This window comes from Pseudophryne corroboree, chromosome 1 (assembly GCF_028390025.1).
Source record: "Pseudophryne corroboree isolate aPseCor3 chromosome 1, aPseCor3.hap2, whole genome shotgun sequence".
In the NCBI taxonomy this organism is placed as follows: domain Eukaryota; kingdom Metazoa; phylum Chordata; class Amphibia; order Anura; family Myobatrachidae; genus Pseudophryne; species Pseudophryne corroboree.
In genome coordinates this window covers 1,244,472,748-1,244,761,105 of record NC_086444.1, presented here as the reverse complement: position 1 = coordinate 1,244,761,105, position 288,358 = coordinate 1,244,472,748, and the positions used below count along the sequence as shown (strand labels likewise).

The 288,358-nt window shown below is 49.6% G+C and overlaps 1 protein-coding gene across 1 annotated transcript; it reads right to left on the bottom strand.

Moving 5' to 3' along the window:
• Positions 1-57,141: 57,141 nt before the first annotated feature.
• Positions 57,142-178,363, bottom strand: LOC134931831 (mucin-2-like). The gene is made up of 12 exons (XM_063925586.1): positions 178,199-178,363; positions 137,210-137,262; positions 100,628-100,740; positions 97,200-97,274; positions 96,564-96,698; positions 87,074-87,151; positions 84,080-84,231; positions 76,439-76,493; positions 71,532-71,606; positions 71,201-71,327; positions 65,466-70,302; positions 57,142-59,450 (listed from the first exon to the last, which is right to left on the bottom strand). The coding sequence occupies exons 1-11, from the start codon at positions 178,300-178,302 to the stop codon at positions 65,510-65,512; spliced, it is 5,760 nt and encodes a 1,919-aa protein (XP_063781656.1). The 5' UTR covers positions 178,303-178,363; the 3' UTR covers positions 57,142-59,450; positions 65,466-65,509.
• Between the last annotated feature and the right edge of the window lie 109,995 nt (positions 178,364-288,358).

Here is a 288,358-nt window from a genome sequence, read left to right as displayed (position 1 = left end):
ACCAGCACAGCGCCTGTAATCACCCACTGCCCAGAGCCAGGAACCAGCACAGCGCCTGTAGTCACCCACTGCCCAGAGCCAGGAACTAGCACAGTGCCTGTAATCACCCACTGCCCTGCGCCAGGAACTAGCACAGCGCCTGTAATCACCCACTGCCCAGAGCCATGAACTAGCACAGCGCCTGTAATCACCCACTGCCCAGAGCCAGGAACTAGCACAGCGCCTGTAATCACCCACTGCCCAGAGCCAGGAACTAGCACAGAGCCTGTAATCACCCACTGCCTAGAGCCAGGAACTAGCACAGTGCCTGTAATCACCCACTTCCCAGAGCCAGGAACTAGCACAGTGCCTGTAATCACCCACTGCCCAGAGCCAGGAACTACCACAGAGCCTGTAATCACCCACTGCCCAGAGCCAGGAACTAGCACAGCGCCTGTAATCACCCACTGCCCAGAGCCAGGAACTAGCACAGTGCCTGTAATCACCCACTTCCCAGAGCCAGGAACTAGCACAGTGCCTGTAATCACCCACTGCCCAGAGCCAGGAACTAGCACAGCGCCTGTAATCACCCACTACCCAGAGCCAGGAACTAGCACAGCACCTGTAATCACCCACTGCCCAGAGCCAGGAAGTAGCACAGTGCCTGTAATCACCCACTGCCCAGAGCCAGGAACTAGCACAGCGCCTGTAATCACCCACTGCCCAGAGCCAGGAACTAGCACAGTGCCTGTAATCACCCACTGCCCAGAGCCAGGAACTAGCACAGCGCCTGTTATCACCCACTGCCCAGAGCCAGGAAGTAACACAGCGCCTGCAATCACCCACTGCCCAGAGCCAGGAACTAGCACAGCGCCTGTAATCACCCACTACCCAGAGCCAGGAACTAGCACAGTGCCTGTAATCACCCACTGCCCAGAGCCAGGAACTAGCACAGCGCCTGTAATCACCCACTACCCAGAGCCAGGAACTAGCACAGCGCCTGTTATCACCCACTGCCCAGAGCCAGGAAGTAACACAGCGCCTGCAATCACCCACTGCCCAGAGCCAGGAACTAGCACAGCGCCTGTAATCACCCACTACCCAGAGCCAGGAATAGCACAGTGCCTGTAATCACCCACTGCCCAGAGCCAGGAAGTAGCACAGCGCCTGTAATCACCCACTACCCAGAGCCAGGAACTAGCACAGCGCCTGTAATCACCCACTGCCCAGAGCAAGGAAGTAGCACAGTGCCTGTAATTACCCACTTCCCAGAGCCAGGAACTAGCACAGTGCCTGTAATCACCCACTGCCCAAAGCCAGGAACTAGCACAGTGCCTGTAATCACCCACTTCCCAGAGCCAGGAACTAGCACAGCGCCTGTAATCACCCACTGCCCAGAGCCGGGAAGCACAGTGCCTGTAATCACTCACTTCCCAGAGCCAGGAACTAGCACAGTGCCTGCAATCACCCACTGCCCAGAGCCAGGAACTAGCACAGCACCTGTAATCACCCACTGCCCCGAGCCAGGAACTAGCACAGCGCCTGTAATCACCCACTGCCCAGAGCCAGGAACTAGCACAGCGCCTGTAATCACCCACTGCCCAGAGCCAGGAATAGCACAGTGTCTGTAATCACCAACTGCCCAGAGCCAGGAAGTAGCACAGTGCCTGTAATTACCCACTTCCCAGAGCCAGGAACTAGCACAGTGCCTGTAATCACCCACTGCCCAGAGCCAGGAAGTAGCACAGCGCCTGTAATCACCCACTACCCAGAGCCAGGAACTAGCACAGTTCCTGTAATCACACACTGCCCAGAGCCAAAAAGAAACACAGCGCCTGCAATCACCCACTGCCTAGAGCCAGGAACTAGCACAGAGCCTGTAATCACCCACTGCCCAGAGCCAGGAACTAGCACAGTGCCTGTAATCACCCACTGCCCAGAGCCAGGAAGTAGCACAGCGCCTGTAATCACCCACTACCCAGAGCCAGGAACTAGCACAGTGCCTGTAATCACCCACTGCCCAGAGCCAAAAAGAAACACAGCGCCTGCAATCACCCACTGCCTAGAGCCAGGAACTAGCACAGTGCCTGTAATCACCATCTACCCAGAGCCAGGAACTAGCACAGCGCCTGTAATCACCCACTGCCCAGAGCCAGGAACTAGCACAGAGCCTGTAATCACCCACTGCCCAGAGCCAGGAAGTAACACAGCACCTGTAATCACCCACTGCCCAGAACCAGGAACCAGCACAGCGCCTGTAATCACCTACTGCCCAGAGCCAGGAACCAGCACAGCGCCTGTAATCACCCACTGCCCAGAGCAAGGAACTAGCACAGTGCCTGTAATCACCCACTGCCCTGCGCCAGGAACTAGCACAGCACCTGTAATCACCCACTGCCCAGAGCCATGAACTAGCACAGCACCTGTAATCACCCACTGCCCAGAGCCAGGAACTAGCACAGAGCCTGTAATCACACACTGCCCAGAGCCTGGAACTAGCACAGCGCCTGTAATCACCCACTGCCCAGAGCCAGGAACTAGCACAGCGCCTGTAATCACCCACTGCCCAGAGCCAGGAACTAGCACAGCGCCTGTAATCACCCACTGCCCAGAGCCAGGAACTAGCACAGCGCCTGTAATCACCCACTGCGCAGAGCCAGGAACTAGCACAGCGCCTGTAATCACCCACTGCGCAGAGCCAGGAACTAGCACAGCGCCTGTAATCACCCACTGCCCAGAGCCAGGAACTAGTACACTGCCTGTAATCACCCACTGCCCAGAGCCAGGAACTAGCACAGCGCCTGTAATCACCCACTGCCCAGAGCCAGGAACTAGTACACTGCCTGTAATCACCCACTGCCCAGAGCCAGGAACTAGCACAGCGCCTGTAATCACCCACTGCCCAGAGCCAGGAGCTAGCACAGCGCCTGTAATCACCCACTGCCCAGAGCCAGGAACTAGCACAGTGCCTGTAATCACCCACTGCCCAGAGCCAGGAACTAGCACAGAGCCTGTAATCACCCACTGCCCAGAGCCAGGAACCAGCACAGCGCCTGTAATCACCCACTGCCCAGAGCCAGGAACTAGCACAGCGCCTGTAATCACCCACTGCCCAGAGCCACGAACTAGCACAGCGCCTGTAATCACCCACTGCCCAGAGCCAGGAACTAGCACAGCGCATGTAATCACCCACTGCCCAGAGCAAGGAATTAGCACAGTACCTGTAATCACCCACTGCCCAGAGCCAGGAAGTAACACAGCGCCTGTAATCACCCACTGCCCAGAGCCAGGAACCAGCACAGCGCCTGTAATCACCCACTGCCCAGAGCCAGGAACCAGCACAGCGCCTGTAATCACCCACTGCCCAGAGCCAGGAGCTAGCACAGCGCATGTAATCACCCACTGCCCAGAGCAAGGAACTAGCACAGTGCCTGTAATCACCCACTGCCCTGCGCCAGGAACTAGCACAGCACCTGTAATCACCCACTGCCCAGAGCCATGAACTAGCACAGCACCTGTGATCACCCACTGCCCAGAGCCAGGAACTAGCACAGCGCCTGTAATCACCCACTGCCCAGAGCAAGGAACTAGCACAGTGCCTGTAATCACCCACTGCCCTGCGCCAGGAACTAGCACAGCACCTGTAATCACCCACTGCCCAGAGCCATGAACTAGCACAGCACCTGTGATCACCCACTGCCCAGAGCCAGGAACCAGCACAGCGCCTGTAATCACCCACTGCCCAGAGCCAGGAACCAGCACAGCGCCTGTAATCACCCACTGCCCAGAGCAAGGAACTAGCACAGTGCCTGTAATCACCCACTGCCCTGCGCCAGGAACTAGCACAGCACCTGTAATCACCCACTGCCCAGAGCCATGAACTAGCACAGCACCTGTGATCACCCACTGCCCAGAGCCAGGAACTAGCACAGAGCCTGTAATCACCCACTGCCCAGAGCCAGGAACTAGCACAGCGCCTGTAATTACCCACTGCCCAGAGCCAGGAACTAGCACAGAGCCTGTAATCACCCACTGCCCAGACCCAGGAACTAGCACAACGCCTGTAATCACCCACTGCCCAGAGCCAGGAACTAGCACAGCGCCTGTAATCACCCACTGCCCAGAGCCAGGAACTAACACAGCGACTGTAATCACCCACTGCCCAGAGCCAGGAACTAGCACAGCGCCTGTAATCACCCACTGCCCAGAGCCAGGAACTAGCACAGCGCCTGTAATCACCCACTGCCCAGAGCCAGGAACTAGCACAGTGCCTGTAATCACCCACTGCCCAGAGCCAGGAACTAGCACAGTGCCTGTAATCACCCACTGCCCAGAGCCAGGAACTAGCACAGCGCCTGTAATCACCCACTGCCCAGAGCCAGGAACTAGCACAGCTCCTGTAATCACCCACTGCCCAGAGCCAGGAACTAGCACAGTGCCTCTCACCCGCTGCCCAGAGCCAGGAACTAGCACAGTGCCTCTCACCCACTGCCCAGAGCCAGGAACTAGCACAGCGCCTGTAATCACCCACTGCCCAGAGCCAGGAACTAGCACAGCTCCTGTAATCACCCACTGCCCAGAGCCAGGAACTAGCACAGTGCCTCTCACCCACTGCCCAGAGCCAGGAACTAGCACAGCGCCTGTAATCACCCACTGCCCAGAGCCAGGAACTAGCACAGCGCCTGTAATCACCCACTGCCCAGAGCCAGGAACTAGCACAGCGCCTGTAATCACCCACTGCCCTCTGGGTTGGGCCTACCCCTGTCTCCTCCCACATGGTGCCCCAGGCACTGCACCTCCGTCATACCTATCTGGCAACTGTCTGCCCTAACTGTCAGACCTGCCCTCCCATCCTCCTCTGTCGACCTATGACTCGGGAAACCTACCCTGTCACCTAGGCCTACTCCTTCCTCCTCGTCCACTACCTGTGCCACAGTGATGGCGGCCAGACCACCAGCCTCTGGATCCTGTGTGGCATCCACTACAGGGAGGCTGCGTGTCTTCCCCGATCTACTGCGCACAGGCAGGGGACCTGCTATGTCCACAGCAACTTGCTGCAAGGGTTCTCCTATGGGCAGAGGCCCAGAGACAACACAACCGCTGGAGTGCCCCGGCTGCCAACGCATGGCACCAGCCTTACATGTGGTCTGGGCGTCATCCGACATTCCAGACCAGGGTAAGCTCTGTATCAGGCACTTCAGGGTACGGTCTGTCTCCGGGTTACTGTCCAAAGGGGTTTCGCTGGCAACCGACACCGGTTGCGCAGGAACGTTCCTTGAGGGGACCAGTTGGACACATTCCCTATCTGGTCTATCCCCTCCCACTTTCCTGTCTACCCTGTACCTTAACCCTTCCCGCCAGGTCAACCTCCCCGCCCCAACCCTGTCAAGGCCGCTGCCAGAGTGGCGCCTCATGCCTTTCGGGGATGGGTCAGAGAGTTGAGCCTCCCTAAACTCCTGCCTGTGGCCCTCAATCTCTCCTAAATTGGGACACTCTACAGGGGGATCTAGGGGGGGACTACTAGGGTCAGTCTGGTAGGGGTCAGTCATGGAAAAGTCAATGTGGTTTCTCATACTCACCGCCGGAGTTGGCAAACCACTTGGGTCAGGAACATCATTGGGCACCCCCACAGGATCACACGAGCTGGAACCGACATCCTCTGCGTTGCTAGGGGACGTAGGCATACCAGAGGCAAAAGGCATGCGGGGTCGATGTACTGATCTAGCCGCTGTGATCTTTTCCTCTGGGCTGGTTGATGCTGTGGTTGGCTATGCTGGCAGTTGTCTAGCAGCTGTAGTCTTTTCCTCTGGGCTGGGCTGTGCTGGAGTAGCTGATGTCAACGGTGGTTTTGGAGCTTGACTCCGGGAAATGGCGCCAACAAACGTAGTGACGATCCCACCACCCAGATCATTTCCTAGGACCACATCAGTTGGGAGACCATCCATGACGGCAACTTCTCGCAACTCTGGTCCAGCTCCCCAGTCCAGGTAGACTCTTGCCATGGGAACCGCTTTTTCTGTTCCTTCTGCCAGGGTGATCGTGGCAGTGCGACCCTGCAATACTGCAGCAGGATCTATAAGGTGGGGGCTCACCACAGTGATTGAGGCCCAGAGTCTCTTAGGCCTTCTCCCTGCAGGGGTCCCACGTGGACTGACTGCAGGTGCCTCCACATGTTGTGTAGGGGCTGTTTGGCCATGCAGGTGACTCTCTCCGCAGAGTGCACCTGTCTCTCGCCACACTCCATCGGACTGACTGGAGGGGGAACAGTCTCTGTAGGCTCATCTCCTCTCGTCAAACAAGCGATCCGGGCTCCAGCACTCGGATTTGGGGCACGAGTCTGGGGTGCTTGGGATGCAGGACAGTTCATCCTCAGATGTCCGATTTTCCCACAGCCGTAGCACTTCTTCTCCAGGCGTGGCACCGATGATCTCTGATCAGTTGCAGGGACGCTGCGGTGCGGTTGCTGGCCAAGAGCACCCGGGTTGGAAGATGCTTGTCTTTGGGGGTGATGAGCTGAAGAGGGTGGTCCCCTTGGTGGTGCAGTCTGTTGGAGCTGGCTGCTAGCGGGGCGCTTCTGCCCCCGTGGCCGAATTGCCACATACTTGTCTGCTAACTGTGCAGCCATCTTTAAGCTGGGTGGCTCCCGATCTAGCACCCACTCCTTCACTTCTTGGGCGCACCTGCGGTAGAACTGCTCCCTGCAGATCAGGTCGATCAGTGCGTCCCATGTAGTGGCTTCCGAATCCTTCACCCACTTCACCACGTACTGCCGCAGCTGGGTGGCGAACTGCTCATGGGTGCTGCTAGGATTCTTAGGCAAGTCTCTGAATTTCTTCCTGTGAGACTCTGGAGTGATGAAGAATCGCTGGAGGAGGGCCTTCGCGACTTCGTCATAGTTCCCACAGTCCTCCGTCGCCACTCCTCGATAGGCCTCCAAGGCCTCTCCATGCAGAGTGGGCACAAGGTGTCTCACCCACTCTGACTTGGGTAGATCATGTAGTTTACAAGTCCTCTCAAAGACTTGCAAATGTCCATCAATGTCCCCATCACTGTCTGCAAACTTGGCAAACTGAATACGTCCTGATCTGTGTACAACAGCTGACAACGGCTCCCGGGGTACCACGGCCTGTGATGCCCGCTCCGCATGCCACATCCGAATGACAAGCATGCGTTCTTGCTCCGTTGCCCTTTCCCCCAATTCCGCTAGCCGATCTGCTAGGGTATCCGGGTCGCCCCCCCTGGGACGTTGGGATCCTGGCCCTGCTAGGGATTGCTGGGAAACATTGCTGCTGTGAGAGAGGGCGGGGCTTGTGGTTCTCACCGGTTCCTCACGAAGGTCCACTGTTGGGCCGTCCTCTGCGATGCTGACGCCGTCAGTGCTTTCCACCTCCGCCCGATGAGACTCCTCCCAGCTCCTGAGCGCCGCCTTCATGACGCTTCTGGACGCGTTGGAAGGGATATCCACACCCTTCCCCTGGCATACGATCTCCAGATCCTCCTTGGACATTCCGCTGAATTCCGCCATCTTGTGCGTTCTCCTGCGCTGCAGTTACTCCTCTCCTGAGTAACTCGGCTTCTCCAATCGGGTGATGAAAAGCCGCCTGGGAATATCCCACCGCTATGCCACCATTTTCTGTGACAGGACGGTACCGTACGGAAGCACTCGCCGCTTGCCGCGTCCCGTCGACTGCGCACAGAATGGAAGGTCAAGCCGCACGAGGCCTGACCACATAGGGGATTCCCGCTTACCGTCAGTAACCGCCTGTTACTGACTCCACCCACTGCGCTGTGGGCGGGTTCTCGCTGCCACCACCAAACCCCTAACCTGCCGTGGCGTTTGGAACCACGGTTCTGCTCTGTATGTGCCGACGCACTGCTTTACCACCGCTGTGTGGTGCTGACGAATCCCCACTAGCCACTTGCTAGGCCTCTACCGGTAGCTGGCGGAAGGCGGAGCTTGGAGACGCTAGGTGCTTCCCTGGACAGCCGGAGGACGGGGCTAGGTTTGGCCTAACCCTGTTGGTCACAAGATGAAGCAGTCTTCTTGAGGCAAAGATGTTTATTGCTCAATGATAACCTTTAAAAAGGCTCCTCCCTATTGCTAGGGGCAACAGCATACAATCAAGATGTTTCAGCAGAATAAGATGTTACAACTACCACTCTGGAGGCACGCAGGTCTCCTTTTTATGTCAGTTTTCCACACAGTACCACAGGGGGGTAAGCCCTCCCTGTCTTCTCCAACCAATCGGGTTATTTTACAAAATACCAATAAATTACATTTTACAAGGATATAAGTGCAATAAAACAATATCCTCCTTCCTGTCACCCAGACAACGTTTGGTATCAGATTAACATTCACTATTGATAAATTTATCACATATCTTCAAAATACAGATGTTTCTGGTCATTCACATCTCCAGGCAATCCCAGTGTTTAAGATTACAACAGGAATGGCTACAATACAAACAAACAGTCTTCCTTCCTTTATCTTCCATTCAGGGATCGTATATCAAATCCAAGCCCATAAACCCAATGATTAGCATCTCTCTCTAAGGAACTTACACATCAAAAGGTATTGTCCTTCACACCTCTCTGATAGAACAGGGCCATTAGCATGCCACTTCCTATTTCCAGAGGATAAGAGATGCGTATTCAGACATCTATAGTAACTGCATTTTTCCTTTAAATATACACCAAGCCTGTCTTGAATATAAAATAGATACAGTTAAACATGCATTCCTGCAATAGTGCACAGAGCACTACATATGACATGTTAAAAGTAAAACACATGATTCAACAAACTTTTAAACAGTCCGCAACATGGCGCTGGGCACGAGGGTTAACCCCTTCAGTGCCGCAGACGCCATTACACGTGTGGCTGGCTAGTCTCTCCGGCCACAGTCACCTTTCCACGAATGCCAGAAACCCACTTTGACTTCTGTCTAAGTGGGTTTCTTCAGCCAATCAGGGAGCGCCACGTTGTAGCACTCTCCTGATCAGCTGTGTGGTCCTGTCCTCACTGACAGGCAGCACACGGCAGTGTTACAATGTAGCGCCTATGCGCTACATTGTAACCAATGATGGGAACTTTCTGCTCAGCGGTGACGTCACTTTAGGTCAACCGCAGGGCAGAAAGTTCCCATCATTGGTTACAATGTAGCGCATAGGCGCTACATTGTAACACTGCCGTGTGCTGCCTGTCAGTGAGGACAGGAGCACACAGCTGATCAGGAGAGTGCTACAACGTGGCGCTCCCTGATTGGCTGAAGAAACCCACTTAGACAGAAGTCAAAGTGGGTTTCTGGCATTCGTGGAAAGGTGACCCATGTGCAAACATGGGTCCCCTTTCAGTTCGTGGTCGGGACACCGTTTTTTATTTTTTTTCAAGTACGTGGATTACCCCTGGATTTCCCGAGGAGCCTGGACCCCTGGATCTCGTGAGTATAATTTCTTCAACAGGTACCCCTTGGATTCTACTGGAGAAGAGGACCGACCTGCGTGGGAACTTAAGGTAAGTATGTATGTATGTGTGTATGTATGTAATAAAATTATACTTTCACGGTGTGTGTGTCTTGTCTTTTTTTGGGTATTTTTTTAGTAGTAGTACTACAGGTACCAGCGGGCCCGTTTTTCCGTCGCATGCTGGTACTTGTGGTTCTCCAAGTACCAGCATGCGGGGGAGGCTTGCTGGGCCTTGTAGTACTGCTACTAAAAACAATATCTTTTCTTTTACAACAAAGGCTATCAGCCTCCCCATCCGCAGCCCATTGGATGGGGGGGGACAGCCTCGGGCTTCACCCCTGGCCCTTGGGTGGCTGGGGGGGGGGACCCCTTGATTGAAGGGGTCCCCACTCCCCCAGGGTACCCCGGCCAGGAGTGACTAGTTGGATTTTTGATGCCACGGCCGCAGGGCACTATATAAAAGTGACCCCCGGCTGTGGCATTATCTGTCCAGCTAGTGGAGCCCGGTGCTGGTTTTAAAAATACGGGGGACCCCTACTCTTTTTGTCCCCCGTATTTTTGGGACCAGGACCAGGCGCAGAGCCCGATGCTGGTTGCTTAAATATGGGGGAACCCCTGTCATTTTTTTCCCCATATTTCTGCAACCAGGATCGGCTCAAAGAGCCCGAGGCTGGTTATGCTTAGGAGGGGGGACCCCACGCAATTTTTTTGGAAAAAATAAGCACTTTCCCACCCCTTCCCACTGATATACATGCACGGATCTCATGGATCCGTGCATGCCTATCCAATCACGAATAAAAAAAAAGGTCTGTTTTTTTTTAGCACTTTTTACGAGTTGTAATTTTTCACGGCAGTGTTTGTTTGTTTTTTGCTTTGCACTTCTTAGTAAATGACCGAGATTCATACTTAAACAGCCGCGTTTTGACCGATGGTGTATTCATTCGTAATTTTTTACTTGGACTTGCAAAAAATTACGAATGCCCTCATCTCTGCCGTGATTAGTGTTTAGTAAATTACCGAGATGACACTTTGATGAAAAAACGGCATCTCGGTCAAAATCGGGAGCTTAGTAAATTTCCCCCAAGGTGAACGTATTCCAAGAATAGTGGGGAGTTTACCAAGAACACAAGGTACAAGCAGGAGTCTATATAGGCAGAGGGATAGACCCTTGGAGTGACTTAACAATAAATATTAGGGACGCATCTCAGTGATCCAGAAGAAATAATCTATTATGCAGGTCTCACTTGGGGAGCAGTACTAACAGATTTTCCACCAACACAGGGAGGAAGGGGCAACACTACAACCCCTGTCATTTGTCCACAGGCGGATTTAAGGAGCTTTTTAGGTACAAGGATAGAAGAGATTCTTCAGAGTCAGCGTCTCACAAGGAGATTTTAATTCTCTCATAAGGGGTTGCTAAAATACCACATCAGGATGGGTTCAAACCCGTGGATATTGTTAGTAACAGGGAGGGTAAGAAAAGCTTTAAAAGGAGATTTTAAGTCCCTCATAAGGAGTTACTAAAATACCACATCAAGAGGGGTTCTGCGCACACACACCCAGGCATGGGAGCGCGGTCTGTAAAGATGTCAGGGCCCGACAAACCCGTGGATATTGTTAGTAACAGGAAATCTCTGAAAGGAATAAGTAAAATTTTCAAAAGAGCAGGCTTCCCGTCAGAAGGGACACTTGACCTAGAGAAATGGGAAAAATTTGCCTCCTGTAACAAGAGTTGGATAATTAAGCATAATAGTAGAGATCAAGCATCCATCTGGATCACTGTAGCAAAAGAATTAGGAGCAGAGAATAGAAGAAGAGATGAGGAAAATGATTTCCCCATTGTACCAGAGTACTCAATAGCACCACAACCAGCGTTAAACTCACTGCCTGTAATTTCAGCAACAACACCTGCACACTATACCCCACCCCTATACCCAGACATGCATGCACACCAAGGTACCCATAGTATGAACAGAATGAAATCATCTGCAAGCTCACTAACAGTAAAATTGAAAAAAAGATGAGCCAGGAAAAGAGTGACGAATAATCAGCCCTATCTTAGAAGGATCTGTGGTTGAAAATCCGAATGATTTACCTGAGCTATGTGTACAGAGTATGCCCCAGTGTCCTGATACTTTATCACAAGAAACCCCAACAAGACCAACCAAAGAAACTAGGCAGCTAAAGTTCCCCTCATGTTTAAACGAGTGGTGGACACCTGGAATCAAGCTATGAGTCCAGTAAACAATTGTCCACAATCAGGAACTATAGGCGAAAGGGTGCAAATCAGGTGAAGAGGAGAAGCAAGGGGTCAAGACACAGCCTCTACAGCTTTTCATGCCCAGGTGCATAATGTACAGAATAAACTGACATATTTTCCAAAAAAATTGTGTCCGGTATGTCAGTTTTGCGTTCCAGAAGGATATGAACATTGCCCAAATTGTGGAAACTGGATTTCACCCCATGAACCACCATGCCAAGATATCTATGCGACTAGAAATACTGAAAGACGGTCATCATTGCCTGTTTCTCTGTATCCAGCACAAGTACAGAGAATACGCAACCCAGATAATGCAGCCAGGACGAACGAACCATACATCGTACAGAGCCAACACCACAAACCATGGTATGGCAATGGCCTCGCAAATATAGTTGCAGAGTCCCCAGATCCTAGAAAAAACCCAATAGCAGTTTATGCCTATATGGAAAGAATTCAAACCATATGGACACCGGCATGGGTCGACTACCACCAGTTGTGTGAGGCTATACTAGGACCAGCAACTGCCCAAACAGTAAGCACCATGTTAAAAGCAGATGCAGTAGATGATTGCCCAGCCATAACGGACGTTCCGACAGAGAAAAATAGAACAACGTTTGAAAGTGGAAAGATGTACATGACAAGACTTAAGAGATGGTGTCATGCACAGACACTCAGGGCACCAGCAGCCCCAGATTTGAAACAGGAAAAGACTGAGTCCATCAGAACTTACTATGATAAAGTCACTATACGACACACAAGATGATAGAATATGAAGGTGTGCAACTCCTGTGTCGGCAACAGTGTACTCAGTCACCACTGGCAGTTCGATAAAAGTGACTTTACCCACAGGAGACCCAAGGGTTTCAAGAGCTGTTTTTATGCACAACCAGATTCCTCTACGTTTACTTACAGATCAAGCCATTGCAACGACTGGATTGGGAGGTTAAGCTCTACCCCTGCAAGAAAGCAAAGATGTAACCTGAAATACAAGCTGCTATACAAGACTATCTCTCACAGGAAAAGTAAGACAAAGAGGAACAACAACTCCCAGCATAAACATCATTATGTTAAACACCAGCCTGGGTGGACTTGGACTAAGAAAATGACATGCCAGCAGCAGTGAGAAAGAATATGCAAGTGAAGAAAGGACAAAGTATGAAGAATAATGAATGAATCATAAAGAGAGGTGATTGGAAAAAGAAAAGTTGAGAAACAATATGAAGGTTGCATGAAAGTTTGGAGACTAAAGGAAGTCTGCTTTAAGAAGGACAAAGAAAGACATCTGACAAGTGGTCAGTACTACCTGGCAAGATTACAGAGATAATGCCATGATTTAAAGCAACAGAAGCTCCGGGGTTTAAAGCAAATAATAAGGAACAAGACAGAAAAAGTTCCAGAAGACAAATGAATGATGCTTCTTCTGCCAATATGAGGTACGGGCTTCTTCGGGTACTCCCCAGTGAACATAATGTCTCCAGAGGAAACAGCAGAAGGTATGATTACAGTCACCTTGCCCACTGGAGAAATACGTTTGTGCCTAATGAATGCTGGAGCCGGCACACGCAGAAGACAGCAGAGGGAGATACCACAAGAACTGGTGATATCAGAAATTCTTAAAGGGACAGGAGATGAGAGAAATGCAGTCACCAATACCAGCCCAGTTCTTGACCTCGGAGTACATGTCCAGTGACTTTGCTGAAGCACAATGTACTAAAGCTTATCCAAGGAGAATACAGTACACACCAGCAGAAGTTTAACTTTCCAGCAACTTATCAAAGGAAAGAACAAAAAGCCATTTAGAAGCAAGTTAAAACAGAAGTTCAGTATTGGCTCATTCCCGCAGTACCAGTTGTAGAAGAAAGGAAGCAATACTACTGGACCAGGATAGCTTTGTGGAGGGGCTATATCACCAAGTGATTTATCCACAAAACACACAGCTAAATACAGGATGTGAATGAACTGTTGATTGCCACCACCACTAAAAGAAGTACCAAGAAGGGGCAGTGTCCTTAGTGAAGTTTCTGGAAGAACAAGACTGCAGAGCCTCAGAAGGAGAAATTGCAGCTAGTCAAGCAAGAGTTAATCTTCCTAGGACACCCAAGGTACCCGACATCTAACAAAAGTGAGAAGGAAAAGATTCAGACTGCAAGCTAAGATGCCAACTAGTGTCAAGCAAATCAGATGATCATTCCTGGGCCTAGTAGGACACTACAGAACACGGATACCTCTAGCACCAGTCTACATGCAAGCATTGTATGACAACACTGAAAGGGAGGAGGGTCCGCATCCTACATACAGCAACAGATGAATTAGGCTATTGAACAGTTGGAAACAGCAGTTGCCTCATCTCAAGCCCTAGAACTACCTGACTATTAAAGAAGGAGGCCATACATAGAAGTCCTTATGCAAAATCATGGACTGAGGTAAGACCAGTGGCCTACAACTCAAGCAAGCTTGACAGCGGTAATCAAAGAGCACCTACCGGCATCAGAGCAGTGATAGCAGCAACAGTCCTAGAAGAGTATAAGAGCACAGACACAGTGATGAATCAGAAGTCCTAGAAGAGGACAAGAGCACAGGCATAGTGCTGAATCATGAACTTATCATCCAGGGTCCACATGCAGGTACAGAGAAGCTTCAACAAGCAAGAACCAAACACCTGTCAGTGGCAAGACTGACCATGTATGAAGTAGCACTGCCAAAGTGCGACAAGTAACCATCAGAAGATGTATTACCCTCAACGCAGCAACCCTTTTCCAACATTAATCAATAAAGGTGTTGAATCTCAAGATTCAAAAGGAGGGAAAAACAGATTATCTACTGATGAATGGGAAAGCCAGAAGTTTCTAATATTCACTCACGAAGGTAAACAATATTGTTGGACACGATTACCCCAAGGGGGAGCCACCAGTCCATCAGATTTCTCAGAGGCAATGGCATTAATCCTGCAGAAATGGAGACCGCACTTTACAGACACCCAGTTAGTTCAATATGTCGATTATCTGCTTATTGCTGCACAGACAGAAGAGAAGTGAAAAAAAGGAAAACAGCATCACTGCTCATCTTTTTGGCAGAAGAAGATTGCAGAGTGTCAAAAGACAAGCTTCAGCTAGTACAGAAAAAAGTTGTCTTCTTAGGACACTGCATATCTCAAGGAACAAGGCATCTTACTGATGAAAGAACAAAAGCAATAACTCAAGCAAAAACCCCAAGAACATTAAATGAAATCAGAGCTTTTCTGGGCCTTATTGGTTATTGCAGAGAATGGATACCCTCAGCTTCATTACTGATGCAACCTCTATATGAATTAACAAAAAAGGAGGCGTCAGCAGAAAACAGGGACACCATTGAAGAAGCAGTAAAAAAAAAAAAAAACTAAAGCAAGCCATAATAACAGCCCCAGCATTGGGATTGCCTGATTACAAAAAGCCTTTTAACCTATTCTGCCATGAAAACAGAGGGCATTCTTTAGGGGTGCTCACCCAGAAATACGGACCAAAACAAAGACCAGTGGCATACTATTCAGCCCAGCTGGATCCGATTATCAGAGGAGCACCATCCTGTGTCCGAGCAGTGGCAGCAGCAGCAATAATGAAGGAAAAGGTGACAGACATCATTGTGCTTGATCATCCACTGTGTATACAAGTACCGCACGCTGTAACAGAAATACTAAGTCAAGAAAATAGCAAGCATCTTTCTGCAGCCAGACTTACCAAATATGAAGTGATTGCCTAGCCCTCATGGAATTAGAGACTTTACCTCTTCCTAATGTCCAAGATACACCACTGGACAATCCAGACATGAACCTGTTCGTCGATGGATCAAGATATTATGATAATGGATCCCCAAGGACAGGATATGCAGTAACAACTGAAACTTAAGTCATAGACTCTGGACCATTGCTACCAAGAATGACAGCACAAGAAGCAGAACTCATAGCAATGACCAGAGCCTGCATACATGCTGAAAACATGACAGCTAACATCTAGTCCCAGGATTACGCTGTTATTTGGAAAAGTAGGGACTTCAAAGGTGCAAATGGAAAACCTATCAAACATGCCAGTTTGATTATGGAACTCTTCAGAGCATTGGAACTACCTAAAAGGATTGGCATAATCAAGGTACAAGCACATACTAAGAGCCAAACCATGGAAGCTAAAGGAAATGCATTTGCAGATGCAGAAGCCAAGAGAATTGCCTTACAATCAAAAGAACTTGAGCAAGTCTTAGTAGCTCAAGATGTGAAGCAAATGCCCAGTGAGAGGAGTTGATCAAAATTCAACAACAAACATCACAAGGAGAAAAGGAGAAATGGAGATGATTGGGGGCAGAAGAAGATGAACATGGACTTTGGAAGTCAAGAGAATTGAAGTACTGTCTACCAGCGGCTCTATTTCCACCTATGTTACAAGTAGCTCATGGACAAGTACACCATTCAAAGGAAGCCATGGTGAATAGAGTACAAGAGCATTGGATAGCTCCAGGCTTCAATAAAGCTGCAACAAACTTTGTAGCAGGATGCTGGATCTGTGGAATCAGCAATCCAGGACAAAGAACCAAGACACCTCTAGGAACTATACCCAAAGCCTCTTACCCATTTGAAAGACTACAAATTGACTATATACAGTGGCCACGAAGCGGTCCATATGAATATGTACTAGTAGCAACGGACATGTTTAGTCGCTGGGCCAAAGCCTGGCCAGTAAGCAAAGCCACAGCAAAAACCACTGCAAAGAAACTGATAGCAGAAGTAGTATGTAGATTTGGGATACCTGAGGTTATAGAATCAGATAGAGGTACACATTTCACAGGAGAAGTCATGCAGCATATAATGAAAGATTTGGGGGTACAGCAGGCCTTCCACGTGCCTTACCGTCCCCAGGCGAGTGGGAGGGGGGACATCTGAACTTTGACCTTAAGCTAAAACTACAGAAAATGACAGAAACCAAAAGAACTTGGCCAGAATGCCTACCTATAGTCTTGTTTAATATTAGGACCACACCCATGAAACCTAGTAAACTGACTCCATATGAAATATTGTTTGGGTCAGCTCTAAGAACAGGTTGTTATTATCCACAACAATTACAACATAATCATGGTGATTTTTACAGGTTATGTACAGGAGGTCTGTAAAACATTGACTAACCTCCATTGCCGAGTGTTTTCTTCCATTCCAGACCCAGAAGGATCAGCTACGCATAAGCTAAATCCAGGAGATTGGGTCTATTTAAATAGACATGTGAGAAAGACCTTTGAACCAAGATATGATGGTCCATATCAAGTGCTACTAACCATGTCTACCTTAAATTAAGGTGAAAGGTCGTCATACCTGATTACATGCATCCCACTCGAAGAAGTTGACAGTGACTCTCCAGCCAGAAGAATGAAGTTGCTTATCCTTTGGTTGTTGTTAGGGGTAATCCCCAAGGTTTGGACTATAAATCCAGGGGACTGGTTTACTGAAAGGGAATAGTTAATGCTTAGTGTAGGTAGAATAGGGAGAAAAAGTGGAATAAAAAAGAGGGGAAATGATGGTGTAGGGGCTTTCTTAGTATAGCAAATATATATTGATTCAAGCTTTTTCGCATTAACTAAGATATTTACTCCTGCTCACAAATATAGGTTCATGTTTCCTTAAAAGCTTCACAGATATTTCATAAGCTCAAAATTATATTCAAAGCATGAATTGGTCAATGTCACAGCACCAGATGTATCCAAGGCCAGTCAAGCATATCGCCAAAAGTTCTGAACATCGAGGAGGATTTTGACCTGTCCTGACCTCCAGAGAGGATGTTCCGGGAAAACTGATAATCGCAAAGCAATAAATATATTCTAATTGCTAATTATAATCCTGTTTGACAATTGATGTGTTTCAGTTTTCAAGACATACATGGTGTATTCTGATTGGCTAAATGTATTGGCACACATGAATCCTTTGTTCTTTTACTATAAAATAAACCTTATATGGCCCCTAAGACAGATCAACTATGAACTGCTTAGGTTACACAATGATCCTGTGTCACCTTTTCATTCACTGATCTCCAACCGGTTGCTAAGGGAAACAGAATTCTGACTGATGACTGCAGAGAGTTTATAGACCAGACCTGAATAGGTTAACATACCCTATCATAATCACCCACTGCCCAGAGCCATGAACTAGCACAGCACCTGTAATCACCCACTGCCCAGAGCCAGGAACTAGCACAGCGCCTGTAATCACCCACTGCCCAGAGCCAGGAACTAGCACAGAGCCTGTAATCACCCACTGCCCAGAGCCAGGAAGTAACACAGCGCCTGTAATCACCCACTGCCCAGAGCCAGGAACTAGCACAGAGCCTGTAATCACACACTGCCCAGAGCCAGGAACTAGCACAGCGCCTGTAATCACCCACTGCCCAGAGCCAGGAACTAACACAGCGCCTGTAATCACCCACTGCCCAGAGCCAGGAACTAGCACAGCACCTGTAATCACCCACTGCCCAGAGTCAGGAACTAGCACAGCGCCTGTAATCACCCACTGCCCAGAGCCAGGAACTAGCACAGCGCCTGTAATCACCTACTGCCCAGAGCCAGGAACTAGCACAGCGCATGTAATCACCCACTGCCCAGAGCAAGGTTTTAGCACAGTGCCTGTAATCACCCACTGCCCAGAGCCAGGAACTAGCACAGTGCCTCTCACCCACTGACCAGAGCCAGGAAGTAGCACAGCGCCTGTAATCACCCACTGCCCAGAGCCAGGAACCAGCACAGTGCCTGTAATCACCCACTGCCCAGAGCCAGGAACTAGCACAGTGCCTGTAATCACCCACTGCCCTGCGCCAGGAACTAGCACAGCACCTGTAATCACCCACTGCCCAGAGCCAGGAACTAGCACAGCACCTGTAATCACCCACTGCCCAAAGCCAGGAACTAGCACAGCGCCTGTAATCACCCACTGCCCAGAGCCAGGAACTAGCACAGTGCCTGTAATCACCCACTACCCAGAGCCAGGAACTAGCACAGCACCTGTAATCACCCACTGCCCAGAGCCAGGAACTAGCACAGCACCTGTAATCACCCACTGCCCAAAGCCAGGAACTAGCACAGCGCCTGTAATCACCCACTGCCCAGAGCCATGAACTAGCACAGTGCCTGTAATCACCCACTGCCCAGACCCAGGAACTAGCACAGTGCCTGTAATCACCCACTGCCCAGAGCCATGAACTAGCACAGCGCCTGTAATCACCCACTGCCCAGAGCCAGGAACTAGCACAGTGTCTGTTATCACCCACTGCCCAGAGCCAGGAACTAGCACAGCGCCTGTAATCACCCTCTGCCCAGAGCCAGGAATTAGCACAGCGCCTGTAATCACCCACTGCCCAGAGCCAGGAATTAGCACAGCGCCTGTAATCACCCACTGCCCAGAGCCAGGAACTAGCACAGCGCCTGTAATCACCCACTGCCCAGAGCCAGGAACTAGCACACTGCCTGTAATCACCCACTGCCCAGAGCCAGGAACTAGCACAGTGCCTGTAATCACCAACTACCCAGAGCCAGGAACTAGCACAGAGCCTGTAATCACCCACTGCCCAGAGCCAGGAACTAGCACAGCGCATATAATCATCCACTGCCCAGAGCCAGGAACTAGCACAGCGCCTGTAATCACCCACTGCCCAGAGCCAGGAACTAGCACAGAGCCTGTAATCACACACTGCCCAGAGCCAGGAACTAGCACAGAGCCTGTAATCACCCACTGCCCAGAGCCAGGAACTAGCACAGCGCCTGTAATCACCCACTGCCCAGAGCCAGGAACTAGCACAGAGCCTGTAATCACACACTGCCCAGAGCCAGGAACTAGCACAGCGCCTGTAATCACACACTGCCCAGAGCCAGTAACTAGCACAGCGCCTGTAATCACCCACTGCCCAGAGCCAGGAACTAGCACAGCGCCTGTAATCACCCACTGCCCAGAGCCAGTAACTAGCACAGCGCCTGTAATCACCCACTGCCCAGAGCCAGGAACTAGCACAGCGCCTGTAATCACCCACTGCCCAGAGCCAGGAACTAGCACAGAGCCTGTAATCACACACTGCCCAGAGCCAGGAACTAGCACAGCGCCTGTAATCACACACTGCCCAGAGCCAGGAACTAGCACAGAGCCTGTAATCACACACTGCCCAGAGCCAGGAACTAGCACAGCGCCTGTAATCACCCACTACCCAGAGCCAGGAACTAGCACAGTGCCTGTAATCACACACTGCCCAGAGCCAGGAACTAGCACAGCGCTTGTAATCACCCACTGCCCAGAGCCAGGAACTAGCACAGCGCCTGTAATCACCCACTGCCCAGAGCCAGGAACTAGCACAGTTCCTGTAATCACACACTGCCCAGAGCCAGGAACTAGCACAGTACCTGTAATCACCCACTACCCAGAGCCAGGAACTAGCATAATGCCTGTAATCACCCACTGCCCAGAGCCAGGAACTAGCACAGAGCCTGTAATCACACACTGCCCAGAGCCAGGAACTAGCACAGCGCCTGTAATCACACACTGCCCAGAGCCAGGAACTAGCACAGCGCCTGTAATCACCCACTACCCAGAGCCAGGAACTAGCACAGCGCTTGTAATCACCCACTGCCCAGAGCCAGGAACTAGCACAGCGCCTGTAATCACCCACTGCCCAGAGCCAGGAACTAGCACAGTTCCTGTAATCACCCCCTGCCCAGAGCCAGGAAGTAGCACAGTACCTGTAATCACCCACTGCCCAGAGCCAGGAACTAGCACAGTTCCTGTAATCACCCCCTGCCCAGAGCCAGGAAGTAGCACAGTACCTGTAATCACCCACTGCCCAGAGCCAGTGTGACAGGACGATACCGTACGAAAGCACTCGCAGCTTCCGCGTCCCGTTGACTGCGCACAGAATGGAAGGTCAAGCCGCACGAGGCCTGACCACATAGGGGATTCCCGCTTACCGTCAGTAACCGCCTGTTACTGACTCCACCCACTGCGCTGTGGGCGGGTTCTCGCTGCCACCACCAAACTCCTAACCTGCCGTGGCGTTTGGAACCACGGTTCTGCTCTGTATGTGCCGACGCACTGCTTTACCACACCTGCGTGGTGTCGACGAATCCCCACTAGCCACTTGCTAGGCCTCTACCGGTAGCTGGCGGAAGGCGGAGCTTGGAGACGTCAGGTACTTCCCTGGACAGCCGGAGGACGGGGCTAGGTTTGGCCTAACCCTGTTGGTCACAAGATGAAGCAGTCTTCTTGAGGCAAAGGTGTTTATTGCTCAAAATAACCTTTAAAAAGGCTCCTCCCTATTGCTAGGGGCAACAGCATACAATTAAGATGTTTCAGCAGAAGAAGATGTTACAATACACAATCCTATGGGCCAACTGCCCTCCTTTTATCCCTCTCCTAGACCCTCTACCACAGGGGGTAAGCCCGCCCTGTGGTGTACAACCAATCAATGTTTACCCATGAGCTGTGCATGCTCTGGACTCATGCACACCTAACATTGTCCCCAATGGACAGTGGGGAGTGGCCGGTCTCCTTTGTCTCTCCCATCTGGGAGAGCAGGCTACTCCCACGGTGCCGTTCAGTCTGGCTGGGGGGAAGTTTTTCCCTCCTAAACTGACTTCCAGAAACCTGCCCGGGACCCCTCTCACTGCCTGCAGCCTGGATTTGGGCTCCAGAGCTGGGCAGCCTGGCTCCCCGGTCCAGGTCTCTGGTTCACTACGGCTGATCTCCATGGAGCTCCAAGAAACCCCTCAGCTTGTTCTATAGCTGAGCTGCTTCTCTTTCTCCCTGTCCCTATTGGAACTGTGAGGCTGGATGGGAATGCATTCCGTTTTTAGGGAAAAGGTCTGGGAGAATCCATCAGCCTGCACAGCTATGGATCCCCCCCTCCTGGGACACACAATCAAGTAAGTGCATTTTATCTTTAAATACATTACATTTTTGAATCACACTGTACATTTCCCTTTGTTAAATATACACTGAGCCTGTGCCCTGCACAGGCTCTACATACTCAGGCACTGCAGTGCCTTCCCTAGCCCTGCAGCCTGGCTGCGAGGGCTCTCTGTGTGCTGGAGGTATGGGGCTGGCTTCCCCCATCCTCCAGCCTGCTTTTCTGCCTCTGGGGTTCCAGGGAGCTGGCTCTCCCTGTCCCCCCAGGGTGGCACTAATCAGTGGCCTCGCCGCACGCAGCGGCGCACCCCCCTGTACCATAAGCCCGGCGGACCGGGACACTTGTCCCGGCCGCCGTGACCCTGGCTTGTTTCAGCGCTGAGGCGCCGGGAGCGTAGCTCCCGGACCCCAGCGCTCACCATCCTGCTGGCCCGCCTAATGTGCCCACGCCGCTAGGGAGCCGGCTAGCCCGGTCCCCCATGAGCGGCGCCTGTCTGTTGGCCTCGCTGCAGCGTCCGGCGGGGAGCCGGGCTGCAGCGCACCCCCCTCGCCGCCTAGCAGCCCGGGACGTCCGTCCCGGCTGCTGCGGCTGGCCACCCGTGCTGTGCTGAGGCGCTGGGAGCAGAGCTCCCGGCCCCCAGCGGCGGCTCTCACATAGAGCACTGCAGCGGGAGCCGAGCTCCCAGCCGCAGCGCTCACCCTTCTCCCCGGCGCGCACACTCCAGGGCGCCCGGGGCTACACTGACCGCTGCCGGGAGCGGAGCTCCCGGACTCCGGCGGTCAGAGGCTGCCTCCTCTCCCCCGGCGCGCACACTCTGCTGAGCGCGCCGGGGGCTGTCCTCCCTGCCGTGGTCTCCGGAGGGGTCCGGGACCACGGCACATTTAAAAATACATAAAAATACATTTTATACATTTATAAAACACGGCGCCTAGCGCCCGCAATGCAATTCAAATTTGGCGCCAAGAGCCCCTTTGTCTTGGCAAATGGCGCCGGGCACTAAGGATTAACCCCTTCAGTGCCAGGGCGGCCATTTGCCTCGTGGCTGGGGGCTCTCCGGCCACACTCCTCCCCCCCCATTCAAGCGGGTCAACCAGGGACCCATGTCCCAACGATTTGGGTCCTGGTCCCGCAGTCCTTAATGAGTTTATCGGGAGTTCTTTGGGGGTTCAGGCTCCTCCTGACGTGACAGTCCATCTGCATTGCTATGAGCCTTGCCTTGCTTGTGGATTATATGGAAGTCATAAACCTGAAGAGCAAGGCTCCACCGCAACAGTCTGCCGTTTTCCCCCGTGGTGTGTTGGAGCCACCGTAATGGATTGTGGTCCGTTACCACCGTAAAATGGCGGCCATACAAATAGGGCTGAAGCTTCTTCACAGCCCAAACAATAGCCAAACACTCCTTTTCAATTGTGGCATACCCCACCTCCCGCGCTAGCAGCTTTCTGCTCAAATAGGCCACAGGGTGCTCCTGCCCATCCGGCCCCTCCTGGCTCAGTACTGCCCCGAGTCCGTACTGTGACGCATCAGTTTGTACAACAAAGTTTTTACTATAGTCCGGCGCCATCAGTACTGGGGCTTGTACTAGAGCAGTTTTCAACGACTGGAATGCCAACTCACATGCGGTCGTCCAGTCAACTATCTTGGGGAGTTTCTTCTTAGTCAGATCAGTCAGGGGTTTGGCCACAGAACTAAAGTCAGGGACAAAACGTCTGTAGTATCCTGCGATCCCTAAGAAAGCCAGGACCTGTCTCTGGGTTGTGGGCCGGGGCCAGTCTCGGATCGCCTCCACCTTCGCTGGTTCAGGCTTCACCTTACCTCCCCCCACACGGTGCCCCAGGTACTGTACCTCTGTCATCCCCATTTGGCACTTGTCTGCCCTGATGGTCAGACCTGCCCACCGAATCCTCTCTAACACCAACCCCACATGGCCCAGGTGCTCTTCCCAGGTTCGGCTGAAGACAGCAATGTCATCCAAGTAGGCCTGGGCGAACTCTCGGAACCCCTTCAGCAGGTCATCGACCACACTCTGGAAGGTGGCTGGCGCATTCTTCATCCCGAATGGCATCGTTTTGAACTCAAACAAGCCAAAGGAGGTGATGAAGGCGGACCGTTCCTGAGCCTCGGGAGTCATTGGTATCTGCCAATACCCCTTGCTCAGATCGAACGTAGAGATGTACTTCGCCCCAGCCAGCTCGTCTAACAGTGCGTCAATGCGGGGTAGGGGATAGGCGTCGGATTTGGTTACTTCGTTCAACCGGCGGTAGTCTACGCAGAACCTGGTTGTCCGGTCCTTCTTGGGAACCAGTACAACGGAGGCGGCCCAGGGACTGTTGGAGCGCGTGATTACGCCTAGCGCTAACATCTCCTGCACCTCTTGGTAGATACTCGCCTGCGCCTCTGGTGAGACCCGATACGCGGGTTGCCGAATCGGCCTATGCTCACCAGTGTCTACATGATGGGCACGTAGGGAAGTCAGGCCGGGCTTCCGGCTGAACTGGGCCTCAAAGGACTGCAGCACTGACTCCAGCTGCTCCCTCTTGTGGTGACCAAGCTCACTGCTCCAGCTAACTTCCTCTACACCACCCTCACCCTTGGCATCCGCGAGGAGGTCAGGAATGGGATCTTTTCCTGGTTCCTCCATCGGCAGGCAGCACACAGCGGCTACCGACTCCACACGCTCGTGGTATGCCTTCAACATGTTTATATGGTAGGTACGCTGCCTCCTACCATCGCTGTCAAATGACACCACGTAGGTGATGTCGCTTAGGCGTTTTGCAACCGTGTACGGTCCCGCCCAGGCAGCCTGGAGCTTGTTCTGACGTGTGGGCACCAGAACCAGCACCTTCTGCCCTACTCCAAAGACCCGAGCACGCGCGCCCTGGTCATACCAAGTCTTCTGCTTGGTCTGTGCTTCCGCAAGATTCGCTTGCGCTAGTCCCATGAGATTCTCTAACCGATCTCTGAGCTTCAACACATACTCCACCACGGACTCATCCTGGTGGATCAGCTCCCCCTCCCAAGCCTCCCGGAACAGGTCAAGAGGTCCACGGACTCTGCGGCCATATAGTAACTCGAAGGGCGAGAATCCGGTTGACTCCTGGGGCACCTCCCGATATGCAAACAGGAGGTGCGGCAGGTATCGCTCCCAGTCTCCTCCCTCCGAAGTCACAAATGCCCGTAGCATCTGCTTCAGAGTGCCATTGAATCTCTCGCAAAGTCCGTTAGTCTGGGGATGATAGGGGGCAGTGCGGAGTTGGCGCACCCCGCACTTCGCCCAGAGACACTGGACCAGATCACTCATGAACTGCGTCCCTTGATCGGTTAGGATCTCACTGGGGAACCCTACTCTACTAAATATGCCTAGCAGAGCGTCCGCTACCTTTTCCGCAGTGATGGCGGACAGAGCCACAGCCTCTGGATACCGGGTAGCATAATCCACCACGGTGAGGATGTATCTCTTCCCCGATCTACTGGGCACAGGTAGGGGACCGACTATGTCCACGGCCACTCGTTGGAAAGGTTCCCCGACTATTGGCAAAGACCTCAGGGGAGCCCGAGCACTGGGGCGTCCAAGCCGCTGGCACACATCACAGGACTTACAGTAGGTCCGGACTGTCAAAGTCAGAAAAATGTCTTAGTGCACACTGCCATATCTGCACCGCACACTGGTCCGTGCTGCGCATGCGTACGCTCTCCCGTGGAAGCACATACCCGCAATAGCGTGCACTCGCACGCGCAGTATGCGCATTTACGGTAGAGTTTATGTGATCGTAGCGTGCGACTCATTCGTTACAAAAGTTCACAATTAATGTAGTTTATAGATCATGTTCCCCTCAATAGTTTCTGTAAGTTTGGTTTAGATAGAATGTCCCTGAGCGGAGGAATCCCTCTTTGTATTGCACGAAGGGTCTAACAGGAGTCATACAGCAGTGTTTGATACCCATCGGAAGAGTATTTAATTAGCAATATTCCGGTGTTGGTTTGGAGCGTATTAATCGCTCGTGCGAATAGTTATGGACATAAGAAGTTTATGTCCATTTCTATGATTTGCACATACTCAGGTATGCGGCGGGAAACCCAGTTCCCCACCCACCTGAGCTGTTGGAAATCAGCACAGCCCACCTGTATGAATCAACCTATGACCTTTGGTTACAGTACAGGGCCGAATTCCTGTGTCCAATAAACTGTAGGATTGTAGGGACTAGGAGATTGCATTGTGTGTGGGGCATAAATAGGCAGACCGACCACATCCAGCTCTCACTCTCTCATCAACGGTTATCTGCTGATAATCGGGAGCTGGATATCGAGGCGCAGGCGATCATACCCTTTGTGCGTAAGTTCTCTCCGTAATCATTGTCTTTCTGTGAGCAAATCTCTCTCTCTCTCTCTCTCTCTGTGTCTATTTCTCTCTCTCTATTCTCTCTTTTCTCTCATATCTCCCCTAGACTAAACTTTATAGTATTGTATTGTATTGTGTTAAACCAGGATAGCATTGTAGTTTATCCCTTAGTTAGGTGTTTGGTTAGGAAGTCTTTGTTATATTGTAGTGTATCATTTGTACTGTGTTACTCTTTTACAAGTAGACTAGATATAATACAGATAATAGGCTTTGGAACCCTAAACCAGCATCTGTGTATTTTCTATAGTGATAAGTGTTCATTTGAGCGTCGGTGACGCTCATGCAGCTTTGTAGATAGTCAGGTTACACAAGGTTGCACTTACACCCTGTACTCACATTAAGGTATTCAGTGTATTTCATTGGTATAAGGTTTTAACATAAAGGTATAGTGTTGTAAGCGTCTGCATCGCTGGTGACCTCCTCGTGGTCTCGAGCGTATGCTACGCTACAGCGAATCATTCCCCTAGACATAACCAATAACGTGTCCTGTGATCACTGGGCCGTGAGCGAACGTGACGCTTGAGCGTCTCGCCTACGGCTGAGCGATCGTTACGCAAATAGCGTATCATTACGGTATTTCTTAAGTAAGCAGCGTACAGTGTTCTTAGCTTCATAAGGGTTGTTTATACGACAAAGGAATTTAGCATTGTCAATTGCGGGCTCGTCCGGTCCTTTTCACATCTGCACTAGGTAGATCAGCAGACATTATCCCCCAGCAAAAGGGTGGGAGGTTGTCTCGCAGTTGCTGACGGGATAAGCGTCTGCTTCGCTTAGGTAAAGAGTGCTGAAGGAATCCGGTAACCGGAAGTAAGAACAAAACGCTTGTGTCTTTTAAAACTGTTTATTTTTCTTTTGTCTTGCGTACGCACGCATATATCTGCATTTCTATTTCATTTTTTCGTATATCACTATTCCTGTTTGCCAAATTTTATAGTTGATAGAAAGGGCTAAAAGGAGATTTGCTGTTATTTAATAGTAGAGGTAATAGTTAAAGTATAGAACAACACACGGGTTGTCTGGAAAACAAGGCAGTCAGTGTGGATTGCGGTAGATGATCAGGGATCATCTACATTGATAAATAAATATATTGTGTTACGGTGGATCCTTTGCATTGCGTACACGTGTCGCTAACAAAGACTAGCGTACGCAATCCAAAAGGCAGACGCACGCAGCGTACACTACGCAACGTAGCGTCTGGTTACGCCCACGTAGCTCAAGTCACGAAAAGTTGAATTAGCGCAAAGCGATAATTAGCGCAAAGCGATAATTAGCGCAAAAGCGATAAGTAACGCACAGCGGTAGATAACGCGAAGCGGTAAATAACGCAAATCTATTTTTAGAAAATCTGAAATTTAGTTTAACAGATCCTGCTCCTAATTGGTAACACTGTTGGGCTAAAGACAAATTTCTGCGCAGAAATAGATATAGAAACAAAGTGTACATGTGTTGAGTGAGTGTGTTTTGTATACAAAAGTTTATATAACTTTAAGGTGGAACCAAAAGGAAAGTCGGGTACTCGTTAAGGAACATACGTGTAAGTGACATATACGGTGGCCAGGGAGGCATCTCTGGTTAAATAATATTTGAGCATTAGAGTATAGCGGACCATAAGGTAACAAGACCAGGAGGTCATAAAGAACAAGACCAGGAGGTCGTAAGGTAAAAGGTCCGCTATAAAAGTCCAGTGGCACAACGCCTGGGGTGTTGGTGCAGAACCCATATAGGCCATACAAGCTCTGGTTGAAGGAATCGCAGCCGGAAACATCGATTCCATTGATCTTTCAGTACATGACAAGTAGTGCTCGTATACTGAACGATTGGACCGCACGTTATTGTGTGCAGTAGTTAGTAATCTGACCTAATACCATTAGAGTAAAGTGGTCACAAACGCTATCTGTACATTCTGACGTGATTTGTGTAATTTTTTATTTTTGGAAGGGAAGTTCGCTGGTCACTCAGGAACTATCTAACAACCCCAACTTTACTGGAAAGAGTAAGTGTCCTGCGGGTAACCCTCATATGTTCCAGTAAACTAAAGGTTCACAGGGGCCCTGGGTTGGGTACCACAGCTCTGGTTTACAGTGATTGCGGCATAGGCCAACGTGGGCGAGAAGTAAGTGGGGTACTCGATAAACCACCACCGCCGGCCTGCCCAAGGACATCTTGGTTTGTTTGTAAGGGTGCGCTGAAAGCCTTGATATTCAAGGAGGAATAAGCAACGCCTGCAGATTATGGGGGCCATTTGTTCAGGTAGGGGGCGATCAACCCAGGTTCAGGTTGATTCAGAGAACCGATCCATCGGGTCGGCACGATATGTGATGTGTAAGAAATATGGAAATCACGCTGAAGTTTTTTGTGATGAATGGGAGAGAATGACTGTACAAGACAGGGACAAGTTCCCAAGAATAGGTAGCTTCAGTCCAGAGGTGTTACAAAATTTAAGGAGGAGGATAAGTCTCGTTGAACTAACGAAGAGACAAAATAAACATTATGAATATTTACAGTTATGGCAACAGGAAAGTGAATTACAAAGAGAGTCTATTGACTTTTCTGACTCTTATCTTGAGAGGAGAGACATGGCATCGGGAGAGGAGTTGATTGCGGAGAGAAAAGCACAAGGGTGGAACAATAAAAACGCTCTTAGCAACTGTAATATAGATTATAAGAATAAGTGTAATAAATGTAACAATGATTATTGTAATACTGTTGAATGTACAACTATTAACCTGTGCCAGTTGCACCCCATGTCAAACCTCCCTCAGGAATACAAACAAGACAGTGAGCCCAGAACGATGTCAGCACCTCTTCCAACAACCATCACAGAAGCCATCCAGGTGGACACGACCAAATGGGTAAAGGCAATAATCGAACCCCCTAACGGAGGGTCAGGTGAGGTCGTGTCCACAGGTACGTACAATGTTTCATATCACGCACAAACAGATGTACCCCATATTGTAAGGCCAACACAAGATGATGGAACTGAGCTCAATCTGGCCAGGGTGATCTCAGTCCCCAATGGGAAGACTGACGATCAGGGAATCATTCCCGTCAAGGACAGTGCAATGCGCTGTCTCTTGTCCCGGACCGAATTGAGATCAATTGTGTCTGAATTTCCTGATCCTAGGAAAAATCTAGCCAAATGTCAAAGGTTTATAAAAGAACTAGGAAACGCCACAGAACCCACCAACAAAGAGTGGCGGACAGTGCTGAGGGCATGTTTGCCCTCCAGGGTTGACCCTGAAAAGTTCATTGCTGATTGTAAATTAAACACAGAGGTACCTAGTACGGAGGAACACAATCAGGAATGTATTAGGCAGATTAACCGACAGTTAGGAATATATTTCCCAGCTGCTGTCAAGTGGAATGAAATTTTCTCCATAAGACAAAACGAAAGGGAAAATGTTTCTAATTATTTCAATCGAGCACTGCAAATAATGGCTGGAAACACTGGGATCACGGACATCAAGACAAATGCACAACATAGAAGAATAGCGGTTAAGGTATTAATGAATGGTTTAAAAGATGAATTAAAAACAAGGGTACAGACCACCAACCCAAACTGGAGAGATATCTCGGTGACTGCACTAAGAGAGGCCGTCATCAATCAGGATCAGAATATCACCAGATACAGAGAGTCACAAAGAGATAAGTTAATGGCAGCAAAAATACAGGCCCAAACCACAAGACCACCCCAACAAAAGCCCCACACCCCTGCGAGAAATCCAGATATGGTAGTCTGTTACCATTGTCATAGAAAGGGACACATTGCAAGAGATTGTAGATCACGAGAAAGACCACACCATAATCATAAAAACCAAGGAACCAGGGAAGCACAGGGGAAACGATTGATGATGATGAGCATCCGAGCGTTTGAGGAGGCATCAAATCAGCCAAGACCCCATTTCACTGACACTTGGAGGAAGCCCAGGATTTGTTACCATTGTAGGAGAGAAGGGCATTATGCCCACAACTGCAACAGCCCACATAAAGTTAGACCCCCTAGACCAAGAAATGAGCAAAATTACAACACACACCATTATAATCAAGAATCACATAGGCAGGAAAGGTGATTGTTAGGAATGGAGGCAAGCCTGAGGTAACGGTTAATGAAGTGGGAGGTCATTCACTGAAGACACGGGAATGACCAGGTTAAACGTTGTAAATGTATTTGTGAAAAATGTTTTTCCCTTTTCTCACTCTCTATCCCCATCTCTGATGATTATTGGTAAGAATTCAAACATTGCATATTCGCCTGGTCCTTGCAGAAGTCTACCAAACCCCAGCATGACCTATCCGCCACTATGTATTCTGGCCAGATACAGACAAGTGGAGTAATGCAAGTGCTGGTGGGGAGGGACTGCTCAAGGAAACCATTAGACACGTAGATACGACAGCCAAATAGTCTGACAATGTTTTCTTAATGTTGACAATGTTTAAAAATGCTTTGTTTCTCTTCTCTTATTGGTGGTTATTGTCGGGTTATGTAATGTATATATGCACATGAATTGTTCTCTATCTCTTTTGTTTTTTTTTATTTTCTCTCTCTCCTCACTCATGTTTCCATGATTTAAAGATGGTATGCCACCCCTAAGTGTTAACCAATGGTAATGCCAGATTTTGCTCCACACAGAAAGATCGCTAGTTAGGAAGAAAGATTACATCACCAGAAGGTTCATTCGGAAGACTGAAGAGACAGCACCTTTTGAGAGGACAGCAGAACAAAAAGAACAACAAAACGAGAGAACTTATTATCGTAACGAGTTCTCTCCCCCTCAAACTGATTTTCTTATACCCCCTTTACAAATTTCTTCTTTTCTCCTCCTGTAAGATGGACTTGCCCCAAGAGACTGTGACATGGATTTTCCCGCTAACCATGATGTTGACCAGAGCAGTCTGTTTCGGTGAGAGTACCAGTGAGGTCGAGAAAGGATCCAGAAAGGTCCTGATGACTGAGACGGAGGTGTAAATTTCCAATAGCAACCCAATCACCAAGCAAAGGCGAGTACCGGGCACGATCTAACAACCATGTTATTTGTAAACAACTGTGAAGGAATGTTAGTTCAAAAAGAAAGTTGTATCTGTAGGCTCTGTAACAAAGTAATGCCAATCCAGTTTTAATATCCATATGGACCGGCATCCATTGAGTGACTATCACTCTCTAGTGGGTAACGTGTTGAACCAAACAGATTGTTGGGTATGCTCTCAAGTACCTCAGGGTCACAGCAAATCAGGGCTAGTACCATTTCCTTTAACGTTAGGGGAGGTACTTGAGCTAAGTGGTGGGAGACCGGTGGACCGGAGGTTTAACATCTCCAGCCCTCCTAGTTTGAAGCTCCACCAATACCATGTGGATAGGTCCCTCATATGTTTTAACATCTCCAATCCCAGAAAACCGGGAAATTGGGAAGTGTCATGGAGCAACCTTACCATGACCTTTTCACACAGAGCAGATAGAATGCCTACAGATACAGAACTCGTACGCCACATAGCCAGTAGAGGAATATCATTCCGGTATCGATATACCTTAGGAAATAGGATTACTAAAGTTGGAGAGGTATCACCAGGATACTGTGCACATATCGTACAAACTGATACGTGCATTAGACAGATGGAAGAATTAGGGTCAGGAGATTTCACCTGGAAGGTTTGTAACATGGTCATGTCCTTCTCCGTCCCTTATGTTCTCCCCGATGATGCATATTTCATATGCGGGAGAAAGGCGTACAAGTGGCTTGCCCCAAACTCTGAAGGATTGTGTTATATTGGAAAAGTATTGCCTGAAGTAATGACTGTTACACATGACAAAATGAAGGACATACACCGTGGTGCCCAAACTCCTTATACTCACACTCACTACGAGCACCTTGTTAAAAGACAACTGTCAGAAAGGTTAGAGCATCCGGCCTCTGATCTTATCCATGAATCCACCGGGATTCAGGTTCTGGTAGCGTTAGATTTCACTCGCACCGCTCGAGGTGTGATGAATTATAGATACATTTCCGCACTCGCCAATTTGTTAGATAATATCACTGAAATGTATGATGACACGTTTAGATACACTGGAAGAGAACTTCAAGCTTACAAAACAGAACTAGTTCAGCATAGGATGATTCTTAATTATCTTACAGCAGTAACAGGCGGATATTGTGTTACATTGGCAACACAGTACGGCATAAAGTGTTGCACGTATATCACAAATAGCACCGAGGATCCGGTAGAGGTCATAGACCAAAAGATGGACGATATTCTGCAATTAAAGTGGGAATTTCGTCGAAAACACAATCTCACCCTTGCTGCTGTAGGTAATGAGCTGACTGGTTGGGTGTCATGGTTGAACCCGCGAAATTGGTTCTCCGGTTTAGGAGACTGGGCTCAAGGAGTCATAATGGATGTTGGAAAGTTTCTCCTATGTATTTTGGGTGTCGTTATATCTATTGGATTGATATTTAGATGCGGGCAGGCTTTGATGAGGTGCAAGCAAAGTACGAAAGTGATGAGCTTAAGGAGTGAGGAAGCTGTAATTAACCTGGATTTGATTTATGACCCAATGCTAGAAACCATGACGTAATGATGTAATGAGTATACGGTCCGTCTTTCACCCATTTCTATGTTTTCCTCCGAGGTACAAAGACCCACGTAGACGAAGGATTTGATGAGCCAAGGGGCCGACAACGGAAAGATGGAAAGAAGAAGAGCAGACGACCTGATATACAAGATTTTGATGGACAATGCCATGGGTACCCCAGTTTCCCTAGGAACTTTAAAATCACGCTAGCCCAACATTTTTTGTAAATCCATGGACGTTGTTTGCTTTACTCACGATTTATGAGCAAAAGCACAAAGAAGAAGACTCCAATCAACCGACACCAATCAAGACCCCAATCGACGAACGTACATTAACCTGACATAGAATATCATTGCATTTTTCGTAAGTGTTCTTTATCTTCATCTCTGCAACCCTCAGGTAATAACACACATAGTCGATAGGGAATACAGGCACAGATAGCAGCAACCACATACCCCCCCAATTCATGTATCATCAACTAAAATGTGCATCCCCATTGTGTTACAACCACAGCCGAAATGAGCTCGGTAGAGTTTGACAGCCCATCCACAGACCTGTACCACAGGATAAGAAGGAATTCAAATGTATACTTCGCAATACCTCGAAGCTTGATTTACCACACGTACGGCACGATGATACATGACCCTCCAAACATGGACTCATACACACATGCTCCTACTCTCTCACTAGGTCATACCCTTTTCACACCTACTCCTCTCTTCTTCCTTACCCCACCATGGAAATCAATTAACCCCTGACTTACATTTTTCTCCTTAAATATTTTGTGGCAGTTATTATTGACTGCCAAAGGGTGGACTGTCAAAGTCAGAAAAATGTCTTAGTGCACACTGCCATATCTGCACCGCACACTGGTCCGTGCTGCGCATGCGTACGCTCTCCCGTGGAAGCACATACCCGCAATAGCGTGCACTCGCACGCGCAGTATGCGCATTTACGGTAGAGTTTATGTGATCGTAGCGTGCGACTCATTCGTTACAAAAGTTCACAATTAATGTAGTTTATAGATCATGTTCCCCTCAATAGTTTCTGTAAGTTTGGTTTAGATAGAATGTCCCTGAGTGGAGGAATCCCTCTTTGTATTGCACGAAGGGTCTAACAGGAGTCATACAGCAGTGTTTGATACCCATCGGAAGAGTATTTAATTAGCAATATTCCGGTGTTGGTTTGGAGCGTATTAATCGCTCGTGCGAATAGTTATGGACATAAGAAGTTTATGTCCATTTCTATGATTTGCACATACTCAGGTATGCGGCGGGAAACCCAGTTCCCCACCCACCTGAGCTGTTGGAAATCAGCACAGCCCACCTGTATGAATCAACCTATGACCTTTGGTTACAGTACAGGGCCGAATTCCTGTGTCCAATAAACTGTAGGATTGTAGGGACTAGGAGATTGCATTGTGTGTGGGGCATAAATAGGCAGACCGACCACATCCAGCTCTCACTCTCTCATCAACGGTTATCTGCTGATAATCGGGAGCTGGATATCGAGGCGCAGGCGATCATACCCTTTGTGCGTAAGTTCTCTCCGTAATCATTGTCTTTCTGTGAGCAAATCTCTCTCTCTCTCTCTCTCTCTGTGTCTATTTCTCTCTCTCTATTCTCTCTTTTCTCTCATATCTCCCCTAGACTAAACTTTATAGTATTGTATTGTATTGTGTTAAACCAGGATAGCATTGTAGTTTATCCCTTAGTTAGGTGTTTGGTTAGGAAGTCTTTGTTATATTGTAGTGTATCATTTGTACTGTGTTACTCTTTTACAAGTAGACTAGATATAATACAGATAATAGGCTTTGGAACCCTAAACCAGCATCTGTGTATTTTCTATAGTGATAAGTGTTCATTTGAGCGTCGGTGACGCTCATGCAGCTTTGTAGATAGTCAGGTTACACAAGGTTGCACTTACACCCTGTACTCACATTAAGGTATTCAGTGTATTTCATTGGTATAAGGTTTTAACATAAAGGTATAGTGTTGTAAGCGTCTGCATCGCTGGTGACCTCCTCGTGGTCTCGAGCGTATGCTACGCTACAGCGAATCATTCCCCTAGACATAACCAATAACGTGTCCTGTGATCACTGGGCCGTGAGCGAACGTGACGCTTGAGCGTCTCGCCTACGGCTGAGCGATCGTTATGCAAATAGCGTATCATTACGGTATTTCTTAAGTAAGCAGCGTACAGTGTTCTTAGCTTCATAAGGGTTGTTTATACGACAAAGGAATTTAGCATTGTCAGGACGTCATCCGACACTCCGGGCCAAAAAAAGTTCTGCGTCAGGCGCCTCAGTGTTCGGTCCCTCCCCAGGTGTCCCGCCAAAGGAATTTCATGGGCAACTGACATCAGTTGCTCCCGAAAGCTCCTGGGAACCACCAGTTGAACTTTCTCCCGCACTGGCCTATCCCCTTCTACCTTGGCTACCCGGTATAGTAACTGTTTCCACCAGGTCACACTCCCTGCCCCCATCCCAGCAAGGCCGCGGCCAGCTTGGCGCCTCATACCTTCCAGGGATGGGTCAGAGAGCTGAGCTTCCCTAAACTCCTGCCTGCGGCCCTCACTTTCTCCTAGGTTTGGACACTCTACAGGGGGAATATTGGGGTCAGTCAAGTTGGGGTCAGTCATGGTAGGGTCGGGGTAGTCACTCATACTCACCGCCGGAGTTGGCAGACCACTAGGGACAGGAGCATCGCTGGGCACCCGCACAGGATTCAACAAACTGGAACCGACATCCTCTGCGTTGCTAGGGGACGTAGGCCCACCAGAGGCAAGGGGCAGATGTGCCGATCTGGCCGCTGTGGTCTTTTCCTCTGGGATGGCTGACGCTGTGGTTGGCGGTTGTTCAGCCGCTAGGGTCTTTTCCTCTGGGCTGGGCGGTGCTGGCAGAGACGATGAAGACTGTAGTCTGGCCGCTTGGCTCCGGGTGATGGCGTTCGCGAAGGCAGTAACGATCCCTCCACCGAGATCATTCCCCAAGACGACATCAGTTGGGAGGCCATCCATTACGGCAACATCTCTTAGCTCTTGTCCAGCTCCCCAGTCGAGGTAGACTCTGGCCATGGGCACTTCTTGCTCTAGCCCATCGGCCACTGTAACTTTTGCAGTGCAACCCTGCAGTACGGCAGCAGGGTCGACCAGGTGGGGGCTTACAACGGTTATGGAGGCCCCAGAGTCTCTTAAGCCTTCGCCCTGCAGGGATCCCACTTGGACCGGCTGCAGGTGCCGCCACATATTTGGTGGGGGCTTCTTAGCCATACAGGTGACTCTTTCCGTGGAGTCCACCCGTTTCTTGCCACACTCCATCGGACTGACTGGAGGGGGTACAGTCTCTGGAAGCTCATCTTCCCGGGTTAAGCAAGCAATCCGGGCTCCAGCACTCGGATTTGGGGCACGAGTCTGGGGTGCTTGGGATGCAGGACAGTTCATCCTCAGATGTCCGATCTTCCCACAGCCATAGCACTTTTTGTCCAGGCGTGGCTCCGATGGCCTCTGATTACTGGCAGGGGCACTGCGGGGCGGTTGCTGGCCAAAAGCACCCGGGTTGGAAGATGCTTGCTTTGGGGGGCGATGAGCTGAAGAGGGGTGTGCCCCTGGTGGTACAGTCTTTTGGGGTTGGCTGCTGGTTGGGCGCTTCTGCCCCTGCGGCCGAATTGCCACATATTTGTCTGCTAACTGGGCAGCCATCTTTAAGCTGGGTGGCTCCCGATCTAGCACCCACTCCTTCACTTCTGGGGCGCACCTGCGGTAGAACTGCTCCCTGCAGATCAGGTCGATCAGTGCGTCCCACGTAGTGGCTTCCGAATCCTTCACCCACTTCACCACGTACTGCCTCAGCTGGGTGGCGAACTGCTCATGGGTGCTGCTAGGATTCTTGGGCAAGTCTCTGAATTTCTTCCTGTAAGACTCAGGAGTGATGAAGAATCGCTGGAGGAGGGCCTTCTCGACTTCGTCGTAGTTCCCACAGTCCTCCGTCGCCACTCCTCGATAGGCCTCCAAGGCCTCTCCATGCAGAGTGGGCACAAGGTGTCTCACCCACTCCGACTTGGGTAGATCATGTAGTTTACAAGTCCTCTCAAAGACTTGCAAATGTCCATCAATGTCCCCATCACTGTCTGCAAACTTGGCAAACTGAACTCGTCCTGATCTGTGTACAACAGCTGACAACGGCTCCCGGGGTACCACGGCCTGTGGTGCCCGCTCATCACGCCACATCTGGATGATGATCAAGCGTTCTTGCTCTGTTGCCCTTTCCCCCAATTCCGCTAGCCGATCTGCTAGGGTATCCGGGCCGCCTTCCCTGGGACGTTGGGATCCTGGCCCTGCTAGGGATTGTTGGGAGACATGGCTGTTGTGAGAGAGGGAGGGGCTTGTGGTTCTCACCGGTTCCTCATGAAGGTCCACTGCTGGGCCGTCCTCTGTGATGCTGACGCCGTCAGTGTTTTCCACCTCCACCTGAGACTCCTCCCAGCTCCTGAGCGCCGCCTGCATGACGCTCTTGGACGCGTTGAAAGGGATATCCACACCCTTCTCCTGGCATACGATCTCCAGATCATCCTTGGACATTCCGCTGAATTCCGCCATCTTGTGCGTTCTCCTGCGCTGCAGTTACTCCTCTCCTGAGTAACTCGGCTTCTCCAATCGGGTGATGAAAAGCCGCCTGGGATTATCCCACCGCTGCCACCAATTTCTGTGACAGGACGATACCGTACGAAAGCACTCACAGCTTCCGCGTCCCGTTGACTGCGCACAGAATGGAAGGTCAAGCCGCACGAGGCCTGACCACATAGGGGATTCCCGCTTACCGTCAGTAACCGCCTGTTACTGACTCCACCCACTGCGCTGTGGGCGGGTTCTCGCTGCCACCACCAAACTCCTAACCTGCCGTGGCGTTTGGAACCACGGTTCTGCTCTGTATGTGCCGACGCACTGCTTTACCACACCTGCGTGGTGTCGACGAATCCCCACTAGCCACTTGCTAGGCCTCTACCGGTAGCTGGCGGAAGGCGGAGCTTGGAGACGTCAGGTGCTTCCCTGGACAGCCGGAGGACGGGGCTAGGTTTGGCCTAACCCTGTTGGTCACAAGATGAAGCAGTCTTCTTGAGGCAAAGGTGTTTATTGCTCAAAATAACCTTTAAAAAGGCTCCTCCCTATTGCTAGGGGCAACAGCATACAATTAAGATGTTTCAGCAGAAGAAGATGTTACAATACACAATCCTATGGGCCAACTGCCCTCCTTTTATCCCTCTCCAAGACCCTCTACCACAGGGGGTAAGCCCGCCCTGTGGTGTACAACCAATCAATGTTTACCCATGAGCTGTGCATGCTCTGGACTCATGCACACCTAACATTGTCCCCAATGGACAGTGGGGAGTGGCCGGTCTCCTTTGTCTCTCCCATCTGGGAGAGCAGGCTACTCCCACGGTGCCGTTCAGTCTGGCTGGGGGGAAGTTTTTCCCTCCTAAACTGACTTCCAGAAACCTGCCCGGGACCCCTCTCACTGCCTGCAGCCTGGATTTGGGCTCCAGAGCTGGGCAGCCTGGCTCCCCGGTCCAGGTCTCTGGTTCACTACGGCTGATCTCCATGGAGCTCCAAGAAACCCCTCAGCTTGTTCTATAGCTGAGCTGCTTCTCTTTCTCCCTGTCCCTATTGGAACTGTGAGGCTGGATGGGAATGCATTCCGTTTTTAGGGAAAAGATCTGGGAGAATCCATCAGCCTGCACAGCTATGGATCCCCCCCTCCTGGGACACACAATCAAGTAAGTGCATTTTATCTTTAAATACATTACATTTTTGAATCACACTGTACATTTCCCTTTGTTAAATATACACTGAGCCTGTGCCCTGCACAGGCTCTACATACTCAGGCACTGCAGTGCCTTCCCTAGCCCTGCAGCCTGGCTGCGAGGGCTCTCTGTGTGCTGGAGGTATGGGGCTGGCTTCCCCCATCCTCCAGCCTGCTTTTCTGCCTCTGGGGTTCCAGGGAGCTGGCTCTCCCTGTCCCCCCAGGGTGGCACTAATCAGTGGCCTCGCCGCACGCAGCGGCGCACCCCCCTGTACCATAAGCCCGGCGGACCGGGACACTTGTCCCGGCCGCCGTGACCCTGGCTTGTTTCAGCGCTGAGGCGCCGGGAGCGTAGCTCCCGGACCCCAGCGCTCACCATCCTGCTGGCCCGCCTAATGTGCCCACGCCGCTAGGGAGCCGGCTAGCCCGGTCCCCCATGAGCGGCGCCTGTCTGTTGGCCTCGCTGCAGCGTCCGGCGGGGAGCCGGGCTGCAGCGCACCCCCCTCGCCGCCTAGCAGCCCGGGACGTCCGTCCCGGCTGCTGCGGCTGGCCACCCGTGCTGTGCTGAGGCGCTGGGAGCAGAGCTCCCTGCCCCCAGCGGCGGCTCTCACATAGAGCACTGCAGCGGGAGCCGAGCTCCCAGCCGCAGCGCTCACCCTTCTCCCCGGCGCGCACACTCCAGGGCGCCCGGGGCTACACTGACCGCTGCCGGGAGCGGAGATCCCGGACTCCGGCGGTCAGAGGCTGCCTCCTCTCCCCCGGCGCGCACACTCTGCTGAGCGCGCCGGGGGCTGTCCTCCCTGCCGTGGTCTCCGGAGGGGTCCGGGACCACGGCACATTTAAAAATACATAAAAATACATTTTATACATTTATAAAACACGGCGCCTAGCGCCCGCAATGCAATTCAAATTTGGCGCCAAGAGCCCCTTTGTCTTGGCAAATGGCGCCGGGCACTAAGGATTAACCCCTTCAGTGCCAGGGCGGCCATTTGCCTCGTGGCTGGGGGCTCTCCGGCCACAGCCAGGAACTAGCACAGCGCCTGTAATCACCAACTGCCCAGAGCCAGTAACTAGCACAGTGCCTGTAATCACCTACTGCCCAGAGCCAGGAACTAGCACAGAGCCTGTAATCACCCACTGCCCAGAGCCAGGACCTAGCACAGCGCCTGTAATCACCAACTGCCCAGAGCCAGAAACTAGAACACTGCCTGTAATCACCCCCTGCCCAGAGCCAGGAACTAGCACACTGCCTGTAATCACCCACTGCCCAGAGCCAGGAACCAGCACAGCGCCTGTAATCACCTACTGCCCAGAGCCAGGAACTAGCACAGCGCCTGTAATCACCTACTGCCCAGAGCCAGGAACTAGCACAGCGCCTGTAATCACCCACTGCCCAGAGCCAGGAACTAGCACAGTGCCTGTAATCACCCACTGCCCAGAGCCAGGAACTAGCACAGCGCCTGTAATCACCTACTGCCCAGAGCCAGGAACTAGCACAGCGCCTGTAATCACCCACTGCCCAGAGCCAGGAACTAGCACAGCTCCTGTAATCACCCACTACCCAGAGCCAGGAACTAGCACATTACCTGTAATCACCCACTGCCCAGAGCCAGGAACTAGCACAGAGCCTGTAATCACCCACTGCCCAGAGCCAGAAACTAGCACAGCGCCTGTAATCACCCACTGCTCAGAGCCAGGAACTAGCACAGCTCCTGTAATCACCCACTACCCAGAGCCAGGAACTAGCACAGTGCCTGTAATCACCCACTGCCCAAAGCCAGGAACTAGCACAGTGCCTGTAATCACCCACTGCCCAGAGCCAGGAACTAGCACAGCTCCTGTAATCACCCACTACCCAGAGCCAGGAACTAGCACAGCGCCTGTAATCACCTACTGCCCAGAGCCAGGAACTAGCACAGCGCCTGTAATCACCCACTGCCCAGAGCCAGGAACTAGCACAGCTCCTGTAATCACCCACTACCCAGAGCCAGGAACTAGCACATTACCTGTAATCACCCACTGCCCAGAGCCAGGAACTAGCACAGCTCCTGTAATCACCCACTACCCAGAGCCAGGAACTAGCACATTACCTGTAATCACCCACTGCCCAGAGCCAGGAACTAGCACAGTGCCTGTAATCACCCACTTCCCAGAGCCAGGAACTAGAACACTGCCTGTAATCACCCACTACCCAGAGCCAGGAACTAGCACAGCGCCTGTAATCACCTACTGCCCAGAGCCAGGAACTAGCACAGTGCCTGTAATCACCCACTGCCCAGAGCCAGGAAGTAGCACATTACCTGTAATCACCCACTGCCCAGAGCCAGGAACTAGCACAGTGCCTGTAATCACCCACTTCCCAGAGCCAGGAACTAGAACACTGCCTGTAATCACCCACTACCCAGAGCCAGGAACTAGCACAGCTCCTGTAATTACCCACTGCCCAAAGCCAGGAACTAGCACAGTGCCTGTAATCACCCACTTCCCAGAGCCAGGAACTAGAACACTGCCTGTAATCACCCACTACCCAGAGCCAGGAACTAGCACAGCGCCTGTAATCACCCACTGCCCAGAGCCAGGAACTAGCACAGTGCCTGTAATCACCCACTGCCCAGAGCCAGGAAGTAGCACAGCGCCTGTAATCACCCACTACCCAGAGCCAGGAACTAGCACAGCGCCTGTAATCACCCACTGTCCAGAGCCAGGAACTAGCACAGCGCCTGTAATCACCCACTGTCCAGAGCCAGGAACTAGCACAGCGCCTGTAATCACCCACTACCCAGAGCCAGGAACTAGCACAGCGCCTGTAATCACCCACTGTCCAGAGCCAGGAACTAGAACACTGCCTGTAATCACCCACTGTCCAGAGCCAGGAACTAGCACAGCGCCTGTAATCACCCACTGCCCAGAGCCAGGAACTAGCACAGTGCCTGTAATCACCCACTACCCAGAGCCAGGAACTAGCACAGCGCCTGTAATCACCCACTGCCCAGAGCCAGGAACTAGCACAGCACCTGTAATCACCCACTGCCCAGAGCCAGGAACTAGCACAGTGCCTGTAATCACCAACTGCCCAGAGCCAGGAACTAGCACAGTGCCTGTAATCACCAACTGCCCAGAGCCAGGAACTAGCACAGTACCTGTTATCACCCACTGCCCAGAGCCAGGAAGTAGCACAGCGCCTGTAATCACCCACTGCCCAGAGCCAGGAACTAGCACAGTGCCTGTAATCACCAACTGCCCAGAGCCAGGAACTAGCACAGTGCCTGTAATCACCCACTACCCAGAGCCAGGAACTAGCACAGCGCCTGTAATCACCCACTGCCCAGAGCCAGGAACTAGCACAGTGCCTGTAATCACCCACTGCCCAGAGCCAGGAACTAGCACAGCGCCTGTAATCACCCACTGTCCAAAGCCAGGAACTAGCACAGCGCCTGTAATCACCCACTGCCCAGAGCCAGGAACTAGCACAGCGCCTGTAATCACCCACTGCCCAGAGCCAGGAACTAGCACAGTGCCTGTAATCACCCACTGCACAGAGCCAGGAACTAGCACAGCGCCTGTAATCACCCACTGCCCAGAGCCAGGAACTAGCACAGTGCCTGTAATCACCCACTACCCAGAGCCAGGAACTAGCACAGCGCCTGTAATCACCCACTGCCCAGAGCCAGGAACTAGCACAGCACCTGTAATCACCCACTGCCCAGAGCCAGGAACTAGCACAGTGCCTGTAATCACCAACTGCCCAGAGCCAGGAACTAGCACAGTGCCTGTAATCACCCACTGCCCAGAGCCAGGAACTAGCACAGTGCCTGTAATCACCAACTGCCCAGAGCCAGGAACTAGCACAGTACCTGTTATCACCCACTGCCCAGAGCCAGGAAGTAGCACAGCGCCTGTAATCACCCACTGCCCAGAGCCAGGAACTAGCACAGTGCCTGTAATCACCAACTGCCCAGAGCCAGGAACTAGCACAGTGCCTGTAATCACCCACTACCCAGAGCCAGGAACTAGCACAGCGCCTGTAATCACCCACTGCCCAGAGCCAGGAACTAGCACAGTGCCTGTAATCACCAACTGCCCAGAGCCAGGAACTAGCACAGTGCCTGTAATCACCCACTGCCCAGAGCCAGGAACTAGCACAGTGCCTGTAATCACCCACTACCCAGAGCCAGGAACTAGCACAGTGCCTGTAATCACCCACTGCCCAGAGCCAGGAACTAGCACAGCACCTGTAATCACCCACTGCCCAGAGCCAGTAACTAGCACAGTGCCTGTAATCACCAACTGCCCAGAGCCAGGAACTAGCACAGTGCCTGTAATCACCTACTACCCAGAGCCAGGAACTAGCACAGCGCCTGTAATCACCCACTGCCCAGAGCCAGGAACTAGCACAGTGCCTGTAATCACCCACTGCCCAGAGTCAGGAACTAGAACAAAGCCTGTAATCACCCACTGCCCAGAGCCAGGAACTAGCACAGCGCCTGTAATCACCCACTGCCCAGAGCCAGGAACTAGCACACTGCCTGTAATCACCCACTGCCCAGAGCCAGGAACTAGCACAGTGCCTGTAATCACCCACTGCCGAGCGCCAAGAACTAGCACAGTGCCTGTAATCACCCACTACCCAGAGCCAGGAACTAGCACAGCGCATGTAATCACCCACTACCCAGAGCCAGGAACTAGCACAGCGCCTGTAATCACCCACTGCCCAGAGCCAGGAACTAGCACAGTGCCTGTAATCACCCACTGCCCAGAGCCAGGAACTAGCACAGTGCCTGTAATCACCAACTGCCCAGAGCCAGGAACTAGCACAGCGCCTGTAATCACCCACTGCCCAGAGCCAGGAACTAGCACAGTGCCTGTAATCACCCACTGCCCAGAGCCAGGAACTAGCACAGTGCCTGTAATCACCCACTGCCCAGAGCCAGGAACTAGCACAGTGCCTGTAATCACCCACTGCCCAGAGACAGGAACTAGCACAGTGCCTGTAATCACCTACTGCCCAGAGCAAGGTACTAGCACAGTGCCTGTAATCACCCACTGCCCAGAGCCAGGAACTAGCACAGTGCCTGTAATCACCCACTGCCCAGAGACAGGAACTAGCACAGTGCCTGTAATCACCTACTGCCCAGAGCCAGGAACTAGCACAGTGCCTGTAATCACCCACTGCCGAGCGCCAAGAACTAGCACAGTGCCTGTAATCACCCACTGCCGAGCGCCAAGAACTAGCACACTGCCTGTAATCACCCACTGCCCAGAGCCAGGAACTAGCACAGTGCCTGTAATCACCCACTGCCGAGCGCCAAGAACTAGCACAGTGCCTGTAATCACCCACTACCCAGAGCCAGGAACTAGCACAGCGCATGTAATCACCCACTACCCAGAGCCAGGAACTAGCACAGCGCCTGTAATCACCCACTGCCCAGAGCCAGGAACTAGCACAGTGCCTGTAATCACCCACTGCCCAGAGCCAGGAACTAGCACAGTGCCTGTAATCACCCACTGCCCAGAGCCAGGAACTAGCACAGTGCCTGTAATCACCAACTGCCCAGAGCCAGGAACTAGCACAGCGCCTGTAATCACCCACTGCCCAGAGCCAGGAACTAGCACAGTGCCTGTAATCACCCACTGCCCAGAGCCAGGAACTAGCACAGTGCCTGTAATCACCCACTGCCCAGAGCCAGGAACTAGCACAGTGCCTGTAATCACCCACTGCCCAGAGACAGGAACTAGCACAGTGCCTGTAATCACCTACTGCCCAGAGCAAGGTACTAGCACAGTGCCTGTAATCACCCACTGCCCAGAGCCAGGAACTAGCACAGTGCCTGTAATCACCCACTGCCCAGAGACAGGAACTAGCACAGTGCCTGTAATCACCTACTGCCCAGAGCCAGGAACTTGCACAGAGCCTGTAATCACCAACTGCCCAGAGCCAGGAACTAGTACAGAGCCTGTAATCACCAACTGCCCAGAGCCAGGAACTAGCACAGTGCCTGTAATCACCCACTGCCCAGAGCCAGGAACTAGCACAGAGCCTGTAATCACCCACTGCCCAGAGCCAGGAACTAGCACAGTGCCTGTAATCACCCACTGCCCAGAGCCAGGAACTAGTACAGAGCCTGTAATCACCAACTGCCCAGAGCCAGGAACTAGCACAGTGCCTGTAATCACCCACTGCCCAGAGCCAGGAACTAGCACAGTGCCTGTAATCACCCACTGCCCAGAGACAGGAACTAGCACAGAGCCTGTAATCACCCACTGCCCAGAGCCTGGAACTAGCACAGAGCCTGTAATCACCCACTGCCCAGAGCCAGGAACTAGCACAGCGCCTGTAATCACCCACTGCCCAGAGCCAGGAACTAGCACAGTGCCTGTAATCACCTACTGCCCAGAGCCAGGAACTTGCACAGAGCCTGTAATCACCCACTGCCCAGAGCCAGGAACTAGCACAGAGCCTGTAATCACCCACTACCCAGAGCCAGGAACTAGCACAGTGCCTGTAATCACCCACTGCCCAGAGCCAGGAACTAGCACAGCGCCTGTAATCACACCCTGCCCAGAGCCAGGAACTAGCACAGCATAGTTATCACAGAGAAATGTAAGGTATATACATTTATCTCTGGCCCTGGATGCCACTGGTCCACTACAGATATACTTGATTGCAGGTAATGGGGACAAGGAGTTAGGAGAGAACATATAACACATACAGAGATGCCCACATTGATTATGTTGGTGTAAATGAAAACACATAACACGATATACATCTCAGTGTAGAAGCACAGACTAATCAGAAGCCACAATGTGAAATCGCAAGAAAAAGATAAATTAAAACTAAAAAAGTGCACCCCTGTGTGTGGCTTTTGTGTTTATGGATGGAGGCAGCTACCCCAGCAACTACTGTATTGGAATATGGTGTGAGTGTCGACCATTTGGAGATATATATTTTATATAGTGATGTGCACCAGAAATTTTTCGGGATTTGTGTTTTGGGTTCGGTTTCGCGGCCGTGTTTTGGGTTCGAACGCGTTTTGGCAAAACCTCACCAAATTTTTTTTGTCGGATTCGGTTGTGTTTTGGATTCGGGTGTTTTTTTCAAAAAACCCTAAAAAACAGCTTAAATCATAGAATTTGGGGGTCATTTTGATCCCATAGTATTATTAACCTCAATAACCATAATTTACACTCATTTCCAGTCTATTCTGAACACCTCACAATATTCTTTTTAGTCCTAAAATTTGCACCGAGGTCGCTGGATGGCTAAGCTAAGCGACACAAGTGGCCGACACAAACACCTGGCCCATCTAGGAGTGGCACTGCAGTGTCAGACAGGATGGCACTTCAAAAAAATAGTCCCCAAACAGCACATGATGCAAAGAAAAAAAGAGGCGCAATGAGGTAGCTATGTGACTAAGATAAGCGACCCAAGTGGCCGACACAAACACCTGGCCCATCTAGGAGTGGCACTGCAGTGTCAGGCAGGATGGCCCTTCAAAAAAATACTCCCCAAACAGCACAGGATGCAAAGAAAAAAAGTGGCGCAATGAGGTAGCTGTGTGACTAAGCTAAGCAACACAAGTGGCCGACACAAACACCTGGCCCATCTAGGAGTGGCACTGCAGTGTCACGCAGGATGGCCCTTCAAAAAAATACTCCCCAAACAGCATATGATGCAAATAAAAAAAGAGGTGCAATGAGGTAGCAGTGTGACTAAGCTAAGCGACCCTAGTGGCCGACACAAACACCTGGCCCATCTAGGAGTGGCACTGCAGTGTCAGGCAGGATGGCCCTTCAAAAAAATACTCCCCAAATAGCACATGACGCAAAGAAAAAAAGAGGCGCAATGAGGTAGCTGTGTGACTAAGCTAAGCGACCCTAGTGGCCGACACAAACACCTGGCCCATCGAGGAGTGGCACTGCAGTGTCAGGCAGGATGGCCCTTCAAAAAATACTTCCCAAACAGCACATGACGCAAAGAAAAAAGAGGCGCAATGAGGTAGCTGTGTGACTAAGCTAAGCGACCCCAGTGGCCGACACAAACACCTGGCCCATCTAGGAGTGGCACTGCAGTGTCACGCAGGATGGCCCTTCAAAAAAATACTCCCCAAACAGCACATGACACAAAGAAAAAAAGAGGCGCAATGAGGTAGCTGTGTGACTAAGCTAAGCGACCCAATTGGCCGACACAAACACCTGGCCCACCTAGGAGTGGCACTGCAGTGTCACGCAGGATAGCCCTTCAAAAAAATACAACCCAAACAGCACATGACGCAAAGAAAAAAAGAGGCGCAATGAGGTAGCTGTGTGACTAAGCTAAGTGACCCTAGTGGCCGACACAAACACCTGGCCCATCTAGGAGTGGCACTGCAGTGTCAGGCAGGATGGCCCTTCAAAAAATACTCCCCAAACAGCACATGACGCAAAGAAAAAAAGAGGCGCAATGAGGTAGCTGTGTGACTAAGCTAAGCGACCCTAGTGGCCGACACAAACACCTGGCCCATCTAGGAGTGGCACTGCAGTGTCACGCAGGATGGCCCTTCAAAAAAATACTCCCCAAACAGCACATGACGCAAAGAAAAATGAAAGAAAAAAGAGGTGCAAGATGGAATTGTCCTTGGGCCCTCTCACCCACCCTTATGTTGTAAAAACAGGACATGCACACTTTAACGAACCCATCATTTCAGCGACAGGGTCTGCCACACGACTGTGACTGAAATGACTGGTTGGTTTGGGCCCCCACCAAAAAAAAAGCAATCAATCTCTCCTTGCACAAATTGGCTCTACGGAGGCAAGATGTCCACCTCATCATCATCGTCCGATTCATCACCCCTTTCACTGTGTACATCCCCCTCCTCACAGATTATTAATTCGTCCCCACTGGAATCCACCATCTCAGGTCCCCGTGTACTTTCTGGAGGCAATTGCTGCTGGTGAATGTCTCCATGGAGGAATTGATTATAATTCATTTTAATGAACATCATCTTCTCCACATTTTCTGGAAGTAACCTCGTACGCCGATTGCTGACAAGGTGAGCGGCGGCACTAAACACTCTTTCGGAGTACACACTGGAGGGAGGGCAACTTAGGTAGAATAAAGCCAGTTTGTGCAAGGGCCTCCAAATTGCCTCTTTTTCCTGCCAGTATACGTACGGACTGTCTGATGTGCCTACTTGGATGCGTTCACTCATATAATCCTCCACCATTTTTTCAATGGTGAGAGAATCATATGCAGTGACAGTAGACGACATGTCAGTAATCGTTGGCAGGTCCTTCAGTCCGGACCAGATGTCAGCATCAGCAGTTGCTCCAGACTGCCCTGCATCACCGCCAGCGGGTGGGCTCGGAATTCGTAGCCTTTTCCTCGCACCCCCATTTGCGGGAGAATGTGAAGGAGGAGATGTTGACGGGTCGCGTTCCGCTTGACTTGACAATTTTCTCACCAGCAGGTCTTTGAACCTCTGCAGACTTGTGTCTGCCGGAAAGAGAGATCAAACGTAGGTTTTAAATCTAGGATCGAGCACGGTGGCCAAAATGTAGTGCTCTGATTTCAACAGATTGACCACCTGTGAATCCTGGTTAAGCGAATGAAGGGCTCCATCCACAAGTCCCACATGCCTAGCAGAATTGCTCTGTTTTAGCTCCTCCTTCAATGCCTCCAGCTTCTTCTGCAAAAGCCTGATGAGGGGAATGACCTGACTCAGGCTGGCAGTGTCTGAACAGAATTCACGTGTGGCAAGTTCAAAAGGTTGCAGAACCTTGCACAACATTGAAATCATTCTCCACTGCGCTTGAGACATGTGCATTCCACCTCCTTTTCCTATATCGTGGGCAGATGTATAGGCTTGAATGGCCTTTAGCTGCTCCTCCATCCTCTGAAGCATATAGAGGGTTGAATTCCACCTCGTTACCACCTCTTGCTTCAGATGATGGCAGGGCAGGTTCAGGCGTTTTTGGTGGTGCTCCAGTCTTCTGTACGCGGTGCCTGTATGCCGAAAGTGGCCCGCAATTCTTCTGGCCACCGACAGCATCTCTTGCACGCCCCTGTCGTTTTTTAAATAATTCTGCACCACCAAATTCAAGGTATGTGCAAAACATGGGACGTGCTGGAATTTGCCCAGATGTAATGCACGCACAATATTGCTGGCGTTGTCTGATGCCACAAATCCCCAGGAGAGTCCAATTGGGGTAAGCCATTCTGCGATGATCTTCCTCAGTTGCCGTAAGAGGTTTTCAGCTGTGTGCGTATTCTGGAAAGCGGTGATACAAAGCGTAGCCTGCCTAGGAACGAGTTGGCGTTTGCGAGATGCTGCTACTGGTGCCGCCGCTGCTATTCTTGCAGCGGGAGGCAATACATCTACCCAGTGGGCTGTTACAGTCATGTAGTCCTGAGTCTGCCCTGCTCCACTTGTCCACATGTCCGTGGTTAAGTGGACATTGGGTACAACTGCATTTTTTAGGACACTGGTGAGTCTTTTTCTGACGTCCGTGTACATTCTCGGTATCGCCTGCCTAGAGAAGTGGAACCTAGATGGTATTTGTTAACGGGGGCACACTACCTCAAGCAATTGTCTAGTTCCCCTTGAACTAACAGCGGATACTGGACGCACGTCTAACACCAACATAGTTGTCAAGGCCTCAGTTATCCGCTTTGCAGCAGGATGACTGCTGTGATATTTCATCTTCCTCGCAAAGGACTGTTGGACAGTCAATTGCTTACTGGAAGTAGTACAAGTGGTCTTCCGACTTCCCCTCTGGGATGACGATCGACTCCCAGCAGCAACAACAGCAGCGCCAGCAGCAGTAGGCGTTACACTCAAGGATGCATCGGAGGAATACCAGGCAGGAGAGGACTCGTCAGACTTGCCAGTGACATGGCCTGCAGGACTATTGGCTTTCGTGGGTAAGGAGGAAATTGACACTGAGGGAGTTGGTGGTGTGGTTTGCGCGAGCTTGGTTACAAGAGGAAGGGATTTACTGGTCAGTGGACTGTTTCCGCTGTCGCCCAAAGTTTTTGAACTTGTCACTGACTTATTATGAATGCGCTGCAGGTGACGTATAAGGGAGGATGTTCCGAGGTGGTTAACGTCCTTACCCCTACTTATTACAGCTTGACAAAGGCAACACACGGCTTGACACCAGTTGTCCGCATTTCTGTTGAAATAATTCCACACTGAAGAGCTGATTTATTTTGTATTTTGACCAGGCATGTCAATGGCCATATTCCTCCCACGGACAACAGGTGTCTCCCCGGGTGCCTGACTTAAACAAACCACCTTACCATCAGAATCCTCCTTGTCAATTTCCTCCCCAGCGCCAGCAACACCCATATCCTCATCCTGGTGTACTTCAACACCGACATCTTCAATTTGACTATCAGGAACTGGACTGCGGGTGCTCCTTGCAGCACTTGCAGGGGGCGTGCAAATGGTGGAAGGCGCAAGCTCTTCCCGTCCAGTGTTGGGAAGGTCAGGCATCGCAACCGACACAATTGGACTCTCCTTGGGGATTTGTGATTTCGAAGAACGCACAGTTCTTTGCTGTGCTTTTGCCAGCTTAAGTCTTTTCTTTTTTCTAGCGAGAGGATGAGTGCTTCCATCCTCATGTGAAGCTGAACCACTAGCCATGAACATAGGCCAGGGCCTCAGCCGTTCCTTGCCACTCCGTGTCGTAAATGGCATATTGGCAAGTTTACGCTTCTCCTCAGACGCTTTTAATTTTGATTTTTGGGTCATTTTTTTACTGATCTTTTGTGTTTTGGATTTTACATGCTCTGTACTATGACATTGGGCATCGGCCTTGGCAGACGACGTTGATGGCATTTCATCGTCTCGGCCATGACTAGTGGCAGCAGCTTCAGCACGAGGTGGAAGTGGATCTTGATCTTTCCCTATTTTTTTAACCTCCACATTTTTGTTCTCCATATTTTAATGCGCACAACTAAAAGCCACCACAGGTATACAATGTAGATGGATGGATAGTATAGTATTATATTACTTATGGACGACGAGTGCACTGACGACACAGAGGTAGGTACAGCCGTGGCCTACCGTACTGCTTATATATATAATATACTGTATAATAATAATAACGGACCTGGTGGAAACTGTCAGCAGACTGCTAAACTAGTAGGAAGAAAAAAAAAGCCACCACAGGTATACAATGTAGATGGATGGATAGTATAGTATCATATTACTTATGGACGACGAGTGCACTGATGACACAGAGGTAGGTACAGCCGTGGCCTACCGTACTGCTTATATATATAATATACTGTATAATAATAATAACGGACCTGGTGGACACTGTCAGCAGACTGCTAAACTAGTATGAAGAAGAAAAAAGCCACCACAGGTATGCAATGTAGATGGATGGATAGTATAGTATTATATTACTTATGGACGACGAGTGCACTGACGACACAGAGGTAGGTACAGCCGTGGCCTACCGTACTGCTTATATATATAATATACTGTATAATAATAATAACGGACCTGGTGGACACTGTCAGCAGACTGCTAAACTAGTATGAAGAAAAAAAAAGCCACCACAGGTATACAATGTAGATGGATGGATAGTATAGTATTATATTACTTATGGACGACGAGTGCACTGACGACACAGAGGTAGGTACAGCCGTGGCCTACCGTACTGCTTATATATATAATATACTGTATAATAATAATAACGGACCTGGTGGACACTGTCAGCAGACTGCTAAACTAGTATGAAGGGAAAAAAAAGCCACCACAGGTATGCAATGTAGATGGATGGATAGTATAGTATTATATTACTTATGGACGACGAGTGCACTGACGACACAGAGGTAGGTACTGCCATGGCCTACCGTACTGCTTATATATATAATATACTGTATAATAATAATAACGGACCTGGTGGACACTGTCAGCAGACTGCTAAACTAGTATGAAGAAAAAAAAAGCCACCACAGGTATACAATGTAGATGGATGGATAGTATAGTATTATATTACTTATGGACGACGAGTGCACTGACGACACAGAGGTAGGTACAGCCGTGGGCCTACCGTACTGCTTATATATATAATATACTGTATAATAATAATAACGGACCTGGTGGAAACTGTCAGCAGACTGCTAAACTAGTATGAAGAAAAAAAAAGCCACCACAGGTATACAATGTAGATGGATGGATAGTATAGTATCATATTACTTATGGACGACGAGTGCACTGATGACACAGAGGTAGGTACAGCCGTGGCCTACCGTACTGCTTATATATATAATATACTGTATAATAATAATAACGGACCTGGTGGACACTGTCAGCAGACTGCTAAACTAGTATGAAGAAAAAAAAAGCCACCACAGGTATACAATGTAGATGGATGGATAGTATAGTATTATATTACTTATGGACGACGAGTGCACTGACGACACAGAGGTAGGTACAGCCGTGGCCTACCGTACTGCTTATATATATAATATACTGTATAATAATAATAACGGACCTGGTGGACACTGTCAGCAGACTGCTAAACTAGTATGAAGAAAAAAAAAGCCACCACAGGTATACAATGTAGATGGATGGATAGTATAGTATTATATTACTTATGGACGACGAGTGCACTGACGACACAGAGGTAGGTACAGCCGTGGCCTACCGTACTGCTTATATATATAATATACTGTATAATAATAATAACGGACCTGGTGGACACTGTCAGCAGACTGCTAAACTAGTATGAAGGGAAAAAAAAGCCACCACAGGTATACAATGTAGATGGATGGATAGTATAGTATTATATTACTTATGGACGACGAGTGCACTGACGACACAGAGGTAGGTACTGCCATGGCCTACCGTACTGCTTATATATATAATATACTGTATAATAATAATAACGGACCTGGTGGACACTGTCAGCAGACTGCTAAACTAGTATGAAGGAAAAAAAAGCCACCACAGGTATACAATGTAGATGGATGGATAGTATAGTATTATATTACTTATGGACGACGAGTGCACTGACGACACAGAGGTAGGTACAGCCGTGGGCCTACCGTACTGCTTATATATATAATATACTGTATAATAATAATAACGGACCTGGTGGAAACTGTCAGCAGACTGCTAAACTAGTATGAAGAAAAAAAAAGCCACCACAGGTATACAATGTAGATGGATGGATAGTATAGTATCATATTACTTATGGACGACGAGTGCACTGATGACACAGAGGTAGGTACAGCCGTGGCCTACCGTACTGCTTATATATATAATATACTGTATAATAATAATAACGGACCTGGTGGACACTGTCAGCAGACTGCTAAACTAGTATGAAGAAAAAAAAAGCCACCACAGGTATACAATGTAGATGGATGGATAGTATAGTATTATATTACTTATGGACGACGAGTGCACTGACGACACAGAGGTAGGTACAGCCGTGGCCTACCGTACTGCTTATATATATAATATACTGTATAATAATAATAACGGACCTGGTGGACACTGTCAGCAGACTGCTAAACTAGTATGAAGAAAAAAAAAGCCACCACAGGTATACAATGTAGATGGATGGATAGTATAGTATTATATTACTTATGGAGGGCGAGTGTACTGACGACACAGAGGTAGGTACAGCCGTGGCCTACCGTACTGCTTATATATATAATATACTGTATAATAATAATAACAACGGACCTGGTGGACACTGTCAGCAGACTGCTAAACTAGTATGAAGAAAAAAAAAGCCACCACAGGTATACAATGTAGATGGATGGATAGTAAGTATAGTATTATATTACTTATGGACGACGAGTGCACTGACGACACAGAGGTAGGTACAGCCGTGGCCTACCGTACTGCTTATATATATAATATACTGTATAATAATAATAACAACGGACCTGGTGGACACTGTCAGCAGACTGCTAAACTAGTATGAAGAAAAAAAAAAAGCCACCACAGGTATACAATGTAGATGGATGGATAGTAAGTATAGTATTATATTACTTATGGACGACGAGTGCACTGACGACACAGAGGTAGGTACAGCCGTGGCCTACCGTACTGCTTATATATATAATATACTGTATAATAATAATAACAACGGACCTGGTGGACACTGTCAGCAGACTGCTAAACTAGTATGAAGAAAAAAAAAAAGCCACCACAGGAGTGTTTTTCATGCAGACAAACGTATACTGGACTGGTGGTCACTGTCAGCAAAACTGTGCACTGTACTCCTGCTACAACTGCTCCCCAGTCCCCACAATTAGGCAGTGTGAGCAGTGCACTCAGCACAGATATATCATGCAGCAGTGCAGCACACTGAGTGAGCACAGATATGGTGGAGCGTTTTTTTCAGGCAGAGAAACAACGGATTAAACTCACTGGTGGTATTATAATCAAAACCCTGCACTGTACTCCCTAACAGCTGCTCCCCGTCCCCAATCCTCCCCAAAATTATAACTAAGTCACTCAGTCTTTTCTACTATAACGGAGAGGACGCCAGCCACGTCCTCTCCCTATCAATCTCAATGCACGTGTGAAAATGGCGGCGACGCGCGGCTGCTTATATAGAATCCGAATCTCGCGAGAATCCGACAGCGGGATGATGACGTTCGGGCGCGCTCGGGTTAACCGAGCAAGGCGGGAGGATCCGAGTCGCTCGGACCCGTGAAAAAAAAGGTGAAGTTCGGGCGGGTTCGGATCCCAAGGATCCGAACCCGCTCATCACTAATTATATATATATATATATATATATATATATATAGATAGATAGATAGATAGATAGATAGATAGATAGATAGATAGATAGATAGATGGATAGATACATACAGGGGACCAGGTGGCGGTGTTTGGCAGCTGAGAGATGACACAAGTCGGTTGGTTTGGTGCAACTGTCCTTGTGCAGTAAAATAGAAATAAAGAACAAAAGTAAACACCTTGCCGTCCGGCAATAACTAAACACAGGACAATTCCTGACTCACTAACAGTAATAGAGGAAGGTTTTTTTATCAGGCACAGCTCACTGGATTTCTAGAGCAGGTCGCTCTCACAGAGCTCCATCGTCCCTCCTTTTTCCCAGGCAGTGTGAGACAGAGGATCAGGCTGACTGCCTTTAACACATCCATACAGCTGAAAGCCCTAATAAGCCTTCTGTGAGGCTAAAAGCCCAAAGAACCGAACTGGGCCAAAATGGATGGAGAACCTGCCCTTTTTTCTCACATCCAACCCATGACCCTGATCCGGTTCTTACTAAAATCCAAAAGCTCTCATCAGAACCAAGATAATATTGCTGGGGGTTTTAAAACACGTAGGTATGAAACCTGGGGCAGATATACCTGCCTTCCACCACTATTGCTGTGATCTTGTCACACATCCCCCTCCTCCGTTTTGACCTAGAGGGCGGAACACTTGTAGTAAACAGAAAATGCAAAACAGTGCATCACTAATTTCTACAGTAAAGGTAAAGTGTTGCCAGGCTAAAAACCACCTTGATACGCTGGCATTCTGCCCATTATTTGCAGACGTCCATTTTTAATGGAGCATGATCCGTCACTAGTTCAATCCGTCTGCCCAAGAGTTAACACTCAAGGTGTCTAGTGCCCACTTAAGGGCCAAGGCCTGTGTTTCAACAATAGAATACCTCTTCTCATGTTCATTGAGTTTTCTACTCAAATAAATAAAGGGGTGGTCCTCCTCATCTTGGTTTTGGGACAACATGGCACCTACCCCTACCTCTGATGCATACATCTGAACCACAAATTCTTTAGAAAAGTCAAGTGTTACCTCCACCGGTTGTGTACATAATGTCACTTTTATTGCCTGAAATGCTTTTTCCACCCCAGGGTTCCATTTCACCATATTTCATTGTAAACATATTTGAGGAGAGTTGTGATTGAGGCACACAGTATCCGAAATCTCTTGGGTGTTCCTACAGTAGGTAGGGGCAGGGCGATGGCTATTCAGGCACATGAAGATGGTCCACCTTATGGTCCTCTTCTGGTATTGTCACGGAGGTGTCGCTGAGCTGGTTACAGACTCAGGCACTTTATTGCTCATACTGGAGTCCATACTCTGATGGAGCTTCTGCAGCTAGCTTGGGGCTGGGGCAAGTGTCCATACTGCTACCAATTGTTGTGTCTAAAGACAGTGGTTGTGTCTGCAGCCCATAGAGGCCGGATTGGGCTGACGATTCAGGCAAGGAGTGGCTTTATACAGGAAGCCAGCTCGCTGCTAATCGCAGCCCGGTCTGGCAGTCCCAGATAAAGATAACCAAGTTTGGGCACAGTTGACTTTATTAGTACCTCAATCAATTTTATTAAGCCATATGTGCTCAGCCATGGATATATTTAGAACCTGGACAACTAGGGTGCCTTGAGGACTGAGGTTAGGAAGCTCTGCCATAGACGTTAATAGTTACAATATTAAATAAATGTTTTCCTAGGGATAAACTTTCCCAATCGCCTCTGACATGCCCCCAGTCCAAGTCAATTAGCCCACGTTGTTTGCCTAGTCAGTAGACTTAAGCCAACCATTCCAATGCTTGTCAGCCCAATGGCGTATGACCTGGAAGCCATGAGGTTGGAGCACAATCTACCACACCTATTTGCTTATCAGGGCCCATCATCATTTAGCGCTACATAGGGACATAGAAATTGACGGTATATAAGAACCACTTGGCCCATCAAGTCTGCCCATTTTTACTTTTTGGTACTCTATTGACACCTCTACCTGCGCTGAGAGTCCTGGGAATGGGACTTGGCTACGGAGCATGTTTTCCCTGGTGTGTTATCAAGTTTAAAAGTTGATCTGGGATTCCTGTGCTAATCCTTCCAAGGTTTTAATATGCCTAAGTGACAATAACTACAGTTGGTAGCACTGGCTTGGTGCCACCCAGAGGGAACAGCTGAAGTTAGTACTACGACTCTCTGAGGTGCACTTCAGTATTGACCCAGGTCTAATTTCCTTGATGATGCATCAGGTGGAATCTGAGGAGTGTAGGCCAATTTGGAAGCCTGCTTACTGCCTCTCACCTGAGGTGGAGGAAAGTATATTGAAGGAGTTACAAAAGATTCTGGAGCTAGGTGTTATCCAATGGGAACAAGGTTTTTCCTGGGTTACCGCTGGTTGAGTGACTGTGTAGGACATCTGTAGTAATTTGTTTATTCAGTTGGCAAGTGTGACATATTTCTTCTCTTCACCTGAGCAAGGAATATTCACATTTGTCACTGACATGAGAGACTCACATACAGGTGGTTTCACAACTATTTAGGCTGTGCAAGCTCATGTTGTTTGGGATAGATAGAATTGCAATTATCTCAAAGGCCTGTTTGCAATAGGAGGACCAACTACATCAGTGTTTCCCAAATAGATATTTTTTTTAAGTCAAACTGACCATTTCTCTGCTACACATCAGTTTGCCATTTTCTGTCACACTCCAATGAATTTGCATATGTCCACACACAAGAAGGATAAGGCAATCAGGATAAATCACTTCACATATGGGCAGATTATGGAGACACTGCACTATAGTGGGACCTTTTGGCCGATATTTTCTGTCAAGGCCAACCGGAACAGTTTTATCTGCTTTTAGACAAAATGTTCTTGCCTACACACTACATAATAAAATAATAATTTTATAGTGTGTAGCTAGCTTTAGGGTTCCATGAGGACTGGGCTTGAGAAACAATGAGCATGGAGGTCGGGTGTGGAGAAAGTTGGTGGAGGATCTGATATGGGTTTCAGAAGAACTCACAATCCATCATTTTACATACCACATCAATCACAGCAGTCATATAATTTGTGTGTTTATTAATCATTCTCATTATATTATACATTTCTAGTGACAGGTTAAATAAATGTGCCACAACATGTGGAATCAATAGAGAACACAGGATGCTCTCCAACATATCCACAACAGGTGATACTTAGTGTGAACCAGCCACACCAGCCATGTGATGGTCTCATCCCGTCAAGACGTCACATTACACATTTCTCATTTGTTCAGTGTGATCACTATATACTAACACAAGACTTTATGTTATCATAAGTGACTTAGGGGGTCATTCCGAGTTGATCGCTCGCTAGCAACTTTTTGCTGTGTTGCGATCAGACAGTCGCCGCCCATAGGGGAGTGTATTTTCGCTTTGCAAGTGTGCGATCGCTTTTGCAGGCGACGGCACAAAAAAGTTTTTTGCAGTTTCTGAGTTGCTCTGGACCTACTCAGCCACTGCGATCACTTCAGTCTTTTTGGTCCCGAAATTGACGTCAGACACCCGCCCTGCAAACGTTTGGACACGCCTGCGTTTTTCCAAACACTCCCAGAAAACGGTGAGTTGACACCCATAAATGCCCTCTTTTTGTCAATCACCTTGCGTTCGGCTGTGCGAATGGATTCGTTAAATCCATCGACCAGCACTGATCCTATTTGTACCCGTACGACGTGCCTGCTCATTGCGGTGCATACGCACTTTTGACGAGATTTAATATGATCGCAGCACTGCAAAAAGTTGCTAGCGGGCGATCAACTCGTAATGACACCCTTAAACTCTGTAGAAAATGTGATATTAATTACTCGAGTTACCTAATGACACAATTTAATACACTTGTGAATCAAGTTCTGCATGCCTGAGTATGAAATCTATCTGCAAAGTGATCTCTGGAAGCAGGAAGATTTTTCTCTCATTGATGAAAAACTGAAGTCATTCACATGTTAAAGGTTGAATGTATCCTCTAATTAATGTATTTAGTGAACTGGAATCGTTCCCACATTATTGGTTGAAGGTAACCTGTCATCGTTGGTTTAGGAGAACTGCAGTTATTTCCACATTAATGGTTGGAGGTAACCTTTCCTCGCTGGTTTAGGAGAACTGCGGTCATTTCCACATTTATGGTTGAAGATAACCTTTCATTGTTGGATTAGGAGAACTGTAGTCATTTCCACATTAATAGTTGAAGGTAACCTTTCATCATTGGTTTAGGAGAACTGCAGTCATTTCCACATTAATAGTTGAAGGTAACCTTTCATCGTTGGTTTATGAGAACTGGAGTCATTCCCACATTAATGGATGAAGGTAACCTTTCATCGTTGGTTTATGAGAACTGGAGTCACTGCCACATTAATGGTTGAAGGTATCCTCTCATTAATGGTTTTGGAGAAAAGAAGACATTGATTTAATGATAGATGAACAGAGCTAAAAATTAACCTTCATTTGTGGGTAGGTATAGAGCACTGATACTACAACATGTCCTCTTATGGATGTTTGAGCAGAATGGAATTCCTTGACATATTGATGGACAATGAGAACAGAAACCTAAAACATGCACAATAAGACTCTCCCCTAGTCTCCAAACCTTCAAGGGTTCCCTGAAAACTCATCTCTTCAGGCAGTTTATCACATTCCAGAACCGCTCACTCAACCTTCATAAGCTTTCCTATCCAATTATATCCCCACAGTACAGTCCACACATATCCTCACATATTCTCTCTTCACTTTCCCTTCCTTCTGATCCTGGTTCATCATTGCTGTGATGTGATATCATGCAGCCCTCCTAGAACCTTTGCAATCCGGTGGACAACTATGCAATAGATAGCACCTATCCCTGTGTATCAATGACAATTTTCAGATTGTAAGCTTGTGAGCAGGGCCCTCCTAACTCTGGGACTGTTTGTTAGTACCCAGTTTGATTTTATCATTGTGTCCAGTTGTAAAACGCAACAGAATTTGCTGCTCTATATAAGAAACTCTTAATAATAATAATAACATCAGCAGAAGACCTTTTCTTGTTGAGGAATAATGAGAAAGCCAGATGTCCTTTTATTGATTGATAAGAAATTAAGATGTCTTCTCACTGAAGGGTAAAAAATCCAGATATCTTCTGTCTTTTGACCAATCTGTTGGACTAATGAAAACTCCCTTCACATCCAGTCAGTGGGGTTATTGAGCATTGACGGTGCTATATAAAGGTGAAGTGACGTCCATGCGAGTCTTTGAGCTCTGACGATGTCACCTGCCCAGGATATGAGATTTGTGGAAAAAAGTACAATTCCCAGGTCACAAATGCTCCACGTTTGTTCCCGGATACATAATCAACGCCTGACACCTAACAGGGGGGAAAAAAAATCACTGAGAACCACTTACATCTTCATAAAACACGACAAATGATCATACTTTACACAGTAATATTTACTTTAAGAACCTGCATGACATTTTCCTGGAGAATATGAGCAGAGATAGATACAGTATGGAGGTTGGTACAATTAAGGAGACAGTAAGTGAAGAACCCAGTGTCATACCTACACGTTGTGCTGTGGAGACCAGGCTTGGGTGACCTCAGTCACTGGGATACAGTCAGGAAGAAGAAGATGATAGAGTGAGGAAGAAGAGGTTGACCGCTACAAAGATATAAAGACTGAGAAGTTGTTTATGTAAGAAACAATGGCTGCTTTCAGAAAGGTGCATTGTTACTTGTTTTATAGAATGGGAATTAGGTGTGAGGAGCACATGGGGAATGGAGGATGTATGTACTAGTCTTAGGACTCTGTCCTCATTGTTTATATGGCCTCGTGTTACCAGAGGGGGAAGCAGTTAGCTTCCCGACAGACGGGATCCCGACGGTCGATATACTGCCGGCGGGATCCCAAAGTAAGACGCAATGTCGGCGACGAGATACCAACGCCACACGGGATGCTGGCGTCACATTACGACAGCCGGCATCCCGATCGTCCGGACAGCAGGACGCGCTGGCGTCCGGACAGCAGGAGGGGGGGAGGTTAGGTTTAAGCAGAAGAAGGGGGGTTGGGGTTAGTCTGCAAGGCCTGGATGGTTATGGTTAGGGACTGTGAGGGAGAGTTAGGCACATAGAAGGGGAGGTTAGGGTTAGACAACAAGCGGGGAGGGTTAGGTTTAGGCAGCGGGGAAGGGAGGGTTAGGCACTAACCGGGGAGGGTTAGGTATTGGGGAGGAGGGTTAGGCACCATCGGAGAGGGTTAGGGTTAGGCACCCAAAGGGAGGGTTAGGGTAGAGGACAGAGGAGGGTTAGGGGGCTTGCTGGGGGGCTGTCGGGATTCTGATGGACATGATGCCGCTGTCGGTATTCAATCCGCCGGCATCCCGTCCATCGGCAATCATACTGATCGTTCCAGAGGTGCTGCTGATTTGCTTGGACATTTTTTCTTTCTCCTCACATGTAGGAGTTACACTGTTTACCCTGCTTAATCACCTGTACCTGCCGAATTGCTATACAGTCCTGCCCCACTGCTATACAGACCTTCCCCACTGCTATACAGTCCTTTCCCACTGCTATACAGACCTTTCCCACTGCTATATAGTCCTTCCCCACTCCTATACAGTTTTTTCCCACTGCTATATAGTCCTGCCCCACTGCTATACAGTCCTTTCCCACTGCTATACAGTCCTTTCCCACTGCTATACAGTCCTTTCCCACTGCTATACAGTCCTTTCCCACTGCTATATAGTCCTTCCCCACTGCTATACAGTCCTGCCCCACTGCTATATAGTCCTTTCCCACTGCTATATAGTCCTTCCCCACTGCTATACAGTCCTGCCCCACTGCTATATAGTCCTTTCCCACTGCTATATAGTCATTCCCCACTGCTATACAGTCCTGCCCCACTGCTATACAGTCCTTTCCCACTGCTATACAGTCCTTTCCCACTGCTATATAGTCCTTCCCCACTGCTATACAGTCCTGCCCCACTGCTATATAGTCCTTCCCCACTGCTATACAGTCCTTTCCCACTGCTATATTGGGGGTCATTCCGAGTTGTTCGCTCGTTATTTTTTTCTCGCAATGGAGCGATTAGTCGCTAATGCGCATGCGCAATGTCCGCACTGCGACTGCGCCAAGTAAATTTGCTATGCAGTTAGGAATTTTACTCACGGCATTACGAGGTTTTTTCTTCGTTCTGGTGATCGGAGTGTGATTGACAGGAAGTGGGTGTTTCTGGGCGGAAACAGGCCGTTTTATGGGAGTGTGTGAAAAAACGCTACCGTTTCTGGGAAAAACACGGGAGTGGCTGGAGAAACGGAGGAGTGTCTGGGCGAACGCTGGGTGTGTTTGTGACGTCAAACCAGGAACGACAAGCACTGAACTGATCGCAGATGCCGAGTAAGTCTGGAGCTACTCAGAAACTGCTAAGAAGTGTCTATTCGCAATTCTGATAATCTTTCGTTCGCAATTTTGATATGCTAAGATTCACTCCCAGTAGGCGGCGGCTTAGCGTGTGCAAAGCTGCTAAAAGTAGCTTGCGAGCGAACAACTCGGAATGACCCCCATAGTCCTTCCCCACTGCTATACAGTCCTTCCCCACTGCTATACAGTCCTGCCCCACTGCTATATAGTCCTTCCCCACTGCTATACAGTCCTTCCCCACTGCTATACAGTCCTTCCCCACTGCTATACAGTCCTGCCCCACTGCTATACAGTCCTTCCCCACTGCTATACAGTCCTTCGCCACTGCTATACAGTCCTGCCCCACTGCTATATAGTCCTGCCCCACTGTTATAGAGTCCTGCCCCACTGCTATACAGTCCTGCCCCACTGCTATATAGTCCTGCCCCACTGCTATACAGTCCTTCGCCACTGCTATACAGTCCTGCCCCACTGCTATACAGTCCTGCCCCACTGTTATAGAGTCCTGCCCCACTGCTATACAGTCCTGCCCCACTGCTATATAGTCCTGCCCCACTGCTATACAGTCCTTCGCCACTGCTATACAGTCCTTCCCCACTGCTATACAGTCCTTCGCCACTGCTATACAGTCCTGCCCCACTGCTATACAGTCCTGCCCCACTGTTATAGAGTCCTGCCCCACTGCTATACAGTCCTGCCCCACTGCTATATAGTCCTGCCCCACTGCTATACAGTCCTTCGCCACTGCTATACAGTCCTGCCCCACTGCTATATAGTCCTGCCCCACTGCTATACAGTCCTTCGCCACTGCTATACAGTCCTTCCCCACTGCTATACAGTCCTTCGCCACTGCTATACAGTCCTGCCCCACTGCTATACAGTCCTGCCCCACTGTTATAGAGTCCTGCCCCACTGCTATACAGTCCTGCCCCACTGCTATATAGTCCTGCCCCACTGCTATACAGTCCTTCGCCACTGCTATACAGTCCTGCCCCACTGCTATACAGTCCTGCCCCACTGTTATAGAGTCCTGCCCCACTGCTATACAGTCCTGCCCCACTGCTATATAGTCCTGCCCCACTGCTATACAGTCCTTCGCCACTGCTATACAGTCCTTCCCCACTGCTATACAGTCCTGCCCCACTGTTATAGAGTCCTGCCCCACTGCTATACAGTCCTGCCCCACTGCTATATAGTCCTGCCCCACTGCTATACAGTCCTTCGCCACTGCTATACAGTCCTGCCCCACTGCTATATAGTCCTGCCCCACTGCTATACAGTCCTTCGCCACTGCTATACAGTCCTTCCCCACTGCTATACAGTCCTGCCCCACTGCTATACAGTCCTGCCCCACTGTTATAGAGTCCTGCCCCACTGCTATACAGTCCTGCCCCACTGCTATATAGTCCTGCCCCACTGCTATACAGTCCTTCGCCACTGCTATACAGTCCTGCCCCACTGCTATACAGTCCTGCCCCACTGTTATAGAGTCCTGCCCCACTGCTATACAGTCCTGCCCCACTGCTATATAGTCCTGCCCCACTGCTATACAGTCCTTCGCCACTGCTATACAGTCCTGCCCCACTGCTATACAGTCCTGCCCCACTGTTATAGAGTCCTGCCCCACTGCTATACAGTCCTTCGCCACTGCTATACAGTCCTGCCCCACTGCTATACAGTCCTGCCCCACTGCTATACAGTCCTGCCCCACTGTTATAGAGTCCTGCCCCACTGCTATACAGTCCTGCCCCACTGCTATATAGTCCTGCCCCACTGCTATACAGTCCTTCGCCACTGCTATACAGTCCTGCCCCACTGCTATACAGTCCTGCCCCACTGTTATAGAGTCCTGCCCCACTGCTATACAGTCCTGCCCCACTGCTATATAGTCCTGCCCCACTGCTATACAGTCCTTCGCCACTGCTATACAGTCCTTCCCCACTGCTATACAGTCCTGCCCCACTGTTATAGAGTCCTGCCCCACTGCTATACAGTCCTGCCCCACTGCTATATAGTCCTGCCCCACTGCTATACAGTCCTTCGCCACTGCTATACAGTCCTGCCCCACTGCTATATAGTCCTGCCCCACTGCTATACAGTCCTGCCCCACTGCTATACAGTCCTTCCCCACTGCTATACAGTCCTGCCCCACTGTTATAGAGTCCTGCCCCACTGCTATACAGTCCTGCCCCACTGCTATATAGTCCTGCCCCACTGCTATACAGTCCTTCGCCACTGCTATACAGTCCTGCCCCACTGCTATATAGTCCTGCCCCACTGCTATACAGTCCTGCCCCACTGCTATACAGTCCTTCCCCACTGCTATACAGTCCTGCCCCACTGTTATAGAGTCCTGCCCCACTGCTATACAGTCCTGCCCCACTGCTATACAGTCCTGCCCCACTGTTATAGAGTCCTGCCCCACTGCTATACAGTCCTGCCCCACTGCTATATAGTCCTGCCCCACTGCTATACAGTCCTGCCCCACTGCTATATAGTCCTGCCCCACTGCTATACAGTCCTTCGCCACTGCTATACAGTCCTGCCCCACTGCTATATAGTCCTGCCCCACTGTTATAGAGTCTTGCCCCACTGCTATATAGTCCTGCCCCACTGCTATACAGTCCTTCGCCACTGCTATACAGTCCTGCCCCACTGCTATACAGTCCTGCCCCACTGCTATACAGTCCTGCCCCACTGCTATACAGTCCTGCCCCACTGCTATATAGTCCTGCCCCACTGCTATACAGTCCTCACCATGCACCTGGTGGTCATTGTTTTCACTGTGTTCCAGGCACTCTGATTTCCAGTCATGCGCTGCGATCAGGTCACTCCTGCACATGTGTATGCTCTGCAATGCGCAGGCGCGTCGTACGGGTACAAAGCGGATCAGTGCTGAGCGATGGATTTAATGAAGAATCCATTCGTACAGCCGATCGCAAGGAGATTGACAGGAAGATGGTGTATGTGGGTGGCAACTGACCGTTTTCTGGGAGTGGTTGGAAAAACGCAGGTGTGTCCAGGCGTTTGCAGGGCGGGTGTCTGATGTCAATTCTGGGCCCGGACAGGCTGAAGTGATCGCAGCGGCTGAGTAAGTTCTGGGTTACTCAGAAACTGCACAAAACTTTTTGTAGCGCTCGGCTGCACACGCGATCGCACACTTGCACAGCTACAATACACTCCCCTGTAGGCGGTGACTATCTGATCGCAGCGCTGCAAAAAGTAGCTAGCGAGCGACCAGGTCTGAATTAGGCCCTCTGTGTGTTGGATTTGTTGTTAGCCAGCATCCTGCTGAACGGTTGGTATTTAGGTTGCCGGCTGTTGGGATCCCGGCGCACAGTATACCGGCGCCGGCATCCAGACAGCCGGCATACCGACACCTTTTCTCCCTCTTGGGGGTCCACGACCCCCCTGAAGGGAGAATAGATAGAGTGCCCGCAGCATGGCGAGCGCAGCGAACCCGCAAGGGGCTCATTTGCGCTCGCCCAGCTGTCGGTATGCCGGTGGTCGGGAGCCCGGCTGCCGGCATACCATACCACACCCTGCTGAACGTGTCCTGCTATCTGGCTACATGCTACCTGACCAAGACCCTGGCTGCTCCTGATTCCTGAACTAGCTAGCTGCAATGGTCTCTTACCTCTCACTCTGCATTTCTGCAATGTTCATTCAGTGTATCTGTGATCCAGACACACCCTGAGCTTACTAAGTTTAAGTTTCCATTTATCCTGCATTGCCAGGACTGTGTGTTCCTTACAATAAAACACGTTTATTTCTTCACAATGCTCCTGACTCCACAGCAGTCATAACATAAGAACTAGGCACGTCCATACTACTGGGGATAAGTGTATAGAAAAGTGGACAGGGCAGGGTGTGAGTAAAGGAAAGCATGACACCTGGATAGTAATAACGTTTACTAAGAAAACCCTCTTGTCAGGCCATAATAGCCCTGGTTTGGTCACTCACCTCTATTACACTAGAGGTCGTCCACTTGAAATGCGGGACTTAGATCACAGAAAAGGCTGGGACGTGGTATGGTCATGATCAGCAGTTTCCATTGCCTGCAGAGGGGTCACTGTTGGATGTTTGTGGTTGCCATGTGCTGAGCTGTCATTGGGATTTGGCACAGAGCCATACAAAATGAGGACTTCTGCTGGTAGAGTCTCACCTACCAAGGTATTGGTGGGGAAGGTATGGTGGACTATGACATCATCTGTGCTTTGAACAACTATGCCTTTGGAGCCATCTGTGTTGAGTGGCTCACATGCAGAGACGTTTCTTGTGACTGGTGGGCTACCAGGATGGGTGTCCTCCAGCATAATCAGTCTCTCTGTGGACAGTGATTCACACGTCGGAGCAGTGTTCAAAGGTTGTGTAATGTCACCATATGGGTCAACAATTTGCGGTTGAGGTTTCTGTGAGCTGGCAGTGGGAAGAGAGGAGGACAGAGGTAAAGACTGACTTGGCAGAACCTCAATTTGGTTCTCATTGATTTCGGCTTGGTATTCAGGCGAGCTGTCCATGGGAGAGGAGACACATACAGGTAAAGCCTCAACTGATGAGATGCTATGTAAGTCATCATTGACCTGAGTGGGGAATTCCTTTGAGCCATTGATGGGCAGTGAGGCAGATACAAGTAAAACGTCAACTGGTGGAACATCAACTTGGTCATCATAACTAGGCTGAGATTTCAGTGAGTTGTTAGTAACAAAGGAGGCATGGTGGTTTTGATCATTATTGGGCTGAGATTCAGGTAAGTTATCAGTGAGAAGCGAGTCAAATACCGGTAAAGATGTAAATACTGGGACCTCAGTTTGGTGATCACTGGATTGAGATTCCTGTGAGTTGTCAATGGGGACAGAGTAAAAGAGAGTTAAAGAGTCAATTAGTGGATCCTCCATATGACAGTTATTGGATTGAGGTGAGTGCTCAGTAAGAATGCAATCATTTACTGGTGAAGACTCAATTGGTGGAATGTCTGTTTGGTTATTATCGAGTTCAGATGTAGTTGAGGCATCGGTTGGGAGGTTGGCAGGTATAGGTAAGTATTCAGGTATTAAAACCTCAGTTTGGTTATGAGGTACTGATTCAGGCGACCCGTCAGTGAAATTGGAGGTAAATAAAGGTAAACACTCAATAAGTAAAGCCTCAGTTTTGTTATTATTGGGTTGAGAATCAGATGAACCATCAGTAAGAAAGTAGTCAAATAAAGGTAAAGGCTCAGGTAGGGGAACATCAGTTTTGTTATTATTGTGTTCACAATTAGGTGAGGCATCAGTGAGAAGGTAAGTAGATACAGGTAATAGTTCAGAAAGAGGAATCTCAGGTTGGCTATTAAATGGTTTAGATTCTGGTGAGCCATTGCTGTGAAGGGATTCCAATAGAGGTAAAGGAGCAAACAATGGAACTTCAGTTTCGCTATAATTCACTTTGGATTTAGGTGAAACATCAGTGGGTAGGTAGGCTGATGTGGGTAAAGTTTCAGGAAGTGGAAGCTCAGTTTGGTCATTATCAGGTTCTGATTTAGGTGAGACATCAGTGGGAAGGGAGACGGCTATAGGAAAAGATTCAGGTAGTAGAACCTCAGTTTGATCATTATTTGGTTCAGGCTCAGGTGAGCTATAAGTGGGAAGGGAGACAGCTACAGGTAAAGTTTCAGACAAAGGAACCTCAATTTGGCCATTATTGGATTCAGACTCAGGTGAGGCATCAGTGGGAAGGGAGACAGCTATAGATAAAGATTCAGGTAGTAGAACCTCAGTTTGTTCATTATTTGGTGCAGGCTCAGGTGAGCGATCAGTGAGAAGGGAGATAGCTACAGGTAAAGTTTTAGGAATAGAAACCTCAGTTTGGCCATTATTGGTTTCAGACTCAGGTGAGTCATCAGTGGGAAGAGAGACAGCTACAGGCAAAGTTTCAGGTATAGAAACCTTAGTTTGGCCATTATCGTAGTCAGACTCAGGTGAGGCATCAGTGGGAAGGGATACAGCTATAGGTAAAGATTCAGGTCGTGGAACCTCAGTTTGATCATTATTTGGTTCAGGCTCAGGTGAGCTATCAGTGAAAAGGGAGACAGCTACAGATAAAGATTCAGGTAGAGGGACCTCAGTTCGGTAATTTTTGGATTCTGGCTCAGGTGAGGCATCAGTGGTAAGTGAGATAATTATAGGTAAAGATTCAGGTAAAAGAGCCTCAATTTGGTTATTATCATAATCAGGTGATTCATAGGTGGGAAGGCACAGAGCAACAGGTAAAGATTCATGCAGTGGAGCCTCATCTTGGTTATTATCAGGTTCTGGTTTAGATGAGGCATCAGTGGTAAGTGAGATGACTATAGGTAAAGATTCAGGTAGTGGAACCTCATATTGGTTATTTTCTGGTTCAAGCACAGGTGATGGATCGATAGGAAGGAGGGCAGACACAAGTACAGATTCAAATAGAGGAACTTCAGTTTGGTCATTACCAGATTCTGATTTAGATGAGGCATCAGTGGGAAGGGAGACAACTGTAGGTAAAGATTCAGGTAAAGGAACATCAATTTGTTTATTATCAGGTTCACATGATTCATTGGTGGAAAGGGAGACAGCAACAGGTAAAAAATCAGGTAGTGGAACCTCAGTTTGGTTATTTTCTGGTTCAGGCACAGGTGAGGCATCAGTGGGAACTGGGGCAGTTATAGGTAAAGATACAGGTAGAGGAACCTCAGTTTGGTTATTATTTGGTTCAGGTTCATGTGAGGCATCAGTAAGAAAGGAGGCGACTAAAGGTAAAGATGCAGGTAGTAGAACCTCAGTTTGGTCATTAACCGATTCACGCTCAGGTGAGGTATCAGTAGAAAAGAAGACAGCTATAGGTAAAGATTCAGGTAAAGGAACCTCTGTTTGGTTATTTTCGGGTTCATGTGATTCATTGGTGGAAAAGGAGACCGCAACAGGTAAAAACTCAGGTAGTGGAACCTCAGTTTTGTTGTTTTCAGGCACAGGTGAGTCATCAGTGGTAAAAGAAACGACTATAGGTAAAGATTCAGGAAAAGGAACCTCAGTTTGGTTTTTACCTGGTTCTAATTTAGATGAGGCTTCAGTAGGAAGGTAGGCAGATACAGGCAAAGATTCAGGTAGTGAAACATCAGTTTTGTTATTATTGGGTTCAGACTCAGGTGAGACATCAGTGGCTAAGGAGATGGCTAAAGGTATAGATGACGGCAGAGGAACATCAGTTTGATTATTATCATGTTCAGGTGATTCATAGGTGGGAAGGGACAGATCAACAGGTAAAGAGTCTTGCAGTGGAACCTCAGCTTGGTTATTATAGAGTTCTGGTTTAGGTGAGGCATCAGTAGGAAGTTCGGCACATACAGGTAAAGATTCCGGTGGTGAAAACTCAATTTGGTTATTTTTGGGTTCTGGTTTAGGTGAGGCATCAGTAGGAAGGTAGGCAGATACAGATAAAGATTCAGGTAGTGAAACCTCAGTTTGGTTATCAAGTGGTTCTGGGTTAGGTGAAGCATTACTGGTAAAGGAGACAGCTAAAAGTAAGGATTCAGTTAGTGGAGGCTCATCATGGTTATTGTGAGGTTCACCTGGAGATTCAGGTGAGTATATACAGGGATAGGTAGAAGATTTGGGTAAAGTCTCCAGTTTTGGATTAGATAAAGTCTTATAAGGTGGAACCTCATTGAGGTACTTTATGGATCCTGAGGAAGAAAGCAGAGCATCATCACGTAGTGCAAAAGCAACTGGTGAGGTCTTTAAAGTGTTATGGATAGTTGTCTCTGTACTAAATGGGGCATAGGGTTTAGGACCCACATAGGATAAAAACGATGACAAAGGGGTTGAAAGAGGACATTTGTCTGCTATCAGTGAAGCAGCAGGTGGGACAGAATCCATAGGAAAAATAACAGTGCTAGTAGTGGGAAATGTGTCACCTCTGTTGGGTGGAATAAAATTTGATTTATTCTCTGTGACATTCAGAATGGAGGATGATTGAAAAGTCGCCTCTTCGGCGGCTGGAGCAGAAGAAACTGAGACCAGTCCAGTCGGAGTAGGCACCCTGACCTCTACAACCGGTTTAGTAGTTGGCTGTGTAGCATCTGTGGTAGATTTTGGCGCTATTACATCTGTATTGAGGGGGTCAGTAGAAATTATAGCTTCTGTAATAGGTGTTGCACTAGCAAAAGCTATCTCAGTCATAGCAGTGGAAATAGAGACGGTGGCCTTTATTGCAGATGGTTTGTCGAATGTTGGTGATTTTGCGCCATACGACTTTTCCATAATTGTTTTTTCCTGGACCTCAGATTGAGATGTTGATAAAGAATCAACAGGCACAAGCTCAGCTTTGTATATACCACTTGACAAGACAGAAGTTTGCTGAATGTTTGCTTGTGGTATAATGTTATGGGGTACAGGTCTTGTCTGAGGGTTGGTGTTTGGGGGGGAGTTAGTGAGTTGCTGAGGCTCTGCTGGGGGTATATATTCAGCTCTAAATAGTGAATCGCTAGACACAGACTTTGGTGATGTATTATGAGTTGGAGAACTCCCTTTATAATGTGACTGACTGGCTCGAGTGGTGGTAATTGGAGGCGGTATGAATGTAGGTAAAGAGTCCACCTTGGGAGAGGTGACAGGCAGGGGAGACTTGGAGAAGATGAAGGCTGGAGAACATGGCTGGGGGGTGTGAGGTGAAGGAGAACTGAATGAGTCTCTTTTTTGGAAACCATACATGTAATTTGGACTTCGGGATGTGGAAGACAAGACAGATTCTGTATTACTGCGCTGGTATCGCAATGTTGGTCTGCTGAAAAAACCTAGAAGTGAAAAAGAAAATATCAGGTACTGTCCATATAGACTGGCCATTTACCCCAATCATAGATAGACCATTTACCCCACTCAAAGGACGACCATTAACATCCCTCAAAGGATGACCATTTACGTCACTCAAAGGACGACCATTTACCCCACTCAAAGGACGACCATTAACACCACTCAAAGGACAACCATTTACCCCACTCAAAGGATAACCATTTACACCACTCAAAGGATAACCATTTACCATACTCAAAGGACAATCAATTACCCCACTCAAAGGATGACCATTTACACCACTCAAAGGACAACCATTTACCCCACTCAAAGCATAACCATTTACCATACTGAAAGGACGATCAATTACCCCACTCAAAGGATGACCATTTACACCACTCAAAGGACAACCATTTACCCCACTCAAAGGATAACCATATACCATACTCAAAGGACGATCAATTACCCCACTCAAAGGATGACCATTTACCCACTCAAAGGACGACCAATTACCCCACTCATAGATAGACCATTTACCCCACTCAAAGGACAACCATTTACCCCACTCATAGAACCACCGTTAACCCCACTCATAGACTGACCATTTTCCCCACTCGTAGACTGAGAATTTATCCCACTCATAGACTGACCATTTACCCCACTCACAGACTGACAATTTGGCCCACTCAAAGGACGACCAATTACCCCAATCATAGATAGACCATTTTTCCCACTCATAGACTGACCATTTATCCCACTCATAGTCTGACCATTTACCCCACTCATAGACTGACCATTTACCCCACTCATAGACTGACCATTTACCCCCTAGGCTGATCATTGACCCGCAGAATAGACTTTGGAGAACCATCTGATTGTAACATATAGACAGGTCTTATTTACCAGAAGGGGATTTAGATGGAGAGCTGGGTGTGGATGGTGGTGAGAGTGAGCTGGACACTGAACGTTCCTGCTGACGGAAGAACTCCCGAGGATTCATGGACCTGAGCGATAGAAGGGAAGCTGCCTCCTGTGGGAATATGTAGAACATAACTGAGGGACATGACCACCTCACACCTCAAAAACTTTACATTTTAAAACTGTTTAATTTCCTTCTGAATTATTTAATCTGGAAACATACATATATATATATAGATATATTGCGTGTTCTCTCCATTCATTAAAACTGCAATGCTCTACTCCCAATACTGAGGAAGTACATAGAGATACTCACTGCGGCCATCTCAATAGACTGACTGCGCCTAAACCGTCCGCGCTCCTCCTCCTCAAATTCCTTTTGCTGCTGAATCTGTTATAGAAGAATCCACAGGTTACACTATAACCAGCAGCCAACCTGCACAGGGGGCGGAGACGCCAGTGGAAACGTCTATCGGGATGTGGGATTATCAGGAGGGCTACGTACCAGTGGGAGGGGGGGGGGGGGGGGAGAGGGCTCCTGATCAGTGGAAGAATAAATGGAAATAGGTACACACCAGGGAGGTACAGTATGTATCAGTGGAGGTATGGGTAGCGGTACACACCAGGGAGGTACAGTATGTATCAGTGGAGGTATGGGTAGCGGTACACACCAGGCAGGCACAGTATGTATCAGTGGAGGTATGGGTAGCGGTACACACCAGGGAGGTACAGTATGTATCAGTGGAGGTATGGGTAGCGGTACACACCAGGGAGGTACAGTATGTGTCAGTGGAGGTACGGATGGTGTAATGGTTAGCATTACTGCCTCACAGCACTGAGGTCATGGGTTCGATACCCACCATGGCTCTAACTGTGTGGAGTTTGTATATTCTCCCCGTGCTTGCATGGGTTTCCTCCGGGTCCTCCGGTTTCCTCCCACAATCCAAAAATATACTGGTAGGTTAATTGGCTCCCTACAAAATTAACCCTAGCGTGAATGTGTGTGTGTGTACATGTGGTAGGGAATATAGAGTGTAAGCTCCACTGGGACAGGGACTGATGTGAATGGCCAAAATATTCTCTGTAAAGCGCTGCGGAATATGTGTGCGCTATATAAATAACTGGTAAATAAATAAATAAATAAATAATTGGTAGCGGTACACACCAGGGAGGTACAGTATGTATCAGTGGAGGTATGGGTAGCGGTACACACCAGGGAGGTACAGTATGTATCAGTGGAGGTGTGGGTAGCGGTACACACCAGGGAGGTACAGTATGTATCGGTGGAGGTGTGGGTAGCGGTACACACCAGGGAGGTACAGTATGTATCGGTGGAGGTATGGGTAGCGGTACACACCAGGGAGGTACAGTATGTATCAGTGGAGGTATGGGTAGCGGTACACACCAGGGAGGAACAGTATGTATCAGTGGAGGTATGGGTAGTGGTACACACCAGGGAGGTACAGTATGTATCAGTGGAGGTATGGGTAGCGGTACACACCAGGGAGGTACAGTATGTATCAGTGGAGGTGTGGGTAGCGGTACACACCAGGGAGGTACAGTATGTATCAGTGGAGGTGTGGGTAGCGGTACACACCAGGGAGGTACAGTATGTATCAGTGGAGGTGTGGGTAGCGGTACACACCAGGGAGGTACAGTATGTATCAGTGGAGGTATGGGTAGTGGTACACACCAGGGAGGTACAGTATGTATTAGTGGAGGTATGGGTAGCGGTACACACCAGGGAGGTACAGTATGTATCAGTGGAGGTATGGGTAGCGGTACACACCAGGGAGGTACAGTATGTATTAGTGGAGGTGTGGGTAGCGGTACACACCAGGGAGGTACAGTATGTATCAGTGGAGGTGTGGGTAGCGGTACACACCAGGGAGGTACAGTATGTATTAGTGGAGGTGTGGGTAGCGGTACACACCAGGGAGGTACAGTATGTATTAGTGGAGGTGTGGGTAGCGGTACACACCAGGGAGGTACAGTATGTATCAGTGGAGGTGTGGGTAGCGGTACACACCAGGGAGGTACAGTATGTATTAGTGGAGGTATGGGTAGCGGTACACACCAGGGAGGTACAGTATGTATCAGTGGAGGTGTGGGTAGCGGTACACACCAGGGAGGTACAGTATGTATTAGTGGAGGTGTGGGTAGCGGTACACACCAGGGAGGTACAGTATGTATCAGTGGAGGTGTGGGTAGCGGTACACACCAGGGAGGTACAGTATGTATCAGTGGAGGTATGGGTAGCGGTACACACCAGGGAGGTACAGTATGTATCAGTGGAGGTGTGGGTAGCGGTACACACCAGGGAGGTACAGTATGTATCAGTGGAGGTGTGGGTAGCGGTACACACCAGGGAGGTACAGTATGTATCAGTGGAGGTGTGGGTAGCGGTACACACCATGGAGGTACAGTGTATAGGTAGCAGTACACACCAGGGAGGTACAGTATGTATCGGTGGAGGTATGGGTAGCGGTACACACCAGGGAGGTTCAGTGTATGGGTAGCAGTACACACCAGGGAGGTACAGTATGTATCGGTGGAGGTATGGGTAGCTGTACACACCAGGGAGGTACACTATGTATCAGTGGAGGTGTGGGTAGTGGTACACACCAAGGAGGTACAGTTTGTATCAGTGGAGGTATGGGTAGCGGTACACACCAGGGAGGTACAGTATCTATCAGTGGAGGTATGGGTAGCGGTACACACCAGGGAGGTACAGTATGTATCAGTGGAGGTATGCGTAGCGGTACACACCAGGGAGGTACAGTATCTATCAGTGGAGGTATGGGTAGCGGTACACATCAGGGAGGCACAGTATGTATCAATGGAGGTGTGGGTAGCGGTACACACCAGGGAGGTACAGTATGTATCAGTGGAGGTATGGGTAGCGGTACACACCAGGGAGGTACAGTATCTATCAGTGGAGGTATGGGTAGCGGTACACACCAGGGAGGTACAGTATGTATCAGTGGAGGTATGCGTAGCGGTACACACCAGGGAGGTACAGTATCTATCAGTGGAGGTATGGGTAGCGGTACACACCAGGGAGGTACATTATGTATCAGTGGAGGTATGGGTACTGGTACACACCAGGGAGGTACAGTATGTATCAGTGGAGGTGTGGGTAGCGGTACACACCAGGGAGGTACAGTATGTATCAGTGGAGGTATGGGTAGTGGTACACACCAGGGAGGTACAGTATGGATCAGTGGAGGTTTGGATAGCGGCACACACCAGGGAGGTACAGTATGTATCAGTGGAGGTATGGATAGCGGTACACACCAGGGAGGTACAGTGTATGGGTAGCGGTACACACCAGGGAGGTACAGTATGTATCAGTGGAGGTATGGGTAGCGGTACACACCAGGGAGGTACAGTATGTATCGGTGGAGGTATGGGTAGCGGTACACACCAGGGAGGTACAGTATGTATCAGTGGAGGTATGGGTAGCGGTACACACTAGGGAGGTACAGTATGTATCGGTGGAGGTATGGGTAGCAGTACACACCAGGGAGGTACAGTGTATGGGTAGCAGTACACACCAGGGAGGTACAGTATGTATCAGTGGAGGTATGGGTAGCGGTACACACCAGGGAGGTACAGTGTATGGGTAGCAGTACACACCAGGGAGGTACAGTATGTATCAGTGGAGGTATGGGTAGCAGTACATACCGGGTAGGCAGGTATGTTCCTTTTAGTTTGCTCTGTACATGAATGCCCTCTGCCAGTGCCCAGGATGGGGGTGAGCTGACCCCTGCCAGTGCCTAGTATGGGGGTAAGATGTGCATACGTGGCCACTATACTGGAAGTCTGAGGAAAGTGCAAGAGTAAGACTTTATATCGGGCGTGACAGATGGAGCCGTTATATAGCCCCCTGGCGGCCACATGGATAATGGCGGCCACGGCACGTAAGGAGTTAACCCTTAAATTGCCCGGTGTCATTTTAAGGACAGTAGGCGCTTGGCGCCACTGTTATATATACTTACGGTGTCAGGCGCGGACTGTTTAAAAATATGTTTAATAATGTGTCATATGTTATATCGCTACGCAGTTGGAGAATGATGGACAGTTATAGAACTGCAGGGACAGAGCACTTATGAGAAAAGTACAAGGTAATTTGTTTCTACAAAGGCCTTGACAATTGTTCTTGAGACACTTGTGCATAGACAGTCGTATGGTAATTGTCCTAGCTCCAGCAGTGAATAGGTGACAATTGGTGGCTTTTGGTGGCCAAACATTTTCTTTGAGATACAAATGAAAGTTTGGAGAGAAGACTGTTTGTGTTTCCAGCACCTCCTGTTGTGTGATAAGCCAAAACTGGTTTTACATGGAGGTGAGAGAGAGACAGTAACATTAATCACGTTGTGTTTTATGAATGCAAACTAGTGGGTTTTGTTTAACAACAGTTTGATGTAAGATTTCCTAGGCAGAATTAGGTAGGATGCAGATTCATGTTTAAATTACAAGAACTTTGTGTGTGACAGGAAGGAGGAAATTGCTTCATGCACTTAAATCCTTTTAAAATGTAATGTATTTATTTATATTTTGTGAGATAACCTGATTGGTTGGAGAGCAACAGGGTGGGCTTACCCCCTGTGGTAGTGTGTATTGGAGTAGGATAAAAAGGAGGGCTGCTGCCCTATGAAAAGTGCATTATACCATTTTCATTCTGCTGTGAACATCTTGCTGTATTGCTGTTGCCCATAGCAATAGGGAAGAGTTCTCTTTAGAACTATTGCAAATAAACATAATCTGCCTCAAGAAGACCGCTTCATCTTGTGACCTGCAGGGCTAGGCGAAACCTATCTCCGTTTTCCGGCTGTCCAGGGTGTACCCAGTGTCTCCAAGCTCCGCCTCCAGCTGCCGGGTAAAGGCCTAGTCAAGCGACTAGTGAAGATACGTCAATACCACACAGGTGTGGTAAGACGGCGTGTCGATGCATACAGAGCAAAACCGTGGTCCCAGACGCCACAGCAGGGTGTCTGGTGGTGGCAGCGTAGTACCCGCCCACTGTGCAGTGGGTGGAGTCATGAACAGGCGGTTATTGACGGTAAGCGGGAATCCCATATGTGACCAGGTCTCGTGTGACCTGAATCTCCATTCTGTGATTGGGGACGGGACGCGAAGCGGTGAGGGCTTTCTTCGTACGGGACCATCCGGTCACACCCCCCTATGCCCGGACTGACTGTAATGATATATGAGACTCACCCACCGCGCTTTCTCTGTCCTCCGCTGCTCGGCCTCTAGTTGCGCCTGATGCTTCCTGTGGAGACACAAGAGGCAGAGCACTGGGGTAATGCGGTTATACAGAGTATATCACAGACACCTGCACTAACCCCCAATAATTTATATATGGCTGTGCCATGGTCAGGCAGTGTAATGAGTAATAAACAGAGAGTCACATTGTAGGTGGGCTTCACAGACTGTTATAGAGGTTGTAATAACCTGTGTATCAGAGTATGAAATAGGCACGTTACAGACTGTTATACACTGTATAATAAATGGTGTAATAACCTGTGTATTACATTTGTGTAATAATAACCTGTGTATTAGATGATGTAATATCTTGTGTATTAGATGGTGTGATAATAGCCTGTGTATTAAATGGCGTAATAATAGCCTGTGCATTAGATAGTGTAATAATCTGTGTATTAGATGGAGTAATAATATCCTGTTTATTATATTGTGTAATAATAACCTGTGTACAGTATAAGATTGCGTAATAATAACTTGTGTATTAGATGGTGTAATAATATCACCTGTCAATTAGATGGTGTAATAATAACCAGTGCATTAGATGGTGTAATATTAATATCCTGTGTATTAGATGGTGTGATAATAATCCCTGTATATTAAATGGTCTAATAATAATATCCTTTGTATTAGATGCTGTAATACTAATAATATCCTGTGGATTAGATGGTGTTATACCTCTTTATATAAAATGGTGTAATAATAACCTGTGTATTAGATGGTGTAATATTATTCCCTGTATTAGATGGTGTGATAATAATCCCTGTATTAAAAGGTCTAATAATAATATCCTATACATTAGATGGTATAATAATAATATCCTGTGGATTACATGGTGTTATACCTCTTTATATAAAATGGTTTAATATTATCCTGTGTATTAAATGGTGTAATAATAACCTGTGTATTAGATGGTGTAATAATAACCTGTGTATTAGATGGTGTGATAATAATCCTTGTATTATATGGTGTAATAATGACCTGTGTTTTGGTATAATTATAGCCTGTGTATTAGATGGTGTAATTAAAAACCTGTGCATTAGATAATGTAATGACCTGTATATCAGATGGTGTAATAATATCCTGTATAAATATTGTGTAATAATAACCTGTGCATTAGATAGTGTAATGACCTGTATATCAGATGGTGTAATAATATCCTGTGTATTATATTGTGTAATAATAACCTGTGTATTAGATGGTGAAATAATAAACTGTGTATTAGACGTCGTATTAATATCACCTGTCAGTTAGATGGTGTAATAATAACCTGGGCATCAGCTGGGGAAATATTAATAACCTATGTATTAGATGGTGTGATAATAATACCTGTATTAAATGGTCTAATAACAATATCCTGTTTATTAGATGGTGTAATAATAATATCCTATGCATTAGATGGCGTGATAATAATATCCTGTGTATTAGATGGTGTTATACCTCTTTAAATAAAATGGTGTAATAATAACCTCTGTATTAGATGGTGTAATATTATTCCCTGTATTGATGGTGTGATAATAATACCTGTACTAAATGGTCTAATAATAATATCCTATGCATTAGATGGTGTAATAGTATCCTGTGTATTAGATGGTGTGATAATAATACTTGTATTGTATGGTGTAATAATGACCTGTGTATTGGTATAATTATGGCCTGTGTATCAGATGGTGTAATAATATCCTGTGTATTAGATGGTGTAATAACAACCTGTATATTAGATGGTGTCATAATAACAACCTGTGTATTAGATGGTGTAATAATAACCTGTGTATTAGATTATGTAATAACCTGTGTATTAGATGGTGTAATAATTACCTGGGTATTAGGTGGTGGAATAATAACCAACGTATTAGATGGTTTAATAACCTGTGCATTAGAAGGTGTAATAATAACCTGTGTATTAGATAGTGTAATGTAAATAATAACAACAACCTGTGTATTAGATAGTGTCAAAATAATAACACACTGTGTACTAGATGGTGAAATAATAGCCTGTGTATAAGATGGTTTAATAATAACCTGTGCATTAGATGGTGTATTAATAACCTGTGCATTAGTTGGTATAATAATATCCTGTGTATCAGATGGTGTAATAAGAACAACAACCTGTATATTAGGTGTAATAATAATCACAACCTGCGTATTACATGGAGTCATAATAACAAACTGTGTATTAGATGAATAATAATAACCTATGTACTAGATGGTGTAATAATCTGTGTATTAAATTGTGTATTAAATTGTGTAATAATAATAATAATAATAATAATAATAATAATAGCCTGTGTATTAGATGGTGTAATAATAACCTGGGTATTAGGTGGTGTAATAATAACATGTGTGTATCAGATGGTGTAGTAAATAGTAATACCTGTGTATTCAATGGTGTAATAACAACCTGCGTAATTAGATGGTGTGATAATAATCCTTGTATTAGATCAGAGGTTCTCAAACTCGGTCCTCAGGACCCCACACAGTGCATGTTTTGCAGGTCTCCTCACAGAATCACAGGTGAAATAATTAGCTCCACCTGTGGACCTTTTAAAATGTGTCAGTGAGTAATTAATACACCTGTGCACCTGCTGGGTTACCTGCAAAACATGCACTGTGTGGGCCCCCGAGGACCGAGTTTGAGAACCTCTGTATTAGACGGTGTGATAATTACAACCTGCGTATTAGATGGTATAATAATAGCCTGTGTATCACATGGTGTAATAATATCCTGTGTATTAGATGATGTAATAATAACAACATGTGTATCATATGGTGTTATAAGAACAACAACCAGTGTATTAGATGGTATAAGAATACTAACATGTGTATTAGATGGTGTCATAATAACAACTGGTGTATTACATGGTATAATAATAGCCTGTGTATCAGATGGTGTAATAAGAACAATAACCTGTGTATAAAATGTGTAATTTCAATACCATGTGTATTATTGTGTATTAGGTGATGTTATAATAACCTGTGTAAAGATGGTGCAATAGCTTGTGTATTAGATGGTGTAATAATAAACTGGACATTAGATGGTGTAATAATAACCTGTGTATTAGATGGTGTAATAATAACCTGGATATTAGATGGTGTAATAATAACCTTTGCATTAGATGGTGTAATAATAACCTGTGTATCAGATCGTGTAGTAAATACCTGTGTATTAAATGGTGTAATAATAACCTGTGTATTAGATGGCGTAATAATAACCTGTGTATCAGATGGTGTAGTACATACCTGTGTATTAAATAGTGTAATAATAACCTGTGTATTAGGTGGTGTGATACAAATCCTTGTATTACATGGTGTAATAATAACCTGTGTATTGGTATAATAATAGCCTGTGTATGAGATGGTGTAATAATAACCTGTGTATTAGATGGTGTAATAATAACCTGTGTATTAGATGGTGTACTTAGACGGTGTAATTATCTGTGTATTAGATGGTTTAATAATAGTAACCTATGTATTAGATGGTGTAATAATAACCTGTGTATTTGATGGGTAATAATAATAACCTGTATATTAGAAGGTGTAATAATAATAATAATAATAATAATAATAATAACAACAACCTGTGTATTAGATGGTGTAATAATAACAACAACCTGTGTATCAGATGGCATAATAATAATAATAATAATAATAATAATAATAATAATAACAACAACAACAACAACAACAACAACAACCTGTGTATTAGATGGAATAATAATAATAATAATAATAATAATAATAACGTGTGTATTAGATGGTGTAATAATATCCTGTGTATTAGGTGGTGTAATAATAATAACAACAACAACAACCTCTGTATTAGATGGTGTAATAACCTGTGTATTAGATGGTGTAATAATAATAGCCTGTGTATTAGATGGTGTAATAATAACCTGTGTATTAGATGGTATAATAATAATAATAATAATAACAACCTGTGTATTAGATGGTGTAATAACAACCTGTGTATTATATGGTGTAATAATAATAACCTGTGTAACAGATGGTGTAATAATAACCTGTGTATTAGATGGTGTAATAATAACAACCTGTGTATTAGACAGTGTAATAATAACCTGTGCATTAGATGGTATAATAATAACAACCTGTGTATTAGATGGTTTAATAATAATAACAACAACAACAACCTGTGTATTAGATGGTGTACTAGTATCCTGTGTATTAGATGGTGTAATAATAGCCTGTGTATCAGATGGTGTAATAATAATAACAACCTGTGTATTAGATGGTGTAATAATAATAACAACAACCTGTGTATTAGATGGTGTAATAATAACCTGTGTATTAGATGGTATAATAATAATAACCTGTGTAACAGATGGTGTAATAATAACCTGTGTATTAGATGGTATAATAATAACAACAACCTGTGTATTAGATGGTGTAATAACAACCTGTGTATTATATGGTGTAATAATAATAACAACCTGTGTAACAGATGGTGTAATAATAACCTGTGTATTAGATGGTGTAATAATAATAACCTGTGTAACAGATGGTGTAATAGTAACCTGTGTATTAGATGGTGTAATAATAATAACCTGTGTAACAGATGGTGTAATAATAACAACCTGTGTATTAGACAGTGTAATAATAACCTGTGTATTAGAAGGTGTAATAATAATAACAACCTGTGTATTAGATGGTGTAATAATAACCTGTGTATTAGATGGTATAATAATAATAATAATAATAACAACCTGTGTATTAGATGGTGTAATAACAACCTGTGTATTATATGGTGTAATAATAATAACCTGTGTAACAGATGGTGTAATAATAACCTGTGTATTAGATGGTGTAATAATAATAACCTGTGTAACAGATGGTGTAATAATAACCTGTGTATTAGATGGTGTAATAATAATAACCTGTGTAACAGATGGTGTAATAATAACCTGTGTATTAGACAGTGTAATAATAACCTGTGTATTAGAAGGTGTAATAATAATAACAACCTGTGTATTAGATGGTGTAATAATAACAACCTGTGTATTAGATGGTATAATAATAATAATAACAACCTGTGTATTAGATGGTGTAATAACAACCTGTGTATTATATGGTGTAATAATAATAACCTGTGTAACAGATGGTGTAATAATAACCTGTGTATTAGATGGTGTAATAATAATAACCTGTGTAACAGATGGTGTAATAATAACCTGTGTATTAGACAGTGTAATAATAACCTGTGCATTAGATGGTATAATAATAACAACCTGTGTATTAGATGGTTTAATAATAATAACAACAACAACAACCTGTGTATTAGATGGTGTAATAATAGCCTGTGTATGAGTTGGTTTAATTATAATAACCCGTGTATTAGATGGTGTAATAATAACAACCTGTGTATTAGATAGTTTAATTATAATAACCTGTGTATTAGATGGTGTAATAATATTAACCTGTGTATTAGATGGTGTAATAATAACCTGTGTATTAAATAGTTTAATTATAATAACCTGTGTATTAGATGGTGTAATAATATTAACCTGTGTATTAGATGGTATAATAATAATAATAATAACAACAACAACAACCTGTGTATTAGATGGTGTAATAATAATAATAATAACAACAACCTGTGTATTAGATGGTGTAATAATAATAATAATAATAATAATAACAATAACCTGTGTATTAGATGGTGTAATAATAATAGCCTGTGTATTAGGTGGTGTAATAATAACCTGTGTATTTCATGGGTAACAATAATAATAACAACCTGTGCATTAGATGGTGTAATAATAACCTGTGTATTAGATGGTATAATAATAACAACAACCTGTGTATTAGATGGTGTAATAACAACCTGTGTATTAGATGGTGTAATAATATTAACCTGTGTATTAGATGGTGTAATAACAACCTGTGTATTAGATGGTATAATTATATTAACCTGTGTATTAGATGGTGTAATAACAACCTGTGTATTAGATGGTATAATTATATTAACCTGTGTATTAGATGGTGTAATAATAACCTGTGTATTAGATGGTGTAATAATAATAACCTGTGTAACAGATGGTGTAATAATAACCTGTGTATTAGACGGTGTAATAATAACCTGTGCATTAGATGGTATAATAATAACAACCTGTGTATTAGATGGTTTAATAATAATAACAACCACCTGTGTATTAGATGGTGTAATAATAGCCTGTGTATCAGATGGTGTAATAATAATAATAACAACAACCTGTGTATTAGATGGTGTAATAATAATAACAGCAACCTGTGTATTAGATGGTATATTAATAACCTGTGCATTAGATGGTGTAATAATAACCTGTGTATTAGATGGTATAATAATAACCTGTGTATTAGATGGTGTAATAATAACCTGTGTATTAGATGGTATAATAATAACCTGTGTATCAGATGGTGTAATAATAACCTGTGTATCAGATGGTGTAGTAATAATAATAACAACAACAACAACAACAACAACAACAACAACAACAACAACCTGTGTATTAGATGGTATATTAATAACCTGTGCATTAGATGGTGTAATAATAACAACAACCTGTGTATTAGATGGTGTAATAATAGCCTGTGTATTAGTTGTATTAGATGGTATATTAATAACCTGTGCATTAGATGGTGTAATAATAACCTGTGTATTAGATGGTATAATAATAACCTGTGTATTAGATGGTGTAATAATAACCTGTGTATTAGATGGTATAATAATAACCTGTGTATCAGATGGTGTAATAATAACCTGTGTATCAGATGGTGTAGTAATAATAATAACAACAACAACAACAACAACAACAACAACAACAACAACCTGTGTATTAGATGGTATATTAATAACCTGTGCATTAGATGGTGTAATAATAACAACAACCTGTGTATTAGATGGTGTAATAATAGCCTGTGTATTAGTTGGTTTCATTATATTAACCCGTGTATTAGATGGTGTAATAATAACCTGTGTAATAGATAGTTTAATTATAATAACCTGTGTATTAGATGGTGTAATAATATTAACCTGTGTATTAGATGGTATAAGAATAATAACAACCTGTGTATTAGATGGTGTAATAATAATAACAACCTGTGTATTAGATGGTGTAATAATAACAACAACCTGTGTATTAGATGGTGTAATAATAGCCTGTGTATGAGTTGGTTTAATTATAATAACCCGTGTATTAGATGGTGTAATAATAACCTGTGTATTAGATAGTTTAATTATAATAACCTGTGTATTAGATGGTGTAATAATATTAACCTGTGTATTAGATGGTGTAATAATAACCTGTGTATTAAATAGTTTAATTATAATAACCTGTGTACTAGATGGTGTAATAATATTAACCTGTGTATTAGATGGTATAATAATAATAACAACAACCTGTGTATTAGATGGTGTAATAATAATAATAATAATAATAATAACAACAACAACCTGTGTATTAGATGGTGTAATAATAACCTGTGTATTAGATGGTGTAATAATAACCTGTGTATTAGATGGTGTAATAATAACCTGTGTATTAGATGGTGTAATAATAACCTGTGTATTAGCTGATGTAATATACAGTATTGCAGTGTCACCTCTGCTCATTCACCAGTCGCTCCTTCTCCTGAATCCTGCGCTCTCGTTCGTCTTCCTCCTCTCTCTCTCTTTGTATTCTCTCCCTCTCTAGCGCGATGCGCTCCTCCTGTATCCGCAGCCGCTCCATCTCCTTCCGCCTCTCCTCCTCTCTCTGCAATCAGTGAGGGCACACAGCACTTTTACCATTTATCTTATAACGTTGCTGTATATATTGTTATGTATTATATTTCTGTATTATGTTATTATGCAATATGATATACACAGTAATATGTTATTATGCAATATGCTACAGTATTATGCTATTATGCAATATGCTATATACAGTATTATATTATTATGCAATATGCTATATATTATGTTATGCAATATGCTACATACAGTATTATATTATTATGTAATATGCGATATATTATGTAATTATGTAATATGCTATATATTATGTTATTATGCAATATGCTATATACAATATTATATTATTATGCAATAGGCTATATATTACGTTATTATGCAAAATGCTATATACAGTATTATGTTATTATGCAATATGCTATTTACAGTATTACTGTATATTTTATGCAATATGCTATATATTATGTTATTATGCAATATGCTATATACAATATTATATTATTATGCAATATGCTATATATTATGTAATTATATAATATGTTATACACAGTATATTATTATTTATTATGCAATATGCCATATATTATGTTATTATGCAATATGCTTTATACAGTATTATGCTATATACCGTATCATATTATTATGCAATATGCTATAAATTATGTTATTATGCAATATGATATACATTATTACACTATATACAGTATTATATTATTATGCAATATGCTATTTACAGTATTACTGTATATTTTATGCAATATGCTATATATTATGTTATTATGCAATATGCTATATACAATATTATATTATTATGCAATATGCTATATATTATGTAATTATATAATATGTTATACACAGTATATTATTATTTATTATGCAATATGCCATATATTATGTTATTATGCAATATGCTTTATACAGTATTATGCTATATACCGTATCATATTATTATGCAATATGCTATAAATTATGTTATTATGCAATATGATATACATTATTACACTATATACAGTATTATATTATTATGCAATATGCTATATACAGTATTATGTTATTATTCTATATAGAGAATTATATTTACAACAACAGCAAAAGAACAATCGGGGCAAAAACAGACAGACATAGAGGTAGGAAGGCCCTGCTCGCAAGCTTACACTCTATAGGGAAATAGACATTGATACACAAGGATAGATGCTACCTATTGCATAATGGTCCACCAGATTGTTGGGTTCTTAATGGGTTGTATGATATTTTCACTCAGCAATGTTGGCCAAGGTCGGGAGGGTGTGAGAGTAAAGAAAGACAAGATATGTGATGTTATGAATACTCTACAGAGGATGTAATTAGATAGGGAAGCACTGAAGGTTATGTGGGTGGGACTGGAATTTGATAGGCTTGTCTGAAGAGGTGAGTATTTAGGAAACGTTCAAAGGTTTGGAGACTAGAGGACAGTCTTATTGTGCGTGGGAGGGCATTCCACAGAGTGGGTGAAGCCCAGGTTATGCAATATGATATATATTATGTTATTATATATGATGTTACTGGGCCTGATTCGGATGTGGTTAAAGCTGCGCCCATGGTCGCAATGTATTGATTTTTGGTACTTTGATAATGTGCAGGACCCGTTCTGAGCGTGCCCGAATGGATCCTGTGACACAGGTCAGCAGCAGACTGTCAGTGACTGACCTTTGACCTCTGCGATGGGTGGCTTGCTCAGCACCATGGGTGCCACAAGCGGGTGGCTTGGTGGGTGCCTGATCTGATGCTGCGTTCTAGGACACAGGTGGGATCACTAGTGGTGCAGGAGGCATCTGCAGCATGTATATATTGTATATAGAGTTATATATTATGTATGATGTTATGCATTATGTTATAGACTAAGTCATGGGAAAGGTGCCTAGTATCTTGGAGGACCCCTGCACCACCTGGCAAAGTGCAGTATGTTGACGTGGTAACGATTCCACAAGTGAACGGAAGACCTCTGGAGATATGCTGACCCATGCTGTCTGGATAGCTACCCACAGCTCCCTGATATTTGTAGGCACATGGACCTCTCCGACATATCCCATAAATGCTCAGTTGGGTTAATGTTGGGTGAACGTGGTGGCTACACTAGTTGTCGGACTCTCCAGAATGCTCCTCCAACCAGTTCTGGACAACGTGGGACTGATGACACGGTGTATTATTCTATCGGAGTATTTCATCTTTTTGAGTATACATAAAGTCCATGAAGGGCTGCAAATGGTCACCAAGCCGTGTAACTTAGTGGTTACTGGTCAATGACGTGTTCAGGTGGACCAGTAGACCCAACCAATGACACGTGAACACATTCCACACCATTATTGAACCACCACCAGCCTGTATGATGCTTTGTACTGGGGTACATGGGGTCTGCACATTATCTAAACCCTACCATCAGCTGGAACCATGACTCATTGGACCATGTCACATGTTGCCATCCTCCAGGGTCTAATTAGCGATGTCACAAGCCCAGGTGAGGCGATGTGTCAAGTGTTGTAGTGGGTCTCCAGCTCCCATATCCCATGCAAGCTATGGAACTCTGCACTGACCTGTTGGATATGCGTCTGGTACCTCCTGCACTGTATGTGGATGTGATGTGAGCCAGTGTCACTTGTCTGTTACCACGGACAATTCTGCCCAGACACCCCTGGTCACCATCATAAAGTACCTATGGTTGGCCACTGTGCTGTCCACGGTAGGCGGTAGTGCCTGCCATGAGGTACTCCTGGTATCATGCATTATATTAGTTATTATGTATTACGTTATTACAAAGTAATAAAATTGTCCCTCCTTGGTAGCAATCTAATTATGTTTAGGGTCATGTAATAACAGCATCTCCTCACCTCCGATCTCTGCCAGAAGGCGTCTCTCCGGCTGAACTTCATCTCTATCGCTGGGTTTGTCTTCATGTAATTTGTACCCTGGAAGGGGGTAGATATTATTAATACTGATATAGTCTGTATTGTACTGTGCCGTGTGTCACGATCAGTTTGAACACACCCCACTGAAATCTAACTCTCTCACGTTACATCTGCCCCACCTGCAGTGCAGCATGGTTTATCACAGTTGCTTGATGTTTTGCTTTACTTACAAACATGAATCAGGCTCTGTGTACATACATTTCCAAACTGAAAGAGTAACAAAATAGCATAACACCTCCTGGGTCACCTCCTGCCTGTAATAACATAACAGGCTAAAACTTATAGCAGAAGACCTCCCGACTCATTCTCAGGGGAGTCACAACTCTCTGCCAGTCTCCTTAATTATACTGCAGCTCTAGTGCCAGTCTCCCCAATCATATCACAGACCCAATGCCAGTCTCCCCAATCATATCACAGACCCAGTGCCAGTCTCCCCAATCATATCACAGACCCAGTGCCAGTCTCCCCAATCAAATCACAGACCCAGTGCCAGTCTCCCCAATCAAATCACAGACCCAGTGCCAGTCTCCCCAATGAAATCACAGACCCAGTGCCAGTCTCCCCAATCAAATCACAGACCCAGTGCCAGTCTCCCCAATCATATCACAGACCTAGTGCCAGTCTCCCCAATAAAATCACAGACCCAATGCCAGTCTTCCCAATCATATCACAGACCCAGTGCCAGTCTCCCCAATGAAATCACAGACCCAGTGCCAGTCTCCCCAATCATATCACAGACCCAGTGCCAGTCTCCCCAATCAAATCACAGACCCAGTGCCAGTCTCCCCAATCATATCACAGACCCAGTGCCAGTCTCCCAATCAAATCACAGACCCAGTGCCAGTCTCCCCAATCATATCACAGACCCAGTGCCAGTTTCCCCAATCATATCACAGACCTAGTGCCAGTCTCCCCAATCATATCACAGACCCAGTGCCAGTCTCCCCAATCAAATCACAGACCCAGTGCCAGTCTCCCCAATCATATCACAGACCTAGTGTCAGTCTCCCCAATAAAATCACAGACCCAATGCCAGTCTCCCCAATCATATCACAGACCCAGTGCCAGTCTCCCCAATCAAATCACAGACCCAGTGCCAGTCTCCCCAATCATATCACAGACCCAGTGCCAGTCTCCCCAATCAAATCAAAGACCTAGTGCCAGTCTCCCCAATCATATCACAGACCCAGTGCCAGTTTCCCCAATCATATCACAGACCTAGTGCCAGTCTCCCCAATCATATCACAGACCCAGTGCCAGTCTCCCCAATCAAATCACAGACCCAGTGCCAGTCTCCCCAATCATATCACAGACCTAGTGCCAGTCTCTCCAATCATATCACAGACCCAGTGCCAGTCTCCCAAATCAAATCACAGACCCAGTGCCAGTCTCCCCAATCAAATCACAGACCAAGTGCCAGTCTCCCCAATCAAATCACAGACCTAGTGCCAGTCTCCCCAATAAAATCACAGACCCAGTGCCAGTCTCCCCAATCAAATCACAGACCCAGTGCCAGTCTCCCCAATCATATCACAGACCCAGTGCCAGTCTCCCCAATCAAATCACAGACCCAGTGCCAGTCTCCCCAATCAAATCACAGACCCAGTGCCAGTCTCCCCAATCATATCACAGACCCAGTGCCAATTTCCCCAATCATATGACAGACCTAGTGCCAGTCTCCCCAATAAAATCACAGACCCAATGCCAGTCTCCCCAATCATATCACAGACCCAGTGCCAGTCTCCCCAATCAAATCACAGACCCAGTGCCAGTCTCCCCAATCATATCACAGACCCAGTGCCAGTCTCCCCAATCAAATCACAGACCCAGTGCCAGTCTCCCCAATCAAATCACAGACCCAGTGCCAGTCTCCCCAATCATATCACAGACCCAGTGCCAGTTTCCCCAATCATATCACAGACCTAGTGCCAGTCTCCCCAATAAAATCACAGACCCAATGCCAGTCTCCCCAATTATATCACAGACCCAGTGCCAGTCTCCCCAATCAAATCACAGACCCAGTGCCAGTCTCCCCAATCATATCACAGACCCAGTGCCAGTCTCCCCAATCAAATCACAGACCCAGTGCCAGTCTTCCCAATCAAATCACAGACCCAGTGCCAGTATCCCCAATCAAATCACAGACCCAGTGCCAGTCTCCCCAATCAAATCACAGACCCAGTGCCAGTCTCCCCAAACAAATCACAGACCCAGTGCCAGTCTCCCCAATCATATCACAGACCCAGTGCCAGTTTCCCTAATCATATCACAGACCTAGTGCCAGTCTCATCAATAAAATCACAGACCCAATGCCAGTCTCCCCAATCATATCACAGACCCAGTGCCAGTCTCCCAAATCATATCACAGACCCAGTGCCAGTCTCCCCAATCAAATCACAGACCCAGTGCCAGTCTCCCCAATCATATCACAGACCCAGTGCCAGTTTCCCCAATCATATCACAGACCTAGTGCCAGTCTCCCCAATAAAATCACAGACCCAATGCCAGTCTCCCCAATCATATCACAGACCCAGTGCCAGTCTCCCCAATCAAATCACAGACCCAGTGCCAGTCTCCCCAATCATATCACAGACCCAGTGCCAGTCTCCCAATCAAATCACAGACCCAGTGCCAGTCTCCCCAATCATATCACAGACCCAGTGCCAGTTTCCCCAATCATATCACAGACCTAGTGCCAGTCTCCCCAATCATATCACAGACCCAGTGCCAGTCTCCCCAATCAAATCACAGACCCAGTGCCAGTCTCCCCAATCATATCACAGACCTAGTGCCAGTCTCCCCAATAAAATCACAGACCCAATGCCAGTCTCCCCAATCATATCACAGACCCAGTGCCAGTCTCCCCAATCAAATCACAGACCCAGTGCCAGTCTCCCCAATCATATCACAGACCCAGTGCCAGTCTCCCCAATCATATCACAGACCCAGTGCCAGTTTCCCCAATCATATCACAGACCTAGTGCCAGTCTCCCCAATCATATCACAGACCCAGTGCCAGTCTCCCCAATCAAATCTCAGACCCAGTGCCAGTCTCCCCAATCATATCACAGACCAAGTGCCAGTCTCCCAAATAAAATCACAGACCCAGTGCTAGTCTCCCCAATCAAATCACAGACCAAGTGCCAGTCTCTCCAATCAAATCACAGACCTAGTGCCAGTCTCCCCAATCAAATCACAGACCCAGTGCCAGTCTCCCCAATCATATCACAGACCCAGTGCCAGTCTCCCCAATCAAATCACAGACCCAGTGCCAGTCTTCCCAATCAAATCACAGACCCAGTGCCAGTCTCCCCAATCAAATCACAGACCCAGTGCCAGTCTCCCCAATCAAATCACAGACCCAGTGCCAGTCTCCCCAAACAAATCACAGACCCAGTGCCAGTCTCCCCAATCATATCACAGACCCAGTGCCAGTTTCCCTAATCATATCACAGACCTAGTGCCAGTCTCATCAATAAAATCACAGACCCAATGCCAGTCTCCCCAATCATATCACAGACCCAGTGCCAGTCTCCCAAATCATATCACAGACCCAGTGCCAGTCTCCCCAATCAAATCACAGACCCAGTGCCAGTCTCCCCAATCATATCACAGACCCAGTGCCAGTTTCCCCAATCATATCACAGACCTAGTGCCAGTCTCCCCAATAAAATCACAGACCCAATGCCAGTCTCCCCAATCATATCACAGACCCAGTGCCAGTCTCCCCAATCAAATCACAGACCCAGTGCCAGTCTCCCCAATCATATCACAGACCCAGTGCCAGTCTCCCAATCAAATCACAGACCCAGTGCCAGTCTCCTCAATCATATCACAGACCCAGTGCCAGTTTCCCCAATCATATCACAGACCTAGTGCCAGTCTCCCCAATCATATCACAGACCCAGTGCCAGTCTCCCCAATCAAATCACAGACCCAGTGCCAGTCTCCCCAATCATATCACAGACCTAGTGCCAGTCTCCCCAATAAAATCACAGACCCAATGCCAGTCTCCCCAATCATATCACAGACCCAGTGCCAGTCTCCCCAATCAAATCACAGACCCAGTGCCAGTCTCCCCAATCATATCACAGACCCAGTGCCAGTCTCCCCAATCATATCACAGACCCAGTGCCAGTTTCCCCAATCATATCACAGACCTAGTGCCAGTCTCCCCAATCATATCACAGACCCAGTGCCAGTCTCCCCAATCAAATCACAGACCCAGTGCCAGTCTCCCCAATCATATCACAGACCAAGTGCCAGTCTCCCAAATAAAATCACAGACCCAGTGCTAGTCTCCCCAATCAAATCACAGACCAAGTGCCAGTCTCTCCAATCAAATCACAGACCTAGTGCCAGTCTCCCCAATAAAATCACAGACCCAGTGCCAGTCTCCCCAATCAAATCACAGACTCAGTGCCAGTCTCCCCAATCATATCACAGACCCAGTGCCAGTCTCCCCAATCATATCACAGACCCAGTGCCAGTTTCCCCAATCATATCACAGACCTAGTGCCAGTCTCCCCAATAAAATCACAGACCCAATGGCAGTCTCCCCAATCATAACACAGACCCAGTGCCAGTCTCCCCAATCAAATCACAGACCCAGTGCCAGTCTCCCCAATCATATCACAGACTCAGTGCCAGTCTCCCCAATCATATCACAGACCCAGTGCCAGTCTCCCAAATCATATCACAGACCCAGTGCCAGTCTCCCCAATCAAATCACAGACCCAGTGCCAGTCTCCCCAATCATATCACAGACCCAGTGCCAGTTTCCCCAATCATATCACAGACCTAGTGCCAGTCTCCCCAATAAAATCACAGACCCAATGCCAGTCTCCCCAATCATATCACAGACCCAGTGCCAGTCTCCCCAATCAAATCACAGACCCAGTGCCAGTCTCCCCAATCATATCACAGACCCAGTGCCAGTCTCCCAATCAAATCACAGACCCAGTGCCAGTCTCCCCAATCATATCACAGACCCAGTGCCAGTTTCCCCAATCATATCACAGACCTAGTGCCAGTCTCCCCAATCATATCACAGACCCAGTGCCAGTCTCCCCAATCAAATCACAGACCCAGTGCCAGTCTCCCCAATCATATCACAGACCTAGTGCCAGTCTCCCCAATAAAATCACAGACCCAATGCCAGTCTCCCCAATCATATCACAGACCCAGTGCCAGTCTCCCCAATCAAATCACAGACCCAGTGCCAGTCTCCCCAATCATATCACAGACCCAGTGCCAGTCTCCCCAATCATATCACAGACCCAGTGCCAGTTTCCCCAATCATATCACAGACCTAGTGCCAGTCTCCCCAATCATATCACAGACCCAGTGCCAGTCTCCCCAATCAAATCACAGACCCAGTGCCAGTCTCCCCAATCATATCACAGACCAAGTGCCAGTCTCCCAAATAAAATCACAGACCCAGTGCTAGTCTCCCCAATCAAATCACAGACCAAGTGCCAGTCTCTCCAATCAAATCACAGACCTAGTGCCAGTCTCCCCAATAAAATCACAGACCCAGTGCCAGTCTCCCCAATCAAATCACAGACTCAGTGCCAGTCTCCCCAATCATATCACAGACCCAGTGCCAGTCTCCCCAATCATATCACAGACCCAGTGCCAGTCTCCCCAATCAAATCACAGACCCAGTGCCAGTCTCCCCAATCAAATCACAGACCCAGTGCCAGCCTCCCCAATCATATCACAGACCCAGTGCCAGTTTCCCCAATCATATCACAGACCTAGTGCCAGTCTCCCCAATAAAATCACAGACCCAATGCCAGTCTCCCCAATCATATCACAGACCCAGTGCCAGTCTCCCCAATCAAATCACAGACCCAGTGCCAGTCTCCCCAATTAAATCACAGACCCAGTGCCAGTCTCCCCAATCAAATCACAGACCCAGTGCCAGTCTCTCCAATCAAATCACAGACCCAGTGCCAGTCTCCCCAATCATATCACAGACCCAGTGCCAGTCTCCCCAATCATATCACAGACCCAGTGCCAGTCTCCCCAATCATATCACAGACCCAGTGCCAGTCTCCCCAATCAAATCACAGACCCAGTGCCAGTCTCCCCAAACAAATCACAGACCCAGTGCCAGTCTCCCCAATCATATCACAGACCCAGTGCCAGTCTCCCCAATCAAATCACAGACCCAGTGCCAGTCTTCCCAATCAAATCACAGACCCAGTGCCAGTCTTCCCAATCAAATCACAGACCCAGTGCCAGTCTCCCCAATCAAATCACAGACCCAGTGCCAGTCTCCCCAAACAAATCACAGACCCAGTGCCAGTCTCCCCAATCAAATCACAGACCCAGTGCCAGTCTCCGCAATAAAATAACAGACCCAGTGCCAGTCTCCGCAATAAAATAACAGACCCAGTGCCAGTCTCCCCAAACAAATCACATACCTAGTGCCAGTCTCCCCAATCATATCACAGACCCAGTGCCAGTTTCCCTGATCATACCGCAGACCCAGTGCCAGTCTCCCCAATCAAATCACAGACCCAGTGCCAGTTTCCCTGATCATACCGCAGACCCAGTGCCAGTCTCCCCAATCAAATCACAGACCCAGTGCCAGTTTCCCCAATCAAATCACAGACCCAGTGCCAGTCTCCCCAATTAAATCACAGACCCAGTGCCAGTCTCCCCAATCAAATCAGAGACCCAGTGCCAGTCTCTCCAATCAAATCACAGACCCAGTGCCAGTCTCCCCAATCATATCACAGACCCAGTGCCAGTCTCCCCAATCATATCACAGACCCAGTGCCAGTCTCCCCAATCATATCACAGACCCAGTGCCAGTCTCCCCAATCAAATCACAGACCAAGTGCCAGTCTCCCCAAACAAATCACAGACCCAGTGCCAGTCTCCCCAATCATATCACAGACCCAGTGCCAGTCTCCCCAATCATATCACACACCCAGTGCCAGTCTCCCCAATCAAATCACAGACCCAGTGCCAGTCTTCCCAATCAAATCACAGACCCAGTGCCAGTCTCCCCAATCAAATCACAGACCCAGTGCCAGTCTCCCCAATCAAATCACAGACCCAGTGCCAGTCTCCCCAAACAAATCACAGACCCAGTGCCAGTCTCCCCAATCAAATCACAGACCCAGTGCCAGTCTCCGCAATAAAATAACAGACCCAGTGCCAGTCTCCACAATAAAATAACAGACCCAGTGCCAGTCTCCCCAAACAAATCACATACCTAGTGCCAGTCTCCCCAATCATATCACAGACCCAGTGCCAGTTTCCCTGATCATACCGCAGACCCAGTGCCAGTCTCCCCAATCAAATCACAGACCCAGTGCCAGTTTCCCTGATCATACCGCAGACCCAGTGCCAGTCTCCCCAATCAAATCACAGACCCAGTGCCAGTTTCCCCAATCAAATCACAGACCCAGTGCCAGTCTCCCCAATCAAATCACAGACCCAGTGCCAGTCTCCGCAATAAAATAACAGACCCAGTGCCAGTCTCCCCAATCAAATCATAGACCCAGTGCCAGTCTCCCCAATCATATCACAGACCTAGTGCCAGTCTCCCCAATAAAATCACAGACCCAATGCCAGTCTCCCCAATCAAATCAGAGACCCAGTGCCAGTTTCCCTGATCATACCGCAGACCCAGTGCCAGTCTCCCCAATCAAATCACAGACCCAGTGCCAGTCTCCGCAATAAAATAACAGACCCAGTGCCAGTCTCACCAATCATATCACAGACCCAGTGCCAGTTTCCCCAATCAAATCACAGACCCAGTGCCAGTCTCCCCAATCAAATCACAGACCCAGTGCCAGTCTCTCCAATCAAATTACAGACCCAGTGCCAGTCTCCCCAATCATATCACAGACCCAGTGCCAGTCTCCCCAATCAAATCACAGACCCAGTGCCAGTCTCTCCAATCAAATTACAGACCCAGTGCCAGTCTCCCTGTGACAGGACGGTACCGTACGGAAGCACTCGCCGCTTGCCGCGTCCCGTTGACTGCGCACAGAATGGAAGGTCAAGCCGCACGAGGCCTGACCACATAGGGGATTCCCGCTTACCGTCAGTAACCGCCTGTTACTGACTCCACCCACTGCGCTGTGGGCGGGTTCTCGCTGCCACCACCAAACTCCTAACCTGCCGTGGCGTTTGGAACCACGGTTCTGCTCTGTATGTGCCGACGCACTGCTTTACCACACCTGTGTGGTGCCGACGAATCCCCACTAGCCACTTGCTAGGCCTCTACCGGTAGCTGGCGGAAGGCGGAGCTTGGAGACGTCAGGTGCTTCCCTGGACAGCCGGAGAACGGGGCTAGGTTTGGCCTAACCCTGTTGGTCACAAGATGAAGCAGTCTTCTTGAGGCAAAGGTGTTTATTGCTCAAATAACCTTTAAAAAGGCTCCTCCCTATTGCTAGGGGCAACAGCATACAATCAAGATGTTTCAGCAGAAGAAGATGTTACAATACACACTCTGGAGGCACGCAGGTCTCCTATTTATGTCAGTTTTCCACACAGTACCACAGGGGGGTAAGCCCTCCCTGTCTTCTCCAACCAATCAGGTTATTTTACAAAATACCAATAAATTACATTTTACAAGGATATAAGTGCAATAAAACAATATCCTCCTTCCTGTGACACAGACAACGTTTGGTATCAGATTAACATTCACTATTGATAAATTTATCACATATCTTCAAAATACAAATGTGTCTGGTCATTCCCATCTGCAGGCAATCTCAGTGTTTAAGATTACAACAGGAATGGCTACAATACAAACAAACGGTCTTCCTTCCTTTAACTTCCATTCAGGGATCGTATATCAAATCCAAGCCCATAAACCCAATGATTAGCATCTCTCTCTAAGGAACTTACACATCAAAAGGTATTGTCCTTCAACACCTCTCTGATAGAACAGGGCCATTAGCATGCCACTTCCTATTTCCAGAGGATAAGAGTTGCTTATTCAGACAGCTATAGTAACTGCATTTTTCCTTTAAATATACACCAAGCCTGTCTTGAATATAAAATAGATACAGTTAACATGCCTTCCTGCAATGGTGCACAGAGCACTACATATGACATGTTAAAAGTAAAACACATAATTAAACAAACTTTTAAACAGTCCGTAACATGGCGCCGGGCACGAGGGTTAACCCCTTCAGTGCCGCAGACGCCATTACACGTGTGGCTGGCTAGTCTCTCCGGCCACACTCCCCAATTAAATCACAGACCCAGTGCCAGTCTCCCCAATCATATCACAGACCCAGTGCCAGTTTCCCCAATCAAATCACAGACCTAGTGCCAGTTTCCCTAATCATATCACGGACCCAGTGCCAGTCTCTGATCATACCGCAGACCCAGTGCCAGTCTCTCTAAACATAATACAAAACTAGTGAGTGCCACTTACTACCAGTTCATGAGAACCTGGAACACGAGATTTCGGAGAAGCTCTGGCAGGTTGGGGTGCCTTGTTCAGTGCCTGTGTCACCACTTCCTCCGATATGTCCTCTGCCCGCTGGGCACTGAGCACCATACTGGCCTCCTACATAAGACAGAGAGATGGGCTTATAAAGACAGGGATCACGTGTCTAAAGCAAATTTACTGTAGCTCCAGAATTCTGAAAATATGGTAACTTACAAGTCAGGAGAAATGTGAGGGTGATCTATGAGCTTATGGCCAGTGTCTCGTCCATGTCTCGCCCATTGCCCTTGCTCAGCTTGTGTATTTGTATTCTGTGTCCAATCATCATCATTACCAGCAACTGAGATATACCATATATATAATATTATCTACCCCGGCCCACACCCTATGGCTGTATCTCTGGGAGTAATGCAGCCCATATCCACCATATCACTTCTATAGTTTAAAGTGCCCCAAACAAAAAGACCTGGAGGTCCTGTCATCCCCTCGCGTGGGCTGTGTGTCCTGAATCATTGGTGATTATGTATAATATTGTCTCCAGACTTGTATCATATTAGCTGATAAGTAATCACATAAGTCCATCATCCTAGCATCAATCTTGTAACACAATCTGACACCCACCTTGAAGAACTTTCGGATGGCAGGAAGGTGCTGGGCACTAACCACCCTCCGAGACGGGTCCACATTCTCCCCGACCTGCAGTGGGAGGAACAAGGGCATGTCACAGGGGATGTATGTTCAGCATTATCAGTGTTTCGTGTATGTAACGGGATTCCTGTGTAACATGCCGGGGGTAAATCAATCACTGATTACAGGCCCACTATCCACTCCGGACCCCAGGGGCCATGGGCCTGAGGTACCTGATATTTAGGGGAGACTCGCCCAGCTCGGTCCGGAGTAGTGTACTGGTGGATAGGAGAGTTAGGAGTCTGGGTCACTTGTGGGTGCCGGGCGTTCTTGGTGACATGGTGTTTGGGGGTGCTGCCTGGAGTAGTGTACTGGTGGATGGGAGAGTTAGGAGTCTGGGTCACTTGTGGGTGCCGGACGTGCTTGGTGACATGGTGATTGGGGGTGCTGCCTGGAGTAGTGCTTGGTGACATGGTGATTGGGGGTGCTGCCTGGAGTAGTGTACTGGTGGATGGGAGAGTTAGGAGTCTGGGTCACTTGTGGGTGCCGGGCGTTCTTGGTGACATGGTGATTGGGGGTGCTGCCTGGAGTAGTGTACTGGTGGATGGAAGAGTTAGGAGTCTGGGTCACTTGTGGGTGCCGGGCGTTCTTGGTGACATGGTGTTTGGGGGTGCTGCCTGGAGTAGTGTAGCGGTGGATGGGAGAGTTAGGAGTCTGGGTCACTTGTGGGTGCCGGGCATTCTTGGTGGCACTGTGTTTGGGAGTGCTGCCTGGAGCAGTGTATTGGTGGATGGGAGAGTTAGGAGTCTGGGTCACTTGTGGGTGCCGGGCGTTCTTGGTGGCACTGTGTTTGGGGGTGCTGCCTGGAGTAGTGTACTGGTGGATGGGAGAGTTAGGAGTCTGGGTCACTTGTGGGTGCCGGGCGTTCTTGGTGACATGGTGTTTGGGAGTGCTGCCTGGAGTAGTGTACTGGTGGATGGGAGAGTTAGGAGTCTGGGTCATTTGTGGGTGCCGGGCGTGCTTGTGACATGGTGTTTGGGGGTGCTGCCTGGAGTAGTGTACTGGTGGATGGGAGAGTCAGGAGTCTGGGTCACTTGTGGGTTCCGGGCGTTCTTGGTGGCACTGTGTTTGGGGGTGCTGCCTGGAGTAGTGTAGCGGTGGATGGGAGAGTTAGGGGTCTGGGTCACTTGTGGGTGTCGGGCGTTCTTGGTGACATGGTGTTTGGGGGTGCTGCCTGGAGTAGTGTACTGGTGGATGGGAGGGTTAGGAGTCTGGGACACTTGTGGGTGTGGGCGTTCTTGGTGACATGGTGTTTGGGGGTGCTGCCTGGAGTAGTGTACTGGTGGATGGGAGAGTTAGGGGTCTTGGTCACTTGTGGGTGCCGGGCGTTCTTGGTGACATGGTGTTTGGGGGTGCTGCCTGGAGTAGTGTACTGGTGGATGGGAGAGTTAGGAGTCTGGGACACTTGTGGGTGTGGGCGTTCTTGGTGACATGGTGTTTGGGGGTGCTGCCTGGAGTAGTGTACTGGTGGATGGGAGAGTTAGGGGTCTTGGTCACTTGTGGGTGCCGGGCGATCTTGGTGACATGGTGTTTGGGGGTGCTGCCTGGAGTAGTGTACTGGTGGATGGGAGAGTTAGGAGTCTGGGTCACTTTTGGGTGCCGGGCGTTCTTGGTGACATGGGGGTAAATTTACTAAGATTCGTATTTTCCCGTTTGAGGTCAAAGTTCAATCACGAATGACATCGAAAGTGTAAATATGCAACTTTTTGAATTGATTACGACTAATTTACTAATCTGCCGTATTCTGCTTTTCGGGATTTCCGATGTCGATGTCATTCGGTTTTTTTGGCAGTGTTTTACGTGAGTGACTTGTAAAACACTGCCGACTTTAATACAATGAATCTCGGCCGGATCTGAGAGATCCATGCTGGGCTTCATTGTGCACCTTGTAAAAAAATAAAAAAATGTTTAAATGTTAAAAAAAAATTGCGTGGGGTCCCCCCTCCTAAGGCCAACCAGCCTCGGGCTCTTTGAGTCGATCCTGGTTGCAGAAATATGGGGAAAAAATGGACAGGGGTTCCCCCATATTTAAGCAACCAGCATCGGGCTCTGCGCCTGGTCCTGGTTCCAAAAATACGGGGAACAAAAAGAGTAGGGGTCCCCCGTATTTTTGAAACCAGCACCGGGCTCCACTAGCTGGACAGATAATGCCACAGCCGGGGGTCACTTTTATACAGTGCCTTGCGGCCGTGGCATCAAATATCCAACTAGTCACCCCTGGCCGGGGTACCCTGGGGGAGTGGGGACCCCTTCAATCAAGGGGTCCCCCCCCCAGCCACCCAAGGGCCAGGGGTGAAGCCCGAGGCTGTCCCCCCCATCCAATGGGCTGCGGATGGGGGGCTGATAGCCTTTGTGAAAAGCGTTTGATATTGTTTTTAGTAGCAGTACTACAAGGCCCAGCAAGCCTCCCCGCAAGCTGGTACTTGGAGAACCACAAGTACCAGCATGCGGCGGAAAAACGGGCCCGCTGGTACCTGTAGTACTACTACTAAAAAAATACCCCAATAAAGACATCACACACACACCTTGAAAGTATAACTTTAATACATACATGCACACCAACATACATACATACTTACCTATGTTAACACGCAGGTCGGTCCTCTTCTCCAGTAGAATCCATGGTGTACCTGTAGAAAAAATTATACTCACATAATCCATGGTTGAAGGCTCCTCTGGGTCTGGGTCACTTGTGGGTGCCGGGCATTCTTGGTGGCACTGTGTTTGGGGGTGCTGCCTGGAGTAGTGTACAGGTGGATGGGAGAGTTAGGAGTCTGGGTCATTTGTGGGTGCTGGGCGTTCTTGGTCACATGGTGTTTGGGGGTGCTGCCTGGAGTAGTGTACTGGTGGATAGGAGGGTTAGGAGTCTGGGTCATTTGTGGGTGTGGTTGGTGGCATGGTGTTGGGGGTGCTGCCTGGAGTAGTGTACTGGTGGATAGGAGAGTTAGGAGTCTGGGTCACTTGTGGGTGCCGGGCGTTCTTGGTGGCACTGTGTTTGGGGGTGCTGCCTGGAGTAGTGTACTGGTGGATAGGAGGGTTAGGAGTCTGGGTCATTTGTGGGTGTGGGTGTGGTTGGTGGCATGGTGTTGGGGGTGCTGCCTGGAGTAGTGTACTGGTGGATAGGAGAGTTAGGAGTCTGGGTTACTTGTGGGTGCCGGGCGTTCTTGGTGGCACTGTGTTTGGGGGTGCTGCCTGGAGTAGTGTACTGGTGGATGGGAGAGTTAGGGGTCTGGGTCACTTGTGGGTGCCGGGTTGTCTCTGTGTCACGTTGTTTGGGGGTGACACCTGGAGTGCTGGGTGCCTGTGGGCACATGCTGCATGGGAACAAGAGGGGTACACATCCATGCGGAGCGGGTACATACCCAGTGTATGAGGATGAATCGCGGCACCCCGCTGTTAGGGTCACTCACTCGGCAGAACCCGTACAGAATCTGGTTCTTTTTACATTTCTTGGTGAATTCTTCCAATCTACCAACTGCAGAAAGAGAAAATGGGGGAGAGGTGAGGGCTCTGTAGACTGGGGGTACAATGTAACAAGGAGGGGTGAATAGCACTGACACTGCCCCCCTAATCATGGAGCTAGCGCTGTGAATGTAATTATGGCTGTCTGATATAATGGTTTGTGCATGTCCACTGGAACCGGAGCTTCTGTGCGCATCACCAGGGTCTTTATATCATCAGGCAGATCCGCTAGTTTCATATGCCTTGCTCAAAACATAAGTCTACATTGTAATCTAGTGCCAGAAATACTGTACAAACAACTCACATCATGGACACAATAGAAAGCAGAGAGATTGTGTAACGTTGTGGCCGGGCACTGATTGGCTGCAGGTGGAGAACATTATTATGCTGAGGTCTGGAGAATGGATATTATCTCTGTGTAGGGGAGAGAAGGCTGCACCGTACTGTACACACGATGTGATAGTCACAGAAAGCCAATATCTTTACACAAATCTACATGATAGGAATTATGCAGTGAGCAGGGTAGCTCTGAACAGCAGTTTCACAATGAAACCCTTAGATGTCAGGTGCCTTGGACCTCAGCATATGTGATGTGCCAGTGGCCACTGCTGGGGGATGTAACACAGAACATTAGTATGATAATAATCTGCCATTTATCAGCCTCATAACAAAAGAAGAACAATATAACTTGGCTGAAGCGCATCCGTTTATGGAGCACCATAGATAATTTGATGAACTTGTATATACTGTACGGATATATTTAGTGAATACGATGGGGTATATTTACTAAGGTCCCGATTTTGTCCGAGATGCCGTTTTTTCTTCAAAGTGTCATCTCGGTAATTTACTAAGCAGAAATCACGGCAGTGTTGAGGCCATTCGTATATTTTTGCAAGTCCAACAAAAAAAATACGAATGAATACACTATCGGTCAAAACGCGGCTGTTTAAGTATGAATCTCGGTCATTTACTAAGAAGTGCAGAGCAAAAAAAAAAAAAACACTGCCGTGAAAAAATACAACTCGTAAAAAAGTGCTAAAAAAAAACAGACCTGCTTTTTTGAGCCGTGATTGGATAGGCATGCACGGATCCATGAGATCCGTGCATGTATATCAGTGGGAAGGGGTGGGAAAGTGTTAATTTGTTGAAAAAAAATTGCTTGGGGTCTCCCCTCCTAAGCATAACCAGCCTCGGGCTCTTTGAGCCGATCCTGGTTGCAGAAATATGGGGAAAAAAATGACAGGGGTTCCCCCATATTTAAGCAACCAGCATCGGGCTCTGCGCCTGGTCCTGGTTCCAAAAATACCAAAAAGCGTAGGGGTCCCCCGTATTTTTAAAACCAGCACCGGGCTCCACTAGCTGGACAGATAATGCCACAGCCGGGGGTCACTTTTATACAGTGCCCTGCGGCCGTGGCATCAAATATCCAACTAGTCACCCCTGGCCGGGGTACCCTGGGGGAGTGGGGACCCCTTCAATCAAGGGGTCCCCCCCCCAGCCACCCAAGGGCCAGGGGTGAAGCCAGAGGCTGTCCCCCCCATCCAATGGGCTGCGGATGGGGGGCTGATAGCCTTTTTGTAAAAGTGTAAGATATTGTTTTTAGTAGCAGTACTACAAGGCCCAGCAAGCCTCCCCCACATGCTGGTACTTGGAGAACCACAAGTACCAACATGCGGCGGAAAAACGGGCCCACTGGCACCTGTAGTACTACTACTAAAAAAATACCCAAAAAAAGACAATACACACACACACCTTGAAAGTAAAGTTTTTTTACATACATCCACACAAACATACATACATACTTACCTTATGTTCACACGAGGGTCGGTCCTCTTCTCCAGTAGAATCCATGGGGTACCTGTTGAATAAATTATACTCACCAGATCCAGGGTACCAGGCTCCTCGGATAATCCTTTTGTAATCCACGTACTTGATTAAAAAAATAAAACGGATACCCGAGCCACGCACTGAAAGGGGACCCATGTTTTCACATGGGTCCCCTTTCCCCGAATGCCAGAAACCCACTCTGACTGATGTCTAAGTGGGTTTCTTCAGCCAATCAGGGAGCGCCACTGTGGCCGGAGAGACTAGCCAGCCACACGTGTAATGGCGTCTGCGGCACTGAAGGGGTTAACCCTCGTGCCCGGCGCCATGTTACGGACTGTTTGAAAGTTTGTTTAATGGTGTGTTTTACTTTTAACATGTCATATGTAGTGCTCTGTGCACCATTGCAGGAAGGCATGTTTAACTGTATCTATTTTATATTCAAGACAGGCTTGGTGTATATTTAAAGGAAAAAATGCAGTTACTATAGCTGTCTGAATAAGCAACTCTTATCCTCTGGAAATAGGAAGTGGCATGATAAGGGCCCTGTCCTAGCAGTGAGGTGTGAAGGACAATACCTTTTGATGTGTAAGTTCCTTAGAGAGAGATGCTAATCACTGGGTCTATGGGCTTGGAATCTGTTTCATGTAGGGGATACGATTCGTGAATGGCAGATAAAGGAAGGAAGACCGTTTGTTTGTATTGTAACATCGTCTTCTGCTGAAAACATCTTGATTGTATGCTGTTGCCCCTAGCAATAGGGAGGAGCCTTTTTAAAGGTTATTTGAGCAATAAACACCTTTGCCTCAAGAAGACTGCTTCATCTTGTGACCTACAGGGTTAGGCCAAACCTAGCCCCGTTCTCCGGCTGTCCAGGGAAGCACCTGACGTCTCCAAGCTCCGCCTTCCGCCAGCTACCGGTAGAGGCCTAGCAAGTGGCTAGTGGGGATTCGTCAGCACCACACAGCTGTGGTAAAGCAGTGCGTCGGCACATACAGAGCAGAACCGTGGTTCCAAACGCCACGGCAGGTTAGGAGTTTGGTGGTGGCAGCGAGAACCCGCCCACAGCGCAGTGGGTGAAGTCAGTAACAGGCGGTTACTGACGGTAAGCGGGAATCCCCTATGTGGTCAGGCCTCGTGCGGCTTGACCTTCCATTCTGTGCGCAGTCGACGGGACGCGTGCTTCCGTACGGTACCGTCCTGTCACAGCCACGTTGTAGCACCCTCCTGATCGGCTGTGTGCTCCTGTACTGTATGACAGGCGGCACACGGCAGTGTTACAATGTAGCGCCTATGCGCTCCATTGTAACCAATGGTGGGAACTTTGTGGTCAGCGGTGAGGTCACTTTCGGTCAACCGCTGAGCAGAAAGTTCCCACCATTGGTTACAATGGAGCGCATAGGCGCTACATTGTAACACTGCCGTGTGCCGCCTGTCAGACAGTACAGGAGCACACAGCCGATCAGGAGGGTGCTACAACGTGGCGCTCCCTAATTGGCTGAAGAAACCCACTTAGACATCAGTCAGAGGGGGTTTCTGGCATTCGGGGAAAGGGGACCCATGTGAAAACATGGGTCCCCTTTCAGTGCGTGGCTCGGGTCTCCGTTTTATTTTTTTAATCAAGTACGTGGATTACAAAAGGATTATCCGAGGAGCCTGGTACCCTGGATCTGGTGAGTATAATTTATTCAACAGGTACCCCATGGATTCTACTGGAGAATAGGACCGACCCTCGTGTGAACATAAGGTAAGTATGTATGTATGTTTGTGTGGATGGATGTAATAAAACTTTACTTTCAAGGTGTGTGTGTATTGTCTTTTTTTGGGTATTTTTTTAGTAGTAGTACTACAGGTACCAGCGGGCCCGTTTTTCCGCCGCATGTTGGTACTTGTGGTTCTCCAAGTACCAGCTTGCGGGGAGGCTTGCTGGGACTTGTAGTACTGCTACTAAAAACAATATTCATAACTATCAACAAAGGCTATCAGCCCCCCATCCGCAGCCCATTGGATGGGGGGGACAGCCTCGGGCTTCACCCCTGGCCCTTGGGTGGCTGGGGGGGGGGACCCCTTGATTGAAGGGGTCCCCACTCCCCCAGGGTACCCCGGCCAGGGGTGACTAGTTGGATATTTGATGCCACGGCCGCAGGGCACGGTATAAAAGTGACCCCCGGCTGTGGCATTATCTGTCCAGCTAGTGGAGCCCGGTGCTGGTTTTAAAAATACGGGGGACCCCTACGCTTTTTGTCCCCTGTATTTTTGGAACCAGGACCAGGCGCAGAGCCCGATGCTGGTTGCTTAAATATGGGGGAACCCCTGTCCATTTTTTTCCCATATTTCTGCAACCAGGATCGGCTCAAAGAGCCCGAGCCTGGTTTGCCTTAGGAGGGGGGACCCCACGCAATTTTTTTTTAACATTTAAACTTTTTTTTTTTTTTTTTAACAAAGTGCACAATGAAGCCCAGCACGGATCTCTCAGATCCGGCCGAGATTCATTGTATTAAAGTCGGCAGTGTTTTACAAGTCACTCACGTAAAACACTGCCTAAAAAAACGAATGACATCGACATCGGAAAACCCGAAAATGCAGAATACGGCAGCTTAGTAAATTAGTCGTAACAAATTCAAAAAGTTGCAGTTTTACACTTTCGATATCATTCGTGATTATTCTCCCACCAAATCGGGAGAATTACGAATGTTAGTAAATATACCCCGATGTCTACACTTTTACTGCAATTTGCAGATGAGCCAAGCCAGAATCAGGCACTTCATTGCACTGGTCCAGCTGTACTTCTGATTGAGGCCACTAGGGGGCAATGCCACAGGCTCCTACTCATAAGAGCAACCCAGCTGTGACTGCATGGAAGTTCCCCACCCATTACTAACATCTTTATATAGTGCCAGCACATTCCATTGTACTTTATTATTGTCATAGTCACCGTCTATTTAATGAATAGCGTTAGCCTGTGTTAAAAAATAATACATGGGCAGAGGTGGATGGGTCACACCATGGTAATCTACACCGCCCCTCTCATCAGTGATTCAGTGAGTGGAAGGAGATGTGGAGGTAGCGCCCACAATTGCTATTAGCTGGCGGGCATGGTAAATCAGCTCTGAACTGACTGGCGTGATATCGGGACCCCTGGGTGCAGGAGAGAGGGCCCCTTTGACTCGTGTGTCCATGTGCGCTGCTCATCCTGCCACCATTGACAAGGGAACTCTAGTGCTGAGCATGAGAATGTGAGGGCCACGTACCAGGAGATGGACCTTCTCACACCACAATCCAATTGTGGAGCTGCTGTATTGAGTCACTCTCAGTCCAAGCGGTGGAGGCGCTGTATGGAGTCACCCTCAGTCCAAGCGGTGGAGCAAATGTATTGAGTCACCCTCAGTCCAAACAATGGAGCAGATATATTGAGTCACTCTCAGTCCAAACAATGGAGCAGATGTATTGAGTCACCCCCAGTCCAAGTGGTGGAGCAAATGTATGGAGTCACCCTCAGTCCAAGCAATGGAGCAGATGTATGGAGTCACCCTCAGTCCAAGCAATGGAGCAGATGTATGGAGTCACCCTCAGTCCATGCGGTGTAGCAGCTGTATGGAGTCAGTCACCCTCACTCCAAGTGGTGGAGCTGCTGTATGGATTTACCCTCAGTCCAAGCGGTGTAGCAGCTGTAGGGAGTCACCCTCACTCCAAGCGGTGGAGCTGCTGTATAAATTCACCCTCAGTCCAAGCGGTGTAGCAGCTGTAGGGAGTCACCTTCAGTCCAACTGGTGGAGCAGATGTATTGAGTCACCCTCAGTCCAAGCGGTGTAGCAGCTGTATCGAGTCACCCTCAGTCCAAGTCATGGAGCAGATGTATCAAGCAATCCTCTGTCCAAGCGCTGGAGCAGCTGTATCGAGTCACCCTTAGTCCAAGCAGTGGATCAGTTGTATTGAGTCATCATCAGTCCAAGCGGTGGGAGCAGCTGTATTGAGTTACCCTCAGTCCAAGCAATGGAGCAGTTTCCATTCACCCTTCATCTCTTGATGCTCTAAGTCATCAGATGTTTCCATTCTTCCTCCCTCAACCACAGGGTTTTCTCCTCCACAAACTATAGAGCAGATGTATTAAGCCTGGAGAAGTGATAAAGCAGTGATAAGTGGAAGGTGATAATGCAAAAGCCAATCAGCTCCTAACTGTCATTTTTGGCTGGTGCATTATCACCTTCCACTTCTCCAGACTTCATACATCTACCCCTATATTCCTCAGGTACAAATTCCGTGTAGATGTTCAGGCACTGAGGGTGGAGTGTGTGTGTGCGGCCAGGGACTCTGCTGTACGTGTCTAAGATGGCAGTTGCAGCACTAATTGCCAAGTTGATATTTTAGGTCTGTTTGGTTGGATACAGGCCTCTCTGCACACATAGGTTAGGGGGGGTCATTACGGAGCCTCTGTCTTGTTTTGGGATCTGCTGGGGAAGGAAGGACCCCGCTGCAGCTAAATGAAACATCTCACCCACAAGGAAAATGAGCCTGAGCCTAATTCAGTGAGTGAGGAAATCATCCAAAATGATAAAATCCAATGAAACCGCAGATGCATCCAGCCTGTAGCAGTTCTGGGAAACAGCGGCCATTAACATGGTGACAAATTGCTTCAGGGAGACAAGCTGTAACATAGGGGGCAACTGCAAGACTGACAGGTCCCAGCTGTCCTATGTACTACTGCTAGGGTGGACAGGATGGGAAACTGATCCACTTACTAAGTTCCCAAGGCAGGAAGTTTCCGTGGCCGCAGTCTCTAGTAGGAATACACCATTATTACTCTTTATTTCTGCTAATCATTACTGATCTGAGGGGACATCCTGTATATCTCCATCCCTGGGGAACAGGCTATGTTATCTCCTCGTTCCCACGGTGATTAATACACCCTGAGAAAATGGCGCTCTCATGTGACATGCGCATCACTAAGGGATGTGACAGTGTCAGACAGACTTTCTCTAGTGGTTCCTTTGATTCTAATACGTGCAACTGAGAATAAACGTCTCCTCAACCAATGTTGTGAGCCTCCATTACACCGGGGGCCGGGGGGAATTGTGGGTAATTATACCCAGGGTGGGATGTATTAAGATACATCGCCGTCCCTCGCCGCTTACCGCAGCGATGTTGATTTCATATGTACTAATATATGCGATCAATATCGCAATGCGGTGACAGAGGCCCCCCGCGATACCTGTGAGGTGGTCTGTGGGGATCCCCGGGATCTTTACCCTGCATAGACGCCGGGAAGCGGCAGCAGGCTGCCCCCGGCGCCTCCTCCTCCCCCCTGTAGCCGGAAGGACCTCCGGCTGCGTTACTAGGTGGAGGAGGATATTACCTTATGGGTCCAGGGCAGCCTGGAGGAAGGTATGCCGGGGGGAGGGGGGTCAGTGTCTGCGGCAATGTCGGCGGGTTGCGGCGGTTGGCGATAAGAAGCCCATAGGCTTCTATAGGGTATCGCCATCCAAAGATGGCGATACACTGGACGGCGAAAACGCGGCGGTAGGGTCTTAGTAAATTTGAAAATGCTATCTCCTTCTCTCATCCTAAGCCGGATCCTGCTCCCTATACTCAGCTATCTCCTGCTCTCATCCTAAGCCGGATCCTGCTCCCTATCCTCAGCCCCCTCCTGCTCTCATCCTAAGCCAGATCCTGCTCCCTATCCTCAGCTATCTCCTGCTCTCATCCTAAACCAGATCCTGCTCCCTATCCTCAGCCCCCTCTTGCTCTCATCCTAAGCCAGATCCTGCTCCCTATCCTCAGCTATCTTCTGCTCTCATCCTAAACCAGATCCTGCTCCCTATCCTCAGCCCCCTCCTGCTCTCATCCGAAGCCAGATCCTGGTCCCTATACTCAGCTATCTCCTGCTCTCATCCTAAACCAGATCCTGCTCCCTATCCTCAGCTATCTCCTGCTCCCATCCTAAGCCGGATCCTGCTCCCTATCATCAGCTATCTCCTGCTCTCATCCTAAGCCAGATCCTGCTCCCTATCCTCAGCTATCTCCTGCTCTCATCCTAAGCCAGATCCTGCTCCCTATACTCAGCTATCTCCTGCTCTCATCCTAAGCCGGATCCTGCTCCCTATACTCAGCTATCTCCTGCTCCCATCCTAACCCTGATCCTGCTCCCTATACTCAGCTATCTCCTGCTCTCATCCTAACCCAGATCCTGCTCCCTATACTCAGCTATCTCCTGCTCTCATCCTAAACCAGATCCTTCTCCCTATCCTCAGCCCCTCCTGCTCTCATCCTAAGCCAGATCCTGCTCCCTATACTCAGCTATCTCCTGCTCTCATCCTAAACCAGATCCTGCTCCCTATACTCAGCTATCTCCTGCTCTCATCCTAACCCAGATCCTGCTCCCTATACTCAGCTATCTCCTGCTCTCATCCTAAGCCGGATCCTGCTCCCTATCCTCAGCCCCCTCCTGCTCCCATCCTAAGCCAGATCCTGCTCCCTATACTCAGCTATCTCCTGCTCCCATCCTAAGCCAGATCCTGCTCCCTATCATCAGCTATCTCCTTCTCCCATTCTAAGCCAGATCCTGCTCACTATCATCAGCCCCCTCCTGCTCCCATCCTAAGCCGGATCCTGCTCCCTATCCTCAGCCACCTCCTGCTCTCATCCTAAAACAGATCCTGCTCCCTATCCTCAGCTCCCTCATGTTCCCATCTTAAGCCCATCCTGCTCCCTATCCTCAGCTCCCTCCTGCTCCCATCCTAAGCCAGATCCTGCTCCCTATCCTCAGCTCCCTCCTGCTCTCATCCTAACCCAGATCCTGCTCCCTATACTCAGCCCCCTCCTGCTCCCATCCTAAGCCGGATCCTGCTCCCTATCCTCAGCTGTCTCCTGCTCCCATCCTAACCCAGATCCTGCTCCCTATCCTCAGCCCCATCCTGCTCTCATCCTAAGCCGGAACCTGCTCCCTATCCTCAGCTGTCTCCTGCTCCCATCCTAAGCCAGATCCTGCTCCCTATCCTCAGCTGTCTCCTGCTCCCATCCTAAGCCAGATCCCGCTCCCTATACTCAGCCCCCTCCTGCTCCCATCCTAAACCAGATTCTGCTCCCTATCCTCAGCTCCCTCCTGCTGTCATCCTAAGCCAAAGCCTGCTCCCTATACTCAGGCACCTCCTGCTCTCATCCTAAGCCAGATCCTGCTCCCTATCATCAGCTGTCTCCTTCTCCCACCCTAAGCCAGATCCTGCTCCCTATCCTCAGCCCCCTCCTGCTCTCATCCTAAGCCAGATCCTGCTCCCTATACTCAGCTATCTCCTGCTCTCATCCTAAGCCAGATCCTTCTCCCTATCCTCAGCTATCTCCTGCTCCCATCCTAAGCCGGATCCTGCTCCCTATCCTCAGCTCCCTCCTGCTCTCATCCTAACCCAGATCCTGCTCCCTATCCTCAGCTCCCTCCTGCTCCCATCCTAAGCCAGGTCCTGCTGTCTATCCTCAGCTATCTCCTGCTACCATCCTAAGCCATTTCCTGCTGCCTATCCTCAGCTGTCTCCTGCTCCCATTCTAAGCCAGATCCTGCTCACTATCCTCAGCTATCTCCTGCTCTCATCCTAAGACAGATCCTGCTCCCTATCCTCAGCTGCCTCCTGTTCCCATCCTAAGCCAGATTCTGCTCCCTATCCTCAGCTCTCTCCTGCTCTCATCCTAACCCAGATCCTGCTCCCTATCCTCAGCCCCCTCCTGCTCTCATCCTAACCCAGATCCTGCTCCCTATCCTCAGCTCTCTCCTACTCCCATACTAAGCCAGATCCTGCTCCCTATCCTCAGCTCCCTCCTGCTCCCATCCTAAGGCAGATCCTGCTCCCTATCCTCAGCTATCTCCTCTACCCATCCTAAGCCAGATCCTGCTCCCTATCTTCAGCTATCTCCTGCTCCCATCCTAAGCCAGATCCTTCTCCCTATCCTCAGCTATCTCCTGCTACCATCCTAAGCCAGATCCTGCTCCCTATCATCAGCTATCTCCTTCTCCCATCCTAAACCAGATCCTGCTCCCTATCCTCAGCCCCCTCCTGCTCCCATCCTAAGCCGGATCCTGCTCCCTATCCTCAGCCCCCTCCTGCTCTCATCCTAAGCCAGATCCTGCTCCATATACTCAGACATCTCCTGCTCCCATCCTAAGCCAGATCCTGCTCCCTATCCTCAGCTATCGCCTGCTCCCATTCTAAGCCAGATCCTGCTCACTATCATCAGCCCCCTCCTGCTCCCATCCTAAGCCAGATTCTGCTCCCTATACTCTGCTCCCTCCTGCTGTCATCCTAAACCAAAGCCTGCTCCCTATACTCAGGCACCTCCTGCTCTCATCCTAAGCCAGATCCTGCTCCCTATCATCAGCTATCTCCTTCTCCCATCCTAAGCCAGATCCTGCTCCCTATCCTCAGCCCCCTCCTACTCCCATCCTAAGCCGGATCCTGCTCCCTATACTCAGCTATCTCCTGCTCTCATCCTAAGCCAGATCCTTCTCCCTATTCTCAGCCCCCTCCTGCTCCCATCCTAAGCCAGATCCTGCTCCCTATCCTCAGCTATCTCCTGCTCCCATCCTAAGCCGGATCCTGCTCCCTATCCTCAGCTCCCTCCTGTTCCCATCCTAAACCCATCCTGCTCCCTATACTCAGCTCCCTCCTGCTCCCATCCTAAGCCAGAGCCTGCTCCCTATCCTCAACTATCTACTGCTCCCATCCTAAGCCAGATCCTTCTCCCTATCCTCAGCTATCTCCTGCTCCCATCCTAAGCCGGATCCTGCTCCCTATCCTCAGCTCCCTCCTGCTCTCATCCTAACCCAGATCCTGCTCCCTATACTCAGCCCCCTCCTGCTCCCATCCTAAGCCAGATCCTGCTCCCTATCCTCAGCTGTCTCCTGCTCACATCCTAACCCAGATCCTGCTCCCTATCATCAGCCCCCTCCTGCTCCCATCCTAAGCCAGATCCTGCTCCCTATCCTCAGCTGTCTTCTGCTCCCATCCTAACCCAGATCCTGCTCCCTATCATCAGCCCCCTCCTGCTCCCATCCTAACCCAGATCCTGCTCCCTATCATCAGCCCCCTCCTGCTCTCATCCTAAGCCAGATCCTGCTCCCTATCCTCAGCTATCTCCTACTACCATCCTAAACCAAATCCTGCTCCCTATCCTCAGCTGTCTCCTGCTCCCATCCTAAGCCAGATCCCGCTACCTATACTCAGCACCCACCTGCTCTCATCCTAAGCCAGATCCTGGTCCCTATCCTCAGCTCCCTCCTGCTCTCATCCTAAGCCAGATCCTGCTCCCTATCCTCAGCTATCTCCTACTACCATCCTAAACCAAATCCTGCTCCCTATCCTCAGCTGTCTCCTGCTCCCATCCTAAGCCAGATCCCGCTCCCTATACTCAGCCCCCTCCTGATCCCATCCTAAGCCAGATTCTGCTCCCTATCCTCAGCTCCCTCCTGCTGTCATCCTAAGCCAAAGCCTGCTCCCTATACTCAGGCACCTCCTGCTCTCATCCTAAGCCAGATCCTGCTCCCTATCATCAGCTATCTCCGTCTCCCATCCTAAGCCAGATCCTGCTCCCTATCCTCAGCCCCCTCCTGCTCTCATCCTAATCCAGATCCTGCTCCCTATACTCAGCGCCCTCCTGCTCTCATCCTAAGCCGGATCCTGCTCCCTATACTCAGCTATCTCCTGCTCTCATCCTAAGCCAGATCCTTCTCCCTATCCTCAGCTATCTCCTGCTCCCATCCTAAGCCGGATCCTGCTCCCTATCCTCAGCTCCCTCCTGCTCTCATCCTAACCCAGATCCTGCTCCCTATCCTCAGCTCCCTCCTGCTCTCATCCTAAGCCAGGTCCTGCTGTCTTTCCTCAGCTCCCTCCTGCTACCATCCTAAGCCATTTCCTGCTGCCTATCCTCTGCTGTCTCCTGCTCCCATTCTAAGCCAGATCCTGCTCACTATCCTAAGCTATCTCCTGCTCTCATCCTAAGACAGATCCTGCTCCCTATCCTCAGCTGCCTCCTGTTCCCATCCTAAGCCAGATTCTGCTCCCTATCCTCAGCTCCCTCCTGCTCTCATCCTAACCCAGATCCTGCTCCCTATCCTCAGCCCCCTCCTGCTCTCATCCTAACCCAGATCCTGCTCTCTATCCTCAGCTCTCTCCTACTCCCATCCTAAGCCAGATCCTGCTCCCTATCCTCAGCTACCTCCTGCTCCCATCCTAAGGCAGATCCTGCTCCCTATCCTCAGCTATCTCCTCTACCCATCTTAAGCCAGATCCTGCTCCCTATCCTCAGCTATCTCCTGCTCCCATCCTAAGCCAGATCCTTCTCCCTATCCTCAGCTATCTCCTGCTACCATCCTAAGCCAGATCCTGCTCCCTATCATCAGCTATCTCCTTCTCCCATCCTAAGCCAGATCCTGCTCCCTATCCTCAGCCTCCTCCTGCTCCCATCCTAAGCCGGATCCTGCTCCCTATCCTCAGCCCCCTCCTGCTCTCATCCTAAGCCAGATCATGCTCCATATACTCAGCCATCTCCTGCTCCCATCCCAAGCCAGATCCTGATCCCTATCCTCAGCTATCTCCTGCTCCCATTCTAAGCCAGATCCAGCTCACTATCATCAGCCCCCTCCTGCTCCCATCCTAAGCCAGATTCTGCTCCCTATCCTCAGCTCCCTCCTGCTGTCATCCTAAAACAAAGCCTGCTCCCTATACTCAGGCACCTCCTGCTCTCATCCTAAGCCAGATCCTGCTCCCTATCATCAGCTATCTCCTTCTCCCATCCAAAGCCAGATCCTGCTCCCTATCCTCAGCCCCCTCCTGCTCCCATCCTAAGCCAGATCCTGCTCCCTATACTCAGCTATCTCCTGCTCTCATTCTTCCTAAGCCAGATCCTTCTCCCTATCCTCAGCTATCTCCTGCTCCCATCCTAAGCCGGATCCTGCTCCCTATCCTCAGCTCCCTCCTGTTCCCATCCTAAGCCCATCCTGCTCCCTATCCTCAGCTCCCTCCTGCTCCCATCCTAAGCCAGATCCTGCTCCCTATCCTCAACTATCTACTGCTCCCATCCTAAGCCAGATCCTTCTCCCTATCCTCAGCTATCTCCTGCTCACATCCTAAGCCGGATCCTGCTCCCTATCCTCAGCTCCCTCCTGCTCTCATCCTAACCCAGATCCTGCTCCCTATACTCAGCCCCCTCCTGCTCCCATCCTAAGCCAGATCCTGCTCCCTATCCTCAGCTTGCTCCCATCCTAACCAAGATCCTGCTCCCTATCATCAGCCCCCTCCTGCTCTCATCCTAAGCCAGATCCTGCTCCCTATCCTCAGCTATCTCCTACTACCATCCTAAACCAAATCCTGCTCCCTATCCTCAGCTGTCTCCTGCTCCCATCCTAAGCCAGACCCCGCTTCCTATACTCAGCCCCCTCCTGCTCTCATCCTAAACCAGATCCTGGTCCCTATACTCAGCCCCCTCCTGCTCCCATCCTAAGCCAGATTCTGCTCCCTATCTTCAGCTCCCTCCTGCTGTCATCCTAAGCCAAAGCCTGCTCCCTATACTCAGGCACCTCCTGCTCTCATCCTAAGCCAGATCCTGCTCCCTATCATCAGCTATCTCCTTCTCCCATCCTAAGCCAGATCCTGCTCCCTATCCTCAACTATCTACTGCTCCCATCCTAAGCCAGATCCTTCTCCCTATCCTCAGCTATCTCCTGCTCACATCCTAAGCCGGATCCTGCTCCCTATCCTCAGCTCCCTCCTGCTCTCATCCTAACCCAGATCCTGCTCCCTATACTCAGCCCCCTCCTGCTCCCATCCTAAGCCAGATCCTGCTCCCTATCCTCAGCTTGCTCCCATCCTAACCAAGATCCTGCTCCCTATCATCAGCCCCCTCCTGCTCTCATCCTAAGCCAGATCCTGCTCCCTATCCTCAGCTATCTCCTACTACCATCCTAAACCAAATCCTGCTCCCTATCCTCAGCTGTCTCCTGCTCCCATCCTAAGCCAGACCCCGCTCCCTATACTCAGCCCCCTCCTGCTCTCATCCTAAACCAGATCCTGGTCCCTATACTCAGCCCCCTCCTGCTCCCATCCTAAGCCAGATTCTGCTCCCTATCCTCAGCTCCCTCCTGCTGTCATCCTAAGCCAAAGCCTGCTCCCTATACTCAGGCACCTCCTGCTCTCATCCTAAGCCAGATCCTGCTCCCTATCATCAGCTATCTCCTTCTCCCATCCTAAGCCAGATCCTGCTCCCTATCCTCAGCCCCCTCCTGCTCTCATCCTAAGCCAGATTCTGCTCCCTATACTCAGCGCCCTCCTGCTCTCATCCTAAGCTGGATCCTGCTCCCTATACTCAGCTATCTCCTGCTCTCATCCTAAGCCAGATCCTTCTCCCTATTCTCAGCCCCCTTCTGCTCCCATCCTAAGCCAGATCCTGCTCCCTATCCTCAGCTATCTCCTGCTCCCATCCTAAGCCGGATCCTGCTCCCTATCCTCAGCTCCCTCCTGTTCCCATCCTAAACCCATCCTGCTCCCTATACTCAGCTCCCTCCTGCTCCCATCCTAAGCCAGATCCTGCTCCCTATCCTCAACTATCTACTGCTCCCATCCTAAGCCAGATCCTTCTCCCTATCCTCAGCTATCTCCTGCTCCCATCCTAAGCCGGATCCTGCTCCCTATCCTCAGCTCCCTCCTGCTCTCATCCTAACCCAGATCCTGCTCCCTATACTCAGCCCCCTCCTGCTCCCATCCTAAGCCAGATCCTGCTCCCTATCCTCAGCTGTCTCCTGCTCACATCCTAACCCAGATCCTGCTCCCTATCATCAGCCCCCTCCTGCTCCCATCCTAAGCCAGATCCTGCTCCCTATCCTCAGCTGTCTTCTGCTCCCATCCTAACCCAGATCCTGCTCCCTATCATCAGCCCCCTCCTACTCCCATCCTAAGCCAGATCCTGCTCCCTATCATCAGCCCCCTCCTGCTCTCATCCTAAGCCAGATCCTGCTCCCTATCCTCAGCTATCTCCTACTACCATCCTAAACCAAATCCTGCTCCCTATCCTCAGCTGTCTCCTGCTCCCATCCTAAGCCAGATCCCGCTCCCTATACTCAGCCCCCACCTGCTCTCATCCTAAGCCAGATCCTGGTCCCTATACTCAGCCCCCTCCTGCTCCCATCCTAAGCCAGATTCTGCTCCCTATCCTCAGCTCCCTCCTGCTGTCATCCTAAGCCAAAGCCTGCTCCCTATACTCAGGCACCTCCTGCTCTCATCCTAAGCCAGATCCTGCTCCCTATCATCAGCTATCTCCTTCTCCCATCCTAAGCCAGATCCTGCTCCCTATCCTCAGCCCCCTCCTGCTCTCATCCTAATCCAGATCCTGCTCCCTATACTCAGCGCCCTCCTGCTCTCATCCTAAGCCGGATCCTGCTCCCTATACTCAGCTATCTCCTGCTCTCATCCTAAGCCAGATCCATCTCCCTATCCTCAGCTATCTCCTGCTCCCATCCTAAACCGGATCCTGCTCCCTATCCTCAGCTCCCTCCTGCTCTCATCCTAACCCAGATCCTGCTCCCTATCCTCAGCTCCCTCCTGCTCTCATCCTAAGCCAGGTCCTGCTGTCTTTCCTCAGCTCCCTCCTGCTACCATCCTAAGCCATTTCCTGCTGCCTATCCTCTGCTGTCTCCTGCTCCCATTCTAAGACAGATCCTGCTCACTATCCTAAGCTATCTCCTGCTCTCATCCTAAGACAGATCCTGCTCCCTATCCTCAGCTGCCTCCTGTTCCCATCCTAAGCCAGATTCTGCTCCCTATCCTCAGCTCCCTCCTGCTCTCATCCTAACCCAGATCCTGCTCCCTATCCTCAGCCCCCTCCTGCTCTCATCCTAACCCAGATCCTGCTCTCTATCCTCAGCTCTCTCCTACTCCCATCCTAAGCCAGATCCTGCTCCCTATCCTCAGCTCCCTCCTGCTCCCATCCTAAGGCAGATCCTGCTTCCTATCCTCAGCTATCTCCTCTACCCATCCTAAGCCAGATCCTGCTCCCTATCCTCAGCTATCTCCTGCTCCCATCCTAAGCCAGATCCTGCTCCCTATCATCAGCTATCTCCTTCTCCCATCCTAAGCCAGATCCTGCTCCCTATCCTCAGCCCCCTCCTGCTCCCATCCTAAGCCAGATCCTGCTCCCTATACTCAGCTATCTCCTGCTCTCATCCTTCCTAAGCCAGTTCCTTCTCCCTATCCTCAGCTATCTCCTGCTCCCATCCTAAGCCGGATCCTGCTCCCTATCCTCAGCTCCCTCCTGTTCCCATCCTAAGACCATCCTGCTCCCTATCCTCAGCTCCCTCCTGCTCCCATCCTAAGCCAGATCCTGCTCCCTATCCTCAACTATCTACTGCTCCCATCCTAAGCCAGATCCTTCTCCCTATCCTCAGCTATCTCCTGCTCACATCCTAAGCCGGATCCTGCTCCCTATCCTCAGCTCCCTCCTGCTCTCATCCTAACCCAGATCCTGCTCCCTATACTCAGCCCCCTCCTGCTCCCATCCTAAGCCAGATCCTGCTCCCTATCCTCAGCTTGCTCCCATCCTAACCAAGATCCTGCTCCCTATCATCAGCCCCCTCCTGCTCTCATCCTAAGCCAGATCCTGCTCCCTATCCTCAGCTATCTCCTACTACCATCCTAAACCAAATCCTGCTCCCTATCCTCAGCTGTCTCCTGCTCCCATCCTAAGCCAGACCCCGCTCCCTATACTCAGCCCCCTCCTGCTCTCATCCTAAACCAGATCCTGGTCCCTATACTCAGCCCCCTCCTGCTCCCATCCTAAGCCAGATTCTGCTCCCTATCCTCAGCTCCCTCCTGCTGTCATCCTAAGCCAAAGCCTGCTCCCTATACTCAGGCACCTCCTGCTCTCATCCTAAGCCAGATCCTGCTCCCTATCATCAGCTATCTCCTTCTCCCATCCTAAGCCAGATTCTGCTCCCTATCCTCAACTATCTACTGCTCCCATCCTAAGCCAGATCCTTCTCCCTATCCTCAGCTATCTCCTGCTCACATCCTAAGCCGGATACTCCTCCCTATCCTCAGCTCCCTCCTGCTCTCATCCTAACCCAGATCCTGCTCCCTATACTCAGCCCCCTCCTGCTCCCATCCTAAGCCAGATCCTGCTCCCTATCCTCAGCTTGCTCCCATCCTAACCAAGATCCTGCTCCCTATCATCAGCCCCCTCCTGCTCTCATCCTAAGCCAGATCCTGCTCCCTATCCTCAGCTATCTCCTACTACCATCCTAAGACAGATCCTGCTCCCTATCCTCAGCTATCTCCTGCTCCCATCCTAAGCCAGATCCTGCTCCCTATCATCAGCTATCTCCTTCTCCCATCCTAAGCCAGATCCTGCTCCCTATCCTCAGCCCCCTCCTGCTCCCATCCTAAGCCAGATCCTGCTCCCTATACTCAGCTATCTCCTGCTCTCATCCTTCCTAAGCCAGATCCTTCTCCCTATCCTCAGCTATCTCCTGCTCCCATCCTAAGCCGGATCCTGCTCCCTATCCTCAGCTCCCTCCTGTTCCCATCCTAAGACCATCCTGCTCCCTATCCTCAGCTCCCTCCTGCTCCCATCCTAAGCCAGATCCTGCTCCCTATCCTCAACTATCTACTGCTCCCATCCTAAGCCAGATCCTTCTCCCTATCCTCAGCTATCTCCTGCTCACATCCTAAGCCGGATCCTGCTCCCTATCCTCAGCTCCCTCCTGCTCTCATCCTAACCCAGATCCTGCTCCCTATACTCAGCCCCCTCCTGCTCCCATCCTAAGCCAGATCCTGCTCCCTATCCTCAGCTTGCTCCCATCCTAACCAAGATCCTGCTCCCTATCATCAGCCCCCTCCTGCTCTCATCCTAAGCCAGATCCTGCTCCCTATCCTCAGCTATCTCCTACTACCATCCTAAACCAAATCCTGCTCCCTATCCTCAGCTGTCTCCTGCTCCCATCCTAAGCCAGACCCCGCTCCCTATACTCAGCCCCCTCCTGCTCTCATCCTAAACCAGATCCTGGTCCCTATACTCAGCCCCCTCCTGCTCCCATCCTAAGCCAGATTCTGCTCCCTATCCTCAGCTCCCTCCTGCTGTCATCCTAAGCCAAAGCCTGCTCCCTATACTCAGGCACCTCCTGCTCTCATCCTAAGCCAGATCCTGCTCCCTATCATCAGCTATCTCCTTCTCCCATCCTAAGCCAGATTCTGCTCCCTATCCTCAACTATCTACTGCTCCCATCCTAAGCCAGATCCTTCTCCCTATCCTCAGCTATCTCCTGCTCACATCCTAAGCCGGATACTCCTCCCTATCCTCAGCTCCCTCCTGCTCTCATCCTAACCCAGATCCTGCTCCCTATACTCAGCCCCCTCCTGCTCCCATCCTAAGCCAGATCCTGCTCCCTATCCTCAGCTTGCTCCCATCCTAACCAAGATCCTGCTCCCTATCATCAGCCCCCTCCTGCTCTCATCCTAAGCCAGATCCTGCTCCCTATCCTCAGCTATCTCCTACTACCATCCTAAACCAAATCCTGCTCCCTATCCTCAGCTGTCTCCTGCTCCCATCCTAAGCCAGACCCCGCTCCCTATACTCAGCCCCCTCCTGCTCTCATCCTAAACCAGATCCTGGTCCCTATACTCAGCCCCCTCCTGCTCCCATCCTAAGCCAGATTCTGCACCCTATCCTCAGCTCCCTCCTGCTGTCACCCTAAGCCAAAGCCTGCTCCCTATACTCAGGCACCTCCTGCTCTCATCCTAAGCCAGATCCTGCTCCCTATCATCAGCTATCTCCTTCTCCCATCCTAAGCCAGATCCTGCTCCCTATCCTCAGCCCCCTCCTGCTCTCATCCTAAGCCAGATTCTGCTCCCTATACTCAGCGCCCTCCTGCTCTCATCCTAAGCTGGATCCTGCTCCCTATACTCAGCTATCTCCTGCTCTCATCCTAAACCAGATCCTGCTCCCTATCCTCAGCCCCCTCCTGCTCTCATCCTAAGCCAGATCCTGCTCCCTATACTCAGCTATCTCCTGCTCCCATCCTAAGCCAGATCCTGCTCCCTATCTTCAGCTATCTCCTTCTCCCATCCTAAGCCAGATCCTGCTCCCTATCCTCAGCCCCCTCCTGCTCCCATCCTAAGCCAGATCCTGCTCCCTATCCTCAGCCCCCTCCTGCTCCCATCCTAAGCCAGATCCTGCTCCCTATACTCAGCTCTCTCCTGCTCTCATCCTAAGCCAGATCCTTCTCCCTATCCTCAGCTATCTCCTGCTCCCATCCTAAGCCGGATCCTGCTCCCTATCCTCAGCTCCCTCCTGTTCCCATCCTAAGCCCATCCTGCTCCCTATACTCAGCTCCCTCCTGCTCCCATCCTAAGCCAGATCCTGCTCCCTATACTCAACTATCTACTGCTCCCATCCTAAGCCAGATCCTTCTCCCTATACTCAGCTATCTCCTGCTCTCATCCTAAGCCAGATCCTGCTCCCTATCCTCAGCCCCTCCTGCTCTCATCCTAAGCCGGATCCTGCTCCCTATCCTCAGCTATCTCCTGCTACCATCCTAAGCCGGATCCTGCTCCCTATCCTCAGCTCCCTCCTGCTCTCATCCTAACCCAGATCCTGCTCCCTATACTCAGCTATCTCCTGCTCTCATCCTAAGCCAGATCCTGCTCCCTATCCTCAGCTATCTCCTACTACCATCCTAAACCAAATCCTGCTCCCTATCCTCAGCTGTCTCCTGCTCCCATCCTAAGCCAGATCCCGCTCCCTATACTCAGCCCCCTCCTGCTCTCATCCTAAGCCAGATCCTGGTCCCTATACTCAGCTATCTCCTTCTCTCATCCTAAGCCGGATCCTGCTCACTATCCTCAGCTCCCTCCTGCTCCCATCCTAAGCGAGATTCTGCTCCCTATCCTCAGCTCCCTCCTGCTGTCATCCTAAGCCAAAGCCTGCTCCCTATACTCAGCCCCCTCCTGCTCTTATCCTAAGCCAGATCCTGCTCCCTATCATCAGCTATCTCCTTCTCCCATCCTAAGCCAGATCCTGCTCCCTATCATCAGCTATCTCCTTCACCCATCCTAAGCCAGATCCTGCTCCCTATCCTCAGCCCCCTCCTGCTCCCATCCTAAGCCAGATCCTGCACCCTATCCTCAGCCCCCTCCTGCTCCCATCCTAAGCCAGATCCTGCTCCCTATACTCAGCTCTCTCCTGCTCTCATCCTAAGCCAGATCCTTCTCCCTATCCTCAGCTATCTCCTGCTCCCATCCTAAGCAGGATCCTGCTCCCTATCCTCAGCTCCCTCCTGTTCCCATCCTAAGCCCATCCTGCTCCCTATACTCAGCTCCCTCCTGCTCCCATCCTAAGCCAGATCCTGCTCCCTATACTCAACTATCTACTGCTCCCATCCTAAGCCAGATCCTTCTCCCTATACTCAGCTATCTCCTGCTCTCATCCTAAGCCAGATCCTGCTCCCTATCCTCAGCCCCTCCTGCTCTCATCCTAAGCCGGATCCTGCTCCCTATCCTCAGCTATCTCCTGCTACCATCCTAAGCCGGATCCTGCTCCCTATCCTCAGCTCCCTCCTGCTCTCATCCTAACCCAGATCCTGCTCCCTATACTCAGCTATCTCCTGCTCTCATCCTAAGCCAGATCCTGCTCCCTATCCTCAGCTATCTCCTACTACCATCCTAAACCAAATCCTGCTCCCTATCCTCAGCTGTCTCCTGCTCCCATCCTAAGCCAGATCCCGCTCCCTATACTCAGCCCCCTCCTGCTCTCATCCTAAGCCAGATCCTGGTCCCTATACTCAGCTATCTCCTTCTCTCATCCTAAGCCGGATCCTGCTCACTATCCTCAGCTCCCTCCTGCTCCCATCCTAAGCGAGATTCTGCTCCCTATCCTCAGCTCCCTCCTGCTGTCATCCTAAGCCAAAGCCTGCTCCCTATACTCAGCCCCCTCCTGCTCTTATCCTAAGCCAGATCCTGCTCCCTATCATCAGCTATCTCCTTCTCCCATCCTAAGCCAGATCCTGCTCCCTATCCTCAGCTGTCTTCTGCTCCCATCCTAACCCAGATCCTGCTCCCTATCATCAGCCCCCTCCTGCTCCCATCCTAACCCAGATCCTGCTCCCTATCATCAGCCCCCTCCTGCTCTCATCCTAAGCCAGATCCTGCTCCCTATCCTCAGCTATCTCCTACTACCATCCTAAACCAAATCCTGCTCCCTATCCTCAGCTGTCTCCTGCTCCCATCCTAAGCCAGATCCCGCTCCCTATACTCAGCCCCCACCTGCTCTCATCCTAAGCCAGATCCTGGTCCCTATACTCAGCCCCCTCCTGCTCCCATCCTAAGCCAGATTCTGCTCCCTATCCTCAGCTCCCTCCTGCTGTCATCCTAAGCCAAAGCCTGCTCCCTATACTCAGGCACCTCCTGCTCTCAACCTAAGCCAGATCCTGCTCCCTATCATCAGCTATCTCCTTCTCCCATCCTAAGCCAGATCCTGCTCCCTATCCTCAGCCCCCTCCTGCTCTCATCCTAATCCAGATCCTGCTCCCTATACTCAGCGCCCTCCTGCTCTCATCCTAAGCCGGATCCTGCTCCCTATACTCAGCTATCTCCTGCTCTCATCCTAAGCCAGATCCTTCTCCCTATCCTCAGCTATCTCCTGCTCCCATCCTAAACCGGATCCTGCTCCCTATCCTCAGCTCCCTCCTGCTCTCATCCTAACCCAGATCCTGCTCCCTATCCTCAGCTCCCTCCTGCTCTCATCCTAATCCAGATCCTGCTCCCTATACTCAGCGCCCTCCTGCTCTCATCCTAAGCCGGATCCTGCTCCCTATACTCAGCTATCTCCTGCTCTCATCCTAAGCCAGATCCTTCTCCCTATCCTCAGCTATCTCCTGCTCCCATCCTAAACCGGATCCTGCTCCCTATCCTCAGCTCCCTCCTGCTCTCATCCTAACCCAGATCCTGCTCCCTATCCTCAGCTCCCTCCTGCTCTCATCCTAAGCCAGGTCCTGCTGTCTTTCCTCAGCTCCCTCCTGCTACCATCCTAAGCCATTTCCTGCTGCCTATCCTCTGCTGTCTCCTGCTCCCATTCTAAGCCAGATCCTGCTCACTATCCTAAGCTATCTCCTGCTCTCATCCTAAGACAGATCCTGCTCCCTATCCTCAGCTGCCTCCTGTTCCCATCCTAAGCCAGATTCTGCTCCCTATTCTCAGCTCCCTCCTGCTCTCATCCTAACCCAGATCCTGCTCCCTATCCTCAGCCCCCTCCTGCTCTCATCCTAACCCAGATCCTGCTCTCTATCCTCAGCTCTCTCCTACTCCCATCCTAAGCCAGATCCTGCTCCCTATCCTCAGCTCCCTCCTGCTCCCATCCTAAGGCAGATCCTGCTCCCTATCCTCAGCTATCTCCTCTACCCATCCTAAGCCAGATCCTGCTCCCTATCCTCAGCTATCTCCTGCTCCCATCCTAAGCCAGATCCTGCTCCCTATCATCAGCTATCTCCTTCTCCCATCCTAAGCCAGATCCTGCTCCCTATCCTCAGCCCCCTCCTGCTCCCATCCTAAGCCAGATCCTGCTCCCTATACTCAGCTATCTCCTGCTCTCATCCTTCCTAAGCCAGATCCTTCTCCCTATCCTCAGCTATCTCCTGCTCCCATCCTAAGCCGGATCCTGCTCCCTATCCTCAGCTCCCTCCTGTTCCCATCCTAAGACCATCCTGCTCCCTATCCTCAGCTCCCTCCTGCTCCCATCCTAAGCCAGATCCTGCTCCCTATCCTCAACTATCTACTGCTCCCATCCTAAGCCAGATCCTTCTCCCTATCCTCAGCTATCTCCTGCTCACATCCTAAGCCGGATCCTGCTCCCTATCCTCAGCTCCCTCCTGCTCTCATCCTAACCCAGATCCTGCTCCCTATACTCAGCCCCCTCCTGCTCCCATCCTAAGCCAGATCCTGCTCACTATCCTCAGCTTGCTCCCATCCTAAACAAGATCCTGCTCCCTATCATCAGCCCCCTCCTGCTCTCATCCTAAGCCAGATCCTGCTCCCTATCCTCAGCTATCTCCTACTACCATCCTAAACCAAATCCTGCTCCCTATCATCAGCTGTCTCCTGCTCCCATCCTAAGCCAGACCCCGCTCCCTATACTCAGCCCCCTCCTGCTCTCATCCTAAACCAGATCCTGGTCCCTATACTCAGCCCCCTCCTGCTCCCATCCTAAGCCAGATTCTGCTCCCTATCCTCAGCTCCCTCCTGCTGTCATCCTAAGCCAAAGCCTGCTCCCTATACTCAGGCACCTCCTGCTCTCATCCTAAGCCAGATCCTGCTCCCTATCATCAGCTATCTCCTTCTCCCATCCTAAGCCAGATTCTGCTCCCTATCCTCAACTATCTACTGCTCCCATCCTAAGCCAGATCCTTCTCCCTATCCTCAGCTATCTCCTGCTCACATCCTAAGCCGGATCCTCCTCCCTATCCTCAGCTCCCTCCTGCTCTCATCCTAACCCAGATCCTGCTCCCTATACTCAGCCCCCTCCTGCTCCCATCCTAAGCCAGAGCCTGCTCCCTATCCTCAGCTTGCTCCCATCCTAACCAAGATCCTGCTCCCTATCATCAGCCCCCTCCTGCTCTCATCCTAAGCCAGATCCTGCTCCCTATCCTCAGCTATCTCCTACTACCATCCTAAACCAAATCCTGCTCCCTATCCTCAGCTGTCTCCTGCTCCCATCCTAAGCCAGACCCCGCTCCCTATACTCAGCCCCCTCCTGCTCTCATCCTAAACCAGATCCTGGTCCCTATACTCAGCCCTCTCCTGCTCCCATCCTAAGCCAGATTCTGCACCCTATCCTCAGCTCCCTCCTGCTGTCATCCTAAGCCAAAGCCTGCTCCCTATACTCAGGCACCTCCTGCTCTCATCCTAAGCCAGATCCTGCTCCCTATCATCAGCTATCTCCTTCTCCCATCCTAAGCCAGATCCTGCTCCCTATCCTCAGCCCCCTCCTGCTCTCATCCTAAGCCAGATTCTGCTCCCTATACTCAGCGCCCTCCTGCTCTCATCCTAAGCTGGATCCTGCTCCCTATACTCAGCTATCTCCTGCTCTCATCCTAAACCAGATCCTGCTCCCTATCCTCAGCCCCCTCCTGCTCTCATCCTAAGCCAGATCCTGCTCCCTATACTCAGCTATCTCCTGCTCCCATCCTAAGCCAGATCCTGCTCCCTATCATCAGCTATCTCCTTCTCCCATCCTAAGCCAGATCCTGCTCCCTATCCTCAGCCCCCTCCTGCTCCCATCCTAAGCCAGATCCTGCTCCCTATCCTCAGCCCCCTCCTGCTCCCATCCTAAGCCAGATCCTGCTCCCTATACTCAGCTCTCTCCTGCTCTCATCCTAAGCCAGATCCTTCTCCCTATCCTCAGCTATCTCCTGCTCCCATCCTAAGCCGGATCCTGCTCCCTATCCTCAGCTCCCTCCTGTTCCCATCCTAAGCCCATCCTGCTCCCTATACTCAGCTCCCTCCTGCTCCCATCCTAAGCCAGATCCTGCTCCCTATACTCAACTATCTACTGCTCCCATCCTAAGCCAGATCCTTCTCCCTATACTCAGCTATCTCCTGCTCTCATCCTAAGCCAGATCCTGCTCCCTATCCTCAGCCCCTCCTGCTCTCATCCTAAGCCGGATCCTGCTCCCTATCCTCAGCTAACTCCTGCTACCATCCTAAGCCAGATCCTGCTCCCTATCCTCAGCTCCCTCCTGCTCTCATCCTAACCCAGATCCTGCTCCCTATACTCAGCTATCTCCTGCTCTCATCCTAAGCCAGATCCTGCTCCCTATCCTCAGCTATCTCCTACTACCATCCTAAACCAAATCCTGCTCCCTATCCTCAGCTGTCTCCTGCTCCCATCCTAAGCCAGATCCCGCTCCCTATACTCAGCCCCCTCCTGCTCTCATCCTAAGCCAGATCCTGGTCCCTATACTCAGCTATCTCCTTCTCTCATCCTAAGCCGGATCCTGCTCACTATCCTCAGCTCCCTCCTGCTCCCATCCTAAGCGAGATTCTGCTCCCTATCCTCAGCTCCCTCCTGCTGTCATCCTAAGCCAAAGCCTGCTCCCTATACTCAGCCCCCTCCTGCTCTTATCCTAAGCCAGATCCTGCTCCCTATCATCAGCTATCTCCTTCTCCCATCCTAAGCCAGATCCTGCTCCCTATCATCAGCTATCTCCTTCTCCCATCCTAAGCCAGATCCTGCTCCCTATCCTCAGCCCCCTCCTGCTCCCATCCTAAGCCAGATCCTGCACCCTATCCTCAGCCCCCTCCTGCTCCCATCCTAAGCCAGATCCTGCTCCCTATACTCAGCTCTCTCCTGCTCTCATCCTAAGCCAGATCCTTCTCCCTATCCTCAGCTATCTCCTGCTCCCATCCTAAACCGGATCCTGCTCCCTATCCTCAGCTCCCTCCTGTTCCCATCCTAAGCCCATCCTGCTCCCTATACTCAGCTCCCTCCTGCTCCCATCCTAAGCCAGATCCTGCTCCCTATACTCAACTATCTACTGCTCCCATCCTAAGCCAGATCCTTCTCCCTATACTCAGCTATCTCCTGCTCTCATCCTAAGCCAGATCCTGCTCCCTATCCTCAGCCCCTCCTGCTCTCATCCTAAGCCGGATCCTGCTCCCTATCCTCAGCTATCTCCTGCTACCATCCTAAGCCGGATCCTGCTCCCTATCCTCAGCTCCCTCCTGCTCTCATCCTAACCCAGATCCTGCTCCCTATACTCAGCTATCTCCTGCTCTTATCCTAAGCCAGATCCTGCTCCCTATCCTCAGCTATCTCCTACTACCATCCTAAACCAAATCCTGCTCCCTATCCTCAGCTGTCTCCTGCTCCCATCCTAAGCCAGATCCCGCTCCCTATACTCAGCCCCCTCCTGCTCTCATCCTAAGCCAGATCCTGGTCCCTATACTCAGCTATCTCCTTCTCTCATCCTAAGCCGGATCCTGCTCACTATCCTCAGCTCCCTCCTGCTCCCATCCTAAGCGAGATTCTGCTCCCTAACCTCAGCTCCCTCCTGCTGTCATCCTAAGCCAAAGCCTGCTCCCTATACTCAGCCCCCTCCTGCTCTTATCCTAAGCCAGATCCTGCTCCCTATCATCAGCTATCTCCTTCTCCCATCCTAAGCCAGATCCTGCTCCCTATCCTCAGCCCCCTCCTGCTCCCATCCTAAGCCGGATCCTGCGCCCTATACTCAGGCACCTCCTGCTCTTATATTAAGCCAGATCCTGATCCCTATCCTCAGCCCCCTCCAGCTCTCATCCTAAGCCAGATCCTGCTCCCTATCCTCAGCTATCTCCTGCTCCCATCCTAAGCCAGATCCTGCTCCCTATCATCAGCTATCTCCTGCTCCCATCCTAAGCCAGATCCTGCTCCCTATACTCAGCTATCTCCTGCTCTCATCCTAAGCCAGATCCTTCTCCCTATTCTCAGCCCCCTTCTGCTCCCATCCTAAGCCAGATCCTGCTCCCTATCCTCAGCTATCTCCTGCTCCCATCCTAAGCCGGATCCTGCTCCCTATCCTCAGCTCCCTCCTGTTCCCATCCTAAACCCATCCTGCTCCCTATACTCAGCTCCCTCCTGCTCCCATCCTAAGCCAGATCCTGCTCCCTATCCTCAACTATCTACTGCTCCCATCCTAAGCCAGATCCTTCTCCCTATCCTCAGCTATCTCCTGCTCCCATCCTAAGCCGGATCCTGCTCCCTATCCTCAGCTCCCTCCTGCTCTCATCCTAACCCAGATCCTGCTCCCTATACTCAGCCCCCTCCTGCTCCCATCCTAAGCCAGATCCTGCTCCCTATCCTCAGCTGTCTCCTGCTCACATCCTAACCCAGATCCTGCTCCCTATCATCAGCCCCCTCCTGCTCCCATCCTAAGCCAGATCCTGCTCCCTATCCTCAGCTGTCTTCTGCTCCCATCCTAACCCAGATCCTGCTCCCTATCATCAGCCCCCTCCTGCTCCCATCCTAACCCAGATCCTGCTCCCTATCATCAGCCCCCTCCTGCTCTCATCCTAAGCCAGATCCTGCTCCCTATCCTCAGCTATCTCCTACTACCATCCTAAACCAAATCCTGCTCCCTATCCTCAGCTGTCTCCTGCTCCCATCCTAAGCCAGATCCCGCTCCCTATACTCAGCCCCCACCTGCTCTCATCCTAAGCCAGATCCTGGTCCCTATACTCAGCCCCCTCCTGCTCCCATCCTAAGCCAGATTCTGCTCCCTATCCTCAGCTCCCTCCTGCTGTCATCCTAAGCCAAAGCCTGCTCCCTATACTCAGGCACCTCCTGCTCTCATCCTAAGCCAGATCCTGCTCCCTATCATCAGCTATCTCCTTCTCCCATCCTAAGCCAGATCCTGCTCCCTATCCTCAGCCCCCTCCTGCTCTCATCCTAATCCAGATCCTGCTCCCTATCCTCAGCGCCCTCCTGCTCTCATCCTAAACCGGATCCTGCTCCCTATACTCAGCTATCTCCTGCTCTCATCCTAAGCCAGATCCTTCTCCCTATCCTCAGCTATCTCCTGCTCCCATCCTAAGCCGGATCCTGCTCCCTATCCTCAGCTCCCTCCTGCTCTCATCCTAAGCCAGGTCCTGCTGTCTTTCCTCAGCTCCCTCCTGCTACCATCCTAAGCCATTTCCTGCTGCCTATCCTCTGCTGTCTCCTGCTCCCATTCTAAGCCAGATCCTGCTCACTATCCTAAGCTATCTCCTGCTCTCATCCTAAGACAGATCCTGCTCCCTATCCTCAGCTGCCTCCTGTTCCCATCCTAAGCCAGATTCTGCTCCCTATCCTCAGCTCCCTCCTGCTCTCATCCTAACCCAGATCCTGCTCCCTATCCTCAGCCCCCTCCTGCTCTCATCCTAACCCAGATCCTGCTCTCTATCCTCAGCTCTCTCCTACTCCCATCCTAAGCCAGATCCTGCTCCCTATCCTCAGCTCCCTCCTGCTCCCATCCTAAGGCAGATCCTGCTCCCTATCCTCAGCTATCTCCTCTACCCATCCTAAGCCAGATCCTGCTCCCTATCCTCAGCTATCTCCTGCTCCCATCCTAAGCCAGATCCTTCTCCCTATCCTCAGCTATCTCCTGCTACCATCCTAAGCCAGATCCTGCTCCCTATCATCAGCTATCTCCTTCTCCCATCCTAAGCCAGATCCTGCTCCCTATCCTCAGCCTCCTCCTGCTCCCATCCTAAGCCGGATCCTGCTCCCTATCCTCAGCCCCCTCATGCTCTCATCCTAAGCCAGATCCTGCTCCATATACTCAGCCATCTCCTGCTCCCATCCCAAGCCAGATCCTGCTCCCTATCCTCAGCTATCTCCTGCTCCCATTCTAAGCCAGATCCTGCTCACTATCATCAGCCCCCTCCTGCTCCCATCCTAAGCCAGATTCTGCTCCCTATCCTCAGCTCCCTCCTGCTGTCATCCTAAAACAAAGCCTGCTCCCTATACTCAGGCTCCTCCTGCTCTCATCCTAAGCCAGATCCTGCTCCCTATCATCAGCTATCTCCTTCTCCCATCCTAAGCCAGATCCTGCTCCCTATCCTCAGCCCCCTCCTGCTCCCATCCTAAGCCAGATCCTGCTCCCTATACTCAGCTATCTCCTGCTCTCATCCTTCCTAAGCCAGATCCTTCTCCCTATCCTCAGCTATCTCCTGCTCCCATCCTAAGCCGGATCCTGCTCCCTATCCTCAGCTCCCTCCTGTTCCCATCCTAAGCCCATCCTGCTCCCTATCCTCAGCTCCCTCCTGCTCCCATCCTAAGCCAGATCCTGCTCCCTATCCTCAACTATCTACTGCTCCCATCCTAAGCCAGATCCTTCTCCCTATCCTCAGCTATCTCCTGCTCACATCCTAAGCCGGATCCTGCTCCCTATCCTCAGCTCCCTCCTGCTCTCATCCTAACCCAGATCCTGCTCCCTATACTCAGCCCCCTCCTGCTCCCATCCTAAGCCAGATCCTGCTCCCTATCCTCAGCTTGCTCCCATCCTAACCAAGATCCTGCTCCCTATCATCAGCCCCCTCCTGCTCTCATCCTAAGCCAGATCCTGCTCCCTATCCTCAGCTATCTCCTACTACCATCCTAAACCAAATCCTGCTCCCTATCCTCAGCTGTCTCCTGCTCCCATCCTAAGCCAGACCCCGCTCCCTATACTCAGCCCCCTCCTGCTCTCATCCTAAACCAGATCCTGGTCCCTATACTCAGCCCCCTCCTGCTCCCATCCTAAGCCAGATTCTGCTCCCTATCCTCAGCTCCCTCCTGCTGTCATCCTAAGCCAAAGCCTGCTCCCTATACTCAGGCACCTCCTGCTCTCATCCTAAGCCAGATCCTGCTCCCTATCATCAGCTATCTCCTTCTCCCATCCTAAGCCAGATCCTGCTCCCTATCCTCAGCCCCCTCCTGCTCTCATCCTAAGCCAGATTCTGCTCCCTATACTCAGCGCCCTCCTGCTCTCATCCTAAGCTGGATCCTGCTCCCTATACTCAGCTATCTCCTGCTCTCATCCTAAACCAGATCCTGCTCCCTATCCTCAGCCCCCTCCTGCTCTCATCCTAAGCCAGATCCTGCTCCCTATACTCAGCTATCTCCTGCTCCCATCCTAAGCCAGATCCTGCTCCCTATCATCAGCTATCTCCTTCTCCCATCCTAAGCCAGATCCTTCTCCCTATCCTCAGCTATCTCCTGCTACCATCCTAAGCCAGATCCTGCTCCCTATCATCAGCTATCTCCTTCTCCCATCCTAACCCAGATCCTGCTCCCTATCCTCAGCCCCCTCCTGCTCTCATCCTAACCCAGATCCTGCTCTCTATCCTCAGCTCTCTCCTACTCCCATCCTAAGCCAGATCCTGCTCCCTATCCTCAGCTCCCTCCTGCTCCCATCCTAAGGCAGATCCTGCTCCCTATCCTCAGCTATCTCCTCTACCCATCCTAAGCCAGATCCTGCTCCCTATCCTCAGCTATCTCCTGCTCCCATCCTAAGCCAGATCCTTCTCCCTATCCTCAGCTATCTCCTGCTACCATCCTAAGCCAGATCCTGCTCCCTATCATCAGCTATCTCCTTCTCCCATCCTAAGCCAGATCCTGCTCCCTATCCTCAGCCTCCTCCTGCTCCCATCCTAAGCCGGATCCTGCTCCCTATCCTCAGCCCCCTCATGCTCTCATCCTAAGCCAGATCCTGCTCCATATACTCAGCCATCTCCTGCTCCCATCCCAAGCCAGATCCTGCTCCCTATCCTCAGCTATCTCCTGCTCCCATTCTAAGCCAGATCCTGCTCACTATCATCAGCCCCCTCCTGCTCCCATCCTAAGCCAGATTCTGCTCCCTATCCTCAGCTCCCTCCTGCTGTCATCCTAAAACAAAGCCTGCTCCCTATACTCAGGCTCCTCCTGCTCTCATCCTAAGCCAGATCCTGCTCCCTATCATCAGCTATCTCCTTCTCCCATCCTAAGCCAGATCCTGCTCCCTATCCTCAGCCCCCTCCTGCTCCCATCCTAAGCCAGATCCTGCTCCCTATACTCAGCTATCTCCTGCTCTCATCCTTCCTAAGCCAGATCCTTCTCCCTATCCTCAGCTATCTCCTGCTCCCATCCTAAGCCGGATCCTGCTCCCTATCCTCAGCTCCCTCCTGTTCCCATCCTAAGCCCATCCTGCTCCCTATCCTCAGCTCCCTCCTGCTCCCATCCTAAGCCAGATCCTGCTCCCTATCCTCAACTATCTACTGCTCCCATCCTAAGCCAGATCCTTCTCCCTATCCTCAGCTATCTCCTGCTCACATCCTAAGCCGGATCCTGCTCCCTATCCTCAGCTCCCTCCTGCTCTCATCCTAACCCAGATCCTGCTCCCTATACTCAGCCCCCTCCTGCTCCCATCCTAAGCCAGATCCTGCTCCCTATCCTCAGCTTGCTCCCATCCTAACCAAGATCCTGCTCCCTATCATCAGCCCCCTCCTGCTCTCATCCTAAGCCAGATCCTGCTCCCTATCCTCAGCTATCTCCTACTACCATCCTAAACCAAATCCTGCTCCCTATCCTCAGCTGTCTCCTGCTCCCATCCTAAGCCAGACCCCGCTCCCTATACTCAGCCCCCTCCTGCTCTCATCCTAAACCAGATCCTGGTCCCTATACTCAGCCCCCTCCTGCTCCCATCCTAAGCCAGATTCTGCTCCCTATCCTCAGCTCCCTCCTGCTGTCATCCTAAGCCAAAGCCTGCTCCCTATACTCAGGCACCTCCTGCTCTCATCCTAAGCCAGATCCTGCTCCCTATCATCAGCTATCTCCTTCTCCCATCCTAAGCCAGATCCTGCTCCCTATCCTCAGCCCCCTCCTGCTCTCATCCTAAGCCAGATTCTGCTCCCTATACTCAGCGCCCTCCTGCTCTCATCCTAAGCTGGATCCTGCTCCCTATACTCAGCTATCTCCTGCTCTCATCCTAAACCAGATCCTGCTCCCTATCCTCAGCCCCCTCCTGCTCTCATCCTAAGCCAGATCCTGCTCCCTATACTCAGCTATCTCCTGCTCCCATCCTAAGCCAGATCCTGCTCCCTATCATCAGCTATCTCCTTCTCCCATCCTAAGCCAGATCCTGCTCCCTATCCTCAGCCCCCTCCTGCTCCCATCCTAAGCCAGATCCTGCTCCCTATCCTCAGCCCCCTCCTGCTCCCATCCTAAGCCAGATCCTGCTCCTTATACTCAGCTCTCTCCTGCTCTCATCCTAAGCCAGATCCTTCTCCCTATCCTCAGCTATCTCCTGCTCCCATCCTAAGCCGGATCCTGCTCCCTATCCTCAGCTCCCTCCTGTTCCCATCCTAAGCCCATCCTGTGTTGAAATATGGACAACAGACTATGGTTTCGTTTATATGCATGTAGTTACCGTACAGGGGCAGCAGATGGCGCTGTATAGTCACAGAGATGTAGTGTTTGTCTGTTGCATATGTTATGTACTTGTTTGTTTTTACCTCACATGTGTTCTTTCTAGAAGAGTCTCTGAGGGAGAAAGAGATAAGCTGATGATACTGAAACCTGTTGTATTGATCCTGCTATTACAGTACTATATAAAGGAGATATACATCTCAAGTCTCGTTCTGTCTGTATACAAGGTAACTCCTGAGGTAATACTTTATCTAAGGCTCCCCACTGCACACCTATGGTATCGATCCATCGCACTATACCAACATCCTGCTCCCTATACTCAGCTCCCTCCTGCTCCCATCCTAAGCCAGATCCTGCTCCCTATACTCAACTATCTACTGCTCCCATCCTAAGCCAGATCCTTCTCCCTATACTCAGCTATCTCCTGCTCTCATCCTAAGCCAGATCCTGCTCCCTATCCTCAGCCCCTCCTGCTCTCATCCTAAGCCGGATCCTGCTCCCTATCCTCAGCTATCTCCTGCTACCATCCTAAGCCGGATCCTGCTCCCTATCCTCAGCTCCCTCCTGCTCACATCCTAACCCAGATCCTGCTCCCTATACTCAGCTATCTCCTGCTCTCATCCTAAGCCAGATCCTGCTCCCTATCCTCAGCTATCTCCTACTACCATCCTAAACCAAATCCTGCTCCCTATCCTCAGCTGTCTCCTGCTCCCATCCTAAGCCAGATCCCGCTCCCTATACTCAGCCCCCTCCTGCTCTCATCCTAAGCCAGATCCTGGTCCCTATACTCAGCTATCTCCTTCTCTCATCCTAAGCCGGATCCTGCTCACTATCCTCAGCTCCCTCCTGCTCCCATCCTAAGCGAGATTCTGCTCCCTATCCTCATCTCCCTCCTGCTGTCATCCTAAGCCAAAGCCTGCTCCCTATACTCAGCCCCCTCCTGCTCTTATCCTAAGCCAGATCCTGCTCCCTATCATCAGCTATCTCCTTCTCCCATCCTAAGCCAGATCCTGCTCCCTATCCTCAGCCCCCTCCTGCTCCCATCCTAAGCCGGATCCTGCGCCCTATACTCAGGCACCTCCTGCTCTTATCTTAAGCCAGATCCTGATCCCTATCCTCAGCCCCCTCCAGCTCTCATCCTAAGCCAGATCCTGCTCCCTATCCTCAGCTATCTCCTGCTCCCATCCTAAGCCAGATCCTGCTCCCTATCATCAGCTATCTCCTGCTCCCATCCTAAGCCAGATCCGGCTCCCTATACTCAGCTATCTCCTGCTCTCATCCTAAGCCGGATCCTGCTCCCTATACTCAGCTATCTCCTTCTCCCATCCTAAGCCAGATTCTTCTCCCTATCCTCAGCTATCTCCTGCTCCCATCCTAAGCCAGATCCTGCTCCCTATCATCAGCTATCTCCTTCTCCCATCCTAAGCCAGATCCTGCTCCCTATCCTCAGCCCCCTCCTGCTCCCATCCTTACCCAGATCCTGCTCCCTATACTCAGCTATCTCCTGCTCTCATCCTAAGCCAGATCCTTCTCCCTATACTCAGCCCCCTCCTGCTCCCATCCTAAGCCAGATCCTGCTCCCTATACTCAGCTATCTCCTGCTCTCATCCTAAGCCAGATCCTTCTCCCTATCCTCAGCTATCTTCTGCTCCCATCCTAAGCCAGATTCTTCTCCCTATCCACAGCTATCTCCTGCTCCCATCCTAAGCCAGATCCTGCTCCCTATCATCAGCTATCTCCTTCTCCCATCCTAAGCCAGATCCTACTCCCTATCCTCAGCCCCCTCCTGCTCCCATCCTAAGCCAGATCCTGCTCCCTATACTCAGCTATCTCCTGCTCTCATCCTAAGCCAGATCCTTCTCCCTATACTCAGCCCCCTCCTGCTCCCATCCTAAGCCAGATCCTGCTCCCTATACTCAGCTATCTCCTGCTCTCATCCTAAGCCAGATCCTTCTCCCTATCCTCAGCTATCTCCTGCTCCCATCCTAAGCCAGATTCTTCTCCCTTTCCTCAGCTATCTCCTGCTCCCATCCTAAGCCAGATCCTGCTCCCTATCATCAGCTATCTCCTTCTCCCATCCTAAGCCAGATCCTACTCCCTATCCTCAGCCCCCTCCTGCTCCCATCCTAACCCAGATCCTGCTCCTTATTCTCAGCTATCTCCTGCTCACATCCTAAGCAAGATCCTGCTCCCTATCCTCAGCTATCTCCTGCTCTCATCCTAAGCCAGATCCTTCTCCCTATCCTCAGCTATCTCCTGCTCCCATCCTAAGCCAGATTCTTCTCCCGATCCTCAGCTATCTCCTGCTCCCATCCTAAACCAGATCCTGCTCCCTATCCTCAGCTATCTCCTGCTCACATCCTAAGCCGGATCCTGCTCCCTATCCTCAGCTCCCTCCTGCTCTCATCCTAACCCAGATCCTGCTCCCTATCCTCAGCTATCTCCTGCTCACATCCTAAGCCAGATCCTGCTCCCTATCCTCAGCTATCTCCTGCTCCCATCCTAAGCCGGATCCTGCTCCCTCTCCTCAGCTCCCTCCTGCTCTCATCCTAAGCCGGATCATGCTTCTTATCCTCAGGTATCTCCTGCTCACATCCTAAGCCAGATCCTTCTCCCTATCCTCACCTATCTCCTGCTCCCATCCTAAGCCAGATCTCGCTCTGTATCCTCAGCTATCTCCTGCTCCCATCCTAAGCCAGATCTCGCTCTGTATCCTCAGCTATCTCCTGCTCCCATCCTAAGCCAAATCCCTCTCCCAGCTCACACTAGCTCCCTATCCTAAGCCCCCTCATTATCCCTATCCTATTCTGCCCCCTGCTCCCTATCCTCTGTTCCCTCCAAGGCCCACCCTAAGCCAGCTGGTATCCGGACTCCAGGTCGACAACAAAAAGGTCGACACACCTTAGGTCGACATGGACAAAAGGTCGACCGGGGAAAAAGGTCGACATGAGTTTTTCACAATTTTTTTCTTTTTTGGAACCTTTTCATACTTAACGATCCACGTGGACTACGATTGGAACAGTAATCTGTGCCGAGCGAAGGAACCATGCGAGGGGACGCGGTCACTCTACGAAGAAAATGACACAAAAAAAAACATAAAAAACTCACGTCGACCTTTTTCCATGTCGACCTTGTTCCTGTCGACATTTTGTCCATGTCGACCTTTTGTCGATGTCGACCTAAGGTGTGGCGACCAATTGGCATCGACCTAAGGTGTGTCGACCTTTTTGTTGTCGACCTGGAGTCCCAGACCCAAGCCAGCTCCTGTCCCCTATCCTCATCTACCTCCCGCTCTCAGCTCCCCCTGGCTCCCTGTCATCTGATCTTTATCCACCGATCCTTCCAGCTCCCTTTCCACAGCTCACTAAAGCACCCTATAGCTCCCTGTACTCAATTTCCTTTCCAAAATTCTTTCCAGGGGAGGGTTCCTGGGTGACCCTGCTGGAACTTCGTGCAGTGACGTGTTGCCCATAGGCTACAACAGGCTAGCGCTATCAGAAGATTGTGGTTGCCAATATCCGGAGTTCTCTGCATTCCTGACATTGATAAATTAGGCAGCATCGTGTTCCCGGTAAAATCCTATGCAGCTGCAGGCGGCGATGGAGGGAACGCAGCATTTACATGATCCAATCCCTCCTTCATACATTGCAGGGAATCATAATGACGCTACTTCCAGCTCTCTACCGGACTCTGTATAGGAAGAGCCTGTTATAGCCTCAGCCTCCCTCATGGTCTGTGAGGACCTGTAGACCGCCGCACTGTGCCCCGGACCCCGCCATATAGTCCTCTGCATAGAATAATGTCGGACTTCAGCCAAATGCCTTCCATGGCTGGAGGGTTCCTCACTGTGGCCTGTCCGGAACTCGTCAGTGTACAGACAGAGCGTCCCACATACTGATCCCTGCCTGAGGTCCTGTACGGCTTTGGGTCTGGTGCCATAGACGGACATCAGTAGGGTTCTGGTATAACTGGTCACTGATACATGCACTGGGACAGATGGCGTCTGTGGTGGAGGGAACGGAAGTACAGCATTCCTCATCTCAGTGCAGGTGTATCGCTGTGATCGACACTTATCTCCCCCCCATAGTGCGCCAGCCAGACTGTATGGACACAGCTGACAGGTAGTATGGATATAGGTGTGTGGAATAAAAGACTGACAATGATAAGATCAGCACTCAATAGGTCGTCGGCATATGGTCGACATGCATTAGGTCAACAGAGCCAGAGCCGGCCCTAACGAATATGATGCCCTAGGCAAGATTTTGGCTGGTGCCCCCTAGTACCGCCACTAGTTCTGAAGGAGATGCCTGGCATGAGTCAGCTGGCAGCTCTGCTAACGTCGGGCGCCTTTTGTTTATGAAAATGCGTCTTATTTGCATTACTATGTGGCTAGAATGCACAAGCAACTGCTGCTTATTAAAATGATATGCAGCATGCCTATATTCTGTGTGCGACTGTGGCTGTATCTGCATATGAAATGTTACATTACAGTGATTTCCAGGAATACACTGCAACGTAGCATTCCATATGCAGATACAGCCGCAGTCACACACAGAATATAGGCATGCCGCATATCATTTTAATCAGCAGAAGCTGCTGGTGCCCCTAAGCATACCAAATGCCCTAGGCATTTGCCTAGTTTGCCTATACCTAAGGCCGGCTCTGAACAGAGCGGTAGCATGTCGCTACCGCTGCGCTCACCACAGGTTACCGTAGTGTATCAGCCTTTCCTTGTCTCTCACCTCCAGAATCCAGTAACTTCAGGCTCCACTTCTTCTCATAGGTGAAAGCAGCCCTGGGGAGAGAAACAGCCAAAATTACCCCGGTGTAACTCAGCCATGGCCAGGCGGGGCAGAATTCCTGGTTATTACACAGTGCAATGTACACAGGTGACATCAGTAAGACTGGACAAGGGACATGGGAGAAATATCTACGTGACCTGCGCAGAACCCTCTGATCGCTGGACAGGACCCTCTGATCGCTGGACAGAACCCTCTGATTGCTGGACAGGACCCTCTGATCGCTGGACAGGACCCTCTGATTGCTGGACAGGACACTCTGATTACTGGACAGCACCCTCTGATTACTGACAGGACACTCTGATTACTGGACAGAACCCTCTGATTACTGGACAGAACCCTCTGATCGCTGGACAGAACCCTCTGATCGCTGGACAGAACCCTCTGATTACTGGACAGGACCCTCTGATCACTGGACAGGACCCTCTGATTACTGGACAGAACCCTCTGATTACTGGACAGAACCCTCTGATCGCTGGACAGAACCCTCTGATTACTGGACAGAACCCTCTGATCACTGGACAGGACCCTCTGATTACTGGACAGAACCCTCTGGTCGCTGGACAGAACCCTCTGATTACTGGACAGGACTCTCTGATTACTGGACAGAACCCTCTGATTACTGGACAGAACCCTCTGATCGCTGGACAGAACCCTCTGATTACAGGACAGGACCCTCTGATCACTGGACAGGACCCTCTGATTACTGGACAGGACTCTCTGATTACTGTTCAGGACCCTCTGATCACTGCACAGGACCCCCTGATTACTGGACATACATAACCCTCTGATCGCAGGACAGGACCCCCTGATTGCTGGACAGAACCCTCTGATCGCTGGACAGGACCCTCTGATCACTGGACAGGACCCTCTGATTACTGGAGAGGACCCTCTGATTACTGGACAGTACTCTCTGATTACTGGACAGGACCCTCTGATTACCGGACAGAACCCTCTGATTACTGGACAGGACCCTCTGATTACTGGACAGGAACCTCTGATTACTGGACAGAACCCTCTGATTACTGGACAGGACTCTCTGATTACCGGACAGGACCCTCTGATTACCGGACAGAACCCTCTGATTACTGGACAGGACCCTCTGATTACTGGACAGGACTCTCTGATTACTGGACAGGACCCTCTGATTACTGGACAGATCCCTCTGATTACTGGACAGAACCCTCTGATTACTGGACAGAACCCTCTGATTACTGGACAGAACCCTCTGATTACTGGACAGAACCCTCTGATTACTGGACAGGGCTCTCTGATTACTGGACAGGGCCCTCTGATTACCGGACAGAACCCTCTGATTACTGGACAGGACCCTCTGATTACTGGACAGGACTCTCTGATTACAGGACAGGACCCTCTGATTACTGGACAGGACTCTCTGATTACTGGACAGAACCCTCTGATCGCTGGACAGAACCCTCTGATCGCTGGACAGAACCCTCTGATCGCTGGACAGGACCCTCTGATTGCTGGACAAAACCCTCTGATCGCTGGACAGGACCCTCTGATCGCTGGACAGGACCCTCTGATTACTGGACAGGACCCTCTGATTACTGGACAGGACTCTCTGATTACTGGATAGGACCTCCTGATTACTGGACAGGGCCCCCTGATTACTGGACAGAACCCTCTGATCGCTGGACATAACCCTCTGATCGCTGGACAGGACCCTCTGATTGCTGGACAGAACCCTCTGATCGCTGGACAGGACCCTCTGATCACTGGACAGGACCCTCTGATTACTGGACAGGACCCTCTGATTACTGGACAGGACTCTCTGATTACTGGACAGGACCTCCTGATTACTGGACAGGACCCCCTGATTACTGGACAGAACCCTCTGATTACTGGACAGGACCCTCTGATTACTGGACAGGACCCTCTGATTGCTGTACAGAACCCTCTGATCGCTGGACAGGACCCTCTGATTGCTGGACAGAACCCTCTGATCGCTGGACATAACCCTTTGATCGCTGGACAGAACCCTCTGATCGCTGGACAGAACCCTCTGATCGCTAGACAGAACCCTCGGATCGCTGCACAGGACCCTCTGATTACTGGACAGGACTCTCCATTATTACTGGACAGGACCCTCTGATTACTGGACAGAACACTCTGATCACTGGACAGAACACTCTGATTACTGGACAGGACTCTCTGATTACTGGACAGGACTCTCTGATTACTGGATAGGACCCTCTGATTACTGGGCAGGACCCTCTGATTACTGGACAGAACCCTCTGATTACTGAACAGGACTCTCTGATTACTGGACAGGACCCTCTGATTACTGGACAGGACCCTCTGATTACTGGACAGGACTCTGAATACTGGACAGGACTCTCTGATTACTGGACAGGACCCTCTGATTACTGGACAGAACCCTCTGATCGCTTGACAGGACCCTCTGATTACTGGACAGAACCCTCTGATTACTGGACAGAACCCTCTGATTACTGGACAGGACTCTCTGATTACTGGACAGGACTCTCCATTATTACTGAACAGGACCCTCTGATTACTGGACAGAACTCTCTGATTACTGGACAGGACTCTCTGATTACTGGACAGGACTCTCTGATTACTGGATAGGACCCTCTGATTACTGGACAGAACCCTCTGATCGCTGGACAGGACCCTCTGATTACTGGACAGAACCCTCTGATTACTGGACAGAACCCTCTGATTACTGGACAGGACTCTCTGATTACTCGACAGGACCCTCTGATTACTGGACAGGACCCTCTGATTACTGGACAGGACTCTCTGATTACTGGACAGGACCCTCTGATTACTGGACAGGACTCTCTGATTACTGGACAGGACTCTCTGATTACTGGACAGTACTCTCCATTATTACTGGACAGGACCCTCTGATTACTGGACAGAAACCTCTGATTACTGGAGAGGACCCTCTGATTACTGGACAGGACTCTCTGATTACTGGACAGGACTATCTGATTACTGGACAGGACTCTCCATTATTACTGGATAGGACCCTCTGATTACTGGACAGAACCCTCTGATTACTGGACAGAACCATCTGATCACTGGAGAGGACCCTCTGATTACTGAACAGATCCCTCTGATTACTGGACAGAACCCTCTGATTACTGGACAGAACCCTCTGATTACTGGACAGGACCCTCTGATTACTGGACAGGACTCTCTGATTACTGGAGAGGACCCTCTGATTACTGGAGAGGACCCTCTGATTACTGGAGAGGACCCTCTGATTACTGGACAGGACTCTCTGATTACTGGACAGGACCCTCTGATTACTGGACAGAACTCTCTGATTACTGGACAGGACCCTCTGATTACTGGAGAGGACCCTCTGATTACTGGACAGAAACCTCTGATTACTGGAGAAGACCCTCTGATTACTGAACAGGACTCTCTGATTACTGGACAGGACTCTCTGATTACTGGACAGGACTCTCCATTATTACTGGACAGGACTCTCCATTATTACTGGACAGATCCCTCTGATTACTGGACAGGACCCTCTGATTACTGGACAGAACCCTCTGATTACTGGACAGGACCCTCTGATTACTGGACAGGACTTTCTGATTACTGGAGAGGACCCTCTGATTACTGGACAGGACCCTCTGATTACTGGACAGGACTCTCCATTATTACTGGACAGGACCCTCTGATTACTGGACAGAACCCTCTGATTACTAGACAGAACCCTCTGATCACTGGAGAGGACCCACTGATTACTGGACAGGACCCTCTGATTACTGGACAGGACCCTCTGATTACTGGACAGAACCCTCTGATTACTGGACAGGACCCTCTGATTACTGGAGAGGACCTTCTGATTACTGGACAGAAACCTCTGATTACTGGAGAGGACCCTCTGATTACTGGACAGGACTCTCTGATTACTGGACAGGACTCTCTGATTACTGGACAGGGCTCTCTATTATTATTGGACAGGACCCTCTGATTACTGGACAGAACCCTCTGATTACTGGACAGAACCCTTTAATCACTGGAGAGGACCCTCTGATTACTGGACAGATCCCTCTGATTACTGGACAGGACCTTCTGATTACTGGACAGGACCCTCTGATTACTGGACAGAACCCTCTGATTACTGGACAGGACTCTCTGATTACTGGACAGGAATTTCTGATTACTGGAGAGGACCCTCTGATTACTGGACAGGACTCTCTGATTACTATACAGGACTCTCCATTATTACTGGACAGGACCCTCTGATTACTGGACAGAACCCTCTGATTACTAGACAGAACCCTCTGATCACTGGAGAGGACCCTCTGATTACTGGACAGGACCCTCTGATTACTGAACAGGAACCTCTGATTACTGGACAGGACTCTCTGATTACTGGACAGGACCCTCTGATTACTGGACAGGACCCTCTGATTACTGGACAGGACCCTCTGATTACTGGACAGGACTCTCTGATTACTGGACAGGACTCTGATTACTGGACAGAAACCTCTGATTACTGGACAGGACCCTCTGATTACTGGACAGGACCCTCTGATTACTGGACAGAACCCTCTGATTACTGGACAGGACCCTCTGATTACTGGAGAGGACCCTCTGATTACTGGACAGAAACCTCTGATTACTGGAGAGGACCCTCTGATTACTGGACAGGACTCTCTGATTACAGGACAGGACTCTCTGATTACTGGACAGGGCTCTCTATTATTATTGGACAGGACCCTCTGATTACTGGACAGAACCCTCTGATTACTGGACAGAACCCTTTAATCACTGGAGAGGACCCTCTGATTACTGGACAGATCCCTCTGATTACTGGACAGGACCTTCTGATTTGGACCCTCTGATTACTGGACAGAACGCTCTGATTACTGGACAGGACCCTCTGATTACTGGACAGGAATTTCTGATTACTGGAGAGGACCCTCTGATTACTGGACAGGACTCTCTGATTACTATACAGGACTCTCCATTATTACTGGACAGGACCCTCTGATTACTGGACAGAACCCTCTGATTACTAGACAGAACCCTCTGATCACTGGAGAGGACCCTCTGATTACTGGACAGGACCCTCTGATTACTGAACAGGAACCTCTGATTACTGGACTCTCTGATTACTGGACAGGACCCTCTGATTACTGGACAGGACCCTCTGATTACTGGACAGGACCCTCTGATTACTGGACAGGACTCTGTGATTACTGGACAGGACTCTGATTACTGGAAAGAAACCTATGATTACTGGACAGGACCCTCTGATTACTGGACAGGACTCTCTGATTACTGGACAGGACCCTCTGATTACTGGACAGAAACCTCTGATTACTGGACAGGACCCTCTGATTACTGGACAGGATTCTCTGATTACTGGACAGGACCCTCTGATTACTGGACAGGATTCTCTGATTACTGGACAGGCCTCTCTGATTACTGGACAGGACCCTCTGATTACTGGACAGAAACCTCTGATTACTGGACAGGACCCTCTGATTACTGGACAGAACCCTCTGATTACTGGACAGAACCCTCTGATCGCTGGACAGAACCCTCTGATTGCTGGACAGAACCCTCTGATTACTGGACAGAAACCTCTGATTACTAGACAGGACCCTCTGGTTACTGGACAGAACCCTCTGATTACTGGACAGAAACCTCTGATTACTGGACAGGACCCTCTGGTTACTGGTCAGAACCCTCTGATTACTGGACAGGACCCTCTGGTTACTGGACAGGACTCTCTGATTACTGGACATAGCCCTCTGATTACTGGACAGGACCCTCTGATTACTGGACAGGACCCTCTGATTACTGGACAGGACTCTCTGATTACTGGACAGGACTCTCTGATTACTGGGCTGGACCCTCTGGTTACTGGACAGGACCCTCTGATTACTGGACAGGACCCTCTGGTTACTGGGCTGGACCCTCTGGTTACTGGAGAGGACCCTCTGATTGCTGGACAGAACCCTCTGATTACTGGACAGGACCCTCTGATTACTGGAGAGGACCCTCTGATTACTGGACAGGACTCTCTGATTACTTTATCACCAACAAAGCCTCTTTGTTAGGGGCACTCTGCAATGGACAATGAATGATCAAGTAATTACATTAAAACTTAACTTTTGTTAGAAATGAATGAATAATGATAGGAGAGAAATATACATTACATACAGTGACTATAGGCTATTAGCCAGTGTCAGTGTTACTCTGGTGAGTACTGATGCTAGTTACCTGTAAGCACAGGTCAGAGCATTCTGTTATATCTGCCACCAGGCAAATGGAGATAATCAGATGTGTATAATGCTTATATAGCAGAAAGCAATAATGTAACGCCAAGAAGACAGATATTAATGTATGTGATCGCTGCTGCGGAGCAAGGCGAGTGCATACATTACTGATTTATTCTGACATACTACACGTGTCACCTTGGTGTGATTGTAGCGTGCCAAAGGTAGTAGTACTCTGACTACAGGACAAGACTCTCTGATTACAGGACAGGACTCTGATTACAGGACAGGACTTTGACTACAGGACAGGACTCTCTGATTACAGGACAGGACTCTCTGATTACAGGACAGGACTCTGACTACAGGACAGGACTCTGACTACAGGACAGGACTCTGACTACATGACAGGACTCTCTGATTACAGGACAGGACTCTGACTATAGGACAGGACTCTGACTGCAGGACAGGACTCTGATTACAGGACAGGACTCTCTGATTACAGGACAGGACTCTGACTACAGGACAGGATTCTGATTACAGGACTCTCTGACTACAGGACAGGACTCTGATTACAGGACAGGACTCTGACTACAGGACAGGACTTTCTGATTACAGGACTGGACTCTCTGATTACAGGACTGGACTCTCTGATTACAGGACTGGACTCTGGCTACAGGACAGGATTCTGATTACAGGGCAGGACTCTGATTACAGGACTCTCTGATTACAGGACAGGATTCTGATTACAGGACTCTCTGACTACAGGACAGGACTCTGACTGCAGGACAGGACTCTGATTACAGGACTCTCTGACTACATGACAGGACTCCGATTACAGGACAAGACTCTGACTACAGGACTCTCTGACTACAGGACAGGACTCTGACTACAGGACAGGACTCTGACTACATGACAGGACTCTCTGATTACAGGACAGGACTCTGACTACAGGACAGGACTCTCTGATTACAGGACAGGACTCTCTGAGTACAGGACTCTCTGACTACAGGACAGGACTCTGATTACAGGACAGGACTCTCTGATTACAGGACAGGACTTTCTGAGTACAGGACAGGACTCTGATTACAGGGCAGGACTCTGATTACAGGGCAGGACTCTGACTACAGGACATTACTCTGATTACAGGGCAGGACTCTGAGTACAGGACAGGACTTTCTGACTACAGGACAGGACTCTGATTACAGGACTCTCTGACTACAGGACAGGACTCTGATTACAGGACAAGACTCTGACTACAGGACTCTCTGACTACAGGACAGGACTCTGATTACAGGACTCTCTGATTACAGGACTCTGATTACAGGACAGGATTCTGATTACAGGACTCTCTGACTACAGGACAGGACTCTGACTGCAGGACAGGACTCTGATTACAGGACTCTCTGACTACATGACAGGACTCTGATTACAGGACAAGACTCTGACTACAGGACTCTCTGACTACAGGACAGGACTCTGACTACAGGACAGGACTCTGACTACAGGACAGGACTCTGACTACAGGACAGGACTCTCTGATTACAGGACAGGACTCTGACTACAGGACAGGACTCTCTGATTACAGGACAGGACTCTCTGACTACAGGACAGGACTCTGATTACAGGACAGGACTCTCTGATTACAGGACAGGACTTTCTGAGTACAGGACAGGACTCTGATTACAGGGCAGGACTCTGATTACAGGGCAGGACTCTGACTACAGGACATTACTCTGATTACAGGGCAGGACTCTGAGTACAGGACAGGACTTTCTGACTACAGGACAGGACTCTGATTACAGGACAGGACTCTGAGTACAGGACAGGACTTTCTGATTACAGGACAGGACTCTGATTACAGGACAGGAATATGAATACAGGACAGGACTCTGAATACAGGACTCTGATGACTGCAGATATTTGTTATACTAGGTCGGGTGTTATAGTAGAGCAGACGGTTGTGGAGAGTGGCTATGGCTGTCACACGTACATTCCTGCTCACTCTATACAATCCGTCTTTCCTTCCTGACAGAGCAATTAGTATCAGTAATTAGCCGCTTTGCTTTTATCTATGTAATAACCCGGCAACAGCCATTGTCAGCAGCCAGTAATGCTTTATGTATGGGGGGCTTAAGGGGCCAGAAAATGGGGATTCAGGGAAGGCAGAGCAGTGCTGAGACGTGCTGCATGGGAAGCGCTGTGCAATGAGGGAATGTGCACATTAGGGCAGAATGCTCTGCAAAGTCACCAGTGCCACATATAGCATATACATATACTGTTCATGGCTCCGCTGTGCAAAGGTCACACGCAGTGCTCTGTAGCTGTTATCTGTAAGGTAAATACTGTGATATAATATGGGGACAATGCAATAGCTGTAACACCCTATGTACTGCCGCTGCCACCTTCCCTAGTACCATTCTCTGTGTCCTGCACTCCTAATACCCCCTTTCTATATATACCCCTCTATATACACTGTGTCCTGCTGCCCTAATACCCCAACTCTATACACCCTGTGTCCTGCCGCTGCCCTTATACCCCAACTCTATACACCCTGTGTCCTGCCACTGCCCTAATTCCCCAACTCTATACACCCTGTGTCCTGCCACTGCCACCTTCCCTAGTACCATTCTCTGTGTCCTGCACCCCTAATAGCCCAACTCTATATATACCCCTCTATATACACTGTGTCCTGCACCCCTAATACACCAACTCTATATATACCCCTCTATATACACTGTGTCCTGCACCCCTAATACCCCAACTCTATACACCCTGTGTCCTGCCGCTGCCCTAATACCCCAACTCTATACACCCTGTGTCCTGCCACTGCCCTAATTCCCCAACTCTATACACCCTGTGTCCTGCCACTGCCCTAATTCCCCAACTCTATACACCCTGTGTCCTGCCACTGCCCTAATTCCCCAACTCTATACACCCTGTGTCCTGCCACTGCCCTAATTCCCCAACTCTATACACCCTGTGTCCTGCCACTGCCCTAATTCCCCAACTCTATACACCCTGTGTCCTGCCACTGCCCTAATTCCCCAACTCTATACACCCTGTGTCCTGCCACTGCCCTAATTCCCCAACTCTATACACCCTGTGTCCTGCCACTGCCCTAATTCCCCAACTCTATACACCCTGTGTCCTGCCGCTGCCACCTTCCCTAGTACCATTCTCTGTATCCTGCACCCCTAATATCCCAACTCTATACACCCTGTGTCCTGCCGCTGCCACCTTCCCTAGTACCATTCTCTGTATCCTGCACCCCTAATACCCCAACTCTATACACCCTGTGTCCTGCCGCTGCCCTAATACCCCAACTCTATACACCCTGTGTCCTGCCACTGCCCTAATTCCCCAACTCTATACACCCTGTGTCCTGCCACTGCCACCTTCCCTAGTACCATTCTCTGTGTCCTGCACCCCTAATAGCCCAACTCTATATATACCCCTCTATATACACTGTGTCCTGCACCCCTAATACACCAACTCTATATATACCCCTCTATATACACTGTGTCCTGCACCCCTAATACCCCAACTCTATACACCCTGTGTCCTGCCGCTGCCCTAATACCCCAACTCTATACACCCTGTGTCCTGCCACTGCCCTAATTCCCCAACTCTATACACCCTGTGTCCTGCCACTGCCCTAATTCCCCAACTCTATACACCCTGTGTCCTGCCACTGCCCTAATTCCCCAACTCTATACACCCTGTGTCCTGCCACTGCCCTAATTCCCCAACTCTATACACCCTGTGTCCTGCCACTGCCCTAATACCCCAACTCTATACACCCTGTGTCCTGCCACTGCCCTAATTCCCCAACTCTATACACCCTGTGTCCTGCCACTGCCCTAATTCCCCAACTCTATACACCCTGTGTCCTGCCACTGCCCTAATTCCCCAACTCTATACACCCTGTGTCCTGCCACTGCCCTAATTCCCCAACTCTATACACCCTGTGTCCTGCCACTGCCCTAATTCCCCAACTCTATACACCCTGTGTCCTGCCACTGCCCTAATTCCCCAACTCTATACACCCTGTGTCCTGCCGCTGCCACCTTCCCTTGTACCATTCTCTGTATCCTGCACCCCTAATACCCCAACTCTATACACCCTGTGTCCTGCCGCTGCCACCTTCCCTAGTACCATTCTCTGTATCCTGCACCCCTAATACCCCAACTCTATACACCCTGTGTCCTGCCACTGCCCTAATTCCCCAACTCTATACACCCTGTGTCCTGCCACTGCCCTAATTCCCCAACTCTATACACCCTGTGTCCTGCCACTGCCCTAATTCCCCAACTCTATACACCCTGTGTCCTGCCGCTGCCACCTTCCCTAGTACCATTCTCTGTATCCTGCACCCCTAATATCCCAACTCTATACACCCTGTGTCCTGCCGCTGCCACCTTCCCTAGTACCATTCTCTGTATCCTGCACCCCTAATACCCCAACTCTATACACCCTGTGTCCTGCCGCTGCCCTAATACCCCAACTCTATACACCCTGTGTCCTGCCACTGCCCTAATTCCCCAACTCTATACACCCTGTGTCCTGCCACTGCCACCTTCCCTAGTACCATTCTCTGTGTCCTGCACCCCTAATAGCCCAACTCTATATATACCCCTCTATATACACTGTGTCCTGCACCCCTAATACACCAACTCTATATATACCCCTCTATATACACTGTGTCCTGCACCCCTAATACCCCAACTCTATACACCCTGTGTCCTGCCGCTGCCCTAATACCCCAACTCTATACACCCTGTGTCCTGCCACTGCCCTAATTCCCCAACTCTATACACCCTGTGTCCTGCCACTGCCCTAATTCCCCAACTCTATACACCCTGTGTCCTGCCACTGCCCTAATTCCCCAACTCTATACACCCTGTGTCCTGCCACTGCCCTAATTCCCCAACTCTATACACCCTGTGTCCTGCCACTGCCCTAATACCCCAACTCTATACACCCTGTGTCCTGCCACTGCCCTAATTCCCCAACTCTATACACCCTGTGTCCTGCCACTGCCCTAATTCCCCAACTCTATACACCCTGTGTCCTGCCACTGCCCTAATTCCCCAACTCTATACACCCTGTGTCCTGCCACTGCCCTAATTCCCCAACTCTATACACCCTGTGTCCTGCCACTGCCCTAATTCCCCAACTCTATACACCCTGTGTCCTGCCACTGCCCTAATTCCCCAACTCTATACACCCTGTGTCCTGCCGCTGCCACCTTCCCTAGTACCATTCTCTGTATCCTGCACCCCTAATACCCCAACTCTATACACCCTGTGTCCTGCCGCTGCCACCTTCCCTAGTACCATTCTCTGTATCCTGCACCCCTAATACCCCAACTCTATACACCCTGTGTCCTGCCACTGCCCTAATTCCCCAACTCTATACACCCTGTGTCCTGCCGCTGCCACCTTCCCTAGTACCATTCTCTGTATCCTGCACCCCTAATACCCCAACTCTATATATACCCCTCTATATACACTGTGTCCTGCACCCCTAATACACCAACTCTATATATACCCCTCTATATACACTGTGTCCTGCACCCCTAATACCCCAACTCTATACACCATGTGTCCTGCCGCTGCCCTAATTCCCCAACTCTATACACCCTGTGTCCTGCCACTGCCCTAATTCCCCAACTCTATACACCCTGTGTCCTGCCACTGCCCTAATTCCCCAACTCTATACACCCTGTGTCCTGCCACTGCCCTAATTCCCCAACTCTATACACCCTGTGTCCTGCCACTGCCCTAATACCCCCTCTCTATACATCATGTATCCTGCACCCCTAATACCCCAACTCTATACACCCTGTGTCCTGCCACTGCCCTAATACCCCCTCTCTATACATCATGTATCCTGCACCCCTAATACCCCAACTCTATACACACAGTGTCCTCCCGCTGCCCTAATACCCCCTCTCTATACACCCTGTGTCCTGCCGCTGCCCTAATACCCCTCTCTCTATACACCCTGTGTCCTGCTGCCCTAATACCCCCTCTCTATACATCATGTATCCTGCTGCCCTAATACCCCCTCTCTATACACCCTGTGTCCTGCTGCCCTAATACCCCCTCTCTATACATCATGTATCCTGCAGCCCTAATACCCCCTCTCTATACACCCTGTGTCCTGCTGCCCTAATACCCCCTCTCTATACATCATGTATCCTGCTGCCCTAATACCCCCTCTCTATACACCCTGTGTCCTGCTGCCCTAATACCCCCTCTCTATACATCATGTATCCTGCTGCCCTGATACCCCCTTTCTATATATACCCCTCTATATACACTGTGTCCTGCTGCCCTAGTACCCCTTTCTGTACACCCTGTGTCCTGCTGCCCTAGTACCCATCTCTATACACCCTGTGTCCTGCTGCCCTGATACCCCCTCTATACACCCTGTGTCCTGCTGCCCTGATACCCCTCTCTATACACCCTGTGTCCTGCTGCCCTAGTACCCCTCTCTGTACACCTTGTGTCCTGCTGCCCTAGTACCCCTCTCTGTACACCCTGTGTCCTGCTGCCCTAGTACCCCTCTCTGTACACCCTGTGTCCTGCTGCCCTATTACCCCTCTCTATACACCCTGTGTCCTGCTGCCCTAGTACCCCTCTCTGTACACCCTGTGTCCTGCTGCCCTAACACCCCTCTCTATACACCCTGTGTCCTGCTGCCCTAGTACCCCTCTCTATACACCCTGTGTCCTGCTGCCCTAGTACCCCTCTCTATACACCCTGTGTCCTGCTGCCCTAGTACCCCTCTCTGTACACCCTGTGTCCTGCTGCCCTGATACCGCTCTCTGTACACCCTGTACCTCTGGAGCGGCAGTATTAGAGTATCCGGCACTCTGTGGGTTAAACACTCGGTCCCCGGCTCTTCTATCACTGAAGGGTTACTTATATTTCACTTAAAATTCCACAAGATGTAAATATCCCTGGAATGTGCTATTGTCCCCGAACCAGCACCGGAAACAGGAGCTACCGCCTTCCTGCCCATTGTGTCTGCACTTACCTCCTGTACCCCCAGTCAAGAGCCAGCACCGACGTATAGCCGACAGCCGGCACCCAGTATACAGCCCACACCAACGTATAGCCACCAGCCGGCACCCAGTATATAGCCCACACCGACGTATAGCCGCCAGCCGGCACCCAGTATACAGCCCACACCGACGTATAACCACCAGCCGGCACCCAGTATACAGCCCACACCGACATACAGCCGCCAGCCTGAACCCAGTATACAGCCCACACCGATGATTAGCCGCCAGCCTGAACCCAGTATACAGCCCACACCGACGTATAGCCGACTGCCGGCACCCAGTATACAGCCCACACCAACGTATAGCCGCCAGCCTGCACACAGTATACAGCCCACACCGACGTATAGCCACCAGCCGCCACCCAGTATACAGCCCACACCAACGTATAGCCGCCATCCTGCACCCAGTATACAGCCCACACCGACGTATAGCCACCAGCTGCCACCCAGTATACAGCCCACACCGACATATAGCCATCAGCCGCCACCCAGTATACAGCCCACACCGACATATAGCCGCCAGCCGCCACCCAGTATACAGCCCACACCGACGTATAGCCACCAGCCGCCACCCAGTATACAGACCACACCGACGTATAGCCGCCAGCCGCCACCCAGTATACAGCCCACACTGACGTATAGCCACCAGCCGACACCCAGTATACAGCCCACACCGACGTATAACCGCCAGCCGACACCCGGTATACAGCCCACACTGACGTATAGCCGCCAGCCGGCACCCAGTATACAGCCCACACCGACGTATAGCCGCCAGCCGGCACCCAGTATACAGCCCACACCGACGTATAGCCGCCAGCCTGCACCCAGTATACAGCCCACACCGACGTATAGCCACCATCCTGCACCCAGTATACAGCCCACACCGAAGTATAGCCGCAAGCCGCCACCCAGTATACAGCCCACACTGACATATAGCCACCAGCCGTCACCCAGTATACAGCCCACACCGACGTATAACCGCCAGCCGACACCCAGTATACAGCCCACACCGACGTATAGCCACCAGCCAACACCCAGTATACAGCCCACACCGACGTATAGCCGCCAGCCTGCACCCAGTATACAGCCCACACCGACGTATAGCCACCAGCCGGCACCCAGTATACAGCCCACACTGACGTATAGCCGACTGCCGGCACCCAGTATACAGCCCACACCGACATATAGCCGCCAGCCTGCACCCAGTATACAGCCCACACCGACGTATAGCCTCCATCCTGCACCCAGTATACAGCCCACACTGACGTATAGCCACCAGCCGACACCCAGTATACAGCCCACACAGACGTATAGCCGCCAGCCTGCACCCAGTATACAGCCCACACCGACGTATAGCTGCCAGCCTGCACCCAGTATACAGCCCACACCAACGTATAGCCGCCAGCCACCACCCAGTATACAGCCCACACTGACGTATAGCCACCATCCTGCACCCAGTATACAGGCCACACAGACGTATAGCCGCCAGCCGGCACCCAGTATACAGCCCACACCGACGTATAGCCGCCAGCCGGCACCCAGTATATACAGCCCACACCGACGTATAGCCGCCAGCTGCCACCCAGTATACAGCCCACACCGACGTATAGCCGCCAGCCGGCACCCAGTATACAGCCCATACTGACGTATAGCCACCAGCCTGCACCCAGTATACAGCCCACACCGACGTATAGCCGCCAGCCGGCACCCAGTATACAGCCCACACCGACGTATAGCCGCCAGCCGGCACCCAGTATACTAAACCTTTTCTTCTTTTAGGAATTACATTACACTATTACCAATTAAACTTAAAAAAAAAACATAATCTATGAGAGACAACAGAAACGTCTCCCTAGCAATAAACAACAGTAACATACATACATACATACATACATACATACATACATTACATACATACATACTGTACGTACGTACATGTACATAGTACATACATGCATACATACATACATACATACTAACATACATACATACATACATACATACATACATATACATACATACATAGCACATACATACTGTATGTACATACATACATACATACATACATAGTACATACATGCATACATACATACATACATAGTAACATAGATACTGTATGTACGTACGTACGTACGTACGTACGTACGTACATACATAGCACATACATACATACATACATACATACATACTGTACGTACGTACATACATACATACATAGTACATACATATATACATACATACATATTACATACATACATATACATACACACATAGTACATACATACATACATACATACATACATAGCACATATATACATAGTACATACATACATGCATACATACATAATACATACATGCATACATCATACATACATATACATACATACATACATAGTACATGCATACATACATACATACTGTACAAACTACATACATACATATTACATACAAACATACATACATAGTACATATATACTTACATACATACATAGTACATACATACTTACATAGTACACACATACATACAGATGTGTCCACTTACATCTTTGCTTTTTTACAAATTTGGCACAACATGCAAAACACGGCTAAGCTGTTTTTCACGAGTAGCGAGTGGATGAATTTTTACATTTTTGTTTGCCATAATAGAATATGTATTAAGTAACATATTAAAGAAGCAAATTAAGAAAAATGTCAAGGCATGACGAAATCTCTGAGTCTATGGCATGCAAAACTGTGCCATACATGGCGGGATATAGCAAAGATGTATGTGGACACATCTGGTACATACATAGTACATACATACATACATACTGAACATACTACATACATACATAGTACATACATACATACAAACATACATAGTAACATACATACATAGTACATATATATACATACATACATACATACATAGTACATACATACATACTTACATAGTACACACACATACATACATACATACATACATACATAGTACATACATACATACATACATACTACATACATACATACATAGTACATACATACATACATACATAGTACATAGATACAAACATACATACATACATACATACATACATACATAGTACATACATACACACATACATAGTCAGTACATAACAGCGCTTACACATAAAAGTATATTGTACGTTGTGACAGGACGATACCGTACGAAAGCACTCGCAGCTTCCGCGTCCCGTTGACTGCGCACAGAATGGAAGGTCAAGCCGCACGAGGCCTGACCACATAGGGGATTCCCGCTTACCGTCAGTAACCGCCTGTTACTGACTCCACCCACTGCGCTGTGGGCGGGTTCTCGCTGCCACCACCAAACTCCTAACCTGCCGTGGCGTTTGGAACCACGGTTCTGCTCTGTATGTGCCGACGCACTGCTTTACCACACCTGTGTGGTGTCGACGAATCCCCACTAGCCACTTGCTAGGCCTCTACCGGTAGCTGGCGGAAGGCGGAGCTTGGAGACGTCAGGTGCTTCCCTGGACAGCCGGAGAACGGGGCTAGGTTTGGCCTAACCCTGTTGGTCACAAGATGAAGCAGTCTTCTTGAGGCAAAGATGTTTATTTGCTCAAATAACCTTTAAAAAGGCTCCTCCCTATTGCTAGGGGCAACAGCATACAATCAAGATGTTTTCAGCAGAAGAAGATGTTACAACTACCTGGAGGCTCACAGGCATCCTCTTTTTATCTCAGTTCTACACACAGTACCACAGGGGGGTAAGCCCTCCCTGTCTTCTCCAACCAATCAGGTTATTGCAGAAAATATAAAGAAATACAAGTTTACATTTCAAAAGTTAAGAATTAGATAAAGCAATGTTCTGCTCCTCTTCATATATAACCAAACCAGTGGCTATCCCAAACACAATCTTATTATCATCTTCCTGTCTCTTTCATAAATGTAAATGTAACTTGCATTTCAATTGCATTCACCCTCTCACACATAGACAACGTTCTTATACTGTAAATTAAACATAATCTGCATCACACATAATGCAGCCTAAGAAATGTTACATCAAACTGTTGTTACACGAAACCCACTAGTTTGCATTTGTAAAACACAATCTGATTAACATGTTCCTGTTTCTCTAACATCTCCATGCAAACCCAGTTCACTCAATATTCAGAGAAGACAGCAACAAATCCTTTCACCTGCATGTGTCTATAAAGTTACACAGAGACACATCTCAATCTCAAAGAAATGGCTTGTCTATACACCCCTTTCCAGGTGCCAGGGTCATCAGCATCTCAATTCCTAGGTGAGAAGCTTCCAAGCCATTTGTCCTCAAACGTAAATGCATTTTAAAACCAACACAGCTTACACATTCCTTCTAAGTGCTGGCATTTGCTGCAATGTAAATGTGCAATCCTACAACTGTGCCTAGAGCATTAAATATAACATGGTGAAAACACAGTATTAAATATATTCTTAAATACCCGGTGCCTAGCACCCACACTATATTTAAAGATGGCGCTTAGCACCAGTGCACAGTTTTAAAGTGGCGCCAAGCGCCCATTGTCCTGTTAAGGGCGCCGGGCACTAGGGGTTAACCCCTTCAGTGCCGCACGTGTGGCTGGTTGGTCTCTCCGGCCACACTCCTCCCCCCCCATTCAAGCGGGTCAACCAGGGACCCATGTCCCAACGATTTGGGTCCTGGTCCCGCAGTCCGTTGGGGTGAAGGGGACGCTACCTGGGATGTGTAGGCTCTGGCCTAGACAGTTCATCCATAGTGTAGTGGGCCTCTCTTCGTGGGTGCACAATGTTCAAATAGTCCACCTGAAGTCCAAGTTCAAGGCTCCACCACAAAAGTCTGTCAAATTTCCCCAAGGTAGGTTGCAGCCACCTAACAGGTGGGTGGTAAGTCACCACGGCGGGGGGCTGGTTACAAACAAGTGCCACCCAAGGTGTCCCAATTGTGGCATACCCCACCTCCCACCATAGCAGTTTTCTGCTCAAACAGGCCACAGGGTGCTCCTGCCCATATGGCTCTTTCTGGCTCGGTACTGCTCCCAGTCCGTGCAGTGGCGCAGTAGTTCGTAACGCACAGTCCTGGTCAAGAATGTGCGCCATCAGCACTGGAGCGGGTACCCGAGCCTCCTTCAATGACTGGAATGCCAACTCGCAAGCGGGTGCAAAGTCCACTGACTTGGGAATGCCCTTCCTAGCCATCTCTGTCAAGGGGTTCACTACAGGACTAAAGTCAATGACAACATGTCCGTAGGGCCTTACAGGTTCTAAGGTCAGTACCGGTCTGGGTGATGTGGGACGGGGACAGCCTCTGGTTGCCTCCACCCCCTCTGGATTGGGCCTACCCCTGTCTCCTCCCACATGGTGCCCCAGGCACTGCACCTCCGTCATACCTATCTGGCAACTGTCTGCCCTAACTGTCAGACCTGCCCTCCAATCCTCTTCTGTCGACCTTTGACTCGGGAAACCTACCCTGTCACCTAGGCCTACTCTTTCCTCCTCGTCCGCTACCTGTGCCGCAGTGATGGCGGCCAGACCACCAGCCTCTGGATCCTGTGTGGCATCCACTACAGGGAGGCTGCGTGTCTTCCCCGATCTACTGCGCACAGGCAGGGGACCTGCTATGTCCACAGCAACTTGCTGCAAGGGTTCTCCTATGGGCAGAGGCCCAGAGACAACACAACCGCGGGAGTGCCCCGGCTGCCAACGCATGGCACCAGCCTTACAGTTGGTCTGGGCGTCATCCGACATTCCAGACCAGGGTAAGCTCTGTGTCAGGCACTTCAGGGTACGGTCTGTCTCCGGGTTACTGTCCAAAGGGGTTTCGCTGGCAACCGACACCGGTTGCGCAGGAAAGTTCCCTGAGGGGACCAGTTGGACACATTCCCTATCTGGTCTATCCCCTCCCACTTTCCTGGCTACCCTGTACCTTAACCCTTCCCGCCAGGTCAAACTTCCCACCCCAACCCTGTCAAGGCCGCTGCCAGAGTGGCGCCTCATGCCTTTCAGGGATGGGTCAGAGAGTTGAGCCTCCCTAAACTCCTGCCTGCGGCCCTCAATCTCTCCTAAATTGGGACACACTACAGGGGGATCTAGGTGGGGACTACTAGGGTCAGTCTGGTAGGGGTCAGTCATGGAAAAGTCAGTGTGGTTTCTCATACTCACCGCCGGAGTTGGCAAACCACTTGGGTCAGGAGCATCATTGGGCACCCCCACAGGATCAAACGAGCTGGAACCGACATCCTCTGCGTTGATAGGGGACGTAGGCATACCAGAGGTAAAAGGCATGCGGGGTCGATGTACTGATCTAGCCGCTGTAATCTTTTCCTCTGGGCTGGTTGATGCTGTGGTTGGCTGTGCTGGCAGTTGTCTAGCAGCTGTAGTCTTTTCCTCTGGGCTGGGCTGTGCTGGAGTAGCTGATGTCAACGGTGGTTTTGGAACTTGACTCCGGGGAATGGCGCCAACAAACGTAGTGACGATCCCACCACCCAGATCATTTCCTAGGACCACATCAGTTGGGAGACCATCCATGACGGCAACTTCTCGCAACTCTGGTCCAGCTCCCCAGTCCAGGTAGACTCTTGCCATGGGAACCGCTTTTTCTGTTCCTTCTGCCAGGGTGACCTTGGCAGTGCGACCCTGCAATACTGCAGCAGGATCTATAAGGTTGGGGCTCACCACAGTGATTGAGGCCCCAGAGTCTCTTAGGCCTTCTCCCTGCAGGGGTCCCACGTGGACTGGCTGCAGGTGCCTCCACATGTTGTGTAGGGGCTGTTTGGCCATGCAGGTGACTCTCTCCGCAGAGTGCACCTGTCTCTCGCCACACTTCATCGGACTGACTGGAGGGGGAACAGTCTCTGTAGGCTCATCTCCTCTCGTCAAACAAGCGAGCCGGGCTCCAGCACTCGGATTTGGGGCACGAGTCTGGGGTGCTTGGGATGCAGGACAGTTCATCCTCAGATGTCCGATTTTCCCACAGCCGTAGCACTTCTTCTCCAGTCGTGGCACCGATGATCTCTGATCAGTTGCAGGGACGCTGCGGTGCGGTTGCTGGCCAAGAGCACCCGGGTTGGAAGATGCTTGTCTTTGGGGTTGATGAGCTGAAGATGGTGGTCCCCTTGGTGGTACAGTCTGTTGGAGCTGGCTGCTGGCGGGGCGCTTCTGCCCCCGTGGCCGAATTGCCACATACTTGTCTGCTAACTGGGCAGCCATCTTTAAGCTGGGTGGCTCCCGATCTAGCACCCACTCCTTCACTTCTGGGGCGCACCTGCGGTAGAACTGCTCCCTGCAGATCAGGTCGATCAGTGCGTCCCACGTAGTGGCTTCCGAATCCTTCACCCACTTCACCACGTACTGCCGCAGCTGGGTGGCGAACTGCTCATGGGTGCTGCTAGGATTCTTAGGCAAGTCTCTGAATTTCTTCCTGTAAGACTCGGGAGTGATGAAGAATCGCTGGAGGAGGGCCTTCTCGACTTCGTCATAGTTCCCACAGTCCTCCGTCGCCACTCCTCGATAGGCCTCCAAGGCCTCTCCATGCAGAGTGGGCACAAGGTGTCTCACCCACTCTGACTTGGGTAGATCGTGTAGTTTACAAGTCCTTTCAAAAACTTGTAAATGTCCATCAATGTCCCCATCACTGTCTGCAAACTTGGCAAACTGAATGCGTCCCGATCTGCGTACAACAGCTGACAACGGCTCCCGGGGTACCACGGCCTGTGGTGCCCGCTCATCACGCCACATCTGGATGATGATCAAGCGCTCTTGCTCCGTTGCCCTTTCCCCCAATTCCGCTAGCCGATCTGCTAGGGTATCCGGGCCGCCCCCCCTGGGACGTTGGGATCCTGGCCCTGCTAGGGATTGCTGGGAAACATTGCTGCTGTGAGAGAGGGCGGGGCTTGTGGTTCTCACCGGTTCCTTACGAAGGTCCACTGGTGGGCCGTCCTCTGCGATGCTGACGCCGTCAGTGCTTTCCACCTCCGCCCGATGAGACTCCTCCCAGCTCCTGAGCGCCGCCTGCATGACGCTCCTGGACGCGTTGGAAGGGATATCCACACCCTTCCCCTGGCATACGATCTCCAGATCCTCCTTGGACATTCCGCTGAATTCCGCCATCTTGTGCGTTCTCCTGCGCTGCAGTTACTCCTCTCCTGAGTAACTCGGCTTCTCCAATCGGGTGATGAAAAGCCGCCTGGGATTATCCCACTGCTGCCACCAATTTCTGTGACAGGACGATACCGTACGAAAGCACTCGCAGCTTCCGCGTCCCGTTGACTGCGCACAGAATGGAAGGTCAAGCCGCACGAGGCCTGACCACATAGGGGATTCCCGCTTACCGTCAGTAACCGCCTGTTACTGACTCCACCCACTGCGCTGTGGGCGGGTTCTCGCTGCCACCACCAAACTCCTAACCTGCCGTGGCGTTTGGAACCACGGTTCTGCTCTGTATGTGCCGACGCACTGCTTTACCACACCTGTGTGGTGTCGACGAATCCCCACTAGCCACTTGCTAGGCCTCTACCGGTAGCTGGCGGAAGGCGGAGCTTGGAGACGTCAGGTGCTTCCCTGGACAGCCGGAGAACGGGGCTAGGTTTGGCCTAACCCTGTTGGTCACAAGATGAAGCAGTCTTCTTGAGGCAAAGATGTTTATTTGCTCAAATAACCTTTAAAAAGGCTCCTCCCTATTGCTAGGGGCAACAGCATACAATCAAGATGTTTTCAGCAGAAGAAGATGTTACAACTACCTGGAGGCTCACAGGCATCCTCTTTTTATCTCAGTTCTACACACAGTACCACAGGGGGGTAAGCCCTCCCTGTCTTCTCCAACCAATCAGGTTATTGCAGAAAATATAAAGAAATACAAGTTTACATTTCAAAAGTTAAGAATTAGATAAAGCAATGTTCTGCTCCTCTTCATATATAACCAAACCAGTGGCTATCCCAAACACAATCTTATTATCATCTTCCTGTCTCTTTCATAAATGTAAATGTAACTTGCATTTCAATTGCATTCACCCTCTCACACATAGACAACGTTCTTATACTGTAAATTAAACATAATCTGCATCACACATAATGCAGCCTAAGAAATGTTACATCAAACTGTTGTTACACGAAACCCACTAGTTTGCATTTGTAAAACACAATCTGATTAACATGTTCCTGTTTCTCTAACATCTCCATGCAAACCCAGTTCACTCAATATTCAGAGAAGACAGCAACAAATCCTTTCACCTGCATGTGTCTATAAAGTTACACAGAGACACATCTCAATCTCAAAGAAATGGCTTGTCTATACACCCCTTTCCAGGTGCCAGGGTCATCAGCATCTCAATTCCTAGGTGAGAAGCTTCCAAGCCATTTGTCCTCAAACGTAAATGCATTTTAAAACCAACACAGCTTACACATTCCTTCTAAGTGCTGGCATTTGCTGCAATGTAAATGTGCAATCTTACAACTGTGCCTAGAGCATTAAATATAACATGGTGAAAACACAGTATTAAATATATTCTTAAATACCCGGTGCCTAGCACCCACACTATATTTAAAGATGGCGCTTAGCACCAGTGCACAGTTTTAAAGTGGCGCCAAGCGCCCATTGTCCTGTTAAGGGCGCCGGGCACTAGGGGTTAACCCCTTCAGTGCCGCACGTGTGGCTGGTTGGTCTCTCCGGCCACATACGTCCAAGCGATTTACAGACAAACATAACAAGTGTTTCTGCTCGCAGTCACCGCCATCACCCGCTAATTGCATCTGCCGCTAACCACACACAAATAACACGTCTGTCTCATATTGACGCCCTGGTAGTGTAAGTACACCCTGAATAACAGCTCAGGACGTCCAAAGTATGAGCCTAAAAAAAATAAATCTTTTTGAAATGACATGTCCAGTATTAATGTCACATATGGCATGGAGAGAAGTACAGGCGTCTTGTGTAATATTGTGCTGCACACCCCTCTGTAATATTGTGCTGCACAACCCTCTGTAATATTGTGCTGCACAACCCTCTGTAATATTGTGTTGCACACCCCTCTGTAATATTGTGCTGCACACCCCTCTGTAATATTGTGCTTCACACCCCTCTGTAACATTGTGTTGCACACACCTCTGTAATATTGTGCTGCACACCCCTCTGACATATTGTGCTGCACACCCTCTGTCATATTGTGCTGTACACCCCTCTGTCATATTGTGCTGCACAACCCTCTGTAATATTGTGCTGCACACCCCTCTGTAAATATTGTGCTACACACCTCTCTGTCATATTGTGCTGCACACCCCTCTGTCATATTGTGCTGCACACCCCTCTGTAAATATTGTGCTGAACACCCCCCTGTAATATTGTGCTGCACACCCCTCTGTCATATTGTGCTGCACACCCCTCTGTCATATTGTGCTGCACAACCCTCTGTAATATTGTGCTGCACACCCCTCTGTAATATTGTGCTGCACACCCCTCTGTCATATTGTGCTGCACACCCCTCTGTCATATTGTGCTGCACACCCCTCTGTAATATCGTGCTGCACACCCCTCTGCAATATTGTGCTGCACACCTCTCTGTAATATTGTGCTGCACACCCCTCTGTAATATTGTGCTGCACACCCCTCTGTAATATTGTGCTGCACACCCTACTGTAATATTGTGCTGCACACCCCTCTATAATATTGTGTTGCACACCCTTCTGTCATATTGTGCTGCACACCCCTCTGTAATATTGTGCTGCACACCCCTCTGTCATATTGTGCTGCACACCCCTCTGTCATATTGTGCTGCACACCCTTCTGTCATATTGCGCTGCACACCCCTCTGTCATATTGTGCTGCACACCCCTCTGTCATATTGTGCTGCACACCCCTCTGTCATATTGTGCTGCACACCCCTCTGTCATATTGTGCTGCACAACCTTCTGTAATATTGTGCTGCACACCCTTTGCCAACTCCAGACATTTCCTGTAGCCATCCCCGAACTTCTCGCACCCGTCTGCTGGCTCTTTCTCTCACTCTTGCAATTTTTTTAATGTTTTCTGGATTCCTTTTCCTAAAGGCAGATTTCATCTCTCTCCAGAGATTTTCATCTGGACGGAGATCGGACTCGTTGCCGGACGGCTTTATAAATAGTTCTGTTGGAACACACCTGTGTTTCCGGATGTGCAGGTTTCATGCACTGGGTATCACCACAATATGTCTTGGTCATCCCCAGAGTTCATGATTCCCTCAATACGGCAAACACAATACCTCCGGAGGCAGCAAAGCAGCCCACAACATTGTGGATACCCCACGTGTGACCGTACGTAGGGAGCTCTCCTTCTCGGGTGGCGCTTATACAAATTGCTGGAGCACATTGGCATACGGTTCTTGGTGTCACCAGCCCATAGACCAGAAGGACTTTCGCGTGTCTAGGTACAGTTTGGCAAATATTGTAATCTCCATTGGCTTTCGCCCATAAGGCCCATCTTGGTTTAGCGTGCAGCATATAGTACCAGGCGACACCATCAATCCAATATTGTTCCAGGTTAGCATTCTGCTCTGCGGATGTTGTATGTGATGTTTCTTCCACAGTTCCTACCAACCATCCAAGATGCCTTCTCATCACATTTCCTCTATACCCCACATCCTGGGAGGATTATCACAGTTCCACACATCTTAGCTGCATTACGCACTAGTGAATCAGGGACGCCAAGGTCTATGTGACAGGCTTGGACCCTCCAGAGGTCTTGTGTTTGGTCGCACCTCCTATGTTCTCATGGAGCTCTTCTCTTCAGATTGGTCCGATGTGCTGAAAAGGTGCCAATAATTGTGCCGCGGCAAGCTCTCCTCCCATTGCGTTATCATATTGTTATTGCTCTATCCTCCGCTGTTCTGCGCCAGGCGTCTATAGACCACAGCTGCTTCACCGCATAACTCCTTTCCAGGAGATATGGTCCATTATGTACTTACAATACAAGGGTGGCAATAGCTGAGAGAGCCTGGATCCGGTACGTCAGTTGGATAATGGTACCCGCCATGGGGCTCATTACCTGATCAATCAGTATAACGTCTCTCAGCAGCCTATTGGTCACATGAGATTTGCAGGATATCACCCCAAAACAGCCCATTAAGTACAAATATTAAGGGTCTCCTGAAAGCAATGGGTTGGGACAACAGAAGATATCGGTGATATCCAATTCCAATTCCAACAGCAGAAGCATCTCCAGCTTTCTACAGTATGGGGACTGCGGAATGGGAAGTGTTCCGGAGACAGTTCCGGCTGCTAATGGCATCTGCAGGTAGGGTTATCCGCTCTTGGCTATGGCCTACAGATCCACAGAAGTACTGGGAGAGGGTTCCAGAGGTGGCCACCCCAGCCCTGGTCAGCAGTAGCACTGCTGCGTCCCCATAGTGAAGTGATCCCATTGGAGATAGCTTCTTACACATCACAGGGAGCCCTGAGCCTGCGTGCCTTCCGTAATATACTTTCTTATTGCCGCAAACAGCCGCAGTGATACATGATAATGATCAGCTATAAAACAGTGCAAGCCACTAATCTAACCGTCTATCCATCTGCTCATCATAGCACAGTCTCCAACATTTCATGCCCCCTCAGTCCTGCGCCCATGCTGTCACCTATCAGGTAATATCTAGCAGTACAGGTATCCATTATTTACATGGCGCCACAAGGGATCCGCAGCGCCCAGTTACAGAGTACATAAACACATAAGCAACAAAGGAAAACAGTGACAAGACAATACAGGACGAGTACAGGGTATACACACATAGCTGCGTCAGCAGACGACACTCATATAAGTATCAGGGCGGCAGAAAACGGAGGAATTTGGTAGCGTAGAAGATGGTTTAAGTAACAGAAGGAAAGGCACAGAGGGGAGAGGGCCCTGCTCGTGAGAGCTTACATTCTAAAAGTAACAGTTATTATCAAAGTTTATCAAAGAGGCATCACCTGTAGCTTTCACAGTATCTGCGGACACCACAACCTCCTCTGTTTCTTCCCTTGTTCATATTATTTACTCTTCTCTCCCTATTATATCTCCATGACCATCAATCCCTCTCTGCTTCCCCAATACCCATCCCTCACCTTTCTTATTTCACATATTTTTCCCTACAATAGGTAACTGAGGACACATCTGTATTCCTAACATGTACAGTAGCTTCTCCAGAATGTATCGCTTTTCTTTCTCTACTATTCCCATCTCCTCTCCGTGCCTGATTACCGTTCATCTTACACTAATTACTGTCCCTCCACTACTTCCCTCTGACCTTCCCATAGAGTTTCCTCCTCCTTCAGTTCTATCTCCTCTTCATTCTCTCTCCTCTTCATTCTCTCTCCTCTTCCTTCATTCTCTCTCCTCTTCATTCTCTCTCCTCTTCATTCTCTCTCCTCTTCCTTCATTCTCTCTCCTCTTCCTTCATTCTCTCTCCTCTTCCTTCATTCTCTCTCCTCTTCCTTCATTCTCTCTCCTCTTCATTCTCTCTCCTCTTCCTTCATTCTATCTCCACTTCCTTCATTCTCTCTCCTCTTCCTTCATTCTCACTCCACTTACTTCATTTTTGCTCCTCTTCCTTCATTCTTGCTCCTCTTCCTTCATTCTCACTCCACTTCCTTCATTCTCACTCCACTTCCTTCATTCTCACTCCACTTCCTTCATTATCACTCCACTTCCTTCATTCTTGCTCCTCTTCCTTCATTCTCGCTCCTCTTCCTTCATTCTATCTCCTCTTCATTCTCTCTCCTCTTCCTTCATTCTTGCTCCTCTTCCTTCATTCCCTCTCCTCTTCCTTCATTCTCCATCACCCCACATTCTCTCTCCTCTTTCTTCATTATCTCTCCTCTTCCATTATTCTCTCTCCTCTTCCTTTATTCTCTCTCCTCTTCCTTTATTCTCTCTCCTCTTCCTTCATTCTCTCTCCTCTTCCTTCATTCTCTCTCCTCTTCCTTCAGTCTCCCTCATCCCACATTCTCTCTCCTCTTCCTTCATTCTCTCTCCTCTTCCTTCAGTCTCCCTCATCCCACATTCTCTCTCCTCTCCAATCATTACCTCTCCTCTTCCTTCATTCTATCTCCTCTTTCTTCATTCTCTCTCATCCCATTCTCTCTCCTCTTCCTTCATTCCCTCTCCTCTTCCTTCATCCTCTCTCCTCTTCCTTTATTCTCTCTCCTCTTCCTTCATTCTCTCTCCTCTTCCTTCATTCTCTCTCCTCTTCTTTCATTCTCTCTCATCCCATTCTCTCTCCTCTTCCTTCATTCTCTCTCCTCTTCCTTCAGTCTCCCTCATCCCACATTCTCTCTCCTCTTCCTTCATTCTCTCTCCTCTTCCTTCAGTCTCCCTCATCCCACATTCTCTCTCCTCTCCAATAATTACCTCTCCTCTTCCTTCATTCTCTCTCTTCTTCCTTCATTCTCTCTCATCCCATTCTCTCTCCTCTTCCTTCATTCTCTCTCCTCTTCCTTCATTCTCTCTCATCCCATTCTCTCTCCTCTTCCTTCATTCCCTCTCCTCTTCCTTCAGTCTCCCTCATCCCACATTCTCTCTCCTCTCCAATCATTACCTCTCCTCTTCCTTCATTCTCTCTCCTCTTCCTTCATTCTCTCTCATCCCATTCTCTCTCCTCTTCCTTCATTCCCTCTCCTCTTCTTTCATTCTCTCTCCTCTTCCTTTATTCTCTCTCCTCTTCCTTCATTCTCTCTCCTCTTCCTTCCTTCTCTTTCCTCTTCATTCTTTCTCCTCTTCCTTCATTCTCTTTCATCCAATTCTCTCTCCTCTTCCTTCATTCTCTCTCCTCTTTCTTCAGTCTCCCTCATCCCACATTCTCTCTCCTCTCCAATCATTACCTCTCCTCTTCCTTCATTCTCTCTCCTCTTCCTTCATTCTTTCACCTCTTCCATCATTCTCTCTCCTCTTCCTTCATTTTCTCTTCCTTCATTCTCTCTCCTCTTCCTTCAGTCTCCCTCATCCCACATTCTCTCTCCTCTCCAATAATTTCCTCTCCTCTTCCTTCATTCTCTCTCCTCTTCCTTCATTCTCTCTCATCCCATTCTCTCTCCTCTTCCTTCATTCTCTCTCCTCTTCCTTCATTCTCTCTCATCCCATTCTCTCTCCTCTTCCTTCATTCCCTCTCCTCTTCCTTCAGTCTCCCTCATCCCACATTCTCTCTCCTCTCCAATCATTACCTCTCCTCTTCCTTCATTCTCTCTCCTCTTCCTTCATTCTCTCTCATCCCATTCTCTCTCCTCTTCCTTCATTCCCTCTCCTCTTCTTTCATTCTCTCTCCTCTTCCTTTATTCTCTCTCCTCTTCCTTCATTCTCTCTCCTCTTCCTTCCTTCTCTTTCCTCTTCATTCTTTCTCCTCTTCCTTCATTCTCTTTCATCCAATTATCTCTCCTCTTCCTTCATTCTCTCTCCTCTTCCTTCATTCTCTCTCCTCTTCCTTCAGTCTCCCTCATCCCACATTCTCTCTCCTCTCCAATCATTACCTCTCCTCTTCCTTCATTCTCTCTCCTCTTCCTTCATTCTTTCACCTCTTCCTTTATTCTCTCTCCTCTTCCTTCATTTTCTCTTCCTTCATTCTCTCTCCTCTTCCTTCAGTCTCCCTCATCCCACATTCTCTCTCCTCTTCCTTTATTCTCTCTCCTCTTTCTTTAATCTCTCTCCTCTTCCTTCATTCTCTCTCCTCTTCCTTTATTCTCTCTCCTCTTCCTTTATTTTCTCTCCTCTTCCTTCATTCTCTCTCCTCTTCCTTCATTCTCTCTACTCTTCCTTCAGTCTCCCTCATCCCACATTCTCTCTCCTCTCTAATCATTACCTCTCCTCTTCCTTCATTCTCTCTCATCCCATTCTCTCTCCTCTTCCTTCATTCCCTCTCCTCTTCCTTCATTCTCTCTCCTCTTCCTTTATTCTCTCTCCTCTTCCTTCATTCTCTCTCCTCTTCCTTCATTCTCTCTCATCCAATTCTCTCTCCTCTTCCTTCATTCTCTCTCCTCTTCCTTCATTCTCTCTCATCCCATTCTCTCTCCTCTTCCTTCATTCCCTCTCCTCTTCCTTCAGTCTCCCTCATCCCACATTCTCTCTCCTCTCCAATCATTACATCTCCTCTTCCTTCATTCTCTCTCATCCTATTCTCTCTCCTCTTCCTTCATTCCCTCTCCTCTTCCTTCATTCCCTCTCATCTTCCTTCAGTCTCCCTCATACCACATTCTCTCTCCTCTCCAATCATTGCCTCTCCTCTTCCTTCATTTTCTCTCCTCTTCCTTCATTCCCTCTCCTCTTCCGTCATTCTCTCTCCTCTTCCTTCCTTCTCTTTCCTCTTCCTTTATTCTCTCTCCTCTTCCTTCATTCTCTCTCCTCTTCCTTCCTTCCTTCCTTCCTTCATTCTCTCTCCTCTTCCTTCATTCCCTCTCCTCTTCCTTCAGTCTCCCTCATCCCACATTCTCTCTCCTCTCCAATCATTACCTTTCCTCTTCCTTCATTCTTTCACCTTTTCCTTTATTCTCTCTCCTCTTCCTTCATTTTCTCTTCCTTCATTCTCTCTCCTCTTCCTTCAGTCTCCCTCATCCAACATTCTCTCTTCTCTTCCTTCATTCCTCTGCACTCTTCCTTGCCCGCATCCTGCCTTGGACACTACACTCCTCTTCTTATACTCAGTCCTCTACGCATACTCTCTGCCCTCTCCATACCCTCTCCCTTCTCTGCCCTCTCCATACCCTTTCACTCCTCTTCCCATATTGTCTGTCATCCATAGGGGCCCATTTATCATTAAATATTTGCAGCTTATTCCCAGAAAACACTGATTTTTTTAAGGAGTAACCAAAAATATTTAGTATCACCCTTATGCCTGAGGGAGCGCAGCAGATATCTTCCTTATCCCTCCATTCCCACCGGCAGCTCCGTAGGTTTGTATGGGGAATGCAATGCTGCCAGATTTACCTAGCAATCCAGAGCTTTACCCCCACAGCTGCCCCATCTGAAGATGGCGTTAGACTATGGGCTACACTATGCATCAGAGGGTTCCTCCGAAGCCCTGCCCAGCAATGACTGGCGTTCATGCACAGTCCTGCTTCCACATCTCCTTTCTAAGCCCCTGTCCCTTTGGTTGGAATGATGTAATCACATACTGCAATGCGGTTCATGGCGTTCATATCGCACCCAGATTGCACTGCGTATACGATTAGTGATAAATAGACCACTTTGTCTTTTCCTTCTCTCATTGCATTACAATTCTTTCCTATACAGAGGAGACGTGCCGGTTCCTCATTCTCTCCTTGTGATTTCCCTTCCCCTCCCCTCTATGTGTCCGTGAGTTATGACACAGAAACCTTTGCCCTGAACAAAGATCCTACCTGTAGAATTTAATAAATCTCTCTGACAACCTTCTACCTGCAGTTTCCTCCTCTGTACCTCATGCCTCGGCCACTTAACTGACATATTTCCATGCCAACCACCCAGCACCGCATGTGTGCAATGAGGGTCAGTAATACGGTGGTAAAGTGAATGTGCACACTTCTTATACTACAGTACTGAACAATGGTGTCAGCAGCTGTGCTAAGCATGCACACATCTTATACTACAGTAGTGAATAATGGTGTCAGCAGCTAAGTGTGCGCCCATCTTATACTACAGTAGTGAATAATAGTGTCAGCAGCTAAGTGTGCGCACATCTTATACTACAGTAGTGAATAATTGTGTCAGCAGCTAAGTGTGCATGCATCTTATACTACAGTAGTGAATAATGGTGTCAGCAGCTAAGTGCGCACATCTTATACTACAGTAGTGAATAATGGTGTCAGCAGCTAATCGTGCACACATCTTATACTACAGTAGTGAATAATGGGTTCAGCAGCTAAGTGCGCACATCTTATACTACAGTAGTGAATAATGGTGTTAGTAGCTAAGCGTGCACACATCTTATACTTCAGTAGTGAATAATGGTGTCAGCACCTGTGCTAAGCATGCACACATCTTATACTACAGTAGTGAATAATTGTGTCAGCAGCTAAGTGTGCGCCCATCTTATACTACAGTAGTGAATAATAGTGTCAGCAGCTAAGTGTGCGCACATCTTATACTACAGTAGTAAATAATTGTGTCAGCAGCTAAGTGTGCATGCATCTTATACTACAGTAGTGAATAACAGTGTCAGCAGCTAAGTGCGCACATCTTATACTACAGTAGTGAATAATGGTGTCAGCAGCTAAGTATGCGCACATCTTATACTACAGTTGTGAATAATGGTGTCAGCAGATAAGTGTGTGCACATCTTATTCTACAGTAGTGAATAATGGCGTTAGCAGCTAAGTGTGCGGACATCTTATACTACAGTAGTGAATAATGGTGTCAGCAGATAAGTGTGCACATATTATACTACAGTAGTGAATAATGGTGTCAGCAGATAAGTGTGACATATACTACAGTAGTGAATAATGGTGTCAGCAGATAAGTGTGCACATCTTATACTACAGTAGTGAATAATAGTGTCAGCAGATAAGTGTGCGCACATCTTATACTACAGTAGTGAATAATGGTGTCAGCAGCTAAGTGGACGCACATCTTACAGTAGTGAATAATAGTGTCAGCAGATAAGTGTGCACATCTTATACTACATTAATGAATAATAGTGTCAGCAGATAAGTGTGCACATTGTATACTACAGTAGTGAATAATAGTGTCAGCAGATAAGTGTGCACACATCTTATACTACAGTAGTGAATAATGGTGTCAGCAGCTAAGTGGACGCACATCTTATACTACAGTAGTGAATAATGGTGTCAGCAGCTAATCGTGCACACATCTTATACTTCAGTAGTGGATAATGGTGTCAGCAGCTAAGTATGCGCACATCTTATACTATAATAGGGAATAATGGTGTCAGCAGCTAAGTGTGCGCCCATCTTATACTACAGTAGTGAATAATAGTGTCAGCAGCTAAGTGTGCACATATTATTCTACAGTAGTGATTAATAGTGTCAGCAGATAACTGTGCACATCTTATACTACAGTAGTGTATAATGGTGTCACCAGATAAGTGTGCGCACATCTTATACTACAGTAGTGAATAATGGTGTCAGCAGCTAAGTGCACGCACATCTTATACTACAGTAGTGAAAAATGGTCTCAGCAGATAAGTGTGTGCACATCTTATTCTACAGTAGTGAATAATAGTGTCAGCAGATAAGTGTGCACACATCTTATACTACAGTAGTGAATAATGGTGTCAGCAGATAAGTGTGCACATCTTATACTACAGTAGTGAATAATAGTGTCAGCAGATAAGTGTGCACACATCTTATACTACAGTAGTGAATAATGGTGTCAGCAGCTAAGTGGACGCACATCTTATACTACAGTAGTGAATAATGGTGTCAGCAGCTAATCGTGCACACATCTTATACTTCAGTAGTGGATAATGGTGTCAGCAGCTAAGTATGCGCACATCTTATACTATAATAGGGAATAATGGTGTCAGCAGCTAACTGTGCGCCCATCTTATACTACAGTAGTGAATAATAGTGTCAGCAGCTAAGTGTGCACATATTATTCTACAGTAGTGATTAATAGTGTCAGCAGATAACTGTGCACATCTTATACTACAGTAGTGAATAATGGTGTCAGCAGATAAGTGTGCGCACATCTTATACTACAGTAGTGAATAATAGTGTCAGCAGCTAAGTGCGCGGACATCTTATACTACAGTAGTGAATAATGGTGTCAGCAGATAAGTGTGCACACCTTACACTACAGTAGTGAATAATAGTGTCAGCAGCTAAGTGTGCACATCTTATACTACAGTAGTGAATAATGATGTCAGCAGATAAGTGTGCACACCTTACACTACAGTAGTGAATAATGGTGTCAGCAGCTAAGTGTGCACACTTTACACTACAGTAGTGAATAATAGAGTCAGCAGCTAAGTGTGCACATCTTATACTACAGTAGTGAATAATGGTGTCAGCAGATAAGTGTGCACACCTTACACTACAGTAGTGAATATTGGTGCCAGCAGATAAGTGTGCACACCTTACACTACAGTAGTGAATAATGGTGTCAGCAGCTAAGTGTGCACACCTTACACTACAGTAGTGAATAATAGTGTCAGCAGCTAAGTGTGCACATCTTATAATACAGTAGTGAATAATGGTGTCAGCAGCTAAGTGTGCACACTTTACACTACAGTAGTGAATAATAGAGTCAGCAGCTAAGTGTGCACATCTTATACTACAGTAGTGAATAATGGTGTCAGCAGATAAGTGTGCACACCTTACACTACAGTAGTGAATATTAGTGCCAGCAGATAACTGTGCACACCTTACACTACAGTAGTGAATAATGGTGTCAGCAGCTAAGTGTGCACACCTTACACTACAGTAGTGAATAATAGTGTCATCAGCTAAGTGTGCACATCTTATACTACAGTAGTGAATAATGGTGTTAGCAGATAAGTGTGCACACATCTTATACTACAGTAGTGAATAATGGTGCCAGCAGATAAGTGTGCACACCTTACACTACAGTAGTGAATAATAGTGTCAGCAGATAAGTGTGCACACATCTTATACTACAGTAGTGAATAATGGTGTCAGCAGCTAAGTGTGCACACATCTTATACTACAGTAGTGAATAATAGTGTCAGCAGATAAGTGTGCACATCTTATACTACAGTAGTGAATAATAGTGTCAGTGAAGATGTTGGGGGGTATTAGGGTGGGGGATCCAGGTCTCTCAATTTAACAATTTTAACACATTTAATCAGGGTCGGAAGCTGCCGTCTGTGGAAAAGACGTCCGTTTTCGACTTTTTTAAGTTCGAATCGTGATTTGACCTATTCAGTCCCCGCTGTTTTAATTCGACATGTCTGGGAATTCGACTTGTCTAATAGTACGTGAATGGGCGGTATAGCTGCCGATTCACCTACTTTTGAGGGAATGGGGCCAAATTCGACAGGATTTGGCCCCATTTCTGACCATCTCAGTCCGACATAAAAAAAATGTCGGACTGAGATGAGGGACTGTGGAGGAGACGGCGGAGAGTCGCGGGGAGTGGGGGAAAGCCGTGGGCAGCCAGACGGGGGGAGAGCAGCGCTGGAGGATGTCACAGCCGCCGCTCACAGCAGCGTCCACCCGGCTCGCTTGCTGGAGCTGGGTGGACACTGCCATGAGCGGCGGCTGTGACGCGGGGACGGGGAGCGGAGGGACGTGGAGACTGTGAGGCAGAGAGACAGGGGAGAGCCGCGGGCAGACTGGGGAGAGCAGCGGCTATATAGGCGCTGCTCTGTCCCGTCTGCCCGCGGCTCTCCCTGTCTAGCTCCTGCATCTCAATTCCACTTTTTTAAAAAGTTGAATTGAGATGACATTGAATAGCCCAAGTCGGATCCATTCCGACAAATGAATGTCGCAATGGATCCAACTTCAATTGAATATACCCCTATGACAACACATTATCAAAGGAAATATTAGAGAATAGCAATGCTTCCCCTTTCTAGAGCCTATAAACAACATAGTGAAAGCTTAATACCAACCTGCTATAATACTCTCTTCAATAATACTCTCCTGCTATAATACCATCCTGCAATAATTCTCTCCTGCAATAATACCCTCCTGCTATAATAGCGACCAGCACTACCACTCTCCTGCAATAATAACCTCCTGCTATAATACCAACCTGCTATAATACTCTCCTGCAATAATACCATCCTGCAATAATTCTCTCCTGCAATAATACCCTCCTGCTATAATACTCTCCTGCAATAATACCCTCCTGCTATAATAGCGACCAGCACTACCACTCTCCTGCAATAATAACCTCCTGCTATAATACCATCCTGTAATAATTCTCTCCTGCAATAATACCAACCTGCACTAATACTCTCCTGCCATAATACCAACCTGCTATAATACTCTCCTGCAATAATACCAACCTGCACTAATACTCTCTTCAATAATACTTTCCTGCTATAATACCATCCTGCAATAATTCTCTCCTGCAATAATACCAACCTGCAATAATACCAACCTGCACTAATACTCTCCTGCCATAATACCAACCTGCTATAATACTCTCCTGCAATAATACCAACCTGCACTAATACTCTCCTGCAATAATATCCTCCTGTTATAATAGCGACCAGCACTACCACTCTCCTGCAATAATACTCTCCTGCAATAATACTCTCCTGCTATAATAGCGACCAGCACTACCACTCTCCTGCAATAATAACCTCCTGCTAGAATACCATCCTGCAATAATTCTCTCCTGCAATAATACCAACCTGCAATAATACTCTCCTGCAATAATACCCTCCTGCTATAATAGCGACCAGTACTACCACTCTCCTGCAATAATACCCTCCTGCTATAATAGCGACCAGCACTACCACTCTCCTGCAATAATACCCTCCTGCTATAATAGCGACCAGCACTACCACTCTCCTGCAATAATAACCTCCTGCTATAATACCATCCTGTAATAATTCTCTCCTGCAATAATACCAACCTGCACTAATACTCTCCTGCACAAATATTCTCCTGCAATAATACCAACCTGCAATACTACTCTCCTGATATAATACCAACCTGCAATACTACTCTCCTGATATAATACCAACCTGCAATACTACTCTCCTGCTATAATACCAACCTGCAATACTACTCTCCTGATATAATACCAACCTACAATATTACTCTCCTGTAATAATAATACCAACCTGTAATACTACTCTCCTGCTATAATACCAACCTGCAATACTACTCTCCTGATATAATACCAACCTGCAATACTACTCTCCTGATATAATACCAACCTGCAATACTACTCTCCTGATATAATACCAACCTGCAATACTACTCTCCTGATATAATAACAACCTGCAATACTACTCTCCTGCTATAATACCAACCTGCAATACTACTCTCCTGATATAATACCAACCTGCAATACTACTCTCCTGATATAATACCAACCTGCAATACTACTCTCCTGATATAATAACAACCTGCAATACTACTCTCCTGCTATAATACCAACCTGTAATACTACTCTCCTGATATAATACCAACCTGCAATACTACTCTCCTGATATAATACCAACCTGCAATACTACTCTCCTGATATAATAACAACCTGCAATACTACTCTCCTGCTATAATACCAACCTGCAATACTACTCTCCTGATATAATACCAACCTACAATATTACTCTCCTGTAATAATAATACCAACCTGTAATACTACTCTCCTGCTATAATACCAACCTGCAATACTACTCTCCTGATATAATACCAACCTGCAATACTACTCTCCTGATATAATAACAACCTGCAATACTACTCTCCTGCTATAATACCAACCTGCAATACTAGTCTCCTGATATAATACCAACCTGCAATACTACTCTCCTGATATAATACTAACCTGCAATACTACTCTCCTGATATAATACCAACCTGCAATACTACTCTCCTGATATAATACTAACCTGCAATACTACTCTCCTGATATAATACCAACCTGCAATACTACTCTCCTGCTATAATACCAACCTGCAATACTACTCTCCTGATATAATACCAACCTACAATATTACTCTCCTGATATAATACCAACCTGCAATACTACTCTCCTGCTATAATACCAACCTGCAATACTACTCTCCTGATATAATACCAACCTTCAATACTACTCTCCTGATATAATACCAACCTGCAATACTACTCTCCTGATATAATACCAACCTGCAATACTACTCTCCTGATATAATACCAACCTGCAATACTACTCTCCTGCTATAATACCATCCTGCAATACTGTTCTCCTGCACTAATATTCTCCTGCACTAATATTCTCCTACAATAATACTATCCTGCAGTAATACTCTCCTACAATAATACTCTCCTGCACTAATACTCTCCTGCAATACTACTCTCCTGTAATAATATCAACCTGCAATACTACTCTCCTGCTATAATACCAACCTGCAATAATACTTTCCTACAATAATACTATCCTGCACTAGTACTATCCTGCACTAATACTCTCCTGCACTAATACTCTCCTGCACTAGTACTATCCTGCACTAATACTCTCCTGCACTAATACTCTCCTGCACTAATACTCTCCTGCACTAATACTCTCCTGCACTAATACTATCCTGCACTAATACTCTCCTGCACTAATACTCTCCTGCACTAATAATCTCCTGCACTAGTACTATCCTGCACTAATACTCTCCTGCACTAGTACTATCCTGCACTAATACTCTCCTGCACTAGTACTATCCTGCACTAATACTCTCCTGCACTAATACTCTCCTGCACTAGTACTATCCTGCACTAATACTCTCCTGCACTAATACTATCCTGCACTAATACTCTCCTGCACTAGTACTATCCTGCACTAATACTCTCCTGCACTAATACTATCCTGCACTAATACTCTCCTGCACTAGTACTATCCTGCACTAATACTCTCCTGCACTAATACTATCCTGCACTAATACTCTCCTGCACTAATACTATCCTGCACTAATACTATCCTGCACTAGTACTATCCTGCACTAGTACTATCCTGCACTAATACTCTCCTGCACTAGTACTATCCTGCACTAGTACTATCCTGCACTAATACTCTCCTGCACTAGTACTATCCTGCACTAATACTCTCCTGCACTAGTACTATCCTACACTAATACTCTCCTGCACTAGTACTATCCTGCACTAATACTCTCCTGCACTAATAATCTCCTGCACTAATAATCTCCTTGTCGCACATCACTACAAACAGAAATGATTACTTGGGACAATGTACAATGTGTCCTCATACAACTAGAACCCATACGCCATGGGAGGCGAGGCGCCCTTCTGTTGCACGTTACTCATGTGGCAGACGCAGTGAGCACCTCGCACAGTGCTCTACAGGGGCCGGACTGTCGCTGCACAGGGAATAGATTATATAACACGTACAAAGCTGCAGATGAAGCACAATGTAACTCTGTGTGACAAAAGCAGCGTCTACTGCATTGTAGCACCACATATACAGCCTCAGCCGCACACAGATGTGTGCACATCACATTCACACGGGCAGTCACCGGGGACCGGGCACGCTGAGAGGGTCTGCGTGTGTACCAGACCACTTCTGTATAATGCCTGTCTCTCCGGGAAAGTGTCTGTGACCTGGCTTCTCGTATACTGTGCGCAGGTGTATCCATCAGACTGCCCATGTGACAGTGGCGCTGGCGGGGAGAGGTACCGCTCACACTAATACAGTCATCTATATACCTGCACAGTATACACATCCTATACAGAGACCATGTGACAGTGGCGGCTGGCGAGGAGAGGTACCGCTCACACTAATACAGTCATCTATATACCTGCACAGTATACACATCCTATACAGAGACCATGTGACAGTGGCGGCTGGCGAGGAGAGGTACCGCTCACACTAATACAGTCATCTATATACCTGCACAGTATACACATCCTATACAGAGACCATGTGACAGTGGCGGCTGGCGAGGAGAGGTACCGCTCACACTAATACAGTCATCTATATACCTGCACAGTATACACATCCTATACAGAGACCATGTGACAGTGGCGGCTGGCGAGGAGAGGTACTGCTCACACTAATACAGTCATCTATATACCTGCACAGTATACACATCCTATACAAAGACCACGTGACAGTGGCGGCTGGCGGGGAGAGGTACTGCTCACACTAATACAGTCATCTATATACCTGCACAGTATACACATCCTATACAGAGACCATGTGACAGTGGCGGCTGGCGAGGAGAGGTACCGCTCACACTAATACAGTCATCTATATACCTGCACAGTATACACATCCTATACAAAGACCATGTGACAGTGGTGGCTGGCGGGGAGAGGTACCGCTCACACTAATACAGTCATCTATATACCTGCACAGTATACACATCCTATACAGAGACCATGTGACAGTGGCGGCTGGCGGGGAGAGGTACCGCTCACACTAATACAGTCATCTATATACCTGCACAGTATACACATCCTATACAAAGACCATGTGACAGTGGCGGCTGGCGGGGAGAGGTACTGCTCACACTAATACAGTCATCTATATACCTGCACAGTATACACATCCTATACAGAGACCATGTGACAGTGGCGGCTGGCGAGGAGAGGTACCGCTCACACTAATACAGTCATCTATATACCTGCACAGTATACACATCCTATACAGAGACCATGTGACAGTGGCGGCTGGCGGGGAGAGGTACCGCTCACACTAATACAGTCATCTATATACCTGCACAGTATACACATCCTATACAGAGACCATGTGACAGTGGTGGCTGGCGGGGAGAGGTACCGCTCACACTAATACAGTCATCTATATACCTGCACAGTATACACATCCTATACAGAGACCATGTGACAGTGGCGGCTGGCGGGGAGAGGTATCGCTCACACTAATACAGTCATCTATATACCTGCACAGTATACACATCCTATACAGAGACCATGTGACAGTGGCAGCTGGCGGGGAGAGGTACCGCTCACACTAATACAGTCATCTATATACCTGCACAGTATACACATCCTATACAGAGACCATGTGACAGTGGCGGCTGGCGGGGAGAGGTACCGCTCACACTAATACAGTCATCTATATACCTGCACAGTATACACATCCTATACAGAGACCATGTGACAGTGGCGGCTGGCGAGGAGAGGTACCACTCACACTAATACAGGTATAATACAGGAATGTCATCTATATACCTGCACGGTATACAGAGACCATGTGATCCCCACCCCAGCTCTCCCCTACCCCTCTGTGTCTTATACCCCCCACCCTGTGACCCCCTCCCCAGCTCTCAGCTACCCCTCCTGTCCTATATCCTCCACCCTGTGCCCCCTCCCCAGCTCTCAGCTACCCCTCCTGTCCTATACCCCCACCCTGTGCCCCCCTCTCCAGCTCTCCACTACCCCTCTGTGTCCTATACCCCCCACCCTGTGCCCCCCTCTCCAGCTCTCAGTTACCCCTCTGTGTCCTATACCCCCCACCCTGTGACCCCCTCCCCAGCTCTCAGCTACCCCTCCTGTCCTATACCCCCCTGTGACCCTCCCCAGCTCTCAGATACCCCTCTGTGTCCTATACCCCCCACCCTGTGACCCCCTCCCCAGCTCTCAGCTACCCCTCCTGTTTTATGTCCCCCACCCTGTGACCCTCTTTGCAGCTCTGCTGCCCCCATCCTGTGACCCCCCACCCCAGCTCTCCTGCCCCATCCTGTGCTACGCCTCCATCCTGTGACCCCCTGTCCTGCTCTCCTGCCCCCATCCTGTGACTCCTCTCTCCAGCTCTCCTGCCCCCATTTTGTGACTCCCCTCCCCAGCTCTTCTGCCCCCATCCTGTGACTCCCCTCCCCAGCTCTCCTGCCCCCATCCTGTGACTCCCCTCCCCAGCTCTTCTGCCCCCATCCTGTGACCCCCCTTCCCAGCCCTTCTGCCCCCATCCTGTGACCCCCCTCCCCAGCTCTCCTGCCCCCATCCTGTGACCCCCCTCCCCAGCTCTCTTGCCCCCATCCTGTGACCCCCCTCCCCAGCTCTCCTGCCCCCATCCTGTGACCCTCCTCCCCAGCTCTCCTGCCCCCCTCCCTCTACCTGTTGCCCCCTCCTGGTGTCTCACCAGTCAGTGGAGGTCCTGTCACTCAGTATATCCTCCTTGGCAGTGATGAGGGAGAGATTGTAAGTGTCCAGGTTCAGAGCGTCCATATCAGTAAGTCCTGTCATCAGTCTCGGGGTGGCTGGGAACTTCTGCTGCAGTCTCTTTCCTTGCAGAATGTCTGTATAATAGCTCTCCTCCTCCTCCTCCTCCTCCTCCTCCTCCTCCTCTTCTCTCCTCCCTCCGGCCTCTTACACTTTCTTTCCCAACTTTGTCATTTCTCTGACTTTCTCTTTCTCAAGGTGCCCCTGAGGTCTCTCCCTGCCTCCCTCACTCTCTCATCTCCGGCTGTCTCTCGCAGTCATCCTGTGTGTCTCACATCATCTCTGTCTCTCACATAGTCTCAGTCTCTCACAGTCTCTCTCTCACAGCCTCACATTTCTCAGCAATCCTCCCTGTCTCTTACATCCTAACTGTCTAATACATCCTAACTGTCTCATACATCCTCACCGTCTCTCACATCATCTCTGTCTCTCACATTCTGACTGTCTCTCACATCCTCGCATTTCTCAGCAATCCTCCCTGTCTCTAACATTCTAACTGTCTCATATATCCTAACTGTCCCTCACATCCTGACTGTCTCTCACATTCTCTCACTTCTCAGCAATCCTCCGTGTCTCCTACATTCTAACTGTCTCATATATCCTAACTGTCTAATACATCCTAACTGTCTCATACATCCGCTCTGTCTCTCACATCATCTCTGTCTCTCACATTCTGACTGCCTCTCGCACTTCTCAACAAACCTCCCTGTCTCTTACTTCCTAACTGTCTAATACATCCTAACTGTCTCATATATCCTCTCCGTTTCTCACATCTTCTCTGTCTCTCACATTCTGACTGTCTCTCACATCCTCGCACTTCTCAGCAATCCTCCCTGTCTTTTACATCCTAACTGTCTAATACATCCTAATGGTCTCTTACATTCTAACTGTCTAATACATCCTAACTGTCTCACACATTCTCTCACTTCTCAGCAATCCTCCCTGTCTCTTACATCCTAACTGTCTAATACATCTTGACTGTCTCTCACATTCTGACTGTTTGTCACATCTTCACACTTCTCAGCTATCCTCCCTGCCTCTTACATCCTAACTGTCTAATATATCTTGACTGTCTCTCACATTCTGACTGTCTCTCACATCCTCGCACTTCTCAGCAATCCTCCCTGTCTAACTGTCTAATACATCCTGTCTCATACATCCTCTCTCTCCCTTACATTCTGACTGTCTCTCACATCCTCTCACTTCTCAGCAATCCTCCCTGTCTCCTACATACTGTCTAACTGTCTAATACATCCTAATGGTCTCTTACATCCTAACTGTCTAATACATCCTAACTGTCTTTCACATTCTCTCACTTCTCAGCAATCCTCCCTGTCTCTTACATCCTGTCTCATACATCTTCTCTATCTCTCACATCATCTCTGCCTCTCAGATCCTGACTGTCTCTTACATCCTGACTGTCTCTCACATTCTGACTGTCCCTCACATCCTTGCACTTCTCAGCAATCCTCCCTGTCTCTTACATACTAACCGTCTCATACATCCTCCCTATCTCTTACATTCTTACTGTCCATCACATCCTCGCACTTCTCAGCAATCCTCTCCGTCTCTCACATCATCTCTTCCTCTCAGATCCTGACTGTCTCTTACATCCTAACTGTCTCTCACAGTCCCCCTGTCTCTCACTTCTCAGCAATCCTCTGTCTCTTAAATCCTAACAGTCTCATACATCCTCTCTGCCTCTCACATTATGACTGTCTCTCACAGTCACCCTGTGTATCTCACATCCTCTCACTTCTCATTAATCCTGTCTCTTACTTTCTGTGTCTTAAATCCTGACTGTCTCTAACATCTCTATTTCTTACATCCTACCTGTCTCTCACAGTCTCTCTGTGTCTCACATCATCTCACTTCTCAGCAATCCTCTATGATTATCTTTCACATCTTGACTGTCTCTTTCATCCTATCTGTCTCTCACATCCTTTCAGTTATGTCAATTTTGTCTGACTGTCTCTGGGCACTCCCCACTGTCTCTCACATCCTCTCAGTAATAGCAATCTTCTCTGACTGTCTCACATTCTGTCTCACATCCTTTCAGTTACAACAATTTTGTCTGTCTCTCAGCCCTCCCCTATGACTGCCTCTTGGCATGCCCCAATGATTGTCTCTCGGCACTCCCCTATGACTGTCTCTTGGCATTCCCCAATGACTGTCTCTTGGCACGCCCCAATGATCGTCTCTCTGCACTCCCCAATGACTGTCTCTTGGCACTCCTGAGTCCACTATGACTGTCCCTCAGCACTCCCCTGTGACTGTCTCTCGGCACTCCCGAGTCCCCTATGACTGTCTCTCAGCACTCCCCTATGCCTGTCTCTCAGCACTCTCCTCTGTCTCTCAACACTCCCTATGACCGTCTCCCGGCACTCCTCTATGACCGTCTCTCGGCACTCCTCTATGACCGTCAATCGGCACTCCCCTACGACCGTCTCTCGGCACTCCCCTATGACTGTCTCCCGCACTCCCCTATGACCATCTCTCGGCACTCCCCTATGACCGTCTCTCGGCACTCCCCTATGACTGTCTCCCGCGCTCCCCTATAACCATCTCTCGGCACTCCCCTATGACCGTCTCTCGGCACTCCCCTATGACTGTCTCCCGCACTCCCCTATGACCGTCTCTCGGCACTCCCCTATGACCGCCTCTCGGCACTCCCCTATGACCGTCCCCCCGTGCTCCCCTATGACCGCCCCCCCCCCCCCTTCCTGCACTCCCCTATGACTGTCCCCCGGCACTCCCCTATGACCATCTCTTGGCACTCCCCTATGACCATCTCTCGGCACTCTGTCTCCCTAGCTCTGCGACTGACGGTTGCGATGTTCCCCGCAGAGTACCAGTTGAGTGAGCCTCGGTTTACTCAGGCTTGCCATCAAGGGGCGGCTTGCGAGGTCAACGATACTGCCTGTCGTGACGCGGCCCTAGGACATATTGATTACCCCCTTAGACCATGACTGCATGACCAGCTGTAGACCGGTATCAGACCTTACTTTCTATGAAAGGTTATTTAGAAAGTGGATGCAACCAGGGGCGGTTGCAGAGGTGAGGCAGCACATTCCAAAATTCACATAGGGGAGACACAACACCTGCCACCCCAAGCATCGCCGGCCGGGACTCACTGGCACGTGGTGTGGCTCCTCTATTTGAATTTTGGACTGTACTGCAGCACTGACACTGGAGCCGCCACTGGTCGCACATCAGCTGACAACCCACCTGACAACCCATGATATTGAGATGATCCATTCCAGTATGATTCAGGAGAAGACACAGTACTGAAACAGTCCTGGTGTGTGTGTTTAATAACCTGATGGCTAGAGACAGAGGTGACTGTTCAATCATGATGTTTCTGGATCTCTCTGCAGCATTTGACAACGTGGACAATGGTTTTCTGGTTGAGCGCCTAAAGATTCCTGTGGACTGGACTCCACAGTCTTTAGCTGGTTCAAATCATTTCTCACCGGCAGGTCACAGAGAGTTTTGTCTGGAGTCCACTCATCATCACCATCAGAGCCGCTGCCATGTTGAGTTCCACATGTTATTTGCAGTATACATGCTACTATTGGGAGATATAATCAGGCGCCATGGCCTGGTCTACCACTGCTATGCAGAAGATACACACCTGTACCTGTCCTTTACTCCAGGCACTGAGCTCCAAGTAACAACCCTACATGGCTGCCTAGCTGAGCTTCATGAGTGGATGATGCCAGCTGGCTGTGATGGAGTCTGATAAAACAGAGGTCACAGGACAAGACTGTGGCATAGCCAACCAACTGGACCTACGCTTGGGGTAACCACTGATCATGTGCGGAATCTTCGTGTTGTCCTGGATGGTGGCTTCTGATACTTACACATCAGGTACCAGCCACAGTCACATCCTCATTCCTTCATCTGAGAAACATAGCCAGAATCCAGCATCTGCCTAAAGTCATACATGCATTTGTATCATTGCGCCTAGACTACTGCAATGTCCTCTACCATGGTCTCCGAGCAATAGAAGTGCACCGCTTGCAGATGGTACAAAATGCAGCTACACATAACACCCATCCTCTACTCCCTCCACTGGCTGCTGGTAAGATGGCCAGTCTGTTCCAAGATTGGCCCAAGGTACCTGAAGCAGCTTCTGATTCCATACTATCACGCTCGTTTACTGCGATCTGCAGATGAAGGACTATTAGTATCTAGAATCACTTTTAGCTTTGCGGCTCCAACTTTATGGAACTCGCTGCCCCACACAGTACTAGAGGCCTCCACTTTAGAATCCTTCAAACACTGCCTCAGGCCAGGGCCGGATTAAGCCTTGACGGGTCCTGAGGCACATAGGACAGGGGGGTCCTGGTGGAGGGTGAGGGTGTATATTAGATTGTGCTTAACTCTCAACATGACCCATTCTGGTAGGGGGAAAAATGCTCTCTACCTGAGTTTCCCTTTTACTACATGATTGGCGTGACATGTCTTGAACAATTTCATTGATAAAAGAGGTATTTCAATAAAAATGATTACAATCATAAATTAAGAGGGAAGTCCAGGTAGAGAGCATGTTGTCCCTCCTGGAATGGGTCAAGGGGAGGTGTGGCCGGTGAGATCCCCCAGCCAGCGGCAAGAAGGGCTCTGGAGTTCGGCGACTAGGGATCGGGAGTTCCACTCTCAGGAAGCCGTGGCAGCCGGGCCGGTTGTCCCGAGCTGCCGGGCTTTAGGAGGGGGCTGCGCTGCAGCCCGGATCACTGCCGGAGGCTGCGGCAAGGCCACAGAGGTACGCGCCACACACAGGACCGGGCTAGCCGTCTCCCTTATGCGGTGGTAGGCATGTGTAGGGCACCAGCGGTCCCTGGACCAGGGGGGTGCAGCGCACACTGCGGCGAGGCCAATAAGTAGTGCCACACTGGGGGTACAGGGAGAGCCAGCTCCCTGGACCCCAGTGGCAGGCATTCCATGCAGGCTGGAGGATGGGGGAAGCCAGACCCATACCTCCAGCACTGGGAGAGCCCTAGCAGCCAGGCTGCAGGGCTAAAGGAGCCCAGCACTGGGCACAGCAAAAACAATGAATCTAAATGTAGCATTAATATATTGTATGATGAGGCACTGCAGTGCCTGGGTATGTGGAGCGGGTGGTCTTCTGTTTGCCGGCGGTCGGGCTCCCGGCGCTCAGTATACCGGCGCCGGGAGCCCGACAGCCGGCATACCGACACTTATTTTCCCTCGTGGGGGTCCACGACCCCCATAGAGGGAGAATAAAATAGTGTGGCGCGCGTAGCGCGCCACCGTGCCCGTAGCGTGGCGAGCGCAGCGAGCCCGCAAGGGGCTCATTTGCGCTCGCCAAGCTGTCGGTAAGCCGGCGGTCGGGCTCTCGGCGCCGGGATGCTGGTCGCCGGGAGCCCGACCGCCGGCCAGCCGTAGTGAACCCATGTGGAGCCTGTGCAGGGAACAGGCTCAGGGTATATTTAACAGACATGTATGTGAAGTGTATTCAATGTATTTAAAGGTAAAATGCACTTACTTGGTTGTGTGTCCCAGGAGAGGGGAATCCGTGGCTGTGCAGGCTGATGGATTCTCCCTGACCTTTTCCCCCAAAACGGAATACTTTCCCTTCCAGCCTCACACTTGAAAGTGGCATTGGAAGAGAGAGGAGAAGCTCAGCTTTAAAACAAGCTGAGTGGTTTTCTGGAGCTCCATAGAGATCACCCGTAGTGGCCAGGATACCCTGACCGGGGATCTAGGCTGCCCAGCTATGGAGCCCGAATCCATTCTGCAGATGGTGAGCTAGTTCCCGGGCAGGTTTCTGGAAGTCAGTTTGGGCGGGAAAACTTCCCTCAACCTAGACTGAATGTCACCATGGCGGCCAGGTCCGGCGTGACCTAAATATCCATTCTGTGTACTGGGGGGGGGGGGGGGGGGGGATGCGAAAGCGGTGATGGCTTTCATACGAGACCGTCCAGTCACATTTTATGGATAGTGTATATTAAATATAAACCAATGGTGTATATTAGATTTAAACTAATGGTTTAATAAGGCCTGGGTACTGTTTATAGATCCACCTAATAGAGAGACAACTATTTTATCATGTTTTCCTGTAGTGGAACAAAGACAATTTAAACTTAAAATACACATAGAAAAATAAAATCTATAATTTATCTTGCAAAAATGCAATAGCAGCAGCCTCTGAACTACTAACACACTGGGGCAGGACTCAGGAGGACTCTGTGTGTGTCTCTCTCTAGACATGAACGCTCTCATCAGATAACAGGTTACACAGGACCCTGACAGCCAGGTTGGAGGAGAAGCTGGAATATCTGGGTCACTTACAGCTCTCTCCCCTCGGGTCAGGAAGCTATGTCGGTATGTCTTGAAATCTGATACTCCAGTGTTTCTGCCTGCAATGCATACTATCCTGCTCACATTCTGGCTGCCTGATTCTGCTGCTACACAAGAGGGAGAGCTAGTGATGTCAGTGTGCTCTGGCTGGGGGCACCTTGACAGAGGGGGGACCAGGGTACAGTATGCCCTGCATACCCCCCTTAATCTGGCTATGGCTCAGGCACCCGAAGCATAATCCGCGATAGACGGGCTGCTGGGGCCACGATAACACATGGGATCGGGAATAAGACCCTGCCCCATGTGTTTAGCGCAATCACGTGACCAATTTCAGCTGATCAAAACAGCCTCAAATTGGATACTGCGATACTGATCTATCGGTCATTAATCACAATATCCAGCGATTTTGATTCCATACGTCCTGTAAGGTGGGGAGACTGTATAGCGTCTGATCCCTATGTCCTGTAAGGTGGGGAGACTGTATAGCGTCTGATCCCTACATCCCATACGTTCTGTAAGGTGGGGAGACTGTATAGCGTCTGATCCTTACATCCCATACATCCTGTAAGGAGGGGAGACTGTATAGCGTCTGATCCCTATATCCTTTAAGGTGGGGAGACTGTATATCGTCTGATCCCTACATCCTGTAAGGAGGGGAGACTGTATATCGTCTGATCACATACGTTCTGTAAGGAGGGGAGACTGTATATCGTCTGATTCCTACATCCTGTAAGGAGGGGAGACTGTATATCGTCTGATTCCTACATCCTGTAAGGAGGGGAGACTGTATAGCGTCTGATCCCTACATCATGTAAGGTGGGGAGACTGTATATTGTCTGATTCCTACATCCTGTAAGGAGGGGAGACTGTATAGCGTCTGATCCCTATATCCTTTAAGGTGGGGAGACTATATATCGTCTGATCCCTACATCCTGTAAGGAGGGGAGACTGTATATCGTCTGATCACATACGTTCTGTAAGGAGGGGAGACTGTATATCGTCTGATTCCTACATCATGTAAGGAGGGGAGACTGTATATCGTCTGATCCCTACATCATGTAAGGTGGGGAGACTGTATATTGTCTGATTCCTACATCATGTAAGGAGGGGAGACTGTATAGCGTCTGATCACATACGTTCTGTAAGGAGGGGAGACTGTATATCGTCTGATTCCTACATCCTGTAAGGAGGGGAGACTGTATATCGTCTGATCCCATACGTCCTGTAAGGGGGGGAAACTGTATATCGTCTGATTCCTACATCCTGTAAGGAGGGGAGACTGTATATCGTCTGATTCCTACATCCTGTAAGGAGGGGAGACTGTATATCGTCTGATCCCTACATCATGTAAGGTGGGGAGACTGTGTATTGTCTGATTCCTACATCATGTAAGGAGGGGAGACTGTATAGCGTCTGATCACATACGTTCTGTAAGGAGGGGAGACTGTATATCGTCTGATTCCTACATCCTGTAAGGAGGGGAGACTGTATATCGTCTGATCCCATACGTCCTGTAAGGGGGGGAAACTGTATATCGTCTGATTCCTACATCCTGTAAGGAGGGGAGACTGTATAGCGTCTGATCCCATACGTCCTGTAAGGGGGGGAGACTGTATATCGTCTGATTCCTACATCCTGTAAGGAGGGGAGAATGTATAGCGTCTGATCCCTATGTCCTGTAAGGAGGGGAGACTGTATATCGTCTGATCCCTACATCCTGTAAGGAGGGGAGACTGTATATCGTCTGATCACATACGTTCTGTAAGGAGGGGAGACTGTATATCGTCCGATTCCTACATCCTGTAAGGAGGGGAGACTGTATATTGTCTGATTCCTACATCCTGTAAGGAGGGGAGACTGTATAGCGTCTGATCCCATACATCCTGTAAGGTGGGGAGACTGTATATCGTCTGATCCCTACATCCTGTAAGGTGGGAAGACTGTATAGCGTCTGATCCCTACATCCTGTAAGGTGGGGAGACTGTATAGTGTCTGATCCCATACGTCCTGTGAGGTGGGGAGACTATATAGCATCTGATCCCTACGTACTGTAAGATGGGGAGACTTTATAGCGTCTGATCCCTATGTCCTGTAAGGAGGGGAGACTGTATAGCGTCTGATCCCTACATCCTGTAAGGTGGGGAGACTGTATAGCGTCTGATCCCTACATCCTGTAAGGAGGGGAGACTGTATATCGTCTGATCCCATACGTCCTATAAAGAGGGGAGACTGTATAGCGTCTGATCCCTACATCCTGTAAGGAGGGGAGACTGTATAGCGTCTGATCCCTACATCCTGTAAGGAGGGGAGACTGTATAGCGTCTGATCCCATACGTCCTGTAAGGAGGGGAGACTGTATAGCGTTTGATCCCATACGTTCTGTAAGGAGGGCAGACTGTATAGCGTCTGATCCCTACATCCTGAAAGGAGGGGAGACTGTATAGCATTTGATCCCATACGTTCTGTAAAGAGGGGAGACTGTATAGCGTCTAATCCCTACATCCTGTAAGGAGGGGAGACTGTATAGCGTCTGATCCCATACGTCCTGTAAGGTGGGGAGACTGTATAGCGTCTGATCCCATACGTTCTGTAAGGAGGGGAGACTGTATAGCGTCTGATCCCATACGTTCTGTAAGGAGGGGAGACTGTATAGCGTCTGATCCCATACGTTCTGTAAGGAGGGGAGACTGTATAGCGTCTGATTCCTATGTCCTGTAAGGAGTGGAGACTGTATAGCGTCTGATCCCATACGTTCTGTAAGGAGGGGAGACTGTATAGCGTCTGATCCCATACGTTCTGTAAGGAGGGGAGACTGTATAGCGTCTGATCCCTATGTCCTGTAAGGTGGGGAGACTGTATAGCGTCTGATCCCTACATCCCATAGGTCCTGTAAGGAGGGGAGACTGTATAGCATCTGATCGCTATGTCCTGTAAGGAGGGGAGACTGTATAGCGTCTGATCCCTACATCCCATACGTCCTGTAAGGGGAGACTGTATAGTGTCTGATCCCTACATCCTGTAAGATGGGGAGACTGTATAGCGTCTGATCCCATACGTTCTGTAAGGTGGGGAGACTGTATAGCGTCTGATCCCATACGTCCTGTAAGGGGAGACTGTATAGTGTGTGATCCATGCATCCTGTAAGATGGGGAGACTCTATAGCGTCGAATCCCTACATCCCATACATCATGTAAGATGGGGAGACTGTATAGCATCTGATCCCATACGTCCTGTAAGGAGGGGAGACTGTATAGCATCTGATCCCATACGTCCTGTAAGGAGGGGAGACTGTATAGCGTCTGATCCCATACGTCCTGTAAGGAGGGGAGACTGTATAGCGTCTGATCCCTACATCCCATACGTCCTGTAAGGTGAGGAGACTATATAGCGTCTGATCCCTATGTCCTGTAAGGTGGGGAGGCTGTATATTGTCTGATCCCATACGTTCTGTAAGGTGGGGAGACTGTATAGCGTCTGATCCCATACGTTCTGTAAGGTGGGGAGACTGTATAGCGTCTGATCCCATACGTTCTGTAAGGTGGGGAGACTGTATAGCGTCTGATCCCATACGTTCTGTAAGGAGGGGAGACTGTATAGCGTCTGATCCCTACGTCCTGTAAGTTGGGGAGACTGTATAACGTCTGATCCCATATGTCCTGTAAGGTGGGGAGACTGTATAGCGTCTGATCCCTACATCCCATACGTCCTGTAAGGAGGGGAGACTGTATAGCGTCTGATTCCATACGTCCTGTAAGGAGGGGAGACTGTATAGCGTCTGATCCCTACATCCCATACGTCCTCTAAGGGGGGGAGACTGTATAGCGTCTGATCCCTACGTCCTGTAAGGAGGGGAGACTGTATAGCGTCTGATCCCTACATCCCATACGTCCTGTAAGGTGAGGAGACTATATAGCGTCTGATCCCTATGTCCTGTAAGGTGGGGAGGCTGTATATTGTCTGATCCCATACGTTCTGTAAGGTGGGGAGACTGTATAGCGTCTGATCCCATACGTTCTGTAAGGTGGGGAGACTGTATAGCGTCTGATCCCATACGTCCTGTAAGGTGAGTAGACTATATAGCGTCTGATCCCTATGTCCTGTAAGGTGGGGAGGCTGTATATTGTCTGATCCCATACGTTCTGTAAGGTGGGGAGACTGTATAGCGTCTGATCCCATACGTTCTGTAAGGTGGGGAGACTGTATAGCGTCTGATCCCATACGTCCTGTAAGGTGGGGAGACTATATAGCGTCTGATCCCTATGTCCTGTAAGGTGGGGAGACTGTATAGCGTCTGATCCCATACGTCCTGTAAGGTGAGGAGACTATATAGCGTCTGATCCCTATGTCCTGTAAGGTGGGGAGGCTGTATATTGTCTGATCCCATACGTTCTGTAAGGTGGGGAGACTGTATAGCGTCTGATCCCATACGTCCTGTAAGGAGGGGAGACTGTATAGCGTCTGATCCCATACGTTCTGTAAGGTGGGGAGACTATATAGCGTCTGATCCCTACGTCCTGTAAGGAGGGGAGACTGTATAGCGTCTGATCCCTACGTCCTGTAAGGTGGGGAGACTGTATATCGTCTGATCCCATACGTTCTGTAAGGTGGGGAGACTGTATAGCGTCTGATCCCATACGTCCTGTAAGGAGGGGAGACTGTATAGCGTCTGATCCCATACGTTCTGTAAGGTGGGGAGACTGTATAGCGTCTGATCCCATACGTTCTGTAAGGAGGGGAGACTGTATAGCGTCTGATCCCATACGTTCTGTAAGGTGGGGAGACTGTATAGCGTCTGATCCCATACGTTCTGTAAGGAGGGGAGACTGTATAGCGTCTGATCCCATACGTTCTGTAAGGTGGGGAGACTGTATAGCGTCTGATCCCATACGTTCTGTAAGGTGGGGAGACTGTATAGCGTCTGATCCCATACGTTCTGTAAGGTGGGGAGACTGTATAGCGTCTGATCCCATACGTCCTGTAAGGAGGGGAGACTGTATAGCGTCTGATCCCATACGTTCTGTAAGGTGGGGAGACTGTATAGCGTCTGATCCCATACGTTCTGTAAGGTGGGGAGACTGTATAGCGTCTGATCCCTACGTCCTGTAAGGTGGGGAGACTGTATAGCGTCTGATCCCATACGTTCTGTAAGGTGGGGAGACTGTATAGCGTCTGATCCCATACGTTCTGTAAGGTGGGGAGACTGTATAGCGTCTGATCCCATACGTTCTGTAAGGTGGGGAGACTGTATAGCGTCTGATCCCTACGTCCTGTAAGGTGGGGAGGCTGTATATTGTCTGATCCCATACGTTCTGTAAGGGGCTTGGTGAGACCTCAGGGACGTATTCTGTATGCCACCATGTACGGATCTGCAGATCCTTATCAGGCTCCCGACATATTTGTGAGGTCCATGTTTGCAGATGCCCGCAGCCCACCCACTGCTGTTCCTGTGTATAGTGAGACCCTCATACAAATATCTAATGAGCCGGTGCAGAGAGAGCAGAACCCTCCTGTACTGATGAAGACACTGGACACCAGCCAAACGCTCATCAATATTCCAGAGAGACGTCTCATACTCCCATATGGTGCGGAGACACCTAATCTCACAGGGCCACCACCTGCTCGCTCATAATCACTCAGTTTAGATTGTAAGCTCTTGTGATCAGGTCGCTCACTTCGAATGTTCCTGTATTGTCAATGAACAGTTCTCCAGAGTGTAGGTCCCTATTTACTAACAGTATGGTGCTTCATCTAGCACTCTAATGTTATGTAGGGCGTAATATAACAGGTGATAAAGGTGATGGGTCGTGTAACCAGTTACCCCATGGTATAACTGTGACCGCCTCCCGCACCCCCTGGCAGTGTCCTATATACCCGAGGAACATATACACTAGTCTGATTATATAGAGTATATATATATATATATATATATATCCAGCATTTCCAATATCTATCATCATCTGCCGCCCAGAATATAATGTATACAGGTGTCTGTGCGCTGTTAGCAGGCGGTTGTACCGGGTGTAAGTACTTTGCACGGGAGTGTCTGATTGTCACGGTTGTACATATAAATGAGTGTTAGTAATTTGGTAAATCTGTAGAGATGTAAATCTGAGACGTCTTAATGTAAGTAAATGTTAATCCCTGGTTCTTGGCGTTACCCGAGGAGCCCCCGTAGCAGATACAGGGGGATATGTACTAACCAGTGATAAAAGTGGAGAAGTGAGCCAGTGGAGAAGTTACCCATGGCAACCAATCAGCATTGATGTAACATTTCTAATTTGCATACTTTAAAAGCATACAGAGCCGCTGATTGGTTGCCATGGGTTACTTCTCCACTTTTATCACTACTTAGTACATGTACCTCACAGTAACAAGTGACAGGACCATTATTGTAGTTTATTACATTCCTTACACTGTAGGTACAATCCAAATTGTGATCTGATTGTCCGCTTGAGCGTTATCGTTCACGCAACGCAAGCCACGCATCGGTAATGATGTCATTATGTCACCCCCTTTTTATTCCCTTACAGGAGGTTTATTATCATTCTAATTACGTAGTTTTCCTATTTCCCACCTGAATAATACCTGCGTTACATTTCATCTTCCTAACATATCGGGAAGTAAGAGAATCAGTGATGAGCCAGTGAGTGATGAGTGAGTGAGCGAGTGATTGAGTCAGTGAGTGGTGAGTGAGTGATTGAGTCAGTGAGTGAGTGTGTGAGGGATTGATTGAGTGAATGAGTGAGGCAGTGAGTGATGAGTGAGTGTGTGAGGGATTAAGTGAGTCAATGAGTGATGAGTCATTGAGAGAGTGAGTGAGTGAGTGAGGGATTGATTGATTGATTGATTGATTGATTGATTCAGTGAGTGATGAGTGAGTGTGTGTGTGTGTGAGGGATTGATTGAGTCAGTGAGTGAGTGTTTGAAGGCTTGAGTGAGTCAGTGAGTGAGTGTGTGTGTGTGTGTGTATAAGAGATTGAGTGAGTCAGTGAGTGGTGACTGAGTGAGTGTGTGAGGGATTGAGTGAGTAGGTGAGTGATGAGTCAGTGAGATAGTGAGTGAGTGATGAGTCAGTGAGTGTGTGAGGGAATGAGTGAGTCAGTGAGTGATGAGTGAGTATGTGAGGGATTGAGTTAGTAGGTGAGTGATGAGCCAGTGAGAGAGTGAGTTATGAGTCAGTGAGTGAGTGTGTGAGGTATTGAGTGAGTCAGTGAGTAATGAGTGGGTGTGAGGGATTGATTGATTGATTGATTGATTGATTGAGTGAGTCAGTGAGTGATGAGGGAGTGAGTGAGTGTGTTAGTGTGTGAGGGATTGAGTAAATCAGTGAGTGGTGACTGAGTGAATGTGTGAGGGATTGAGTGAGTAGGTGAGTGATGAGTCAGTGAGTCAGTGAGTGATGAGTTAGTGAGTGTGTGAGAAATTGATTGAGTGAGTCAGTGAGTGATGAGTGAGTGGGTGAATGTGTGAGGGATTGAGTGAGTCAGTGAGTGATGAGCGAGTGAATGTGTGAGGGATTGAGTGAGTCAGTGAGTGATGAGTCAGTGTGTGTGTGTGTGTGTGTGTGTGTGTGTGTGTGAGGGATTGAGTGAGTCAGTGAGTGATGAGTCAATGAGTGTGTGAGGGATTGATTGAGTCAGTGAGTGATGAATGAGTGAGTGAATGTGTGAGGGATTGAGTAAGTCCGTGAGTGATGAGTGAGTGAATGTGTGAGGGATTGAGTGAGTCAGTTAGTGATGAGTCAGTGAGTGTGTGAGGGACTGAGTGAGTCAGTGAGTGATGAGTGAGTGAATGTGTGAGGGATTGAGTGAGTCAGTGAGTGATGAGTCAGTGTGTGTGAGGTATTGAGTGAGTCAGTGAGTGATGAGTGAGTGAGTGAATGTGTGAGGGATTGAGTGAGTCCGTGAGTGATGAGTGAGTGAATGTGTGAGGGATTGAGTGAGTCAGTGAGTGATGAGTCAGTGAGTGTGTGAGGGATTGAGTGAGTCAGTGAGTGATGAGTCAGTGAGTGAGTGAGGGCTTTTGCATTTATATATATAGATATATTGGGTGTGGATCATAGGGTCGTCAGTGACTAGGTCAATACAGCCATTAGGTTGACATGAGATTTTTTTTATATTTTTTGGTTTTGTTTTCTTTGTAGAGTGACTGGGAACCCCAATTAGTGTACCGTGTCCCATCACATGACGCACAAGGCTCGCCACTCTTCCGGCATGGTGCCTCGCTCTGCTACCGCTGCGCTCGGCACAGGTTACCGTTCCCAATCGTAGTCCACGTGCATTGTAAAGTATGAAAAAGTAAAAAAAATGAAAACAAAATGTGAAAAATGCACGTCGACCGTTTCATGTGCTGACATTGGCCATGTCGATCTTATGCATGCCGACCAATAGTGGTCGACCTAACTGTTGTTGACCTAAAGACCGGATCCCAGATATATTACACATGTAATAATAGGGTTGGGGCTGTTTCACCGACGCCAGGATCCCGGCCACAGAACGGCGGTGGCGGGGAGGGGGTCATGCGCAACAAAGCCCCTTGCGGGCTCGGTGGCGAGCTACACTGGGCACGGGTTCTATCCCCTCTGTATGGGCGTCGTGGTCACCCGCAAGTAGGATTAGTCCATGTGAGTCAGCATGACAACTGTTAGGATGTTAAGGGGGCGGGATGGAGGTGTCATTATTGTGACCGCCGGTCACATAACTACATCCCATAATAACACACACTAGACATGTCAGCGTACATTAAACATGTATGTCGCGGCTCAGGGGGGTGCAGGTCATGTGCCGGCAGTCGGGGTCCCGCCTCACAGGAGTTATTATCACTCGTGGGTTTCCACAACACCCATAGAGTGGGAATAGAACCTGTGGCGAGGGCAGTGAGCCACCGAGCCCACAAGGGGCTTTGCGCTCACCCCGCTGTCGGCATCCTGACCGTCGGTAAATCATACTGAAACCGCTCAGGGTAATGCTTCCAAAACCCGGCCTACAGGCGCGCTGCACCCGCCAGAAGGTGCGGGGTTTGTGTGGCGCTTCTACTGCCAGGTCCAGAGGTTCCGTGGATGTCGCACTGGTGTGCGTAGAGCAGGATTCAGGATTGCCTCGCATGGCACACGTGTATGTGCAGAGCAGGGTTCAGGGTACGCTGCTGGCGCTCCAGATGGTGCAGTTCCCACCAGACCAGCAGCATTGCTGTCACCATCTTGTCCTGTATCAGGTGATATGATTCTGACCAATCCTGTCCTGTCTGGAGCTCAGCTGATACTTCCAGCCAATCCAGAACAACCCTTGGGTATAAAGCTTCCTGGTGTGTAAGGCCAAGGTGGTCAGTTCTGTAAGTTACACAACTCTGCGTGTGAGCATTGTCTCTGTGCGCTCCAGCAGTCCGGCCCCGTTCCAGTATCCTCTACTATCGGTGCAAGTCCGATGTCTTCTACCATCGGTGACTCCTAAATTATTCCTTTCTAGTGCTAACCCAGGTAACCCAGACAGGGGGTCGCGACCGGCCATTGGATGCGGCTAGGCCCTGTCTTAGGGTCAGTTATCTGGTGTTAGTTTACCCCGTCTACTACTTCTCCATAGTAGCGAACACTTCATTCTCTGAGGCGAAGGAACTATATAACCCTCCTAACTTCACGCCATCCTCAAACCCACACGGCCCCATCACAAGGAGCGAGATCCATCCACACCAATCCCGACACTGTAATAACATGCTCCAAACATATAATGTGTAATAACACACACTAATCATGTAGTAAGCAACACACACTAGTAATCATGTAATAACACACACTAATCATGTAATAACACACACTAATCATGTAGTAAGCAACACACACTAGTAATCATGTAATAACACATGAAATGTAATAATAACACACACTAATCATGTAATAACACACACATGAAATGTAATAACACACATGAAATGTAATAGCATATATTAGACATGTAATAGCACACAGTAAGCATGTAATAACACACACAAGTCATGTAATAACACACACTAATCATGTAATAACACACATGAAATGTAATAACACACACTATTCATGTAATAACACACACTAATCATGTAATAACACACATGAAATGTAATAACACACACTATTCATGTAATAACACACACTAATCATGTAATAACACACATGAAATGTAATAACACACACTAATCATGTAATAACACACACTAATCATGTAATAACACACATGAAATGTAATAGCATATATTAGACATGTAATAGCACACAGTAAGCATGTAATAACACACACCAATCATGTAATAACACACACTAATCATGTAATAACACACATGAAATGTAATAACACACACTATTCATGTAATAACACACACTAATCATGTAATAACACACACTAATCATGTAATAACATACACTAATCATGTAATAACACACATGAAATGTAATAACACACACTAATCATGTAATAACATACACTAATCATGTAATAACACACATGAAATGTAATAACACACTATTCATGTAATAACACGAACTAATCATGTAATAACACACATGAAATGTAATAACACACACTAATCATGTAATAACACACTAATCATGTAATAACACACACTAATCATGTAATAACACACTTGAAATGTAATAGCATATATTAGACATGTAATAGCACACAGTAAGCATGTAATAACACACACCAATCATGTAATAACACACACTAGTCATGTAATAACACACATGAAATGTAATAACACACACTATTCATGTAATAACACACACTAATCATGTAATAACACACACTAATCATGTAATAACACACACTAATCATGTAATAACACACATGAAATGTAATAACACACACTAATCATGTAATAACATACACTAATCATGTAATAACACACATGAAATGTAATAACACACTATTCATGTAATAACACACACTAATCATGTAATAACACACATGAAATGTAATAACACACTAATCATGTAATAACACACACTAATCATGTAATAACACTCATGAAATGTAATAGCATATATTAGACATGTAATAGCACACAGTAAGCATGTAATAACACACACTAATCATGTAATAACACACACTAATCATGTAATAACACACATGAAATGTAATAACACACTATTCATTGTAACACTGTAGGGGTGCAAGGTGCCTTTTCCTGGGGAATATGGCAGGACGCAGCAGCTGAGGAACAACACAAGTCCAGTTTCTGGTACAACTGACCCCGGCCAGTTTTATTGAAACAGAAAATAAAACAAACCCCAAAATAAAAATACCTTGCCTGTCCGGCACTAACTAAACATAAGATGTTCCTAACTGTCACTAAACAAAACACAGAGTTCTTCAGTACATACTGTATAGCTTACTTGCATCAGAAAGCGTGTCTCTCACACACAGATCCTGCAGCCTTCCCAGGCAGTCTGCCCATACTAATCAGGTTAGAAGCACTATATCACTCTTACACAGCTGAAACCCTGATTAGCCCTCTGTGAGGCCAAAGACCCGAACTGGGCCCAATGTCTAGAACTCGCCTTATCTCTCTCTCAGAGCCTTTACCCAGCTTTTACAGCAAACTGAAAAGGTTCAGACAAAACAAAAAGCATTTTTCCTAGAAGTTAACATTTTCTAAAACATGTAAGACAAGAACCTGGGACAAATATACCTGCCCTCAAACACTATCCCAGTGTTCTTGTCACATATCCCCCTCCCCTGTTTCGACCTAGGGGCCGGAACACTTGTAGCCCCCAAACAGAAGATGCGAGACAATGCATCTGCGTTGGCCAATTGTGTTCCCGGTCTATGTTCGACAGTAAACTTAAAGTCCTGCAACGCTAGAAACCATCTAGTTACACGAGCATTCTTGCCTCTATTTACATACATCCATTTTAAAGGGGCATGGTCTGTCACTAGTCTGAATTGTCTACCCAAGAGGTAATATCTCAAGGTATCTAGTGCCCACTTAATGGCCAAAGCCTCCTTTTCCACAATGGCATACCTTTTTTCATGCTCATTGAGTTTCCTACTCAAATAAATGATAGGGTGTTCGTCCCCATCTCTGGTTTGGGACAGCACAGCACCTATCCCTACCTCTGAGGCATCTGTCTGTACCACAAATTCTTTTGAAAAATCTGGTGTTATCAACACCGGTTGTGAACACAAAGCCACTTTTAACGCTTGGAACGCCTTTTCTGCATCAGGGTTCCATTTCACCACATTTGACTGCTTCCCTTTGGTAAGGTCTGACAACGGCACCGCTGTGGTCGCAAAATTAGGAATAAACCGTCTATAGTACCCAGTAATTCCCAAAAAAGCCCTTACCTGTTTTTTATTCACTGGACGAGGCCAGTTTTGAATAGCATCAACTTTATTCAATTGGGGCCTAATCAGACCTCTGCCTATGGTGAAGCCCAAGTATTTGACCTCCTCCATTGCGAGGCAGCACTTCTTTGGGTTAGCAGTTAACCCTGCCTCTCTGATTGAGTCCAGTACTGCTTGTACTTTAACCAAATGTGACCCCCAGTCTGTACTGTGAATTACCACATCATCCAAATAGGCAGCTGCATATTTTCTATGGGGCCTCAAAATTTTATCCATCGCCCGTTGAAAGGTTGCTGGAGCCCCATGCAACCCAAAGGGTAACATCTTATACTGGTACAGCCCCTCCGGAACCGAAAAGGCTGTTTTTTCTTTGGCGCTATCAGATAAAGGTATTTGCCAGTAACCTTTGGTCAGGTCCAATGTGGTGAGAAACCTGGCTGTTCCCAGCCTTTCTACAAGCTCATCCACACGGGGCATGGGGTATGCGTCAAACTTGGACACCTCATTTAACTTACGAAAGTCATTACAGAAGCGTATGCTACCGTCGGGCTTCGGGATGAGCACTATGGGACTGGACCACTCACTGTTAGACTCCTCTATGACTCCAAGTTCTAACATGGTTTTAACTTCCTTAGAAATAGCTTCTCGCTGAGCTTCAGGAATCCTATATGGCTTTAAATGAACCCTGACCCCTGGTTCTGTGACAATGTCATGTTTTATTATGGTCGTTCGGCCAGGCAGCTCTGAAAATACCTCCCTATTTTGGATGAGAAATTCTTTAACCTGATTGTTCTGATCAGCTGATAATGTCTCTGACACCTTCACTGCGGGAAGCAACCGGGGTGAAGACACCGAAGGGCAAGGCTCCGCTGACAGAGACAACCTATCTTTCCAGGGTTTGATTAAGTTAACATGGTAGATCTGTTCGGGTTTTCTCTTTCCCGGCTGGTATACTTTGTAATTAACCTCATTCACTTTTTCCCTAATCTCAAATGGACCCTGCCATTTAGCTAGGAATTTGCTTTCCACAGTGGGTACCAAAACAAGAACTCTATCTCCAGGAGCAAATTCCCGTATCTTGGCACTCCGGTTATAGACCCTCTGTTGAGCACTTTGGGCCTGTTCCATGTGCTCTCTGACAACAGGTACCACGGCTGCAATCCTATCCTGCATTTGTGTTACATGCTCAATAACGCTTCTATAAGGAGTGGGCTGTCCTTCCCACGTCTCTTTGGCAACATCCAACAGCCCTCTGGGGTGTCTACCATACAACAAATCAAATGGAGAAAACCCCGTAGAGGACTGAGGAACTTCTCTGATGGCCATTAACAAGTAGGGCAACAAACAATCCCAGTTTTTCCCATCTCTCTCAACAACCTTTTTTAACATACTTTTTAATGTTTTATTAAACCTTTCCACCAACCCGTCAGTTTGGGGATGGTAGATGGACGTCCTGAGGTGAGTGACCTTAAATAACTTGCACAATTCTTTCATGATCCTTGACATAAATGGAGTACCTTGGTCAGTCAAAATTTCTTTTGGTATTCCCACTCTACTAAATACCTGCACCAGCTCCCTAGCTATCGCCTTGGTTGTGATAGTGCGTAAAGGGACAGCCTCAGGATATCGAGTGGCATAGTCCATAATTACCAGGATATACTGATGGCCCCGAGCAGACTTTAACAAGGGCCCCACGAGATCCATGGCTATTCTGTCAAACGGGACCTCTATAATAGGCATGGGAACTAGTGGGCTCCTGAAATGGGGTCTAGGGGCATGATACTGGCACTCAGGACAGGAAGAACAATATTCAGACACTTCTTTATAAACCCCTGGCCAAAAGAACCTTTGTAAAACTCTTTCAGTGGTTTTTTCTGCCCCTAAATGTCCTGCGGTAACGTGACTGTGAGCTAAATCTAGTACCGTTCTCCGATAAGGCTGGGGAACTACCAGCTGTTCCACCACATCCTCACCCCTTTTGACAATGTGGTACAAGAGCTCATTACAGATGGCCATGTGGGGATACGTAACCCTGTCACCTGGTACCACAGGTTCCCCATTAACAATCTTAACATTCTCTCTAGCCTTTATTAAGGTAGGATCCTTTAACTGTTCAGACGCAAACAGATCCTTCTTTACCTCCAGGTCAGGCACGCTTTCAGTTCTAACTACTATGTCTCTGTTCCCGGCAAGAGGGTCCTCACTGGACTCCCCATCTGTCACTTCCCCAGCCAAACTAGCAAAAGGCAAAGGGCCAGAAAGTTCCGAAGACCCACGTACATCCATAAAATCACCGGTATTATCAACTGGCTTTTTACTTCTCACATCTGTTGATAACCGTGATTCCCACAGTTTCCAAAAATGAGGAAAATCCCTCCCTATTATGGCCTCATGCACCAAGGTAGGGACCAGTCCCACTTTAACCATTGCTGACCCACAACAAGTTTCTATATTCACCTCAGCAGTGGCATAATGTTGGGTATCCCCATGTATGCAAGTTACCCCAATAGGTATTTGCTGGACCTTTAAGGGGTTCACTAACCCAGCTTTCACGAGGGTAACTAAACTTCCTGAATCTAGCAAGGCCTCTACCCGGTTACCTTCTAAGAACACATCACACATTTGTTTTTCCAGCTCAGGTGAAGGTACCACAGTACAGGCTAACCTAGCAAAGAAAGATATTCTGCGACATTCAAAGGCAGCATCACATTGCATGGGTTCTTGCGTGACTGGGCAATTGGCAATAACATGACCTGGCATACCACACCTAAAACATTTAACCACACGATTATCAACCCATTTGGGCAGCATAGACCGTTCTAGCCCCATTGGCCTGTTTCCAGGGCCAGTGTTTACAGTCTCTCCAGCCTTGCGTTCTCTTAACCGCCCAGCAACGTTTTCCCACGGAACAGTCTTACCAGTCTTTACTGAAGGGCGCTGTCGAGGATCTATGGGTTGCTGGGTGGTCATCAGTAGTTCCTCTGCTGCCAAATACCTCTCTACCATGTCCACTAATTGGTCAGCAGTACCCGGGTTTCCATGGCTCACCCACTTGCGCAGGACCATGGGCAAAGATCTCAAGTAGCGGTCCATGACGACTCTTTCCACCATCTGGGGACCAGTTAATGTCTCTGGCTGTAGCCATTTTTTTGTTAGCTGAATAAGGTCGTGCATCTGGGAGCGCGGAGGCTTCTCCATGGCGTACAGCCAACGGTGCACCCGTTGTGCTCGTACTGACAGCGTGACTCCCAGGCGGGTCAGGATCTCAGTCTTTAGTTTATCATAGTCCCGAGCCTCAGCAGGGCTTAAATCAAAGTAAGCTTTTTGGGGCTCACCTGACAGGAAAGGTGCCAGCAGACTGGCCCACTGTGCTTTCGGCCAGTTCTCACGCTCGGCAGTCCTTTCAAACGTGGTCAGATAGGCCTCCACATCATCAGCCTCTGTCATTTTCTGCAGGAAGTGACTGGCTCGTATAGAACTAGAGCTGGTTGGAGCACTGACGGCCACATCTCCAACCCGAGCTGCAAGTCTCTGCACCACTTCTGCTAAGGCCTCTCTATCCTGACGCTGTTGCCTGTAAAGTTCATCAACAACTGCCTGCTGTTGTCTCTTATTTTCCTCCATTGCCACCTGCTGCTGTCTGTTGGCCTCCTGCTGTAGTCTCCAATTTTCCTCCATTGCCACCTGCTGCTGTCGGTTGGCCTCCTGCTGAGCCGCTGTAGCTTGCAGCAAGGCTTTAAGCAGATCCTCCATGTCAACAGATTTTTCAGGCGGCTTTGCAGCTGCTTTCACCCAGGACATATATCAAACCCTCAGGGGTGAGTCTCAGTAACTTCACACTGGGCTGTATCTGCATAAACCACCGTTTTCTGCAGGCCTCACAAAGCTGCTGCTTTCACTTATGCGCAGAACGGCCTGCTCGCATTCTCCACCAAGTTGTAACACTGTAGGGGTGCAAGGTGCCTTTTCCTGGGGAATATGGCAGGACGCAGCAGCTGAGGAACAACACAAGTCCAGTTTCTGGTACAACTGACCCCGGCCAGTTTTATTGAAACAGAAAATAAAACAAACCCCAAAATAAAAATACCTTGCCTGTCCGGCACTAACTAAACATAAGATATTCCTAACTGTCACTAAACAAAACACAGAGTTCTTCAGTACATACTGTATAGCTTACTTGCATCAAAGCGTGTCTCTCACACACAGATCCTGCAGCCTTCCCAGGCAGTCTGCCCATACTAATCAGGTTAGAAGCACTATATCACTCTTACACAGCTGAAACCCTGATTAGCCCTCTGTGAGGCCAAAGACCCGAACTGGGCCCAATGTCTAGAACTCTCCTTATCTCTCTCTCAGAGCCTTTACCCATCTTTTACAGCAAACTGAAAAGGTTCAGACAAAACAAAAAGCATTTTTCCTAGAAGTTAACATTTTCTAAAACATGTAAGACAAGAACCTGGGACAAATATACCTGCCCTCAAACACTATCCCAGTGTTCTTGTCACATCATGTAATAACACACACTAATCATGTAATAACACACATGAAATGTAATAACACACACTAATCATGTAATAACACACTAATCATGTAATAACACACACTAATCATGTAATAACACACATGAAATGTAATAGCATATATTAGACATGTAATAGCACACAGTAAGCATGTAATAACACACACCAATCATGTAATAACACACACTAATCATGTAATAACACACATGAAATGTAATAACACACACTATTCATGTAATAACACACACTAATCATGTAATAACACACACTAATCATGTAATAACATACACTAATCATGTAATAACACACATGAAATGTAATAACACACACTAATCATGTAATAACATACACTAATCATGTAATAACACACATGAAATGTAATAACACACTATTCATGTAATAACACACACTAATCATGTAATAACACACATGAAATGTAATAACACACTAATCATGTAATAACACATACTAATCATGTAATAACACTCATGAAATGTAATAGCATATATTAGACATGTAATAGCACACAGTAAGCATGTAATAACACACACTAATCATGTAATAACACACACTAATCATGTAATAACACACATGAAATGTAATAGCATATATTAGACATGTAATAGCACACAGTAAGCATGTCGTTATTTACATAACACGTGTAATAACAGACTAATGATCTGGGTGGTAGGAGGGTTACCACCTGCTAACCTAGAGGTGACCCTGCTTGGGGAATAGAGGCTGACACTCAGTCCGAGAATGCAGACAGACTGACACTGAAACTGAGGAGACAGCCAGACTGAAACACAGACTGACACACCGGCCACAGACAGAGACCGACTGACATAGAGACACATACAGACTGACACACCGGCCACAGACAGAGACTGACTGACATGGAGACCCACAGACTGACACACCAGCCATGGACGGAGACTGACTGACACAGAGACACACAGACTGACACACCGGCCATGGACAGAGACTGGCTGACATAGAGACACATACAGACTGACACACCGGCCATGGACAGAGACTGGCTGACATAGAGACACATACAGACTGACACACCGGCCATGGCAGAGACTGACTGACATAGAGACACATACAGACTGACACACCGGCCACAGACAGAGACTGACTGACATGGAGACCCACAGACTGACACACCGGCCATGGACAGAGACTGACTGACATAGAGACACATACAGACTGACACACCCGCCATGGCAGAGACTGACTGACATAGAGACACATACAGACTGACACACCGGCCACAGACAGAGACTGACTGACATGGAGACCCACAGACTGACACACCGGCCATGGACGGAGACTGACTGACACAGAGACACACAGACTGACACACCGGCCACAGACAGAGATTGACTGACATGGAGACCCACAGACTGACACACCGGCCATGGACGGAGACTGACTGACATAGAGACACATACAGACTGACACACCGGCCATGGACGGAGACTGACTGACATAGAGACACATACAGACTGACACACCGGCCACAAACAGAGACTGACTGACATGGAGACCCACAGACTGACACACCGGCCATGGACGGAGACTGACTGACACAGAGACACACAGACTGACACACCGGCCATGGACAGAGACTGACTGACATAGAGACACACAGACTGACACACCGGCCACAGACAGAGACTGACTGACATAGAGACACATACAGACTGACACACCGGCCATGGACAGAGACTGACTGACATAGAGACACATACAGACTGACACACCGGCCATGGACAGAGACTGACTGACACAGAGACACACAGACTGACACACCGGCCACAGACAGAGACTGACTGACATAGAGACACACAGACTGACACACCGGCCACAGACAGAGACTGACTGACATAGAGACACATACAGACTGACACACAGGCCACAGACAGAGACTGACTGACATAGAGACACACAGACTGACACACCGGCCACAGACAGAGACTGACTGACATAGAGACACATACAGACTGACACACCGGCCACAGACAGAGACTGACTGACATAGAGACACACAGACTGACACAACGGCCACAGACAGAGACTGACTGACATAGAGACACACAGACTGACACACCGGCCATGGACAGAGACTGACTGACATAGAGACACATACAGACTGACACACCGGCCATGGACAGAGACTGACTGACACAGAGACACACAGACTGACACACCGGCCACAGACAGAGACTGACTGACATAGAGACACATACAGACTGACACACCGGCCATGGACAGAGACTGACTGACATAGAGACACATACAGACTGACACACCGGCCATGGACAGAGACTGACTGACACAGAGACACACAGACTGACACACCGGCCACAGACAGAGACTGACTGACATAGAGACACACATACTGACACACCGGCCACAGACAGAGACTGACTGACATAGAGACACATACACACTGACACACAGGCCACAGACAGAGACTGACTGACATAGAGACACATACAGACTGACACACCGGCCACAGACAGAGACTGACTGACATAGAGACACACAGACTGACACACCGGCCACAGACAGAGACTGACTTACATAGAGACACACAGGCTGACACACCGGCCACAGACCGAGACTGACTGACATAGAGACACATACAGACTGACACACCGGCCATGGGCCCTCATTCCGAGTTGATCGGTCGCAAGGCGAATTTAGCAGAGTTACACACGCTAAGCCGCCGCCTACTGGGAGTGAATCTTAGCTTCTTAAAATTGCGACCGATGTATGCGCAATATTGCGATTACTAACTACTTAGCAGTTTCAGAGTAGCTTCAGACTTACTCTGCCTGTGCGATCAGTTCAGTGCTTGTCGTTCCTGGTTGACGTCACAAACACACCCAGCGTTCGCCCAGGCACTCCCACCGTTTCTCCGGCCACTCCTGCGTTTTTTCCGGAAACGGTAGCGTTTTCAGCCACACGCCCCTGAAACGCCGTGTTTCCGCCCAGTAACACCCATTTCCTGTCAATCACATTACGATCGCCGGAGCGAAGAAAAAGCCGTGAGTAAAAATACTTTCTTCATAGTAAAGTTACTTGGCGCAGTCGCAGTGCGAACTTTGCGCATGCGTACTAAGCGGATTTTCACTGCGATGCGATGAAAAATACCGAGCGAACAACTCGGAATGAGGGCCATGGACAGAGACTGACTGACATAGAGACACATAAAGACTGACACACCGGCCATGGACAGAGACTGGCTGACATAGAGACACATACAGACTGACACACCGGCCATGGACAGAGACTGGCTGACATAGAGACACATACAGACTGACACACCGGCCACAGACAGAGACTGGCTGACATAGAGACACATACAGACTGACACACCGGCCATGGACAGAGACTGACTGACATAGAGACACATAAAGACTGACACACCGGCCATGGACAGAGACTGGCTGACATAGAGACACATACAGACTGACACACCGGCCACAGACAGAGACTGACTGACATAGAGACACATACAGACTGACACACCGGCCACAGACAGAGACTGGCTGACATAGAGACACATACAGACTGACACACCGGCCATGGACAGAGACTGACTGACATAGAGACACATAAAGACTGACACACCGGCCATGGACAGAGACTGGCTGACATAGAGACACATACAGACTGACACACCGGCCACAGACAGAGACTGACTGACATAGAGACACATACAGACTGACACACCGGCCACAGACAGAGACTGGCTGACATAGAGACACATACAGACTGACACACCGGCCATGGACAGAGACTGACTGACATAGAGACACATAAAGACTGACACACCGGCCATGGACAGAGACTGGCTGACATAGAGACACATACAGCCTGACACACCGGCCATGGACAGAGACTGACTGACATAGAGACACATACAGACTGACACACCGGCCATGGACGGAGACTGACTGACATAGAGACACATACAGCCTGACACACCGGCCATGGACAGAGACTGACTGACATAGAGACACATACAGCCTGACACACCGGCCATGGACAGAGACTGGCTGACATAGAGACACATACAGACTGACACACCGGCCATGGACAGAGACTGACTGACATAGAGACACATACAGACTGACACACCGGCCATGGACAGAGACTGACTGACATAGAGACACATACAGACTGACACACCGGCCATGGACAGAGACTGACTGACATAGAGACACATAAAGACTGACACACCGGCCACAGACAGAGACTGGCTGACATAGAGACACATACAGACTGACACACCGGCCACAGACAGAGACTGACTGACATAGAGACACATACAGACTGACACACCGGCCACAGACAGAGACTGGCTGACATAGAGACACATACAGACTGACACACCGGCCATGGACAGAGACTGACTGACATAGAGACACATAAAGACTGACACACCGGCCATGGACAGAGACTGGCTGACATAGAGACACATACAGCCTGACACACCGGCCATGGACAGAGACTGACTGACATAGAGACACATACAGACTGACACACCGGCCACAGACAGAGACTGACTGACATAGAGACACATACAGACTGACACACCGGCCATGGACGGAGACTGACTGACATAGAGACACATACAGCCTGACACACCGGCCATGGACAGAGACTGACTGACATAGAGACACATACAGACTGACACACCGGCCATGGACAGAGACTGACTGACATAGAGACACATACAGACTGACACACCGGCCATGGACAGAGACTGACTGACATAGAGACACATACAGCCTGACACACAGACACACTGCCTGACACACAGACACACTGCCTGACACACAGACACACGGACTGACATAGAGAGGCAGCCTCCCAGGCAGCAGTGGTTACTCTGTGTGTATAGGATAACAGCAGGAAGCAGCCTGTATATATATGTATGACACGTGTGCATGGGGTGGAGGGGGGGCTGACTTTTTCCCAGAGTCCAGGAACTGCCAAAAATATTTGTGTGGGAGAGGGGCGGCCGGGGCTTCCGCCAGCACTTATATTATTTATACCTAATATGGCTGCAGACCCTGATTCCTTCACAGGGGGTACACGTGCCAGCTGCTGCAGAACAGGCCACACGGATAGCCTTGCTTCAGCACAGCCACATCCTGTGCAGGGCTGTACAGTGAGGGATGACGGCAATGGCATCGTCCTGCCCCATGAGCTTACACTCTAAGAGGTGTGCGGACAGTGCAGGTAAATCAGTTTGTCCAGCATGTTGGATCTCACAGATCAGTTGTGGCTGTAGATTGCTGGTGTATGGTAACAATCTGCAGATTTGCAGACCATTTCTACTAAACCCATGAGCCTTTCACGACTGGCACATCCAGTGGCAAACACAGGATCTCTAGAGGGGGGTTTCCAAATGCATTCCACAATCTCCCACTCTGAGGAACATTAGAGCAAGTGCGGGAGTCTGGGGGAGCGGTAGAATAACCTAGTCACGACCCTGGATATTAATGTAAACATTGGTCTTTTTATAAACTGCATACTGTATGGACTACAGTATTTAGATTTAACACAAAATTTGAGCAACTTGCCAAGAGGAGGGGGGTTTCCGTGCAACTGGAAACCCTCCCTGCGTTTGCCTATGAGATCTGTATTTGCTGTATATGATCTGCAGATCACTGACACATATCTGTAATGTATAATATCTGTCATGTATGGGGGCAGATTGGGGGATTAAGGAATCTTCAAATCTGGGAAAGATCTCAGAATCTGCAAATTGTTTTGTGATTGCTGCTGTATGATATATTGCTGCTCTTGGTGTAATAGCTTTCTACTGGAGGCTTCCTCAGGAAGCCTATAGAAGGTAGTCTATGAATGCATGTATGGGTGGGCTACAACCAAGGCTCATGTGCACAGCGTCTGGTGCGGAGAGGAATATGAGCTGCAGCCGCTGCGATCTGACAGTGTACGTGTGCCTATTCCTGCCTGCACAGCTATTAATGCAGATTTCAATGCTGGATTCTACAATAAGCCTCTGGTAATATACTCCTAGCGCTGCTACTGAAACGTCTGTCAGTAATGCCGGTTTCTAACTAGCAGATGTTCCCTTTTGAAACTTCAATGGTCTCTTTGTTAACCTGCTACTAGCCTTGTATAATGTGAGATACTATACTACTATAGGTACCCATATGCACTGTAGGTGGCTGCAGCCCCGACTACCTTGTGCAGGGGGGAACGCTAAGCACATACTGTATCCACATACATGTGTAGATGTATGTAATATATGTGCTGGTGTGTGTCCGGGATCTGCAGCGGTGCTGTATACCACAGCTGTCGTGACGAACCCAGGACTCTGCATTAAGCTTTCCTCTCCCATGCACACCCCCAGACTCCTGTAACACTGGCCAATGAGAGTCTTGGGGTGGGCTTAGCAGAGGGAAGCCTAACGCCGAATTCTGGGTTCTGCACGGCGGTTGGATTTCGGCCGTGACTGGTTTTCATTTTGGATTTTTCTCAAAAGGTTTCAAAAAGAGCTAAAAACATAATTCGGATTTGGTTTTGTTCCTACAGTATTATTAACCTCAATAACATTAATTTCCAGTCAATTCTGACCACCTCACACCTCATAATATTGTTTTCATCCACTTTAGACCAAAGGCTGCAGCACAAACACACAGCAGTTTATAGTACATCTCTGAAACATTGCCACACAGCAGTGGCACAACTGAAAAGTGGTGCAAGATAGAATTTTCCTTGTGCCCTCCGACCCACCCTTATGTTGGATATTAAAAAGGACAAGGACAGTTTAACAAACTAAGCACTTCAGCGACAGGGAAGAGCTAGGTTTGTTTGTGCCACCACAAAACAAGCTACCAATGGACTTAAGGCAGCTAAGCTAACACCTCTGCAGTGGCAAGATGTCATCATCACTACCATCCTCTGCCTTACCAGTGTGTACATCATCCTTACACAAAATTAATTCACTGCCACTGGAATTCACCATTACAGAAGTCTTGTACTTTGACATAATTGCTGGTAGAATTTGTAGTTCATTTTGATGAACATCATCTTATCCACATTTTGAGGAAGCAGCCCTCTACGACGATCACTGACAAGGCTCCCGGCTGTGCTGAAAACTCTTTCTGAGTACATACTGGCGGGTAAGTACTGCAAAGCCAGCTTGTACAAGGGCCTCCAAATTGCCTTTTTTTTCTCTCCAGTAGTCAAAGGGACATGCCTATTTGTATAGTGTCATGAAAATAGTCCTCCACCATCACCATCAGATGGAGATATGGTAGAGGTGTCACTAATTTTAGACTAGATGTCAAAATGTTGTGTTGACTCATCTGCATCACCACTGGGTCTTTTGGGAAAGCTGAGTTTTTTCCTGGCAGCTGCTGGAGAAACTGAAGGAGGAGATGTTGTGCCATGTGATACTTGAGCTGCAAATTTGCTCACCAGGAGCTCTTTGCATCTCTTCAGACTTAGGTCAGTTGGAAAGAAAGACACAGCATACGACTTAAACCTAGAATTAAGCACAGTTGCCAAAATGTAGTGATCAGATTTTGAGATATTGGCAACCCTTGTATCCTGGTGAAGCAAATAAAGGACTTGATTTACAAGTCCAACATACTTTTCAAACTTGCTTTGTTTCAACTCCTCCTCCAGTTTCTCCATCTGATTTTCCAAAAGCCTAATTAGTGGGATCACCTGGCTCAAGCTAGCAGTGTCAGCACTCACTTCCCAGGTGGCTATTTCAAACGGTTTGAGCACTTTGCACAAGACAAAAAGTACTCTCCACTGTGCTGGGCTAAGGTACACTCCCCCTCCTCCCCCAATGTCATGGCTTGTTGTTTAGTTATGGATGTCTTGTTGCTGTTCCTCCTTCCACTGAAGCATACAAAGGGTGGAGTTCCACCTTGTTACCACCTCTTGCTTCAGTTGGTGGCAGGGCAAATTAACCTGTTACTGCAGGTGCTGCAATCTCCTGCATGCTGCTACTGAATGCTGAAAATGTCCAGAAATGTTTTTTTGGGGCCACAGACAGCTTCTCCTGCGCGCCCCTGTCATTTCTTGAAAAACGCTGTATCCCCAAGTTGATCGTGTGAGCAGTAGCGGATCTTGCCACGGGCAAGCAGGACTTTTGCCCGGGGCGCCGCCTTCCGGAGGGCGCCGCACCATGGCAAGATCCGCTGCTGCTGTGCCCCCCGCTGCCCGCTGTGTCCCGCTGTGAAGGGAACTAGACGTGTAGCGTCTAGATTCCCTTCGTGGAGAGGACCTTTACTGTGCGGTGCTCGAAGACGTCATCGCGCACCGCACAGCAAAGGTCCTCTCCACGAAGGGAACTAGACACGTAGCGTGTAGTTTCCCTTCGTGGAGAGGACCTTTGCTGTGCGGTGCGCGATGACGTCATCGCGCACCGCACATCATTTCAGCGGCGCTACTGCTGTACAGGGGGCGTAACTGACAACGCCCCCTGTATGAAGCCACGCCCCTATTGCCCGCCCGGGGCGCAAAAAGCCCTAGAACTGGCCCTTCGTGTGAGTAAAACATGTTGGAATTCACCAGCTGTAATGCTTTCCCGATTGGAAACAATGATAAAACTGTAATAATAACAAACAGTCATAGAGGTAGGAGGGCCCTGCTCACAAGCTTACACTCTATCTGTGATTAAGTGGACAGTGGGTACAATGGCCTTTTGTCAGCTAATAATTGGGGTTTTTTTACGTCCTGGTACAGCCAAGGAATGACTTTCCGGGTAAAATGGAACCGAGCTGGAACTTGGTACCTTGCACGCAGGACCTCAACTAACTGTGTAAAAGCCACTGTATTAATGGCGGATATTGCATACAGATCTCATACTAGCATAGCCGTGATGGCGTCAGTGTGTGCTGTCATACTCACTACCCCTTGCAAAGGATTGTTTCACAGTCTATGGTTTTTTTTCTTTTCAGTTGTTTTTCATTGTCTTTTAAAGAATTTACAGGGAAAAAGAGGGGAGGGGGGGAGGGGGGGAGCCAAAACAAAAAGGAAAAGGGTGCAATACAGAACATGTGGGCAACATATACATATATATTGCCATATTTCAGTTCTTTACAGAAAAGGATCTTTCATCAGGATACATACAAGATACATACAAAATTCAGTTATACTCAAATGGTACAAAAAAACCTACAAGTTAGGGCAGAAAAATGTAGTTTACTATATGTTGCGTGTTTATCTGTGTTTATCCCTCTGTCAATAGGAGATTCTCTCCGTCACTTGTTGTGATATAACCTCGCCATCTTGACCATTTTATTATGAATGCGTTCGTACTACCCGAATGGGCAAAGTTATGGGTTTCCATTAAATATGCATGATGTACTTTATAAACAACTTTTATTAGAGATTTCCATTGTTGTGCAATTGCTGCTTTTGTGGCTATTAATATATGGCCTAAAACATCGCTATCTGCGACACTTGGTGACATCTTTATGCGTCATTTTAGAACCTTAGAAATAAGTTTGAAAACTGCAACCCATAGAGGTTGGAGGACTGTACAGCTCCAAAAGATATGAGAAACATCGCCGGTCTGCATACAGTAACGCCAGCATAGTTTAGACTCAGATGGGCATGTGGTATGCAGTGTAGCCGGCGTGTATGAAGTATAGCCGATTCAGGATCTTATATTGAAGTTCAAGGTGATTATAGCAATCGGTGGGCGTGGCTATATATTGATTCCCATTGCTGGGATAAAAACACTGGGGGTCATTCCGAGTTGATCGCATGTAGCAACTTTTTGCTGCTCGTGCCATCACCCTGACGCCGCCTATGGAGGAGTGTATTTTAGCATAGCAGGGCTGCGAACGCATGTGCTGCCCTGCTATGCTAAAAAAGTTTCCTGCAAAATAAGACCAGCCCTGGTCATACTTACCCTGTGTGACGGATCCAGCGATGCAGGTCCCGGATTTTACATCAGACATGCGCCCTCAAAACGCCTGGACACGTCTGCGTTCACTGGACCACTCTCAGAAAACGGTCAATTGACGCCCCGACATGCCTTCCCTCTGTCAATCTTCTTACGGTCGCCGCTGCGACCACTTTCCTCGTTCCCGGCGTCGTTCCGCAGGTCCGACCCGATCGCACCGCTGCAAAGAAATGCAGCGTGCGATCGGGTCGGAATGACCCCCATTGTCTTAAGATCTGCCCCCCACCTTACCTATGGTTTTGCTTTGTTCTCCGGTTTGCCGTTTGAACAATATTTATACCAAAAACTAATGTGTCCTCTGGCAGTGCCTTTAGTTAATTTATTCATGATATTCTGCTGTGGATTGGAAATCAAACCACAGGACTTGGTCATATAAACTATCCAATGTCTTATCTGTAGATAAGTCAAGTAGTCTGACGGGAATTGTCCTCAGAGCCGGCCCTAACCAATATGATGCCCTAGGCAAGATTTTGGCTGGTGCCCCCCTAGCACCACTGCTGGTTCCGCCTCTGACATTACACCTCTTTCCCAGCACCATCACCCCTCACCCATAGCAGTCCTTATTTTGGTGTTTGTACCCCCTATATTTTAAAGAGGAACAGTTTGCACATTTGGCCCACAGCCCAAAAAGGGGTGTGTTTTTGCTGGCAAGGGGCATGGCCACACAATACTAACCCCAATTCAAATTACACCACACAGTACTGCAACTTTATTCACATTTGATCATGCGATTGTGTCCATAATTCATATTACATCCCACAGTAGTATCACTTTACCTTATAAACTTTACTCCTCACAGTAAAGCCCCTTATTCACATTACATCACACTGGAATTGCTCCTTATTCACATTACACCACACCCTATTGCTCTTAATTCACATTAGACGACACAGTATTGCCCTTTCTATACACAACACCACATAGTAGAGCACCTTATACACATAATTCCACACAGTAAAGCCCCTTACACATATGATACACATTATTAATGTCCTTATAAACATAATGTGCCTTACACATTATGACAACCTTTATTAATGCCCTTTTACACATAATGTCCCTTACACATATGCCGCACATTATTAATCCCCTTATACACATAATGACACACATAGTGCCCTCTACACATTTGCTGCACATTATTAGTTCCCCTATACACATAATGACACACATACAGTAGTACCCTGTTACACATATGCCACACATTATTAATGCCCTTATACACATAATGACACACATACAGCAGTACCCTGTTACACATATGCCGCACATTATTAATGCCCTTTTACACATAATGACACACATAGTGCCCCTTTACACATATGTTGCACATTATTAATGCATTTTTACATGACACACATAATGCTTACACATATTCTGAACACTACTGCACAACCAACCCACTCATATGCACACAACACTGTCACTAACACTGTGACCTCTGCCTCTGCTTGGATACAGATGTGTCCTCATAAATCTTGCCTCAATGCTAATGTTGGGCACCTTTTTTTAATGAAAATGCATCTAATTTGCATTGCTATGAGGCTAGGATGCACAAGCAGCTTCTGCTGATTAAAATAATATATAGCATGCCTATATTCTGTGTGAGACTGTGGCTGTATCTGCATATGAAATGCTACACACAGAATATAGGCATGCCGCATATCATTTTAATCAGCAGAAGCTGCTGATGCCCCTTGGCATATCAAATGCCCTAGGCAATTGCCTAGTTTGCCTATGCCTATGGCCGGCTCTGATTGTCCTATTTGATTTTGCAGTTGTGCAAAAGTGATCACTGACGTATTACGTATTAAATCATTGAAGGTGTTTAAACCGCTCTGGACCCATTGTTTCATATTTAAATTCGGTAGTAATCTAGATAGCCTGCAAATATAATGCTCCTGATAGGAGCGATAGACATTTAGAGATATTAATCATATAGTCCCAAGCTTTCAATGCATCTATTATTGATTTTGGAGTACTTCCCTCAAGAGGGCGTAAGCCATAAGCTAACTGGGGTCCACAGGAGGTCTTGAAAAGGGTAATTAGGTAGGAGATCCTGTTCCATGTCCGCCCAAAGTCTAGAACCTCTTGGGAGAACCCAGTTACTCATCTCAGTATTTAAGCATGCATACTGATACAATATACCCAGATAACGTCTGAAATCTTTCTTCCAGTTATACGGGTATCTTTGTATTAGAGTAAATCATTTTTCCTTGCTTAGATTTAGAGCCATTGCCTCAGTTTTGGAGGTATTTAGTTATAAATCTATGCATTTCTAAGTCAATTGTTTTTTTTTTTTTTTTTTAAATACTACTAGTAGAGATGAGCGGGTTCGGTTCCTCGGAATCCGAACCCGCCCGAACTTCATTTTTTTTTACACGGGGCCGAGCGACTCGGATCTTCCCGCCTTGCTCGGTTAACCCGAGCGCGCCCGAACGTCATCATCCCGCTGTCGGATTCTCGCGAGGCTCGGATTCTATCGCGAGACTCGGATTCTATATAAGGAGCCGCGCGTCGCCGCCATTTTCACACGTGCATTGAGATTCATAGGGAGAGGACGTGGCTGGCGTCCTCTCCGTTTATAGAGAAGAGAGTGAGACTAGAGTAGAGAGAGACACAGTAGTAATTTTGGGGAGCATTAGGAGGAGTACTTTAGGAGGAGTACTACTACTTGCTGAAGTGATAGATAGATAGTGTGACTGTATAATGTATATCTGACTTGTGGGGGAGACACTGACAGTGGGGAGCAGTTAGAGTCTGAGAGCAGGACTCAGGAGTACATATAACGTACAGTGCACACTTTTGCTGCCAGAGTGCCACACTGCCATTGTGACCACACTGACCACCAGTATAATATATATTGTTATTGTCTGCTTAGGAGTACTACTTGCAAGTTGCTGATAGTGTGACCAGTGACCTGACCACCAGTTTAATAATCACCACCAGTTTAATATATATAATATATATATATAATTGTATATAATATATATATAATATTGTATACCACCTACCCGTGGTTTTTTTTTTTTTCTTTCTTCTTTATACATACTACTATAGTAGCTTACTGTAGCAGTCTGCGGTGCTGCTGAGCTGACAGTGTCCAGCAGGTCCGTCATCAGTCATTACATAATAAATATATATACCTGTCCGGCTGCAGTACTAGTGATATTATATATATATATATATATTGATTTCATCTCATTATCATCCAGTCTATATTAGCAGCAGACACAGTACGGTAGTCCACGGCTGTAGCTACCTCTGTGTCGGCAGTCGCTCGTCCATCCATAATTGTATACCACCTACCCGTGGTTTTTTTTTTTCTTTCTTCTTTATACATACTACTATAGTAGCTTACTGTAGCAGTCTGCGGTGCTGCTGAGCTGACAGTGTCCAGCAGGTCCGTCATCAGTCATTACATAATAAATATATCTACCTGTCCAGCTGCAGTACTAGTGTGATATTATATATATATATATATTGATTTCATCTCATTATCATCCAGTCTATATTAGCAGCAGACACAGTATGGTAGTCCACGGCTGTAGCTACCTCTGTGTCGGCAGTCGCTCGTCCATCCATAATTGTATACCACCTACCCGTGGTTTTTTTTTTCTTTCTTCTTTATACATACTACTATAGTAGCTTACTGTAGCAGTCTGCGGTGCTGCTGAGCTGACAGTGTCCAGCAGGTCCGTCATCAGTCATTACATAATAAATATATATACCTGTCCGGCTGCAGTACTAGTGTGATATTATATATATATATATTGATTTCATCTCATTATCATCCAGTCTATATTAGCAGCAGACACAGTACGGTAGTCCACGGCTGTAGCTACCTCTGTGTCGGCAGTCGCTCGTCCATCCATAATTGTATACCACCTACCCGTGGTTTTTTTTTTCTTTCTTCTTTATACATACTACTATAGTAGCATACTGTAGCAGTCTGCGGTGCTGCTGAGCTGACAGTGTCCAGCAGGTCCGTCATCAGTCATTACATAATAAATATATATACCTGTCCGGCTGCAGTACTAGTGATATTATATATATATATATATATATTGATTTCATCTCATTATCATCCAGTCTATATTAGCAGCAGACACAGTACGGTAGTCCACGGCTGTAGCTACCTCTGTGTCGGCAGTCGCTCGTCCATCCATAAGTATACTAGTATCCATCCATCTCCATTGTTTACCTGAGGTGCCTTTTAGTTGTGCCTATTAAAATATGGAGAACAAAAATGTTGAGGTTCCAAAATTAGGGAAAGATCAAGATCCACTTCCACCTCGTGCTGAAGCTGCTGCCACTAGTCATGGCCGAGACGATGAAATGCCAGCAACGTCGTCTGCCAAGGCCGATGCCCAATGTCATAGTACAGAGCATGTAAAATCCAAAACACCAAATATCAGTAAAAAAAGGACTCCAAAATCTAAAATAAAATTGTCGGAGGAGAAGTGTAAACTTGCCAATATGCCATTTGCCACACGGAGTGGCAAGGAACGGCTGAGGCCCTGGCCTATGTTCATGGCTAGTGGTTCAGCTTCACATGAGGATGGAAGCACTCAGCCTCTCGCTAGAAAAATGAAAAGACTCAAGCTGGCAAAAGCACCACAAAGAACTGTGCGTTCTTCGAAATCCCAAATCCACAAGGAGAGTCCAATTGTGTCGGTTGCGATGCCTGACCTTCCCAACACTGGACGTGAAGAGCATGCGCCTTCCACCATTTGCACGCCCCCTGCAAGTGCTGGAAGGAGCACCCGCAGTCCAGTTCCTGATAGTCAGATTGAAGATGTCAGTGTTGAAGTACACCAGGATGAGGAGGATATGGGTGTTGCTGGCGCTGGGGAGGAAATTGACAAGAAGGATTCTGATGGTGAGGTGGTTTGTTTAAGTCAGGCACCCGGGGAGACACCTGTTGTCCGTGGGAGGAATATGGCCGTTGACATGCCTGGTGAAAATACCAAAAAAATCAGCTCTTCGGTGTGGAAGTATTTCAACAGAAATGCGGACAACATTTGTCAAGCCGTGTGTTGCCTTTGTCAAGCTGTAATAAGTAGGGGTAAGGACGTTAACCACCTCGGAACATCCTCCCTTATACGTCACCTGCAGCGCATTCATAATAAGTCAGTGACAAGTTCAAAAACTTTGGGCGACAGCGGAAGCAGTCCACTGACCAGTAAATCCCTTCCTCTTGTAACCAAGCTCACGCAAACCACCCCACCAACTCCCTCAGTGTCAATTTCCTCCTTCCCCAGGAATGCCAATAGTCCTGCAGGCCATGTCACTGGCAATTCTGACGAGTCCTCTCCTGCCTGGGATTCCTCCGATGCATCCTTGCGTGTAACGCCTACTGCTGCTGGCGCTGCTGTTGTTGCTGCTGGGAGTCGATGGTCATCCCAGAGGGGAAGTCGTACTCGTAAGCCCACTTTTACTACTTCCACCAAGCAATTGACTGTCCAACAGTCCTTTGCGAGGAAGATGAAATATCACAGCAGTCATCCTGCTGCAAAGCGGATAACTGAGGCCTTGGCATCCTGGGTGGTGAGAAACGTGGTTCCGGTATCCATCATTACTGCAGAGCCAACTAGAGACTTGTTGGAGGTACTGTGTCCCCGGTACCAAATACCATCTAGGTTCCATTTCTCTAGGCAGGCGATACCGAAAATGTACACAGACCTCAGAAAAAGAGTCACCAGTGTCCTAAAAAATGCAGCTGTACCCAATGTCCACTTAACCACGGACATGTGGACAAGTGGAGCAGGGCAGGGTCAGGACTATATGACTGTGACAGCCCACTGGGTAGATGTATGGACTCCCGCCGCAAGAACAGCAGCGGCGGCACCAGTAGCAGCATCTCGCAAACGCCAACTCTTTCCTAGGCAGGCTACGCTTTGCATCACCGGTTTCCAGAATACGCACACAGCTGAAAACCTCTTACGGCAACTGAGGAAGTGTTATGCACACCAGTGCCTGCAGGAAAGTACTGGTGTCAGAACTGTTATGCAAAACAAATGGACTCACAGACAGACTGGGGAATATGACATAACGTACACAGAAGGTGATAGGGTAACAAAATACACACAAAGTGAACAGAGAAGCCCAGAGGCTAAGGAACTGGGTATCTCCCTTGTATTAGAAATGCTCAGATGGGAAAAGCAAGATGTTGTGTTTTAATACGTAGAGAACCCGAAATGCTGTTGCTAAGGGCAACAGCAAAACCCTAAAGGGTTACCAACGGGTGTGGCAGTAAACTCCTTGGTCAGAGATGGAATGATAGACACAAGGAGAGTCTCCACAATCCTAATTCTCACTTGCAGTGCACAGGTTCAGTTTACTGCCACTAAACTGACCCCTGACACCTAGCACAGTGAGACAGGATTAGACAGGCAAGTCTTAGAATACAGCCGCAAACTTGCTAAGTTCACAGAGTAGTAACAGAACCCCAGCAAGCTAAACGACTGACTCCAGTCTTACTGCTAGGTCTGGATTGGCAGAGTGTAATACCAAATCCCCAGGCCTATTTGCAGTAAGCAACAAACAAATACAAAGCTACACAGTACTGGTTAACTTTCAGGAACTGACTAACCAACAAAGATTCAGCAGCATCTGCTTACCCTGAGAAGAGGCCTTATAAAGCAGGTGCTGTCCACGCCCCACTCAGACCTCACAGACTGTGAGCACAAAAACCAGCACCGGATCCCCTGCTGTGCACAGAGCCTATAACCACTGCACAGCAAAAGACCCGAACCGGAGTATCAGCTGCGCTCAGGTTACTCCGCTAGCACTTGTCTCCCGGTTGCCATGACGACGTGGCAGCACAGGGCAGGAGACCCTAACAGTACCCCCACTCTGACGAGGGGTCAAAGAACCCCTACCACCGGGTTTATCGGGGAACTGCGAGAAGAAAGAGCGTATCAGTCTGGGGGCATGAAGATCACAACTGCGCACCCACGACCGCTCCTCCGGGCCATACCCCTTCCAGTGCACCAAAAATGACAGCCGACCCCGAACCACCTTGGAGTCAAGAATCCTTTCAACAACAAACTCCCTCTGGCCACGTATCAGAAGAGGGGAAGGTCTTCCACTGGAAGAAGGATTACTAATCGCCCGTTTTAAAAGGGAACAATGAAATGTTTTATTGATACCCAAAGAACGGGGCAGATCTAACTGAAATGCCACTGGATTGATAACCCTGGTGATCTTATAAGGGCCGATGAACCGGGGGCCTAACTTATGAGATGGCTGTCTCAACTTCAAATTCTTGGTAGACAACCAGACGAAGTCTCCTAATTTGAAGCTGCAGGGTCTTTTCCGCTTATCAAAAACCCTTTTGGTCACTAACGACACAGACACAAGGGCTTTCTTCACTTTCCGCCAAATACCTCTAAGGACCGAAACCACAGAGGAACCACCAGGCGTGGAGTCCAGGGGGTCAAAAGAATTGGCCTTAGGATGATGCCCATACACACAAAGGAAGGGAGAGATCCCTGTAGCAGAGTAAGCCGCATTGTTATAGGCAAACTCCGCCATGGACAGATGAGCAACCCAGTCAGTCTGACACTTGGAGACATAACACCTGAGGAACTGCTCCAAGGACTGGTTCACCCTTTCAGTCTGCCCATTAGACTGCGGATGGTATCCTGACGACAAGCTGACAGAAATCTGGAGATCGGAACAAAATGCCCTCCAGAATTTGGCCACAAACTGGGATCCGCGGTCAGAGACCACATCAAGTGGTAACCCGTGGAGACGCACAACATGCAGCATAAATAATTCAGACAGGCGTCTGGCCGATGGCAGCCCAACCAGTGGAACGAAGTGCGCCATCTTCGAAAACCTGTGAACGACAACCCAGATGGCTGTCATCCCCGAGGATTTGGGCAAGTCCACCACAAAATCCATTGAAATGTGGGTCCATGGCTTAGATGGGATAGAGAGTGGATGTAATGGGCCAACAGGAACCCCTCTAGGAGTCTTATTTCGGGCACAGATGTCACATGCCCGAACCCACTGATCCACATCCTTAGCCACCGAGGGCCACCACACCGCCCTAGATAGCAACTCCCGAGTTCTGGCAATACCCGGGTGACCTGCCGACTTCTTGGCATGGAATTCCAGGAACACTCGCTGTCTTAACCTAAGAGGCACAAACAAAAGACCTACCGGAAGGTCTGGAGGAGCCTGCTCCTGTGCTCTAAGGACTAATGATAAGAGGTCCTGGGTAATGCCCACTTTAATACATGATGGGGAAACAATGGGCAACGGCTCCTCGGTGGTCTCCTGGATTGGAGCAAAACTCTGCGAGAGCACATCAGCCTTGATGTTTTTTGACCCAGGGCGATATGTTATCAAAAAATTAAAGCGAGCAAAAAACAAAGCCCATCGTGCCTGCCTGGCATTGAGACGCTTCGCTGACTCTAAATATGCCAGATTCTTATGGTCAGTGAGAATTGAGACCACAAACTTAGCCCCCTCAAGCCAGTGTCTCCACTCCTCGAGTGCATCCTTAATAGCCAACAATTCCCGGTTACCCACGTCATAATTCATCTCGGCAGGCGAAAATTTACGGGAAAAGTAAGCACAGGGATGAAGGCGATTATCAGACACTCCCATCTGAGAAAGCACTGCCCCAATACCCATCTCAGAGGCATCCACCTCCACCACAAAAGGACGCTCTGGATCTGGGTGTCGCAGCACCTTGGCCGAAACAAATGCCCTTTTGAGACGGGCAAAAGCCGCTTTAGCCTCACAAGACCAGTGAGCAACATCCGCCCCTTTCTTAGTGAGTGCCACCAAGGGCGCCACTATAGACGAAAATCCAGCGATAAATCGTCTATAAAAATTCGCAAAGCCCAGGAAACGCTGAAGCGCCTTCAAACTAGTGGGCTGCACCCAATCCAGGACTGCCTGTACCTTGGAACCCTCCATTTGGAAACCTTCTGGGGAGATAATATATCCTAGAAATGCGATTTGCTGAACTTCAAATTCGCACTTCTCCAGCTTCGCCCCAAGCCGGTGGTCTCTGAGTTTCTGGAGGACTAAGCGTACATGCTTCCGATGTTCCTCCAGGGAATGGGAGAAGATTAGGATGTCATCTAAGTATACAACTAAGAATATATCCAAATATTCCCTGAGCACATCATTCATGAAATCCTGGAAGACTGCCGGGGCATTACAGAGCCCAAAAGGCATCACCAAATATTCATAATGCCCTGAGTGGGTATTAAAGGCAGTCTTCCATTCATCCCCCTCTCTTATTCGGATTAGATTGTACGCACCGCGTAGGTCAATCTTAGAAAAAATGGTGGCAGTACGAAGCTGGTCAAACAAGACCGAAATGAGAGGCAGTGGGTATGAGTTTTTAATCGTGATACGGTTCAATTCCCTGAAGTCGATGCAGGGTCGCAACGAACCGTCCTTTTTACCCACGAAGAAGAACCCCGACCCAACTGGAGACTGTGAAGGTCTGATAAATCCCTTAGCCAAGTTCTCCTGAATGTACTCTGCCATAGCCTGAGTCTCAGGACGTGACAGGGAGTACAACCTGCTCTTGGGAAGCTTAGCATTTGGCAACAAATCAATGGCACAGTCATAGGGGCGATGGGGAGGTAGTACCTCTGCAACTTTTTTGGAGAACACGTCCGCAAAATCTGCATAACACCCTGGCAATCCTGGCAAACTTAGCTGCGAGAGCCTGACTGGAAGGCTCAAGCAACTCCTGAAACAATCAGTACCCCAACTAAGAATCTCCCCAGAGACCCAGTCAAATTGAGGATTGTGGGCCCTTAACCAGGGTAACCCCAACACCAATGGGGCAAAAGTACAGACAGTCACATAAAAGGACAATTTTTCAGAGTGTGTGGCTCCAATAAACAAAGAAATCTGGCTAGTGCAAGAGGTAATTTTACCTTGGGATAATGGTTCCCCGTTTAACCCACAAATCTCAATTTCCGATGCCAAGGGTACTAAGGGAACAGAGTGTTTCAGGGCGAATTGGCGGTCCATAAAAACCCCGTCGGCCCCACTGTCCACAAAGGCCTCAGTCTTGACAGTTTGACCGAGGATCTTCAAGGTCACCGGAATGATAAAAGTCTTCTTGGGAAATTCTGACTTCTGGCCTGACAGGATATTTCCCATCACCCTCAGGCCCTGAAGTTTTCCGGCTTTTCTGGGCATGATACTACCACATGACCTTTATTCCCACAGTACAAACACAACCCCTGCTGTCTCCTCCGCGTCTTCTCACGCGAGGAGAGGCGGGTAGCCCCAATTTGCATAGGCTCCTCGGAAAATTCCTCAGAGTCTGAGGTTCCCTTGGGAAGGAAGGAAATCTCAGTCTCCCTTTCAAGCCTACGCTCTCTCAGCCGTCTATACACCCGGATGGATAACTGCATGAGCTGATCCAAGCTATCAGGCAAGGGATATTGTACCAGTTGGTCCTTTAACTGGTTAGAAAGACCTCTTCGGTACTGGTGTCTCAGGGCTGGGTCATTCCACTGGGTATCATGGGCCAACCTCCGAAACTCCGTACAGTAAACCTCAACTGGCCTTCGCCCTTGCTTAAGGATCGAAATCTGAGCCTCGGCTGAGGCCGTCTTGTCAGGGTCATCATACAACATGCCCAGTGCCGTAAAAAAAGCATCAACACTTTTAAGCGACGGACAGTCAGGCTGCAACCCATATGCCCAGACCTGTGGGTCTCCTTGTAGCAAGGAAATCACTATGCCCACCCGCTGAATCTCCGACCCAGAAGACTGAGGCCTAAGCCGGAAGTATAGCTTGCAGCTCTCCTTGAAACAAAAGAACTGCGAGCGATCTCCAGAAAAACGATCCGGGAGATTTACTTTCGGCTCCTTAACCCCTGCAGGTGCTGCTGCTGCGGGAGCTCCGCCAGCAGCCTGGGAGGTGTGCATTTTAATGGACAAATCATTAAATTGTCGAGTCAGGACCTGCACCTGATCGACCACCTGTTGCAACGTATTTTGAGGGGTATGCTCCATATTCCCACAAAATTTCAACAGGAGTATTAGGCTGCTGAATATGTTATGCACACCAGTGCCTGCAGGAAAGTACTGGTGTCAGAACTGTTATGCAAAACAAATGGACTCACAGACAGACTGGGGAATATGACATAACGTACACAGAAGGTGATAGGGTAACAAAATACACACAAAGTGAACAGAGAAGCCCAGAGGCTAAGGAACTGGGTATCTCCCTTGTATTAGAAATGCTCAGATGGGAAAAGCAAGATGTTGTGTTTTAATACGTAGAGAACCCGAAATGCTGTTGCTAAGGGCAACAGCAAAACCCTAAAGGGTTACCAACGGGTGTGGCAGTAAACTCCTTGGTCAGAGATGGAATGATAGACACTAGGAGAGTCTCCACAATCCTAATTCTCACTTGCAGTGCACAGGTTCAGCTTACTGCCACTAAACTGACCCCTGACACCTAGCACAGTGAGAAAGGATTAGACAGGCAAGTCTTAGAATACAGCCGCAAACTTGCTAAGTTCACAGAGTAGTAACAGAACCCCAGCAAGCTAAACGACTGACTCCAGTCTTACTGCTAGGTCTGGATTGGCAGAGTGTAATACCAAATCCCCAGGCCTATTTGCAGTAAGCAACAAACAAATACAAAGCTACACAGTACTGGTTAACTTTCAGGAACTGACTAACCAACAAAGATTCAGCAGCATCTGCATAACCTGAGAAGAGGCCTTATAAAGCAGGTGCTGTCCACGCCCCACTCAGACCTCACAGACTGTGAGCACAAAAACCAGCACCGGATCCCCTGCTGCGCACAGAGCCTATAACCACTGCACAGCAAAAGACCCGAACCGGAGTATCAGCTGCGCTCAGGTTACTCCGCTAGCACTTGTCTCCCGGTTGCCATGACGACGTGGCAGCACAGGGCAGGAGACCCTAACAGGAAGATCATCGCGGAATGGCTTACCCCAATTGGACTCTCCTGTGGATTTGTGGCATCGGACAACGCCAGCAATATTGTGTGCGCATTAAATCTGGGCAAATTCCAGCACGTCCCATGTTTTGCACATACCTTGAATTTGGTGGTGCAGAATTTTTAAAAAAACGACAGGGGCGTGCAAGAGATGCTGTCGGTGGCCAGAAGAATTGCGGGACACTTTCGGCGTACAGGCACCACGTACAGAAGACTGGAGCAACACCAAAAACGCCTGAACCTGCCCTGCCATCATCTGAAGCAAGAAGTGGTAACGAGGTGGAATTCAACCCTATATATGCTTCAGAGGTTGGAGGAGCAGCAAAAGGCCATTCAAGCCTATACAATTCAGCACGATATAGGAGGTGGAATGCACCTGTCTCAAGCGCAGTGGAGAATGATTTCAACGTTGTGCAAGGTTCTGCTGCCCTTTGAACTTGCCACACGTGAAGTCAGTTCAGACACTGCCAGCCTGAGTCAGGTCATTCCCCTCATCAGGCTTTTGCAGAAGAAGCTGGAGACATTGAAGGAGGAGCTAAAAGGGAGCGATTCCGCTAGGCATGTGGGACTTGTGGATGGAGCCCTTAATTCGCTTAACAAGGATTCACGGGTGGTCAATCTGTTGAAATCAGAGCACTACATTTTGGCCACCGTGCTCGATCCTAGATTTAAAACCTACCTTGGATCTCTCTTTCCGGCAGACACAAGTCTGCTGGGGTTCAAAGACCTGCTGGTGACAAAATTGTCAAGTCAAGCGGAACGCGACCTGTCAACATCTCCTCCTTCACATTCTCCCGCAACTGGGGGTGCGAGGAAAAGGCTCAGAATTCCGAGCCCACCCGCTGGTGGTGATGCAGGGCAGTCTGGAGCGACTGCTGATGCTGACATCTGGTCCGGACTGAAGGACCTGTCAACGATTACGGACATGTCGTCTACTGTCACTGCATATGATTCTCTCCCCATTGAAAGAATGGTGGAGGATTATATGAGTGACCGCATCCAAGTAGGCACGTCACACAGTCCGTACTTATACTGGCAGGAAAAAGAGGCAATTTGGAGGCCCTTGCACAAACTGGCTTTATTCTACCTAAGTTGCCCTCCCACAAGTGTGTACTCCGAAAGAGTGTTTAGTGCCGCCGTTCACCTTGTCAGCAATCGGCGTACGAGGTTACTTCCAGAAAATGTGGAGAAGACGATGTTCATTAAAATGAATTATAATCAATTCCTCCGTGGAGACATTGACCAGCAGCAATTGCCTCCACAAAGTACACAGGGAGCTGAGATGGTGGATTCCAGTGGGGACGAATTGATAATCTGTGAGGAGGGGGATGTACACGGTGATATATCGGAGGATGATGATGAGGTGGACATCTTGCCTCTGTAGAGCCAGTTTGTGCAAGGAGAGATTAATTGCTTCTTTTTTGGTGGGGGTCCAAACCAACCCGTCATTTCAGTCACAGTCATGTGGCAGACCCTGTCACTGAAATGATGGGTTGGTTAAAGTGTGCATGTCCTGTTTATACAACATAAGGGTGGGTGGGAGGGCCCAAGGACAATTCCATCTTGCACCTCTTTTTTCTTTAATTTTTCTTTGCGTCATGTGCTGTTTGGGGAGTGTTTTTTGGAAGGGCCATCCTGCGTAACACTGCAGTGCCACTCCTAGATGGGCCAGGTGTTTGTGTCGGCCACTAGGGTCGCTTATCTTACTCACACAGCTACCTCATTGCGCCTCTTTTTTTCTTTGCGTCATGTGCTGTTTGGGGAGTGTTTTTTGGAAGGGCCATCCTGCGTGACACTGCAGTGCCACTCCTAGATGGGCCCGGTGTTTGTGTCGGCCACTAGGGTCGCTTATCTTACTCACACAGCTACCTCATTGCGCCTCTTTTTTTCTTTGCGTCATGTGCTGTTTGGGGAGTGTTTTTTGGAAGGGCCATCCTGCGTGACACTGCAGTGCCACTCCTAGATGGGTCCGGTGTTTGTGTCGGCCACTAGGGTCGCTTATCTTACTCACACAGCTACCTCATTGCGCCTCTTTTTTTCTTTGCGTCATGTGCTGTTTGGGGAGTGTTTTTTGGAAGGGCCATCCTGCGTGACACTGCAGTTCCACTCCTAGATGGGCCCGGTGTTTGTGTCAGCCACTAGGGTCGCTTATCTTACTCACACAGCTACCTCATTGCGCCTCTTTTTTTCTTTGCGTCATGTGCTGTTTGGGTAGTGTTTTTTGGAAGGGCCATCCTGCGTGACACTGCAGTGCCACTCCTAGATGGGCCAGGTGTTTGTGTCGGCCACTAGGGTCGCTTAGCTTACTCACACAGCTACCTCATTGCGCCTCTTTTTTTCTTTGCGTCATGTGCTGTTTGGGGAGTGTTTTTTGGAAGGGCCATCCTGCGTGACACTGCAGTGCCACTCCTAGATGGGCCCGGTGTTTGTGTCGGCCACTAGGGTCGCTTATCTTACTCACACAGCTACCTCATTGCCCCTCTTTTTTTCTTTGCATCATGTGCTGTTTGGGGAGTGTTTTTTGGAAGGGCCATCCTGCGTGACACTGCAGTGCCACTCCTAGATGGGCCCGGTGTTTGTGTCGGCCACTAGGGTCGCTTAGCTTAGTCATCCAGCGACCTCGGTGCAAATTTTAGGACTAAAAATAATATTGTGAGGTGTGAGGTATTCAGAATAGACTGAAAATGAGTGGAAATTATGGTTTTTGAGGTTAATAATACTTTGGGATCAAAATGACCCCCAAATTCTATGATTTAAGCTGTTTTTTAGTGTTTTTTGAAAAAAAACACCCGAATCCAAAACACACCCGAATCCGACAAAAAAAATTCGGTGAGGTTTTGCCAAAACGCGGTCGAACCCAAAACACGGCCGCGGAACCGAAACCAAAACACAAAACCCGAAAAATTTCAAGTGCACATCTCTAACTACTAGTAGTCTTCTTGGACCCCTTCTGGGATGAAGATCCACACACAGCAGCAGCAGTAGGCCTAGCATGGAATAATTCTCCTGAGGAATCCTGGAATGGGGAGAAGAGTCACCTAGTCTTAGCAAATAGGATGGTGGACTTTCTCTGATTATTACTAAGGATATTGAGGATGATGGTGTTGGCGGTGGAGACTACAGGTGCTGGGATCTAGTTGAGAGACTAGCTGGACAGCTTTTTTAGCACAAGTTTCTGATATAGTCAAAAAGTTTTCATGAGCCCACTGCAATTGGCGCAACAGGGAGGAGATTCCTAGATGGTGAACATCCCTACCTCCTCTTACTGTGGATTTACAAACACTACAGATGGCTTGACAATTGTTGTCAATCTTTAGGTAAATATAATTCCACACACAAGAGGTGGATTTGTTGGTCATGTGCCCAGGCTTGACAATGGTCTTTTTATCATGGCCAAGAGCTGCTTCCATTGGGGTCTGACACAAACAACATCCTCATCCACAACATCCTTATTAGCGCTGGTGTCAGCTACACAAATCCTCTTGCGCTTCCACGGTGGCATTCTCAATTTTTATGTCATTAGCTATACTTCGGCTGCTCATCCCCACATTTGCAGAGGGAGCAGAAATGGTGGTAGACGGCTTCTCTGGAAGGTCAGGCTCATACATAGCAATCAAGGGCACACAGACTCTTCTTAGGGATTTGTGACATTTTTGTTTCTGAACGCAGTTTGGGCCCGATTCAGACCAGATTGCTACTGTGCGTTTCCGATCAGCCTGTTTGTATCGCACTGTAGGAATAAGCCCTGGGCTACGCACAGACTGGAAAATTCATTCGATGGTGAGTGAGTTGCAACGGATTTGCAGCTGTCCACTGACTGGCGAAGTTTTGCACACTTGCACAAGGCGGATTTTCACTCCCCCTGGGCGGCGACTATCTGATCGCAGAACTCTGCAAGTTTGCAGCATACGCGTTAGCGTTCAGGTCTGAATTACCCACTTTGTTCTACTGCCTTAGTGGCTTTCATTTTTTTTACACCTGTTCTAGACTCTGAGTGAAAAGGTCTTGCATCATCATGAGCGGCAGAAGACGATGCCTCACTGACAGTTTCAGAACCACCACCCATAAATAAAGGCCAAAGCTTGAGCCTTTTCTTGCCACTGCATGTGATAAATGTTATGTTGCCAATTTCTTTTTCTGCACTAAACTTTCCCTTTTAATAGAGGTACAGTATTTTAATTTTTGTCTTTACCCCTGTAAAATAAAGATTTATTTTTTTAATTTTAGTATCGGCTTTAGATTATGTTGAATGACTAGTATCGTCATTTTGACTGGTTGCAGCAGCTGAAGCAATAGTATTTGGGTGCTGCGCCTGCTCTTCTCTAAACTGATCATTATTCATTTTTTTAACTGGAAGCTCAGCTCACATTTTGTGGAGTCAGACATCTTTTCCACACGTGTACTGGGGTGCATTGCACAGAACAGTACAAACAATATACTATATATATATATATATATATATATATATATATATATATATATTTTAACTGGCAGCTTAGCTCACACTGTGTGGAGTCAGACCACTTTTATGCATGTGCACTGGGGTGCAGCGTACTGGGGTATAGCGTACTGGGGTATAGCGTACTGGGGTATAGCATACTGGGGTGCAGCGTACTGGGGTATAGCGTACTGGGGTGCAGCGTACTGGGGTATAGCGTACTGGGGTGCAGCGTACTGGGGTGCAGTGCTCAGAGCAGTACAAACAAATTACTCAACACTTTTTTTTCATTCTTTTGTTCTAACTGGCAGCTCGGCTCACACTGCGCGGAGTCAGACTGCTTTTACACATGCACACTGGTGTACAGCGTACCAGGGTGCAGTGCACAGTGCAAACGAATGGATTTAGTATGATTTCCCCACTGTCAGGAACCCATAGAAAGTGGAGAAAGTAAGATGCAGTTCTAGACAGAAATCGTGTTCATAGCAGTTTAAATATAAAAACGAGAACACCCCATTCTCCAAAAGTTGCCGTGAAAGACATAACATCTACTGAAGCGTGGTCAAAGTGAGAACCAAGCGCAAGACATCTAAGAACATTTGGGAGTACTGCTTATGTCTGTATGGACCACCAATAGAGAGAAGATGAAAGGGGGATTCAACATCAATAAAATGCATCATACTTGGTGACTGTCATGAAAGTAAAGGATACAGATTGTGGAATCCAATTTGTGGAGTGCGCTTGCGCAGCAGGTGCACTGCACATGCGGACTGCGGATGCACACTGCACATGCTCAGTGTGCACCCTGATTGACAGGCAGAGGTGGTCGCGGGGTGGGAGGGGTGTGCCAACAGAGTTAGAATGCCATTGGTGGGGCAGGGTCCGGGCACGCCTGCATTGTCTGGATCGCTCCCCACCTACGGCGTTCTAACGATGTTCGCACGCCCCATCCCACTTTGCGACTGCCTCTGCCTGTCAATCAGTTGCTGGGGCGAGCCGTGGCAGCTGCATGACGTCATATGCAACCCAAAACATGGCAGGTAGCTAGGCTGCGCAGGCAGGGAGCTACTCAGTGGTGGGGTGGGGGGGGGACTGACATGCGGAGCAGACTAGCCCTGTGCTGGTCTTCCCTCTGCAGTGTCAGGGAGAGAGAGATAGGAAGATAGATTATTAGAGAGAAAGGAGAGAGAGAGACAGTGTGATGGAGAGAGACAGTGTCAGGGAGAGAGGGAGAGAGACAGTGTCAGGAAGAAAGGGGGGGACAGTGTCAGGGAGAGAGGGAGAGAGACAGTGTCAGGAAGAAAGGGGGGGGGAGACAGTGTCAGGGAGACAGGGAGAGAGACAGTGTCATGGAGAGAGAGAGAGAGAGGGGGAGAGAGACAGTGTCAGGGAGAGAGACAGTGTCAGGGAGAGAAGGCGAGAGACAGTGTCATGGAGAGAGAGAGAGAGAGAGAGAGGGATAGAGACAGTGTCAGGGAGAGAGGGAGAGAGACAGTGTCAGGAAGAAAGGGGGGAGACAGTGTCAGGGAGACAGGGAGAGAGACAGTGTCATGGAGAGAGAGAGAGGGGGAGAGAGACAGTGTCAGGGAGAGAGACAGTGTCAGGGAGAGAAGGCGAGAGACAGTGTCATGGAGAGAGAGAGAGAGAGGGATAGAGACAGTGTCAGGGAGAGAGGGAGAGAGACAGTGTCAGGAAGAAAGGGGGGGAGACAGTGTCAGGGAGACAGGGAGAGAGACAGTGTCATAGAGAGAGAGGGGGAGAGAGACAGTGTCAGGGAGAGAGACAGTGTCAGGGAGAGAAGGCGAGAGACAGTGTCATGGAGAGAGAGAGAGGGATAGAGACAGTGTCAGGGAGAGAGGGAGAGAGACAGTGTCAGGGAGAGAGACAGTGTCAGGGAGAGAGGGAGAGAGACAGTGTCAGGAAGAAAGGGGGGGAGACAGTGTCAGGGAGAGAGGGAGAGAGACAGTGTCAGGGAGAGAGGGAGAGAGACAGTGTCAGGGAGAGAGGGAGAGAGACAGTGTCAGGAAGAAAAGGGGGAGACAGTGTCAGGGAGAGAGGGAGAGAGACAGTGTCAGGCAGAAAGGGGGGGGGACAGTGTCAGGGAGACAGGGAGAGAGACAGTGTCATGGAGAGAGAGAGGGGGGGAGAGAGACAGTGTCAGGGAGAGAGACAGTGTCAGGGAGAGAAGGCGAGAGACAGTGTAATGGAGAGAGAGAGAGGGATAGAGACAGTGTCAGGGAGAGAGGGAGAGAGACAGTGTCAGGAAGAAAGGGGGGAGACAGTGTCAGGGAGACAGGGAGAGAGACAGTTTCATGGAGAGAGAGAGAGGGGGAGAGAGACAGTGTCAGGGAGAGAGACAGTGTCAGGGAGAGAAGGCGAGAGACAGTGTCATGGAGAGAGAGAGAGAGGGATAGAGACAGTGTCAGGGAGAGAGGGAGAGAGACAGTGTCAGGGAGAGAGACAGTGTCAGGGAGAGAGGGAGAGAGACAGTGTCAGGAAGAAAGGGGGGAGACAGTGTCAGGGAGAGAGGGAGAGAGACAGTGTCAGGAAGAAAGGGGGGGAGACAGTGTCAGGGAGACAGGGGGAGAGACAGTGTCATGGAGAGAGAGAGAGAGGGGGGGGAGAGAGACAGTGTCAGGGAGAGAGACAGTGTCAGGGAGAGAAGGCGAGAGACAGTGTCATGGAGAGAGAGAGAGGGATAAAGACAGTGTCAGGGAGAGAGGGAGAGAGACAGTGTCAGGAAGAAAGGGGGGAGACAGTGTCAGGGAGACAGGGAGAGAGACAGTGTCATGGAGAGAGAGAGAGGGGGAGAGAGACAGTGTCAGGGTGAGAGACAGTGTCAGGGAGAGAAGGCGAGAGACAGTGTCATGGAGAGAGAGAGAGGGATAGAGACAGTGTCAGGGAGAGAGGGAGAGAGACAGTGTCAGGGAGAGAGACAGTGTCAGGGAGAGAGGGAGAGAGACAGTGTCAGGAAGAAAGGAGGGGAGACAGTGTCAGGGAGAGAGGGAGAGAGACAGTGTCAGGAAGAAAGGGGGGGAGACAGTGTCAGGGAGACAGGGAGAGAGACAGTGTCATGGAGAGAGAGAGAGGGGGAGAGAGACAGTGTCAGGGAGAGAGACAGTGTCAGGGAGAGAAGGCGAGAGACAGTGTCATGGAGAGAGAGGGATAGAGACAGTGTCAGGGAGAGAAGGCGAGAGACAGTGTCATGGAGAGAGAGGGATAGAGACAGTGTCAGGGAGAGAGGGAGAGAGACAGTGTCAGGGAGAAATACAGTGTCAGGGAGAGAGGGAGAGAGACAGTGTCAGGAAGAAAGGGGGGGAGACAGTGTCAGGGAGAGAGGGAGAGAGACAGCGTCATGGAGAGAGAGAGAGGGGGAGAGAGACAGTGTCAGGGAGAGAGACAGTGTCAGGGAGAGAAGGTGAGAGACAGTGTCATGGAGAGAGAGAGAGAGAGAGGGATAGAGACAGTGTCAGGGAGAGATGGAGAGAGACAGTGTCAGGAAGAAAGGGGGGAGACAGTGTCAGGGAGACAGGGAGAGAGACAGTGTCATGGAGAGAGAGAGAGAGAGGGGGGGGAGAGAGACAGTGTCAGGGAGAGAGACAGTGTCAGGGAGAGAAGGTGAGAGACAGTGTCATGGAGAGAGAGAGGGATAGAGACAGTGTAAGGGAGAGAGGGAGAGAGACAGTGTCAGGGAGAGAGACAGTGTCAGGGAGAAAGACAGTGTCAGGGAGAGAGGGAGAGAGAGAGTGTCAGGAAGAAAGGGGGGGAGACCGTGTCAGGGAGAGAGGGAGAGAGACAGTGTCATGGAGAGAGAGAGAGGGGGAGAGAGACAGTGTCAGGGAGAGAGACAGTGTCAGGGAGAGAAGGTGAGAGACAGTGTCATGGAGAGAGAGAGGGATAGAGACAGTGTCAGGGAGAGATGGAGAGAGACAGTGTCAGGAAGAAAGGGGGGAGACAGTGTCAGGGAGACAGGGAGAGAGACAGTGTCATGGAGAGAGAGAGAGAGAGAGAGAGAGAGGGGGAGAGAGACAGTGTCAGGGAGAGAGACAGTGTCAGGGAGAGAAGGTGAGAGACAGTGTCATGGAGAGAGAGAGGGATAGAGACAGTGTCAGGGAGAGAGGGAGAAAGACAGTGTCATGGAGAAAAAGGGAGAGAGAGTGTCAGGGAGAGAGGGTGAGAGAGACAGTGTCAGGGACAGAGATGGTGTCAGTGAGAGAAAGGGAGAGAGATAGTGTCAGGGAGAGAGACAGTGTCAGGGAGAGAGACAGTGGGGGTCATTCTGACCCAATCGCTTGTGCAGTTTCTCACAGAGCAGCGATCAGGTCGGACCTGTGCATGCGCCGGCGCCGCAGTGTCAGGGAGCGAGAGAGGGAAGAGAGAGAGACAGTGTCAGGGAAAGAGAGGGATAGAAACAGTGTCAGGGAGAGAGGGAGACAGACAGTGTAAGGGACAGAGGGAGAGAGATGGTGTCAGGGAGAAAGAGACAGTGTCACAGAGAGAGAGGGAGAGAGACAGTGTCATGGAGAGAGAGGGAGAGAGACAGTGTCAGGAAGAGATAGAGAGGGAGACATTGTCAGGGAGAGAGAGATGGTGTCAGGGAGAGAGAGGGAGAGAGATGGTCTCACGGAGAGAGAGGGAGAGAGACAGTGTCATGGAGAGAGAGAGGGAGAGAGACAGTGTCAGGGAGAGATAGGCAGAGAGTCAGTGTCAGGGAGAGAGGAAGAGAGAGACGGTGTCAGGGAGAGAGATGGTGTCAGGGAGAGAGAGGGAGAGAGACGGTGTCATGGAGAGAGAGGGAGAGAGACAGTGTCATGGAGATAGAGGGAGAGAGACAGTATCAGGGAGAGATAGGGAGAGAGACAGTGTCAGGGAGAGATAGGGAGAGAGACAGTGTCAGGGAGAGAGAGAGAAAGACAGTGTCATGGAGAGAGAGGGAGAGAGACAGTGTCATGGAGAGAGAGAGGGAGAGAGAGTGTCATGGAGATTGCCAGGGAGAGAGAGGGAGAGTGACAGTGTCAGGGAAAGATAGGGTGGGAGACAGTGTCATGGAGAGAGGAAGAGAGAGACAGTGTCACGGAGGGGGGAGAGATGGTGTCAGGGAGAGAGGGAGAGAGACGGTGTCACGGAGAAAGAGGGAGAGAAACAGTGTCAGAGAGAGGGAGAGAGACAGTTTCATGGAGAGATAGGTAGAGAGACAGTGTCAGGGAGAGCGGGAGAGAAACAGTGTCAGGGAGAGATAGTGAAAGAGACAGTGTCAGGGAGAGAGTGAAAGACACAGTGTCAGGGAGAGGGAGAAAGACAGTGTCATGGAGAGGGAGAGAGAAAGTGTCAGGGAAAGAGAGGGAGAGACAGTGTCAGGGAGAAAGAGGGAGAGAGACAGTGTCATGGAGAGGAAGAGAGACAGTGTCAGGGAGAGAGAGGGAGAGACAGTGTCATGGAGAGAGAGGGAGAGAGACAGTGTCAGGGAGAGATAGGGAGAGAAACAGTGTCAGGGAGAGAGGTAGAGAGACAGTATCAGGGAGAGAGGGAGAAAGACAGTGTCATGGAGAAAAAGGGAGAGAGATAGTGTCAGGGACTGAGATGGTGTCAGTGAGAGAAAGGGAGAGAGATAGTGTCAGGGAGAGAGACTGTGTCAGGGACAGAGATGGTGTCAGTGAGAGAAAGGGAGAGAGATAGTGTCAGGGAGAGAGACAGTGTCAGGGACAGAGATGGTGTCAGTGAGAGAAAGGGAGAGAGATAGTGTCAGGAAGAGAAAGGGAAAGAGATAGTGTCATGGAAAGAGGGAGAGAGATAGTGTCAGGGAGAGAGGGAGAGACACAGTGTCAGGGAGAGAAACAGTGTCAGGGAGAGATAGGGAGAAAGACAGTGTCAGGGAGAGACACAGTGTCAGGGAGATCGAGAAAGACAGTGTCATGGAGAGGGAGAGAGACAGTGTCAGGGAAAGAGAGGGAGAGAGACAGTGTCAGGGAGAGAGAGGGAGAGAGACAGTGTCACGGAGAGGGAGAGAGAGAGTGTCAGGGAGAGAGAGGGAGAGAGTGTCATGGAGAGAGAGGGAGAGAGACAGTGTCAGGGAGAGATAGGGAGAGAAACAGTGTCAGGGAGAGAGGTAGAGAGACAGTGTCAGGGAGAGAGGGAGAAAGACAGTGTCATGGAGAAAAAGGGAGAGTGTCAGGGAGAGAGGGTGAGAGAGACAGTGTCAGGGACAGAGATGGTGTCAGTGAGAGAAAGGGAGAGAGATAGTGTCAGGGAGAGAGACAGTGTCAGGGAGAAAGACAGTGGGGGTCATTCTGACCCAATCGCTTGTGCAGTTTCTCACAGAGCAGCGATCAGGTCGGACCTGTGCATGCGCCGGCGCCGCAGTGTCAGGGAGCGAGAGAGGGAAGAGAGAGAGACAGTGTCAGTGAAAGAGAGGGATAGAAACAGTGTCAGGGAGAGAGGGAGACAGACAGTGTAAGGGACAGGGAGAGAGATGGTGTCAGGGGGAAAGAGACAGTGTCACAGAGAGAGAGGGAGAGAGACAGTGTCATGGAGAGAGAGGGAGAGAGACAGTGTCAGGAAGAGATAGAGAGGGAGACATTGTCAGGGAGAGAGAGAGAGATGGTGTCAGGGAGAGAGAGGGAGAGACATGGTCTCACCGAGAGAGAGGGAGAGAGACAGTGTCATGGAGAGATAGGGAGAGAAACAGTGTCAGGGAGAGAGGTAGAGAGACAGTGTCAGGGAGAGAGGGAGAAAGACAGTGTCATGGAGAAAAAGGGAGAGAGAGTGTCAGGGAGAGAGAGGGAGAGAGACAGTGTCATGGAGAGAGGGGGAGAGAGACACAGTGTCAGGGACAGAGATGCTGTCAGGGAGAGAGGGAGAGAGATAGTGTCAGGGAGAGAGGGAGAGACACAGTGTCAAGGAGAGAGAAGGAGACAGTGTCAGGGAGAGAGGGAGACAGACACAGTGTCAGGAGAGAGAAGGAGACAGTGTCAGGGAGAGAGGGAGAAAGACAGTGTCATGAAGAGCGAGAGGGATAGAAATAGCGTCAGGGAAAGAGAGGGAGAGAAACAGTGTAAGGGAGAGAGGGAGACATACAGTATCAGGGAGAAAGAGGGAGAGAGACCGTGTCAAGGATAGAGGGAGAGAGACAGTGTAAGGGAGAGAGACGGTGTCAGTGAGAGACAGGGAGAGAGATAGTGTCAGGGAGAGAGGGAGAGACAGTGTCAAGGAGAGAGGGAGAGACAGTGTCAGGGAGAGAGAGGGAAAGACAGTGCCAGGGAGAGAGAGGGAGAGAGAGAGAGAGAGAGAGAGAGGGAGAGAGAGATAGGGAGAGAGACAGTGTCAGAGAGAGAGAGGGAGAGATAGTGTCAGGGAGAGAGGGAGAGACAGTGTCAGGGAGAGAGGGAGAGACAGTGTCGGTTAGAGAGAGAGAGAGAGGGAGAGAGCCAGTGTCAGGGAGAGAGATACAGTGTCGGTTAGAGAGAGAGAAGAGAGGGGGAGCGAGCACTAGCTGACTCTAGTTCTGCGCTCTGTGTTTTCCCGTCGCTCCTCCACATTTCACAGCTCAATTACTTGTGTTTTCTTTACATTACACCCTGATTACTGAGACAATAGTGTTATTTATCCCAGTCCAAGACATGCCTGGCTGCGGGGATTTATCCTGTTCCTGCAGCCATTTATACTGTGGCTAATTGTTGGCAAAACATTACATTATGTTACCCATCCCTGCATTATACCTCGTACCTCCTCTATTACACCTCTTCCTGTAATACTGCATAATGCCTACAGTACATATATTCCCTATAACACTGAATGTGACATGCTATCCGCCCTCCTATAACACAGTGTAGCCCCTCCAATTACTCCTTATAATCACTACCTGTGGCTCCACCATATAAATCCTGCTAAACACAGGGGGCAGTATTCAGCACCAGGAGACATATGTCACAGTACCTGCACAGTTACCACAGGGGGCAGTATTCAGCACCAGGAGACAAATGTCACAGTACCTGCACAGTTACCACAGGGGGCAGTATTCAGCACCAGGAGACATATGTCACAGTACCTGCACAGTTACCACAGGGGGCAGTATTCAGCACCAGGAGACAAATGTCACAGTACCTGCACAGTTACCACAGGGGGCAGTATTCAGCACCAGGAGACAAATGTCACAGTACCTGCACAGTTACCACAGGGGGCAGTATTCAGCACCAGGAGACAAATGTCACAGTACCTGTACAGTTACCACAGGGGGCAGTATTCAGCACCAGGAGACAAATGTCACAGTACCTGTACAGTTACCACAGGGGGCAGTATTCAGCACCAGGAGACAAATGTCACAGTACCTGTACAGTTACCATAGGGGGCAGTATTCAGCTCCAGGAGACAAATGTCACAGTACCTGTACAGTTACCACAGGGGGCAGTATTCAGCACCAGGAGACAAATGTCGCAGTACCTGTACAGTTACCACAGGGGGCAGTATTCAGCACCAGGAGACAAATGTCGCAGTACCTGTACAGTTACCACAGGGGGCAGTATTCAGCACCAGGAGACAAATGTCACAGTACCTGCACAGTTACCACAGGGGGCAGTATTCAGCACCAGGAGACAAATGTCACAGTACCTGCACAGTTACCACAGGGGGCAGTATTCAGCACCAGGAGACATATGTCGCAGTACCTGCACAGTTACCACAGGGGGCAGTATTCAGCACCAGGAGACAAATGTCACAGTACCTGTACAGTTACCATAGGGGGCAGTATTCAGCTCCAGGAGACAAATGTCACAGTACCTGTACAGTTACCATAGGGGGCAGTATTCAGCTCCAGGAGACAAATGTCACAGTACCTGCACAGTTACCATAGGGGGCAGTATTCAGCACCAGGAGACAAATGTCACAGTACCTGTACAGTTACCATAGGGGGCAGTATTCAGCTCCAGGAGACAAATGTCACAGTACCTGTACAGTTACCACAGGGGGCAGTATTCAGCACCAGGAGACAAATGTCACAGTACCTGTACAGTTACCACAGGGGGCAGTATTCAGCACCAGGAGACAAATGTCACAGTACCTGTACAGTTACCATAGGGGGCAGTATTCAGCACCAGGAGACAAATGTCACAGTACCTGCACAGTTACCACAGGGGGCAGTATTCAGCACCAGGAGACAAATGTCACAGTACCTGCACAGTTACCACAGGGGGCAGTATTCAGCACCAGGAGACATATGTCACAGTACCTGCACAGTTACCACAGGGGGCAGTATTCAGCACCAGGAGACAAATGTCACAGTACCTGCACAGTTACCACAGGGGGCAGTATTCAGCACCAGGAGACATATGTCACAGTACCTGCACAGTTACCACAGGGGGCAGTATTCAGCACCAGGAGACAAATGTCACAGTACCTGTACAGTTACCACAGGGGGCAGTATTCAGCTCCAGGAGACAAATGTCACAGTACCTGTACAGTTACCACAGGGGGCAGTATTCAGCACCAGGAGACAAATGTCACAGTACCTGTACAGTTACCACAGGGGGCAGTATTCAGCTCCAGGAGACAAATGTCACAGTACCTGTACAGTTACCACAGGGGGCAGTATTCAGCACCAGGAGACAAATGTCACAGTACCTGTACAGTTACCACAGGGGGCAGTATTCAGCACCAGGAGACAAATGTCACAGTACCTGTACAGTTACCATAGGGGGCAGTATTCAGCTCCAGGAGACAAATGTCACAGTACCTGCACAGTTACCACAGGGGGCAGTATTCAGCACCAGGAGACATATGTCACAGTACCTGCACAGTTACCACAGGGGGCAGTATTCAGCACCAGGAGACAAATGTCGCAGTACCTGCACAGTTACCACAGGGGGCAGTATTCAGCACCAGGAGACAAATGTCGCAGTACCTGTACAGTTACCACAGGGGGCAGTATTCAGCACCAGGAGACAAATGTCACAGTACCTGCACAGTTACCACAGGGGGCAGTATTCAGCACCAGGAGACAAATGTCACAGTACCTGCACAGTTACCACAGGGGGCAGTATTCAGCACCAGGAGACAAATGTCACAGTACCTGTACAGTTACCACAGGGGGCAGTATTCAGCACCAGGAGACAAATGTCGCAGTACCTGCACAGTTACCACAGGGGGCAGTATTCAGCACCAGGAGACAAATGTCACAGTACCTGTACAGTTACCACAGGGGGCAGTATTCAGCACCAGGAGACAAATGTCACAGTACCTGTACAGTTACCACAGGGGGCAGTATTCAGCACCAGGAGACAAATGTCGCAGTACCTGCACAGTTACCACAGGGGGCAGTATTCAGCACCAGGAGACAAATGTCACAGTACCTGTACAGTTACCACAGGGGGCAGTATTCAGCACCAGGAGACAAATGTCACAGTACCTGTACAGTTACCACAGGGGGCAGTATTCAGCACCAGGAGACAAATGTCACAGTACCTGCACAGTTACCACAGGGGGCAGTATTCAGCACCAGGAGACAAATGTCACAGTACCTGTACAGTTACCACAGGGGGCAGTATTCAGCACCAGGAGACAAATGTCACAGTACCTGCACAGTTACCACAGGGGGCAGTATTCAGCACCAGGAGACAAATGTCACAGTACCTGTACAGTTACCACAGGGGGCAGTATTCAGCACCAGGAGACAAATGTCACAGTACCTGTACAGTTACCACAGGGGGCAGTATTCAGCACCAGGAGACAAATGTCACAGTACCTGCACAGTTACCACAGGGGGCAGTATTCAGCACCAGGAGACAAATGTCACAGTACCTGCACAGTTACCACAGGGGGCAGTATTCAGCACCAGGAGACAAATGTCACAGTACCTGTACAGTTACCACAGGGGGCAGTATTCAGCACCAGGAGACAAATGTCACAGTACCTGTACAGTTACCACAGGGGGCAGTATTCAGCACCAGGAGACAAATGTCACAGTACCTGTACAGTTACCACAGGGGGCAGTATTCAGCACCAGGAGACAAATGTCGCAGTACCTGCACAGTTACCACAGGGGGCAGTATTCAGCACCAGGAGACAAATGTCACAGTACCTGCACAGTTACCACAGAGGTCAGTATTCAGCACCAGGAGACAAATGTCACAGTACCTGCACAGTTACCACAGGGGGCAGTATTCAGCACCAGGAGACAAATGTCGCAGTACCTGCACAGTTACCACAGGGGGCAGTATTCAGCACCAGGAGACAAATGTCACAGTACCTGCACAGTTACCACAGAGGGCAGTATTCAGCACCAGGAGACAAATGTCACAGTACCTGCACAGTTACCACAGAGGTCAGTATTCAGCACCAGGAGACAAATGTCACAGTACCTGCACAGTTACCACAGGGGGCAGTATTCAGCACCAGGAGACAAATGTCGCAGTACCTGCACAGTTACCACAGGGGGCAGTATTCAGCACCAGGAGACAAATGTCACAGTACCTGCACAGTTACCACAGGGGGCAGTATTCAGCACCAGGAGACATATGTCACAGTACCTGCACAGTTACCACAGGGGGCAGTATTCAGCACCAGGAGACAAATGTCGCAGTACCTGTACAGTTACCACAGGGGGCAGTATTCAGCACCAGGAGACAAATGTCGCAGTACCTGCACAGTTACCACAGGGGGCAGTATTCAGCACCAGGAGACAAATGTCACAGTACCTGCACAGTTACCACAGGGGGCAATATTCAGCACCAGGAGACAAATGTCGCAGTACCTGTACAGTTACCACAGGGGGCAGTATTCAGCACCAGGAGACAAATGTCACAGTACCTGCACAGTTACCACAGGGGGCAGTATTCAGCACCAGGAGACAAATGTCGCAGTACCTGTACAGTTACCACAGGGGGCAGTATTCAGCACCAGGAGACAAATGTCACAGTACCTGCACAGTTACCACAGGGGGCAGTATTCAGCACCAGGAGACAAATGTCACAGTACCTGCACAGTTACCACAGGGGGCAGTATTCAGCACCAGGAGACAAATGTCGCAGTACCTGCACAGTTACCACAGGGGGCAGTATTCAGCACCAGGAGACAAATGTCACAGTACCTGTACAGTTACCACAGGGGGCAGTATTCAGCACCAGGAGACAAATGTCACAGTACCTGCACAGTTACCACAGGGGGCAGTATTCAGCACCAGGAGACATATGTCACAGTACCTGTACAGTTACCACAGGGGGCAGTATTCAGCACCAGGAGACAAATGTCACAGTACCTGTACAGTTACCACAGGGGGCAGTATTCAGCACCAGGAGACAAATGTCACAGTACCTGCACAGTTACCACAGGGGGCAGTATTCAGCACCAGGAGACAAATGTCACAGTACCTGCACAGTTACCACAGGGGGCAGTATTCAGCACCAGGAGACAAATGTCACAGTACCTGCACAGTTACCACAGAGGTCAGTATTCAGCACCAGGAGACAAATGTCACAGTACCTGCACAGTTACCACAGGGGGCAGTATTCAGCACCAGGAGACAAATGTCACAGTACCTGCACAGTTACCACAGAGGTCAGTATTCAGCACCAGGAGACAAATGTCACAGTACCTGCACAGTTACCACAGGGGGCAGTATTCAGCACCAGGAGACAAATGTCACAGTACCTGCACAGTTACCACAGGGGGCAGTATTCAGCACCAGCAGGAAAGTGCCGCAGTACCTGCACAGTTACCACAGGGGGCAGTATTCAGCACCAGGAGACAAATGTCACAGTACCTGCACAGTTACCACAGGGGGCAGTATTCAGCACCAGCAGGAAAGTGCCGCAGTACCTGCACAGTTACCACAGGGGGCAGTATTCAGCACCAGGAGACAAATGTCACAGTACCTGCACAGTTACCACAGGGGGCAGTATTCAGCACCAGGAGACATATGTCACAGTACCTGCACAGTTACCACAGGGGGCAGTATTCAGCACCAGGAGACAAATGTCACAGTACCTGCACAGTTACCACAGGGGGCAGTATTCAGCACCAGGAGACAAATGTCACAGTACCTGCACAGTTACCACAGGGGGCAGTATTCAGCACCAGGAGACATATGTCACAGTACCTGCACAGTTACCACAGGGGGCAGTATTCAGCACCAGGAGACAAATGTCGCAGTACCTGTACAGTTACCACAGGGGGCAGTATTCAGCACCAGGAGACAAATGTCGCAGTACCTGCACAGTTACCACAGGGGGCAGTATTCAGCACCAGGAGACAAATGTCACAGTACCTGCACAGTTACCACAGGGGGCAGTATTCAACACCAGGAGACATATGTCACAGTACCTGCACAGTTACCACAGGGGGCAGTATTCAGCACCAGGAGACAAATGTCGCAGTACCTGTACAGTTACCACAGGGGGCAGTATTCAGCACCAGGAGACAAATGTCACAGTACCTGCACAGTTACCACAGGGGGCAGTATTCAGCACCAGGAGACAAATGTCGCAGTACCTGTACAGTTACCACAGGGGGCAGTATTCAGCACCAGGAGACAAATGTCACAGTACCTGCACAGTTACCACAGAGGTCAGTATTCAGCACCAGGAGACAAATGTCGCAGTACCTGCACAGTTACCACAGGGGGCAGTATTCAGCACCAGGAGACAAATGTCACAGTACCTGCACAGTTACCACAGAGGTCAGTATTCAGCACCAGGAGACAAATGTCACAGTACCTGCACAGTTACCACAGGGGGCAGTATTCAGCACCAGGAGACAAATGTCACAGTACCTGCACAGTTACCACAGGGGGCAGTATTCAGCACCAGGAGACAAATGTCACAGTACCTGTACAGTTACCACAGGGGGCAGTATTCAGCACCAGGAGACATATGTCACAGTACCTGCACAGTTACCACAGGGGGCAGTATTCAGCACCAGGAGACATATGTCACAGTACCTGTACAGTTACCACAGGGGGCAGTATTCAGCACCAGGAGACATATGTCACAGTACCTGTACAGTTACCACAGGGGGCAGTATTCAGCACCAGGAGACATATGTCACAGTACCTGTACAGTTACCACAGGGGGCAGTATTCAGCACCAGGAGACAAATGTCGCAGTACCTGTACAGTTACCACAGGGGGCAGTATTCAGCACCAGGAGACAAATGTCACAGTACCTGCACAGTTACCACAGGGGGCAGTATTCAGCACCAGGAGACAAATGTCACAGTACCTGCACAGTTACCACAGGGGGCAGTATTCAGCACCAGGAGACAAATGTCGCAGTACCTGCACAGTTACCACAGGGGGCAGTATTCAGCACCAGGAGACAAATGTCACAGTACCTGCACAGTTACCACAGGGGGCAGTATTCAGCACCAGGAGACAAATGTCGCAGTACCTGCACAGTTACCACAGGGGGCAGTATTCAGCACCAGGAGACAAATGTCACAGTACCTGCACAGTTACCACAGGGGGCAGTATTCAGCACCAGGAGACATATGTCGCAGTACCTGTACAGTTACCACAGGGGGCAGTATTCAGCACCAGGAGACATATGTCGCAGTACCTGCACAGTTACCACAGGGGGCAGTATTCAGCACCAGGAGACATATGTCGCAGTACCTGTACAGTTACCACAGGGGGCAGTATTCAGCACCAGGAGACAAATGTCACAGTACCTGTACAGTTACCACAGGGGGCAGTATTCAGCACCAGGAGACAAATGTCACAGTACCTGCACAGTTATCACAGGGGGCAGTATTCAGCACCAGGAGACAAATGTCGCAGTACCTGCACAGTTACCACAGGGGGCAGTATTCAGCACCAGGAGACATATGTCACAGTACCTGCACAGTTACCACAGGGGGCAGTATTCAGCACCAGGAGACAAATGTCACAGTACCTGCACAGTTACCACAGGGGGCAGTATTCAGCACCAGGAGACAAATGTCACAGTACCTGCACAGTTATCACAGGGGGCAGTATTCAGCACCAGGAGACAAATGTCGCAGTACCTGCACAGTTACCACAGGGGGCAGTATTCAGCACCAGGAGACATATGTCACAGTACCTGCACAGTTACCACAGGGGGCAGTATTCAGCACCAGGAGACAAATGTCACAGTACCTGCACAGTTACCACAGGGGGCAGTATTCAGCACCAGGAGACAAATGTCACAGTACCTGCACAGTTACCACAGGGGGCAGTATTCAGCACCAGGAGACAAATGTCACAGTACCTGCACAGTTACCACAGGGGGCAGTATTCAGCACCAGGAGACAAATGTCACAGTACCTGCACAGTTACCACAGGGGGCAGTATTCAGCACCAGGATACAAATGTCACAGTACCTGCACAGTTACCACAGAGGTCAGTATTCAGCACCAGGAGACAAATGTCGCAGTACCTGCACAGTTACCACAGGGGGCAGTATTCAGCACCAGGAGACAAATGTCACAGTACCTGTACAGTTACCACAGGGGGCAGTATTCAGCACCAGGAGACAAATGTCACAGTACCTGCACAGTAACCACAGGGGGCAGTATTCAGCACCAGGAGACAAATGTCACAGTACCTGTACAGTTACCACAGGGGGCAGTATTCAGCACCAGGAGACAAATGTCACAGTACCTGCACAGTTACCACAGGGGGCAGTATTCAGCACCAGGAGACAAATGTCGCAGTACCTGCACAGTTACCACAGGGGGCAGTATTCAGCACCAGGAGACAAATGTCACAGTACCTGCACAGTTACCACAGGGGGCAGTATTCAGCACCAGGAGACAAATGTCACAGTACCTGTACAGTTACCACAGGGGGCAGTATTCAGCACCAGCAGGAAGGTGCCACAGTACCTGCACAGTTACCACAGGGGGCAGTATTCAGCACCAGGAGACAAATGTCACAGTACCTGCACAGTTACCACAGAGGTCAGTATTCAGCACCAGGAGACAAATGTCGCAGTACCTGCACAGTTACCACAGGGGGCAGTATTCAGCACCAGCAGGAAGGTGCTGCAGTACGTGTACAGTTGCCACAGGGGGCGTATGCAGAATCAGCAAGAAGTGCTGCATAAGCTGTTCAGTTACCCCAGGGGCCAGTATTCAGCACCAGGAATAAAGTTCCACATTAAAGTGACTTAATCGGGAATAGGCTTGGCCACAGAATATAACAAATTCATATTACACCACACAGTAGTGTCCGTTATTCACATTACACCACACAGTAGTACCCGTTATACACATTACACCACACAGTAGTACCCCTTATACACATTACACCACACAGTAGTGTCCGTTAGTCACATTACACAGCACAGTAGTGTCCGTTATTCACATTACACCACACAGTAGTGTCCGTTATTCACATTACACCACACAGTAGTGTCCGTTATTCACATTACACCACACAGTAGTACCCGTTATACACATTACACCACACAGTAGTACCCCTTATACACATTACACCACACAGTAGTGTCCGTTAGTCACATTACACAGCACAGTAGTGTCCGTTATTCACATTACACAGCACAGTAGTGTCCGTTATTCACATTACACCACACAGTAGTGTCCGTTATTCACATTACACCACACAGTAGTGTCCGTTATTCACATTACACCACACAGTAGTGTCCGTTATTCACATTACACCGCACAGTAGTGTCCGTTATTCACATTACACCGCACAGTAGTGTCCGATATTCACATTACACCACACAGTAGTGTCCGATATTCACATTACACCGCACAGTAGTGTACGTTATTCACATTACACCACACAGTAGTGTCCGATATTCACATTACACCACACAGTAGTGTCCGATATTCACATTACACCGCACAGTAGTGTCCGTTATTCACATTACACCACACAGTAGTGTCCGATATTCACATTACACCACACAGTAGTGTCCATTATTCACATTACACCACACAGTAGTGTCCGTTATTCACATTACACCACACAGTAGTGTCCGATATTCACATTACACCGCACAGTAGTGTCCGTTATTCACATTACACCACACAGTAGTGTCCGATATTCACATTACACCACACAGTAGTGTCCATTATTCACATTACACCACACAGTAGTGTCCGTTATTCACATTACACCACATAGTAGTACCACTTATACACATTACACCACACAGTAGTACCCTTTATACACATGATGCCACACAGTAGAGCCTCTTATACATGTCACACAACACAATAGAGCTCCTTATACATGTTACACTTTGGTTGAGCCCCTCCTTATACACATTACAACATTGTGGAGCCACTATGGAAGTAGTTGTATTTAACTACTTGTTTAATTTGAATAAATTAAAAACACTTATGTGGTAATCCCAGTGTGCTTCAATGAAAATTATGTCCCAGAATTGCCTGAGAGTCAGAGAGAGCTGTGCCGCAGCAGCTTGAGGGTCAGAGAGAGCTGTGCCTCAGCAGACTGAGGGTCAGAGAGAGCCGTGCCACAGCAGCCTGAGAGTCAGAGAGAGCTGTGCCGCAGCAGCCTGAGGGTCAGAGAGAGCTGAGCCGCAGCAGACTGAGGGTCAGAGAGAGCTGTGCCGCAGCAGCTTGAGGATCAGAGAGAGCTGTGCCACAGCAGCCTGAGGGTCCGAGAGAGCTGTGATGCAGCAGCCTGAGGGTCAGAGAGAGCTGTGCCGCAGCAGCCTGAGGGTCAGAGAGAGCTGAGCCGCAGCAGCCTGAGGGTCAGAGAGAGCTGTGCCTCAGCAGACTGAGGGTCAGAGAGAGCCGTGCCGCAGCAGCCTGAGGGTCAGAGAGAGCTGTGCCGCAGCAGCTTGAGGGTCAGAGAGAGCTGTGCCTCAGCAGACTGAGGGTCAGAGAGAGCCGTGCCACAGCAGCCTGAGAGTCAGAGAGAGCTGTGCCGCAGCAGCCTGAGGGTCAGAGAGAGCCGTGCCACAGCAGCCTGAGAGTCAGAGAGAGCTGTGCCGCAGCAGCCTGAGGGTCAGAGAGAGCTGAGCCGCAGCAGACTGAGGGTCAGAGAGAGCTGTGCCGCAGCAGCTTGAGGATCAGAGAGAGCTGTGCCACAGCAGCCTGAGGGTCCGAGAGAGCTGTGATGCAGCAGCCTGAGGGTCAGAGAGAGCTGTGCCGCAGCAGCCTGAGGGTCAGAGAGAGCTGAGCCGCAGCAGCCTGAGGGTCAGAGAGAGCCGTGCCGCAGCAGCCTGAGGGTCAGAGAGAGCTGTGCCACAGCAGCTTGAGGGTCAGAGAGAGCTGTGCCTCAGCAGACTGAGGGTCAGAGAGAGCCGTGCCACAGCAGCCTGAGAGTCAGAGAGAGCTGTGCCACAGCAGCCTGAGGGTCCGAGAGAGCTGTGACGCAGCAGCCTGAGGGTCAGAGAGAGCTGAGCCGCAGCAGCCTGAGGGTCAGAGAGAGCTGTGCCGCAGCAGCCTGAGGGTCAGAGAGAGCTGTGCCGCAGCAGACTGAGGGTCAGAGAGAGCTGTGCCGCAGCAGCCTGAGAGTCAGAGAGAGCTGTGCCACAGCAGCCTGAGGGTCCGAGAGAGCTGTGACGCAGCAGCCTGAGGGTCAGAGAGAGCTGAGCCGCAGCAGCCTGAGGGTCAGAGAGAGCTGTGCCACAGCAGCCTGAGGGTCCGAGAGAGCTGTGACGCAGCAGCCTGAGGGTCAGAGAGAGCTGAGCCGCAGCAGCCTGAGGGTCAGAGAGAGCCGTGCCGCAGCAGCCTGAGGGTCAGAGAGAGCTGAGCCGCAGCAGACTGAGGGTCAGAGAGAGCTGTGCCGCAGCAGCTTGAGGATCAGACAGAGCTGTGCCACAGCAGCCTGAGGGTCCGAGAGAGCTGTGATGCAGCAGCCTGAGGGTCAGAGAGAGCTGTGCCGCAGCAGCCTGAGGGTAGAGAAAGCTGTGCCGCAGAATCCTGAGGGGTAGAGAGAGCTGTGCCGCAGCAGCCTGAGGGGCAGAGAGAGCTGTGCCGCAGCATCCTGAGGGGCAGAGAGAGCTGTGCCGCAGCAGCCTGAGGGTCAGAGAGAGCTGTGCCGCAGCAGCCTGAGGGTCAGAGAGAGCTATGATGCAGCAGCCTGAGGGTCAGGAAGAGCTGTGACGCAGCAGCCTCTGGATCAGAGAGATATGTGCCGCAGCAGCATGAGGGGTAGAGAAAGCTGTGCCGCAGAATCCTGAGGGGCAGAGAGATCTGTGCCGCAGCAGCCTGAGCGCAGAGAGAGCTTTGTCACAGCAGCCTTAGTGGCAGAGAGAGCCGTGCCTCAGCAGACTGAGAAATGGAGAGAGCTGTGCCGCTGCAGCCTGAGTGTCAGAGAGAGCTGTGCCGCTGCAGCCTGAGTGTCAGAGAGAGCTGTGCCGCAGCAGCCTGAGGGGCAGAGAGAGCTGTGCCGCAGCAGCCTGAGGGGCAGAGAGAGCTGTGCCGCAGAATCCTGAGGGGCAGAGAGAGCTTTGTCACAGCAGCCTTAGTACTAGAGAGAGCCGTACTTCAACAGACTGAGGGTCAGAGAGAGCTGTGCCGCAGCAGCCTGAGCGCAGAAAGAGGTGCCGCAGCAGCCTGATGGGCAGAGAGAGCTGTGCCGCAGCAGTTTGAGGGTTAGAGAGAGCTGTGCTGCAGCAGCCTGAGGGTCAGAGTGAGCTGTGCCGCAGCAGCATGAGGGGCAGAGAGAGCTGTGCCGCAGCAGCCTGAGAGTCAGGGAGCTGTGCCGCAGCAGCCTGAGGGTCAGAGAGAGCTGTGCCGCAGCAGCCTGAGCGCAGAAAGAGGTGCCGCAGCAGCCTGATGGGCAGAGAGAGCTGTGCCGCAGCAGCCTGAGGGGCAGAGAGAGCTGTGCTGCAGCGTCCAATGCAGAAAGAGGTGCTGTAGCAGCAGCTGGGGCAGGGAGCACAGTCCAGTGTCGGCGTGCTTTACACCGCTCCATCCGACGCTTGGCATTGGACTTGGTGATGTGAGGCTAGCATGCAGCTGCTCGGCCATGGAAACCCAGTCCATTAAGCTCCCGCCGCAGTGTTTGTGATTATGTTAACGCCAGTGGAAGTTGGGAACTCTACAGCTATGGAATCAGTAGAGCGTTGGCGACGTTTAGGCACCATACGCCTTAGAAGTCGCTGACCACGCTCTGTGATTTTACGTGGTCTTTGCTTCATAGCTGAGATGCCGCTGTTCCGACTGAAACACCTGTTTTCAACAATTACCAGGTGTGGCCAAATACTTCTGTTCATATAGTGTGTATCAGAGGACATTGTGCACACCCTCCAACATGTTACACATAAAAATCGGTACAAATTAGAAAAGGGGGTGTGGGCACGGGAAAAGTGGGCGTGGCCATGCCCCTTTCCCTCTACTTTCAATGGAGGTTTGGAGAGCCAAAAATTGATGCAGACCATTAAAAAAAAAGTTACTGTACCTGCTAAAAAGGTGCAGCCGGAGGGTATGCATTATGTTAAAAGTAAGCCCAATTAAATAAACAGGGATTTGTAAACAATGCATATTGGGGGTCATTCCGAGTTGATCGCTAGCTGCTGTTGTTCGCAGCACAGCGATCAGGCAAAGATTTTGCATTTCTGCGCATGCGTATGCACCGCAATGCGCACGCGCGACGTACGGGTACAAAGGCCTTTGAGGTTTCGCACATGTTGTAGCGACGTTTTTATTTGCACTGGTGGCCGCAAGAAGATTGACAGGAAAGGGGTGTTTCTGGGTGTCAACTGACCGTTTTCAGGGAGTGCTTAGAAAAATGCAGGCGTGCCAGGGAAAATGCAGGCGTGGCGGGGGCGAACCCTCCAACGTTAGAATCATCGCACACGAAGAGTAAATTCAGGGCTGGTCTTGTTTTGCACAAAATGTTTTTGCAGGCGCTCTGCTGCAGATCGTTCTCACTTCTGCAAAGCGAAAATACACGCCCCCGTAGGCGGCGACTATGCGTTTGCACGGCTGCTAAAAACTGCTAGCGAGCGAACAACTCGGAATGACCCCCATTGTCTGTGTTACAGCAAGCTGTTTATATAGAAAGCAATGCACCGGGAGAGACCCCTTTGTGTCAGATCCCCCTGTCATTCCTCTGTGTGTGAGGTAGAGAAATCTCACCTTTTGCTTGGTCCGCAGGCTGTAAGGCAACAGAGGTAACACATGCAGGGAAGCAGCATACTCTGCGGGCAGCCCGTGTGTCTTTATTCTATATCTTCTGACACTCTATCATCTTCCACGTTGGCGCTCTCTCATTGTGAGTAATGATCTACTGAGTCCCCTGCGCTGAATACAACAGGTCATTACACTACAACAGCAGAAGTACCAAATTAACCTCATTTAAAAGCCTGTGACCAGGGCCGTAACTAGGTGTGTGCCAATGGTGCCTTGCACACAGCACAAACGCACTGAAGGCGCACCATCTGGCAGCACACCCCCATACGTCCGTTTTCGCCAGTCAGTCACTACTTAAAGTTCCGCCGCCGCCGCCGCTTGTGTCCTGCTTCTGCAAGGGAGTGGGAGCGCTGTCGTAGCCGCCATGTGCCCGCACACACCTTCCCCCTGTCCTGCCGCCACCGCGGTCTGTGTCTGCAAGGGATCTGAGAGCTGTCATCGCCCCACTCTGTCCCTGAGTTCTGCTCCGTGCTGCCGCTGTAAAGGGCTCCCCCTACCCCATCCCTGAGCTTCTCTGGCGCCACCAGCTATCTCCTGCTGCCGCTGTAAAGGGCTCCCCCTCCCCCGTCCCTGAGCTACTCTTGCGCTGCTGGCTGTCTCCTGCTGCCGCTGAAGAGGGCTCCCCCGTCCCTGAGCTCCTCTGACGCTGCCGGCTGTCTCCTGCTGCCGCTGTGAAGGGCACCGGAGCATCGCAGCAGCTGCCAGCTCCCAGACCGCATGCTGTGGATGCTGTATCATGAACCCCCTCCTTCCGCCCCCCCAGGTGTGACACACACACACACACACACACACACACACACACACACACACACTGTAAAAAAAACCCACAAAAAGGGGACTCTGTTACTGTAATGTGTAAAAAGGGGACTCTGATACTGTAATGTGTAAAAAGGGGGACTTTGTTACTGTAAAGTGTAAAAAAGGAGGCCTCTACTGCCATAATGTGTAGAAAAGGGGACTCTGCCTACCTAATGTGTAAAAAAAGGGGGACCCTCCCTATCTAATGTGTAAAACCGGGGGACTCTGCCTACCTAATGTGTACAAAAGGGGGACTCTGCCTACCTAATGTGTACAAAAGGGGGACTCTGCCTATCTAATGTGTAAAAAAGGGGGACCCTGCCTACCTAATGTGTAAAACAGGGGGACTCTGCCTACCTAATGTGTACAAAAGGGGGACTCTGTCTACCTAATGTGTAAAAAAAAAGGGGGACTCTGCCTACCTAATGTGTAAAAAAGGGGGACTCTGCCTACCTAATGTGTACAAAAGGGGGACTCTGCCTACCTAATGTGTAAAAAATGGGGACTCTGCCTACCTAATGTGTAAAAAAAGGGGGATTCTGCCTACCTAATGTATATAAAAAAGGGGGACTATACCTGCTGTACTGTGCAAAATGGGAGCTCTGCCTAACGTAATGTGTAAAAGGGAGCTCTGTGGCCACGCCCCTTCCCCATGAAGCCACGCCCCTATATTTTTGGCATGCGCCCTGACCCTGTTTTGTATATGTGGGGGGGACACGGATGCTGTTTCTTGCACACAGCGCTAAAATGTCTAGTTACGGCACTGCCTGTGACACTGTGGGACGCGCTCACTCTCTATAAACGCACCCGCACACAGCGAGCAGCAGCTGCCCCAATTAGTGTCAGAATACAGGGTCGCCCTCCACTCATACAAGGAGAGTCACCATTATCCTGCACGACACACCCTCACATTACATGTTATTAATCAGCAATACTGACATTAATGACTGATATCATCCTCTATTTGGCAATTTTGTGAGATGTTCTGTGGTGCGGACTCACTGCTGATTGTTGTTTGGAGTCATTATTATTCTTTACCGCCTGTATACAGTATCTGCACTGTGACCTGTGTTACCTTCTGTATCAATAGGAATAATCTGTGAGACCTTGAATATATGGCACCAAGTTGTGAAACATAATTATTTCGCTCAAGCTTTCTGAGTTATCAGTGAACTTCACATTGTCTATATGAAGCATTTATTACAGCAAGAGAATGTATTATCTCTGCTAGTATCTACAACTGTGTGTTACATGTGATGTGTGTCTATCTGTACGTGATTACAACACTTATTGTTTTTAAAGTACAGTAATAAAAGTTACATTTTATAACTATAAGAGCGCCCCCAGAAAAACAGAGGTTCGAAAGGTCTCCGTCGTAAGTCCTGGAAGTTTTTCCTTTTTAGTTTATTTCTGAAAATAATTTGTAATTATAACCTGTATGTAATTCTTATTATATGTTTCGATAATTTGAGTTTTGGAAATATTTTTCAGATTAAATACATTTAGTCTAGTATATTCTCTTTATTATTCTCTTTATTGTTTATTAATATATATAAAGTCTATATGCAGGTTAGGTATAATTCAGAAGACAGTAGGATTTATAGTTTAAGAGTAATGAGGTATCTAACCAATCACAGATCACCAAACCTCCATGCTTACACTCATTTTTTAGCTTAAATGGAAGATTAATGAGAGTATAATATATTTCATGTAGCTATCACACCTGGGAATATTATGTGCAGTTATTTGTACTGAAATTAAAAGTTATGTGGGCGGTACTTGGAATTAATTAACAAGCCAGCCAGTCATCAGACACTTGGTCATAACATCATCTGTGGGGTCAGTGAACAGGTGTAAACCGGTATGGCGGTCTTTTGATCTCAGTCAGACTAGGAGTCACAGCTCAAACCCCACTGCTTATCTGCTTGGATGCTGTCGAGTGTCCTCTATGGGAGCCTGCCAGCGGCTGATCGCCTATTACTGCGGCTACTACAAATGTTCCATATCCCCATTTCCTTCATGTATTATGAATACCTAGTGATGGCTTTCGGTTTATACAATGCCCCAGCATGTTCTAGCACTTTGTCAATGGGATTTTCTGAGATCTCCTCTATGAGTGTGCCGTTGTCTACCTGTACAATATTCTAATATTCTCCCAAGATCTGAAAACCACCTGTCTGCAAGTAAAAGAAGTACTCCACAGATGGCGGTCCAACCAGTAGTTATGTATATTGGAGAAATGCATCTTTGTAGTCACTTCCATTTCCTTTCCTGAGGTTCATAAATTTCTTTATCTAGCCTTCATATGGACCAAGAGAAGCTGTAAGTGATCCTCAACTTATCTTTTCCTACCTTTATGAAGGCTATTTAAGGATTCCTTGTTTTTCCCACTCTTGCGGCTCCCATTATAACTCTCACCAGTAAGGGTGTCAATCCCACCCAGTGGTCTGTGGAAGCTCACTCCACTTCCAACTTCTTAAGCAAGTCTATATTTCTGCACCAATCCTAAGGCAACCTGTTGTCACTCGACCTATCATCCTCTAAGTAGATGAATCTACTGAGGGAGTCAGGGCTGTACTCTTTCAGTGATTAGAATATGGTAAATTTCACACCTGTGGGTACTTTTCTTGGAAGTTTCTCTCAGTTGAGAAAAATGACTCTATGGAAAAACAAGAGTTTCTCACCATCAAACTCTCCCTTGAGGAATGGCAATACCTACTTGAAGGAGCAAAGTTTCCTGTAACCATGTTTGTGGATCCCAAAAATCTGCTGTACTTGAAGTCAGCTCAATGTCTTAATCCGAGATAGGCCCAATGGGCAGTGCATTGTAAAGCTGACGCCCTTTCTCAATCAATGTACTCTGAGGAAGATTCCTCAACTTTGGAAAAGTATCCGATTATCTTTCTTGCATCTTTTACAACAGTGTTCCGGGGAAGATTTTTGTAGCCCCAAATCTTCTGAAGAAGATTCTTCAATGGGCCCACCCTTCCTATTTTTCCAGCCATACTGGAGTCCAGTCAGACATTCAAGAATTCATTGAATCTTTCACCTGCTGGTCAGCTACAGCCTCTCTCTATTCCCCATCACCCCTGGACCCATTTTACGCTGGATTTCATCACAGATTTTTCTCCATCAAAGGGTCATAGTACTATTTGGGTCATTGTGGACCATTTCCCAAATATGGCCCATTTTGTTCCACTCAGATTCCATTCAGATCCAGATGTCCATTTTGGAGGTCTTTAGACTTCACTGGCTACCTACTGAAATCATCTAGAGAGAGGAGAACAGTTTGTGGCAAAATGTTGGAGATCTATTTTCAGCTTTACAAATAAAATTAAAATTCTTCTTATCATAGCATCCTCAGAAGGTCAAACATACAGTAAACCAAGTTCTAGAAACTTTCCTACAGCTATGCAGCTCATCTCAGGACGATTGTACTGAACTCCTGCCATGAGCACAATTTGCCCACAACAATTGTTATCATACTTCCTTGAATTCTATGCATCCAGACTCCATCATTGAGTTCCTGAATTTCAGTTGCTATCAGCCTTTGATGTTCCTGCAGCTAAGACCTTATTCCAGCACTTGACTAAGATCTGGAAGGAAGGGCATTCTTCATTGGTAAATTTTTTTCCATGATATAAAATCTCTGCAGATCGTAGATGATGAGCAGTTCCACTTTAAAGTCATGACAAGTATATTTGTCAAGATGTAATCTGAGACCTTGAATTCCATGCATGAAATTCACATTGCGTTTCATTTGGCCATATTCTGTGGAACGGGTTATTAATCCAGTGGTCTGGAAACTAAAGCTACCCCCCTTCCTTCATGTTCCAAACTTTTTCCACATCTCCCTTCCGAAACTGCTGATCTTGAACAGATTCCAAACAGCCCTACCTAAAGCTCTTAAAGTGCAAATCCAACGAGGTATGGAATTTAATACAAAATACATTTTAGACTCTTTTTGTCATTATGGATATCTTCAGTACTTTACTGACTGAAGGCAATACGGAACGAAAGAAAGATCTTGGATTATATCATCTGATGTTCATGCTCCTCGCCTGACTCAAGCCATCCCTTCTAAGTACCCCCACAAAGCCAAGAAGAGTTCTAATGGCACTTGTAAAATCAGGGTGGGGGTACTGTCATAGCTCAACCAGGAGACCTCAGACACAGACCCCGCTGCTCACCTGTCTGGGCATTGTCGGGTTTTTTCTGTGGTGCACTGGGAGTCCACCACCAGCTGATCACTGTTCCTAATTGAAAATCAAAACCCCACGGCTACGGTAAAAACACCCACACTGCAGTTTGTTTGTTTTTCAATTTCCCACTCTCAATTGAATTCCACCCAAAGTATAACAATGTGTTGCCGTGCACATACAGGGCCTGGCTCTGGGTTGGACGCATTTGTGAAGACAGAGCCATTTCCCATTATTGAGTTGACTGAGCGGAGTGTTGTGGGCCTGTATGTATAACTCTGTGCTGTTCTGAGTTGGGCCTATGAGGAATGGACATCTGTGTCAGATGTATTAGTTTGGACAGTCGTCACATTAGTAGTGATGCGCAGGGACCCCTGTACTTTGGTTTTGCCTCTAACTCATCACCATGTTTTGCTTTTGGTGTTGCAAAAACCAACCTCAAATGTTTGGGTACGGATTTGGATTTTCAGTTTACAGGTGTAACTACAGCTGCCAGCTGGCCCTTTAATGCCCTGAATGCTGGCACTTGTAGTTCTCCAAGTACCAACAATCTGGAAGGCTTGCTGGGACCTGTAGTTCCACCTGTAAAAGGCAATATTCATTATCTTTTACACTTATTGGACTACCAACTTGGCATCCCCATCCCAGGGATTCGGAGATAGCCCCGAGCTTCAGTCTTGGCCCTTAGGTGCCCTGGAGGGGAGGACCCCTTTATTGAGGTGTTGCGCCACCCACGCTTTTTCAAAAATACAATTTGAATTGAATCAGAAAGGTCTGTGCAGTATTTTTTTAGACATCAGAAAAAAATCTTTGTGCTTATTATTTTTTTATAACTGTTAGAGAGGTCTTCTCTCCTCTTCTTTTCTCTCCTCTTCTTTTCTCACCTCTTCTTTTCTCACCTCTTCTTTTCTTTTCTCCTCTTCTCTCCTTATCTCTTCTTTCATCTTCTCTCCTCTTCTCTTCTCTCCTCTCCTCTCCTCTTCTTTTCTCTCCACTTCTTTTCTTTTCTCCTCTTCTCTCCTTATCTCTTCTTTCATCTTCTCTCCTCTCCTCTTCTTTTCTCTCCTCTTCTTTTCTTTCTTCTTTTCTTTTCTCCTTTTCTCTCCTTAGCTCTTCTTTCATCTTCTCTCCTCTCCTCTTATTTTCTCTCTTCTTTTCTTTTCTCCTCTACTCTCCTTATCTTTTCTTTCATCTTATCTCATCTCCTCTTCTTTCATCTTCTCTCCTCTTCTCTTCTTTCATCTCCTCTCCTCTTCTTTTCTTTCATCTTCTCTCCTCATCTCTCCTCTCTTCTACTTTGGGGTGCAGCTCAGTCAGACACAGCACAGTATTAATTTATTAAGTCATGTTCGTACACAATGGCTGATGTCTATGCAGCGAAGGACTGGAGGCATTATGGCCTTCCCCTGTAAGCAGCGGGTTGCTATTCTGGTGTATTTGTCCTATAGATTGAGCTGCAGATACATCTTGTCATGTTCTGACAGTGTGACAGGTTTATATAATACAGTAAGGGATTGTGTGCGGGAAAATTGCAGATTGTTATCAGCCACATCCAGGCCCTGCAGACACGTTCCTCACCTACGTATTACACAGCTCTCCTCATGTCTCAGGGGCCTGGGGTTAGGGGAAATAGATCTGTTGGACCATGAAGAGGAAGGGACAGTGTCTGACAGCCATCAGCTTGGGACATAGAAAGATACTTGTAATCTCTGCTGATATCTCTGCGGTACAACCAGGAAAATTTCCTAAAGTGTAGTCCTATCCCTGCCTCCTCTCCCTGCTGCCTACCCTCTTCTCCCTGCTGCCCACTCTCCTCTCCCTGCTGCCTACCCTCTTCTCCCTGCTGCCTACCCTCCTCTCCCTGCTGCCCATTCTCCTCTCCCAGCTACCCATTCTCCTCTCCCTGCTGCCTACCCTCCTCTCCCTGCTGCCTACCCTCTTCTCCCTGCTGCCCATTCTCCTCTCCCAGCTACCCATTCTCCTCTCCCTGCTGCCCACTCTCCTCTCCCTGCTGCCCACTCCCCTCTCCCTGCTGCCTACCCTCTTCTCCCTGCTGCCTACCCTCTTCTCCCTGCTGCCCATTCTCCTCTCCCAGCTACCCATTCTCCTCTCCCTGCTGCCTACCCTCTTCTCCCTGCTGCCCATTCTCCTCTCCCTGCTGCCTACCCTCTTCTCCCTGCTGCCTACCCTCCTCTCCCTGCTGCCCATTCTCCTCTCCCAGCTACCCATTCTCCTCTCCCTGCTGCCTACCCTCTTCTCCCTGCTGCCCATTCTCCTCTCCCAGCTACCCATTCTCCTCTCCCTGCTGCCCACTCTCCTCTCCCTGCTGCCCACTCTCCTCTCCCTGCTGCCTACCCTCTTCTCCCTGCTGCCCATTCTCCTCTCCCAGCTACCCATTCTCCTCTCCCTGCTGCCTACCCTCTTCTCCCTGCTGCCCATTCTCCTCTCCCTGCTGCCTACCCTCTTCTCCCTGCTGCCTACCCTCCTCTCCCTGCTGCCCATTCTCCTCTCCCAGCTACCCATTCTCCTCTCCCTGCTGCCTACCCTCCTCTCCCTGCTGCCTACCCTCTTCTCCCTGCTGCCCATTCTCCTCTCCCAGCTACCCATTTTCCTCTCCCTGCTGCCCACTCTCCTCTCCCTGCTGCCCACTCTCCTCTCCCTGCTGCCTACCCTCTTCTCCCTGCTGCCTACCCTCTTCTCCCTGCTGCCCATTCTCCTCTCCCAGCTACCCATTCTCCTCTCCCTGCTGCCTACCCTCTTCTCCCTGCTGCCCATTCTCCTCTCCCTGCTGCCTACCCTCTTCTCCCTGCTGCCCATTCTCCTCTCCCAGCTACCCATTCTCCTCTCCCTGCTGCCCACTCTCCTCTCCCTGCTGCCTACCCTCTTCTCCCTGCTACCCACTCTCCTCTCCCTGCTGCCTACCCTCTTCTCCCTGCTGCCCATTCTCCTCTCCCTGCTGCCCACTCTCCTCTCCCTGCTGCCTACCCTCTTCTCCCTGCTGCCCATTCTCCTCTCCCAGTTACCCATTCTCCTCTCCCTGCAGCCCACTCTCTTCTCCCTACTGCCCACTCTCCTATTACTGCTGCCCACTCTCCACTCCCTACTGCCCACTCTCCACTCCTTGCTGCCCACCCTTTTCTCCCTGCTGCCCACTCTCCTCTCCCTGCTGCCCACTCTCCTCTCCCTGCTGCTCACTTTCCTATTACTGCTGCCCACTCTCTTCTCCCTGCTGCCCACTCTCCTCTCTCTGCGGCCCATTCTCCTATTACTGCTGGCCACTCTCTTCTCCCTGCTGCCCACTCTCCTCTACCTGCTGCCCAATCTCGTCTCCCTGCTACCAATTCTGCTCTCCTTGCTGCCTACCCTCTTCTCCCTGCTGCCCACTCTCCTCTCCCTGCTGCCCACTCTCCTCTCCCTGCTGCCCACTCTCCTCTCCCTGCTGCCCATTCTTCTCTCCCTGCTGCCCACTCTTCTCTCCCTGCTGCCCATTCTTCTCTACCTGCTGCACACTCTCCTCTCCCTGCTGCACACTCGCCTCTCCCTGCTACCCACTCTCCTCTCCCTGCTGCCCACTATCCTCTCCCTGCTGCCTACCCTCTTCTCCCTGCTGCCCATTCTCCTCTCCCAGCTACCCATTCTCCTCTCCCTGCTGCCCACTCTCTTCTCCCTACTGCCCACTCTCCTATTACTGCTGCCCACTCTCCACTCCCTACTGCCCACTCTCCACTCCTTGCTGCCCACTCTTTTCTCCCTGCTGCCCACTCTCCTCTCCCTGCTGCTCACTCTCCTATTACTGCTGCCCACTCTCCACTCCCTACTGCCCACTCTCCACTCCTTGCTGCCCACCCTTTTCTCCCTGCTGCCCACTCTCCTCTCCCTGCTGCTCACTTTCCTATTACTGCTGCCCACTCTCTTCTCCCTGCTGCCCACTCTCCTCTCTCTGCGGCCCATTCTCCTATTACTGCTGGCCACTCTCTTCTCCCTGCTGCCCACTCTCCTCTACCTGCTGCCCAATCTGCTCTCCCTGCTACCAATTCTGCTCTCCTTGCTGCCTACCCTCTTCTCCCTGCTGCCCACTCTCCTCTCCCTGCTGCCCACTCTCCTCTCCCTGCTGCCCACTCTCCTCTCTCTGCTGCCCACTCTCCTCTCCCTGCTGCACACTCTCCTCTCCCTGCTGCCCACTCTCCTCTCCCTGCTGCCCACTCTTCCACTCTCCTCTCCCTGCTGCCCACTCTCCTCTCCCTGCTGCCCACTCTTCTCTCCCTGCTGCCCACTCTCCTCTCCCTGCTGCCCACTCTTCTCTCCCTGCTATAAAAAGCACAAGGTACCAGCGCTGGCTGTAAGAATTATATAAGGACGGTTTGCTGAATAAAATGTCAATTTATTAAACCATTTAAAAAGACAGGTGTAAAATCCCGTTATTAATCTAAATAACACTTAAAATATATAGTATAATAATTCCCCCTGGGTATAATCACTTTTACATCCACTCTCCTCTGGGACATGTATAGATTTTGTACGGCTAGGACAGTCTCCAGGTAGCATTCACTGTAGCAGCAGATAATTACCGGTTTCCACAGAAGAGATGTTTGATGGCATCAGCTTTAGGAAGAGTCCATTGCTAGCTGTTTATGTGGATCCGGTTCTTTATCCTTGTGGAATGGATTCCCAGTGATAGGAGCAAAGTCCAAATAAGTGCCGAGAGTGTCAGAGTCCCAATGTGTCGTGGAGTGGTGCCCAGGTGGGGTAAAAGGCTCAACGCGTTTCGCTGGCAACAAGGTGATCCAGCTTCCTCAGGAGCATCTTTTTACTTCTCTCCCTGCTGCCCACTCTCCTCTCCCTGCTGCACACTCTCCTCTCCCTAGTGCCAACTCTCTTGTCCCTACCGTTTATGTTTCTAGTGCATATGCGTCTACGTCACTGATAGGTCACACTAAACAGAGGCAAATGCAGCATTTCTGTTCTGGAGGGGGTCCAAATTGTCACCAGAAGGATGCATAATTAGCATGTAACCAGTTATAGTCTGCCCCAAACAGTGACGTGTATATAATATATAAGACATATGCATGCTCAGTGTTGTAGTGAGGCATGAAGGGCCCACCGGGAGATGCAGTGGTAAGGGCCCATGCTTACCGGCTGTATCTAACCGTTAGAGAGTATATGGGCTGGGCCCCTAGATAACTATATATAGTAAATACTGCTAGTGCATGCAGGATAATGTACCAGAGTAATAACAGCACTGCCCTGTAGAAAATACCCCATAGTCCTGTGCAGTATAATATAACAGGTGTATAATGCAGATGTCAAGTACACAGCCTGGAACCTAATCCCTTAAGGAGGAGGTGGGCACCCAGGCAGTGGTGCCCACCTGTGCGCCTGTCTAACCCTGTGCATGCCCAATGATCACTGCAAGCCACTTACTAGATTCTCTCTCTGGTGCGATGATTGGGCGCTCCGACGTACACACACACAGCAGACTTGGTAGGAATTCTGTTGCCTTTGGGCATGTGCAGCAGCTCTGTTTCACCATTTATACTACATATAGCAGCTGCTGGCCAGGCTGCGGGGAAGGGGGGTCTGCAGGCAACTGGAACCCCCCCCCCCCCCCTGCATATCCCTATGCAGCACATGGATCCTATGGTGTGCACGTACAGAGAGGCGCAGTCTCCGAAATGTATTGATTGTTCCTAGACAGTGACTATGCAGAGGAACGGAGAAGGGCCATCTTATGGGTGTGTTAATGGAGCATAATTGCTCATATTGGAGTCCAAGAAGATCCAATTGTTATGGTACCACTCATGGTTGCACGTAAAGACACACCAAGCGGTATTACACCACTGAAAGTCCTTGCACTATTCAGGCGCATACTTGAACACCAGGGCTTGTAGTGGTATTAGCATAAAGTTGCTTTCACAACCTCACAGATGGATGTAATGGAAGCTGACCCATATTTTGGCTGAGAACCAGAGCAGAGGCGTGAAGTCTAACCTTCCTAATGTCACTGGTTGTGTTCTCCAGTGACCCCCGCGAAGAGGTTTGGGCTTCGTTGCGCCCAACAAGTTATATGTGGCCTTATGTCTGGCTTTCCTAGTATGGAGGCTGGTGTGCACTGGAGTAAACACTGATTATTCAATGAGAGGCGTATGAATGCATGGACAACAGATTGGGTCAGAGCTGGATGGAAGATCAGGAATTGGCACAGGATCAGGGAGCAACCACTAGAATGGCCAGAACCAGGGACAGACCACGGGAAGGCAGGAACCAGGAATGGAGCACGGGAAGGCAGGAACAAGGAACTGAGCATGGGAGGCAGGAACCAGAATGTGGCATGGGGAGGCGGGAACCAGGAATAGGGCATGGATAGGCAGGAACCAGGAATAGGGCATGGATAGGCAGGAACCAGGAATGGAGCACGGGAAGGCAGGAACCAGGAACAGAGCATGGGAAGGCAGGAACCAGGAACAGAGCATGGGAAGGCAGGAACCAGGAATGGAGCACGGGAAGGCAGGAACAAGGAACAGAGCATGGGAAGGCAGGAATCAGGAACAGAGCATGGGAAGGCAGGAACCAGGAATGGAGCACGGGAAGGCAGGAACCAGGAATGGATCATGTGGTGGCAGGAACCAGTAACAGAGCACAGGAAGGGTGGAACAAGGAATGGAGCAGGGGAGAGAGGAACCAGTAATGGAGCACGGGAAGGCAGGAACCAGGAATGGAGCATGTGGAGACAGGAAACAGGAACCGAGCATGAGAAGGCAGGAACCAGGAACAGGGTATGGGAAGGCAGGAACCAGGAGTGGAACACAGGAGGAAGGAACCAGAATGGAGCATGGGGAGGCAGGAACCAGGAACAGGGCACTGGAAAGCAGGAACCAGGAATGAAGCACGGGAAGGCAGGAACCAGGAACGGAGCATGGGAAGGCAGGAACCAGGAACAGGGCACTGGAAAGCAGGAACCAGGAATGAAGCACGGGAAGGCAGGAACCAGGAACGGAGCATGAGAAGGCAGGAACCAGGAACGGAGCATGGGGAGACAGAAACCAGGAATGGAACATGGGAAGGCAGGAACCAGGAACGGAGCACGGGAAGGCAGGAAACAGGAACAGAGCATGTGGAGACAGGAACAGAGCACAGGAAGGCAGGAACCAGGAATGGAGCATGGGAAGGCAGGAACCAGGAATGGAACATGAGGAGACAGGAACCAGGAACAGGGCACAGGAAGGCAGGAATGGAGCACAGTAAGACAGGAAGGTAGAACCAGGAATAGAGCACAGGAAGGCAGGAATGGAGTACAGTAAGACAGGAAGGTAGAACCAGGAATAGAGCACAGGAAGGCATGAACCAGGAGTGGAACATGGGAAGGCAGGAACCAGAAATGAGAATGGGGAGGCAGGACCCAGGAACAGGGCACAGGAAGGCAGGGATGGAGCACGGGAAGACAGGAACCAGGAACGGAGCACAGTAAGACAGAAAGGTATAACCAGGACTAGAGCACAGGTTGACAGAAATCAGGAACCAAGCATGGGAGACAGGAACCAGGAACAAAGCACAGGGACACAGGAATGGGGCAGAGGGAGACAGAAAGGAAGTACAGAAAGGGAATGGAGCACAGAAGGCAGAACAAGGAATGGAACAGGTAGGGCAGTGGTAAGCACAAGGCTACAATGCTGGGGTAAGGTTTAGGAACCTATTCTCTGGCACTGTTTTATGGCTCCCTTTTGTAGGGAGAAGATTCAAATCTTGTGCCCAACGTGATGTCACATTTGGCGCGTGCGTCCCTATGAGAGCAGCGGCCAGTAGACAAACACCAGTGGGGGATGCCGCCTAGAATCAGCTCACCATGCCAGGCACTGACAGACCCTCTCCCAGCACAGGATCACTGCATTCCCGGGGAGCCACCGCCGCCGGACCCGGTAAGTGAGCTCCGGTAAGTGAGCTCCGGTAAGTGAGCGGTGACAGTCGCTATTACAAGGAGGCTGCAGAGTGACTCAGTGCAGGCCCTTTATATCTTCCATTCCCTTCTTAAACTGGGGACACACTGAACGATGTGTATACCCAGCCAATGGGATGGCCTGTGTAACGATACATCGGCTGTCACATCGGCTGTCACCTCGGCTGACAATGAACGATATTGTGTTCAATCATCATTCATGACTGCATTCCATTCATCCTGTCATTTGGTGGGTTGTATCATTGGGAATGCAGCACGTCTGACGGGACGACCTGGCAAATGACCCGCGGGATCGCACGGTAATACGTACTCACTAGACGATGTGGCTGATATATTGCTGGATCAGAGGACATATTGGGGGTAATTCCAAGTTGATCGCAGCAGGAATTTTGTTAGCAATTGGGCAAAACCATGTGCACTGCAGGGGGGGGCAGATATAACATGTGCAGAGAGAGTTAGATTTGGGTGTGGTGTGTTCAATCTGCAATCTAATTTGCAGTGTAAACATAAAGCAGTCAGTATTTACCCTGCACAGAAATAAAATAACCCACCCAAATCTAACTCTTTCTGCACGTTATATCTGCCCCCCCTGCAGTGCACATGGTTTTGCCCAATTGCTAAAAAATTTCCTGCTGCGATCAACTTGGAATTACCCCCATTGTCTAGTGTGTAGCCAGCTCTGGGGGCCTTTTTCAGACCTGATCACTCGGTAGCTATTTTTTGCAGCGCTGCGATCAGATAGTCGCCGTCTATGGGGGAGTGTATTTTCGCTTTGCAAGTGTGTGATCACATGTGCAGCCGAGGGGTACAAATAAGTTTTGTGTAGTTTCTGAGTTGCCCAGAACTTACTCATCCGCTGCGATCACTTCAGCCTGTCCGGGCCCGGAATTGACGTCAGACACCCGCCCTGCATACGCCTGGACACGCCTGCGTTTTTCCAACAGAAAACGATCAGTTGCCACCCACAAACGCCCTCTTCCTGTCAATCTCCTTGCAATCGGCTGTGCGAATGGATTCTTCGTTAAATCCATCACACAGCAACGATCCGCTTTGTACCCGTACGACGCACATGCATATTGTGGTGCATACGCATGCGCAGTTTTGACCTGATTGCAGCGCAGCGAAAGAACCTAGCGTGCAATCAGGTCTGAATTACCTCCCATGTGCAGTGCAGGTGGGGCAGATGTAACATGTGCAGAGAGAGTTAGATTTGGGTGTGGTGTGTTCAATCTGAAATCTAAATTGCAGTGTAAAAATAAAGCAGCCAGTATTTACCCTGCACAGAAACACTATAACCCACCCACATCTAACTCTCTGCACATGTTACATCTGCCCCCCTGCAGTGCACATGGTTTTGTCCAGTTGTGTGCTTTTTTGGTTTGCTAACAACCCTGAATGACCCCCTAGGTTTGTAATAACACAGGTCTGGCTGTTGCATATACATTGCGGCATTGGGAGCCCCTGTACCACAGGTTACGGTCTGTCCCTGACATTCAGCGAGTGCTCGCTTCCTGCGCTGTAATTCCTCTTCTTCCTTAATAGGCCTGTGACCAGCGCAGCACAGATTCCATGTGACAAAGATATGAGAGGAATGTGCTATATGGGATGTGTGTCAGGCCATAAATCTCCCAGTGTATACAGTACGCCCTGAGAGTTCTGCTAATGTATACACTATAGATAGAACAGAGATATATGTCTGTGTGTGCAGCTGGCATTCACAGTACAAATAAACCTGCAGCAATGACCTGTAAGAGCTGTCTGTGGGAGGCGTCACTTCTCTGCGTATACCCCTGCGTGCTGCACGTCTGCCCATTCTGCCTCAGAGACCCCTGCGTGCTGCACGTCTGCCCATTCTGCCTCAGAGACCCCTGCGTGCTGCACGTCTGCCCATTCTGCCTCAGAGACCCCTGCGTGCTGCACATCTTCCCATTCTGCCTCAGGGACCCCTGCGTGCTGCACATCTGTCCATTCTGCCTCAGAGACCCCTGCGTGCTGCACGACTGCCCATTCTGCCTCAGAGACCCCTGCGTACTGCACGTCTGCCCATTCTGCCTCAGAGACCCCTACGTACTGCACGACTGCCCATTCTGCCTCAGAGACCCCTGCGTGCTGCACGTCTGCCCATTCTGCCTCAGGGACCCCTGCGTGCTGCACGACTGCCCATTCTGCCTCAGAGACCCCTACGTACTGCACGACTGCCCATTCTGCCTCAGAGACCCCTGCGTGCTGCACGTCTGCCCATTCTGCCTCAGGGACCCCTGCGTGCTGCACATCTGTCCATTCTGCCTCAGAGACCCCTGTATGCTGCACGTCTGCCCATTCTGCCTCAGAGACCCCTGCGTGCTGCACGTCTGCCCATTCTGCCTCAGAAACCCCTGCGTGCTGCACGACTGCCCATTCTGCCTCAGAGACCCCTGCGTACTGCACAACTGCCCATTCTGCCTCAGAGACCCCTGCGTGCTGCACGACTGCCCATTCTGCCTCAGAGACCCCCGCGTGCTGCACGTCTGCCCATTCTGCCTCAGAGATCCCTGTGTGCTGCACATCTGCCCATTCTGCCTCAGAGACCCCTGTGTGCTGCACGTCTGCCCATTCTGCCTCAGAGACCCCTGTGTGCTGCACGTCTGCCCATTCTGCCTCAGGGACCCCTGCGTGCTGCACGTCTGGCCATTCTGCCTCAGGGACCCCTGCGTGCTGCACGTCTGCCCATTCTGCCTCAGAGACCCCTGCGTGCTGCACGTCTGCCCATTCTGCCACAGAGACCCCTGCGTGCTGCACGTCTGCCCATTCTGCCTCAGAGACCCCTGCGTGCTGCACGTCTGCCCATTCTGCCTCAGAGACCCCTGTGTGCTGCACATCTGCCCATTCTGCCTCAGAGACCCCCTCGAGCTGCACGTCTGCCCATTCTGCCTCAGGGACCCCTGCGTGCGGCACGTCTGTCCATTCTGCCTCAGAGACCCCTGCTTGCTGCACGTCTGCCCATTCTGCCTCAGAGATCCCTGCGTGCTGCATGTCTGGCCATTCTGCCTCAGAGATCCCTGCGTGCTGCACGTCTGCCCATTCTGCCTCGAGACTCTGTGCTGTACGTCTGCCCATTCTGCCTCAGAGACCCCTGCGTGCTGCACGACTGCCCATTCTGCCTCAGAGACCCCTGCGTACTGCACGACTGCCCATTCTGCCTCAGAGACCCCTGCGTGCTGCACGACTGCCCATTCTGCCTCAGAGACCCCTGCGTGCTGCACGACTGCCCATTCTGCCTCAGAGACCCCCGCGTGCTGCACGTCTGCCCATTCTGCCTCAGAGATCCCTGTGTGCTGCATGTCTGCCCATTCTACCTCAGAGACCCCCACGTGCTGCACATCTGCCCATTCTGCCTTAGAGACCCCTGTGTGCAGCACGTCTGCCCATTCTGCTTCAGAGACCCCCACGTGCTGCACGTCTGCCCATTCTGCCTCAGAGACCCCTGCTTGCTGCACGTCTGCCCATTCTGCCTCAGAGATCCCTGCGTGCTGCATGTCTGGCCATTCTGCCTCAGAGACCCCTGCGTGCTGCACGTCTGCCCATTCTGCCTCGAGACCCTGCGTGCTGCACGTCTGCCCCTTCCGCCCCAGAGACCCCCGCGTGCTGCACGTCTGCCCATTCTGCCTCAGAGACCCCTGCGTGCTGCACATCTGTCCATTCTGCCTCGGAGACCCCTGCGTGCTGCACGTCTGCCCATTCTGCCTCAGGGACCCCTGCGTGCTGCACGTCTGCCCATTCTGCCTCAGGGACCCCTGCGTGCGGCACGTCTGTCCATTCTGCCTCAGAGATCCCTGCGTGCTGCACGTCTGGCCATTCTGCCTCAGAGGCCCCTGTGTGCTACACGTCTGCCCATTCTGCCTCAGAGACCCCCTCGTGCTGCACGTCTGCCCATTCTGCCTCAGAGATCCCCGCGTGCTGCACGTCTGCCCATTCTGCCTCAGAGACCCCTGCGTGCTGCACGTCTACTCATTCTGCCTCGGAGACCACTGCGTGCTGCACGTCTTCTCATTCTGCCACAGAGACCAACGCGTGCTGCACATCTGCCCATTCTGCCTCAGAGACCCCCTCGTGCTGCACGTCTGCCCATTCTGCCTCAGAGACCCCTGTGTGCTACACGTCTTCTCATTCTGCCACAGAGACCAACGCGTGCTGCACATCTGCCCATTCTGCCTCAGAGACCCCCTCGTGCTGCACGTCTGCCCATTCTGCCTCAGAGATCACCGCGTGCTGCACGTCTGCCCATTCTGCCTCAGAGACCCCTGCGTGCTGCACGTCTGCCCATTCTGCCTCAGAGACCCCCGCGTGCTGCACGTCTGCCCATTCTGCCTCAGAGAGCCCTGCGTGCTGCACGTCTGCCCATTCTGCCTCAGAGACCCCTGCGTGCTGCACGTCTGCCCATTCTGCCTCAGAGACCCCTGTGTGCTGCACGTCTGCTCATTCTGCCTCAGAGACCCCTGCGTGCTGCACGTCTGCCTATTCTGCCTCAAAGACCCCTGCGTGCTGCACGTCTGCCCATTCTACCTCAGAGACCCCTGCGTGCTGCACGTCTGCCCATTCTGCCTCAGAGACCCCTGCGTGCTGCACGTCTGCCCATTCTGCCTCAGAGATCCCTGTGTGCTGCACGTCTGGCCATTCTGCCTCAGAGACCCCTGCGTGCTGCACGTCTGCCCATTCTGTCTCAGAGCTCGCTGCATGCTGCATGTCTGGCCTTTCTGCCTCAGAGACCCCTGCGTGCTGCACGTCTGCCCATTCTGTCTCAGAGCTCGCTGCATGCTGCACGTCTGCCCATTCTGCCTCAGAGACCCCTGAGTGCTGCACGTCTGGCCATTCTGCCTCAGAGACCCCTGTGTGCTGCACGTCTGCCCAATTTGCCTCAGAGTTCCCCACGTGCTGCTCGTCTGCCTATTCTGCCTCAGAGACCCCCCGCGTGCTGCATGTCTGCCCATTCTGCCTCAGAGACCCCTGCGTGCTGCACATCTGCCCATTCTGTCTCAGAGATCGCTGCGTGCTGCATGTCTGGCCATTCTGCCTCAGAGACCCTGCGTGCTGCACGTCTGCCCATTCTGCATCAGAGACCCATGCGTGCTGCACGTCCGGCCATTCTGCCTCAGAGATACCTGTGTGCTGCATGTCTGCCCATTCTGCCTCAGAGACCCTCGCGCGCTGCACGTCTGCCCATTCTACCTCAGTGCTGCACGTCTGCCCATTCTGCCTCAGAGATCCCTGCGTGCTGCACGTCTGCCCATTCTGCCTCAGAGACCCCCCGCGTGCTGCACGTCTGCCCATTCTGCCTCAGAGACCCCTGTGTGCTGCACGTCTGGCCATTCTGCCTCAGAGACCCCTGTGTGCTGCACGTCTGCCCAATCTGCCTCAGAGTTCCCCGCGTGCTGCACGTCTGCCTATTCTGCCTCAGAGACCCCCCGCGTGCTGCACGTCTGCCCATTCTGCCTCAGAGACCCCTGCGTGCTGCACATCTGCCCATTCTGTCTCAGAGATCGCTGCGTGCTGCATGTCTGGCCATTCTGCCTCAGAGACCCCTGCGTGCTGCACGTCTGGCCATTCTGCCTCAAAGACCCATGCGTGCTGCACGTCCTGGCATTCTACATCAGTGCTGCACGTCTGCCCATTCAGCCTCAGAGACCCCTGCTTGCTGCACGTCTACCCACTCTGCCTCAGAGACCCCCGCTTGCTGCACGTCTGCCCATTCTGCCTCAGAGACCCCTGCGTGCTGCACGTCTGCCCATTCTGCCTCAGAGATCCCTGTGTGCTGCACGTCTGGCCATTCTGCCTCAGAGACCCCTGCATGCTGCACATCTGCCCATTCTGCCTCAGAGATCCCTGTGTGCTGCACGTCTGGCCATTCTGCCACAGAGATCCCTGTGTGCTGCAAGTCTGCCCATTCTGCCTCAGAGATCCCCGCGTGCTGCACGTCTGCCAATTCTGCCTCAGAGACCCCTGCGTGCTGCATGTCTGCCCATTCTGCCTTGGAGATTGCAGCTTCTCCTATCCCATGTGTCCTGTCCTGGGCTCTGATCCAGAGTCCGCGCTGGTAACAGTGGAGTAGTCGCCATCCGTGGCCCTGTACTGACACAGTGGTATCACCTGTGCGTCCTGTCCTGGCCTGAGCTCCAGAGTCCGCGCTGGTAACAGTGGAGTAGTCGCCATCCGTGGCCCTGTACTGACACAGTGGTATCACCTGTGCGTCCTGTCCTGGGCTGAGCTCCAGAGCCCGCGCTGGTAACAGTGGAGTGGTCGCCATCCGTGGCCCTGTACTGACACAGTATTATCACCTGTGCGTCCTGTCCTGGGCTGAGCTCCAGAGCCCGCGCTGGTAACAGTGGAGTGGTCGCCATCCGTGGCCCTGTACTGACACAGTGGTATCACCTGTGCGTCCTGTCCTGGGCTGAGCTCCAGAGCCCGCGCTGGTAACAGTGGAGTGGTCGCCATCCGTGGCCCTGTACTGACACAGTGGTATCACCTGTGCGTCCTGTCCTGGGCTGAGCTCCAGAGCCCGCGCTGGTAACAGTGGAGTGTTCGCCATCCGTGGCCCTGTACTGACACAGTGGTATCACCTGTGCGTCCTGTCCTGGGCTGAGCTCCAGAGCCCGCGCTGGTAACAGTGGAGTGGTCGCCATCCGTGGCCCTGTACTGACACAGTAGTATCACCTGTGTGTCCTGCCCCATTACTGGCCTGAGAGGACCTTTCGGATTCCCCCCACTCTAGTGATGGACAATGTGTCACAACCACTGGTGTTTCCGGATGCCACTGGTTTCTCCATTTGATGATATGAGTGCGATGGTGTGCACACCCATATGGCTCTGGCCACACCCACACAGCTCCGGTCACGGCTCCTCCCCTTCTCAGTATAGGCCTTTGAACATTTTCAGCTCCAGGCCCATGTTGCCCTTACTCCGGCCCTGTCGGAGGTATGTGAGAAGGGCGAGTGGGTGCTGAGGGCCGCGGCCCCTGGTAATAAGTGGGGCTTTGACCTCGGCGCAGAATGTCATCACGTCCCCTGCTGGGAGTATGTCGTAGGTGTGTGTAAATGGTCATTAACATTGTGGTAAAATACCTCCGTAGTCTACGTACTTACCTGGTCTATTATCTTCTGTGTACACGCACTGGAGGTGTTTATATAGAACACACATAAACCTCTATAGAGTCCTCTCACTGTGTCGTAGCGCAGGAAACATCCAGCGCTTGTTACACTCCCGGCATGGCCCTCAGATTGTAAGCTCTTGTGAGCAGGGCTCAACCAATGAGACGCGTATCAGGAAAGGGGGCACTGTGACATTGTGGACACAGCATCATACAGCGGAATCTCTGTTCCCCAGGGCGACATTTTACGGTAAATTCTCACATAATTGAAGAGCGCAGACATCATGTGATGTGCGCAGGAACCTTGGGATAGGCATATGAGTGACCTTACAAAGGAGTAAGGATAATAGGGCTGAGGTTACCTAACGGGGCAACCTGGATGGGCCAAATAATATCTGCTATCACATTCTATGAGGTAAATTTACTAAGATGGGAATTCTGTTTAAGATGGGATGTTGCCCATAGCAACCAATCGGATTCCAGATATTATCTCCTAGAAGGTGCTAGATAAATGAGAAGTAGAATCTGATTGGTTGCTATGGGCAACATCCCATCTGAAACAGAACTCCCATCTTAGTAAATTTACCCCTATGTTTCTAACTTCTACTGACGTGAACCCTGGGGGCCATCTAGTGGTTACTATACAACACGGCACCAAACCTGGTGAAAGCTCTTAGTACGCAGTACTCTGGGGACACCTAGTGATCAGCAGAACAAACTGCAGGCAGGAGTGATATGAGGTAACAGTACTTACTGTGTAAGCATTTGGTTGTTTTATAGCAGTGGTCAGGGCCGTCTTAACAGCAGTGTAGGCCCCTGGGCAAAGCTATGCACTGCGGCCCCTTACCCATCCTCCAGCAGTAGGGTTGGGGGCAGTGCCGTAACTAGGTATTTTGTATTTTGGCGCTGTGTGCAAGAAATGGCATTGGCGCCCCCCCCCCTACGCAAGACAGGAGCAGTGCGCGCCGCAGGCGCGCAAAAAATATATAGGGGCGTGGCTTCATGGGGAAGTGGCGTGGCCAGAAAATAATGGCAATTCATACTACGGTGCATAGTAGTCTCCATTATTCAAATTACGCTGCACAGTAGCGCCACTACACCGGGTAGAGCCCCTTTTTACAAATTACGGCAGACAGCGTCCTCCTTTTTACACATTACGGCAGACAGCGTCCCCCTTTTACACATTACGGCAGACAGTCCCCCTTATTACTCATTACGGCAGAGTCCCCCTTATTACACATTACGGCAGACAGTCCCCCTTATTACTCATTACGGCAGAGTCCCCCTTATTACACATTACGGCAGATGGCATCCCCTTTTTTACACATTACGGCAGACAGTCCCCCTTATACACATTACGGCAGACAGCGTCCCCCTTTTTACACATTACGGCAGACAGCGTTCCCCTTTTTACACATTACAGCAGACAGTCCCCTTTATTACTCATTACGGCAGAGTCCCCCTTATTACACATTACGGCAGACGGCATCCCCTTTTTTTACACATTACGGCAGACAGTCCCCCTTATACACATTATGGCAGACAGTCCCCCTTATACACATTACGGCAGATGGCATCCCCTTTTTTACACATTACGGCAGACAACGTCCCCCTTTTTACACATTACAGCAGACAGTCCCCCTTATACACATTACGGCAGAGTCCCCCTTATTACACATTACGGCAGACGGCATCCCCTTTTTTACACATTACGGCAGACAACGTCCCCCTTATTACACATTACGGCAGACAGCGTCCCCCTTTTTACACATTACGGCAGACAGTACCCCTTATACACATTACGGCAGACGGCATCCCCTTTTTTACACATTACGGCAGACAACGTCCCCCTTATTACACATTACGGCAGACAGCGTCCCCCTTATTACACATTACGGCAGACAGCGCCCCCCTTATTACACATTACGGCAGACAGCGTCCCCCTTATTACACATTACGGCAGACAGCGTCCCTTTTTACACGTTACGGCAGACAGCGTCCCCTTTTTTACACATTACGACAGGCAACGTCCCCCTTATTACACATTACGACAGACAGCGTCCCCCTTTTTACACATTACGGCAGACAGTCCCCCTTATACACATTACGGCAGACGGCATCCCCTTTTTTACACATTACGGCAGACAACGTCCCCCTTATTACACATTACGGCAGACAAAGTCCCCCTTATTACACATTACGGCAGACGGCATCCCCTTTTTTAAACATTACGGCAGACAACGTCCCCCTTATTACACATTACGGCAGACAGCGTCCCCCTTATTACAAATTACGGCAGACAGCGTCTCCCTTATTACACATTTCGGCAGACAGCATCCTCCTTATTACACATTACGGCAGACAGCGTCCCCTTTTTGTACACATTATGGCAGACAGCGTCCCCCTTTTTACACATTACAGCAGCCAGTCCCCCTTTTTACACACTGCGGCAGCCAGTCCCCCTTTTTACACATTGCGGCAGCCAGTCCCCCTTTTTACACATTGCGGCAGACAGTCCCCCTTTTTACACATTGCGGCAGACAGACACCAAAGAGAGAGAGAGAGAGAGAGAGAGAGAGAAAAAGAGAGAGAGAGACAGAAGGGGAGAGAGAAAGAGAGAGAGAAAGAGAGAGAGACAGAAAGAGAGAGAGCTATATATTTACCATCTCTCAGGCTCCTCGTGCTGGCAGAGATCCCGGGCAGCCGCAGTGGAGAAGGAGGAGGAGGGAGGGGGACTTGAGCCGCAGCAGCGCTATGTCATTGGTAGCGGCGCCGCTGCAGCACTCCCCTCTCCTTCCGTATTGGCTGGCCGCTGCTGAGGGAACCGCATCCCAGCATTCGCAGCAGCAATGGGCAGCCAGTACAGAAGGAGAGGGGAGTGCTGCAGCGGCGCCGCTATCAATGAAATAGCGCTGCTGCGGCTCAAGTCCCCCTCCCTCCTCCTCCTTCTCTGCCTCCGGTGCTGCTCTCCCTCCAGCGCGGTGCACGGCACTCAGCAGAGGCGGAATGTAATGAGTCATTTGACTCATTACATGCCGCTCGCCGTGCGCCCTCAGTGTAACTGCGCTGTGTGCCAGGCACACCTGGCACATAGGTAGTTACGGCACTGGTTGGTGGGTGCTATCAGCGGCAGCTTTGATGTCCCGCGGGCGGTAGGGGGTGTTCTATCTTCCACTCAGCATTAGGACCTGGAGCAGTAATTTCTGCTAATTACCCTTTTACTGCACAGATGGTGGGAGATGGGGCGGAAGGGAGAACACTAACCTGTAGAAGGGGGCAATGGGATGAATGAAGGGGCCCCGGTACATGACTTCCAGGGTGATAGAGGGTGTTTAATACGCAGGGGAGGGGTGGATAGTGGAGTGGGCTTAATATTCAGTATTTTCCGGTGGGAGGGCGGCTTCACTGACTGCAGATATCTCCAGTTCCTGGAAATAGATTTCTTAGCTTTCAATGGGATAAAAAAAACTAGAGAGTCCCACCTGTCAGGAGATACTGGGGACACCTATCAGTAGGTACTGGGGACACCTTTCAGGAGATACTGGGGACACCTTTCAGGAGATACTGGGGACACCTTTCAGGAGATACTGGGGACACCTGTCAGGAGATACTAGGGACACTTGTCAGGAGGTGCTGGGGACACCTTTCAGGAGGTACTGGGGACACCTGTCAGGAGATACTAGGGACACCTGTCAGGAGATACAAGGGACACCTGTCAGGAGGTGCTGGGGACACCTTTCAGCAGATACTGGGGACACCTTTCAGGAGGTACTGGGGACACCTGTCAGAAGATACTGGGGACACCTGTCAGAAGATACTGGGGACACCTTTCAGGAGGTACTGGGGACACCTTTCAGGAGGTACTGGGGACACCTGCCAGGAGATACTGGGGACACATGTCAGGAGGTACTGGGGACACCTGCCAGGAGATACTGGGGACACCTGCCAGGAGGTACTGGGGACACCTGTCAGGAGATACTAGGGACACCTGTCAGGAGATACTAGGGACACCTGTCAGGAGGTGCTGGGGACACCTTTCAGCAGATACTGGGGACACCTGTCAGGAGATACTGGGGACACCTGTCAGGAGATACTGGGGACACCTGTCAGGAGATACTGGGGACACCTGTCAGGAGATACTGGGGACACCTTTCAGGAGATACTGGGGACACCTTTCAGGAGGTACTGGGGACACCTGTCAGAAGATACTGGGGACACCTGTCAGAAGATACTGGGGACACCTGTCAGGAGGTACTGGGGACACCTTTCAGGAGGTACTGGGGACACCTTTCAGGAGGTACTGGGGACACCTGTCAGGAGATACTGGGGACACCTGTCAGTAGGTACTGGGGACACCTGTCAGTAGGTACTGGGGACACCTGTCAGTAGGTACTGGGGACACCTGCCAGGAGATACTGGGGACACCTGTCAGGAGATACTGGGGACACCTGTCAGGAGATACTGGGGACACCTGTCAGGAGATACTGGGGACACCTGTCAGGAGGTACTGGGGACACCTGCCAGGAGATACTGGGGACACATGTCAGGAGATACTGGGGACACCTGTCAAGAGATACTGGGGACACCTGTCAGGAGGTACTGGGGACACCTTTCAGGAGGTACTGGGGACACCTGTCAGTAGGTACTGGGGACACCTTACAGGAGGTACTGGGGACACCTGTCAGGAGATACTGAGGACACCTGTCAGGAGATACTGGGGACACTTTTCAGGAGATACTGGGGACACCTTTCAGGAGATACTGGGGACACCTGTCAGGAGATACTGGGGACACCTGTCAGGAGATACTGGGGACACTTTTCAGGAGATACTGGGGACACCTTTCAGGAGATACAGGGGACACCTTTCAGGAGATACTGGGGACACCTGTCAGGAGATACTGGGGACACCTGTCAGGAGATACTGGGGACACCTGTCTGGAGATACTGGGGACACCTGTCAGGAGATACTGGGGACACCTGTCAGGAGATACTAGGGACACCTGTCAGGAGATACTAGGGACACCTGTCAGGAGGTGCTGGGGACACCTTTCAGGAGGTACTGGGGACACCTGTCAGGAGATACTGGGGACACCTGTCAGAAGATACTGGGGACACCTGTCAGGAGATACTGGGGACACCTGTCAGGAGATACTGGGGACACCTATCAGGAGATACTGGGGACACCTTTCAGGAGATACTGGGGACACCTTTCAGGAGGTACTGGGGACACCTGTCTGGAGATACTGGGGACACCTGTCAGGAGATACTGGGGACACCTGTCAGGAGATACTGGGGACACCTGTCAGGAGGTACTGGGGACACCTGTCAGGAGATACTGGGGACACCTGTCAGGAGATACTGGGGACACCTATCAGGAGATACTGGGGACACCTTTCAGGAGATACTGGGGACACCTTTCAGGAGATACTGGGGACACCTTTCAGGAGATACTGGGGACACCTTTCAGGAGATACTGGGGACACCTGTCAGAAGATACTGGGACACCTGTCAGGAGATACTAGGGACACCTGTCAGGAGATACTAGGGACACCTGTCAGGAGGTACTGGGGACACCTGTCAGAAGATACTGGGACACCTGTCAGGAGATACTAGGGACACCTGTCAGGAGATACTAGGGACACCTTTCAGGAGGTACTGGGGACACCTGTCAGGAGATACTGGGGACACCTGTCAGAAGATACTGGGGACACCTGTCAGAAGATACTGGGGACACCTGTCAGGAGGTACTGGGGACACCTTTCAGGAGGTACTGGGGACACCTTTCAGGAGGTACTGGGGACACCTTTCAGGAGATACTGGGGACACCTGTCAGTAGGTACTGGGGACACCTGCCAGGAGATACTGGGGACACCTGCCAGGAGATACTGGGGACACCTGTCAGGAGATACTGGGGACACCTTTCAGGAGGTACTGGGGACACCTGTCAGGAGATACTGGGGACACCTGTCAGTAGGTACTGGGGACACCTGTCAGTAGGTACTGGGGACACCTGCCAGGAGATACTGGGGACACCTGCCAGGAGATACTAGGGACACATGTCAGGAGGTACTGGGGACACCTTTCAGGAGGTACTGGGGACACCTTACAGGAGGTACTGGGGACACTTTTCAGGAGATACTGGGGACACCTTTCAGGAGATACTGGGGACACCTGTCAGGAGATACTGGGGACACCTGTCAGGAGGTGATGGGGACACCTGTCAGCAGGTGATGGGGACACCTGTCAGGAGGTACTGGGGACACCTTTCAGGAGGTACTGGGGACAACTTTCAGGAGATGCTGGAGACACCTGTCGGGAGGTGCTGGGGACACCTTTCAGGAGGTACTGGGGACACCTGTCAGGAGATACTGGGGACACCTGTCAGTAGGTACTGGGGACACCTTTCAGGAGATACAGGGGACACCTTTCAGGAGATACTGGGGACACCTTTCAGGAGATACTGGGGACACCTGTCAGGAGATACTAGGGACACTTGTCAGGAGGTGCTGGGGACACCTTTCAGGAGGTACTGGGGACACCTGTCAGGAGATACTAGGGACACCTGTCAGGAGATACTAGGGACACCTGTCAGGAGGTGCTGGGGACACCTTTCAGCAGATACTGGGGACACCTTTCAGGAGGTACTGGGGACACCTGTCAGAAGATACTGGGACACCTGTCAGGAGATACTAGGGACACCTGTCAGGAGATACTAGGGACACCTGTCAGGAGGTGCTGGGGACACCTTTCAGGAGGTACTGGGGACACCTGTCAGGAGATACTGGGGACACCTGTCAGAAGATACTGGGGACACCTGTCAGAAGATACTGGGGACACCTGTCAGGAGGTACTGGGGACACCTTTCAGGAGGTACTGGGGACACCTTTCAGGAGGTACTGGGGACACCTGTCAGGAGATACTGGGGACACCTGTCAGTAGGTACTGGGGACACCTGTCAGTAGGTACTGGGGACACCTGCCAGGAGATACTGGGGACACCTGCCAGGAGATACTGGGGACACCTGTCAGGAGATACTGGGGACACCTTTCAGGAGGTACTGGGGACACCTGTCAGGAGATACTGGGGACACCTGTCAGTAGGTACTGGGGACACCTGTCAGTAGGTACTGGGGACACCTGCCAGGAGATACTGGGGACACCTGCCAGGAGATACTAGGGACACATGTCAGGAGGTACTGGGGACACCTTTCAGGAGGTACTGGGGACACCTTACAGGAGGTACTGGGGACACTTTTCAGGAGATACTGGGGACACCTTTCCGGAGATACTGGGGACACCTGTCAGGAGATACTGGGGACACCTGTCAGGAGGTGATGGGGACACCTGTCAGCAGGTGATGGGGACACCTGTCAGGAGGTACTGGGGACACCTTTCAGGAGGTACTGGGGACAACTTTCAGGAGATGCTGGGGACACCTGTCGGGAGGTGCTGGGGACACCTTTCAGGAGGTACTGGGGACACCTGTCAGGAGATACTAGGGACACCTGTCAGTAGGTACTGGGGACACCTTTCAGGAGATACAGGGGACACCTTTCAGGAGATACTGGGGACACCTTTCAGGAGATACTGGGGACACCTGTCAGGAGATACTAGGGACACTTGTCAGGAGGTGCTGGGGACACCTTTCAGGAGGTACTGGGGACACCTGTCAGGAGATACTAGGGACACCTGTCAGGAGATACTAGGGACACCTGTCAGGAGGTGCTGGGGACACCTTTCAGCAGATACTGGGGACACCTTTCAGGAGGTACTGGGGACACCTGTCAGAAGATACTGGGGACACCTGTCAGGAGATACTGGGGACACCTTTCAGGAGGTACTGGGGACACCTTTCAGGAGGTACTGGGGACACCTTTCAGGAGGTACTGGGGACACCTTTCAGGAGATACTGGGGACACCTGTCAGTAGGTACTGGGGACACCTGCCAGGAGATACTGGGAACACCTGCCAGGAGATACTGGGGACACATGTCAGGAGGTACTGGGGACACCTTTCAGGAGGTACTGGGGACACCTGTCAGTAGGTACTGGGGACACCTGTCAGGAGGTACTGGGGACAATTTTCAGGAGATACTGGGGACACCTTTCAGGAGATACTGGGGACACCTGTCAGGAGATACTGGGGACACCTGTCAGGAGGTGATGGGGACACCTGTCAGGAGGTGATGGGGACACCTTTCAGGAGATACTGGGGACACCTGTCAGGAGATACTAGGGACACCTGTCAGGAGGTGCTGGGGACACCTTTCAGCAGATACTGGGGACACCTTTCAGGAGGTACTGGGGACACCTGTCAGAAGATACTGGGGACACCTGTCAGAAGAAACTGGGGACACCTGTCAGGAGGTACTGGGGACACCTTTCAGGAGGTACTGGGGACACCTTTCAGGAGGTACTGGGGACACCTGTCAGGAGACACTGGGGACACCTGTCAGTAGGTACTGGGGACACCTGTCAGTAGGTACTGGGGACACCTGCCAGGAGATACTGGGGACACCTGCCAGGAGATACTGGGGACACCTGTCAGGAGATACTGGGGACACCTTTCAGGAGGTACTGGGGACACCTGCCAGGAGATACTAGGGACACATGTCAGGAGGTACTGGGGACACCTTTCAGGAGGTACTGGGGACACCTGTCAGTAGGTACTGGGGACACCTTACAGGAGGTACTGGGGACACTTTTCAGGAGATACTGGGGACACCTTTCAGGAGATACTGGGGACACCTGTCAGGAGATACTGGGGACACCTGTCAGGAGGTGATGGGGACACCTGTCAGCAGGTGATGGGGACACCTGTCAGGAGGTACTGGGGACACCTTTCAGGAGGTACTGGGGACAACTTTCAGGAGATGCTGGGGACACCTGTCGGGAGGTGCTGGGGACACCTTTCAGGAGGTACTGGGGACACCTTTCAGGAGATACTGGGGACACCTGTCAGGAGATACTGGAGACACCTGTCAGGAGGTGATGGGGACACCTGTCAGCAGGTGATGGGGACACCTGTCAGGAGGTACTGGGGACACCTTTCAGGAGGTACAGGGGACAACTTTCAGGAGATGCTGGGGACACCTGTCGGGAGGTGCTGGGGACACCTTTCAGCAGATACTGGGGACACCTTTCAGGAGGTACTGGGGACACCTGTCAGAAGATACTGGGGACACCTGTCAGGAGATACTGGGGACACCTTTCAGGAGGTACTGGGGACACCTTTCAGGAGGTACTGGGGACACCTTTCAGGAGGTACTGGGGACACCTTTCAGGAGATACTGGGGACACCTGTCAGTAGGTACTGGGGACACCTGCCAGGAGATACTGGGGACACCTGCCAGGAGATACTGGGGACACATGTCAGGAGGTACTGGGGACACCTTTCAGGAGGTACTGGGGACACCTGTCAGTAGGTACTGGGGACACCTTACAGGAGGTACTGGGGACACTTTTCAGGAGATACTGGGGACACCTTTCAGGAGATACTGGGGACACCTGTCAGGAGATACTGGGGACACCTGTCAGGAGGTGATGGGGACACCTGTCAGGAGGTGATGGGGACACCTGTCAGGAGGTGATGGGTACACCTGTCAGGAGGTACTGGGGACAACTTTCAGGAGGTACTGGGGACAACTTTCAGGAGATACTGGGGACACCTGTCGGGAGGTGCTGGGGACACCTTTCAGGAGGTACTGGGGACACCTGTCAGGAGATACTGGGGACACCTGTCAGGAGATACTGGGGACACCTGTCAGTAGATACTGGGGACACCTTTCAGGAGATACTGGGGACACCTTTCAGGAGATACTGGGGACACCTGTCAGGAGATACTGGGGACACCTGTCAGTAGGTACTGGGGACACCTGTCAGGAGATACTGGGGACACCTTTCAGGAGATACTGGGGACACCTTTCAGGAGATACTGGGGACACCTTTCAGGAGATACTGGGGACACCTGTCAGGAGGTGCTGGGGACACCTGTCAGGAGGTGTTGGGGACACCTGTCAGGAGGTACTGGGGACACCTGTCAGGAGGTACTGGGGACACCTGTCAGGAGGTACTGGGGACACCTGTCAGGAGATACTGGGGACACCTGTCAGGAGATACTGGAGACACCTGTCAGGAGGTGATGGGGACACCTGTCAGGAGGTGATGGGGACAACTTTCAGGAGGTACTGGGGACACCTTTCAGGAGGTACTGGGGACAACTTTCAGGAGATACTGGGGACACCTGTCGGGAGGTGCTGGGGACACCTTTCAGGAGGTACTGGGGACACCTGTCAGGAGGTACTGGGGACACCTGTCAGGAGGTACTGGGGACACCTTTCAGGAGATACTGGGGACACCTGTCAGTAGATACTGGGGACACCTTTCAGGAGGTACTGGGGACACCTTTCAGGAGGTACTGGGGACACCTTTCAGGAGATACTGGGGACACCTTTCAGGAGATACTGGGGACACCTTTCAGGAGATACTGGGGACACCTTTCAGGAGGTACTGGGGACACCTGTCAGAAGATACTGGGGACACCTGTCAGGAGATACTGGGGACACCTGTCAGGAGATACTGGGGAAACCTGTCAGGAGATACTAGGGACACCTGTCAGGAGATACTGGGGACACCTGTCAGGAGATACTGGGGACACCTGTCAGTAGGTACTGGGACACCTTTCAGGAGATACTGGGGACACCTTTCAGGAGATACTGGGGACACCTGTCAGGAGATACTGGGGACACCTGTCAGGAGATACTGGGGACACCTGTCAGTAGGTACTGGGACACCTGTCAGGAGATACTAGGGACACCTGTCAGGAGATACTGGGGACACCTGTCAGGAGATACTGGGGACACCTGTCAGGAGATACTGGGGACACCTGTCAGGAGGTGATGGGGACACCTGTCAGGAGGTGATGGGGACAACTTTCAGGAGGTACTGGGGACACCTTTCAGGAGGTACTGGGGACAACTTTCAGGAGATACTGGGGACACCTGTCGGGAGGTGCTGGGGACACCTTTCAGGAGGTACTGGGGACACCTGTCAGGAGGTACTGGGGACACCTGTCAGGAGATACTGGGGACACATGTCAGTAGGTACTGGGGACACCTTTCAGGAGGTACTGGGGACACCTGTCAGGAGGTACTGGGGACACCTGTCAGTAGGTACTGGGGACGCCTTACAGGAGGTACTGGGGACACCTTTCAGGAGATACTGGGGACACCTTTCAGGAGATACTGGGGACACCTTTCAGGAGATACTGGGGACACCTGTCAGGAGATACTGGGGACACCTGTCTGGAGATACTGGGGACACCTGTCAGGAGATACTGGGGACACCTGTCAGGAGATACTGGGGACACCTTTCAGGAGATACTGGGGACACCTGTCAGGAGATACTGGGGACACCTGTCAGGAGATACTGGGGACACCTGTCAGGAGGTACTGGGGACACCTGTCAGGAGATACTAGGGACACCTGTCAGGAGATACTGAGGACACCTGTCAGTAGGTACTGGGGACACCTGTCAGGAGATACTAGGGACACCTGTCAGGAGATACTGAGGACACCTGTCAGTAGGTACTGGGGACACCTGTCAGGAGATACTGGGGACACCTGTCAGGAGATACTGGGGACACCTGTCAGGAGGTACTGGGGACACCTTTCAGGAGGTACTGGGGACACCTGTCAGGAGATACTGGGGACACCTTTCAGGAGGTACTGGGGACAACTTTCAGGAGGTACTGGGGACACCTGTCAGGAGATACTGGGGACACCTGTCAGGAGATACTGGGGACACCTTTCAGGAGATACTGGGGACACCTGTCAGAAGATACTGGGGACACCTGTCAGGAGATACTGGGGACACCTTTCAGGAGATACTGGGGACACCTGTCAGGAGATACTGGGGACACCTGTCAGTAGGTACTGGGGACACCTGTCAGGAGATACTAGGGACACCTGTCAGGAGATACTGAGGACACCTGTCAGTAGGTACTGGGGACACCTGTCAGGAGATACTGGGGACACCTGTCAGGAGATACTGGGGACACCTGTCAGGAGATACTGAGGACACCTGTCAGTAGGTACTGGGGACACCTGTCAGGAGATACTGGGGACACCTGTCAGGAGATACTGGGGACACCTGTCAGGAGATACTGGGGACACCTTTCAGGAGATGCTGGGGACACCTGTCAGGAGGTGCTGGGGGACACCTTTCAGGAGGTACTGGGGACACCTTTAAGGAGATATGGGGACACCTGTCAGGAGGTGCTGGGGACACCTTTCAGGAGGTGATGGCGAACCTGTCAGGAGATGCTGGGGACACCTTTCAGAAGGTACTGGGGACACCTGTCAGTAGGTACTGGGGACACCTGTCAGTAGGTACTGGGGACACCTGTCAGTAGGTACTGGGGACACCTTTTAGGAGATAATGGGGACACCTGTCAGGAGGTGCTGGGGACACCTTTCAGAAGGTACTGGGGACACCTTTTAGGAGATAATGGGGACACCTGTCAGGAGATACTGGGGACACCTGTCAGGAGATACTGGGGACACCTGTCAGTAGGTACTGGGGACACCTGTCAGTAGGTACTGGGGACACCTTTCAGGAGATACTGGGGACACCTTTCAGAAGGTACTGGGGACACCTTTTAGGAGATAATGGGGACACCATTCAGGAGGTGCTGGAGACACCTTTCAGGAGGTGATGGGGAACCTGTCAGGAGGTGCAGGGGACCTGGGGACCAGATTTCAGGGGCCAGAGCAATTCACCAACGAAAATATAAACTGACCTCACACATCCAATCGGATTCCAGATATTATCTTCTAGAAGGTGCTAGATACATGAGAAGTAGAATCTGATTGGTATGGGCAACATCCCATCTGAAACAGAACTCCCATCTTAGTAAATTTACCCCTATGTTTCTAACTTCTACTGACGTGAACCCTGGGGGCCATCTAGTGGTTACTATACAACACGGCACCAAACCTGGTGAAAGCTCTTAGTACGCAGTACTCTGGGGACACCTAGTGATCAGCAGAATAAACTGCAGGCAGGAGTGATATGAGGTAACAGTACTTACTGTGTAAGTATTTGGTTGTTTTATAGCAGTGGTCAGGGCCGTCTTAACAGCAGTGTAGGCCCCTGGGCAAAGCTATGCACTGCGGACCCCTACCCATCCTCCAGCAGTAGGGTTGGGGGGTGCTATCAGCCACAGCTTTGATGTCCCGTGGGCGGTAGGGGGTGTTCTATCTTCCGCTCAGCATTAGGACCTGGAGCAGTAATTTCTGCTAATTACCCTTTTACTGCACAGATGGTGAGAGATGGGGCGGAAGGGAGAACACTAACCTGTAGAAGGGGGCATTGGGCTGAATGAAGGTGCCCCGGTACATGACTTCCAGGGTGATAGGGGCTGTTTAATCATAGTTACCCACATTCTGGCTGCTATCTGCGGGAGAGAGCAGCCAGGTTGGCTCACAGGGCGGGCAGGGGAGGCTGTGACGAAGAGGAGGGGGTGGGCCGGAGGTGGGACAGGGGCGGAGCAAGGGCGGGGTCATGATGACACCTCATTTAAACCACGCCCCCGATCTGTAATGCCGCGATCACTGGCATTACACTGCAGGGGGCGTGGCTATGATGACGCGATTCAGCAAGAATCGAGTCATCGACTGCCCGGACCGCCCACTTTACACACTAAGTGGGCGGACGGGCAGGGGGGACCCCCGCGAATCGGGAGACTTGCCTGCTCTTCCGGGGGGCTGGGAGGGTCACCTGATTTTCAGGAGCCTCCCGGCCATTCCGGGAGAGTAGGCAAGTATGTGTTTAATACGCAGGGGAGGGGTGGATAGTGGAGTGGGCTTAATATTCAGTATTTTTCCGGTGGGAGGGCGGCTTCCCTGACTGCAGATATCTCCAGTTCCTGGAAATAGATTTCTTAGCTTTCAATGGGATAAAAAAACCTAGAGAGTCCCACCTGTCAGTAGGTACTGGGGACACCTTTCAGGAGATACTGGGGACACCTTTCAGGAGATACTGGGGACACCTGTCAGGAGATACTGAGGACACCTGTCAGTAGGTACTGGGGACACCTATCAGGAGATACTGAGGACACCTGTCAGGAGATACTGGGGACACCTGTCAGGAGATACTGGGGACACCTGTCAGGAGATACTGGGGACACCTGTCAGGAGATACTGGGGACACCTTTCAGGAGATACTGGGGACACCTGTCAGGAGATACTGAGGACACCTGTCAGGAGATACTGGGGACACCTGTCAGGAGATACTAGGGACACCTTTCAGGAGGTACTGGGGACACCTGTCAGGAGATACTGAGGACACCTGTCAGGAGATACTGGGGACACCTGTCAGGAGATACTAGGGACACCTTTCAGGAGGTACTGAGGACACCTGTCAGTAGGTACTGGGGACACCTATCAGGAGATACTGAGGACACCTGTCAGGAGATACTGGGGACACCTGTCAGGAGATACTGGGGACACCTGTCAGGAGATACTGGGGACACCTGTCAGGAGATACTGGGGACACCTTTCAGGAGGTACTGGGGACACCTGTCAGGAGATACTGAGGACACCTGTCAGGAGATACCTAGGACACCTTTCAGGAGATACTGAGGACACCTGTCAGTAGGTACTGGGGACACCTATCAGGAGGTACTGGGGACACCTGTCAGGAGATACTGGGGACACCTGTCAGGAGATACTGGGGACACCTATCAGGAGATACTGAGGACACCTGTCAGGAGATACTGGGGACACCTGTCAGGAGATACTGGGGACACCTATCAGGAGATACTGAGGACACCTGTCAGGAGATACTGGGGACACCTGTCAGGAGATACTGGGGACACCTGTCAGGAGATACTGGGGACACCTTTCAGGAGATACTGGGGACACCTGTCAGGAGATACTGGGGATACCTGTCAGGAGATACTGGGGACACCTGTCAGGAGATACTGAGGACACCTTTCAGGAGGTACTGGGGACACCTGTCAGGAGGTACTGGGGACACCTGTCAGGAGATACTAGGGACACCTTTCAGGAGGTACTGGGGACACCTGTCAGGAGATACTGGGGACACCTGTCAGGAGATACTAGGGACACCTTTCAGGAGGTACTGGGGACACCTGTCAGGAGATACTGGGGACACCTTTCAGGAGGTACTGGGGACACCTGTCAGGAGATACTGGGGACACCTTTCAGGAGGTACTGGGGACACCTGTCAGGAGATACTAGGGACACCTTTCTGGAGATACTGGGGACACCTGTCAGGAGATACTGGGGACACCTGTCAGGAGATACTGAGGACACCTGTCAGGAGATACTGGGGACACCTGTCAGGAGATACTGGGGACACCTGTCAGTAGGTACTGGGGACACCTATCAGGAGGTACTGGGGACACCTGTCAGGAGATACTGAGGACACCTGTCAGGAGATACTGGGGACACCTGTCAGGAGATACTGGGGACACCTGTCAGAAGATACTGGGGACACCTGTCAGGAGATACCTAGGACACCTGTCAGGAGATACTGGGGACACCTGTCAGGAGATACCTAGGACACCTTTCAGGAGGTACTGGGGACACCTGTCAGGAGGTACTGGGGATACCTGTCAGGAGATACTGGGGACACCTGTCAGGAGATACTGGGGACACCTGTCAGGAGATACTGGGGACACCTTTCAGGAGGTACTGGGGACACCTGTCAGGAGATACTAGGGACACCTTTCAGGAGGTACTGGGGACACCTGTCAGGAGATACTGGGGACACCTTTCAGGAGGTACTGGGGACACCTGTCAGGAGATACTGGGGACACCGGTCAGGAGATACTAGGGACACCTTTCAGGAGGTACTGGGGACACCTGTCAGGAGATACTGGGGACACCTTTCAGGAGGTACTGGGGACACCTGTCAGGAGATACTGGGGACACCTGTCAGGAGATACTGAGGACACCTGTCAGTAGGTACTGGGGACACCTATCAGGAGGTACTGGGGACACCTGTCAGGAGGTACTGGGGACACCTGTCAGGAGATACTGGGGACACCTGTCAGGAGATACTGGGGACACCTGTCAGGAGATACTGGGGACACCTTTCAGGAGATACTGGGGACACCTGTCAGGAGATACCTAGGACACCTGTCAGGAGATACTGGGGACACCTTTCAGGAGGTACTGGGGACACCTGTCAGGAGATACTGGGGACACCTTTCAGGAGGTACTGGGGACACCTGTCAGGAGATACCGGGGACACCTGTCAGGAGATACCTAGGACACCTGTCAGGAGATACTGGGGACACCTGTCAGGAGATACTGGGGACACCTGTCAGGAGATACTGGGGACACCTTTCAGGAGATGCTGGGGACACCTTTCAGGAGGTACTGGGGACAACTTTCAGGAGGTACTGGGGACACCTTTCAGGAGGTACTGGGGACAACTTTCAGAAGGTACTGGGGACACCTTTCAGAAGGTACTGGGGACACCTGTCAGGAGATACTGGGGACACCTGTGTGTCAGTAGATACTGGGGACACCTTTCAGAAGGTACTGGGGACACCTTTCAGAAGATACTGGGGACACCTTTCAGAAGGTACTGGGGACACCTGTGTGTCAGTAGATACTGGGGACACCTTTCAGAAGGTACTGGGGACACCTGTCAGGAGATACTGGGGACACCTTTCAGAAGGTACTGGGGACACCTTTCAGTAGATACTGGGGACACCTTTCAGAAGGTACTGGGGACACCTGTGTGTCAGTAGATACTGGGGACACCTTTCAGAAGGTACTGGGGACACCTGTCAGGAGATACTGGGGACACCTTTCAGGAGATGCTGGGGACACCTTTCAGGAGATGCTGGGGACACCTTTCAGGAGATGCTGGGGACACCTTTCAGGAGGTGCTGGGGACAACTTTCAGGAGGTACTGGGGACACTTTTCAGGGTGTGCTGGGGACACCTGTCAGGAGATACTGGGGACACCTTTCAGAAGGTACTGGGGACACCTTTCAGAAGGTACTGGGGACACCTGTCAGGAGATACTGGGGACACCTTTCAGAAGGTACTGGGGACACCTTTCAGAAGGTACTGGGGACACCTGTCAGTAGATACTGGGGACAACTTTCAGAAGGTACTGGGGACACCTGTGTGTCAGTAGATACTGGGGACACCTTTCAGAAGGTACTGGGGACACCTGTCAGGAGATACTGGGGACACCTTTCAGAAGGTACTGGGGACACCTGTGTGTCAGTAGATACTGGGGACACCTTTCAGAAGGTACTGGGGACACCTTTCAGAAGGTACTGGGGACACCTGTCAGGAGATGTTTTAAGGGCCCCCCCGGCCGAGGCTCTGCACTGATCTACAGGTTGCCGGGGCAGGAGGTATCCAGTTTGTGCATGCGGCTTCCTCCCCCCTCCTCTCGGGCAGCACGGTCGGGGACTGAGTCAAGCAATCTCCAGCCTTCGCTGCTGCCAGGAGAGATGCTGCTGGTGGCAGAGGCTGGAGATTGCTTGACTCAGTCCCCGACCGTGCTGCCCGAGAGGAGGGGGGAGGAAGCCGCATGCACTGCCGCACTCCTCCCCCGGCAGCGTGGATCCCTCATACCCCGGCAGCCTGGTGTCTTCTCTTCTCCCCCTGCTGCAGCGCGGCTCCCGTTGCCTGTGACCGCGGGAGGTGTGCAGCGGGGTGGAGGGCGGGGCTTTGGGGGCTGGTGGTCCACTGGGGGGCCCTGCTGTCTTTGGAGCCACGGGTCCCCCGAGGGCTTAATCCGGCCCTGGGACACCTGTCAGGAGGTGCTGGGGACCTGGGGACCAGATTTCAGGGGCCAGAGCAATTCACCAACGAAAATATAAGCTGACATCACACATCCGCCCTGAAAACGCTTGGGAATGCCTATGTTATTCCTGACACTCCCAGAAAATGGCCAGCTACCACCCACAAACGTCCTGTTTTATGAACCGTACGCATGCGCAGTCATTCGATAACAGGACGCTGTGCGATTTCGTACAACAGCGATCGGGTCTAACTCTAAATTAGGCGCGTGGAGCTGGAGCAGGGACTGGCTAGGTCCTATATACCAGGCGTGTGGAGCTGGAGCAGGGACTGGCTAGGTCCTATATACCAGGCGTGTGGAGCTGGAGCAGGGACTGGCTAGGTCCTATATACCAGGTGTGTAGAGCTGGAGCAGGGACTGGCTAGGTCCTATATACCAGGCGTGTGGAGCTGGAGCAGGGACTGGCTAGGTCCTGTATACCAGGTGTGTGGAGCTGGAGCAGGGACTGGCTAGGTCCTATATACCAGGTGTGTGGAGCTGGAGCAGGGACTGGCTAGGTCCTATATACCAGGTGTGTGGAGCTGGAGCAGGGACTGGCTAGGTCCTGTATACCAGGCGTGTGGAGCTGGAGCAGGGACTGGCTAGGTCCTGTATACCAGGTGTGTGGAGCTGGAGCAGGGACTGGCTAGGTCCTATATACCAGGTGTGTGGAGCTGGAGCAGGGACTGGCTAGGTCCTATATACCAGGTGTGTGGAGCTGGAGCAGGGACTGGCTAGGTCCTATATACCAGGTGTGTGGAGCTGGAGCAGGGACTGGCTAGGTCCTATATACCAGGTGTGTGGAGCTGGAGCAGGGACTGGCTAGGTCCTGTATACCAGGTGTGTGGAGCTGGAGCAGGGACTGGTTAGGTCCTGTATACCAGGTGTGTGGAGCTGGAGCAGGGACTGGCTAGGTCCTATATACCAGGTGTGTGGAGCTGGAGCAGGGACTGGCTAGGTCCTATATACCAGGTGTGTGGAGCTGGAGCAGGGACTGGCTAGGTCCTATATACCAGGTGTGTGGAGCTGGAGCAGGGACTGGCTAGGTCCTATATACCAGGTGTGTGGAGCTGGAGCAGGGACTGGCTAGGTCCTATATACCAGGTGTGTGGAGCTGGAGCAGGGACTGGCTAGGTCCTGTATACCAGGTGTGTGGAGCTGGAGCAGGGACTGGCTAGGTCCTGTATACCAGGTGTGTGGAGCTGGATTAGGGACTGGCTAGGTCCTATATACCAGGCGTGTGGAGCTGGAGCAGGGACTGGCTAGGTCCTGTATACCAGGTGTGTGGAGCTGGAGCAGGGACTGGCTAGGTCCTATATACCAGGTGTGTGGAGCTGGAGCAGGGACTGGCTAGGTCCTGTATACAGGTGTGTGGAGCTGGAGCAGGGACTGGCTAGGTCCTATATACCAGGCGTGTGGAGCTGGAGCAGGGACTGGCTAGGTCCTGTATACCAGGTGTGTGGAGCTGGAGCAGGGACTGGCTAGGTCCTATATATCAGGCGTGTGGAGCTGGAGCAGGGACTGGCTAGGTCCTGTATACGAGG

What these genes read in the sequence shown, in the direction of transcription:
- LOC134931831 (XM_063925586.1), bottom strand. Translation starts at nt 178,302, where the DNA reads ATGACAGGACTTACTGATATGGACGCTCTGAACCTGGACACTTACAAT. An exon ending in CGACTGGTGAATGAGCAGAG is followed by an intron (nt 76,494 to 84,079) that starts GTGACACTGCAA and finishes GTGTCTCCACAG; the next exon opens with GAAGCATCAGGCGCAACTAG. An exon ending in GGACAGAGAAAGCGCGGTGG is followed by an intron (nt 71,607 to 76,438) that starts GTGAGTCTCATA and finishes CTTCTATAACAG; the next exon opens with ATTCAGCAGCAAAAGGAATT.